At 40.9% G+C, this 248,181-nt stretch overlaps 3 protein-coding genes across 6 annotated transcripts; all 3 read right to left on the reverse strand.

Moving 5' to 3' along the window:
• Window positions 1-25,426: 25,426 nt before the first annotated feature.
• Window positions 25,427-34,541, reverse strand: SCCRO3 (defective in cullin neddylation 1 domain containing SCCRO3). Of its 2 annotated transcripts, none has more exons than XM_065230171.1 (3): window positions 34,022-34,541; window positions 33,820-33,957; window positions 25,427-27,174 (listed from the first exon to the last, which is right to left on the reverse strand). In XM_065230171.1, the coding sequence occupies exons 1-3, from the start codon at window positions 34,140-34,142 to the stop codon at window positions 26,474-26,476; spliced, it is 960 nt and encodes a 319-aa protein (XP_065086243.1). In that variant the 5' UTR covers window positions 34,143-34,541; the 3' UTR covers window positions 25,427-26,473. The 2 variants fall into 2 exon arrangements, with proteins under 2 accessions (XP_065086243.1, XP_065086242.1); XM_065230170.1 differs by having other exon boundaries at window positions 33,820-33,969.
• Window positions 34,542-54,946: 20,405 nt separating this feature from the next.
• On the reverse strand, window positions 54,947-172,725 carry Sdc (Syndecan). Of its 2 annotated transcripts, none has more exons than XM_065230175.1 (5): window positions 171,662-172,725; window positions 102,767-102,904; window positions 90,112-90,310; window positions 69,157-69,369; window positions 54,947-57,154 (listed from the first exon to the last, which is right to left on the reverse strand). In XM_065230175.1, the coding sequence occupies exons 1-5, from the start codon at window positions 171,752-171,754 to the stop codon at window positions 56,982-56,984; spliced, it is 816 nt and encodes a 271-aa protein (XP_065086247.1). In that variant the 5' UTR covers window positions 171,755-172,725; the 3' UTR covers window positions 54,947-56,981. The 2 variants fall into 2 exon arrangements, with proteins under 2 accessions (XP_065086247.1, XP_065086246.1); XM_065230174.1 differs by having other exon boundaries at window positions 90,010-90,310; window positions 171,662-172,723.
• A 12,271-nt stretch (window positions 172,726-184,996) lies between these two features.
• apt (apontic) lies at window positions 184,997-234,754 on the reverse strand. 2 transcript variants are annotated; one of them, XM_065230163.1, is made up of 4 exons: window positions 233,847-234,754; window positions 202,038-202,573; window positions 186,420-186,678; window positions 184,997-186,352 (listed from the first exon to the last, which is right to left on the reverse strand). In XM_065230163.1, the coding sequence occupies exons 2-4, from the start codon at window positions 202,291-202,293 to the stop codon at window positions 185,629-185,631; spliced, it is 1,239 nt and encodes a 412-aa protein (XP_065086235.1). In that variant the 5' UTR covers window positions 202,294-202,573; window positions 233,847-234,754; the 3' UTR covers window positions 184,997-185,628. The 2 variants fall into 2 exon arrangements, with proteins under 2 accessions (XP_065086235.1, XP_065086236.1); XM_065230164.1 differs by having other exon boundaries at window positions 233,829-233,860.
• Window positions 234,755-248,181: the final 13,427 nt, after the last annotated feature.

Here is a 248,181-nt window from a genome sequence, read left to right on the forward strand (position 1 = left end):
CAGAATACCACAAACGTAATAGTTCATATAAAAAAAAACGTTCTAATTTCGATAAATCCTCCTCATTCAAATATAACATGGCAGTACAGGAAACTCAAATTGATATGAAAATACCTACTTTGTGAATTTTAACTCGCCACAATTGTGCGTGCTTCAAAAAATCTAACTAAACTATGGATTCAAGAAGGATATTCAACAAAATCCAAGCCTAATGTTCACAGAAAGGAACCAAAATCCATCTTAGCTGAACATAAAAAAACAAATTTTAACAAAAATATGTACTTTTGTCAATTTAAACCTGGCTTTGTGTGAGTTTAAAAAAATAATCATTACTTATGAATTCAACAAGGACCATAACTTTCAAAGGACGGTATCAAAATCAAACTTAGCAGAAAAGGAAACCAAAATTTCTAATAATGTCCATTCAATAAAATACAAGCTTATTTTTCAAAGAAATGAGCCAAAATGCAATTTGGACGAACCGAAAAACGAAATTTCAATGAAAATACGTATGGATTCAGCAATTCTATAAAATCCACGACCATTTTCATCAAAATCCAACTTGGCTGAACAAGATACACAAATTTCCATGAAAATACGTACTTTTGAGATTTTATATACAGTTTTCTAAATCCAACCAGCCAAAATCCAACTTGGCTGAGCAGGAAAACCGAACTTCCCTCAAAATACGTATTTTTGTGCATTTAAACTCGGTTTTCACAAAAATACAAAAATTTAAACCTGACGTTTGGATTCAGCAAGGTCCATTCTAAAAAATCCAAGCCTGTTTTGAAATATCGGAGCCGAAATCCAACTTGGCAGAACAAAAAAATAAAGTTTCTATGAAAATACGTACTTTTGTGAATTTTAACTTGGTTTTCTCTAAAATGAGAAATTCAACCCTCACGTATGGATTCAGAAAGTTCTATTCTATAAAATGCAAGCCTATTTTTCAAAAATAATACGCAAAATTCAGTTCGGCAAAACAGAAAAATCAAATTTCTATGAAAATACCTACTTTTGTGAATATTAACTTGGCTGGTCCTTCACGTATGGATTCAGAAAGTTCCATTCTATAAAATCATAGCACAAATTTCAAACGATAGAACCGAAATCCAACCTGGCTTAAAAAAAAAAATCTACCATCACGTATGAACTCACAAAGGCCTATTATATAAAATCCAAGCCTGTTTTTTCAAAGGACGGAGGCAAAATCCAGCTTGACTGATGAAGAAACCCAAATTTCTATAAAAATACGTACTATTGGGGATGTAAACTCAGTTTTCTCAACATTTGTGCTTGCTTAAAAAAAAAAATCTACCATCGGGTATGAACACACGCAGGACCATTCTTTAAAATCTGTGACTATGGCATTACCAGACACTCCCGGGTAACTAGCTCAGTAGCATGAGACCCCTGAACTGTGTCGCAGGGCCGGCATGCTACTGGGTATTCGGAGGGGTGTTAATAGTTAGCCAGATGGGCTTGTTTAAAGGGATTCCCCTAACCTCTGGTCTAGCCACGCAGATCGTCTGGGGTGGGCTACACTCGCCTCTTTTGTTGGCTAGCTCGAGCTTGAAACCCTAGAGCTTCAAGGTCGGCTCCTGGCTTGTCGACACTGATCAGAAAAACAAAACACCTTTTTATCACTTTTACTCTTTATTCTCTCACTCACTTGTTATGTCTGTAGTGTGGGTGTGTAGATTGCTGGCCAGCGATGACGGGATTCTGTAGCGGGTGGGGTTTTCGGCGGCGGATGCCATTGCTTGACGGTTGTCCCTAAGTAGGCACGACGGATGTTGCACTGGGGCTCGATCGGGTGATCGACGGTGGTCTCCCCGTGGTCGTCGGTGTACTACCGATGGACGCTTGCTACACGGGTGTTGGCGTGTTAACGGACGCCCTCGTGCTTTAGCCCGTAATTAATGGGTCCTGAAGGGAATATGAGAGTTGGTCTTAGGGCTGGGAATTTCGCTACCGGGTTATTGATTGGGTCCTACCTGACTCCGTATTCGGTGGTATTAGCCGGTATTTGTTGGTATCTCTTCACTATTTTTGCAAAACTTAAAGCAAACTTGGCAGATCGAACTATCTCGCGCAATGGCTGAAGTGAAAGAGAACCTTCTCTTCAGTTTGACCGAGTAGCTTCCCCCTTGACCTAAGCTCATTTCCACCTCCCTCCCACTTTTCCACCACCCCTTGTCCATATCCTTCTCCTGTTTCCAACGACACATACAGATTGAATTCACAATGAATACACATATACCCTATTCCTCGCTCTCGCTATCTCCTGATTTTTCTCGCTCGAAGTGAACCAATAGGGTACAGGAACCAAAACGGTAACAGGGGCTACGCGGACAAAGTATGAAACACACAGGAATATTCACATTTTCTAACACATTTATTTGTCCTTTTCTGTGGCGTGTGGGTGTGGGTTTTCACATATATGTGGCGTGTGGCGAGAGTTTATGAACGGTACGGTACTCACAGCAGATTCTCCTTCGGCGTCGCGACGCTGGCGTTGGCCCACACGGCTGCTCTTGCACTACCGTGTGGCCGGAAACTTGCGGCGCGGGCTGCAGACAGTGTTGTTGCCACTTTGGGAGAATGGCGGATCTGGTGGCGTTCATCAGCCACATACGGTTCAGCAGGCGTTGCTGGCTCGTTTGGCTGGCAGGCGTCTTCCGTCGTTGACGGCATCGGCTGACCGTGGCATGGCCACCTTAGTCGAGTCGAGACGGGACCCTCCTTGGCAATCAAGGCCACCGGTCTGAGGGAATCGTCCCTGACGGACGATCGAGCATCATTTACTGTTAGGCTCGGAAGCCATCTTGACTTCCGAGCCGAGCCGTGTAAGACCGTTTTATTTACGGTACGAGGGGTACAAAATGTACCAAAGCACAAAAAGTCCTGAGAATTATCAAATTCAGTCAGGGAAATTTCCGTCAGGATAATAAAAATCAATTACCTGAACGAAAGTAGGCTTTCCAGCCCAAACCCCACAAGGGGGGGGGGGTTGTATTATGTATGTACTACACTTCACGATACCGGTCTACACGGACGCCTGATTACTTCTGCCAATTAGAAGGTTATTTCTTTTAGAACATGGCCACTCGCATGCCTTTTGCCGATCATTCTCCATTTTTAACTTAAGACTACGATTGTCCTCCCTTTAGTATCGTTCGAGTGTTTTTGCAGCGGTGCTAACCCTCTCGCTGCTGTGTGTTACCTTCTGTCTACGTGAGTTTTCCAAACAACAACAACTCATATAAACGAAAATCCACGGATTGTAACCAACAGGTTACAAATCTCAGACTATATGAATCTAAGATATGAAGAGCGAGGAAGAGTTCTCGGGAGAGGAATCTATGTTAAAGATTAGTTAAATCACTTCAAGAATGCTCAGACTAACATTAAATATAATTCAATCACTCAACAGAAAGATTTGACCTCCCTAAGGAAGGTATTGAACCACTTCTGAAAAAGTTGAACTCCGTTTGGAAAAATTTAAGCTCAAAAAAATGTCACTTCCAAAAACTTTCTACACTTTTAGGAACGCTAGATGACCTAAACAAGATTGTGTCCTTGCCAAATGCCACAGCAGTTACCAAAAAAAATGGAGCTCACTTAGGAAAATGTCAAACCCGTTTGGTCAATGTTTGGATTCAGTTCGGAAAAAGTTGAATCAATGCAGGAATCCTTAGATTAATTTAGGAAAGAGATTAAATCAGCTAATTTGGCCTCACTCCAGAAAATGCGAAACCTATTCTTTAAAGCTTAGGTTCGGGATATGTTGGATCACTTCAGGAAAGCTTTGAGAACTTTAAAAAGGATTGAATGACATAACAGAATGGTTTAGACTCAGTTAGAAAAATGTTGATGACTTATTCGAATCAGTTTTGAATCTACTTTGAAAAATGTCACCTCAATTAGGAATTTCCTGATTCGTTTCTGATTTGGTCTCACTTCTAAAAATTTTAAATCACTTTTGAAAAGATTGGATTTAGCTCGGAAATTGTTGAATCACTGCAGAAAAGAATTGAATCATTAGGAAGCATTGCAGCAGCAGGTTTGTAATTTTAAATTTTTAAGATCGAATGCGAAAATCGGGCGACTACGCACAGTGGTTTGAATGCTCAATATCACGAACTTTTTTATTTGCGCCTTCAATGTCGTTTTTTTCACTATGATGTCTTTAAGAGAGTTTTTGTATAAAATAAGGCGCAAAGACTAGTGATAAGTTTTAGTTCGGAACTCCACCACAGGCGGCGCTGCAAAATCTAACTTTTTACATTTACAAGATAGGTAAATATGTGGTGTCTTGAGCAAAGTTGTAGATAATTTTACTTCAAAAATCTTTGCCGAACACACTAATCCTCTACATTCCTTAGTTTTTGAGATACGCAGCGTTTTATATGACTGTTCAACAAAATTTAGTTTTTTTTTTCAGTTTTTATAACATATTTCAAAAACTATAGGTTTTAGAAGACTATAATGTTCCACAAATATTTGTATTTTATTAAAATACAAAACTTTGTTCAAGACGTCCAAAAGATATCGATTACACAGGCTGAGTTATTTACAAATTTAGTAAAAAAAAATACATACTTTGTGCCCTTACAGACAAAAATCCGGCAAAATCCGGCAGGTGAATCTTAAATAGGATGAAAGCTTGTTCAAATGTGATCTCAATTTCCATTGAAACATTTGTCCCTTTTAGTATCCTCGTTGATTGTTTTGTATTTTTAAAAGGTCGTTCCGTAGTTCAGTGACAGCGCGCATTTGTCAAAGACTGAATCAAAGTAGGCTCAGTGATAATATAGCAAAGTTTGATCACTCATTGAGCGGTTTTGCTGCATTAAACGCATATTACTTAGAAAATAATCCTTTTATAGTGACGTGAAGGTTATTTTTTCAACATTTCCGTAGCAGATCCGAAAGGTGAGAAAAGCATGTCTTTCAACAATGAAGGTAAGTGAACCATGTAGTTAATAAGGTATTCAGTGTTAATTTCCAGTTCATGATATAAATGAGTTATTATGGAAGTTAATTGTTTGTGACAATTTCAAAAATAGTTTAAATTATAAGTTATCAAATAAAATTTCAGTTGAAATCGACAGGCGAAAGCTTTTTAAACTGTGGAAAGAATTTAAGGGAAACGACATTGATTAATCAAACGTTGTGTCCAGAGAAGTTTTTGATTGTTACGGCATTGATTATGTTTCAATGCCAGAAGTGGCAGCTGAAGTCAATAATTTTGTGAAGGCGACATGCAAATATTAAAAAAAAAAAAACTGTGGGAAAAGCACAACTGGACCATGTCATACATGCTTGAAAGCAGTCGTGGTTATTTCGATAGCCCCTTCAAACTGCCACAGAAAGTTATTGATCGTTTCCCTTGTACTTCTGGATCTTCCCGCCGTGGAAGAAAATCTTTGGCGTTCGAAGAAAGTAGCGAGGTTGTTAAGAGATGCAAGACATCTGCAATGCGGTCTAACTACCCAACAGATGAACTTGCATTTGCAACCCAAATGAAATTACGTGAGGATGGTAAAGAAGATGCAGCGTTCATTGTTAAACAGGCAACGCAAACAACTCCGACAAGAGCCGTGAAAATGGTTTCGGCTATGCAATCATCCATAAATGGCTTTGTACCCTATTTGGAGTCGGAAGCTCTTGCGTTAATATTGGATCTTAATTTATCAAAAGACCAATACGAAGAGCTTCGTAATGGAGCTGTAGATCGGAATGTGCCTTTGTATCCGTCCTACTACAAAGTGCTGCAAGCTAAAAAGTGCTGTTATCCCAATACAGGGTTAGTAGTTTCGGAAACATCTGCAGAAGTGAAACTAAAGGATCTCTTGGAGCACACGGCAATGAGAATTGTTGATGCGAATGAGTGTATGCTGGAAAAGTTTAGTGATGACGAATTGGACAAAATGTCTTTAACGATTAAGTGGGGATTTGATGGCACAACTGGATTAAGCGAACACAAGCAAGCATTTGGCGATGATGACGGAACTAAATCCGATGCAATAATATGTTTGTTACATCCATTGTGCCGATCAAACTGGAATCAAATAGGATTATCATCGTATTTTAATGTGATTTAATGGGTTTTAATTCAATTCATATTCAAGCAACTTCCCCGGGGTACCCGGAACATGTCCAAGTGTGTCCAATGTAGTCTGGAACAGTCTTGTAAGCGGTCACGGTAGTCGACACATTTTCTGTGATAATCGACTGCCTTTGCCTCCGACACTTGCAAAACAAGCTATCATAGTACAGTACCAAACTCAAATGTCATTTGACAGGCTTTGTCATACGACACTGTCGCCGAAGACCGTCACGAATGTATGTATTTTAGTTTCTCTCATTATAAGAGCTGCTGATGTTGTGCTTGTGTGAATTCTGAAAAAATCAAGCAATGATGTCCTAGGAATAACATTTCTGATCAGAAATGGTTTAATTTACACCAAACTGAGGAATTAGAACAAAATCACTCATATCATATGATAGTTATTTGATCATTTTCTTTTTGCTCGAATGTTATTCTACCGGTTGTGTTGTGTGAGAGAGACGACGGTAGAGCATGAGAGTACGAATAAAAACAGACTGTCGTGCATGACAACGAAGCGAGTGTCGTAAAAAACGTCAACAGTTTCAACCTCTGGTCTGGAACACTTAACACGACTTGCATTGATCTTATTTTTGAATTCTGTAGTAATTTGATGTGTCGCATGATGGTTTTGATACGTTTTCCGTTAAATCCAGCGTGAAGGCCCATATTCACCGGATCTTATTCCGGCCATATCTCCGGAACCGGTTCACCGATTCCAAAACCGTTCAATAGCGTTCAATGGGACCCCAAGACCTATCATTTGGCGCCAAGTTTGTCCAAATCGGTTCAGCGGTTGCTGAGAAACGTGAGCGCATTCATTTCGTTACATACACACACATATACACACATACACACGTACACACACACACACTAGACCTGTTCATTTTAAACGAAATATTCGGAATGTAACGGGTCAACCGTGATTACTGTTCGTCATGTTAATTTGAACTTCTGTGCAAATTTTCAGCAAAATCGGTGATGATTTAGAGGTGCTTCAAGTTAATTTTATGTTTTTAAGGTAATTTACGGCTTACAATATTTGTATCTCGAGATTGAAACAACGAAAGCTGCTGTAACAACTTTCATAGCAAAGTTTAATGTGTTATGTATCAACTTTGTAACCAAAGGTTGACTATTCGAAGTGATTTTATTGAAGTTTGACTTAGTTTCATGCTCGAAGATATCTTAAAAAGTGAAGAATTTTAAAGTATTTGTTCTACGAATTTTCCACCCATATGATATAAAAATGTGTAGTGTACGGCATAATGTTCCTCATATTGTTCTAGAAGTTTCGTTCCAACATAGTTTTCGTGTATATTTCATAGATTGAGAGATAAAAATCAGAAAAGAGGCCGTTTTAGCTAAAATTCACAAGACAACAGAACCAATAAAAGTCAATTAGATTGACAGAACATAGTTGCATTGCTTTTCAATGACGACCGATGACTGTTTCATTGATATATGATTTTTTCATAAATATGAATCCTCAGTAGACGTGTTTTTTTTATCAAAGGCAAGTGTCACTCGAGCCATTCAAAATATTCGTTATTTTATAAATTGCTGTTATGGTTCGAGTGACACTTGCCTTTGATAAGAAAACACGTCTACTGAGGATTCATATTTATGAAAAAATCATATATCAATGAAACAGTCATCGGTCGTCATTGAAAAGCAATGCAACTATGTTCTGTCAATCTAATTGACTTTTATTGGTTCTGTTGTCTTGTGAATTTTAGCTAAAACGGCCTCTTTTCTGATTTTTATCTCTCAATCTATGAAATATACACGAAAACTATGTTGGAACGAAACTTCTAGAACAATATGAGGAACATTATGCCGTACACTACACATTTTTATATCATATGGGTGGAAAATTCGTAGAACAAATACTTTAAAATTCTTCACTTTTTAAGATATCTTCGAGCATGAAACTAAGTCAAACTTCAATAAAATCACTTCGAATAGTCAACCTTTGGTTACAAAGTTGATAAATAACACATTAAACTTTGCTATGAAAGTTGTTACAGCAGTTTTCGTTGTTTCAGTCTCGAGATACAAATATTGTAAGCCGTAAATTACCTTAAAAACATAAAATTAGCTTGAAGCACCTCTAAATCATCACCGATTTTGCTGAAAATCTGCACAGAAGTTCAAATTAACATGACGAACAGTAATCACGGTTGACCCGTTACATTCCGAACATTTCGGTTAAAATGAACAGGTCTAACACACACAGACATGTTCCGATCTCGTTGAGCTGAGTCGAATGGTATATGATATATATATATATATATATAGTCGGTTTTTCAAGTGATATCTATACCCTTCTTTGTAAGAAGGGTAAAAGGGCGGACGCTGAAAATTTCCTGCAACATGCTATTAACTATGCTCGACGGCAAAGCTATAAATTCCCTAACGGAAACAAAATCCTCACAAACTTGCTATCTGTGCGGTGCAACTCCCAAGCAAATGAACGAGATTGACCGTGTAAGAACAAGAGCTGTGGACAATGACCGGTGCCAATATGGTTTATGCCACTCCATGCTTGGATACGATTTTTCGAATACATCTTACATCTATCGTACAAACTTGAAGTTAAAAAATGGAAAGTTCGTGGAGATGCAGTAGAATCGGTAAAACAAAGAAAGAAACTCATTCAGCAGAAATTTAAAGTCGAAATGGAAATACTGGTTGATTAACCACGTTCTGGAGGAGCAGGTAAATCATGAAATTATTTAAATTATTTCTTTTTAACGTCTTATACGGCATTCATTTTTGACAGGTAACTCGAACGATGGCAACACGGCTAGAAGATTTTTCCAAAACTCTGAAAAAGCTGCTAAAATTACTGGACTCGACGAAGTTTTAATAAAACGATGTGGGGCAATACTGTCAGTAATGTCATCGGGGATGCAGGTGCATGTACATAAGTTTGAGAAGTACTGTTTAGAGACGGCTAGACTGCTCACATCAAAATATCCGTGGTACTACATGCCAGTAACGGTCCACAAGGTGCTTATTCATGGATCGAGGGTTATACAACATTTTCTTGTACCTATTGGACAGCTATCTGAAGAAGCACAAGAAAGCCGTAACAAGGACCTAAAACGGTACGATGAATTTGATAAAGAATATCAGTGTTAATAATTATTATTTTCATAGATATAGATCGGACCACACTAGAAAAATTTCAAGAACAGTAGTAAACACAGATGTACTGCACCGTCTCCTGGAATCGTCTGATCCACTCATCAGCAGCCTTAGAGCATCTCGAGACAAGCCGATTAATGACCTCTGTAGCGATGCAAAATACATGCTTGATGTGGAAGAGAAAGATGAAAATGTTTTTGATAACAATATTGTGTAACCTTTGTTTATATTTTTGAAATATTTGTGACCAAACAAAAACTTAAGATTTGTTCTGGTCTAATTGACTTTTATGCAGCGTTGAAATACAAAAAAACTCATCAAGACCATCTGTGGTCATTGGTCCCAATGAATTGCTGTCACTTATATCACTTGAGCGTTATCACCGATAATTTTACAAGCAAACCTTTCAAAAAGCGTGGCACAATGAACATACTGAAAAAGTTAGATTCAAACCGATTCAGAATTCATCGCAATATAAAAAAAACCCCGATGACCGGTTAATGTTCCACTGCATCGGAATAAACAACATCGTATTTGCAGTTTCAGCTCACAAACATGATGATAATAAACTTCTCCAAAATAGTAATAAATGCTCAACTATTCCCCAGTGGCCATGAATTTTGTAAATTGAATAAAGCAAAAACCCAACTGCTTGCAGAGATCAAAATAAAAACCTGTACATCCAAGCCATTCATCTGCAAGTAAACACAGTCAACCCGAAGTAAATTGAGTGTACCCAAAATTTCGTGGGGCCTTGAATTGAAAACGGTATCCCGCTACGGGTGCAAAGTGTTTGTAAATTTCGCAGATTTTATTATATGTGTTACCTTACCTCATGTTATTGATTTGTCCTTTTCTCGAGCTCCAATTCGGGAGGAAGAGAGAGAGAGAGAGTAAGAGAACCATGGAAATCGATTCAACTTTCGGAGCTCAATACACGCACCGTTTGCTAGAGATCTCCCATTCCCGAGTGGAGACTTGCAGGGTGGCATAAGCGACGAACCTTGATTTTTTGGTTGTACGTCGGCTGACTGGAGTTGATTGAATGCATCGTAGGAGATTGTTTGTTGCTTGTTTTTGGGAAAATTGAAATACAATCGTGACAATATGCAATGGTGAGGGCGTCGACAAGGCTCGGTGCTGGCCGTGAAATATGGCTGTGAATAGGTCTTTTGTGGTTGAAGATAATGCATTTCCATACTCGAAAGCACTAATTGCGTTGACAAAGGTTAAGACTATAAAATTTTGATTGGTCACCTTCTTTGGGTAGTGCCGTATCACCGATTGTGTATTGAAGACGGACCCACATATCGTTTTCAATTTCACAGCATTCTTCTTATTTGTTTCACTCGAATTCTTTTGGAGCGTTCTTTTCCACCTAAAGAACTTCTTTTTTTTTCCATTTGCGTCACTCGTGCTCTATGGCTATTTGCACACTGAACTGTGACAAATATTGGATTTCGCTTGAAAGGTTGATTACCAAACAGCAGGTGTTTCGCAAATTCTTGATTGATTCAATATTTACCATGAAGGTACGGCCGTCCAAAAAAACAAATTTATGTGCCTTCTCCGGCAACAACATAATAAGAAATAGTAAACTGTCTACAACTGTGTTCAGCTGTCAGTCGCATATGATCGCGAACCGTTGCACCCATCACGGATGACTAAATTGGACCAGCGCACGCTGGACAGTTTGGATGAAGTAATTACTGTTTGGGCTGGTTATAAAGCAAGTTCAAGGGCAAAGCATGACGGTGGCGAAGTGGTGGAAATTGAAATCCACACTCGGAGGGAAATCCCAACTCGCCATGCCGAAACAATTTCATTTCTCGTCCAACCGTGACAGGCGATCTCTTGATGAGTGAGTAATGGATGCAGATGGAAACTTCCGATTTGTGGTGGTTCGTATTTGCGTACGCAGTTGCTCATGAAATTGTTTTGGTGATGGATATTATAATCCGTCCCAGAAGATTGAATTTCAAATTACGGCTTAATTGGTTCCAGTGTGGTGTTTCAGAACCTTGGATGGCTATAGTGGTGCTCTGTGGTCAAAATTGGATGAAAGTTGATTGATTTGCTGGGTTGTTCTCTACGCATCTACATGGTAGAATCTGTGAACAAACTTGATGTTGAGGTAATGGTTTTGCAACGTCCATGAAAACATTAATAAAATTAATAACAACTTTCGTACCTTTTAAGATTTACACCACAAATTGCTTCAAAGAAGCAGTGTACTTTAGCAATACTCTGATTGATGGCTATTCTTGCGTCATTAGGCGTCGTCGTCATGTCCTGATTATAGGTATGAACGAAGTGGAATTCCCAGATTTTTGGACGGCAAGAATCCGGGATGTGATTTCATGCTTAAAATGTCATTTGTAGTTTGAGAAAAAACAAAGACACGTCCACCTGATTGACGTAGGCTATGATGAGCTGTTTAGTGAACTTCTCGTGTATTTTTCAACACGTGTAACAGTAGAAGAAACCGTTATAGGTTCGGTTCGGTCCTATGTACATATTTTAAATTTCATTCTATATTTTACGGTATCTGATAATTTTTTTTCTTGCTTTATTTATGTGTTCGTGAGTGCAAGTCAATGGAAATGAAAAAGGGTGCTCCCTTTGGGTATGACCCTTCCTCTTCTATCCATAGAATACTGTGACTTATGTCTGGTGTTGAGTACTTGGCACTGATGAAGTTTGCAAGTAGTACACGAAATACGCGTACCTGTCAAAAGATAAGCAATTATAACGGAATTTAAAGGAAATAAACCAACACACTCAAAGCTCTTCATAAAGGGATGCCGTTCGACGAATTTTAAGGATTGAATAAGTAGGTTCTTAATTAACATCAATTGCAAATTAGGGGGATACAGTTTTTGAATTTTAACAACCAGAGCAAAAGCTCGTATACAGGTTCTCCACCCGTTAAATGTTTTGATAATAAGCATTATAGCTACTTATTGTACGTTTGCAGTTTCAAAGGCTTGTTTAAAATTAATTTGAATTTCCTACCTCGAGTTGAAGGACCTTATCCAGCGTCCCAGCCTTGATGAAGCATTACCTCTGACTAACTTCATGTTGACCCGATAACACCGCGCTCTCTCTCTGCAGCGGTCTTTGGTCGTTTCGGAGAACCGTCTGCCTGACGACCCTCCACGCGCTTCCGGGAATTATCCATGTATTATGCAGGCATATGTTGAGGCATAGCACTGATTTTCACTGTTGTACAATATCTCAAAAATAGCTTATTTTACTTCCAAGAATTATTTGTAGAATATAAACACAGATAAAAATTCTGAATTTTAATAGGGATGTAAATATTCATTCACGTAAACTTGTATTTCATTTCACGCAACCGAGCAACTTGTAAACAATGTTGCTTACAACAATGGGCTTTTGTATACAATATTTGATATATTGCATGAAATGTCTCAGAACTTTACATGATAAACAAGGAATGAAAAATATCTCCAAATGACAAAATGACAAGCGATCAACGAACCGAATATATGTCAGAAGTGCAAAGCAATCATGATATAATCTTCTTCGTTCTTTTTCATGACAAGCAGTCCGTGCGACACAACTCACTCGGGGCGGTAGAACGAAACGAGCAAATTGTTGGCAAACTGCTTCACGAAGTAGAGCCGAAGATGATACACGTGAGCTATGTCCTCATCCATGTATATTGCAACAAAGCAGGCAAGCAATATATCATTATCCTTTTACCACTCGGATCGACCTATGTTATAGAGCGAGTTTGTCATGGTAGTCGTAGCAACCGTTTTGTCTGTATCGTTGGTTGCTTTATGTGTTTTGATTCGCTGATGATAAATAATGTAATCTTATATGATGTGTGACGCTCCATTTATGTGCATCATACTGAACAGAAATTTACACTACTTTTTTTAAAGAGAGAACACGCGGAGACACGTCCGTATTGCAAATCGTTTATTATAGAATTGAAGGGAAAAGTACAGTACAGGCAGAGAACATATAGTTCTACACGGTTAGCGTAAGCTACACAGAATTGGATAAATTCTACTCTGCCACAGATATAAAGAGCATATGAAGCACAGCTTACACTACTATCTCAACACTCCCTCTTAAGCTGATGCGTCCACCCCCATAGCAACTCGGTTTCGCTCCAGCTTGATCCGTTCAAGAGTCTTCGTTAGGCCATCTGCAATCTGTTCACCGGTCAACACGTACTTCAGCCGAACGATGTTCTGGTCGAGGGCGTCTCGTATAAAGTGATGACGTATGTCTATGCAGAGTTGAAAATTATCTGGGGAGAATCACCCGGGTGCAAGAGATATCATTCTCTGGGGTCAATCTCTGCTTGCCTCCTCGGATATTTTTCCTGGCACCACTGGAGAGATTTTTAGACACAGCACGAAAGAGTGAGAATGTTGACAGTTCACTTTTTGTCTGTTTATACACTCACTTCCGTGAGAAAGATGGCAGCGCAAATGCGTTATTGTTTCTCCAAAGATTTCGGCAGAGTTGACGTGAGTGAGTGAAAACATCAATAAAATGGCTGAAAAACGTATACAAAGACAAGAGCGTAGCCAGGTTTTGAGGTAGGGAGGGGCGAAAAAAAATTTACTATGGAAAATTTGGCCGAATTACATTTCACCGAAAGCCTTTCTGTTGCAGAGTTTAGTGCGGTTTGAGGACGGTACCGAAAAGGTGGATTTGAATGTTGTGCTTTGCATGGCAAATGGAAAACAATTAAAAGTGGTCACGGTATTCAACTTGAAGCGGCATCTCGTCAATATTCCTCGGGTGTTCTGGTGTGGCTAGATCGCTACTCTCTCCATTTTCGCTGCAGCTGCTGACGGCATTCCAAGTGCCTTCCTCTCGACACATTTTATCGACGACATTCTCCACGTTAAGGACGGGCATCTCCCTCCACAAAACTACCTCGAACCTTGGACAGTCGAAGACCACATGCTCCGGCGTTTCATCCACGTTGCCACACTCCGAACAGAGGGGTGACACTGCGGGTCCGAACCGATGCAGATACTTCCTGAAGCAGCCGCGGCCAGTCAAGAACTGCGTTAGGTGGAATTTGACGTCTCCGTGATTTCTGTTCACCAAGGTCGAAAAAAATCTATATTAGTCTACGTGGTCCGTTAGGTTATCTTTAATAGCGAGACTTTCAGCCAGAGGCTGGTTCATCTCTTTATTAGTCTACGTGTCCATCTACCGTTCTCTACCGTGTTCTACTTAGCCACTTAGCCAACGACTCCGCTCTCACAACTTTCCGTACTCTTCCGGCTTCCCTCCGCCTGTAGCACTCACTGTCTTCCACTTTGAGGTTACGGCATGCCCCGGACGGTGATATCTGCCCACTGTACCGCTTTATAGTTACTGTCCAATAGAACTTCCGTTTTATGATGAACTATCTGCAGCTTCGCTCCTTACATCCAGTTACCAATCATGTTGATCGCCTCGGTCGCCAGCACTTCCACTTCTTTCAGCGTCTCGCCTGTTACCGTCAAGACGATGTCGTCCGCAAAGCCAACGATCTCAACTCCTTTAGCACGCCGTTGTACATCCCGGTCCAGAGCGTTGGACCAAGGATGACACCTTGTGGAACTTCCGCTGTGATCCTAATCGATCTCTGCCCCATGTCTGTCTGTCGACTGAACTGAAGCAAATTTCAATAATGGTGCGCTGATGCACTTCCCGTATTCGCATTTCCAAAAGGTGTACACCAAATTTTAAAATAATTGACTACTGTACGTTAATAGAAAAAGTAACCTTTAAAAAATCTTTGTATGCAACAAACCTAGGAGGAAGAGAAGACAATACGGGGGCGGAAACGAATCACTTTTCTGTCAAACGCGAACCAGCTCGTGATTGGCCGATTTGAAATGCGTAAGATAGAAATAGAGATAAAAGAGTAAGAAGTCAGTTGTCTCCTCTTCCTCTTAGCAACAAACTAACAACCGGGGTGATTCTCCCCAGTGAAGCACACGAACTCTCTACGGTGCTCCCTAGTGATCACTCATACACTCCGGTGTGTTGGACTGGTGGAGGTGCGAGGTCAGAAACTGTATTTGTTTGCGAAGTGGGAGAAGCGATAGAAACTGAAAACTCGCGTAACATTTGAATAGGGCCTATGATCAAAATGTAAATAAACCGATTTTTGATACCATTCTGTAGCACTGGTAATTAGCTACCAGTCGTATAGGAATGTTCCGCATTATCGATAAAAATCATTAAAAATAACTTGATTTTAAAAACGGCCGATCCACGAAATTTTTCCAATCATTCATGCTAAAACGGCCTAACCTCGGGCCTAACATATATTTTTTTTCGTTCGATGAGGTTCCATTCATAAGCCTAGCGACGTAGAAGGGCCGATGATTGAAAAATTTCAAATCAAAGCTAGGCCCTACTGCTTGAGGCAGGGCCGATGATTTATTTGACGTTAAGAAAAGGCTTAGCAAAGGGCCTACAATTTATGATGACAAGCACAACGGCTTAACAAAAAGGGCCTAACCATTTAAAGATTCACAAAAAGGCTTATTACTGTGATATTAAATTTTTATCGATTTTCATGTATTTTTGAAAACGTTTCGCATGTTTTGGATGTTGTGTACTGAAATATAGTTACTATTGTTATTGTGAACAATATAAATGCCTAAAATACTTCAATTTATTGATATAGGAATTAAATACTGGCGGAAAAATTTACAATTCATTTTCTGGATTGTTCACATTTTGGACATAGGCCCTTTTCAAATGTTACGCGAGAAAACAAAATAAAGATCTCTCGGGTGAGTTTGCTTTTGTCATAGTGCGAGGCGTCTTCTCAACTCATCACCCTGCTTACACTGGGGAGAATGGCATCCCTGTGTCTATGTGCTTGCTGCGTGGCGTGTACCCTCCGTTTTTGGCTATGCATACACAGAAAAAAATTCTGAATTTTAGCTATCGCGTAAAATCTCTCTTCGTTTAATTTTGAGCTATACTTGGCATAAACAGTGAAATCGTTTACAAACTTGTACACAATATTGCTAATTTATGCGATATTGCACGAAATATCGCGTAAAATTATGCCAAATCTAGCGTTAATTTTATGTGTGCTATATCTCGCAGAAATTTACATGATTTTTTTCGAACGGTGTATAGTGCTTTGATTGTCACAGCAAAGCTCGATGGTTTGATCCAGTCCAAGTTGTTTGATCAAACCACGCCACCACATGGCTTCCTGTACGACGGCAGAAAAGGCAATTAACTCGGCTTCACAAGTCGATATGGCAACTGTGGGTTGCCGCTTGCAACACCAGGACACCGCACCTCCTTGCAGCATGAAGATGTAGCCGCTAGTCGGTTTGCGGTCATCCAGGTCCGAAGCCCAGTCGGCATCGGAGTAACCAATCAGGTCAGTACTACAACCGTTGGTGTACTGCAGCTTGAGCTTCGACGTACCTCGTAAGTACCGAAACAGGTGTTTAACCACTTGACTCCTGGATTCGTGTTGAAGCGACTCAGTTGGTTAACGGCGAAGAGTACATCAGGTCTGGTGCATTGCGCTAGATACATCAACCTGCCTTCGCATGTTGCATGTTGAATCGGGACAGCATCGCCTCAATGTATGCCTCCTGATACAGAGCTACGGCATTGTTGTCACGAGCAATCCGTATTCCGAGACACGAACTTGCTGATCCTAGGTCATTCATGCGAAACGTGTCACCCAGATTCATCCTGTGCGCAATGGTCCCAAAGCCATATTAGGAAGACAAAAATATTAGCGTCCAAACCATCACTTTTTGATATATGGTGTCTTAGGGAAAGTTTCGGTGCCACAGGTGTGCCGAATGTGTCGGTCATAGAGTAAGCTGCGGTTGTTTGTAAAATACCCATCCCGGCAACCCGGTATTTCTGACGCCTTGAATGTTTTGGTTTGAAATCGCAAGGATAAATCGGATTGAGGATGACCCGCGGAAAGAGGCGGGTGTGTGAAATTTTGGTGTTTTGTGTGCATGGGATAATAAAAGTCCTGAAGAGTCGAGTTTCGAACGCCTTTGGATACGGTTGTGTCTTAAGTTTCTTCTCTGTTTTGTGCGAGCATTAGCTTTCATAGTTTTCGGCTGCATTTGCCGGATTAGCGCTGGCACTCTGCCTCCCGGACGGTTATACGTGTGTGAGTGGTGGTTTTCTCACTTTCCGAGAAGTTTTAGAATCAAGAAAGAAAACATGATTCATCATGTTTGCAAGCAACAGAAGATTTGACGCTATCTGCATTGTTAGATTTTTTCTCCCGGTCCAGAAATTTGTGGCATCGCGAGCGATAATTTTAATTTTAGTTTATTTACACGGTGATGATGTTGGTTCACTCGCAACTATTTTTAAAAAAAATTAAGTGTTTTCGGACGAAAGTGTACCAAAAGTGCTTCTGAACGTGTTTCGTAGTTGGGTGTGGTGAAATTCGTGCATTCCCGGTTGATTTTGGAAATCCGTATCACAAAATTGCCCACCGATTCCTTTTTTTCCGTTCGACGACGACGGGGGTGCTTTCGCGAGAGTGAAGTTTATTGGATCCGTTTCTTTGCACGTGTGTTTTTTTTTTTGTAACTAGTGTAAGTGTGCCTGCGATTTGCATTGAGTGTCGGAGATTGTAAGTAATCTGAAGGATGTCTCGCTGGATATGGCCAAGACTGGACGGGCAGTAGCTGGTGGCCGTGAACAGTTCCTGGGGAAAGCACTAGATGCGACCCTCCTCCCAGATGACCATGGCAATACAGGAAGTATTGGTATTGGAAGGTAATTGCTATTAGATATTTTGCAAACAGTGACAGATAGCGGACATGAAGAACCAGTGGAGGTGCCGGGCAAAGGTGTTTATCCTAGACAAATGGTAAGTTACAAATTCGGTGTTGTCGTTGTCGTAATCGCCGTCGTAGTCGTAGGCAGTACCGTTAGTATTTTTAAAATTAACCACCAACGGCTGAAAATATGAATTATCGCGTATTTCTGTTGTTCATTACATGCCAAGTAAAATTCGAGAACGTAATTTCATTTGAATAGCTTGTTCAACCAGGTCTTAAACAATCGTCACGTCGGTCATAGCTTGTTATGATTACCTGAACCATGTGTAAAGAGAAAATCGAAACATTTAACGTCGCGTGAAAATGGATCTTAATGAAGGCCTCTTTCATAGCTTTTAGTTTAGGGATTTCAAAGATCGTCGGTTGCAGTGGCTTGCTTACTGAGTAGAAAAACGCGGTCCCAGATCCTTTCATATTAAAAATGTATGGTTAGATCGCTTGTTAGATCGTTAGTTAGATCGTGTATTTCGTAAAACTTTTCGTTGTCGTCGGTGCCGGGTCTGAATTGTCATAAAAACTTGAGTAAAACTATAATGTGATATGAGGGGCTCGGTGGCCTTAGAGCATCCAGTTTTGCTTACTGAGCAGAACATCATGAGTCTAATCTCAAGCCAATCCACATTCAAGATTAGTCAATCGTTTTATTTGTTAACATTACTACATGGTAATAACAGCAACTCGATGATAAAAAAAAGGAGCTCGTCTGCCTAGTGGCAAACGTTTTTGCTTACTGAGCAGAAGACCGTGGGTTCAATCCCAAGCTCCTTCGCGTGTTATGAGCCGAAGAGGGTTACGGCAAGGCGATGGACTTTCGTGTCTGCTATTCAACATCGCGTTAGAAGGTGTGATCAGAAGAGCTGGGATAGACAAGAGTGGCACGATATTCAGGAAGTCCATCCAGCTCCTTGGCTTCGCCGATGCCATTGACATTATGGCACGGAACTTTGAGACGATGGCGGAAACGTACATCAGACTGAAGGCTGAAGCTAGGCGGATTGGACTTGCCATCAACGCATCAAAGACAAAATACATTAAAGAAAGAGGTTCTAGGGAAGACAATGTTAGCCTCCCACCCCGAGTTCAGATTGAAGGTGACGAAATCGAGGTGGTCGATGAGTTCGTGTGTTTGGGCTCACTGGTGACCGCCGAAAATGATACCAGCAGAGAAATTCAAAGACGCATTATGGCAGGGAATCGTGCCTACTCTGGACTCCGGAGGACGCTCCGGTCTAATAAAATTCGCCCCCACACGAAGTTGACTATCTAAAAGACGCTGATTAGACCGGTGGTCCTCTACGGCCACGAGACCTGAACTATGCTCGTGGAGGACCAACGCGCCCTTGGTGTTTTTGAACGGAAGGTGGAGGAGGCGAATGAACCACGAATTGCACCAGCTGCTGGGAGAACCATCCATCGTCCACATTGCAAAAATTGGGCGACTACGGTGGGCTGGGCACGTCGTAAGAATGCCACACGACGACCCAGTGAAAATGGTTCTAGAAAGCGACCCAATAGGAACAAGAAGAAGAGGCGCGCAGCGGGCAAGGTGGATCGACCAAGTAGAAGGTGACCTGCGGACCCTTCGCAGACTACTAGGCTGGCGAAGTGTGGCCATGGATCGAGTAGAGTGAAGACGACTTCTTCGGACAGCAGAGGACAACAAGGCCTTAGCCTGATTGGTAAGTATGGTAAGTTCCTGGTGAAGCTCTGTTATCCTTGTGGCGAAGGGACGATCGAGGATCATCCTCAGCACTCTGTTTTGTGCCACCTGGACTTTGTTCTTGTGAGTCTGTGTAGTTGATTCCCACATCGGAGAGTTTGTTCACCATAGAGAGACGAGATCTACGACAAATGAGCGGACACAGAACTAAGCTTAAACTTTACTTTTCTTTAAATGATCTTTATTTCAGTTCAACTTGGATGATTACCATATTCATTTTTCTAAGTGATTTAATTGCTTTCTTCATCTTTAGGTATGGGCAAAATTCAAAATTTGTTTTACAGAATTAGTCCTAGACTTAGTACACGGTTGACCACCTTGGTGGGATTGGTTTGTTTTGTTTTTAGAATTTGAAGAGAAACTACTTAATACTACTATTTACAGCTTAAAACTAACTTACTCTACTATATACACTTAACCTACTATGTACAAATTGCTTATTAAAGCATGTTCAGAAATATTGCATTTTTGGATAAATTTGGTTGTCATATCCTCAATTTTGGAATCTACTTTGGGAATTTCTGCCTCTTGATGGAGGTCTGCTATTCTTGTGTCGAATGGACGATCTAGGATCATCCTCAACACTCTATTCTGTGCAACCTGGATTTTGTTCCTGTGGGTCTGAGCGCACGATTCCCACACCGGGGCGGCATAGAAGATCGCGGGGGCTATGATCTGTTTGTAAACAGCCAGTTTGTTTTGCCTTGAGAGGCGGGATCTGCGGCAAATGAGCGGATACAAACACCTAACCAAGGCGGAGCACTTAACTAGGGTTTTCTCTATGTGCGAGCGGAACAGGAGCTTCTCATCGAACAACATCCCGAGATAAGTAACATCAGTGGACCACTCGACCCTTGTACCATCCATTATTACGGTACAGGAGGGAGACGGTTTAAGTTTTGGTGATTGTCTGTGAAGGAACATGATCGCTTGGGTTTTCGAGGCGTTGATTTTGATTTTCCACGTGGTGGCATAATCAGTAAAGGTGTCAAGGCATCGTTGGAGCTTGTTCGTAATTTCACGAGGCATCCTACCCTTGACGGCTATCGCGGTGTCATCTGCGAACAGGAAGAACACGCAACCGTCTCCTAGAGGAGGGATGTCCGACGTGTAGATGCTGTAAAGCAGTGGTCCCAGCAGACTCCCTTGCGGAACACCTGCTGGGATCGGAAATTTTCCCGAAAGAGAACTATTCAACGACACACTGAACGACTTTTGCTGGAGATATTTACGGGTGGTTTTCACAAGGTATGGTGAAAAGTTGGAGTTACAAAGCTTGTAAATAAGTCCGTCGTGCCAGACATTGTCAAACGCCTTTTCGACGTCTAACAAGGCCATGGCTGTGGACTTGGATACAGCTTTGTTACTTCGGATGTTATTCATCACCCGCACTAGCTGATGATTGGTGGAATGCCCCTTGCGGAACCCGAACTGTTCCGGAAGAAGAATGTCATGTTCCTCCACAAACTTGTTTAGTCGGCTGAGGATCAATTTTTCGAACAGCTTGCTCAGCGCTGAGAACAGGCAAGTAGTGCAGCTCCAAGCATCTGTTGAGGATGGCAGCCAGCAGCGAGTGCACCCTCGGGCTGAGATTTTTCAACTCTAGGTTGAATATTCCGTCAAACCCGGGAGCCTTCATGTTCTTACTGTATTTCAGCGCTGAGCAAATTTGTTCCTCTGTAATACGTTCTTCTGGAGGGACGGCACAAGGGGAGGCATCTAACGTCTGGACGCACTGCGCAACCTGGTTCTCGAGTGGACTTGGGATTTTGGAGCCAAGCAAATGCGACTGGGCAATGTGCTCCCCAATTGCATTGGCCTTCTCTTCGTTGGTGATAAGCCGTTCGTCATTGACTCTAAGTGGTGGAATGGGCTTGGGGTGAGACTTCAGCACCTTGGCAACCTTCCAGAATGGTCTGGAACGGTCGTCAAGGTTCTGAACGAGCCGCCCGAAGCTCTCGTTCCGGATTGAGACCATTCTGGAAGCGATCTGCCGATTCAGATCGAGCATTTCGTTTTTTCGCTGCTGATCCCCAGTCCGCTGAAACTGGCGTCTACGAACATTTCTGATGTGGCGGTCGACCACGCGCCGAAACTGGACCCAGTTGACTCGATGGTAGTCCTTCCGGAGGCACGGCGCAGGGGCCACGTTGCAGCCCAGCTCGATCAGCACCGGTTGGTGGTCCGAACTCAGGTCGTCGACGGCAACCGGCTTGGCTAATCCGTGGCAAGGTCGTTCTTGAACTGCTGTGCTGTACCATTGCTAACGGTACATTGCCGGAGGCAGTAGGTGGCGATGAACCGGACGTTTTCGGTCGATGTTTTCGCCTCTACGCCGACGGCCTCGATGATGGAAGTGCGGTAGTGGGGTAGGGTGCAGTATTTGATGCCTTTCTTGATGATGACCGCGACACCGCCCCCCCCCCCCCCCTGGAGCTGGTGTGATCAAGCCGGACAATGCTGTGGTCGGGCAGCCAGAAGCTGTCACCGGTCTTGAGGTGGGTCTCTGTGAGAAGGCCCACGTCGATGTCGTGCTTGCGGAGGAAGTCTGCAAGCTCAATGTTTTTCGCCCCTACGGAGCGAGCGTTCCAGTTGGCGATCTTTATGGTTTCACGGTCCATAATTAGCGACGAAGGAGATGATAGCTTGAAGCTGTTGTGTTCTTGTAGCGCAGGTGCGCTTGATGATGATGGCCTGGGCCAACAGTGTGACGATCTCATCCGTTGACAGCGGAGAATCGTCTGTAGCTTCACCGGTTGTAGGCTTGACCGGGTACTGCAGCGGCAGCCGACTGGGCAGCAGCCAACTGTTGGTTGATCGGGAGCGGAGGAAAGTTCTGCGCGTTGTTTTCCGGAACCTTCTTGCGACCGGGCTGGCTGTTGGACGAGGCCTTCTTCCGGATCTCGGCGTATTCGGCCCGCTTCGGACAGGCCTTACTCGTGGCCATGTGGGCGGCACCGCAGTTGGCGCATGTGGGAGCGGCTTCCTCGATGCTGTCGCAGTTGTCGATCTTGTGGTTTTTGCCGCATTTGATGCAGCGGCTGGCCATGCGGCAGTTCCTGGTGCCGTGCCCGAACAATAGGCAGTTCGAGCACTGAGTGACGCCACGGCGTGTCGGCTTATACCGCTCCCACTTCACTACGATGTGGAACAGTGTGCGTGTCGTCTGGAGATCCTTCACGGTTGTTGAGTTCTTCTCCAGATGGACCAGGTACAGCTGGTCACGATACTTGATGGCCTTGCTGTGGGTCATCTTGTGGATTTCGACCGGCTTGAGGCCGTTCACCTTAATCTCGTCCATTAAGGTGGTGGTGTCCATGTCGTGGAGCCCGCGCAGCACCACTTTCAGCGGCTTGGTGGCCTCGACGTCGTGGGAGAAATACTCCAGCTTCATCCTGTCCAAGAGGGCCTGAACTGTGTTGTAGTGTTTTTCGGCCGGGACCATCAGTTTGTAGCCTTACGTGCACCGTTGAATGGTGCAGCGAAGGCCCTGCTTAATGTAGAAATCCAGCTGCTCCCATAGCCCGGGAGGGAAGCCCTTCACATAGAAGGGTGGCAACTTCACTTTTTTCGGCACCGTCTCAGGGTCCGACTGCGGCTGGGCTCCGTTCTGCAGGGCGGAGAACGGATTGTTGCTCAGCAGCTTTTTTGCTGCCGATGCGGTGGCGCTGCTGTCTTCAGGTCTAGGTCGTTTAGTTCCGGGAGGCCCCTGCTGCGGGTCCGCAAAGCCCGTCGGGACGGGCAATGGGGTTTTCTTCTGCTTCTTCTGGGCTGGCTCGGTGGTCGCGCCGTCTCCTGGGAGAGGCTGTTTTCCTGGTAAACCGGCACTCGGGTTACCGCGCGATTTCTTACCCATGGCTGGGTCAGCGAGAGCGTCACTACACTTAACTACCGTCTTTTCTATGTGCGAGCGGAATAGGAGCTTTTCATCAAACAACATCCCGAGATAAGTTACTTCTGTAGACCACTCGACCTTTGAGCCGTCCATGACTACTGTGCAGAAGGGTGCTGGTTTTAGATTGGGGGATTGCCTGTGCAGGAACATAATTGTCTGGGTTTTGGTGGCGGCATTGATTTTGATTTTCCACGTTTTCGTAGTCAGCAAAGGTGTCAAGGCATTGAAGTTTGTTGGTGATTTCATCTGCGAACACGCAAATCTGTTCTACCGTGATTTTATCCTCCGGGGAGACGACACAAGGGGAGGCATTTAAATTGTGGACACATTGCATCACCTGATTTTCGAGAGGACTTTGGACATTGGAGCCAATCGCATTGGCTTTCTCCTTCGGTGTTATGAGCCGAGCGTCATCATTTTCGAGTCTTACAGGTGGAACAGGTTTGGGATGAGACTTCAGAACCTTGGCTACCTTCCAAAATGGACTTGAACGGTCATCCAGATTTTGGACAACACGTCCGAAACTTTCATTCCGGAGTGAGTCCATTCTGGAAGCAATCTGCCTGGTCAGATCGACCGTTTACCGTTTTTTGTCCAGATCCCCAGTTCCTGATACTGGCGTCTATGAATATTTCTCAGGAGAATCATCATTTGGGTGTGGAAATCAATGGTAGTAAACGTAGCCCCTCACAGGAACTTGACGGACACATGTCTCGTCAGCCATCGATATGACCTGATGAAGGACTTCCAGCGCCCGGTCGATGTCATCTACGGTGTCAAGCGGCGGATTTTCGTCGATGTTTCTGTCCACTACACGTCCACCACCGGTTGGTGGTCTGAGCTAAGGTCGTTGTGTGCCACCGGTTTGGTTATACCGATGTTCGTCAGGAAGAAGTCCAGCGTGGAAGGGTTTCCGCGCCGGAGAGATGAAAGTTGGTTCATTTGAAAACTCCACTGTGTACAGCTCATGCTGCGAATGGTCAAACAGCTAACGACCGTTCGGGTTCCGCCAAGCCTCGTGACGGGCATTCAATTCATTCAGATCATTCTTAGATTTGGCTCCTAATCCGTTGCTGGCGGTACACTGTCGAGGGCAGTACACAACGATTAACCGGACGATTCCGGTTGGCGATTCAACCTCCACGCTGAGAGCTCCTATGATAGAGGTGCGGATGTGGGGCAGAGTGACGAACTTGATACCCTTTTTGATGACGACCTCAACACCACCACCCCTGGAGCTGGTGCGATCAAGCCGGATGATGGTGTGGTCAGGCAACCAGAAGCTGTCACCGGACTTATGGGGTGTTTACATCTGTGCGGATTTGCAAGCGCTTGTGTACTAGCGATCTAGCACGAACTTCAGTTGCTCCTGAAATCTCATACTGGTAGACGCTGATGCCCTGTTTACATTATGCTGGTGAGCTTTTTTGCTAGTAGCTGGCTCATTAGCGCTGGTGAAATAGCATAAGTGTAAACAACCTATTAAGGTGAGTCTCGGCAAGGAGCCCCACGTCGATGTTGTGCTTGCGGAGGAAATCGGCAAGTTCGATCTCTTTTGCTCGTACAGAGCAAGCATTCATTACTGGTGACGATAGTTAACGCGCGAGTACTAGTGCTCGTGCACTACAAAAATTGGCGCGAGTACTAAAAGGTTAAGAAGGAAAAAAATCCAACAAAAAGAAAACTCTTTCGGCTTATTTGTGTTGACATTTTTCGATTTTATTCATCCATTTTGTCTAGAATTATCTTAAATAGAGGTTCAGTAGTTTTGTTCTCTTGTTTGTTTTAAATTTAGCCTACATTTTTTTTTCATTTTCACCAAGACTGCGACCGGTTCCAACTAAGACATCCAACACACATCGTTCAAAATAAGGAGCGTCCTAGTTCATTTAATTTATTTTCTTTTCTTTTTTTCTTTAATACATTTGAGCTAATATGTGAAAAAGTGTTGATTTCCGTTCAAAGTCGGCCTAGTGCGGTTCCACTGTCACTGCGCTTTGTCTGTCTGTGTATTTTTTTCTCTCATCTGATTCCTCGCTCCCCACTCGACCAGCGAAGGAACGGGAGCCAGGGAGAAGGAACAAAATTTAGCCTGGAGCCGAAAAGCTTGTACATAAATTCCTCTTTTAAACACTATCGACTTGCTCCTCACGGGTTAAGTTTACGATCACATAAAATCTTTCTTTATTTTTATTTTTTTCGTTTTTCCGCTATCAGTTTACTGATATGACGTTCACTTCTCTACATTAGCAAAAATTGGCTGTTCGCGGAACGCAGAGAAAGCAGGCTCTCTGGCGATTTAAAGTTTCTGTTTTGCGTTCTTCAACATCAAATCATCGTTCTATCAATTAATTTTAACTGGATTACACTAAATTTCGATATCTATATGAGTGTATAAAAGAAAACAAATATATAATAGCGTTAAGATTAATCATGCATCTAAAAGTAGAGTAAAATTCGTGTTTATCGAACAAATGATTTACGTGCGATGTTGCTAAACACTTGCTTCTGCTTCTTCGGGGTCCTTACAAAAGATAGTCACACTTAAGCGTGATTAGAATGCGATGGAAATGAACGCAAAAAAAAATGGGCAGCATTTAGGGTACAAACATAAACAAGGATACAAGATCATATTAAGCTCGTGCGAGCTCTACTAGGTAAAAGATAGATTAATAAATATAGTAAAACGTGCGTGTTCGCTTAAAACGGAGCACTGCAAGCCGCTACCTTGCATCGCAATACTATGAATTATTGTTGTCGTCCTCCTGGACGCCGATAGCCACTGCCGTCACCAAGCCGCCCTCGGAACCTTCGAGTCCCGCCTCCGGGTTCTTGCTGGCCAGCTTAAGCCGTTCCTGTTCGTACTCGACAAAGTCATCGAATAAGCTGGGCCACGCTTCGGTGTCATCGTACTGTGTAATATCACAGGTCTCAACAAAGTTCAGAAACATGTTCCAGGTATCCTTCGGGACGCCTCGGATGTTCTGGTGCTGCTCGAGAAAGTGCAACCACCGCGGTAGAATGTCCGGCGTGTGAACCGTAAACACCAGACGCCACAGACTGATGGCCATGTCAAGCGAAAGGATCCGATGGCCCGGCTCCAGTCCGAACCGGAATGTGAATCTGTATAGCAGCTTAAAGTCCTCGGAGTCGGTTTTGAGCTTTTCCATAATCTGCTCCAGCCGGAGCTTGATGTCGTCGATGCTGGCAGCGTTCATCTGCTGTAGGCCCTGGATGAATTCCGACTTGGTGAACTGACACATCTGGGACGCGTCCAGACGCCACGCCAGCACCAGGATGGCAAAGTCGTCCGGCTTATAACCTAGATCACAGCACAGCCGCTCGATGCCCTCCGATAGGATCGCGTCCTCCTGGCTGTCCTTGTACTCCTCGAACAGCTTGTTCAGATCGTTGTCGGAAATTTGCGTCGCGAGATCTTTTCCTGGGGGGTTGGAAGGGAGGAAATTTAGTGAACGCTTGAATCTGGATAAATGTTCCCCATTTTCGTACCCTTCTACAGGGGACGGTTCTAAGTATGTACTGTTAGAATTGATGAAAAAATTACAAGGGACAGCCCTATGGGGTTGTACGCAATGGTGACGTAGGACTACGTGGTCTTACATATATAATAAATGTTATTTGTTAACTGCCACAGGAGCCTGTGTTTTGTGTACGAATAGGAATTTGAGCGGGGTTCTCTCTCTTTGTATTCTTTAGTATGGCTAAAGTAGGGATGAATACCAAACACCGTTTAAAACTGTAAGTTGCGCTCTAAGAGTTGCAATTTCATTTTTTGACAGTTTCAAATTTTAGAACTGTCGAGTAGTTTGAAACAATTTTGAAACTCACCATTGTGAAAGGCCGTAGGAATCAAGAGAATCGAGAAAAGAAAATCAATAGTATTTATTTTATAAGAGAAATATTAGAATGTTGAGGAGAAAATATAAATGGTTGTCCAAGTTTATTTTTCAAGAAGATTTAAAAAAAAAATTGTGGTAGCTTGAGAACCTCTCCAATGAAATATGAGATTCATGGAGTTCTGAGATAATTCAGACATAGACATTTTTTCAAGACATAAAAATGTGTTCAGAATATAAAATATGAGAAATTTTCGAGATTAAGAGACGTTGACAAATTTTTAACCCCCTCTTTGCGACACTTGGCTAAGTTCTCAACATAATCGAATAGAAAAGGCAGTGCCAATCTTGGATAACAAAAAAATTCGCTCTTTCACTGGTGGTTGCCAAACAAGGAGATGGCACCCATTCCAAGTAACATTGTAAGTTTTATTGAAGCTTTAAAGCATTCTACAAGTCTAAAGTCATGGTCTACAGAACCCTCATAAAACACAAATTGTTACTAGGGATATCTCTACTAATAAACTGGGACGGGACTTGACAATCAAGCTTCTCATTCATCTTAACGTTTTTGAAGAATACCCTTTGGAAAGTTGTGCGTGGTATTTAACGGAGTTGACCAATGATGCCAGGAATGTAAAATATTTTTTTCTATTTCATTCTATTATTTGGATTTTATTCGGAGTTTCTACCACAGTTTAGCAGCTTGTACATCATTTTGCTCAACACAATGAAAACAACCATGAACAAACCTCAATATCCATCGCTTAAAACATGTAGTGCACTCAATTTTTCAGCTTCTCTTTCGCAAATATAAACAATTAACAATGCCACTGACGTCAACATTGATTCCGGCATCACTGCCAGCCAGATTGATGCGATCCCAATGTCCTTTTTATTCCACGATGGCTACTGTCAAATTTACCATTTGACCGGATTTGACAGCAAATGGCTCGAAATCGCAACCCGATTGTCAAGTCCCGTCCCAGCTAATAACAAGTAACCATAGCGAGCATAGCTGAGGGCTCACACTCTGGGCCTGCTTAAGGTCCGTTTAGACAATATGATTTATTGGTCTGATTTTGACTTTGTCAAACCCCCTGTTTGCTGCTGTTCACACTCCTTCCATAATGAATTATCTAAAAATTGCTCTAACATCGGCAGGCTTACCTTACCAATCAAGCTAAGGCCTTGTTGTCCTCTGCTGTCCGAAGAAGTCGTCTCCACTCTACTCGATCCATGGCCACCCTTCGCCAGCTTCGTAGTCTGCGAAGGGTCCGCAGGTCGCCTACTACTTGGTCGATCCACCTTGCCCGCTGCGCGCCTCTTCTTCTTGTTCCTGTTGGGTCGCTTTCTAGAACCATTTTCACTGGGTCTTCGTGCGGCATTCATACGACGTGCCCAGCCCACTGTAGTCGCCCAATTTTTGCAATATGGACGATGGATGGTTCTCCCAGCAGCTGGTGCAATTCGTGGTTCATTCGCCTCTTCCACGTTCCGTCATCCATCTGCACTCCACCGTAGATGGTACGCAACACCTTCCGTTCGAAAACACCAAGGGCGCGTTGGTCCTCCATGAGCATAGTCCAGGTCTCGTGGCCGTAGAGGACCACCGGTCTAATCAGCGTCTTGTAGACAGTCAACTTCGTGCGGCGGCGAATTTTATTCGACCGGAGCGTCCTCCGGAGTCCAGAGTAGGCACGATTCCCTGGCATAATGCGTCTTTGAATTTCTCTGCTGGTATCATTTTCGGCGGTCACCAGTGAGCCCAAATACACGAACTCATCGACCGATTTCGTCACCGACAATCTAAACTCGGGGTGCGAGGCTAACATTGTCTTCCCTAGAACCTCTTCCTTTCATGTATTTTGTCTTTGATGCGTTTATGGCAAGTCCAATCCGCCTAGCATCAGCCTTCAGTCTGATGTACGTTTCCGCCATCGTCTCAAAGCTCCGTGCCATGATGTCAATGTCATCGGCGAAGCCAAGAAGCTGGATGGACTTCCTGAAGATCGTGCCACTCGTGTCTATTCCAGCTCTTCTGATCACACCTTCTAACGCGATGTTGAATAGCAGACACGAAAGTCCATCACCTTGCCGTAACCCCCTTCGAGATTTAAAGGGACTCGAGAATGTTCCCGATACTCGAACAACGCACATCACTCGATCCATCGTCGCCTTGACCAATCGCTTCAGTTTATCCGGAAATCCGTACTCGTGCATAATCTGCCATAGCTGATCTCGATCGATTGTGTCGTATGCGGATTTGAAATCGATGAACAAATGATGCGTGGGCACCTCTGTTCGTGGCATTTCTGCAAGCACCCATGAATCCCGCCTGGTATTGCCCCACGAACTCTCTTGCAAATGGTGACAGGCGGCGGCATAGAATTTGGGAGAGTACCTTGTAGGCGGCGCTCAGCAATACGATCGCGCGGTAGTTGCAGCAATCCAACTTGTCGCCCTTTTTGTAGATTGGGCATACGACAGCTTCCATCCACTCCTCCCGTAATATCTCCTCCTCCCAAATTTTGGCAATTACCAAGTGCAGTGCTCTAGCCAGTGCTTCACCACCGTATTTTAATAGCTCACTTGGTAGTTGATCTACACCAGTTGCTTTGTTGTTCTTCAGCCGACCGATCTCATCCTCAACTTCTTGAAGATCAGAGGCCGGTAGCCTGTCGTTTTCTGCGCGTGCTCCAAGGTATGTTGCTGTGCCACCTTCGTTTTCTGCAGCTTCACCGTTGAGGTGCTCGTCATAGTACTGCTTCCACCTCTCAATCACCTCGCACTCGTTCGTGAAAAGGTTACCGTCCAAGTCCTTGCACATATCGGCTTGCGGCACGTAGCCTTTGCGCGAACTATTTAGCTTCTCGTAGAACTTCCGTGTGTCGTTTACGCGGTACAGATTTTCAATCGTCTCTCGATCTCAGTCTTCCTGCTGACGCTTCTTCCTTCGGAATACCAAGTTTTGTTTGTTCCGCGCTTGTCTGTATCGCTCAACATTCAATCTCGGCAGGCGTATTTGCTTATATTATTTTAAATAAAATGAGAAGTAGGAAATTGTTGCTCTAAAGGAACACCGGCAGGGATCTGGCTTATCTTATCTTATCTTGTCTCCCACCCAGAAGTGCGATTTGAAGGCGAAAAAGGATTTCAAAACTTCACCAGGATGTCGATACCAACATTCGACAAGCTAGGGGAAAAGTTTTCGATAGATCTACATGATTCCTTGAGTTCGGAACATTCCTGTTAAGAACTCAATCCTGCATATTTCTCTGAAAACCTTTGGAGGTCCCTGAAATTTGGTTTCTGTTCTCTGGTTAAATATCTTTGAAGATCAACAAACTTTCCTGAAGATCAGCAAATTTCTCGGTTGTTCTGCAGATTTCTTTGAGGTTCTATGTGTTCATGAGAAGTTCTGCAAATTTCTCTAACAATCTACAAAGTTCCTGAATCGATGCAGATTTAAGATCCTTAAACATCAACAATTATCTCTGATGTTCACTAAATTTCTTATAATCTACGAACTTCTCGAACGTTCGGTTATTCTATCTCTTGATTTTCATGATTCAATGAATATGTGTAAATATCTCTGAACATCAACACAATTCCCTACAAAATAAAAAAATAAATATCTAGAATTTTTTGAGCTTTCCGGAAGTTTAAGAAAGTTCTCTGAAGATCTACTAATCTTTCGGAAGTTGTGCAAATATCTTTAAAGATCAGCGAACGTCCCAGAAGTTCTTTAAATTTATCTCAAAATCCTAGAACCTCAATAAAATTCTGAAAATGTATTTAAAAATCTGCAGATTTTTCAGTAGATTTAAGATCTACCCTTTGAATTTTTCTGAAGTTTCAAAAATTTCATTAAAATTCTGTTAATTTTTCTGAAGTCCTGTATGTCTGCTCTGAAGATCTATGAACTGCCCTGAAGTTCAATAAATTTCTCAGTAGATCTTCGAACTTCTCTTAAGTTCTGTAAATTTATTTGTGGATTCTTGGACTTCCATAAAGTTCTGCAGGTTTCTCTGAAATTATTTGAAATTCCCCAAGCTCTACAAATTATTTTTAATTCGCTGAAGTTTTAAAAATTTCTCTGAACTAGTTTTTCTGAAGTTATGCTATTTTTTCTCCTTAAAATGTACGAAATTACTGAAGCTCTACAGAATTCTCTTAAGGTCTACGGACTCCTCTGAAGTTATTCAGATCTATCTATTTCCAACTTACAGGGCTTGGATTTGTTTTTGAAACTGTAGAATTTTTATGAATCTTTCTGAAGATCTCAATTTTTTCTAAAACTGTGAAGCTTTCTGAACCACTAAATGAAGTTCTGCAAATACCTTTAAAGTTCTGTAAAGTTGTCTGAAGCTCCGTAGTTCTATTCTCAAGTTCTACGAATTACACTGATGCTCAATCAATTTTTCAATAGATCTGAAGAGTTCTCTGAAGTTTTGTAAATTCCTCTGTAGGCTCTCGGGCTGCCCTGAAGATCAGAACATTTCTCTGAAGATCTTCGAAATTACCTAAAGTTCTCCAAATTTATCTTAAAACATATGAAGTAACAAGTTTCCCTGAAATCGTATAAATATTTTATCAAAAATCGCCGAACTTCCCTGAAGTTCTGCAAATTTCACTGAAGATCCATTAAAATTTCTGAGATTTTAAAAACGTATCAGAAAATCTGCACACTTTCTTGAAGGCCTTTAAATTTACCTGAAGATCTATGCCCATTCTTAAGATTTTTTGCAAAAGTTCTGTAATTTTTTTTTTTTTTTCAAAGTTCTGTAGCTTTATTTTGAATATCTACGGACTTTTATGATATTCTACAATTGTTCAGTAGATCTCCAAACTTCTGTGAAATTCTTTACATTTACTGTAGATTTTTGGACTTGTCTGAAGTTCTGCGAATTTCTTTAAAATTATGTAAAAAATTTTGAAGTTTTGTAGTGCTGTTCTCAAGATCTACGAACTACCCTGAAGCTCAAAAAATTTCTTATTACATCTCTGAACCTCTCTGATGCTCTAAAAAAATCTTAGTAGGCTCTCAGAACCAAGAAATGAGATCTTCATTCTTTTATTTAACGTCGGTCTCTGTTCCGCAATCTAGTGCCAATCACCGACGGACATTGATTGCCATCAATTGACGGCAATCGAATGTGCTTCCACACCTGCGTAGGATATCGCACCCATTCAACACACATATGGGCCGGGACCAACGGCTTTACTTCCCTTCCGAAGGAAGACGTGACCAGATGCCTCAGAAAAATCTCACCGACCTCGGCTAAGACCCATTGGGGTGAGAAAGCAGTCACGCTTACCACTACACCACTGGCGCCGGCTCAAGAAATCAGATAGTCTAAATGGACCTTTAGATTGATATGTGATCACGTTTTTATGCTGGCAACAAAAAGATGGCGGTGTGTCAGGCGCTTGTTGTCAAAACATTTCTGCATATTTCAGCCTTCAAAATAAAAACAATATATGTACAAATACAGTACCGCAAATCGGGGTGAAGTGATCAAATATGCAACTTTTAACTGTTCCTAAACATCTTATCAGAATCAGCAATTATTCTAGTGCTGTGTACGGTGAAATTACTTATTTGACTTAATGTAGAGTCAAATCTTAAATCAGAGTTAGTTCACATGAACAGTTTCGTATCATAAAAATTATTTTATGTGAAAAACTAAAAAACTACATCTAGGCTTATTTTTAATTGTTTTGTAGTTTTTTCGTAACCTTGTTCGATTTTGAACACCAATCAAGTAGACATGCTATCTTCTGAATATTGTATTGCATATAAGCCTGCATGATCAACTTCACCCCAGAATTGATAATTTGCATTTTTTTTTATCCAATTCTAATTCCAAAAAGTTAATTTTTTGGAACTAAAATTGGATTAAAAATGCAATTTCAAAACTAAATTCGTACATTAGAAAAGTATTTACTAAGTACATGTTTGAGAGGTATTTGTTTGTGTGTCAAACATTTCCAACTTCCCCACGATTTACGGCATAATAAAGTAATTGCGTGCTAATTCTTCACATACAATTTGAAAATCGAAACTTCTTAAGCAATTATGCAAAGAAGTGATGATTTTAACGGGCCAACAAAGGTTTACCTTGCTCATTTGGTAGTGATTTTGGACTTCAAAGTTTCTTTTCAAAATCCATCGATTTCCCCCCAGCATTTCACAAAAACTTACTTCACTAAATTGCAAAACTTACCGGGCAAACTGCTACCGTCCGGCAACGCGTTCAAGTTGCCATTAAGTAATCCGATCGTCTTCTTAAAACTACCGCTCTTTCTCTCCGAGCCCAACGACGTCATTCGTATGGGACTGGCGGCCAGCAGATCGTCCGTTTCTACCAATAGAACTTCAAATTAGTTACAAACATACAGTTCACTTCGCCCCGCCCCATCTACTACCATTAACTGTCGCTTCGGGATCCGTGATGGCCGTTTCCGGCCCAAGTACCACCCCGTCCGAAGCAACGTTATTGACCGTCGCATTCGGCGGTGACTTGAAACACGTCAGACAGCTTCCCATTGCGTCTGTGTGTCCTGTCCTGTAAACTCTTCGCTACACCCTTCTTCTCCCGTTCCACCCCTTTCGGTTCAACCGGAAGGGCGCTCCTCCTTATTATCTCCTAAGCCAAATTGCACAAACTGTCCGGTAGTAACGGTAGGAGTAACCTTCGGCACTCATTGTCTTGTGTGGCACTCCAGTGGTGTCCTCTGCGGATGCGGCGGTCGATCGACATTGGACCATTAGCGCTTGGACCGCAGCCGTGCAGCAGGGACCATGTTGTTGCAACTCTGGTGTTGGCACAGTGCGGAATTGCTGTGATTGGCACTTGAACAGTTATGATGGATTAAGGTTTCGTTCTTTTTTCTTCTTTCTGCTTTGTTGTTGTTGTTTCTTGCTCTTGCCTCCACCGTACGGTACCTAAAAAAAAAGAGGAAAGCCTCAGAATGTTAACATTGTTGTTGTTATTTTTATTTCTTCTATGCTCGTCGTCTTTGCTCTTGTTCGTCTCTTTTCTAGCTTCTGAGTCATTGACACCTTCGACGGGCCACTTTCTAATATGCAGCGAATTTACATCGAGTTTGGGCAATTCGCCTTTCAGCGGTTCAAAGGGGAACCGATAAGAGGGGCCAGCGAAGTGGTAAACAATCAAAATATGGAAAATATTTATTTTCTCGAGCCCTTGAAAACAGGATCGTACTTGCATATACTGGTTTGACAGATGTTACAGCTCGAACTATATTCAAAATGATGAAACAGTTTCAAAGTTTTACTTGATTTATACACACAAATTCAAATCATTCGTATATTAACAGTGTAAATAAGAAACTGTGCAGAAACTAGATCAAATGTCCACCAAATAATCACAAAATTTTCACTCTACCTTCCTGTCAAATGTACCAGCTTCCCCAAAAAAATCACCACTTCTTCTGTATATTCTCTTCGATTTTGCGACTGATGCAGACACTTACTTCTTCTTGCTCCGCTTCTCCGCTCGGTTTCTTTCTTTACCACCCAACTGTGGCTATTTAGCTTCTCAGTCCATGGGTTAAATTATTGCGATGATTATATTGTTTGAGGTATGATCGCACTCTGACAGGACTGAACTGACAGATGACAGGCGCTACCTTACCTCTTCGTGAGTGCGGTCTAGTTGTGCGAGGTAGGGCCAAGCCTGCTGCGAGAGACGAATATATTATTGTATACATAGAGGCCATGTTCATGCGGTTAAGGCGCACGTGGTGTTGGTGTGATGGTGAAAAGAAAGAAAATGTTACCTGACGTCACAGTTGACCGTATGGTTGGGTATAAGGAATTCGAACGAGGGGGTAACCAAAGTCGAGCAAAGTTCAACCTGAATGCGGAAGAAAAATATTAGCGATGTACACCGAAAAAAATTCTGAATTTTAACTATCGCGTGAAATCTCCCTTCGTTTAATTTTGAGCTACACTTGTCATAAACAGCGAAATCGCTGACAAGCTTGCATACAATATTACTAATTTATGCGATATTCCGCTTAAATTTACACGAAATATCTCGTAAATTTATGCCAAATCTAGCGTTAATTTTATGTGCACTATATCTTGCAGAAATTTACATGGATTTTACGAACGGTGTAGCAACAAATATGGACATCTTGCGAGCTTGTTTTTGGCGTTCTTTCTAACGAGCCGTACTTCTTTGAGTTGCTTGCACACAGAAAAAAAGTTGTTGAATATTACATCCAAACTGCTGCAACCAGGGCAATCCATCGGTTGTGTAATAAAACGTTGTACGATGTACATCGATTTTGCGGACAATATTACATCCATTGATGTAATATTGTATCTGCTTTTTGCTATTACATCATTATTTCATACATCAGCTTGAATTACATTGATCGATATTACATTTTTCTTTGCTGTGTACTGGGTGTTCATTTTGACAAGCAACTCTAAACAGCTTGAAGAAGGTGGACTGTTGTTTGTTGACAAAAATCACGAGAAAGTACGAGCAACTTCAAGCGAGCATGAACTGATGAACTTGATCTACCCTGTGATTGAAACTTCACAATAATTACACCACCATTTTGACGCCATACTATGTAGACTATGTTTAACATTAAATTTGAATGTTGGCGAGATGGACCAGTCATAGTCTTAGCCTGTCTGAAAAGACAAATCCAAAAAAAAAAAAATTTGAATGTACCCCACTTGTGGGGTTGGATGATAAACGATCGACTCTGACTCCTCTGATTTAAAATTAACTGATTCCGACTCTTTATTCCGACTCCGACTCTTCGACTCCGCTTCAAACAAAATACAATTATTTCTAAAAAATGGCGGCTACAAATTAGAAACTAAAATTTCAATTGAATTCCTTATGGGTTTTAAGGTAATTGAATATTCGTTATCTGCATCACAAATGGAACCGAAATCCACAATTTCATCAATTTAGGAGTACTGGAACTATTTTAAATAAATGTGCTTACTTAAGCAAAAATCACCATCTTAGCGCTCCTCGGTGATACTTTGTATGGGAGTGAGCTGTCAATTTGTTAGTTTTGTGTCAAACAGTGAAGTGACTAGTTTGCTTTAAATCTTGATTTAAAAATCAAGATAGAAGTACATGGGATCGGAAACAAAATGGAGCGGGCAGAATTAGAAAAAAAAACAAAATTTTAAGTCAGACGATTTTGTGAAGACAAGTAAAGTAATAGATATATTTTGTTGTTTCCCTTTTTGCGCATAGGGAAATATGTACAAGCACCGAAGGAACAAGTGGACGCACAGGATTCACAAGATTTACTTAGAGAGTTGGCATGTGGACGCTCCATTAATATTATTATTATTTTTACTGTCATAGGTAGGGTTAACTACCCCATTTCAGGCCTATTAAGCACAACCCGCACTTAAAGCTTGCTTCATTTAGAATTGGAACAAACTTTTGCTCATATTGTGGTGCTCCTGGTGGACGGATTTGGAAGTTCTTGGCGCCCACGTGTCGGGAATTTTGTCAGCTTTACGTATGTATTTTTGACATTCCGCAAATCGACTGTACTTTGTAAAGAATCAACATGGAAGCCGAAAGAAGGGAAAAAATGGTGCACAGTTATTTGGAAAATCCATTGTGGTCTGCATCTAGGCTAGCTAAACAGCTGAAATTGCCCAGAAATACCGTATGGCGCGTTATCAAACGGTATAAGGAAACATTGACGACAATTCGGAAGCCTCAAGCCAATCGTCGGAGTGGAACTGTCGACCGGAAACTGCGTGGTAAGATTTTGAAGACGATTAAGAGGAATCCCAATCTGTCGGACCGTGATTTGGCCAGAAATTTCGGTGCTGCCCATAGTACCGTGAGAAGAACTCGACTCCGGGAAGGAATCAAGTCGTATCGAGCTAGCAAACAGCCAAATCGGACCTTAACACAGAATAGTCTGGCCAAAATCCGTGCGCGGAAGCTATACGACCAGGTGCTGACCAAGTTCAACGGGTGTCTTCTGATGGACGATGAAACCTATGTCAAGGCTGACTTCGGGTAAATCCCAGGTCAAAAATTTTACTTGGCAACGGCTCGGGGGGATGTTCCAGCCAAATTTAAATTTGTTTTTACCGACAAATTTGCACGAAAATTTATGATTTGGCAAGGCATTTGCAGCTGTGGCAAAAAAACGAAAGTTTTCGTTACAAATAAGACAATGACGTCGGAACTATACCAAAAAGAGTGTCTCCAAAAACGAATTTTGCCGTTCATTCGATCCCACGACCATCCCGTAATGTTTTGGCCAGATTTGGCAAGCTGTCATTACAGCAAAGTCGTTCAAGAATGGTATGCAGAGAAAGGGGTCCAGTTTGTTCCGAAAAACCTTAACCCACCCAACTGCCCCCAGTTCCGCCCTATTGAGAAATACTGGGCAATCATGAAGAGGAGACTCAAGGCAAAGGGAAAGGTTGTCAAAGACATCAATCAGATGAAGACCTGGTGGAATAAGATAGCTAAAACGATGGACGAAGAAGGTGTGCGCCGCCTAATGAGCCGTGTTACAGGAAAAATTCAAGAATTCCTTCGAAACCGTGACGAATAATTTTATCCGTATTTTTTCTTAAAAGTATGAAGAAAACGCTACATTTGTATAAAAAAAAAGATCTTGAATTCAATAATAAATAACTGAAATACAGGCAATTGTTTTTGTTCCAATTCTATCTGAAGCAAGCTTTACTCTTTCTTAACCTAGCGCAGTTTAGCTCCAAACGGAATGTTATTATTACTGATGGCTTCCAAATTCATTTACCTTTCCGTACGATCCAGATTTGATAAAGAGAAACCAATCGTTGAGATATTGTCAAAAGTCTAACACTGCTTCTTGACGCCAAACGCATTGATAGATAGGCCTAAAATAGGCGATTAGGCCGAAGTAGTTCTCTACCCTATAAGAAATAACTTCGAATGTACCGTTTTTAAAGGTGAAAGCCGGGCAACGTCTGCTCGAGATTTTCAAAAACACGGAATCTCATGTTGAAGCTCCAAATCCCGATTCAATTCCATTTTCTTCTATGTATCGTCTGAAGACCTATTTTGGTTCTGGGTCGGATGAAATGCTGATGAGACGTAGACTAGCACTGTTGACACAGAATACTGATGAGTCTGATCTAAATTTCATTACAAGAGTTGAGAACCACAGCTTTCAAAATGCTCAGTCGTAAGGCTAACTTCACGGATCTTGGAGATAAAATACGTGAAATAGATGCGATCAGGCTCAACGAAGAATTTGTTATGCAGAAACATGGAAAGCAGACACAGGCGTTGATTGCACCAGTCCACAGTGGTTTGAATGCTCAATATCACGAACTTTTTTATTTGCGCCTTCATTGTCGGTTTTTTCACTATGATGTCTTTAAAAGAGTTTTTGCATAAAATAAGGCGCAAAGACTAGTGATAGGTTTTAGTTCGGAACTCCACCACAGGCGGCGCTGAAAAATCTAACTTTTTACATTTACAAGATAGGTATGTGGTGTCTTGAGCAAAGTTGTAGATAATTTTACTACAAAAATCTTTGCTGAACACACAAAACCTCTATATTCCTCAGTTTTTGAGATACGTAGCGTTTAATATGACTGTTTAACAAAATTTAATTTTTTTCACTTTTTATAACATATTTAAAAAACTATAGGTTTTAGAAGAGTATAATGTTCAACAAATATTTTTATTTTATTACAATACAAAACTTTGTCAAAGACGTCCAAAAGGTATCGATTACACATACTGAGTTATTCACAAATTTAGTAATTTTTTTTACATATTTTGTGCCCTCACAGACAAAAATCCGGCAAAATCCGGCAGGTGAATCTTGAATAGGATGAAAGCTTGTTCAAAAGTGATCTCAAATTCCATTGAAACATTTGTCCTTTTTAGTATCCTCGTTGATTATTTTGCATTTCAAAAAGGTCTTGACCACGGACATCAGAGTAATTGCCATAATCATAAATCACAGTAGTCTACTTGAAGGTAATATATAATTTTCAGTTAGCTATTATTATATTATAATTAAATGATTTAACGTATTACGTTATACATCATTGTATGCATGTATATATAAATATATCAAAAATATTAACAAAGGTTACACAATATTGTTATCAAAAACATTTTCATCTTTCTCTTCCACATCAAGCATGTATTTTGCATCGCTACAGAGGTCATTAATCGGCTTGTCTCGAGATGCTCTAAGGCTGCTGATGAGAGGATCAGAAAATGTTCCCATTTGATTCCAATTTGATCGGCACAATGGATGTAACCAACATATTTGCATCGGATTTAGTTCCGTCATCATCGTCAAGTGCTTGCTTGTGTTCACTTAATCCAGTTGTGCCATCAAATCCCCACTTAATCATCATTTTCTCCAATTCGTCATCACTAAACTTTTCCAGCGTGGACGCATTTGCATCAACAATCCTCATTGTCGTGTGCTCCAAGAGATCCTTTAGTTTCACTTCTGCAGACGTTTCCGAAACTACTAACCCTGTATTGGGATAACAGCACTTTTTAGTTTGCAGCACTTTGTAGTAGGACGGGTACAAAGGCACATTCCGATCCAGAGCTCCATTACGAAGCTTTTCGTATTGGTCTTTCGATAAATTAAGATCCAATATTAACGCAAGAGCTTCCGTCTCCGAATAGGGTACAAAGCCATTTTTGGATGATTGCATAACCGAACCCGTTTTCACGACTCTTGTCGGAGTTGTTAGCGTTGCCTGTTTTACAATGAACGCTGCATCTTCTTTACCATCCTCACGTAATTTCATTTGGGTTGCAAATGCAAGTTCATCTGTTGGGTAGTTAGGCCGCATTGCAGACGTCTTGCGTCTCTTAACAACCTCGCTGCTTTCTTGGACCGCCAAAGATTTTCTTCCACGACGGGAAGATCCAGAAGTACAAGGGAAACGATCAACAGCTTTCTGTGGTAGTTTGAAGGGGCTATCGAAATAACCACGACTGCTTTCAAGCATAGTCCGGTTGTGGGTTTCCCACAGTTTTTTTTTTAATATTTGCATGTCGCCTTCACAAAATGGTTGATTTCAGCTGCCACTTGTGTCCAGAGAAGTTTTTGACTGTTACGGCATTGATTATGTTTCAATGCCGTAACAGTCAAAAAGTTCTCTCGACACAACGTTTGATTTATCAATGTCGTTTCCCTTAAATTCTTTCCACAGTTTAAAAAGCTTTCGCCTGTCGATTTCAACTGAAATTTTATTTGATAACTTATAATTTAAACTATTTTTGAAATTGTCACAAACAAATAACTTCCATATATAACTCATTTATATCATGAATTGGAAATTAACACTGAATACCTTGTAGTTATGGTTGTACTTACTTTCATTGTTGAAAGACATGCTTTTCTCACTTTTGGGATCTGCTACGAAAATGTTGAAAAAATAACCTTCACATTTTCTAAGGAATATGCGTTTAATGCTGCAAAACCGATCAATGTGTGACCAAACTTTGTTATATTATCACTGAGCCTACTTTGATTCAGTATTTGACAAATGCGCGCTGACACTGAACTACGGAACGACCTTTAAAAAATACAAAACAATCAACGAGGATACTAAAAGGGACAAATGTTTCAATGGAATTTGAGATCACTTTTGAACAAGCTTTCATCTTATTCAAGATTCACCTGCCGGATTTTGCCGGATTTTTGTCTGTGAGGGCACAAAATATGTAAAAAAAATTACTAAATTTGTGAATAACTCAGTCTGTGTAATCGATACCTTTTGGACGTCTTTAACAAAGTTTTGTATTGTGATAAAATACATATATTTGTTGAACATTATACTCTTCTAAAACCTATAGTTTTTTAAATATGTTATAAAAAGTGAAAAAAATTAAATTTTGTTGAACAGTCATATTAAACGCTATGTATCTCAAAAACTGAGGAATATAGAGGATTTGTGTGTTCAGCAAAGATTTTTGTAGTAAAATTATCTACAACTTTGCTGAAGACATTGCATACCTATCTTGTAAATATAAAAAGTTAGATTTTGCAGCGCCGCCTGTGGTGGAGTTCCGAACTAAAACCTATCACTATTCTTTGCACCTTATTTTATGCAAAAACTCTTTTAAAGACATCATAGTGAAAAAACCGACATTGAAGGCGCAAATAAAGAAGTTCGTGATATTGAGCATTCAAACCACTGTGCAGTCGTCAACAATGAACCATGGCATACTATGATTCTCGTCGAAGTATGCATCCACGCGGCTATCCGTCTCGTCGAGGTAGTTGTGTATCATTCGGCAAACAACTGTACCGTTAAAGATAAAATTTGCAACGGTTGTGGACGCGTTGGTTATATCCAACTGTCGTTCATGGGAAACTTTCAAGCGACCAGCATAGGAATACTTGGAAGCACCTTCAACCAAGATTACATTTGTTGAGAAGACAGAGGCAGCTAAGGAAGAAGAAAAAAAAGTAAGCGAGAATACAGATGTTTGATTCCTGTATAGCTGAGTTTGAATATGAGACAAAAGAGAATCAAACACAAGAAGAAATTTGCTTAAATTTTGATTTTTTTTACGAATGATCCTTAAGCAAACCCCACACGTATCAATATATTGACGCGAAGGGGAATTATTGACATTAATATTGATGATGTGAATACAGAAATATTGTCAATACCGATGTATTGACGTCAATATTGAATGTATTGACAATACGATTATTGTCAATAAAAGCAATCGTGTACGGTCCACATTAGAGAGAACCATGTCTTAACAGAAAAAAACTTCTTGTCAGTAAATCGACTTCAATGCCGTTGATGATTAGAGTGAAATCAGATATTTCTGGTGCATCTCCTTTTCAAGTTGGAAACGCCGAGATTTGATTAATAGTCTACCTAATATTGATTTGTTTTTTTTTTATCTGCTTCAATGTTCATTTAAAAACTCGGTTGCTTCGGTTCCGCATATATGAAATAAATCATTTTACGAAGGAACCATCATTGGTTTTGGTGCTGGATTGCGTTGCCCCTTCTTGATTGATTCCGGAGCACAGGTCAATACTTTCACCAAGGATATGTTCTGCAAGCTGATGTCGGTCGGAACCTACTTATAAGAGTGGAGTATTCGATGTGTGGGATCAAACTGATATACCTCTAAAGACTTATGGTTCTGTTAGAGATGTCAAAGTATCAGTAACATTTCATGCGTACTTATACGTGTCAGACAATAGATCAACATTCCTGGGAAAATATTATGTGGTCAAAGAAGCTCGTGCCCTTTTGGGTAGAACAGTTGCTTCCAGGTACAGCATGTTAAATAATGCTCGATTTGAAATTTCCTGATGAATCACAGAATTTCGATGTCAAGAATGCTCGGTACGCTGATGAGATAGTAGCTATTTCCTTGGATTAATGTTTCCCTAAATTCAATGTTACTCCGGATAAGACTCACTACGATAAATCGAAACCTCCATGCCGAAATATTTTAATTGACATTCCGTTGGCAGTAAAGCCTTTTGTTGAAAAACGGATACAGGGACTGATCAACGCGAATATCAAAGAACCAGTAGTGGAAGAAATAAATAATTACCTTACCAATCAGACTAAGGCCTTGTTGTCCTCTGCAGTCCGAAGAAGTCGTCTCCACTCTACTCGATCCATGGCCACAGTTCGCCAGCCTCGTAGTCTGCGAAGGGTCTGCAGGTCGCCTTCTACTTGGTCGATCCACCTTGCCCGCTGCGCGCCTCTTCTTCTTGTTTCTGTTGGGTCGCTTTCTAGAACCATTTTCACTGGGTCGTTGTGCGGTATTCTTACGACGTGCCCTGCCCAGCCCACCGTAGTCGTCCAATTTTTGCAATGTGGACGATGGATGGTTCTCCCAGCAGCTGGTGCAACTCGTGGTTCATTCGCTTCCTCCACGTTCCGTCATCCATCTGCACTCCACGGTAGATGGTACGCTACACCTTCCGTTCGAAAACACCACGAGTATAGTCCACGAGTATAGTCCAGGTCTTGTGGCCGTAGAGGACCACCGGTCTAATCAGCGTCTTGTAGACAGTCAACTTCATACGGCGGCGATTTTTATTCGACCGGAGCGTCCTCCGGAGTCCAAAGTAGGCACGATTCCCTGCCATAATGCGTCTTTGAATTTCTCTGCTGGTATCATTTTCGGCGGTCACCGGTGAGCCCAAACACACGAACTCATCGACCACCTCGATTTCGTCACCGTCAATCTGAACTCGGGGTGGGAGGCTAACATTGTCTTCCCTAGAACCTCTTCCTTTCATGTATTTTGTCTTTGATGCGTTGATGGCAAGTCCAATCCGCCTAGCTTCAGTCTTCAGTGTGATGTACGTTTCCACCATCGTCTCAAAGTTCCGTGCCATGATGTCAATGTCATCGGCGAAGCCAAGAAGCTGGATGGACTTCCTGAAGATCGTGCCACTCGTGTCTATCCCAGCTCTTCTGATCACACCTTCTAACGCGATGTTGAATAGCAGACACGAAAGTCCATCACCTTGCCGTAACCCCCTTCGAAATTCAAAGGGACTCGAGAGTGTTCTCGATACTCAAACAACGCACATCACTCGATCCATCGTCGCCTTGACCAATCGCGTCAGTTTATCCGGAAATCCGTATTTGTGCATAATCTGCCATAGATGATCTCGATCGATTGTGTCGTATGTGGATTTGAAATCGATGAACAAATGATGTGTGGGCACGTTGTATTCGCGGAATTTCTGCAGAACCTGCCGAATCGCGAAAATTTGGTCCGTGGTAGCGCTGGCACCCATGAATCCCACCTAGTATTGCCCTACGAACTCTCTTGCAAATGGTGATAGGCGGCGGCATAGAATTTGGGAGAGTACCTTGTAGGCGGCGCTCAGCAGTGTGATCGCGCGGTAGTTGCAGCAATCCAACTTGTCGCCCTTTTTGTAGATTGGGCATACGACACCTTCCATCCACTCCTCCGGTAAAATCTCCTCCTCCTAAATCTTGGCAATTACCAAGTGCAGTGCTTCACCACCGCATTTTAATAGCTCACTTGATAGTTGATCTACACCAGTTGCTTTGTTGTTCTTCAACCGGCCGATCTCCTCCTTGAAGAAGAGGGGCCGGTAGTCTGTCGTCTTCTGCTCGTGCTCCAAGGTCTGTTGCCGTGCCACCTTCGTTTTCCGCTGCTTCACCGTTGAGGTGCTCGTCATAGTACTGCTTCCACCTCTCAATCACCTCACACTTGTTCGTGAGAAGGTTACCGTCCAAGTCCTTGCACATATCGGCTTCCCTAATAAAAATTGTATGGTTAATTTGCTTAACGACGTGTTCTGGGTATCATCCAAACCATTTGTGGAATAGTTCAATGATTTGGGTAATCGTTCGTTTATGGTTATTTTTTATTAGGGTTGCGGCATGCAGCCCTTGCGCGAACTATTTAGCTTCTCGTAGAACTTCCGTGTGTCGTATACGCGGTACAGATTTTCCATCGCCTCGCGATCTCGGTATTCCTGCTGACGGTTCTTCCTTCGGAAAACCGAGTTTTGTCTGTTCCACGCTTGTCTGTATCGCTCGATATTCAATCTCGTGCGGTGTTGCAGCATTCTCGCCCGTGCTGCATTCTTCTCCTCTAATAACAGCTTGCATTCGCCGTCAAACCAGTCATTTCTTCGGTCCGGGATTGCAGTACCTAGTGCCGCTGCAGCAGTACTACCTATGGCGGAGCGGATGTCCCTCCAGCCATCTTCAAGAGAAGGGTGGGTAGTGCAACATACTGCAACTAGGTAGTGGTCCGAATCTATGTTCGCACTGCGGTACGTGCGGACGTTTTTTTAACACATTTATTACACTTGTTTGAAACACTGTTTACACGTTTACATTTTCACAATTTAAAACAAAGTCTAGGGCTTGAACAGAAAAAAAAACATTTTCGGCATCTAACACAAAGTTCACGTAACATATAAACAATTTTAGAGCTTTCCTCCTACAACTTCTTTGAACATTAATTCATTCAGGAATCAAGAAGTCCCTAAACCCTACTCTTTTATCTAAGATTGTCTCCAATTTCAGACGAAGAAAGATCCATAAATCTCGAACACGAACACAACTGGAAAATGTATGTTCTAAATCCTCAGGAACGTTTGGGCAGAACTGGCACATAGGACTGTCTTGTCGGTTAGTGCGGTGCAGTAAGTCTGCATGAGGTATTTTCCGGTTGACCAACAGGAAGAATGTTGAACTTTCAGCCGATGTAAGATGTTTGCTGTTGATATTATTCCATACTTTGCTCCATATGATGCTTGGGTTTTCTTCGACAACTTTAGGGCGCTTCATCTTGTCGCGGAAGAAATTGTGTAGTCCATCAGATGATGGGTTTCTTATTATCTGCTCTGGTATATAGGGCACTATTTTCCCTATATATTTTAAACAGGGATATAGCGCTGGTATGGCCGCAATGTTTGGTGGATTTACTATGTGCACTGAAAGATCTTACTATGACTACAGCAGAATCTGTTCACTAGAAGTGATTTGCTTTTGTGCATGGGCAGATGAAGATTTAAGCCACCACAATTTAGAGGCAATGTAAGTTGCTCCATAGGAACTCTTGTAGGGAAACGACTCCATAAGAAGTATCCTATTTGCGATGTTATTCTTGCAGTTGCAGAGTTAGACATACTAAGAACTGAAGCCAAATACCACAAACGTGACGTAATAAACGTGTTTAAAACAATTACCTTCTGGTGCAGAGTCAGGTTTCTTGATTTGAACAACCACATAAGATGCGATGTTTTTCTAATGGCTTCTCCCCAGTTGAAATCGATAGTTTTCTTTAACGAGTTAAAGTACACCAAGAACCTTAACTGATTCCTTGCTGATCGACCACGCTGGTTGATGTTCTCCTCGTTGCCTTCCAATATTTACTGCAACCGTCTTGCTGGCGTTCAAAAGTGCTCCTGAGCAGGCTCCGAAAGCCAAAAAAGCTTGTTTGACACGATCCAATTTGTTATCATCGACGATGATAATCGAAATGTCGTCCGCATAGGCGACTACTAGCTCCATAGGGTCGTTGCAGATAGAAGATAGTTTTTCCAGGAGGGGATGTAGGTATAGTACAAAAAGGTGCATACTAAGGGGGTCACCTTGGCGTACGGACCGAAGGATAGGGAATTCAGGAGAGAGATTTCCGTTAATAAATAACCGTGAAACGAGGTGGACATAATCTTCCCGAGAAGTGAAATAAATGAGGGATTTGAACACATGATCTGCATCACAACCAAGAGAAAACCGTGATCAACACGATCAAAAGCATGGTCTAGATCAAAGGATATTAGCTTGCCTGATTTCTTTTTGCAATTGAGTTCTACTATTCGGTCTTTGATGGAATGTACCGCTTCGAATGTATTCCTTTTTGAATTTGAGCACTTTTGGTTTGGATTCTTGCAAGAATTTTGTAATCGAAGTTTAATAGAGAGATTGGGCGATACGCTTTGATTGACTCCTCGGTAGTTTTTTTCTTGCAAAAAACCACGACTCCTTGCACGAATTTTTCGTGCACGTTCTCTTGTAATGCTTCATTCAAAATCAAGTTCAATTGAGGGTGTATGATCTCGAAGGCCTTGAGGTAAAACTCCTTTGGCAGGCCTCACTTCCAGTTGATTTCTTCGATGCGCTTGACTTGATGGCAAAGAATATGTCGGATGTTGTAATTTCATCCATCAAATGGTTGTTCGATTCCGAGTCAGCAGGAATTGTCCGATTGCATGGGAAATTCGTAGAAGGCTGTACGATCACTGCGGAGTAGAGGTTCTTGAAATATTCAATAACATGATTCTCCACATCAGATGAATGAGTCAGCAATTGGTCTTGATGTCGAATAGAGCTAATGGTGCTTTTCTTTTTTTTTGTGTGGATTCTGTCTGTGAAAACTTTTCGTAGTTGGGCTACATCAGCCACTCGACTGTAATTTATTTTAATTAGGTTTGAACAACAATCGTAAAAAGAAACATCAAATTAACTTACAAATTGGTTTTCAACCAGCTACCGGGATCGCACTAACGGATCGTGTTTTTAGCTTCAGTATGACTTTCGCTAGTTTTTCTCTTTACGCAAGATATTGTTCGCCACAGGGTTCTCCTACTGTACTCCTAGCTAGATTGTATCAAATTTTAGGTTATAAAATCAAATTTCAGTTTAGAATAACAGATTTACCTGTTCTTAGGAATTTATACGATGAATAATATAAGAACTAGGAGATGAATCAACTTATCTTAGTTTTGAAAGTATTAATAACGAAATATAGTTAAATTTAATTAGAACTTATCAATCGATTGCACGCTTTTAACTTTTTGCTTTTGTTTTGATCTTGCATGACAGTAAAAGTGTAGCATTCTTGGCTGCGTCGCGTCAGCCGAGGAGTCGGCTTTTATTATCGAAAGGGCCTATAGCTTGCACGGCGCAACACTGTCACTAAATTGAAAGGTCATTTAACCGCTCAAACGCCTTTGAAAATTGACTTTGCAGCTGCAACATTTTTGCTTTCACCTGGTTTACTTCGATTCTTCCGTTTGGATTTTGAAAACAATTGTCATAAGCAACTTTCGTTTTTTCGTTAGTTTTCCAGCGAAAAAAGCCACGTATTTTCGGCTTTGCAAAGTCAATCCACCATGTCATCCAGCTGTCATAGTTCCTTCTTTCGCGCAACCATCGATTCCATTTGCCTGAAAACTCCTCCAAGACCTCGTCTGTGAGTACATGTGCACGAATAGACCAATAACCGTTTCCAAACGGTTTTCCCTAATCAGGCCATCAACACCTTGTTTTGAAAGCTTTGTGATCAGAGAAGGACGTAACCAGATATTCTGACGAACGGAGATGCGAAACAAGGGCCGACGAGACGTACACTCTATCAAGTCGAGAAGCGGAATTAGGACGAATAAAACTAAACTCATTTTGATTAGCATGCAGAACATCCCAGGAATCAATGAGAGACATGCCATCAACAAAACTTTTGAGAGACAAGCTATTGCTGTTTGCGCCAGTTGCATCTTTATTGTTCACGACGCAGTTAAAGTCACCACCTATGATCAGGTGTTCGGTTGAGTTCTGTAGATAAAAGGGAAGAGAGTTTTGGAACAAAGATTCACGTGTAGAGTACACTGAAGTCGCTTTTTACGCGGTTTTTTTACACGGTTTGTTTTACGCGGTTAGTGCCGCTGAGTCGCATTTTACGCGGTACGTTTTTAACGATTTCTCAACAACGATACAATCTATCGACTTGATTCCAATCACATTATCCGTTTCAAGCGATAAGTAATCGAATGGCATACTTTTAAAAAAATCACAATTTTTGATGTAAATGCAGAATTTTTTTAAAATATGTCTATGTGGACCATAGCATGCTATTATAACGAATGGCATCAAAATCCGATTTATAAAAAATATTTAAGCATGTGAAAAATCAAAATCTCGGTAGTTTTTTTTTACGCGGCACGTATCCCCCGCGTAAAAAGCGACTCCAGTGTAGTTTTGTACACCAGAAGGGGCATATATATTACATATTGTTAAAGAACTGCCAATTTTTACTGTTAAAATTCGACTATCGAGGCTGCGCTGCACGTTTGAGTAAAGAATGTGTGCTTTCAATGCAATGGCAGTCCCTCTTCTGGCAATGTCCACATTAGTAATGACATTGAAGCCTGGGATGCACAAATCAAGAACAACATGGGAAAAGGGCATACAAGCTTTTTGTAAACAAACCTTCTTATGCTCTTTTCTCGCCATCCATATGACACCAACGCAAACCATCAACATCACAGGGTAGGAGAAACTTTCCCCTTTCCGATGATGTGGTTGGTTTGCGTAGGCGACCCTTGGTTGTCGAGAAAAGAACCTACAAAGGTTTGTTTACAAAAAGCTTGTATGCCCTTTTTACATGTGGCTCTTGAAATGATAGTTTTCTACTTCTTGGAGGAGAACAATGTCTAGGTAAGTCAGGCGAATAAACGAATACAACGATTGGATTTTGTTTGTATTGGATATAGCGTTGGTGTTAATACTACCTTTATTGTAGCTTGTTAGTGGAGGACACATTTAGGTTACGGGGGGAATCAGATTTTCGAATTAGTGGTTGGGTTTGTCTGTGAAAGAGTAGATTTGATCCGTTGTTTTATCGGACGGCCTCTTCCTCGCTTCACTGTTCGATACGGATTGTTTTCGCTGGCAGAGTCGTTACTTTCGCTTCCGGAAATCTCCATGGAAAGGGATAGGAGGGAAGGTGAAGCAGCCTGTGGTTGATTCAATGGGGTTTGGGATTGCGACGGAATCGCTGGAGTTTTGAAGTTACTTACATCACCAGAGCTAGCAGTTTTTTCGACGTTTTGTTGAACATTGCTGGTCCCCTCAGCATTTGGCAGCTGTTGGGTGGATCGCTCTCCAGTTATCGTCTCCTGTTGTTGGTCCACGGTTGTTTCGTTGGTGTTGGTTTTCCCCATTCCGTTTTGATCCATTTCGTGATCGTGCTCGGTTGTTTCCACGGCACTTGAGTTGTTGGAATGATTGTTATGCTGGTCGAGGGGGCCATCTGATGAAACGGAGGAGACAATTTGCTGGCTTGGTCGTTCGAGTGTGTTGCCTATTGTATACGCCTGGAGAAGAACCGCGGGAACGGAGGTGTTGGAGCCAGTGGAGCTTCATTGTTTAACACAGCTGCAAAAGTGGCCAGTGATGACCCAGTGTTTGCTCCTTGTGTGCTTGGACCTGGACCGTTTGATGCTTGCGCTCGTTTTTTATTTTCGACGCGTGTACTGCCTGGATGAGACTGATTCTGGCAATGTCGACACGTTTGAGGCTGGTTTCGATAAGTCACCAAAGTTTGTTCTCCTTGGATGGTGATGAATGATCTGATGTGTCACCGCAAGTTCATCTTGACGACCCAAACTCCTGAAGCGGTCCCTTTGCTGACAAAGTTTTCGCTCCAGCTTTGCTCTTTGGTGCTCAATACATCGTCGAACTGCTTTAAGGCAGCAATCATTTCGTCCTTCGTCACGTTTTCAGACAGATCATGGACTTTAATTTTCACACCCCCATCATCCATCTGAAGTCGCACCTTGTACTTATTTTTGTTCACCTCCAGCTCATGTCGTTCGTCATGATGAATCACCGTGTCCTGGGCTGTTTTGAGGTCAATGCACTTGACATGCACGCAGTTTTGTGCGTGGTTCATTTGAAGACGTAGTACTTGGTCGAATCGCAACCCGAGATTTTGATACACAAACAAGTGTAGTTCTTCGAACGATGGACGCTTTGGGAAGGTGGATAGGAGTACCTTGAAGGTATTTTCACGAGTTCTCACAGATGTCATTGTCGCAGGGAAGTGCATACGATATGCGGACAGCGAGATTGTTGTCAGTAATTGACGCTAAGATTTTTCACACATCGAAGTGTGGAAAGAGTGAAACCGAAAACTATTTAACACGGAGCTCGATTACAGAACGTCTGGTCGTGGCGAGAGCTTGAACCTAACTACGTTGATAATGTCGGAGAAGAATTTCCCGTCGATTAGAACGTGATCGATTTGGTTTTCTATGTGTTGGTCAGGTGATCTCCAGGTGGCTGTGTCGATATCCTTGCGGGGGAAAAAGGTACTTCGAACTACCATACCCCGAGAGGCTGCAAAGTTTACGCATCGTTGGATGTTGTCGTTCGTGTCGTCTTATAGTAAGTGGCGGTGATTTTCACGTTTTTCTCGGGAGCTTCCCCCGCCTGGATACGCCCCCTCCCCAAACCATCACCGACGCGGAGCTCTGGAATCGTGGGTTGTTTATTTGCGACGGGACGATGCTGGTCAACGTCGGCTCCCACAGCCGATCATAGTGGACATTGTGCGGCTGTTGCAAGACAAAGAGTTTCTCATCATAAAACACGAACTCCTGACCTGCGTGCCAAGAAAGTATCAGTTTGGTAGTCGCGGTACTCCTTCATCGTGCGCGGTAAACAAACAACAAATGACAACAAGTCGATACTGTGCGCGTCGGTTAGCCTATGTATATATGCGGGACACCAATACCAATGCACAGACTGCACATGGTGCGCACAACGATGAAAAGTTGTATTCGAACTTATTGAACACCCTGTAAACTCGGATCCTCTACTTTCTTCATGTAAATTTCCGTTTTTACTAGGAATGAGACAAACACCACGAAAGAAATCCAAACCATTCTTAAAGGAGTCTTTGGAAATGTTGTTGAAGAACTTTGAAAGAAAGTTGATATTTTTATACAGTCTCTAATTCGGATGAATTGTCGGAAAGCACGGAAACTTCATCTGAAGGAGAACCGTGGTATTTAGCATGTTCAGATTAGATGATGTGTTCATAGTATTGTTGTGCTTGTTTATAGCTTGTGATTATTAAATATGCTGGTTTCTGTTAACCTTGAACGTTTTTCTTTTTATTATTATTTTTTGCAGCACGATGCTTGTCAGCTACTCTTAATTGCTAGTAAAAGTTATGGGAGTTACCTTCGTATACCAAAGATACACCAATGTATGGTACTGGTCTGAAAATATATTATGCTTGTGGTCATAGTACCATTATATAGGTGGCAAAACATCATTAGTAGCAGTTTTAGGACTTTTTCTGGTGTACGGTGTAAAAATGGTGAAAAGTTGCTCTCAATATCCAAAGTTACACCCATGCACGGTACTGATAGTTGATTTTTTGAATGAAAATATGCCATGGTCTTAGAACCATTATGAAGGTGTCAACACATGTTCGGTGACAGTTTTAACATTATTTTTAAGTGTAACAAAAAAGGGGAAAAAAGTGATGGACAGTTACTCAGCAGTTAGCAAAACAAAGCTACTCCCATTTACGACTGTGAACTGGTATAAATCTTAAAATATACCATGCAAATGACCATAACACCCTTTTAGAAGTGAAAAAACATCTTTTGTAGCAGTTTTAGCAACAATCAATACGAAACTAACGATTTTAAATTGGCTCACCACTTTAGTAGCCTATTGGTCCCAAGCAAACGATTAACGTACCCTATTCTAGTTGAAATTCTATTACTACACTATGTTTGTTTTGATTCGCTATGAAAGTTTGACAGATAACATCAGGGGTGTGTGGATTCATGCAGAACATGCAGGGGTGAGTGAAATAGCTTGGGACTGCTTGGGACCGTTGTTCTGGTACTGAGTGAGCCAAAAATAATAATGATTTTCTTCGGGACCCAGTGGTCTTAGAGTTACCTCTATGGTTTTAGGACTATTTTCCGGTGTAACAAAAAGGACATAAAAATTGTGCAAAGTTACGCTCATTATCCAATGTTACAGCCATGAGTGGTACTGGTAATTGGTTTTTAGTCTGAACATATTCCATGTTTATGGTCATAGTACCGTTATAGAGATATTAAAATGACATCAGAAACTGCTACAACGTAAACATAGTTTTGGCCAGCTAGATTTATCAAATATCCCAACGTGCAACGGTGAAAGCTCTTCTACTGACGATCCGGCTTCATCTATCGCGGTCTTGAACGTCGTCTAATCAATCTTACGGGTGAGGTCGTTCGCGGCGTTAATGGTTTGGGTATAGATGAAAACAATGACATTCTTTCGTCCAAAAGGAAAACAAAACGCCAATAGCTTTTATTACACTGTAAAGACTTCTTTATTTACATTGTCCCTTACATATGTGTGTTTCTGTCTCTCTGTGTGTGTGATGTTGTATATTAAACTTATATTTTAGTTAATATTTCTAATGATTTCTGTTCTCTTCTTTCCTCTGCTTGTTTATTTTTTTTTTATTCTCTGAATCTGCTGTATGCATTTTCTCTGTTCTATACGTTCAGCTGATTTTATTACTCTTGTCATCATTTTAGGTTTTCTCTTAATACATCCGATACTTTTGTTTTACTGGTTCAATCTTTCCGATCTCTTCGCTTTAATGTTGCCTTTTCTCTCTGCGGTTAGTAGTTGTATGCATTTTTATTCAATTTTCATTGCCTGTTGTAGGTGTATTCCAAGAGCTAATTCTATCGAAATCTTCAACACTGATTAATTAAAAAAAAAAAACAAAATGATTAAGATAGGGGAAAAGTAGTGGAAATAAGAAGAAAAAACTGCAAAACTTCAATACCTTCGGCTCTTCCCAACCTTAATTTTTATTTTTCTGTTGGGAGGGGGGACAGCCAAGGCGAAAAGCATTCACTTTCGATCGGAATGTTGTACGAATTTATACTTCATGTGAGTGAAAATGATAAATGCAATTTGTTGTTTAGAGAAATGAATAAGCACCAATCAAACTGGGATTGCTACGGGAGATTCCGAGTTCGGTTTTTGTTTTTTTTTTTGTTAACCTGTTCGCATTCTATTAGTGGAAGGAAGAGGGATGTTACACGTCAGCTAAACATAAATCTTTCTCAATGGCACAAAATCAAGTCAAGAGGGTACAAGAAGTATCGCTTCGATAATTATTTTTTTGTTTCTTCATAACTTTCATCCTACAATCAGTCTCTAGTTAGCGTTTGAAATTAACATGTTACGGGGAGCGGGGGCAGGGGGTGTAAAATTAAAAAGTGACGTAGCGAAACAGTTTAAAAAAGGAAAAGTTGATTTCAGGGGATTTCAACTTGTGAGAATTCAGTATTAGGCCATCGAATCCGTTCCTCAGTTCCTAGTTTTAGTCTGAGGGGGGTTAGTTTTTGGTTTTTGTTTACAATTTGTGTTCTGTTTGTTCTTCGACAATACGTCACTGGTTTTTGTTTACGTTTCGTTCTAGCAGCCTGCGGATCTGTGTGGATTAAGGGGACAGAGGTTTCTGCGAATGGACGTGTTTGTGTTCGTTGGAGGGAAGCTGTCAAGTTGCTAGCTTCCGTAAGCTGCCGCAGCGTCGACGGGGTGGCGCTGCTGTGCGGGCAATTGGATTCTGCTGGATCGAGTGGGGTCTCGGCGCTACTCTTTGCGATTTGCGTAATTTTTCGATCGCGATTAAATACAAAGAGAGTTTGGTTAGTGATTGATTATTGAGTTCGCTTTTTTCCGTTCATTATCTCCATCTAGGTACAGAATGATAAATTATCCATTCAAATACGGATTTGTTCCAGGCGCATCTTACTAAGTCAGCAGTTGTGTAGGTGTATTGTTTTTTTTTTTTTGTTTTGCGTGGTATTACACTATATAGGATACATTTGCTTTTCTCTGTTAGCGATATCTGAGTAACGGGAAAAACAACGGAAACTGAGCATGGATACAGATTTATCTAAATATGAGTACATTTGTTTTCATTTTTTTCTCTTCGGGCACGTGCAAGGTTTGGCTGATCAAAACGAGTAAAAATATAGCTCTTTCTATTTTTGTCTCAGTGTGAGTGAGAGAATTTGTTTATCTGGTTGCTATGGTAATACTTGGTTTCATTCGGGAGCTTCGCACGGCACAAACGCCTACTTGATGGGGGTAAACATTACGTTAGATCCATGACGTTACATCGTTTTTTTGTTCACTATGCTAATTACAATGATAATTATAACAGCAAATTTTGCGACCAGTTTTTGTTTTATACATACGTTTTTTTTTTTTGCAATATTTCAGTTTATAATTTAATAAAAAGCTAGTTGTATGTATGATATCTGTTTCTTTTACTGATAAATCGAATTTTTCTCCTCTTAGTTCAGTTGAATACAGACAGTTTGCCTTCCCCGGGGTCGTCGAATTGCGGAACGACTCCTAAGTCGGCGACCAAAACCTCGTTTCAATATCCATCCTCTACGCAGATAGTCAAACTCATTCAACTCAAAAAGTAAAACTCACACGCCTGCTGAGAAAAGTATCTACCTACTATGCTTGTATTTAAAAATCTGCTTCATTCCAAGCTACCATCCGTTTCTGGGACCACTTGTCTCAATTCCCGTGCGTGACAAATCAAAGCAAACATCGTACCTCGTTCACAAATCGACCAAATCCAACCGGGACTGAATAGGCAAATGTCCATCTCTCGCCCGATTTTCCCCCTTACTTTGTTTGCACTTTTACCCGAGTTGAGACACACATAATAACAAAAGTTGCTGATCAATTCACCGTTTGTTTACGTTTTGTTTTTCGCTAAAATCTTCTTGCTCTATTCGCGGTTCGTTTTCAACAGAAAAGACAAGTTGTTTAAAACATTTTCCTTCCTTATATGGGGGTTTGTGTTATTGCTATCAGAATTAATTGTAACTAATCCTTTCTTTTTTTCGTTTCCGTTAGTTATTACTGATTTTGCTTTGATTTAAAAAAAAAGAGAGTTATAGTTAATTTTATAAATAATAATAGCTTTTTATATACTTTTTTCCTATACAAAGATTTTTCATTTTCCTCCGTTACGTTTATGGATTATAATTACCATACTTTAACAATAAAGTATCAATCATCTTTCTTCACTTACAGATTTATTATTCAATGTTTTAGATTTCTCCTATATTTGTTCTCAAATTTGTTTTCGAATAAAAATAGTTTCCTTGACACATGAACAGAAAAGAAGGCTAGCGTATGATTAATAAAAAAAAATAATAAACTTTATTTGCTCTCTGATCTGCTTCCACTTTTCCATTTAGCATGCCATTATAAATATGTAACATCTATTTACTCCTATATAAACGTTTTTTTAGCCTTTTCCTTACACATTAAAACTTTGCCTGTTTTCAATTTTCAGCGTTTTTCACTGTGTATGAGAATGAGTAAATATGCCTGCCATCCGTAATAAATGCTGCAACGTTACATTACGTTATATTACTTTAAAAAAAATAAACAGTTGCCACGATTTCTACTATTCCGTCCTAAACAAAAAACGAGAATCGAGAAAAATATTAGACTGGAAATGAAAAGTCGAATCTTATCGCGCTCGGTAGGCACCGGGTGCACCGCACCCCCCGTGCCTACCTTCTCTCTCTCTCTCTCTCGCTTTCGTTCACCAAAAGTAAACAATCAATCAATCGCCTACTAAGATATCATCTCACCGTTAAATTTTGTTCTTTGAATTTTGTTTTTCTTCGTCCGTCCGTTCGGACCCGACTCTACAGTTCAGTTGTGACTCCGTTGTGTGTAACTCTCGATGGTGTGATACTTTCTAAAAAATTCTGCTCACTGGTCAGAATAATTCTCGGAAAGTGGTTCGGAAAAGCAATCTACCCGCAGCTTCCTTAGATCCACTAGTCTAACGCGTGTGTTTACTATTTGTTTTTGTTTGTCCTCTTCTTTTTTTTTCTTCTTCTTCTTCTTCTTCTTCTTCTTCACTCGGCAACAAGTAGGCTGCTTTTGTTGTGTGTTGTTTTAAGGAGAGCAACGTCGATGCACGTACTTACGCACACCTTACAAATCACCATCACTGGAGTCGATCGAGTAGTCTCAGGCGTAGAACTCCCGATTGTTGGCATTCTTGGCGTAGGTGTTGGCCGTCGGCGATCGCTTCGGTTCATCCAGGGCGTAGCTTCCTTCGTCCTTTTTCCGCATCCGGTAGACGATGAACATTACCACTAGGATGGCGCACAGCAGGCCGACTACGGCGCCTCCGATCACAGCTGGGAAAGGGAGAAAGAGAACATGAGACGGGGTTACAAACGATTGTTAATACAGAAAAATAACTGTTGGAAATCCCAGAATGCCGATAAGTATACCAATCCGTCCCGAAACACTACGGACTGTTCAAATTGTAAAAACATCAAGAACACCAACCGCTCTAGAAATGACCAGAACTCTCGAAATACCAGAAACTCTACTCTAGAAGCATTTGAAAGTTCTGGACGTTTATACAACTTCTGATATATTTGCAACCCTGTGAAAAGTTGTGGAACTAACTAACTCAAAAAAAAAACTTGAAGACTTCTTATGCTTCCTAAATTTTCAGTACTCTGTGAGTTCTTGAAGATCCAAAAGTAAGGGGCAAGACAACTGTACTCAAAGCAGGGTGGTGGTCACTCCGCACAGTGTGCCAAAAATACAGTTGGGCACACCTGGGCACTCTCATTGGCACTGTTTGCCACGCATGGTTAGAAATGTTTAAAGTTACTGACAAACACTATACCATATCTGCACCTGCGCTGTGCATTGGACAGACGTAAAATTTGAAATTTTCGCTACACGGTGCTCAAATGGATTCAAATCAGGTTCTGATTAGCCTCCCAAAATTCGAAGTCATTTATTAAGGAACTGACTGGGCACAATCCTGATGAAGTTTATATGGAAATCAGGCATGTCTAAACGCAACACTACACTGCGTACTGCCTTTTTTACACACCACCAAGAGCATTGAGTTGTACGCTCCGTACCAGTGCTCGATAGAAAACACAAAAAGCAGCAAACAAGGCACTGGTACCGGTGTATGGATCTTCGGCAAGCACCAAAGCCGAGTGTTTCTGACTTCGGCAAACACCGCAGCCGAGTGTTTTCCATTTCGGAAAACACGCTTGCTGCTAGCAGGAGTTTTCTTTGGGCGACTTATGAAAGATTCTGCTGTTCCACAAGGTAGCTTTTCAACGCGTCTAGAGCTGATAGATAAGTGGTCGAAGCACTGGTCTCATAATGCCAATGTCCATGGTGTTCGATTCCGTTATGTCCCTCACCAATTTTTTCTGTCTACATTATTTTCAAAAGGTCATCTTATTTCATAGATTTTGGTATTTCTTGGCTTTTTGTTAACTAATTGAGCTGATTGTTTTCACACGATTTGAGTGAATCTAATAATGATAACTTATACCCAACAACAACAAAACAGCTACCATGGCTGATATGGAGCTAGTACCTAGAAGGTAGAATGCGATCCTTCTTGAGCGAGTTGTTTTTATTTAGGGGAAAACAGCCCAAAATGCACCTCGCGGAAATCGCTCGATGCGATTTTTCATAGCATTCCCGTTTTTAATTCATAAATTTGGCAAGTTACAGTGCTAGTTTAGTACTTTACCTAGCATTTCGGCAAAATTAATAGTGGAATAGCTATGAAAAATCAAATCGGGCGTTTGGCCCGGGGTGCATTTCGGGCTGTTCTACCCTACATGAATGGTGAGTAGTTCTGTTCACCCACCGCTGTTTGGGTGTTTACATCTGTGCTGGTATGCTGATGCTAGTGAACTAAAGCTGTACTTATAAATAGTCAGCATAATGTAAACAGGACGTCAGCATCTACCAGCATGAGATTACAGGAGCCTCTGAAATTCGTGCTAGTTAATTGAGTTGGTTGAGCTATTTATATTATTTATAATCTAATAGTGAACCAGCATATAATATATTACATGTTATGTAAACACCCCATATATCTTTATTATTATTCAATCAGTTGAGCTGTTTGGTTTGGTTGGAGGTAAGTTATGATTATTATATTGACTCTAATCAAATTAAATCAATCAGCTAAATTATTTAATGCAAAGCCAAGAAATACCAGTGGGTGGACGACAAAAGCAACACGCTCTTCCGAAGTAGGTGATTTGTGTAGTTTTAATAATCCTGGTAGATGATCCCTTGAGCTCATAAGCTTTATAATATTGCGTAATGCTGTTTAGCCAAAAGAAATCGAAATGAATTTTTATAGATTTACCTCATGAAAATAATGTTGACAAGAAAAAAAAACTGGTAGGGGGACACAGACTGACTGGAAACGAACCATGGACATTGGCATCATGAAAGAAATGCTTTTACCACTCGTCTATCAACTCTGCTCGATATAGATTATGCTAAACGCGTTAAATAGCTACGATAATCTTTCTGAAGTCGCCTAAAGAAAATTCTTACGAGCATCAAGCGTGTTTTCCGAAATCGAAAACACTCGGCTGCGGTGTTTCCCGAAGTCAGAAACACTCGGCTTTGGTGCTTACCGAAGCATCCATACACCGGTGCAAACAATTATGCACGGGCACCGGTACCGGTGCCTTGTTCGCTGCGTTTGGTGTTTTCTATCCAGCACTGGTACAGAGCGTAAAACTCAATGCTCTTGGTGGTGTGTTTGTAGGCAAAACTGCCACCCGTGCAAAAGGGTTCAGTGTTTTTACCATGGCTGATGGAATTTACTATGGGAAAACCAAATGTTTTGTTCATATCTATCTCAGAGTTCACCATTTCACTCTGCTTTTAAAAATGATAAAGTGTGTACCGTTTAAAATCTATTTAAAATATAAAATTATTGGGTACAGTTCCGGAGTGTTTGGCGGGTTCAGATCTTTCGGCACGAAATCGACATCATTCGCCTTATACCACTTTTAGAATATTAATTTATTGGCATCTGCTATGTTTGAACTCGCTTCAGAAAGTAGCGCCGGTGGTGAAGTGTTAAGCGTGATTGCCTCTCACCCCCGCAGGCTTAGGTTCAATCCCAGTCGGCACCGCTGGGATATTCTGGAGCATAACATCTTTGATCATGCCTTCCTTTGGAAGGAAAGTAACTCGTTGGTCCTCGGTCCATGAGTTGATCGGTCGATAGTTGGGGTCCAAAAAACACTTCAGAATATTCAGGAAAATTTGAGAAATGTGCAGACACCGATAGAAAATAGTTTACAATATAAACAGTCGAAATCGAGTGATACTTTACTTTTTTGTTCTGATGCGCATCGATTTCAAGCGATTGAAAGCTTTGCAGGTCTGATTCACATCAAATTCAAATGATTCCAAACTTTTCTTAACTGATTCACATCCAATTCAAGTGATTTCAACTTTTCAGGTCTAATTTACATCAAATTCAAGTGATTCCAAACTGTCTTTGTCTGATTCACATCAAATTCAAATGAATTCAAACTTTTCTGTATTTAATCGCAACAATCTCAAGGGATTCCTAACTTTTCAGGTCTGATTATCAGTGAAGCGATATTATTCTTATGGCGGAAAATGTATATTTAATGATTTACCATTTTTCATAAATTGATTAAAAACTTATCAACTAAAGATCATTAAATTTGAAATGATTCTAACTCGAAATAATTCAGTACTATCCATAGTGATATCTAACTTCTCTACCGTGAACCAATGGCGTAGCCAGGTTTTGAGCTAGGGAGGAGCGAAAAAAAAATTACTATGGAAAATTTGGCCAAATGTCAATTTGCCGAACGCCATTCACCGAAAGCCTTTGTGTTGCTGAGTCTAGGGGGGGTGCAGTCGCCCTTCCCTTCCACCCTCTGGCTACGCCTATGCCGTGAACCATCACTCTCTGCTACACTTTCCTAGTCTAATTAGGAGCTTTCTGACTGTTTACTACAATAATTTAACAATGATACAGTGAATTTGTTTAAATTTTAGTTAAAATATAGACTTTTCTTTGGTGATGCAATATTCAGGCGAGTGTTGCAATACCGTATGCGTGATAATGTTTGCACCATCGTACAAATAAGGTTCCCGTTTCACCTGTGCATACAATGCCTTGGTTTTCTTTGCATGCACGTAACCTATAGCTCATACCGTAGTAGGCTGTGCATAAAAGAAAATGATTTACTTAGTTTGACAGTTGCACCATGACGAAGTGGCAGCGTATTCGTGATTTGTCCCACGCGCAAATGTCGCAAAAAGACATTTCAATCGCCGTGGGAGTGTCCCGGTGGACCGTCAAAAGGGTTTTAGACCGAGAAAAGAAAGGACAACTATCCGCAAACGTGGCCACAGGTCGTCCGAAGTCAGCTCGGGTTCCGAGGGTTATCGCTGCTATCAAAAGGAAGATTCGGGTGAATCCAGTGCGTTCAATAAGGAAAATGGCCAAGGGAACACGGGATCAGTGACTTTACGGCACGGAAGATCGTAAAGGAAGATTGCGGGGCGAAGTCGAGGGAAAAAAAACTCACATGTCAACCGCATCCGGGAGCTACGAGTCGAACGATGCAAGGAAATCTTGAACTTCCTTAAGCGAAACAATCCGGTAATCCTGATCACCGACGAGAGCATATTTACCGTCGATCCCGTATCAAATTCCAGAACCGACCGGTATATTAGTTCTCTTCCGGTAAAAGACGTGGCCGACGATCACAAGAACGTGCATCCTGCTAGCGTTATGGTGTTTGGATTGGTGGCTTCCGATGGCAAAAAAAATGGACCCTGTGTTCATTCCAGAAGGCGACAAGGTCAACACGGAGGTCTACATCGGGATTTTAAGTAAGTATGTTCTTCCGTCGATCAAAGAACAGTATGGTCCGAAGCCAAATATTGAATTTCAACAAGATGAGGCTCCGTGCCACACCTCGAACCGCACTCAGAAGTGGTTGCAGGAACATCTTCCGTTCTGGGCGAAGGATATGTGGCCGCCATCCAGCCCCGATCTTAATTCGCTGGATTATTCAATATGGCGCGTCATGAAGGCCAAGGCCTGTTCTAAACGCCACCCGAGTACAGCAAGCTTCAGACAAACATTGACCCGTACCTGGAGAGAAATGGACCTAGACTACTTTATTAGAACCTGCCGTGCATTCCGGAAGCGTGTGGAGGTCGTAATTGCAGCAAGTGGAAACTCGATTGATGATTAACAAAGTTTAAGACTCTGATAAACATCCCCCTTCGAATAAATTAAAAAAACTCGAAAACGAAATTTTTGAGAATTTTTTTAACTTTGACATTGCTCAATGGTGCAAACATTATCACGCATACGGTATTCTCGCATGACGATACTATGCAACTTGCAACTTGTTCGGCAAGAGCCTATTGGCATGCTGATGATCAACAACAACCATAGGATGCTGCCTGCAGCAGAACTACACATGCGCGAGCTTATCTGGATCACAAACCATTCCCGAAGTATGACTGATCTGAAGTGGGGGGATATTTCTTGATAGAGCTGGAATGAGGGCATAACAGCTTTTGTAAACAATGACTTCTCTCGATGATTTCTCGAAACTCAAGGCACCCCCACGAGAACCAACATAAGTCTTCCCCTACCGTATGGTGACATTGATTTGAGTGGGCGAGCCTTGGATTTCTAGAAATCATCGGGAGAAGTCATTATTTACAAAAGCTGTTACGCCCTAGTTCCAGCTCTATCTAGATTTGATGGTTTTCATTAGAAATACTCAGAGGGATGGGCGGAGAAAACAAAATACAATTCAGCAGCAGGGATTTGTACCTAAATGATTATGCAACCCTGGCTGGAAGCTAGCATTTCACATGACTTTTACTTTTGATTCGATTTACGTCTGAAATAATTATTGAGTGCATCGCAATATATTACACATTTCTTGGTGCCATTAATTAACCAACTAAGATCAATTAATTAAAGACGGCTCTCGTCTCAGTGGTTCCACTGGCTTCGGTGTCTTCAATGAAAACTCTAGCACCTTCCGCAAACTCCAGGAACCTTGTTCCATTTTTGTTGCTGAGCTGGCAGCAATCAATTTCGCATTGGGGATGATTTCCAATATGCCCGCGGACCATTACTTCATCTTCTTGGATAGTCTCAGTTCGATCGAGGCTATTCGGTCGATGAAACAAGGTAGGCACTCATCATTCCTTTATTTAACGTCGGTCTCTGTTCCGCAATCTAGTGCCAATCACCGACGGACATCGATTGCCATCCATTGACGGCAATCGAATGTGCAGGAAGGCAGCTTCCACACCTGCGTAGGATATCGCACCCATTCAAACACACATGGGCCGGGACCAACGGCTTTACTTCCCTTCCGAAGGAAGACGTGACCAGAGATTTTTATGCCTCAGAAAAATCCCACCCGACCTCGGCTGGGATTGAACCCAGCAGTAGTAGGCACTCATCTTATTTCTTTTCAAAGGTAAGGGAGCAGATGAGTGTGCTGGTCGAAAGATCATATATGATTACCTTTGTATGGGTCCCCTCACATTGCTCAATCCCAGGCAATGAGAAGGCGGACTCTCTCGCAAAGGTGGACGCGCAGGAAGGCGCATTTTATGACAGGCAAATTTCACACGATGAATTATACCATTTAGTGCGTCAGAGTACCCTTTTGAGTTGGTAAACCGATTGGGACAATGGAAATCTTGGACGGTGGTTACATTCAATTATTCCTAATGTTTCTTCGAGAGCGTGGTTTAAAGGCTTGGGCTTAAGTCGTGACTTCATTCGGGTGATGAGTAGACTTATGTCCAACCACTACTCGCTAGATGCTCATCTCAATAGAATAAACCTCGTAGACAGCAACATCTGTCGGTGTGGAAACGGTTACGATGACATCGATTACACAGTTTGGCAACTTTTGAATACCCTTGAGGCCCAAGGAAGACAACCCTATGTTCCTATCAGAAACGTGTTGGGAACTCGCGATATCTGCTATATGCAGTCGGTTTATGTGTTTCTTAAAATGTCTAGTAGGGTAGAGCGCTACTTCGTCCTAATCACCCATTTCCGTTCTATCGATCAGAAAAGATTAATAATATCAATGATTTCACCGTGCACAAACCAATAATAGGTTTGTTCCGATGCGTTAGTTCATTAGCTACAACATAAACCCTGTTAGAGCGCATTGTATGAATATTTACGCTCATTGTTCTCAAAACAAAAGAAGCGCACCTAGCGAATTCTCTTTTTCTACGTTTATCCGTAGGACGAAGAAAATCTAATGGCGTTTCAATGCGTTAGGACGGAATTGAAACTCGTAGAACGAATTTAGAATCAAGAAGCAGTATTAGATTTTGAACAATATCTCAACAATTTGTGACTCTTTATCAAATCCAACGGTACGTATGGAAAGGTGGATAAATTTAGAAGTCATCTTTGACAGAAATATTCCATTTTTGGTTAAAATTCGTTCAGAAAAGAGAGGTAAAGCACGGAAATTAGATCAAAAACCCTATAAGAATTTAATTACTTTGACTTTTGTCTCTCTTTATTAGTTTTTGTTTGTCTTGTCCCCCCGTCTCGATGAGTCTCATCGTCGCCCACTGGTCACCATAGCCGGTCGAACTCCAGACGAAACTAGAACCGCACTACCGTTCATACTGGTGACAACGCTCTGATGAGACAACGAAACCTTACCCCCAAGTTCCTCCCCTGACCCTATCCTCGACAATGTACCTCTCTAACCTCGAGTAAGCCGCGAGTATTTGGCCCAACACCTACTAGACATAGAATTAAGTGAACAATGAACTATCGGCTCCGTAAAGCTAACGCGATTGAGCCTTCCAAATAAACGAAATAGTTGAAAAAAAAGATCAATTAATAAATAGAGCTAGAATATTGTTTTTGATTCCAAAAACTAGATAAATTTTTGAGAAGCACACGAAACATAAAGGTGGTTGAATTTCTGTTCGATTGCAATACTCTAAAATTTAATGTAGTAAGAATACAAATTCTTACCGCCCATCTCTCCCTCTGAATATTTCTAGTTTTCATCGGTGGTACATTGCACAGTGGTCCAGAATGCAGATTCAGGAGGAAGGATATGTGTTGAGCCTGAAATTGAAACTTTACACTGAAAGTGTCTTCTACAAAGTTGTTCCTTACAGTAAGGCCCATATTTTATGACAATGAATTCTAGGGTGTTTCTTATTATCATTAAAATAAAAAATCTAACTTTTTTGTTTGAAGAAATTAAGATAACAAAATTCTTAGGCAAATTTATAGCTGAGCTAATTTCAAACAGATTTGTAAAAAGAACTTTTCTGTATCTCTGAAACTGACCGATTTAGAGCTATTTTCTTGAATTGATGTAGGATGCCCCTAAAAAAACAGCTCTAGTTTTCTTATTTAAAATTACTTATTTAAAAAATCTAGTTACTTAAGTTTTAGATCTTTAGAAGGCTCAAATATTTGTTGCACAGAGTTTGTTGATGTTATTCGCTGATCACGATTTATTGACGTTTTTCTACTAAAAATATGCCCTTTTCAAATGTTAATATCTCTGGTTGGCCAAAACAAAAAAAAATGTTTTATACGGCATTTGTTATTTTCAATAATATGAAAAAATAGAGGTACGTTATTTTTTAAACTCGTCTTTTTTATTAGAAGATATTCAGACAACAACTCAAGCTATGAAACGTAAAAAGCTTTATAAGTCTCTAGAAAATGACTTTCATGAGAAATTTGAAATAAAAAAGTTAGCGCTAAAAAACTATTTTTTTTTTCCAGGAACACCCTAAGTCAACTCCGAAAAATACCTCTAAAACGAGAACGTTAAGAGATAGAAAAAAATTGTATTCAACAAAGTTGCTTGAAATTGACTCAGCTACAACATGAACAAAGAACACATGTTAACATAAAACAAACATCTAAGAGTAAATATTATTCGATTTGAACTAATCTTGTTTTTTTTCTATAACAAATTATACTCTGTTTTGCCATAACCTCCAGGCTGAAATTTTTTTTAAATATGATTTAAAACAGGTGCACCCAATCGGGGGATGTAACTTTCGCTTACAATTATGTGGGATTCATCATCAGAGGATGTAAGTGGAGACCGCATGAGCCGAGAATGCGGTGCAATGCAAGAAAATTGGAGACCGAAAAATGTGGAGTGTATTAGTGAGTGAAATTAATGATGTCGAAAAAAAAGGGTGGTCTGTAGTAAATTAGAAATATTTGTTGCATGTTACGGCGTAGCGTAATTTATGGAGGGTGGGACTGCTCGAATTTCTTATCAGAAGTCATCTCGCTTTTGCTCATATGCATACCTTATCAGACCATAGCAGTTTCCGATCTAGGAGCCGATTGTTATCGCACATTACTACTTTGATCATCTTCCCGCAGATCGATAAAACCCGATAGTTCGAGCTTAAGTTGCAAATAAACATTCTATCGCATCACATCTGAATATCATCGTGTATACTGAGTAGAAACAAAGTGCCCAAAAATCGAAGCCCATCTATCCAAATTCGAAAGATTCTACAAAATGTTTGTTGTGGTATTTAAAATCATAATTTAATTTAGTACACTTCGTAACCTCACTGTTTACCTGAGAACTAATCTTTGAAATTCTAATGTATGGCCATATAATATCACACTCGAATTTGTTGTAAAATACAAATACTTTGTATGTTCCAATCGATTCGAGTATAAGCATGGTAATAAATCAGGGTTTCAATCAGTGTTGGAAAAATCATTTTCAAAAAAAGTTCTATCACAGCTCATTGCAGAGATAAATCCCAAAGGAACTTCTCACAAAAAGTTCGCGAACGAGAGATGATAAAAAGTTCATGAAAGCGTAGAGCGAGAGAAATTTTCATTTCTTATCGTGAAAGATCTTTCGTCTCTCCATCTCACATCATTTCACACGTACTCGTGATTCGAACCAACCAAATATCCCCTCAGCTTTGTTCTTTTTTTTTCCAGCGAGTAAAGGTAGGCGATGATCACGCGAGAGTGTCTGTTTGTTTTCTTCTCGTTCTCCGATATTTTTCGCATCCTTCACATTAAATACCATTTCCAGAGTACTTTGAGATTTGGGCGTAATTGCTTTTGTAAACAAACACGTCATTCAGCGATTTCTCACGAATCAAAGCACAATCTAGCGAACTATACTATACCAAATGAATCATTCCTCTACCTGTCTGTGTTGTTAGTTTTTTAGATTGAAAAGAGAAATCTCACGAGAAATCGGCGAATTAAGTGTGTGTTTACAAAAGAAATTACGCCCTAATCTCAAAGTTTTCCGGATTTATTTATAGTTTTAGTTCTCAATGCAACCAGCTAATAGTAGATACTTGTAACTATTCACCAAGAGTCTAATCTTTGCTGACCAAATCATCATTGGTGGCTATACTCTTTGACAAGAAGAACTATGCTATTAGTGCGAAGTACAGTTTTATCATCCTAAATTGCACACTAAAAAGATGTTTTTGTCAGATCCTTGGTCAGCAAATAAAGCGTTTTGAAGTGCAGCAGTCCCGCATACCTTATGGTTTTACATAGGGAGGGTCTAGACCCTTTCTAGTTTTACATTGTTTTACAGGATTCCCAGTCATGGGTGAGGACATTTAGTAATAGCACAGTGAAAAAGTTCACCACCACCTATATTCCCAACCATCCTCCTGCATATAATTATTGCATAAGAGCTTACAGGAACGATATTACGAACACTAGTGATGAGAGGAGCCATGCATTAACTGTATTTCGTGAAAATGAGGATACATTAGGCGCTCCTCCTTCCGCAACCCCCTACCCTGAGGAACGGTTTTAATATAAAAATTGCTAGTCACAAAATCTTACACTACCCTCCCCGTTCCTCGTTAATGTCGCGTTGACACTTGTGCTGATTCATTCATTTTTTTTGCCAGAAACCAATGCACCAATCAATCAGTTGCACAAAACTGTTCACATCATCCTGATAACGGCTACTTTAAACAACAGGCGCCAGTAGACAGCCAGGTACCCGACTTATCAGTCTTTAGAGATTGTATTGATTTACTCGGGATAGCTTTCTGTCTATAATCTTTCCCTTGTGAAATGTGCAGTGCAATTTTCAAGAACGAATGTAGTTTAAAGAGATAGAGAGAAAAAATGATCTGATATTTTTCGTATCCTCACGTTGGTGATTCGAGTTAAAAAAGTTCGCGATATCTCATTCTCTCATCCCAGAAAGTTCGCTCAGGAAATATTGGAGTGTGAAACTAGTGAGGGAAAGTTCCCAAGAGAAAACGTATCGCAAGCGAAAATGATATTTTGGTGAGAATTCCATCACTGGTTTCAATTGTGTGCACAGGTAGCGTGACCAATGATCCATAAAAGATAATTTTTTGTATGTGTACGGAATATGGACAGCCCCTGATTCCCAATCAAACCCAGCAAAACCACTCGGAAAAGTTTTCGCAGATATAAATTTAAAATTATCTCGATCGTCCGATTTCATAATCCGACTAATTTTTCCCAGGAGAAATTACCAATCCCGCCAAACGATGGCAATTTGTCTAAACTTTTCCTTCGAAATCCCTTGACAACTTTGTACAACTTATAAAAGGGATCCTTTCCAACCCAGCCAATAACCGCCATCATTGTTCCTTCCATTATTTACCGTTATTATTAATGCGCAAATAATTTATTATTCCTGACCTTGGGGTTTTGGCTCCTCGCGTGAGCCGAACCCGAAAGAACCCAACTCAGAAGCAACATTTCTCTGCCCTTTTCCATTCCCCACGGATCAGAGTGTTTACTCATCGGAAAACACGTCATTGTTCATTGGCTGCTTGCTGCTAACTGCCAATACGCTTATCACCGGCAACGGCATTAAAATTCAGAGCCCCGAAAAGTTCTCCGTGGTGATCCCCCGGAGTGGCTGGCAACCGGGTCTAACGAGATAAGTTTGCAGTCTTTGTAATTAATTCCGGAACGACCGGCCGCTGCTGAGTTGCAGGTACGGGAAGGTTTATCTCCGTCGACCGTCATTAAAATTTAAATCCAATTTCCCAAATCAATGCTGTTCGACGGCGCAGTCACCATCGTTGTTTTGGAAAGCAAACAAGGCAAAGGATATACTATTTGTTCAGGGTTCGCGTGCTGTTGAATATTTTAGTCCGCCCCCTTCCAATCGGACAATGTTTACAGCAGCAGCAGCGAAATCGAAACAAAACGGGGATAATCACTGCCATGATGATAGCGAGGGCCATCAATCTTCGAATAGAAACTCATTATTATTTCAACACAAGGCACGATAAGAGTCCTTACCTGCGAGAATGCCCGGCTGCGCGAAGAAGCTCGCAGTCCTGTCCTCATTCTTGGCGTTCATGATCAAGACACCGCTGCCGCTGTACGGGTTGTTGCTGTCGTGGCCGCCCTCCGTTGGCGGAATGCGGGGCGTGTAGATCTCCGGGTCCGATCCGTCCGGCACGTGACCGTGCGTTACGCTGCCGCCCGATTTTCCGGTGTCGATTGGCACCACTGCGGGAACGTCGGGAACGAGGTTGAAAAGAGAGGGAGCTCGTTAGTGAGTTGTGTTTCGAGGGGGGGGGGGGGTTCATCTTTCAAAGCACGATTTTAGATGTAGAACTAAACTTAGGGCATGCATGATTAGTAAAATACAAACTAAACTAACTCTGAGATTAATGAGAGGGGAAAATGAACACACGGCTGAGTTGATTTACTAGCTTAACGAGGTAGGTGGCATTGAACATACGGGTGGATTTATTTTTATTTTTCAATCGCAATTTCTGAACAACTAAATGGGAATGAGTTGCTTTTTTTTGTCTGTCATTGGTTTTCCACAAACACCACAATTCATAAAATTTACCTGAATAAGTGTCAACGAAATCTTGATTGTATAATGTACTTTTGTATAATTTTCCAGATTAGAAACATTGGTTCCATTTTGTAGTTTCGGGTATTTCCGTTGATATAGTATATAGTTTTTATATAGTATGTGTAGAATATTTTACAGACATATTAAAAAAAAACATTTTCTTGTTTTTCGCCTGTTTGAAAAAGCACTTAAACCATCACCTATGAAATGTATTTCTGATAGAGCCATAACAAATTCAATGTTGTATTCTTATGGCTTATGAGGTTTTCTGATTATATAGGGTAACCAACTTAAATTGGACCCCTACATATGTTGGACCCTTTTCATATATTTTCCTCGCTTACTATCTAGTTTCTTCAAATTGATCTGGGTTGATGTTGTAATCACATTCTTTCAATTACTTGCTATGTCTCAAGATCATTAGTTCACCTCAAATTGCTTACAATTGCTCAATTTATGCAGTTTTAGAAAATGTTATCGAAAAAGTTTCATGTTTCGACGTTTGTCAAGAGGAATCGGCGTTAGTGTACTTGTTTTAAATTTGGTCTAATATATACAATTCAATGATTTTTTTTTTATCAATTCAGTTTATCTGACTTTGGAAGATGTATTTCACGTGTTTATAAAGATTTCACTCTAAGATTTTACTTAAAAAGTATTAAATAAAAAGTGTCCAAAAAAGATCGTAAAAAAATGTTACCAACTTCTTTTGGACACTTATCAAATGAGAATCATCAAAAGAGCGACAAAAAAAATTCCGTTTGGTCGATCGTGCTATTATCTCAGATTTCTGATTAAATTGGTAAGTAAATCAATTAAAATTATATGAATTCATTGCTTTTATATATATTTCTTGTTTATGAGGCGATTCAAAATGGGAAAAACGGCAAAACACCTAGTTTTCCTAGTTCATAGTTTTCCACAAAAGTTTTCCTATCTCCCAAACGCATTTAACTAAGGGTCTGTTTATAAACTACGTAGACGCTTTAGGGGGGTGGGAGCGCTTGACAGATGTCTACGGTCCATACAATTTTTTAAATTTTGTTTTTGAGACTGTCTTCTACGGAAGGGGGGGGGGGTTGAAATCTCTCATAAACCGTCTATGTAGTTTATTAACAGCCCATACAAAAAATAATATGGACTGCAAGCATAGAGTCAATTCTCCGTATTAAGATATACTTCTGAATGATTTTTTTTTTATAGTATGATCAGTTGTTTCCTTATGTTATATATTATATTTCCTCCGTTACTCGCGCCAACTTTTGTAACACGAGTACTCACGCGTTGTACTTTGTACAACAGTGTGAGTTTTCCATTTCCATTTTGCAGCCGAGCTACCAATCGATCTGAAATCAACGAGTATTCCTCAAAAAACTTGCTTTTAACTAAACAAGCTAAATATTTATTACAGTTAACCCCCAAAATATGCGAATAATAGAGAAAATGTAAATGGAAACCGCGTAAATGGTGTCCATACTACGAGGGTTCTAACTTAATTGGTTACAACATGGAATATCTCGAGATCCTGACCAGATAGAAAGTTACTGTCTTTGCCAAAGTAGTTCTAGAGATCATAACCTTTTTGCTGGTGGACAGTAGTTCAAAATTTACTCACTACATAGCGCTAGTATACATGTGAAGTTCTCGCATGTGATATATCTCGAAATCCTGACCAGATAGAAAGTTACTGTCTTCGAAAAAGTTGTTCAGGAGTTCAAAGCCTATAGTTCAGAATTTTTTCACTATATGGTGCTAGTATATACGTGAAATTCTCATATAAAATATCTCCAAATCCTGATCATATAAAAAGTTACCGTCTTCGGCAAAGTTGTTCAGGAAGTCAAGGCCTTTTTGCTGGTGGACTTAAGTTCAGAGTTTTCTCACTTTGCAACGCTAGTATACATGAGGAATTCTCGCATATAAAATATCTCTAGATCCTGACCAGACAGAAAGTTACTGTCTTAAGCAAAGTTGTTCAGGATGTTAGGATCTTTTCGTTGGTGTACAGTAATTCAGAATTTTCCCTTTACGTGGCACTAGTATGCGGGTCATTCAGAGATATTTTATATGCAAGGATTTCACGTGTCTTTCAACGTCACCTAGTGAGAAAATTATGTACTTTCCACCAACGATAGGGTTTGATCTCCTGGACAACTTTGCCGATTACAGTACATTTTTAGCAGGTCTTGAGATATATCATATGCGAGAATTGCACGTATATACTAGTACCATGAAGTGAAATATTCTGAACTACCGTCCACTAGCCAAAAGGCCTTGATCCCCTGAACAACTTTGCCCAAGACAGTAACATTCTATCTTGTCATGCTCTCTACATATTTTATATGAGAGAATTTAACGTGTATACTAGAACTACATAGTGAGAAAATTCTGAACTATTCTACACCAAGCAATAGGCTTTGACCTCCTGAACAACTTTTTCAAAGACAGTAACTTCTATTTGGTCAGGATCTCGAGATATATCATATGCGAGAAGTGTATATGTATACAAACGCCACGTGGTGAGAAAATTCTGAACTACTGTCTACCAGTCGAAAAGTCTTGACCCCCTGAACAAGTTTGCCCAATACAGTAACTTTCTAGCTGGTCAAGAACTCGAGCTATTGTATATGCGAGAATTACACGTATATACTAGCGCCTCGTAGTGTGAAATTTCTGAACTACTCCACCAACGAAAAGAGCTTCACTTCCTGAACAACTTTGCTGAAGGCATTTACTTTCTATCTGGTCAGGATCTAGAGATATTTTATACACGAGAATTTCACATGTATACTAGCACCACGAAGTGAGATAATTCTGAACTATTGTACACTAAGAAATAGGCTTTGACCTCCTGAACAACTTTGCCGTAGACAGTAACTTTCTATCTGGTCAGGATCTCGAGATATTCCATGTTGTAACCAATTAAGTCAATCCCACGTAGTATGGACACCGTTTACGCGGTTTCCATTCACATTTTCTCTATTATCCGCATTTTGGGGGTTAATTGTAATCAAAGTTTAGCTTTTTTAGTTCAAAACAAGTTTTTTGAGGAATACAAGTTGGTTTCAGATCGATTGGCAGCAACAAAATGACAATGGAAAACTCATATGTGTTGTACAAAGTACAACAGCGCGAGTAACGGGGGGTTAACTTTTATGCATACCGTAAAACGGGGTGTAATTGATCAGCGGGGCAAAATTGATCGCTGAAATTTCTCGTGATATTTTTTCATGTGTAACATGTTTTTCGTTACTAAGCGTACGAATGTATCTTTGTATACATTGTAAAAATATTATGCATAAGTACAATATTGGGTATACTTAGCGATCAAATTCACCCCGCTGATCAATTTCACCCCGTTTTACGGTACCTTCTTTGAAAATTTTCCCACCTAGACGGACCTAACAAATGCGAGATAGGAAGAAGTGACCGTCGTAATTAATTTTAGGCTCATAGGTTGAAAGAACTTCAGCATGTCCAAAATATATTCGTTCCCATTCAGTGTGTCCAAAATATATTATGGACACTGTCCAAAATCAAGTGGAAGGGTCCAAAATATGTGAATATCATGATGTGAAAAGAATTATTTTTCGAGTATATATCAATAAATAAAACATCTAGTGACATTTTACATCCAAGATGAGTAGCTTTCGAACACAACCGCATGTAAATTGCATAATAATAATAAACAAATAATATTATTTTGACATAAACGTGATCTCACTTCCTCTAGGGGTCCAAAATCAGTTGGTTACCCTACTCATTCAATGTTTCGTATTTTAAGAACTAAAATGTTTGAGTTTCACCCATTTTTCTACATTCATCGAGCATTATCAAAGTAACCCCAAATCAAAATGCTGAAGTTCGGACACAAAACTTTAAAAAATCGTGTAAATGCTTTAATTTGTCGTTTTGGTTCCTTATCCGCTGTGTAGTTATGAACCCGTTGGTGATCGAGAATTTTGAGAAGCTGCTTGAGCGAAATTCGCAAACACGATTAATGAGCTTGTACTACGAGTACATGGCTCTGGAAATTAGCCCCTCCCCGTTCAATACCAATGAAGTATCCCACGATTTCAGTTGTTATTCCGTAAGATTCGATTTCTCAATGAGGGAGGTAATTCAAGGAATACCAGAGCCCCATCGCCCCCTGATTGTACCATCCATCTTCGCGAACAAATACCGCCACGTCAATGCCGAGAAGAGATTTTTCAGTGATGGGTCCACAATAAATACGTCCACTGGTTTTGGTGTATATAATGATCTCCATAGCGCCTCATATCAGCTCCAAAAACCATGTTCGGTATACGTTGCAGAACTAGCAGCTATATTGTATGCGTTATATGTAGCAGATCTCCTCACGTCTCCCTGATCACTATTTAATTTTTTTCGGATAGTCTAAGTCCTCTGGAGGCCATGCGTTCTGAGGCCGCTGAAGCACTCGACGTATTTCCTGAACGAAATACGATCGTCACTGAGTGCTTTATCAAACACCTCACATATCATCACCTTAGCATGGGTCCCTTCTCATTGCTCTATCCCGGGCAATGAGAAAGCAGACTCGCTGGCTAAGGTGGGCGCTATGTGTAAATGTCGCCTTTACGAGCGACAAATCGCCTACTCGTCAGCAAGTCCTCATCAACTGGCAACAAAAGTGGAATGATGGTGAACTGGGAAGATGGTTACATTCGATCATCCCACAGGTGTCGATCAAACCTTGGTTCAAGGGATTGGACATGGATCGCGATTTTGTCCGGGTTATGTCCAGGCTCATGTCCAATCACTACTCGTTAAACGCACACCTCTACCGCATAGGGCTTGTAGACAGCAGTTTGTGTGCCTGTGGAAACGGCTATCACGACATCGAGCATGTTGTTTGGTCCTGCACCTCACATCATGTGGCGAGATCCGAACTAATTGAATCCCTCAGGGCCCGAGGAAAACAACCTTATACACCAATTAGAGACGTTCTGGATTGCCGTGATCTCGATGTTATGAGATTAATTTACGTATTTTTAAAAAGTGCTTATTTGTGTATGTAGTAGTGTTTTGTGTTTTAATTCTCAACCCAAGTCCCCTCTTGTATCATTTCAGCTGTGCTTTCAATGCTTCGATATCCACAGCACATGTCCACCAATACAGTGCAGTGACACTCATCCGTCGAAAGAAGCAGAAAGAAGATTTACCAATATCCCTTTCCCTTTGTCCCCTTCCAATCCTCTAAATAAATGTATTTATTAATCTCGAGTAAACCGCTAGTATTCGGCCCCCATTCTACTAACTTTAGTTGTAAAAAAAATTATAAAAGATTACATTTAAATTAATTTGGCTCCGCAAAGCTACCGCATTTGAGCCTGACAAATAAATGGATTATAAAAAAAAATATCTTTCTACCTAAATCTGCATTCTGGACGACTGTGCAAATTATTGAAAAATGTCAAAGACACCATTTTGAAAAAAAGAAAAGAAATAAATTATCCAAAAGGGCCGAATTTTTGCAAAACTTTCAATAATTGCCCATAGCAAACAGTTATGCAAATCAGAGAAGGTAGAGATTTTTTTTTGCTATTTGGCGTGGAACTGATCTGAACACATGTAATTTTCCACAAAACTATCTTGGAATGCTCCAAGATATGCATTAAAAATATCCTGAATATTTCGACTTATCTTCAGTTTCATTTCGACTTATCTTCAGTTTCATTTGAAACTATGCTCAAATTCAGATTCCCAATGCTTATCAAGCTTCGCTCGGAATTCTTGCCAGAATGCTTTGGTTTTAGTCAAAATTTTCTTGGAATTCTTGTTATGAATCATTATCAGAAAGTCCTATGAAATTCCGCTGAAATCATCCTCACAATTCCGAGCAAAGGCAACTTTGAGGAAGGTACAAATCGGGTTGGTCATGTCTCTTTACCAAATTCCTCCGTTGGAGAGGGGAGTTGCAATTTCCAAACCTACGACTGGATGTCTCCTTTCAGATAACAACTTGAGTGCGGTACAATCGATAGAACTGTTTCAAACACATCGTCGGTACATGAGCAAATCGGTGATCATCTCTTTTTACCTCTCCAACGGGAGTGTTTGGTAAAGAGAGATGATCAACCCGATTTGTACCTTCCGCAAAGTTGTCCTTGCTCACTTTCTACTCTCTATATGACATTTTCACACTGCGGAGCTATCAACTCTATACTTTCATCTCCTCATCTATAGTATAAAAATTACCACTTTAGTCTGTTATTTAAAATTAGCAACTTCAACTAGGGGAATACAGTCAAATGCCCTTCAATATGGGTATTTTCGGAATCGGTGGGACGTCTTCAGACCGGAAATTGATGTCTGACGCCATCTTGAAATTCAAGATCGTGGCCTCCGGTTTTAAAAAAATGAGAATTCAGTCAAACAACTTTCAATATGGTATTTTTAGAATAAGAGCACCGTCTAGAGACCGGAAATCGATGTTCCGAGTCATCTTGAAATCCAAGATTCCGACTTCCTGACGAAATTTAATAGCAATCAAAAGAGTTTTTCTGGAGATAGTTTCAAAGGAATTCCAACGGGAAATTACTTTAAAAATGCTGATGCTAATTCCAAGGCATTAGTAGTAGTAGTTATTAGCACAACGATTTACTTAACTTCACGCAGAAGTAATACATACAAATAGTTAAAGTGTATTCCCCTGTTGTTATATAACCGGAAGCTGGCATCTTGGATTTCAAGATGGCGCCAGACATCGATTTCCGGTTTTTAGATGGCACCCTGATTCCGAAAATAATTTTATTGAAGGGTATTTGACAGTATTTCCCAGTTTCTCTGCAACCTTAAGCCGCCATCTTGGATGTAAAGGGTGTGCAGACATATACTTCTGGTGTCTCTCCGATTCCGAGAATATCCATGTTCTGTTTGACTGCACACTTAGAAAAAATCAAGTAAATTTAGGTGCTCTGAGACTGACATATACGAGCGTCAATTTTGACATAAAATTGAGTCATAACAGACGCGCAATTCAACACAATCAAACGTACTTTTCGTCGAGTAACAAATTTTTTAGTTTCAGAGCACTTAATTTTACATGACATGTTTGTTTACGTCTCATCTTTTATGTCAAAGATGGATTCCGTCACGTGTAAAATAAGTCATTTCTAAGAGTGTGTATTTCCCAGTATTTCTGCAACCGGAAGTCGCCATCTTGGATTTCAAGATGGCTTCGGACATCGATTTCTAGTATCTAGATGGCATCCGAAAATACCCATATTGCATAATACTTCATTTGAATTCCCAGTTTTTCGGTATTCAAAATCCACAATTTCAACTAGAAATTACATAAATTTATTCATCAAATATAAATTCTGTTTAATCAACTGCCATCACTGGCAAAACTTAATTATGCGCTCCACGCACATAAACAACTGTTCCTGAATTCAGTACATCATCCTTGTGAACACGAAAACCGTTACTCGAAAAGCAGAACCGCACCGGCCAAGTAACCAACAAGCCCGCTAATTCGCCTTTTTGCAATATAAGGCTGATACACGGCTAACATACACACTTAGAAATACCTAATTTTACACGTGATGGAATGCATCTTTGACAACAAGCATGTCATGTAAAATTAAGTTCTCCGAGACTGAAAAGTTCGAAAGTACGTTTGATTGTGCTGAATTTCACGTCTATAATGACGCAATTTTATGTCAAAATTGACGCTCGTATGTATATGTCAGTCTCAGAACACCTAAATTTACATCAATTTTTCTAAGTGTGTAGGGCATGCTAAGTGTTGCCGGGACAACTAGGGTTAGGATCAAGGCACCTCTTTTTAGCGTACACACTTAGAAAAAATCATGTAAATTTAGGTGCTCTGAGAGTGACATATACGAGCGTAAATTTTGACATAAATTTGAGTCATAACAGACGCGAAATTCAACTCAATCAAACGTACTTTTCGTCAAGCAACGAATTTTTCAGTCTCGGAGCACTTAAAATTACATGACGTGTTTGTTTACGTCTCATCTTTTATGCCAAAGATGGATTCCGTCACGTGCAAAATTAGTTATTTCTAAGTGTGTAGTTTAACTAGCTTTAAGCTGTAAATATTTATTGTTAGCTTACGTTTTGCAGGTAAATAATAGGTCTCATAATTACATTTAGTGTTTAAGTAGAATTTCACTAGTTTTAAGCAAGAAATACAATAATTTTAAGGAATACAATTCAACCACTTTATACGTTGCAAAATACTGTTCATCTTCTTTTTATTCATTAAATCTTCAACGATTGACAGTTGCGTTGACGGCTGCAGCGATGACAAGCGGTGGTAGCATAGAGGTAACTCTAAGACCAGAAGGTCCCGAAGAAACGAGCTTAACTTTTTGGCTCAGCTCTGGTACTATCTTCGGTCCCAAGCTAATCGATTCACCCCTCGAAACATAGGAAAATCCACTAACCCCTCATTTAATCTGTCAAACTTTCATAGCGAATCAAAACAAACATAGTGTAGTACTGGAATTTATACTAGAATGGGGTACGTTAGTCGATTTGCTTGGGACCAATAGGCTAGTCAAGTAGTGAGCCAATTTAAAATCGTTAGTTTCGTATTGATTGTTGGTGGTAGGGCTGCCAGCATCTTTGCTCGTCCGTCCGTTACGAGTTCAAGGGGACTGTAGATGGATCGTAGCAGTGCCAACACTAAAGGCTGGCGCACAATAGATACGTTTTCGGATTTTTTGACAGATAATGCATGGGCTAACTGTCAAAAACCTGAAAACGTATCTATTGTGCGCCGGCCTTAAGCTTTATACTAGCTGCATATTAGCCTTATACTTCAAAAAAGGCGAATTAGCGGCCTTGTTGGATACTTGGGTGTGGCAGCGAACTGGTGAACACGGTGCGGTTTTGCTTGCAACAACTCAGGCATGGAAAATCATTTGCATTCATTTCGTGCATTCATTTATATTCATTTGCCCCTAACTTTTTTCATCAACAGATTTCCGCAAAATGTGTCGAGCTTTTGTAGGTATTGTTATTAGCTACAATTTTTGTTAAGAACTCAAATCCGTATCTCTAATGCATGATGAACCAGAGCGAACAGAAGCCACTACTGTTTTTCAGTGAATGTATTTTACATTCACTGAAAAACAGTAACAAGTTCTGCCCGCTCTAATTCGTGATGCATAAGAGATACAGATTTGAGTTATGGGTAAAAATTGTAGTTAATAACAAAACCTACTCAAACTTCACGCATCATTTTGCGGAATGCTGTTGATGAAAAAAGTTAGAGGCAAATGAATGTAAATGATTGCATGAAATGAATGTAAATGATTTTCCCTGCCTGGCAACAACAAAACAAAACCGACACCAATACAGTACATGTGGTGCAAAAGATCAGCACATTGGTATTGATGTCGAAATCCGCACCGGTGCTGAACCGGTGTCTTTCAGTGAATGGTAATAAAATAAATAAAACGTCGCTAGTTTCTTGCAACCAATTTTAATGAATAATGATTTCTAATCTAAACGATAAGTTTTTAAGATGAGCCTTCCTTGAATTTATCCAGAATTTCCTAAACTTCTTTGAGGTTGTTTTTCTAAGGTTCTTGAATTTTGTTTAGGATCTCTGAACAGAGCGCCCATTGACGAATAGGAAAAACGCAACCTTCTCTGATTTAGCATTAGCATTAGCATTAGCATTAAGCAAGATGCACAAATTCGTAGGTAGTACAATTCCTAGACCATTTTATGTGAGTACTGCCACCTCCCTCCGTTACCGTATTGACCGAGATATGGGATTGATCTCGGCATCTTAGATGAAAGTAGCAGTATCTCCAATAATCGATAACTCTAGATAGAGCTGGAATTAGGGCGAAGCAGCTTTTGTAAACAATGACTTCTCTCGATGTTTTCTAGGAATTCAAAGCACGTCCACGCAAATCAACATAACCATCGGGTAGGGGAAGTCTTCTTCTATCCCATGATGATGTTGATTTGCGTGGGCGAGCTTTAACTTTCTAGAAATCACCGAGAGAAGTCATTGTTTACAATAGCGGTTACGCCCTAATTCTAGCTCTATCTAGAACTGTCCTGGCCACGTCCTGGATTTTTAGTTGGACACTTACTTAAGAGAGATGCGGAGAACTCTACGACCGCTCATAAGTGTCACAGAAGCTTTGAGGTTTCTTAAATAGTGGGGAGGGTAAGGCCATACGTTCGGTAAAAGTTGCTAGCAGATTTACGATAGCATTGTTTATGTTATATTTATGTGTCAAAATAAAGTAAATGTGTATGTGTGTATGTGTGAGTGTCTGTGTGAGTATTTTAATAAATAAAAATGTATAGCTTTCACCAATTTTGTGATGTAGAAAGCTGCTTCTTGCTCTATTTGAATTCCTTTATGGTACATTCATGGGATTCCATTGGGTTGGGTTTCTATCCAGTTTCAAAATTTTCCAGATTTAGCAGACCTTTTTTCGTCATTGGCGATTCTTGAAAACTTTCTGTGTAAAATCGTACTAAACTCCAACCGAAACTACCCGAAACACGAAAAAACTGAACAAAATCAATATATTTGACAAGAGAAAAAAATCACGTCCGTCTTCAAACACCGCACACTTCGATCTCTCTCATGCGCAACCATTTCACATTTCTACAAAAAAATCGGTCATTTGGGATCATGTAAATTTTCTCAAAATGTCGCCTTTGACACTTTTCAATAAATTGTAGCAAGAAAACGTTAGAAATCGAAGAGTCACGAGGCGGTTCTACGCAAAATGCAAATAGTCATTGTGCTTGCTACCAACCGATGTTAATAAATCAATTATTTTCGGGCTGCCAACGTTTCCAAAAAAAATCTCGGCATCACTCAGGCTCTACACGGACATGAAAAATTAAATACTTTTCCCTCAATTCCCGGGTCAAGCCCAATAACCCAAATTTGAGTAAATCGCATATAGCAGTTTTCATTTAACACCAGCAAAAAAATAAATCTATTAAATTTGTCGAACCTCTTAAAGGAATCCCTTTATGAAGAGCTTTGAGTGTGTTGGTTTATTTCCTTTTAATTCCGTTATAATTGCTTATCTTTTGACAGATACGCGTATTTCGTCTACTACTTGCAGACTTCATCAATGCCAATCAGTGGTGTTGAGTACTTGGCACTTCTTAAAAAAAAATTACTTACGCTTAAGTATTTTCTACCAAAATTAAGTTTAATTTACATAAATTTGAAAATATGCAATTTATTCAAAAATAACTTATTGAGCTGAACTATCATTGGGTCGATTCTCTCGTTCTTTTTTCACAACAATAACGGGTGCAAGTGAGAGGCTCAACTCAAAATTAAGTAAAAATTACTCAAATTTTGGGTGATATTTTTTCTCCGTGTACTCTTCTTAATTTATGTTTTTGTTTACCCCTCTAAATTTATTTTTGCAAATAATAGTAACAAGGTGGCCAGTGCATCGAGGAATTCAAATTCCTGGTTATTTCGCAGTTTTCCCAGATTAATTGAAATAGCTAAATATGGTGAAATATCGCATGTAACAGTACAAGTTTTATTGATGTTTTAAAGACCAAGTCTAAATCATGACCTACAACAGTATGATATAACCAAAATTGATATTTGAGGCAAATATTATAATTGTATGGGATAACTTTTAACCCGTAAGAGCGCGGTCTGTACTTCTGAAATTAAAATACATAGTTTTCAAAGGGTACCATGAAGAATTTTTGACAAATTTTGAGAAGAATCTCAACGTGAAAATTAGAAGAAATCCAAATAAATTATGAGTAGAATTTAACTAAGATCCCGAGAGGATGCTTTGATAATGCTAAGCTTCAATCGAATTTGCTAAAGAAAACAAAAACAGAGAATCCCTGAATACCTAGTTCCGTTTAGATTTCCAAGACAATTCTGAGATAAATTCCTTGGAATATGTTCATGATTTATTTGCAAAGGGTAGCATTTACAGAGAATTATGGAGAGCATTTTAAAGGAATTATCGCAAGAATTAATGAGAATACTAAGATAATTGAGAGTAAATTCTAATAAATTCCTAGAGGCAGGGCTGGTAGTGACGATGCGATATAAGTGACTTTATAGTGATTAAAATTGCGGAAATAGTGATGAAATAGTGGTTTTGAAATAATAATTACGTTCCCAATAGTGACATTAAAAGGTGACTCATGCAAATCATGTATCATGTTATTCGTACTTCATAAATGCCTCTAATTTTATCAAACTTCTTAACGGAATCCCCAATAACGAGGCTTTGGAGTGGGATTAGTAATTTCCTTTTGATTTAGTTATAACCAGCGAATCCAAACACATAAAGCAACCAACGATACAGACAAAACGGTTGCTACGACTACCATGACAAACTCGCTCTGTAACATAGCTCGATCCGAGTGGTAGAAGGATAATGATATATTGCTTGCCTGCTTTGTTGAAATATACACGCATGAGGACATAGCTTGATATGAATCGAGAAAAGACATAACAAAAATAATCCCATTAACACACGTGTATCATGTTCGGCTTTACTTCGTGAAGCAGCTTGCCAACAATTTGCTCGTTTCCTTCTACCGTCCCGAGTGAGTTGTGTCGCACGAGCTGCTTGTCATGAAAAATAAGGAAGAAGATTATATCATTATTGCTTTCCACTTCTGACATAGCATTATTATTCGGTTCGTTGATCGCTTATCATTTTGTCATTTGGAGATATTTTTGATTCCTTGGTTATAACATAAAGTATTTTGGAAATTTATCGGGATTGTGCCATTTTCCCCGAAGTTTAAACGGTTTTGCAATATACATTGAAATTATACCAGCAGAATTTTTCCTCGATCTTGAATTTGTTTCTTCGACGGACATTTTCAGAAATTGTCTAGGTATTTTTACAATTCGCTATGAACATTTTTCATGATTTCTTCGGAATGTCCTCAAGAATTTTGTTAGCATCATTCTTCTCTCATGAGCTAGACATTCTCCCTGAAACTCCCTTGAAAATTTATATATAACAGTTCAGAAATACTTTGCAGAACATTCTTGGAAATCACCCTAAGATTGTGTTCGAATTTAAATAATTCTCCGAAAAGTTAGCTGAACATTCCTTCCATCAATTTCCTCGGAATTCACGAATAAAATAATCCTGAAATGTCTTTGAACCTCTTCTCACATTCTGAGTGAAATTGTTTCCTCAAAATTGGGTTCTTTAACTTTGAAAAATGTATCGTTTTTTATACATTATCTGAAAGAGCTTCGTTTTCTGAGTACAGCGATATTTTTTTCGAACCCACACACTTTTATCTCGATTTTTAAATCAAGATGTAAAACAAAATAATAACTTCACTGTTTGACACTTAACTGACAAACTGACAGCTCGCTCCCATACAAAGTGACACCGAGGGGCGCTAATAAGGTGATTTTTGAAAATGTAATTGTACATATTTAAAATAGTTCCAGTGTACCAAAATTGATGAAATTTGGGGTTTGGGTTCCATTTTTAATGCAAATTACGAATATGCATTTACCTCAATACCCTTAAAGAACCCAATTAGATTCCATTGGCATTCGTCTCGAAATTCCTTACGAGCTATCTTAATAATTCTCTTGAAATTATCCTCAGAAATTTCCCCAGAATGTTTTCATAGTCGTCTCTAAAGGTTCCTCGAGAAATTCGCGCTTACATTTGAGCCATTTTTCTTCTTCTTCACATTTCAAGCTTATTGCATATCGCATATAAGCTTATTGCGTGCTCTCAACTTAGTGTTCTAGATGCACTTCCACAGTTATTAATTGAGAGCTTTCGATGCCTGTACCATTTTTGCATAGGTATAATTGTGTGGCAAGTCCAATCATACTTCTATGCTCAGGGAAGTCGAGAAATTTTCCAACCCGAAAAATTCCTAGACCGGACCGGGAATTGAACCCAGCCACCTCCAGCATGGTCTTGCTTTGTAGCAGCGCCTTTACCGACTGAGCTAATTGAGGCCCCATTGAGCCATTGGTACTTACGAAAGAAAAGTAGTATATGTTTCCCGATTAGTCATCTAATAAAAACTTCTACACTCTCTATAAAGGGTGATACGGTCAAAATTTGGTCAATATCAACTTGACGTATTTCTTTCAATTTTGCATTTAAAAAACCTGAACACCCCTCATTTTGAAGGTGTGTGTGTGTAGAATGTTGCTCCTATTTTGATTTTGGAATTCACTCTTCAGTTGTCAAAATGCCGTCCAAGCAAGAAGAGCAGCGTATCAAAATTTTGCTCGCGCATCGCGAAAATCCGAGCTACTCGCACGCAAAGTTGGCAAAATCGCTAAAAGTTGCCAAATCAACCGTTACAAATGTAATTAAAGTGTTTGGGGAACGTTTGTCGACAGCCAGGAAGTCTGGATCGGGGGGAAATCGAAAACCGGAAGCCGCTGAGACGACAAAGAGAGTTGCCGGTAGTTTCAAGCAAAACCCTAACCTCTCTCTCCGAGATGCCGCAAATAAGCTGGGTGTATCGTCTACAACCGTGCATCGAGCCAAAAAACGAGCCGGACTATCGACTTACAAGAAGGTAGTGACTCCAAATCGCGATGATAAACAAAATACGACGGCCAAAGCGCGATCCCGGAGGCTGTACACGACGATGCTGACGAAGTTTGACTGCGTGGTAATGGACGACGAAACCTACGTCAAAGCCGACTACAAGCAGCTTCCGGGACAGGAGTTTTATACGGCAAAAGGAAGGGGAAAGGTAGCAGATGTTTTCAAGCACATGAAACTGTCAAAGTTCGCAAAGAAATATCTGGCTTGGCAAGCCATCTGTACCTGTGGCTTGAAAAGCAGCATTTTCATAGCTTCCGGGACTGTCAACCAAGAAATTTACGTGAAAGAGTGTTTGAATAAACGTCTGCTGCCTTTCCTGAAGAAACACGGTTGTTCCGTACTGTTTTGGCCGGATTTGGCATCTTGCCATTACGGTAAAAAGGCCATGGAGTGGTACGCCGCCAACAACGTGCAGGTGGTTCCCAAGGACAAGAACCCTCCCAACACGCCAGAGCTCCGCCCAATTGAGAAATACTGGGCTATTGTCAAGCGGAACCTAAAGAAGACCAAAAAAACTGCTAAGGGCGAGCAGCAGTTCAAGGCAAACTGGCTTTCTGCGGCGAAGAAGGTGGACAAGGTGGCTGTACAAAATCTGATGGCAGGGGTCAAGCGTAAGGCCCGGCAATTCGGATTTGGAAAAGCGGAAGCCTAACTGAATATTTTTCCTGAATTTTATACTAATTGAACTTGAAAAAGAAATTTAATTTGATTTTTTAAATAAACGATTTCACCGATTTACACGCGTTTTCCCTTGACCAAATTTTGACCGTATCACCCTTTACTGCCCATAAGTGCATAACAGTCTCATCTTTGCTTGATTTCTTATTTATTTGCGCCAGTTGTGCGTTTATGGATAGAAAATTCGTTGAGAAAGAGTTGCTTTAGTGACTATTTTTAGTAAATAGTGACTCTAGTTTTTGGTGTAAAAAGTTACCTTTTAGTGACTGACTTGAACATAGTGATTTAGCTGCAGATTAGCTTATACAGCCAAAAATTTACTTCTACAGCTTATTTGTGCCTGTATAAGCTAGTCTTCAGCTAAAAGTGTGTGTTGGATAGCCACTGAAATGTGACCTGCTACTAGCTCTGTAGAGGGGTTGCCCAATGAGGCATGTTGAGAATAGCTTAGGTTGTTGAAACGGTCTCAGGCATTTCATGAACTTTTATTCTATCCCAAACTAAAGGAAAATAAGCAATCCTCTGAAAAGTACCAGGCAGTTTGCATACACAGTACATTAAAGAGCATTTACCGGTCTTCCCAGTTGAGCGGCCACCCTGTTAGTAAACCTTCTCATTCCAGGTTCTATTTTCCACAAATTGTACTCTATTGTACTTCATCTAAAATATCCTCATCAAAATATGAAAGACGCTCAGAAATCTGTACGATCTGTCTGATGAAACTCAAAGAAAACGTCAACAATTCATGGTATAAGTAGCCATGCATTTGACGTAGGACTACGTGTTTGTGGACTAAACACTGGGGTGCAAATAAAAAACAAGTGTGACGAAATAGTGTCAGGTTTTGAGCGCTTATAACATGGTCATTTATGAATAAAATTCAATTTTAACTACACCATTTTATCCAGCTTTAATGAAAGATTTGTTTGGTATTAATATGATAGTTGTTTGTCAATGGTTAATTATTGAAAATTGATCAAATTTTTTAGCCGTAAGCACCCAATCAATACTCAATGTAATTTTTATTTTATTTACTTTTTTCTTTTCACTGACCTACATCAGCAGAATACAGAAAAAGTTGTGCTTATCTAAATGCTTAAGTAAGGGAAACGTAGATAATAAGGCGGAACTCATCGTTTGACTGCCGAGTGCAATGAAGAAGTGTTCGTTGCGTTGTACACTGATCATTGATCATTCGCTGCAGTTCGGTTTTCGATCGCTCTCTCGCGATGTTCGCATAGTTCGTTGCAATAGTGTTCGCGCTTTTCTTTCGCATTGTTTAGTGAAGCATCTTTCGACCCTAGCATGGGGAAACCACCGCGTGGTGACGCGGCTGCCATTCCGACCGGAAAACGAACCCGATCATCGAAGAAGCTGCTGGCGAACAACCTCAGTGCCGTTCTGGAAAATGGCGATGAACTGCAGGTGGAAAATAAAGAGGAACTGCCGCCTTTCTTCGTGAAGGGATACCCGCCCGGATTGACGGAGAAAATAGACTATTACATTACCGCCTTTGCACTGAAGCCTTCAAGTTGATGGTTCCAGTGATGAAAACTACAAGGCGCGTTCTACACGCTGCTGGAGAAAGAAAACGTGGAGTACTTCTTCCACGATATTGAGGCGAGCAAGCCGTTCAAGGTGGCCCTTCATGGACATCCGGACATGACAACCGATTCACTTTCGAATGAATTGAAGGTGAACGAACTCAAGTCAGTCCATATTTTCAAATGAATCGCTATGACAACACTCGTAACATATATGGTCCACCTTGAGAAGGATTCAACGATCCTCAAGGATCTGCAGAAGATTCGAGCTCTGTTCCACATCGTGGAAAATTGGGATGGATCAGTACAAGCCCGTCCACCGTTACATCACCCAATGCTCCAACTGGCTCCTGTTCGGACATAGTATGAAAAATTCGACAGTTAGCATGCATAAGGGCGTAAACGCGATGATCGATTCTCTTCGTCGAAGAGAATCGATCATCGCGTTTACGCCCTTATGCATGCTCACTGTCCAATTGCCATATGGCCTACTGATGCAACGGTTGTGACAGCAGCACGTGTTCGATGCCTGCGATGACCCAACATGCGCCAATTGTGAGACTGCTCAAGCAAGTCATGCCCAAAACGTGCGCAGTTCACTGCAATCCACAAAAGGGCCTCCATGCAGGCCGCAAAATCATACCGGTGAACAATGGGCAGAACTTTCCTGCCATCTACCCATCAACAATCGCTACGCTGCTGCTGCATCAGTCTCATCAACTGTTGAGGTGCCCAACCCTCCGGTATACAGAAATCGTCAATCGTATGCGACAACCGTTGCATCCCGCAGTACCGAACACAACACTGATCCACGTATTCACGCAGCTTGCCACACGTTTGCACAGTTGCAAAATTCAATGCGACCAGATTTACACTCTGGGTGTGGAAGTGTTGAAGCTAACCAACTGGAACGCTTGCTCGCTCAAGAGCAAGGAATTCGAGTTCGTTGAGTTTCTCAATGTACAAAACATTGGCGTTGCCATCATAACTGAAACCCACCTTAAGCCCGAAATTAACGTCTATCTTCCCGATTTCCGGCTCGTGAGGCTTGATCGAAGCAACTCTAGAGGAGAAGGAGGAATGGCCATCACTCTAAAGAAGAACATCGACTGTCCGCTGATGCCGAGCTTCCAGCTGAAGATAATGGAAGCTTCTACTCCTGTCAACATCAGGGACGGGTCGGCAGCAGACCTGCGACGAGATAAACATTATCAGCTGATTACAATTCTTAGCCCTCCAATTGTTTTTGTACATCAACGAACTCTTATTTTCAAAAAAATCTTCAATTGGGCGACACTGACGCAAGTTTGTTGGATTGCGGTTTTTTTTTGGTACATACGGGATATTTTGATTTTCCAAGAAGGCTAGTGTTTTCTCAGCATAATGCGATGATGCTTTATCCGACCAAAACACGTAGTTTTCGTCTGCGTGATATTTTTGAAGAAATGGAATCAATATTTTCTTCAAACATTGATTTTGGTACACTTCTTCGTTGATAGCCTTGGCTTAGAAATGCCTCTGTTCAAACTTGTGTTTGAACTTGAATCTTACATTTGGAGATGTTGTACAACTATTATCTGAATAATATAGATCATTTCCAGGAATGTGAGATATTGGGAGAGGAGAGTAACTTTCATCGTCCCAAACGAGACATATGCCAGAGTAATTTCTTGTCATCCAACGGTATTGGGTTTTCACGTTCGAAATTTTTTGATCAGTGTATTCTGGAGTTCTTGCATTCGGCTATTCTATTCAACATTTTTGCACATAACAAATGGTCAAGAAGCAGTTAAAATGAACTCTCGGACGAAATTGCAAATTAGGTTATATGAAACTTATTGGACATTATATCGTTACTGCCCTGGTGGATGCAGTAGATCCAATCATCTAACTCCAACACAATTTGGAGACCCTAGAATATATTGTGGTCAAGAAAACTTGTGCTGAATTATGAATTCAAGCTGAATGAACATGCAAATCATAGGAGGTGGGCAGATATGACCCATCCGTCCTGAAAGGTTTAAGAAAACGATGATGAGAGTAGACAGAACGCGTGTATAAGAAACGAAAAAGCCAGGAAAAGAATAATAATATTTAATAAAATCAAACGTTACATAGTTTTCGGAGCTGGACCAATCAAGTTTATATCAAAACATGAATTCCGTCCCATGTAACATTAGTCTTCTATGTTGATAGCGTTAGATTGAACATGGAAAATTACCACCGCGTACATTCAGTGCTCAACAAGTTCACCCCCGAAATTCGGAAACAATTTAAACAATTTTCAAAAATGTCATTCAAATTGGCATCCAAAATTTCCGGCGTGCAACTACACACACACACACACCCATAGCAAGACGGATGCGCATTCGTGGATTTCAACTGGGAACAAAATCGATCGCCGTTGGCAGCGAGAACAATAAACTTTTCCCATAAATAGTAATAACAACGAGTAAACTTTTCGTTACTAATTAAGTGTCACCACAGTGACTGTCAACAGAGCTTGCTATGTTTTAATAATAAAATCCACGAACCAACTCTCGTCGTCGTAAAGCTCGTGTTCATACGGGGGCAAGGTAATATCAATTTCATATCAAAAAGGGTTCTAGCTTTCCACAATGGGAATGGACATGGCCGTATGAAATGGCAAAACTGAAACTGTGGAAACACTACGAATGCATGAATCAATAATGAATATGAATTGAAAATGCGTCGAACGAGAGCTGCGGAAAGACACACGAAAATACTGAGCGAACATGTTTGCGGTCGTTTCGAAAATCAACTGCTGGTAATGAATTTTACGAATAATGATGATGAACGGAGGGAAGCCAAAACCAAGATCGAATATGAATTTTTCAATCAAACAACAACAACAACAACAACAAAAGGTCGGCCGGGGTAGATACGGACAAAAAGCGACGTGACACGATTCACGAAATACTTCTGGATGTGAACTAAATTTAGCGGGTGATGATGAGCATTGTTTGTTCGATGATGGATGGATGGATGGCATGGAATGCGAATGAATTGATAAACCAGAGAGAAAGGGAAAAAAGAGTGAGAGCTCATGCAAAAATACGAAACAACGAAAACACGAATCGAAGATTATTTTTTTTTTTTTCGTTTAAATGCAGCAAAGACAAAGAACATGAGAACAGTAACGAGTTAAAACCGGAAGAAAGTAGGTCAGTGCAACCGTTTAATGGTTAATAGTGAACGTTTGTTTCAGAGATATGTTTCGACAGTCATCTTCCACCCTAAGCTGTAAAATCATAGAGAATATACGGAGTCTTGATCTTAGAAATAAAATCCTCAACCACTGAACCGTGGGGGGAGGGGGTCTAGTGTCTCGGGGGAAGCAATCGTGATTGAAATATCGCACGGCCAAGAAACCAAACCTTCCCCCCACCGAACTCAGTCCCTACACCTCTTAGACTAAGGAGTAAAATAAAGAAAAAAGCCATGCAAAACTGACTATCTTCGTCGTCGGTCGGGCCCAGATCAATGGACGTTCTTTTGGTCTCAGTGTAGAGATCATCATCTTCGTCATCTTCGCCACCGTCGAGCCCATGATCACCTGATCCACCGGCACCACCACCGGCGCCTCCTGCACCTCCGGCTGAGCTGCCGCTTTCGGAGATGCCTTTCGAACCGCCGCCGATGCCTACGTTCGTGACACTGGTGCGACTGGAGCCTCGCGAGGAAGAGTCCTCGTCATCGTCGCCGTAGCCGGAGCCGGAAGATTCGTCGTCTTCCTTCTCTAGATCGTCGCGAATCTGCATGGGAAGAAAGGAAGAAAATGGTAAACGTGATTAGTAAGCATGGCCACACTCACATATAGGGAAAACAACCCAATTGTTGCGGTACGTTAGCAGCGTTAGAAGCCTATTGTTGTGTATGGAGGTCTCCATAAACAACAATAGGCTTCTAACGCTGCTAACGTATCGCAACAATAGGGCTGTTTCCCCTAGCATGCATTATATGTACTATTAACGAGCATTTTTTGTGCTGCAGCTGATGCAAATTTGGGATCTTTAGCGGCTCCAGGGAGGGGGGGGGGACTATTGTCACTTCATCGATGTCAATCACCTTTTGTCTATCGGAACTATGCTGCAGTTTTTGAAAAAAAAATAAGTTTCACGACACTAGTTTAAAGCTTCGGAATTTTTTTTTTGAAGTGGAACTGCGCTGACATTTTTGGATGCTCCCTGATGCTCTTGAAACATTTCTGAAGTTCTCTCACTTCTCCTGTCCAGATATTAATGAAACTGAGCGGTTTCATTACAAATGACGACTTTTTTAACCAACCTTTACTGATTAAGTTGAAATTTTGCAAAGTTATTCATTATTGCCCAACATGCCACTTTACACATTTGGTTCCTTATGTCGTTTTCGTTTTTGCGATGTAGATACACCGAAAACCGAAAAATTTCAGGGTGTAGGTATCGGTTGCACGTTTGTTTAAAAACAAAAATGATGATGAGCTGTCAATGACCCGCGCTTATTGCTGCTTACACTACACCGGTGTAGTGTTGTAAAAACGAAAACGACATAAGTATTGTACGCAACTAAGATTTCAAAAGGGCTTATGCAAAAATGATATCCATTAATTCAAAAATACCTATCAAGAGAACGATTTGGGATATTATTTGTGAGCTCCTGCGCTTTGGTCAAATAGCATAAAGGACGTCGTTGTGCCAATTTGGTCAAGGCACATTTCGAGTATGAGAGAGTGATTGCAGTTTGCTCAAAAGTGCCTGAGTAAAATGCAAGTACTTTCGATGATTACCCGTAGTTGTTATGCCACACACATCCATGGTCACACTTACATAGTTTGTGTATAGTAGGGTTGGTAATACCGGCACATTTTTCCTAAAACTGGTTTTACGGTATTGAAAATTCTAACACCGGTAAAACCGGTATTTGGACGAAGTTCTAAAAGAAATAAAAAGCTGCATAATTTGTATAAAACGCGTTTATTGGTCAACGATTGAATAAAAAAATGCACTATTCAAAGCTTGGCCTGTTCGTTAAAATAACCTTTGAAAACGCAAAGAGTGTTTATCGTATTATCTCCCAAACGAGAACGGAGCTTACTGACAAAGTTTCCGGATGCCGAAAATGCTCGTTCAGACTCCACTGATGTAGGACGTACAGTGCAAAGGGCATCGTAAATGATCTTCATGTATTTGCCTTTCAAACTCTCTGCATCGTAGTAGGCAAACTCTTGTCGAACAACTTTTGTCAAACTGTTTGCTGACGTTGACGTTGAGCCAGAACTAGAACTGCAAATTTCGACTGCTGCAACCGTCTTTCAAATTTTTCCATCACGGTCAAACCATCGTTCTCTGCATCAGCTGCATCATCTAGTCGATTGAGTTCCTCTCTTCGCTCGATCTCTGCATTCATTCCGTTCCCTTCCAAATCAATCAAACGATGTAGTATTTCAATCGACTGCTTCAACATGCCTCAGAAAAATCCCACCGACCTCGGCTGGGATTGAACCCAGACCCATCGAGGTGTTAGAAAGTAGTCACGCTTACCACTACACCACCGGCGCCGGCTAATACGACATGTTGTTGTACGTTGGTTCAAAGAGTAAATGGTATTAACATTGAGCTGTCCATAGTTGGGCATTGTTGAACTTGTGGTACTTGCTCAACATTTCATGTGAGTACCAAAGTAACCATATAATCACATAATAACTTTTAATGTAGGTTCAGAGTGAGACAATGTCACTGAGATATGGTTAGTTGGGTAACTTTAAAAAACTAATCCTGGTTGTATCTCTTTTTCGTTTGCATGTAACACTGCTTGATATTACTAACCGCACCGAGCCTTCATTCCGGGTGGTGAGGGAACCTGAAGTAGAAGAAGATGACAATGAGGCCCTTCTCGGAACGAGTATATTGTTGGTGGACCTCGTCCACTATTCAAGGTTGGATTCTGTGATGATTAGTATCACAAAAAGGTAAAATATGTAGCACGATCTTCATCGAAATGTAAGTATTATTGACAATAATCACAACAATCAACTCGTATATACATTGAAATACATATATAAAAGGGAAGGGACGGTCCAACAGGGCACCCGATTCAAGCGATTTGGACGGGGAGAGTGGGAATGCCAACTCCCTGTTAATATCATTTCGTGGATAAAGGGCGGGCTCTTCTTCCCACTCATTACGATATCGTCCTGTTTGGGGGCTTGTCTTTTTGACCAATTTGAGCAACTTGATCAGCCAGTTGCTGGAAGGAGATTCTTTATTGTTCCGTAGATGCGTATAGGCGACTTTGCCTATCGATCTACCCAATCCGTTTTTGGCCCTTCCTACAGCGACATGTTGAGGACAATCATCTTGATCAAGACAAACAGAGAAGAGAGCCCACTGCTGTCGGACTTAGTTTCCGTGCTACAATGGGTGGTAAACCACTATCATAGGGTGGAGCGCTACTTCGTCGTAATCGCCCATTTCCGTTCTATCGATCAGAAAAGATCAATAATATCAATGATTTCACCGTGCACAAATCAATAAAAGGCTTGTTCCGATGCGTTAGTCCATTAGCTACAACATAAATCCTGTTAGAGCGCATTGTCTGAATATTTACGCTCATTGTTCTCAAAACAATGGAAGCGCTCCTAGCGAATCCCCTTTTCTCCGTTTATGCGTAGGACGACGAAAATCTAATGGCATATTAATGCGTTAGAACGGAATTGAAACTCGTAGAACGAATTTAGAATCCAGAAGCAGTATTATATTTTAAACAATATCTCAACAATTTGTGACTCTTTATCAAATCCAACGGTACGTATGGAAAGGTGAATAAATTTAGAAGGCATCTTCGACAGAAATATTCCATTTTTTGTTTAAACTTGTTCAGAAAAGAGAGGTAAAGTGCGGGTTATGCTAAGTAGTACGGAAAAGAGATCAAAAACCCTATCATATTTTGGAATAATATTTGTGAGTGTCCAATGTTGTGATTTTTTTTTTAACGAAAAGCGCAATTAATTTCCTTGAACCTTGCAGCGGAACGAAAACATATTCATTGTGGCTGTGCTAGTAAACATCCAAATCGCTCTATGAATCAAAATTTAGCAGTCTTACATATTTGTACGCGAAAAAGTTTAAACAACATTAGAAGGACGCATCTTTACGAACTGGTGTGATCGGATAATGGCGATGACATGGTAACGCGTTTAGCGAAGCGTGAGCGTGTGCGTCTGTGCTGCTTTGATGAGCGTCCATGCAAAATGCTTGATGCAACGCTTGATGCACCTGTCATAGTAAACGCATTGCAATGCGCCAGCAATAGCGTCAAAGCACTCCTTGAAGTGTTTTCACGAGCGTGCACGCAAAAGACTGTTTTAGTGTCATTGAAATTATTACTGGATCTCAGTGAAAAACTTGCTGAGATTCAGTTAAATTTATGTTTGTTAGCTGAAATCTCGGCAATATTCCCGTTTGTTAGCTGAATCTTGGCAAGTTTTTCACTGAGATCCAGTAAAATAAAATACCGAGCTGCTCGGTGGTGCCCATCTCGGCAAAAAAATCAAGTATGTAGTTTCGACGGAATTTGAGTAGATCCTACTGAAAATTGGGTAGTTTATAATTAGCGTGAAGACCAGTGATTTTGACTGAGAACAAAACGTTGCGCTTTCAAAAACTCGTTGAGTATGTCATAGCACGCTTCATCATTTATTGAAATTAAACAAACGCGAACAACACGCGTTTCCGGAGTGATTTGAGATTTGGGCGTAATTGCATTTGTAAACAAACACGTCAATCGCCGATTTCTCGCGGATGAAAGCTCAATTTCGAAAACTAATAACACTACGAGGTAAAAGAATGATTCTTCTTTCATTTGGCATAGCTTGTTTATGAGATTGAGGTTTTATTCACGAGAAAACGGCGATTGACGTGTTTGTTTACAGAAGCAATTACGCCCATATCTCGAATCACTCCGGGTTTCTCGACGCTCCGCACGCTATTTTGAGGCAACTCAGTGACTGGGTGGATCGCACTCATTTTTGCATGCTGTATGGAGTTGTCAAAAACTGAGTAAACTGGTTTTGCTCCGATGAGTGGGATCTACCCATATTCTGGGTAAATGGTTCTGATATGATTTTTTCCTAAGTTCAATATGGCACACTTTGAAGTTGTGAACAGGCGATTTTTGCGCAGTGAGTTTGAATAAGATTTTAGAAGTGAAGCAGTTACGTAATGACCTGGATGGCGAAAACTATCAGCTGCTAGATGCAACTCTAACAAAAAAGTTCGTTGGTATCAATAAATACATAATTATCATTTTCATAATTCATATTCATTCATTTAATATTCTTCCTGGACGAAACAATTTATAGGGTTACGGTATGTAATGTGGGTCTAGTCCTTTCATTCGGCCTATCACGCAAATAAATAATTAATTAAGGAATATTACACAAAAAATAAGGAAAATATTGATCACTGATGATTGATAAATGTGTACCACACACAAATCAATTTATATCACAACATTTCAATACATTTTCAGCTCTCGTAAGTAATAAAACTGGTTGAGAATATCACTCTGTTCGGAGTTTTTAGCCGCCATGACTTCTAAGGTTAAGATGGGAAGGTTGCACTGACGATCATCAAATGGCCTGATTATGGCATTTATTGAATGGAATTACCTGATAATACACACTAGACGTAAAACTCACAGTTACTGTTTGAATATTTTATGTTTATTTTAATTGTTTAACAACGTTTTCACAAGTAAATCATGGACCCAACTTTAGGGACACATTTCTTTTCTATGTTCCTAACTTTGGCCCATGAAATTCATTTGACAGCATATAGCAATAAGAGTAACGTCAACAATGTGGTTTGCATTTGGATGATAAGGAACGAACAGGAAGGGAGATTTTTTCTGCCAAATCTGTATAATGAACATCACAATGTTTTGATTTAGATATTCTGCGGTCGAAAGACGATAAGCGAAATTTTTAATTTTTAATTTTTAACTTGAGTGATTTAATGTAGTTTTCGTAAAATTTTCTCTAAGAAATGTTTTGAGGAATGAAGAGTATTAAGTTAACAGTGATAGTGATAAAAAAAAATACATAAGAAAACGTTACCAAGAGCGTTTTTTTTGAGAATCAAACAGGATAGGACGAAGTTGCATCCATAAATAGACCCAATTTGGGGACAATAGACCGATATTACATACATTTCCCTGGTGAGTTTTTGTCTTAAAAAAAGTAAGTTTTTCAACTTTTTGCGGTTCCTGATAGCAAACGACATGATAAGCATATCTAAGCATACCATTTAGCAGTAGAATATCGTTTGCAGGTAAATTAATTGATGAGTTATGATTAAAAACGTAATCTATGGCTGCATATTAGACCGAGGTTAGGGACGTATACCCTATATAAAGCATTTATGGGGAATTCATTCGTTTCTTCCGAAATGGGTAAGGTTTACTCAGTTGAAAAATGTCATAATCTGAGTAACCGTTACCTAGTTTCCTCAATAGGCACGTTTACTCAAATTTTCAAGCATGTTTACTTATTTTTGAGTAACTTCCCTTTTGGCTGGACTGAGTGATTTTCGACTCAAAAATGAGTAGCCTCAAAATAGCGTGCGCGTTACTATGTCTTCGGCCTAACACGGTAACCGCAAAATACCCAATAATGACTACTAATTAAGCATTTTCGAGATCGAGGTAGACTGGGACTACCCATTAAATGAGTAAAAATATTACCCATTTATGAGTATTTGTTACTCAAAAATGAATACTTACTACTTATTGTTGTATTTGTAATTACTGATAAATGGGTAAAATTTTACTCATTTAATGGGTAGTCTCAGTCTCCCTCGAAAATGCTTACTTTGTAGTCAATATTGGGTATTTTGCGGTTACCGTGAAGAGTGGCAGGCCTCAATGAACGACGAACCGTGGAATTTGAAAAGGAACACGGCGAATGAGAACGACCCAAATTTGAGGTTAGTTCACTCATAATCGCCAAAAGTGCAGGAACTCAGCGATGAGTAAATTTGCCTCATATTTTCCCAGGTTTTTCCAGGAAAAAATTCCCGAATTTGAGAAAAGTAAAGATTGGATTCACTCAGTCTATTGGTACTACTCCGAGACTGAATAAAATTTTCGTCAATTTCCTCATTTTCCGGCAGATTTTTTAGGTTTTCCACAGAAAACCATGAGACAAATTTTACTCATCGCTGAGTTCCTGCACTTTTGGCGATTATGAGTGAACTAAACTCAAATTTGCGTGCTCATTCGCCGTGAAGATAAGTGACGCGGTGGAAGAAGTAACCTTTACAATTGTTACAGAAACCAACAGAGAAAGACATCGAACTGATTTAACGGCAACGACTTTTAGCACAAAACAACGGACACGAATTGGATCATGGAATGTATTGACGTTAGCCCAGCAGGATAAACTGGCACAACTCGCCAACGAGGCACGACGCATGAAGCTAGAAATCCTGGGACTGAGTGAAGTTCGTTGGCCAAACTTTGGAGAACACAAACTGCCGTCGGGACAGGTACCACTATACTCTGGTATTCGAGGTGAAAACGCTCCCCGCCATCGTGGAGTTGGTCTCCTACTTAGCGTCCAGGCAAGTGCTGCGCTCATCAAGTGGGAGCCTATTAATGAGAGGATAATCGTTGCCAGATTTAGAACACGGGTTCGTAACCTTACCATAATCCAATGTTATGCGCCAACCGATGCTGCCGAGCTACAGGACAAGGAGAATTTTTACAGTCAACTGAATGCCGTCGTGGATAAGGTTCCAAAGGGTGACATAAAGATCTACACTGGCGACTTCAATGCGAAGATCGGCTCCGACAACACGGACTATGAGCGTGTCATGGGACGCCATGGTCTCGGCGAAATGAGCGAGAACGGTGAGCTGTTTGCAAAATTTTGTGGCAATAACGACATGGTGATCGGGGGCTCGCTCTTCCCCCATCGGCCAGTGCACAAAGTCACGTGGGTTTCCCGTGATGGACATACCGAGAATCAGATCGACCACATCTGCATCAGCCGAAAATGGAGACGGAGCCTTCTTGATGTCCGGAATAAACGCAGCGCCGACATCGCGTCTGATCATCACCTTCTAATCGGTGAAATCCGCCTACGCATGGCGCGGATTCAGCGACGGGAGGAGAGACTCGGGCGGCGGTTCAACACACGCCGACTTGAAGATCCAGCGGTAAAAAGGCCTTTTGTTCATGAACTTGAGACTCGAGCTGCGGACGTTCCAGAAGGTGGCAGCGTAGAAGAACAATGGACGGCCATCAAGAATGCCCTTATAGAAACAAGCGAGAACAACTTGGGTGAGCTGCGCACCCAGAGGAAAGAGTGGATCACAGATGAAACCTGGCGGAAGATTGAGGAGCGTAGAGAAGCAAAAGCCGCAATAGAGCGGGCGAGAACCAGAGGAGCCAAGAACGAAGCCCGTCAACGGTACTCGGCTCTAGAGAAGGAAGTCAAGCGCTCTTGCAGACGGGACAAGCGAGCGTGGGTGAACTCCCTGGCCGACGAAGGAGAGAAAGCCGCAAACACTGGCGATATACGCCTCCTCTACGATATCTCACGACGCCTGTGTGGAGCAAGGATGAACCCGAGGATGCCAGTGAAGGACACGACTGGACAATTGCTTACCGACCCCACTGACCAGCTGAAACGCTGGTTTGAGCACTTCGAACAACTTCTTCAAGTTTCGACGGCCAACCAGCCTTCAACATCTCGGCATGATCCGCCTAGGGTGCGGCGCATCACTGGCGTCAATTCCGAGGCCCCATCACTGCAGGAGATTGAAGCAGCTATCCGAAGCATGAAATCCAACAAGGCTCCAGGGGTCGATCGCATATCAGCAGAGATGCTCAAAGCTGACCCCATGCTATCCGCACAAATGTTGCATCAACTATTCTCTAATATCTGGGACACCGCGACTTTTCCGGCCGACTGGATGCAGGGCATCTTAGTGAAGGTCCCAAAGAAGGGGGATCTGACTGTGTGCGACAATTGGTGAGGCATCATGTTACTGTGTATTGTTCTCAAAGTTCTGTGCAAAGTTATCCTGAATCGGATACAGGAGAAGATCGACGCGACTCTCCGACGGCAGCAGGCAGGATTCCGTGCCGGAAGATCTTGTGTGGACCATATTGTCACGCTCCGCATCATCCTGGAGCAGGTCAATGAATTCCAAGAGTCCCTTTATTTGGTATTCATTGACTACGAAAAAGCGAGAATCTGTGGGGCGCCCTGAGACGCAAGGGAGTCCTGGATAAAATCGTCAACCTCATCGAAGCGCAGTATGAGGCTTTCACGTGCAGAGTTCTGCATAACGGAGCCTTGTCCGACCCTATCCGGGTAGTCACTGGTGTGAGACAAGGATGTATACTATCACCGCTACTGTTTCTCATCGTAATCGACGAGATCATGGTAGGTGCAATTGACCGTGTACCGAACCGTGGGCTGCTTTGGCAGCCTATCACCATGGAGCATCTCAACGACTTCGATTTGGCTGATGATGTTGCTCTACTAGCACAACGGCGCTCTGATATGCAGAGTATGCTCAATGACCTAGCCGAACGCTCCTCTGCGGCGGGTCTCACCATCAACGTCAACAAGACCAAATCGTTGGATATCAACACGGGCAACCCTTCCAACTTAACGGTAGCGAGGCAAGCAGTGGAGAAGGTCTAAAGTTTCCAATATCTTGGCAGCCAAATAGCGTCGAACGGCGGGACCAAGAGCGACATAGGTGCACGAATCAAGAAGGCTAGGGCTGCCTTTGCGAGTTTACGAAACGTATGGAGATCCAACCAGATAAGTCAACGCACCAAAATCCGAATTTTCAACTCGAACGTGAAATCTGTGTTGTTATACGCCGGCGAGACGTGGTGTGTATCAGCGGAGAACACTCAAAAGCTGCAGGTCTTCATCAACCGATGCCTGCGGTATATAATTCGTGCCTGGTGGCCTCACAACTGGATCTCGAATGCCGAGCTCCATCGTCGATGTCATCAGAAGCCGATAACAACAGAAATTCGAGAGCGAAAGTGGAGGTGGGTCGGCCACACACTTCGACGGGGCGGAAACGAAATCTGCAAGCAAGCGCTGGATTGGAATCCAGCAGGACATCGCAGCAGAGGCAGACCCAGGGGCTCATGGTGGCGGAGCCACAATAAGGAAATTAAGCAAGTCGATAGAAATCTGACCTGGGCCCAGGTCAAGGCAAAAGCGAGCAGCCGCCCAGGATGGAAGTCTTTCACGTTGGCCCTTGCAAGTACCCATTTAATGAGTATGAGTATGGAATCCATACTAAGTTGTCAAAAAATGGGTATTTTTAAAAATTGAAAAATGGTTAAACTTTTTATTCACTATAAAAAATGTCTTCTTGCAATAAAAATGGGTAAACACATTCATTATTATTTCGGTGACATCTCGAAAAAAAAAAACACGGTTCAAAACGATACGCGAAGGAAGCTTGAACGGAAGTTTGACTGTGCTAGCAGATTCCATCTGGCCGGTGTTAAGTCAGGTGAAAGATTTTTTCATGCAAATAGTGCTCCGGACAGACATCTCTTTATTGCAGCAGCACGACGAAAAACAGCAAACCGAGGTGATTTTCACGAGGTAAGAGCTAGAAGTGGGATGTGTTCCATTCTCAGTTCCGTTTCAGGTTAGCGGAATAAAAGTACAGGAGATTGACGTTAGCTTCTATTAGTGGAGACTGGCGAGTGAATGTCCAGTACTGAGTTTCAACAAATTTTGCAGGATGGCCGTGGAACCAGTGGAAGTCCATCGAATATCAGGATGGTTCGGTAATGGAAGACAGTGACTACACACTACTAAAAAGTCATGTAAATTTCGGTTCCATGAGACCGACACATGTAAGCGGGCCTTTTGACATAAGAATCAGAAAGAAAACGTGAAAATCAATTCAATCAAACGTTCTCTTCGGTTTGAGAACACAATTTTACATGAAATGTATGTTTACGTTCTATGATTTACGTCTCGTGTAAAAGTAGTTATTTCTAAGTGTGTAGAATTGAAATTTGAACAGCCGGAACCGAGGCCAGAACAGCCTTTCCTCGCTTAAAGGGTCACAGGTGACAACCTTTAACACATATTTGAGTGTTAAACATAAAACTATATAAACGATTCTTATTTGTTTTTCTTTTGACTACTCTTAATATTCCCATAAAGCAATTTTGTTGATAAAATGAGTACCGTACCTTCATGAGAACATGAAGGTTACAAAGTACCTATTTTTTTAAGTATGCGTCAAATACTCATTAATGAGTAATATTGGGTTTACTCATTTAATGAGATAAGCCACTTTTCTTCAAAATGAGTATTTTTTACCCATTAATGGGTACTTTCAAGTTAGCGTGAAGACACGGATCGCAAATGCGTCTACTATTGTTGGTTTGCCTAACGTGGACCCTACACTATTGCTTTTATTAACAATAATTTTATTGTCAATATATTCTATATTGTCGTCAATACATCGGTATTGACAATATTTCTGTGTTCACATCAATATTATTGTCAATAATTCCCCTTCGCGTAAATATATTGATACGTGTGGGGTTCACTCTAAGCCGTAGCTCAGCGAATGGCGAGAAATGTAGAAGAAGCGCAAAATCGAATTATTTAGCATCAGTCGTGGGAGATATAATCCCGTGCACGAGAAGAGAGCCGCTCTCATGCAGCACTACTTCAGGAACAGCGAGAGCAATATATAACGAATTGTGCTTCGCTGTAAGGATCAGCAACCTTGATATTCTACAAAGACGTAGTCCTAAGTCAAAAGGAGGGACTTCGGATGTAAATCTAATTTCATATAAAGAGGTACCAGACATGTTTTGCAGTGTCAGGTGCTCAATTTTGATGACTGTGAAAGGGATTTCTTTGTTTTTTTTACAGCACTGTTCTCTGTGAGTAACTAACGGAAAACACATTATGCGTAATTTCCAACAGATATCACCGCACAGAACAGCGGTGACATCTGATAAAAATTAATGCAGAAGATTGACTAAATGGATAATCGAGAAAAAAAATATACCAACAGTGAACGTTTGGTAAAAATGTAATGGTAGAACTTAAGCCGGTCGTGAAAAGTGATGATAAAAAAGAGTCGAGTATTAGTACAAGACACCGAAGAAGTCTGCACATTGTAGATGAAATACGCGTATCTGTCAAGGATAAGACAATAAGCTAGTTGAATTAAATGGAAATTACTAATCCTTCTCTCTCTCTCTCTCTTTATACAGGTATTCCACTAAGACACCCACATCATGAGGATAAAAAATTAATTCATCCTAGTGAAAATGTTAGATCTGCTTCCGATTATTCTTAGTTAATCTTTCGCAAAGACCTTCGAACTTAACCAACATTTTAATTTAGCGCAAAATTCACCAGATAGCTCCTTCAACAACTTAGTCAAACTTTGTCAACAAACTCTTTACCCGCCAGGCACTTCAGTGTGCCAAGGATCGGCGATAAAAACATAATAATTTTCCATTAAAGAAGGAACACCTAATTATGAATAAAACATTAACCTGTGTGTTTGCGCGTTCTCCCATCTTTCTCTTCCCTTAAAATAAAATTCCATCCCTTTCGCTCCGCCCCTTACCCAAGAGTTTGGTTGGAAAACAAAGTTCGCTTCATTTTTGCCCTCACCGCCAATGGCCGTGCGTTTGTTGGATAAAATGTATGAATCACGTCCATTGTACATTATCACTCACGGGACCGTGATCCATTACGGTCTACAGGCACCCGTTTCACCCCAAGCATCCCCATGTAGTGTGTTTGTGTGTGCCTCGTTCCCATCTGACCCCATTATGTTTCGGTACGGGTGAAAAGTGTTCCCATTTTCCAAAAGAAACGCCTTGATGTGCTCGTTGAATGAAATATTCAGTTATTGCAGCTTCCGGGAAATTGTGTACTACTAATACTAGGTGTTCCTGGGCTGCGCTCGGTTCGGTTCCGCATTCCCAAGAAAGAGAAGCTCACATAAATGCTCGGTACTCGCTAGCAACAGCAAGGCCACTAAATTATGCACGAAATTTGTTCTGAAAGCAAAAGTTCTTACCAAAAAAAAAATCGACATGAACCACCCCGATCTGCAACAACGATAAAAAAAAGCCGAACCAGAAAATTAAATTAACTTTCCTTCCGCAGCTGCTGCTGCTGGTGGTGGTGGACTTACCTCTCCTCTGCTTCCGGAACCCTCGAGGCCTTCGTCGTCGATGTAGATGTCATTATTCGGACTGGAGCCTCCCGCGCCAAACGATGACGACGACGACGACGATGCCGACAGAGACTGGCTGTTGCGGTTATTTGATTTCTGCAATTAAAATCAAACAGAGAAAGAGGACATGAGATGGTGGGTTGGGTGGCAGGGATGCTTAAAAGGTGATTTTTTTTCCGTGAGAATATGAAATATACGCCGGGAGGTAAAGGCACTTAAAAAGGGTTATGACGTAGTAAAATATTTTATTAATATATTAAGTGCACAATATTCGCCAACTTTTAAAACATGAAACGATAAAGTCACCAACACGTATTCGAATGACACAAGGGATGACGCGGTAGGCGAATATCGGCCCTAGGATGAAACATAGCCGTTCCACCCTATACTCGTTGCTAGGCAGGATGGCAACGGGGGCCGGTCGATGTGCACGATGAGCAGGCGGGGATTCTTTTCATAAATCACGCTGAACCCACCGAGAACAAACAATCGAGTGCGAGTTCTGCCAACTGCACGGCGCTCTTGGTGGGATGTAGAATGGAGAATGCCAGCGCGTTCAGCAAATCGTTTGAGGCACTTCCTTTTGAATCTGTGTCACCTTTGGGGCTTTCGCTATGTGCGGTACCTCGTCAGGCGGAAAAGTATGAAAAGCGTTGGGTTTTCCATCCACTCACCCTTGTCCTAGAAAACTCCCGTACCTTCACTGTACGCAGGTAACATGCGAGTAATGGAACTAATTAGAGTCGGCAAAACGTCGGATAAAGAATGCCGGGGGGAAAAAATAACGCCTGAGTGTGAATCCATGTCGGCGTTGAGATTTTTTAGAAACAATTTCATTTGACTTGCTTTCAAACAAACTGCTTGTGTAGATTGATCAAGATTAGATTAACTTATACTGACAGCTTCTTTTAAACGAGTGATATGTTTTGCTAATGCCTTACTTGGAAGTTGTATTTAACGAAAAGTCGCTATCATTGAAATCTTGTTCATTCAAATGACCTGCCTGCCCCCCGACTACGTAGTAGTTAAGGTGCGATAAGAATCTGCATGGAGTAGCTATGTTGTGGCTATGGAACTGCACGCTAACTTTGAAGTGGTCATTATCGAGTTAAATTTCACTTATTTTGAAAAAAATGTGTTCAACTCAATAATGAGTAAAATTTGTATTAAGCCATTAAGGTGAAAGTGACCAGTAAATGAAGATTTCAAAAAAGGTTATCTCTGAAACATCACTTCAAATTGGTAAAATCTCTCGTCGTTTTGTGTGATGTCTCAGAGATTAGCATTTTTAAAATTTTCATTTACTCACTAGTTTACTTTCACGTTAATGAGTAAATTTTACCAATTATATACAACTTTAATGAGTTAAGCCACTTTGGTTTAAAATGGGTGAAATTTTACTCATTTATGGGAGTAGCAAGATAGCGTGTGGTTCCTGTGCTTCATCACGTCTGCCATAGCAGTTCTATTGACGATTGACTACACCGAAAATAGTTTTCATGTAGCATTCATTGGAAACTCACATGATTTTCATCCATAATTAAAATTAATGGAATTCATCTGAATTTCACATAACATTTATGCAATCAAATTAATTTTATATGATTTTTCATATGAATTTCATCGGCCTCATAATATTCATGTGATTTTGTGGTAGGATTTTCAGCTATGTGATCACAGGAAAGCTATGTGAAATTCATATGGATTTCATCCATTAGATATGTGATAAATTTTTTGAGTGTATAATTCCCAAAAAGTGAACTCATCGACTAATGGGAATAGTTCCGTGGAATTTCAATTTGATAGATTGGATCGATGAATCATCACATTAGGTTTTAAATTTTGTATCATCTGCTCCGATTTTTAGTATTGTAAGGTTACTAGGCCTAGCCCCTAAAAGCAAATATAGTACATTAACAATATAGTCCACTCTTCACTTTTCAACTGTGTTGACAAAATCATCAATCAAATGATATTTTCCACTCTCATACGATCTCTTTATCAAAATACAAAAATCAAGCTGAGAGTTGACTCGACACAAAAATGATTCCGTTGCACATCGATTTCTTAGAAAGAGAAAGTAGAGTTTGCTATTTCTTTTCACTCTTCACCGATGGCAGACACGAAGTGATTGCTGCCAGCCGTTATGGAAGTTTCGGTTGCGTACGAGCAGCGTTGCCAGGTCATTTTCAGATAAATCTGGACCAGTTAAAATATAAAATCTGGAATGCTCCAAAAATCCTGGGTTTGTTCGACTTACGTTCAATCAAGATCATTTCTTTGTGCAATCTTGGTAAATTATTCTTAGCGTGCAAAGTTATGAATGCACAGGGAGAAAAAAATAGTTCACTCGTTTACCGCCTTTCTCAGTCAAGCGCCACATTTTTGTTGGCAGTTTCTTTTTCGAAGTGGCAAATCTATGTTTTAATTATCTAAGATCTAAGCCACAGACACGTTGGTTCATGTCAAATCTATTCTAGACATGTTATTTTTTTATCAAGATAAAAACATTCTATGGTTTTGATTTTTGAGCAAAAGTTAAGTTTGAGTTTAATGTTGGTTTTCCGTGGTTTCATTTTAGTTGGACCCAACTAAATCTGTACAGTGCCACCCAGAAACGCGCTCATCCACTTGGAGCATCAATTTGTTCAAAACCAACTGCTACAAAATAGCTCTGCTCCAAGATATAAATGGATTTTTACCGACCCTCTGGATCCCACTTCAACTCAGAGACGTGCCAACCCAGAGTTGAATTTTGACTGATCATCTAGGTTCAATTTCGTCACACTTAATTTTTACAGTGTAAATTCACTGGATTTTGATAAATCTAACAGTAATACATTTCATACAATATAGAGGAGAAGACTATGCTCTTTGTTTAAGTAATTATCTGAACAACAAAAAATCCACATAAATCAATTAAAATAAGTCATTTGAGCAGCCACAAGCTCACAATTCTATTGAATACTAAGGTAATTTCAGGGTGGCAAGTGAATTTCCATTTGAAAATTCCTGGTTTTTCCTGGTTTTCCTGGTCAATGATTTAAAAATTTCCTGGTTTTCAAAACCATGTATTTAAAAAACAATTCTCAATAAACAAAAAAATTAAGTGAACCCTTGTACCAAAATTCTTTGTGCAATGCGGAATTTCAGAAACCAAAAAAGGTATTAAGGTTCTTGTGAATGTCCGTGAAATCTTTATCTGATTGTTTGTTGTAACGAAGCTAGTAGGGAGCCGCGCTACGTTGTCGTATCATGGCGCCTATTTCCGTTCAATGTGCTAAAACTATAATAGCAAAGCGTTTTCACTGATGTTTTTGCAAAAACATCTTTGCTCACAAGATTAATTACGATTGACACTGAAAAATTTGCGATAACCCGTAAAATGAGCGATTTTAGGGGTGTATGACGATGAAAAGCTGAGATACGACGGAATAGCGAGGAGCCCTATTTAATGTCTGAAATTTAGAGATTTAGAGATCTAGCCCCTAAATCTTGAGATTTCTGTTTTTGAAACTGCGATTTTTTTAACTTTATTATTGAGATTTTTAGCCAAAGGGCTAGTTTATCTCAAGGTGAAATTGCGAAGTGTGATATGAATAAGGACTCTTTAAAAAAAAACTAACAATTTTACGGATTTCCAGTTTGTTTAAATTTTCCGCAAATTGTCAACGATTAAGGATCTTATTTAGCGGAATTTTGACTACAACTTGATTTCAAAATCATATGATTAAAAGATTTCATAAACAACGCTGGCTTCATAACTCTTATTATTAAAAAGACTGACTGCTGAAGTTCAAAGAAACTCCCTAAAGTTCACAGAACTTCCCTGAAGCGTTAAGGTTTTTTCTGAAGGGTTCATTGAAGTTTGTAAAGCCTGAATTTCATGGGACTTCCCCAAAGTTCGAAGAACTTTTTTTAAGATCTTAGGACTTCCCTGAAGTGCGGAGTTTTTTTTTAATTCATAGGAATTTCTCAAATATCGTAGAAGTACCACGAAGTTCGTAGAAATTCTCCGAAGTTCGTAAGACTTCCTTCAAGTTTGAAGAACTTTCTCGAAGATCTGAGGACTTCCCTGAAGTTTGAAGGACTTAACTGAATATATGAGGACCCTAAATTTAGAAGAGCTTCCCTGAAGTTCATAAGGCTTTAAATATCGAAAAGTTTTCCAAAAGTTTGTGGGTCTTTCCTTAATTTCTTGGAAATTCCCTGAAGTTTGGAGAGCTCCCATGAATTTCGTAGGACTACCTGTAGTTCAATCGACTTCTCGGAAGTTCTAGGAACATTTTTGAGCTTGGAGAACTATGATAAGTTCAGAGGACTTCCCAAGAGTATTGAAGACTTCTCTGAAGCTCGGAAAAATCCATTAGTGTCATAGGATTATTCTTAAGTTTAAGCAATGCCTAAATGTCGTAGAAGTTACATTAAATCTGTAGAAAATTCTGTAAAATTCGTAGTTATTCCCCAAAGATTAAAGGACTTCCCTGAAGTTCGTAAGACTTCTCTGAAATTTGTAGAACTTTTCTGAAGGTTCGGAGAGATTTCCTGACCATCGTAGGTCATCACAGTAGTTCACATGATTTTCCTGAAACTTGTAAGACTTTCCCCAATTTTGTAGAACTTGCATGAAGCTCGAAGGCCTTATCTGAAGTTTTTAGAAATAGAACTTTTTCATGGAACATGTTGAGCAGGTACTTCAAAGTAGTTACGCGTCGGCACTGCTTATGTCTGCTATCAATTAAGCACAAATCATACATGCAATTCATTCGAGAAAAAAATTAAATTAAAAATGAAAACAAAATACATTTACTAAATTCTCAGGGTAAATTTTGTTCATCAATGTTTAGTTGTGTGAAAGATTTAGCTGAACAAAATGGTTAGTTTTGACCTGATTATAAAAAGAAACTTTGACATACATAAAATTTAAAACCAATTTAAATTATACAAACAAGATTATTTTCCTGGTGGACTTATGAAATTCCTGGTTTTTTTTCCGGTTTTTTTCTGGTGAAAATAAATTCCCGACTTTTTCCCGGTTTTCCTGGTTTTCCTGGTTCACTTGCCACCCTGTAATTTACAAACATCCTCAAACTATACCGAGTAATTTAATTGTATGAGACTAGCGAAATCAGTAATACTTTTCAGGGAAGATTAAGAGATATTTCCATGATTTTTAAAAGAATTCAGTGATTTTTCAGGACTAAAATGAAATTCCCGAAAACTTCCTGATTTTGCTGGGCACTCTGTTTTGCTTGACTAAAGAGACTTTCAGCCATAGGTTGAAGCCTTTAGTTAAAGGGGGGTGCGAATCCTAGAGGATAATTACCCCAATGACATAGTTTGGATCCCAGTGGGGGATCTCCGAAAAAGACGTAGGGCTCCGGAAGGGGGTCCCCAAAAACAGAGTTTTTTAATTTGATGGCCCCATAAGAGGGTCCCCTAGTTACATAGGGTGGCTGTCTTAATACTGTCATTTGGTTGCAGAATTCCATTTTCGTTGCGTTGGTCTGTAGTTGTGAGATTCAGGTTCCGAGTGTAGCTAAGGGCCTCCCTTAGCTCAGTTGGTAAAGGTGCAGCTACAAAGCAAGACCATGCTGGAGGTGGCTGGGTACGATTCCCGGTCCGGAATAGGAATTTTTCGAGTTGGAAAAATTCTCGGTTTCCCTGGGCATTGAGTATGTTTGTACTTGCCACACAATTATACTAATGCAAAAATGGAACCAGGCATCGAAAGCGCTCAATTAATAACTGGGTTAGCGCATCTAGATCACTTAGTTGTGACCGATTCATCAGTTGGCGTGAATTGATCTATTGCGAAAAAATTCTGAGAAGAGACCCAAGGGAATTCTTAGGATAGTTTCAAGAAACATTTCTGGAGAATTCCATGTGATGTTTTTAATTATTCGTAGCAGAGCTCATAGATAAATGTCAGCAGAGTGTAAATACTCTTCATGGGGTTAATTGCACTGGAGTAATGAAGAATGCTTATGTAAATTTTAAATAGAATAATCATAAAAATTCGAAAAAAATCTTGAGGGGAATTAAGAGAAATCATAAAAGCAGTGCTTTGTGATATGAGGATTTTCTTAACTGATAAATGGTTATTAATTAATAAGAATGTGATCGAAGTGTGCCCTGCTTCTAAAGGGGCACGAAAATTTGTCAGTTGTCATATTGTTCGTCTATGTTTTTTCGTCGCTTTTTTTTCGATTTTTGGTTGAAGGCGCTTGATAAGATTTTTCTAGAAAGAATGTGAGTATAAAAATTGAAGGCTATTTTCATAAGTATTATTATCGGAATTCCGGTCGTGTAAGCTGTGATTCAAGTTTTCCGTTATTTTCGGTTCCGTCGTGAGATTTGAATTTTCTAGTGCGTGGTTCAATAGTAAAATTTACGAGTTGCTTTTACGATTTTGGTTACCTCCGATATTTCAGAGCAGCTGAATGCTGACGATTCGGAAACTAGCAGCAGTTCCGGTGTAGGAGGACGAAGACGGCCAGCTGGAGGCGTTGCTGCTCTTCTGTTTCTACTGCTTACAAAACGAAAACTCTGCGATTTGGACCATGTCATTTTTGAGAGATCGGTGCGAACAATTTCAATTTATATATGACAAAACAGTTGTGTGTTGGGTCCGCTAGACATTGCTGGCGTTAATGAAAATCGATCGATAATGCAGACTTGAATTTTTCCTTATTTCCATGGTTGAACTCTGGTTAGCTGGCGTGAAGAGACAAACTCACACACACACACAGATATCCAGTTAAAGGGAAGTTCACGGCTCCGAAAAAAATAATTACGTTTTGATTTTTGTAAAGGTATCTTGGAGAGGGATAACAGAAATCAAAAGAAATCACTTTTTTTAGATTCACGTGCAAAAAAGTTTTCTAGTCATCATGGCATGAAGCTGGACTCAAAAAAAAACACGAAACAGCGACCTTTCGGTTTTTCTGAGTGTCTATTTTTTTAATGACTAGGACAAGTGTTAGTGCTCGTGTCCGGACCACTAAAGTAAGATGGAGCATCCATTAACATATTTAGACTAGATGCTCCCAACGATTAATCATTTATAAATAACAATACAACTTAACGTATGGTACGAGATGTCCACGTTTCATCCACTTATTGGATTCTGAAGTATTGTGTTGAAATCTTTGACTTAAACATGCCCGATGTTTCTGAATCATCTTGCCCCTTAAACGCTGCACAGTAGGCCTAGCCGTTTTGACATATTTTGCGCATGTCTGCAACATATATCAAATAGACAGGAAAAATGATGGAGGTACATTTATCATTTTCCAGGATGCTTTCAGAAGCCGGCTGTGTTGGTGTTAGATTAGATTAGATTAGATAAATGGTTATTCATTGATAAGTTCATTTCCAATGATTCTGATTGATGAATAACGAGGGACATGTAATTTAGATTATTGATTTATGATTAATCTCTCAAAACCATGATTAATTTTATGTTCAATCATCAACGCTTTGGAACAAATTGAGCGCACGCCCAACAAACAATTTTAGCTGCAGATTAGCTTATACAGGCAAAAATTTGCTGTATAAGCCAATTTTTGGCTGTATAAGCTAATCTGCAGCTAAAATTGTTAGTTGGGCGGTGTCTCGGGTAGGATAACATTATTATAAAAAAAAATCAGCAACGCTGAAACACCCACCAAACGAAATCTTAGGTGCCCCTCTTTCGTTTGATGCTATTGGAGGTCATTTTTCCATTCAATTTTTCGGACTTCAATGGTTGAAATAGTTAATATTCAGACGAGACATAAAAGTAAAAAACATGAAAAACAAAAATTGTTTTTGAAATGCCCCCAACAAAGAACATTGCCAAACTAGCCTCATTTGACCTAAGCTTTCGTTTGGTGGGTGTAAAAAAAAATTTATGACGAAATAGTGTCAGGTTTTGAATTCTTAAAGCATGGTCATTTATGAATGAGATTCAATTTTAATTACACCATTTTATTCAGATTGAATGTAAGATTTGTTTGGCACAAATATGATAGTTGTTTCTATCCGCGATGTAGGAAATCACGTGTGGACAACTGTGATTTTAATTTCTCAGGAGATAGCAGATCCATGCAAGTTGAGAACTTTTTGAACCAGATTCAGACCCTAGCGCGTAATGAAGGAGAAGCATATTTTTATTTGACTAGTTGGAGAAAGTTTGAGAACGAGATTTGTTTTCGTTACGGAAATCCAAATAGAGTTAGGGGTATTCGAGCACAGATTATAGAACTGAAGCAGAAAAAGGGTGAGACGTTTATAGCATATGTAACAGAGGTAGAAAATATAAACCTATGTCTGCAACGGCCCGTTTTCATCTAGAACACCTTTTGAGCTGATTTGGGAGAACATGCGCCCCTATTATCGCTCAAGGTTATCTGTGTGACGATTTGGAAGCCTTTATTGAGGTAAATCATAAGATCGACGCGACCCGAGTTTCTTCAGATCATCTCAGGAATGAACTCCCTAATTTAGGTGTCGAGGATTCATTAAGTGAAAATGTCGAATAACAGATCTAGAAAATCTGTAACGAATTATATTCCACCCAAGTTATCGCAGCAATAGAAGACACTTAAAACCCAGAGGGAACAGCAACAACAACGGAGTCTACAATCGAATAATAGCAGCACGTTAGCGTGTTGGAATTGCACAAGGACTGGTCATATAAGGAGGGAATGCCGGAAACCAAAACGAATATTTTGCTATGCGTGTGGTAACCCTGAAGGGGAATCCATCCGCCTCGCTGTTAGAAGAAATTCCCGAACGACAAAATTCGATTTTAGAAATTAGAGTTAATCCTAGTGTGTGTCCTCACATAAAAGTGAACATACTAGGAACAGAAGTAATTGCACTGCTTGACTCAGGAGCAGGAGTAAGCATGATGAGTGCACTCAACATTGTGCAATCTCACGGGTTCAAAATATTGAAATCAAACATCAAAATATGTACAGCAGATGACACCACACATACATGCTTAAGATATGCGAACATTCCCTACACCTTAGGAACCGAGATAAGAGTAGTTCCTACATTGATCGTTCCAGAAAGCATTCCAAATTCGTCCGATGATCACTTCTCAAAACGGGATTGAGGAGTTAGATTTAACATGGACATCAGATTTGCAAGAAAAACCTGTCATCAACTTCCTGAGAGTTGAAGAGAATGTTTTGGTGGATGAAGATCCGATATATTTTTCAGTGCACGTCATACAGATTAAAGAAGGGGATGAGCAAAACACATTGGTAACACAGCCAGAAGAAGACGAAACGTTGGAGATACCTACTTTGGATTTACCAAAAAATCCGCTTGAGGCAATCGATAATTTAGAGACAGAACATGAACTAACCCCAACCGAAAAATGTCAACTGCAGGAAGTTCTCAGGGAATTAGCGTGTTCCAGTGAAGCTAACCTCGAGAAAACATCACTGATCGAACATGATATTGAAATAATTGAACGTACAAATATGAGAGAACTTCCTATGTATCGTTACTCTCCAAAAATATGGGAGAAAATCGAAGAGGAACTGGAACGCTGGGCAAAATTAGACGTAATAGAAGAATGCGTAACAGAGTACGCTAGTCCGCTGGTTCCAGTCAAAAAGGCTAACGGGTAAATCAGAGTATGTCTCGATTCAAGAAGAATCCACACCATCACAAAAAAGGACACATACCCCATGCGAAATATATCGGAAATTTTTCATCGGCTCCAGAAAGCCAAATACTTCACCGTCGTGGATTTGAAAGACGCGTATTTTCAAATACCATTCAAAGAAAACTCACGCAATTTCACAGCTTTTCGTACCCCCAAAGGACTATTTAGGTTCAAAGTTGTACCATTTGGGCTCAAAAATGCACCAGTTACAATGACACGTTTAATGAATCGGGCTATCGGATTAGACTTAGAGCCGAAAGTGTTCATATACCTTGACGACATTGTGGTAGTCTGTGAAACTTTCGAGGAGCATCTCCTTCTGTTGAGGGAAGTCGCTGCACGATTGAGGAAAGCAGGACTAACAATCTCAGTTGAAAAAAGCCGATTGTGCCGGAAGCAGGTGCGTTATTTGGGATATTTACTCCCCGAAAATGGACTCAGCATTGAGAGTTGCAAATTTGAACCAATTCTGAAGTATCCCAAATCAAAAAATGGATGGGGTTGTGTACAAGGCACGACCGCATGGTTAACGTAGACTACGTTAAGCTGTTAAGTGAAATTCTCGTGCATTTTTCTAGATACTGATTTCGGTCCTATATACATATTTTGGATTTTCTACTTAGTTGGGAACTTACCTAATTTAACCTACATGGTTAAATTCAGGACCTCATAAAAATGCGAATATATATTCTATTACATATCGTTCCTAAATTACAGATATGATTTAGGTTTTCTCGAGGTGATTCATTGCAGTGTCCAACAATGACTTCAATATTGCTTGGGCACAAATCTTGGACGGTTGTGACATAACTCATGAAATTGGAACTCCATGTGTACTGCACTGCAGCAAAGGTGAAGTTACAGTATCTTTGTTATAAGTTTCATAAGAGCTGATATTTGTGCTCTTGAAATTTTTATGTAGTACTGAAATTGATCAGAAATAAGGTTTCCAAAGCGACTCAACTTCAAAACGCTAAGAAAAAATGCACGTGTGCACAATTTTGCACCAATGTTATGCAACATTTCGTAGTAGATCGGGAATATCTCGATTAGCTATAAATCCCTCCAATAAGTTCTCGATACAGTTTTTAAAGATTTCGTTCGCGTTTTGTAGACGCACATGCATTATTTGGCAAAAGAACACGGGGCGTTTCTAAGGTGGGAAAAAAGTGACTTCCATATCTATCACAGATTACAAATTCGACAGTGAGCATGCATAAGGGCCCAAACGAGTTGATCGATTCTCTCTTTTGTTAATAACTCACTTGGATTACAGGTTACACAACTACATTGAACAAATTTCAACGCTCACTGTCAAATTTTAATGCCTAGCACTGCAAAAAACTCGACGGTATCTTTATTTATGCTAAGAGAATAACATAGCAAGTCCCTCCTACTTGGAGAATTATGCAATCGAACGGCTTGCTATGCCCTGCCCCCATCAGCAAAAAAAACCGGGATTTTATAAACCGTTCTATAGCATAATTTTCCAAGTAGGATGGACTTACATAGCTAATCTAAAAGCACAAATAGAGGTAACGTCTGATAATTTCAGTACTCGAGATATTCACGATCAAACCAGAAATTTCGCATAAATGTAGCGAGATGTTGTCTCCCATGTTGCTGATGAAGATGTCTATCGTGGAGTGAACGCCAGACCGGCTCAACCGGGTGGGACAGTCCGGCGCTAATATGGCGTAGCGAGCCTCGTTCAGGATGGTGCCGTTTTGGTTGCGTCGACTGTTGCCCCAAGCCTGGTGTTTGGCGTTCAGGTCGCCAGCGATGATGTACTTCTCACGTCGTCGAGTTAGTTTGATGATGTCCCTCCGCAGGTCTGCTGCCGACCCGTCCCTGATGGTGGCTTGCTTGGGGCAGTAGGTCGTAATGATGGTGATAGGGAGTGGACAGGAGTGGAGACTTCTACCCCTAAAGCTTCGATGGTTTTTAGCTGGAAGCTCGGCAGAAGCCGACAGCAGATGTTTCTCCTTACAGCAATGGCCACTCCTCCTCCCCCGGAGCTGGTTCGATTATGTCTTAGAAGCCGGAAGTCCGGTTTCAGGTGGGTTTCGGTGATAACGGCAATGTCGATGTTTTGTTTGTTGAGGAAGTCAACGAGCTCGATGATCTTGCTCTTTCCAGTTGGCGATCTTGATGGTTTCACGGTCCATAACTTAGCATGAAGGTAGCCACAGCTTGGAACTGGTCGGATTTGTTCTTGATGGTGTTGGCAATGTCGTGCATCTTGAGGAAGATGATCATTAGTTCCGCTGCGGTGAACCACGAACCATCGTTGATTTCTGGCTGCGGTAGGGACGGCCCATCCTGACGCCAGTTTAGCCCAGGGGCTGTGGGGAGATCCTGCGGCTTTGGAGCAGCGGTCGTCTCTTGGCCTGAGCTCTCAGGGACTCTGGCAGTTTGAACTTGAGCGGTGGTGGCCGCCGCAGCAGCCAATCGTTGATTGAGTGGCAGCGGTGGCAGCACTATAATCGGTCGTCGAGGTATCGGTGGGAAGTTCTGGACATTAATTTCCGGCACCTTCTTGTAGCCAGGCTGGTTTCTCATCGATGCTTTCTTCCGGATCTCGATGTACTCGGTGCGCTTCGGGCAGGCCTTGCTTGTAGCTTTGCGATCAGCACCGCAGTTGGCGCAAATTGGATCGGCTTCATCGAGTCTGTCGCAGGCGTCGGTTTTGTGTTGTTTGCCACACTTGATGCAGCGGCTGACCATATGGCAATTCTTCGTTCCATGCCCGAACAGCAGGCAGTTCGAGCATTAGGTGACTACACGGCTGACCGGCTTGTACCGCTCCCACTTCACCACAATGTTGAACAGGACGCGGATGCCCTGGAGGTCCATCAAAGTTGTTGAGTTCTTCTCGCGGTACTCGACGGCCTTGTTGTGGCGGGCCATCTTGTGAATTTGGACCGGCTTCAGTCTATTAGTCACCAGCTCTTCCAAGAGGATGCCTGTGTCCATGTCGTATAGTCCGCGAAGGACCACCTTGAACGGCTTATCAGCCTCGCTGTCGTGGGAGAAGTACTCCACGGTTCTGCACCGTCCTTTAGAACGGAGAATCGATTGTTGTCGAGCAGCTTCTTCGCGGCTGTTGCACTGTGACTGTTGTCTTCAGACCGTTTCCCGGGATTGCCGGCACTCGCGCCACCGCGCGATTTTTTACCCATGGCTGGGTTAGCGAGAGCGTCACTATTCATCACGAGAAAAAACGGAACAACGCAATCGAGCGAACGAAGAGAGCGAGAGTAAAGACGTCGACTGTACTACAGAACAGTCTGGCAGCGGATGAGAGTTGTGGCACAAAAGTAGCGCTGTTTTATAAATTTTCAGATTCTAGCAGCACGATGTGAAACCAAATGATACTCGATTATGACGACTGGGTTTGGGGAGAACGTTTATTTCATGAAAACAGTGCAAAAATTATCACTTTTTATTTGTACTTTTTTCAACAGTTGTTTTTTTATGGATAATCGAAAAGGCGTTTATTGTAGCAGAATATGAGAGTTATTTCCTATAGATTGGTGTATTTGGATTTTAATTTCATCCATAAAAGTTATAAGCGTTCAAAACCTTACCCCTTTTCGTGACGGTCGCAATTTTAGATTTTCGATTTACCCCCAGTACCTTCCCGTACGACGTAGTCTACATCAAAACTGTTAGAGAGGTTCGGAGATTGATGGGACTTATTGGTTTCTATCAGAAATTCACTCCTCGGTATAGTCACCTCACAACACCAATTACAGATTTATTTTAATAAAATCAAAGAAATTTGAATGGTCTGAAGCAGCAGAAGAAGCACTTGAACAATTAAAAGCAGTCCTTACATCCGCTCCAGTTTAAGCAAACCCTGATTACTCTCGTCCGTTCATAATTGAGACGGATGCTTCTCAGCTGGTGCTTCCGTCTATTTACGTCTCTTTAAACTGTTCCCCTGGTAGAGGAGAATTAAATTCATTCGAGACGGCTTCTCAGCTGGTGGTTGGAGCAGCTTTGCTACAAGAATTTGATGATGGAAAACGGATTATCTGGTATTTCAGTAAAAAAAATTGTCGAGCATTCAAAGGAAAATACTCGGCAACAGAAAGAGAGTGTTTATGAGTTCTTTTGGCTGTAGAAAACTTTCGTCATTACATTGAGGGTTCTACATTCATAGTGGCTGGTTGTTCAAACTCTCAGCTGCTAACGCCAATTCACGATTATTGCGTTGGGCATTGAAATTACAGTCCTATGACTTCACGCTCCAGTATCGTAAAGGAAAAGACAAAATTTTGGCTGATTGTCGGTCTAGAATTGAGACAGTAGCCTTAAAAGGCGGCAATTATGACGAACTGAAAGAGAAAATTTTAAGTGAGCCAGGTAAATACAAGGATTTCCTGGTTAAAGGAAAAAGGATCTACAAACACGTTGCTGATTCCAACAAGTTTGCGGATAGAAGATATGAGTGGAAATATTATCCACCTTCTCAGGAACATGAAGAAATAATCAACACTATTCATGAACCAGCACATCTCGGAAATGTCAAGACACTGAACTTCTAAAAAAGAAATTTTTGTTGGCTCGAATGGCCGCGGATATAAAAGCTTTCTGCAAGGCTTGTGTGCCATGCAAAACATCAAAAGCTACTAATATTAATTCTACTCCACCCATGGGATCCCAAAAGAAGTTTTGCGATCACCCCTGGCAACTAATCACACTTGATTATGTTGCGCTATTTCTCATTCTTTTGCAGAAATTTCTAAAAGCGTAGGTTACTCATGCACTGAGAGACCTACGATTTTTTAAATGTCTCCATACGAATTAAATAAAAGTGATTCACTTTCTGAGTTTGTTTCGTTTTCAGTGTTTCGACTAGGTCATTGCTGTCTTTGAAAAAGTTGTTCAGATGAATACAACAGATTCCGGATTTTATTGTTACGATCAAACTGGAACCAAGCGTCTGTCTTCATGTTTCATTTTTATTTATGCAATTTGAGTGGCAATCTTTCAAAGAATAAAAAAAAAAGATTTGTAAACTAAAACGATTCATAGAACAATATGTTGCATACATGAGGTTTGATCCATTCAATTGGGAGTGCTACAATCATTGGCGTAGCTAATGGGGGTGCCAGGGGGGCCAGGCCCCTTCAGAATTATCTAGGCCCCCTCCAGAAAAATTGTCTAGCTACGCCAATGGCTACAATGAAACAATCAAATTGACATTACATTTATTCAACTACAACATTTGCTAGATGTTTAATTGAGCACAGTTAAAGATAAACTAAGTTTAAGTTAACTTAAATAAGTTAACTGACATAGTTCTGCAACATGTAATGTCAGGTGCACTCTAACTTCTAAAGTTGTTTTGCCATGACTGACATTAGTAAGCTTCCGATTGTTGGGTGAACATGTTTGGAACATTCAAAGTGTTTTTATGATACTTCATACGTGAAGTTTGCGATTTTCAGAGTTGGTTGGAAATGCTATCCAACATGAAGCTTTAGTGTGATAATTTATTAGCTAGAGAATGCGACAGTGCAAGTCAAACGCACACTCTTTGCCGATATACGATGCACGCGGAGATTTCAAGTATGTCTTCCAATCTACAGCCTCATCGACATTTGAAGTTTGAATCGCACTGTCGCATTAATGGCCCTTCGCTCATTTTCAACTTCTATTCAATTTTCATTCTGCCGTACTCTAACGGAACTATCTACCTACCCTCTTCTAAGACCATTGTCTAGCCAATAAATTATCAAACTAAAGCTTCATGTTTGGAACCTTATCATGAATAGTAAAGAAATTGATTTCTTATTTAAAAATTTAATCTTCATGTTAAAATTTTTTTCAATAACCACCCAATTTAAAAAAAAAATTATAAATAATTTTTAATTTTGGAGTTAAATTCCTAAACTATTTATTGTGTTATCAATAAATTATTGAACAGAGCTGCAAAAATAATCTCGTAGTCCTACGTCAATTGCTTTAGGCACAACCCTTCATTTTTTAAATAAGGATTTCTTCTAGAGACACCGTTAGTGAGGTACGCAATTCCACTCACGACGGTACTGATTTCAGTTAATTTATATGCACTAAAAATAATTGCTCAGCAATGACTTTACAGAAAGATCAACTAATGCTAAAATGTATAGATAGAAAAGCCAAAGATAAGAAAAAAATAAGTATCTATTGAAGCAAGGAAATATACGAACATAGTTTGATGAATTCGTCATTAACTAACAATGCCCAGCTCATCATCCAGATAACGAAGTTTGAATACCAATCCATAATCATTATTCTCTAATCAGATATGCGTGTGCAGAGGATTAAGTTATTTCACCTCCTGCCCCCATTCATCTTATAGATCACTCATCAGTAAGAAAAAGTTCATCGAAGCGGAAATATCCGTCAGCCGATAAATTTCACTTCCCAGAACCAGAACCTTCACGTCCAGTTTTCCATTCAAATTGTGTGTTGTGCCAACATAATTGATCGGGATAAACTTTGTGCGTAGCACACCGTACACACAATAACTCTTCGTCTCGTTCAACTGACAAGAACCATTCTGACACAATTTCCGAACCCCGACTCCCAAACGCACCTTGCCTGGCTCCTCCCTGTTCTTCCTCCACGTTTGACGTCATTTGCTTCGACCGAACCGTCCCAATTTGCTTGCCTTAACAAACCAAATAAAGACGCATTTCATTTCCCCATTTTGCATGGTTTGGTCATCCGTTCCGCACTTTCGACGATGGCAACGACGACGTTCATTTCCACAAAAGAGGCCAGCCCTTTTCTCTCTTCTGTTATCTTATCTTTTTCAAAGCGCAGACGAGACAGTATTTTCTTAAGCTGTTATTTTTTCCCTTTCATGAAAGAGAGCCGTTTTCCAGTTTTCCCTCGAGGTGGCACGGTTCCGTTCATTTGTGCCCGCTTTAAAACGCTAACGTCATCGTTTCATCCCTGGACGTGCCTGCCGGAGTATTTACTCAAACTACTGCTGCCGACTACTCCCCACCCTCAGAAAGCACAACAACATCAACTATTCTGCTGATGCTGCGAATGTGCAATGTATGGAGCAGTAGAACCGACCCACCCCACCACCAATTAGCACCCAGTCGTTTAGCTTCGGTACTTCGCAAGAGAGTGGATCTTCCGTTTTTCCGATAATATTGATTTTTTCGCTTGAATTTCAAAATTGCATAACCCGCACGCAGCTTGCTGCGAAGATGACGAAGACGACAGAGTTTGTCGTCGAAATCGTCAAAATCACCCTTCGAATCCGCCGACTCCAAGTAGGCCAACCGGAATACACACCTCTTTCTACGCCTGCTTCGATTTCGGCTGCTAATCCCACTACTCAAAACACACGCCTACCTACAGCACCACACACCGAACAACGTAACAACGGGACGCGAGAAAAAATAACAACACGAGGTTTTTTTTTCAACAATTCCTACAATTCACTATTTTTTTTTTTTTTCGTTGTAACTTTTTACATCCTTTTCACAGCACAGGTCGTATTTTAAAAAGTCCAATTCCTTCAACCAGTTTTTCAATTGACAATTTGTATCAGTTCGCCACTCCGCGAGAGTCCCATCAGCTCTCTTCTACAAAAATTTAGCAAGATTCAACAATTTACAACAGGAAAAACAAGGAAACCAACTATAGCACCAAGGGAGTCCTGCTCACCGCGTTCGTCGTCCTTTCGCCGTGACGGAATGTGAAACTCTGACGACGGGAGCCCAACCAGGATGAATGCAATGCAGCAATCGCCCAGAGATCGAGGACACGCCATCCTCCCTTTTTGCCAAAATCCTACACCGGAGAACCGTTCTCTTCGGTGAGATTCATCTCAGTGGGCACTGGGTGTGCGAGTCGTCCTTTTCTCGCTCGGCATTCTCTCACGCACTCTCTTTCGCTCTCGTGCCATGTTAAACAAACGCATCCTCCTTGCGAAGAGGACGACTATGGGGAGCAGAGAACATGCGCTCCAAAACACCAGCACTGTGGGGCGAAAAGTTCTTAAAGATTTCCGTTGATAAACATCATCATCGCACTCAATCGTCATCGACGTCGTCATCGAAAGCAGAAGGAATGGAGGACAAACTACCACGAACAGGGTTGCCAAAAAAGCTCCGGGGATGATGACTATGCATAAAATATAAATGATAACACGGAGCGGCGCGGATCGTTATCCTTTGGTGGATTGTAGGAACATTTGGGGGAGGCGACGGTCTCTAATGACACCTAATGATAAATCGATTATGGGCAATCAATTGCGAGCTTTGTATTCCCCCGGCGGCGGAGATGGAGAACGCTTTCGAGATTCAGTTTATTATAGTCCCAGAGAGGTCGCGTCGGAAGTCGTGTGTGCGTGGGATTGGATTTTGATGTTAGTCCGTCCGGTACGGGATTTGTCGGTAATTATATGGCAGCTTAGCTGGGACTTATGAATTGATAATTGGACAGACTATGTATATGCTGTCATTCGGTTAGATAAACGAGTCAGAGGCAGAGGTGGTAGCGAGACTTGTTTTATTTTTCAAAGAAATGTCACTATGAAAGCGTATGGGTGACAAATTTCGTGACATTTTTTCCCCATTTAATTTCTGACTTTTACCAGCTCTGGTCATTGGTAAGGAAGTGGACTCCTGGTTATTTGATCGTTTTTAATCTGAATAGTTTTTAGTTTGAACCCCGCTAATCAGCACGCCGTGCAAATTAAAAATTACTGAAATGTCATTTAGCAGATACACGGCCAACCAGAACAACTCAGCGACTGAGTCCAATTGACTCAGAGCATTTTCTTTCGTCCGAAATTTACTCATATTTGGAAAAACCAGCAGTTACCCATTAGCTATGAACAGGCATGGAAAATCACTTACATTCATTTCATGCATTCATTTACATTCATTTTTCTAGAGAAAGACGTGTGTTCAGTAGGAAGTCTGGTTTAATACTACATAAAGTTTTCAGTTATTGATAACGGGTAAACAAGTTCTTAACTACAGAAATCGACTGCTCCTTCGATCCAACTCTTCACCCCCTCTCAGTTGATGGTCTCCAATCCTATCTTCGTTCTCAAAAGTGTTAAAGCCGAGGCTGGAAGTGACTTTGTAAGAATGTCCGCTTCTTGCTTCTGGGTTGGTACATATGCAAGTTTCACCATTCCGTCTGCAACCGCTTCTCGAATAAAATGAAACTTGACATCTATATGCTTGACACGTCCTCCTTCTCTGCCATAGCTATAGCGCCTTGGTTGTCCTCGTAGATTGCTACAGGATACAAGTTTGATTCACACAAGTTTGAGCAGTCCAGTAAGCCAAATCGTTTCGCTAACAGATAAGCTCAATGCGATGTACTCAACTTCTGCATTGCTACCGTGCGCTGCTTCTTGGACGACCACACGACAGTACATCCAAAATCCTCGTCGCTTGCATAGTCAGCATCAACAAACACAGAGACCGGTCGTTCATGCGGGTTCCTCTTAAAGATCAGCCGTAGGTCTTTTGTCGCTTGAAGATAACACCGTACTCGTTTGGCATGCTTCCAGTGTTCCTCTCCTGCAGCATCTTGGAACCTAGCCAGATAGCCCACAACGTAGCACAGGTCTGGTCTTGAGCCCAGCATCAGGAACATAAGACTGCCAACCAGCTCTCGATACGGATAGTTGCATCCTTCAGTGCTCTTTCGAAGCTGCAACTTAGTTTCAGCGGGTGTGTGAGCAGGTTTACAGCCGTCCATTCTGAAACGTATTAGTATTTTTCGGATTAGTGCTTCTTGAGACAAATACATAGTACCTTCCTCGTCACGTTCTATCTTGATGTCCAAAAAGTGATGTAGTTCGTTCAAATCCGTCATTTCAAATTCTCGTTTCAATTGATCTTTAATCTCCTCAATAATGCGCAGATCGCCCGCAACCACGAGCAAATCGTCCACATAGATAACGATGTAAGGGATTTGATTTCCTTGTCCACGCACATATACGCAGTAGTCGTGTCGGGAACGACGAAATCCCATGCTCACCAGAACTTCATTAAAGCAACCGTTCCAACAGCGAGGTGATTGCTTGAGACCGTATAGCGATTTCTTCAACAAGCATGCTTCATTCGGTTGACTGCTTACCCCCTCTGGAACACGCATGTACACTTTTTCCTGGAGAACACCGTTCAGGAACGCCGTTGTTACGTCCATTTGATGGATCTTCAGGTTTCGGTTCGTCGCAATCGCCAGAATCGTCCGTATAGTTGAAAGCTTTGCCACTGGAGCAAACGTCTCTTCATAGTCCACGTGCTTCCGCTGCATGTACCCTTTGGCAACCAGGCGGGCCTTGTAGCGCACAGGATTCCCATCAGCATCGGTCTTCAACGTGAACACCAATTTACTCGGCACAGGCTTCACTGCATCAGGGCACCTCACCATCGTCCAGGTTTGGTTTTTCTTCAAAGACCTTAGCTCGTCAGCTATTGCTTGCCTCCATTCCGTCTCGTGCGGATGACCGTCAACCTCATCGTAACATCGGGATTCATCAGCAGCAGAAAGGGCTCTATAGGGGGCAATAAAATCAGCTAACCAAGCTGGGGTCCTGCGGTCCCGACCACTAGACCTCGGAACACACTCCTCACAGTTGTTCCCATTCTTCGAGTGTGGTGGGAGCGCCGATGCCCCTTCTTCATTAGTGTTGCCAGCAACTTCGTCAACATCTTCAAACTCATCTTCGGACAGCTCTTGATGGTCATCTTCAAATTCATTCGTTGGCTGCACGTTATCTGTATTGATCTCTTCAACGGCTGGAATAACTTCAGGAATCACCATCTTCGAAACTACTTCTTCCTCCAGCGATTTCTCTGGTGTCTTGAACGGAAAACTTGTCTCGTCGAATTTCACATCTCGTGCCACGAACATTTTCCTCGTTTTTGGATTCCACAGACGATAACCGGTTGGTGCGTAACCCAGCATCACACTGCGCAAACCGGTTGGGTCCAACTTGCTCCTCAGTTTCCCAACATCTGGTTTCTCACCGTGCCAACATTCAGCCGGGGTACAGTTTTGTTTCAACGCTTCAGTTGGACTTCGGTTTGTTGTGTACACTGCATTCAACACTGCTTCGCCCCACATAGATTTCGGTGCTCCGAATTCAGCTAGCATAGTCCTCATTTTTTCCACAATGGTCCGGATGAACCTCTCTTCTTCTTCTTCTTCTTCTTATTCGCATTTCAATCTTATTGCTTAGCGCATATTAGCTTATTGCGTACTCTCAACTTAGTGTTCTAAATGCACTTCCACAGTTATTAATTGAGAGCTTTCGATGCCAATACCAATGCATGAATTTGTATATTGTGTGGCAAGCACAATGATACTCTATGCCCAGGGAAGTCGAGAAAATTTCCAACCCGAAAGATTCCCTCGATCGTACCGGGAATCGAACCCGCCGCCTCCGGCTTGGTAATACCGTGCCTTTCCTGACTAGGCTATGAGGCCCCACTAGTTCTACTAGTGCTACTCCGTTATGCTGTGGTGTATAACCAACGGTTGATTCAACTTGAATTCCTTGTTTCATATAGTACGCAAGCTGATCATTCGAAAGGTATTCTCTTCCCAGGTCACACCTTAAGTTTGCGATCTTGTTCCCGAAAAATGGCCTCGTATACTTTGAAGAAATCAAACACTTCCTTCCGTTTCATCAAACATATAACAGCAAAATGATTATAGCCATCGATAAACGACACGAAGTACTGATACCCATCTACTGTTTTCGGTGTTATCTGGCCGCAAACATCCGTATGAACACACTCCAATGGTCTTGTTGTGCTCGGTCGACTCTTGTTGAATGGCAACCGGGTCATCTTGCTCTCTGCACAGGACTCGCAAAATCCACCTTCATTTTTAATTTCCCCGATTCCATCTATCATTTCGCTCTGCTTCAGGCGTCGTACATTCTTGAAGCTCAAGTGACCAAACCGTTTGTGCCATAGCTGCAACTCATCACCATCACCATTCGCAAGGATGGCCGAATCTGATGTATAACGCTGCATCGTCATCGTCTCGCTGCACAACTATTGTTTCACCGTTTTTGGACAACACTGCTCGATCCGGCTGGAATTTCACTTGGACTCCTGCTTTCAGCAACCGCGACAATGACAGCAAATTGAACTTGAGGTTCTTCACAAATAAGACGTTTCTTAAGGACAATGTCAGACTGTTCTCACCCATGAACGTCTTCGCTTTCACTGTGCCTTCTTTAGTAGCAATAAGTTTCTCACCTTGCTTGGCACTTTCAATTACCAGCAGTCTGTCGAACTCCTTGAACTCGTGAAAATACCGCTCATCATTGGCCATGTGACGACTTGCTCCCGAGTCCAACATCCATTCAATGTCCAATTTCGACTTTCCTGGGAAATCATCAACGCCACTTCTCTGTCTACGGGAACAGTTGCAACTTGAGCTCGATCATACCGCTTTTTGAACTTTGGACATGCAACCTTCTTGTGCCCTTGTTCACCACACACAAAGCATTTTCCTTGAAACTTGGACTTTTCCTTGCTTCTTTCCGACTTCGCTGCAAACGCTGATCCTGATCCATCCGAGACACCATTATTGGCACATCAATTGTCTCCTCTTCCCATTCGGTTCTGCTCTTCGGCCAGCAAACGCGCCTTTACCTTGTCCAACTTCAACTGATCATCTCCCAGGTTCTCCATAGCCGTGGTGACAACATCGTACGTCGATGGCAGAGAAATGAACAGTTGACTTACGGCATCTAACTCCGTGACAGTAGCACCAGCTTCCTTCAACTGGCGGACTAACTCGTCAAATTTTCGGAAGTGGTCCTTTAACGGTGTTCCTTCTTCCATCTTCAGCGTTGCTAAGGACCTCCGAATGTATGTTTGCGCTGCAAAACCCTTCTTCGCAAACGTGCTTGCCAGGGAGTTCCACATTTCCTTCGCAGTGTTCTTGTCACACACGTACTCCAGATGAGAATCCACGATGTACGCAACTAGAAGAGCCTTTTCGTCCTTTTCTTGAAAAGCTTTTCTCTGCGCTTCGTCAGCTGGTACATCCTTCGTGATCATTTCCTTCACGCCGTGAGCCGACAACTGCGTTTCGACCCGGAACCTCCACACGTCGTATCCTTCACCAGCATACTGGACTATTGCTACTTTCGCCGCGCTTGACATCTTCACTCCCGTCTTCTCCGTAATTCCGTAACGAACCTCTGGATTCTTCAAATCAATTAGCTTCAACTTCAAAGGCCGGACGTAACTGGGCCCATAACCTGGTTTAATACTACATAAAGTTTTCAGTTATTGATAACGGGTAAACAAGTTCTTAACTACAGAAATCAACTGCTCCTTCGATCCAACTCTTCAATTTTCCCCTAACTTTTTTCATCAACAGAATTCCGCAAAATGATGTATTGACCTTTTGTAGGTTTTATTATTAGCTACAAACTCAAATCCGTTTCTCTTATGCATGACAAACCAGAGCAAACAGAATACACTACTGTTTTTCAGTGAATGTATTTTACATTCACGGAAAAACAGTAAAGAGTTCTGTTCGCTCTAATTCGTGATGCATGAGAGATACATGTTTGAGTTATGGGCAAAAGCTAATTTATTTTTTCACCATTAAAATAATTGAACGCAATTCGAGTGAGTTTTTAATAACCCGGAGTTTTGCAAATTTAAAAAAGTGCAACAGGCCCCCCTTCGGCCCCCTCCAGATACATTTTCTAGCTACGCCAATGCTTCCAAGCAAGAAGAGCTTCGAAAAAAAGCTATGGGAGCGGTCGTGGGCTGGGTAATGCGCAATACAGATCCCATTGAGATCACTAGCCTCTTCCCAGCAACTCCTATCCCTACCTCCCCGTGGTACCGGCCGGAACTGTGAGCAACCTTAGGGAAGATCGGGTAACCAACCCCGGTGGGAACTTTGGTCATAGGCTGACAGGGAAGGGCGGGGTTTGCTTCAGCAAGCCTGAGCGTCTGTTCTCCAGGAGGAGCGGCTCACAACAGCGTCTGTTCCCATGTTAGGGGCGGCTGATATACGTCCGAGTGCCAGTGAAGGACTCTAAGCACAACTGTGCACCCTGGTCCTCCGGAATGTTAGAGGGTTGGTGTCAGGCCCTGCGAGCCAGCCGTAAAAAAAGCATTGCAACGGAAAATCAGCAACAGAGGAATACGAACCGAGACCAACGGCAACGACCCCAGCGACGAAATAGGACTTGCGATTGGAAACTCGGCACGTGGAACTGTCGATCTCTCAATTTCATCGGGAGCACCCGAATACTCGCCAATCTACTGAAGGACCGCGGATTCGGCATCGTAGCGCTGCAGGAGGTGTGTTGGACAGGATCCATGGTGCGAACGGTCAGAGGTAATCATACCATCTACCAGAGTTGCGGCAACACTCGCGAGCTGGGCACAGCTTTCACCGTGATGGGCGAAATGCAGAAGCGCGTGATCGGTTGGTGGCCGATCGACGAAAGAATGTGCAGGTTGAGGATCAAGGGCCGATTCTTCAACTTTAGCATAATCAACGTGCACAGCCCTCACTCCGGAAGCACTGATGATGACAAGGACGCATTTTACGCGCAGCTCGACCGCGAGTACGACCGCTGCCCAAGCCACGACGTCAAAATCATCATAGGAGATCTAAACGCTCAGGTAGGCCAGGAGGAGGAATTCAGACCGACGATTGGAAAGTTCAGCGCCCACCAGCTGACGAACGGGAACGGCCTACGACTCATCGATTTCGCCGCCTCCAAGAACATGGCCATACGTAGCACCTTCTTCCAACACCACCTCCCCTATCGTTACACCTGGAGATCACCACAGCAGACGGAATCGCAAATCGACCAAGTTCTGATTGATGGACGGCACTTTTCCAAACATTATCGACGTCAGGACCTATCGTGGCGCTAACATCGACTCTGACCACTACCTGGTGATGGTCAAACTGCACCCAAAACTTTCCGTCATCAACAATGTACGGTACCGACGCCCGCCACGGTACAACCTAGAGCGACTGAAGCAACCGGATGTCGCCTTAGCATACGCGCAGAATCTCGAGGCAGCGTTGCCAGAGGAGGGCGAGCTCGATGTGCCCCCTCTAGAGGACTGCTGGAGTACAGTAAAAGCAGCCATCACCGATGCAGCCGAGAGCACCATCGGGTACGTGGAAAGGAGTCGACGGAATGAATGGTTCGACGAGGAGTGCAGAGCGATTTTGGAGGAGAAGAACGCAGCGCGGGCGGTAATGCTGCAGCATGGAACCCGACAGAACGTGGAACGGTATAAACAGAAGCGGAAACAGCAGACCCGCATCTTTCGGGAGAAAAAACGCCGCCTGGAAGAAGCGGAGTGCGAGGAAATGGAACTGCTGTGCCGTTCCCAAGAAACACGGAAGTTCTACCAGAAGCTCAACGCATCCCGCAACGGCTTCGTGCCGCGAGCCGAAATGTACAAGGATAAGGACGGGAGCCTCTTGACGGACGGACGTGAGGTGATTGAAAGGTGGAAGCAGCACTTTGATGCGCACCTGAATGGCGAGGAGAACGTAGGCACGGGAGACCAGCGCAATGGAGGAAACGACTACGTCAGTGCAGCAGAGGACAGAACTGACCCAACTCCCACGCTGAGGGAAGTTAAGGACTCCATTCAGCAGCTCAAAAACAGCAAAGCAGCTGGTAAGGATGGTATCGCAGCCGAACTCATCAAGATGGGCCCAGAAAAGTTGGCCACCTGCCTGCACCGGATGATAGTCAGGATCTGGGAAACAGAACAGCTACCGGAGGAGTGGAAGGAGGGGGTAATCTGCCCCATTCACAAAAAAGGCGACCATTTGGAATGTGAAAACTTCAGAGCGATCACCATTTTGAATGCCGCCTACAAAGTGCTATCCCAGATCATCTTCCGTCGTCTATCACCTAAAATGACCGAGTTCGTGGGAAGTTATCAAGCCGACTTCATTGACGGCCGATCGACAATGGACCAGATCTTCACCGTACGGCAAATCCTCCAGAAATGCCGTGAATACCAGGTCCCAACGCATCATTTGTTCATCGACTTTAAGGCGGCATACGACAGTATCGACCGCACAGAGCTATGGAAAATCATGGACGAGAACGGCTTTCCTGGGAAGCTGATCAGACTGATCAAAGCAACGATGGACGGTGTGCAAAACTGCGTAAGGGTTTCGGGTGAACTATCCAGTTCATTCGAATCTCGCCGGGAACTGCGACAAGGTGACGGACTCTCATGCCTACTCTTGAACATTGCTCTAGAAGGTGTAATGCGACGAGCCGGGATCAACAGCCGGGGTACGATTTTCACGAAATCCGGTCAATTTGTGTGCTTTGCGGACGACATGGACATTATCGCAAGAACATTTGGAACGGTGGAAGAACTATAGACCCGCCTGAAACACGAAGCAGCAAAGGTCGGACTGGTGGTGAGTGCGTCAAAAACAAAATACATGCTAGTAGGCGGAACCGAACATGACAGGATTCGTCTAGGAAGTACTGTCACGATAGACGGGGAAACTTTCGAGGTAGTGGAGGAATTCGTTTACCTTGGATCCTTCATGACGGCTGACAACAATGTGAGTCGTGATATACGAAGGCGCATCATCAGTGGAAGTCGTGCCTACTACGGGTTCCAGAAGAAACTACGGTCAAAAAAGATTCACCCCCGCACCAAATGTACCATGTACGGAACGCTAATAAGACATGGACTATGCTCGAGGAGGACCTGCAAGCACTCGGAGTTTTCGAGCGACGTGTGCTAAGGACGATCTTCGGCGGTGTGCAGGAGAACGGTGAGTGGCGACGAAGAATGAACCACGAGCTCGCTGCACTCTACGGCGAACCCAGCATCCAGAAGGTGGCCAAAGCCGGAAGGATGCGGAGGGCAGGGCATGTTGCAAGAATGCCGGACAACAACCCTGTGAAGTTGGTGTTCGCTACTGATCCGGTTGGCACAAGAAGGCGTGGAGTGCAGAGAGCACGATGGGCGGACCAGGTAGAGCGCGATCTAGCGAGCATTGGGCATGACCGAGGATGGAGAGCGGCAGCCGCAAACCGAGTATTGTGGCGTACTATTGTTGATTATGTCTTATTAAGTCAGTGTAACAAATGAGAGTATGATCTCTAAAACCATTAAACCATCCGGTCAATAAAAAATATTGACTTCACGTTTCTCTTAATTCATTTCCAAACCAAGGCCATGCTCACCATTGGCATCCAAAGCAGGCTTGTGTTGATCTCTTTTAAAAGCTAATTCTTTAGAATCAAAACACACGAGCATCATTCTTTACCTAGTTTGACTCGTCCTTTCCACTTTTACGATTCCTCATATGGCTAAATCCCCTTGTCACATGCATCACAACACCATCAAGCAGCTCTCACGGAAACGTGCTTCGAGTATCTCAATCCTTCCAACCGAATCCAACCAACCAACTCGCAACAAAGCCATATGGATTAGGGAATTATCAATCGCACGCGCTGCTCATCATCAATGCCGAAAACCTGCCAAACTTCCCCCGTGTGAATCGTTTCGGCCTGCCCAAAACCACCATACATGTCTCGGCTCCGTGTCACTCCGCAGCCCTGGTTGTTTGGATGATTATAGCTGGCAGGCCGATCTGCTCTATAATGTGTTTATGTGATGATGTGACTGAAATGCGTTTCGAATATCTTCCCCCCGGGGGCGATGGAGGTGGTGGCCGGCGAAGAAAGTTGCTCTGCGTAGGTGTGCGGGACATTATATTTCGAGATCCCTCCGAAAACTGGAAAAATACAGCCTATCTAGCTGCTAGCCGAAGCGCATGAATATTGTATACAACATCTATCGTCTTTCAACAGCACGCTTCACACGTAGGTTGGATGCCGTTTTCACCGTGTTCGAGCTAATATTCGGGGAGAGAAATAGTTTAAATAGTAGTTGGATTTCATCATAAATTTGATCGCACCCAACTAGCTACTGAGTTACAAAAATAAAATAAAACACAATCTGGAAGTTGGAACTACCTAGTAGTCAGAATGAAAGTTGGTCGGAAGGTGGCGAGGTGAAAGGCGCGGTTGATGTGTGTACGTCACCAGGCACGGTTTAGCAAATGACTTCCAACATCGAAAGGAGTCGGTGGTTGGTGCAGGGGTGAGAGGTTAACAAGAAGCAGCGAACGATGCAAAATCAAACGTCCGCGGGAAGGAAGTGCGATAGGTATGTTTAAGTTAGCGGATTGAACCACCTAACAGCTATGCACACCTATCAATCACCTAATGGGACTGAAACCAATTGATAGAGATTTAAAAACTAATGTAGTACAAGCTGGTATTTTCTACCATCTGCTGAGACGATCCTTTATCAAGGGATATAATCTAATTGCACTGTCTTTATGATTTGATTAAGTTGCCTTTAAAAGCAAACTGATTTTGCAGTATTTTGTTCTCCCGGAAATCTCGGATTACAGTAAAAACCTGATTTTGTCAGCCCCTCCACGCATCAGACTAATGACGAATTTCACGTACTCGACAAATGGTTGGCAGCACCCTCTCAGATGTCAACGAAACTTTGTAAGTGTATAGATTTCGTCTACTTAAGCAACTGTGCATACTTATTTTTTCAAAAAGCAATCTAGACCAACATTTGGAAAGGGCAGAACTTTTTTGTCATCATTTTCTTCAGAAAATTATAACTCAATAATGTCAAGTCCTACAAAATTTTGCCAGAGGATGATTTGTAGAGAAATAAATGAGCTTTTGTACGAAAATATAAAAAAATAAAGTATTTTTTCTGCACTGAAAAAAAAAAATGTTAAAACCTAAACATTAGATTTCTCAAAAAAAAAAAATTTTTTTAATCTGAAACTTTTGCTAAAGACAGACATACCGTTGATATATCCCAAGATGGTGACTTTTAAAGGAAAAAAGTTATTCAACAAAAACTTTTTCGTGTTCGCACTGAATAAAATCTATGATTTTTTTTTCCAGGGTGGGAACGACAAATTTAAAAATTTTGAAAGACGAGTTTCACGTCTACCACTAAATAAGATTGAGTTAAGCTCCAAATAAAAAAATAAAATTATCTTTAATAAAGTTTTTGAATATTAAGGAAGGGTCATCCAATTTCGGAGATATTGACGGAACATGTTATGGTAAATATGGGTGTCAATATATCAAATCACATGAATCGCAAACAAGATATTTTTAACGAGTGAGAAAACCAGTTTCAATGTCACAAAATGTACCTAGAAAATATATATTATTTCCCGTTTAAGATGTAGGTACAAAAAAGATACGATGTAGGTACGACCACAGGCCTATTATTACATTATTTACTATTTAAGTATTTGCATTACATTATACATTATTTGCTATTTAAGTGAAAATGTAGATACGACCCTATTCAGTGTAGTGTAGAAACAGTGGCAGTGAGAAAGTTAATTACTGTAGCGTTTAATAACAATTATTCTCATGGATGCTTTAAGTGTTTTTAAATGCAGTGCTGGTATTTCGAATCCCAAGTGCAACCGAAACAAACTACGTTACTTAACACCAGCATTAATTAAATAAAATGCAGTAGATATACATCCAAAAAAACTGCGCTCGGATCTGTGCGATCCACAACCATCCACAACAAGTGGGTATGAACCACCAATAAGTGATGAACAACCTTCACCTGAGATGATCACGTTGGTCATGACGAGAGGAGCAACACAATAGTTGGGTAAAGAAGAACTGCATTATAACACACCATCGACTGGAAATGCTCTCGCAACGTGGGGCTTTAGGTAGTGATGAAAACGTCGCTAGAACTATTCCACAGCCGCTGTCAGTTTATGAGCAAAAAGAGGGACGCACATTTTTGCCTGTAGACTTGGAGACATACTTCAAGTCTCCGCGTACATCGTACGGGTTAGGCAAAAATGTGCGTCTATCTTTAAAAACTGTCGCATTAATGGACCTACGCTCATTTTCAACTTCTATTCAATTTTCATACTGCCGTACTCTAACGGAAATATCCACCTACCCTCTTATAAAGATCATTCTCTAGCTAATAAATCATCACACTAAAGCTTCATGTTAGCATTTCCAACCAACTCTCTTCAACAAGTGGCCACCAACCTGATGATATACCAGGTAAGAATACTCAGATAACCGCACTCTTGGTAAATAAATAAAGTCGTAGAAAACTTCAAATGAAAAAAAAATAGTGAAAGATCATGGTATTCTTTGTAACACTAGTGCACGAAGTAGACACGGAATCAGTGTCTGAACTTCGAAATGGCCTAAAAGAACGGGTTCAGAAGCGACTTCTTATGATGTCTCTCAAAGAGGCATATACAATATTTGAAGAAACGTATGCGAGTATTAAAATTGGCTTCTACTTATTTACAACGTTGAGACCTAAACATTGTAAGCTACTTGATAGTAAAGGTACTCATAATGTATGTGTGAAATAGGAAGATATAATGGATAAACTGCTTTGTATTTTTTTTATTAGGACGACAGAGTGTTATTTTCGAGCTTGCAAGAAATGTGCCACCAATGAAGTAGTTGCAGACGAACAAGCTGCACTATTAGAAGAAAGTGGTTAAGAAGATGTAATTTTTCAACAGTGGCTAACTACGGATCGATAACATTATGAAAACTGCAAATAAGTTTGCCACGTACTGCGTAGATAAAATTGATAAGCTAATCACTCATGACTTTATTTGTAAAGAACAGTCTTTATTTCTAAGGATCAAAAAAGATTATCTGGAATTAGAAATAGAAAACGTTAGATTTATAATAATATCAGAAATATTGGCCCATGACACACTAGCAGTTCAATTGTTCATTTCAAAATTGATAGAATTCTTGAAACTATCAATAGATTTCTCCAAAATTACATTTATGTCAGATCTTAACACCAGCTTAGGAGCTGCTCATTATAAGAACAGAATTTTTTTGCCAGTCTATGTAACTTCAAATCAATGCAAAATTGGAAGCAGATTGGCATATCTTTGCTACATCTCATGGCAGAGATCCCTGTGATGCTATTGGTGGAACTTTAAAACGAATGGCAAAAAGAAAAGGCCTTGCCCAAGAATACGGAAAAACTATTACAACCCCACGAGAGCTCTACGACTGGGCAGTTAAACAAACAGAGAAAAGCATCACAAAATTGAATTTCTGTTATATATCTACTGAGCAATACGAAAAAATGTCAGAAGAACAACACTACCGATCATAAGTTTAAGGACACCCCAAAAAACCATGCAAATATGTTTTGTTCAATTTTCGATCTCCAAAGGTTATTTGAATTTTATGAATGGTTTAGCATAAGGGAAAATCCATTAATTATGTCTTTCATTTGGAGCTGGTTGAGTGAAATCCGGTTGAGTGGTAGGTTTCACATGAGTCTCAACATTTCAATACTTGTCATGTCTACACTAAAGAAAATCATTGATTTTATTCAGTGCGAACACGAAAAAGTTTTTGTTAGATAACTTTTTTTCTTTTAAAGTGCCCATCTTGAGATATATGAACGAGTTATAGATAAATGGTCTGCCTATCTGCCGATTTTTAAGAAATGGTATTATTGAGAAATCTTAATTTTAAATTTTAAAATTTTTTTTCTTCGGTGTAGCAATATAATTTTTAATGTTTTGGTATTTTATTTTGCAAGCTCATTTATTTATCTAGAAATCATGTTTGCAGGACTTGACATTATTGAGTTATAATTTTTTTAAGAAAATATTATTGAAAAAAAAGTTCCTCTCTTTTTAAATGTTGGTCTAGCGTTTTAAAAAAAAATAAGTATGCAAAGTTGCTAAAGTAGACGAAATCTGTACACCCACAAAGTTTCATTGAAATCTGAGAGGGTGCTGCCAATTCTTTTGTCGAGTTAGCGTGAAATTCGTCTTTTATCTTTCAATAATTTCACATTACCGTAATTCCAAACCTTTCTCATGCATCTTCAAAATAGATTATTAAGGTATGATGTGGTGTAATACGACCATTGAAAAAGCTCATGGGTATCGTAGAACATTAGAAAAGATTTTCAAAAAGGGGGCCGATTTTGTCATTACTGTATAACCATATTCGTTCAAATTCGGCACACTTATTGAAAACCTCTGCATACATCGAAAGAGAAGTGGGGAGCAGAGGGTTGTAAAGTTAACCCACCCTGGTGTTCAACTTAGAGCTGGTTACTCATTGATATGTTGTATGTGTGCCCCCTTTAAGTTACTGCCATGATTTGTCTGCTATCACCTGTAATAATTGCCTTACAATTTAAAAATACAAAATTGTACGGATATTGGAGTTTAAGGTGTGTTTGCGCCAGTCAACCGAAATTGAGATTTCATAGAATTAGTCTACATAAATGGCGATCGGAGGGACTCACAACTGTGAGCTTTCGATCAAGCCTTAAGAACTACCGGGATAGCATATGAAAGCAAAAGCACACAGTTGACAAGAGCAGTCAGTAATGACATGGCCGAGTACCCTCGCTGCTAACAATGTTCAGCGAGTTAATGGAACTACCTATGCTGTTATTGCATCAGGTAGAGATCAAAATACTGGCCAACATAATTCTAACGGAAATTTTGATAATTTTAGCTTAGGAAGCATTACTGCTCCTAAATGGAATGTTTACAGAAATCATTGATTGGTATGCTTAAAACTAACTCCATGTTTGATGCTATTCAAACTGGAGTAAAATTTGCGAACAATATCTTCATGACTTTGAGTAATGGATTTTAAATCATTAAATGTTTTAAATTGGAATGCTCGATCTCTTCAAGATAATGAAGACGAGCTATTTAACTTTTTGAGAGTTCATAACGTGCATATTGCCGTTATAACTGAAACGTTCCTTAAACCTGCCCATAAGGTTAAGAAGGACGCAAATTACTTGATTTATAGAAATGATCGTCTTGATGGACCCTGTGGTGGCGTTGCCATCATTGTTCATAGACGAATCAAGCATAAAATTCTTTCTTCATTTGAAACCAAAGTTTTTGAAACTTTGGGAGTTTCTGTTGAAACAAAATTTGGACAACTTACGTTTATAGCTGCCTATTTGCCATTCCAATGCGTAGGCCAGCAAAAAAAATTTTTCTCAAGGGTGATCTTCAAAAACTTACCCGTCATAGGTCTAAATTCTTCATTATTGGTGATTTTAATGCAAAACACCGCTCATGGAATAATGTTCAAAGCAATTCCAATGGTAATATTCTGTTTAATGATTGTTCTGCAGGTTATTACACTATTCAATATCCAAACAGCCCAACATGCTTTTCTTCTGCAAGAAATCCCTCCACTATTGATTTGGTCTTAACTGATTCATGTCAACTTTGTAGCCAATTGGTTACCCATTCGACTTCGGTTCTGATCACCTTCCAGTAACTTTTGAAATATCCCAAGAAATAATTTCTAATCCCAACAGCACTACTTTCAATTACCATAGAGCTGATTGGGAGCAATATCGAACATTTATGGAATATAACTTCGATCCAAACATTCCTTTGCAAACCAAAGATGAAATTAATTATGCTCTTGAATCTCTGACTACTTCTAAAGTTGAAGCAAGAGCTGCCTCAGTACCAAAATGCGAGGTTAAATTCGATTCAATTATAATAGACGACGATCTTCAGCTCTTGATCCGTCTTAAAAATGTCCGTAGGAGACAATATCAAAGAACACGCGATCCTGCCATGAAAGTTTACTAGCGGGATTTGCAAAAGCAAATTAAAACGCGATTCTCTGCCCTGAGGAACAAAACTTTTGAAAATAATGTTTTTAAATTAGACCCGAGTTCCAAACCCTTTTGGAAACTCACAAAAATTTTGAAAAAAAACCTCAAAAGCCAATTCCAGCGCTTAAAGAAGGTGGTAAAATTTTGATCACAGATTTGGAAAAAGCTCAGAAACTTGCTAAGCAATTCGAGAGTTCCCATAATTTCAGTTTGGGTCTTACTAGTCCTATTGAGAATCAGGTTGCTCGGGATTATCTGAATATTTTCTCCCGGGAAAATATTGTTGATGATTCCTGTGGGACTGATTTTGACGAAGTGAGATATATAACAAAAAAGTTTCATAATATGAAAGCTCCAGGTGATGATGGAATTTTCTATATCCTCATCAAAAAACTCCCAGAGAGTACCTTGTCTATCTTGGTAAAATTATTTAACAGATGTTTTCATTTGGCATTTTATTCTGATTAATGGAAAAATGCCAAATTTGTTCCAATTTTGAAGCCGGATAAAAATCCCGCTGAAGCTTCTAGCTACCGTCCAATAATTTTGCTTTCTTCAATAATTAATTTTTTTGGAAAGATAATTTTAAATAGAATGATCCTTCACATCAGTACAAACTCAAGTTTTGCAGATGAGCAGTTTGGATTTCGCCATGGGCATTCAACTAGTCATCAACTCTTAAGAGATACCAAAAAAAATCTGAAGGCTGCTCAACTGGAGTTGCTTTTCTGGACATAGAAAAAGCATTCGACAGTGTTTTGCATGAAGGTTTGAATGCTAAAGTGAAAAATTGAATTTTCCACTCTATATTACGAAATTAGTTCAAAATTATTTAACTGACAGCGCTCTTCAGCTAAATTATCAAAATTCCAAATCTGACCCACTACCTGTTAGAGCAGGAGTTCCTCAGGGTAGCATTCTTGGACCTATATTGTATAACATTTTCACTTCGGACCTCCCTGATTTGCCTCAGGGTTGCCACAAATCTTTGTTCGCTGATGACACAGGCATTTCCGCTAAAGGAAGAAGTCTCCGTGTTATTTGCAGCAGACTGCAGAAAAGTTTAAATATTTTCTCTTCTTATTTACAAAAATAGAAGATTTCTCCCAACGCTTCCAAAACTCAACTAATAATATTTAGATACATCACTAGATTAACGACAGTTAGATAGAAAGTATTTTGAAAGCACTATAGTGTTTCCAGGCGGACGGGCGGTATGTTAATGCCAAATTTACTGAAATTCTAAATCAGTTTAGGGAAATTAAAAAAAAACCGTAGCGAAGAACAGACATAAAATCAATCTGTAGGATTTGTCATGGTCCGTCATTTAACTCCCTGAAAAACTAATGGCAGAGGTGGATTACGTTCAGACATAAGTATGCACGTTTCATAGTCTCCGAAGAATTTCAAAAACATCAAAAGACATTTTTGGCCACCATAAAAAATGTTGGTTTTCGTTCTTCTGTTCCTTTCGGTTCATACATTCTCAACATCCACTGTTGACCATCTCATGAACTTCCCAGTTGGACATCTCTCAGTGATCGGGGCATAAGTAGCAGCATCCAAGACAACGGTGCACATCCGCTAGAACTTCATTAGCTTCCACAGTGATTTGGGGCATGAGGAACATTCGTTGGTACTTCATGAGCGTCTCAGCTAGTTAGCGATCGGGCATGAAGAAAGTTCGTTGAATCCTTATGAGCTTCCCAGATAGTCAGCAATCGGGGCATAAGCCAAGGCAGGAACCAACCAAGTAAAGGAACAGAAGGCAGGTACAAATTCAGCAGTCGAATAGGCAAACAATCAACCAGCAGCACTGAAGCAGAGGAACAACCATCAAAGACAACAGCCAGCGCTCCAAATCAGTATTAGCAATCTGAGGTAACAAGCAACCGCAGCCCAACAGAGCTACTGCAGCAAAATAAAAATCTAGGTATGACAGTCGAGCAATACCAGAAGCAGCCAAAAGCAAATCAGCGATTCAGATTCCGATATCAGCAACGGAATGATCAGTACATTTGGCTACTTCAGCAACAAGGCTTGGTCACGTCCTCCCGGAGTCCATGCTCCGGGACACAGTTAAGTATATACGATTCATTTGACTAACTGTGCAAGTCATCAGGCCCTGATCCGTCTCCTGAACTATTTACAGGCACTGGCTCCAGAGTGAGGACGGGGACGAGGCTGGAACGACCAATCAGCAAGAACAACAGGAACAAGAGGCACGAGCAATTGCAACAACCACAGTCAATGGTAGTAGACATGAATCCCGCTTCAACTAAAGAAGAAGAATTAAATTTATAAAGAGACGACATCTTATCCATTTGACAGATCTTCTGCTCGATTGGAATTACATTTCCTATGACTTTCTTCTTCTTGTCCTTTATTTAACGTCAGTCTCTGTTCCGCAATCTAGTGCCAATCACCGACGGACATCGATTGCCATCCATTGACGGCAATCGAATGTGCAGGAATGCAGCTTCCACACCTGCGTAGGATATCGCACCCATTCAACACACATGGGCCGGGACCAACGGCTTTACTTCCCTTCCGAAGTAAGACGTGACCAGAGATTTTTATGCCTCAGAAAAATCCCACCGACCTCGGCTGGGATTGAGCCCAGACCCATTGGAGTGTTAGAAAGCAGTCACGCTTACCACATTAGGGCGTAACAGCCTTTGTAAACAATGACTTCTCTCGTTGATTTCTAGGAATTCAAGGCATGCCTGCACAAACCAACATATCCATCGAGTAGGAGAAATCTTCCCTTGATGTTGATTTGTCAGGGAGAGCCATGACTTTCGAGAAATCCTCGAGAGAAGTCATTGTTTACAAAGGCTGTTACGCCCTAATTCCAGCTCTATCTAGATTTGTCTGTCAAGGCAGGCGAAAACGCCCGACGGAGAAGTACAACATTAAGCAGCAACAGTAAGTAGTGCCCAGTTGTACGCGAGTAACAAGGTGGTCAGTAATATTTATCGCAAGTCACCTTCAACAGATAAATCTAGATACCCAAAAATTACAACAAACTTAGCAGAGCAGAATCGTTCAAGTAACAAAATAACAAATATGTAGAACATGGGGAAAGTAGGCGAAATTGTAATTATCAGCTTAGAATTACTCTACTGTAAAGCATAAGTCAAGCAGTCCCGAACTGCTACTGAACAACTAATATTGCATAGGAAGTAAGTGATCAATAAGGGCCATTTTTTTTAATGTTCGTCCGTTGATCGGCTCGCCGCAAAATTAGACAGTCTAGGGAGACTATAAAACGCCACCTAAGCCATTAGTCTTAAGGTATCCGTACTGTAACCATCATAATTATAAGTAAACGTATCTGCAAACTGACCAAAGATTAGTGTTCTGTATCCCGTGTTCCGTCGTCTAAAACCTTGTTCAACTGTGCAACTAGTCCGTGTTTTCCGTTAAGCTGGATTTAGACTAGGCAAATCAAATGATCAACTCAGTTGAATTCAGTTGGCTTGAAAAATTGAGCCTGATTCAACTTTTTTCAGTTCAAGTGAGTTGATCAAGTCAGTTGAATGGCATGGTTTACACGTTCAATTCGCGTTCAAGTCAGTTGAATTCAACTGACTTTATCAAGTGACCTGTCTAAACCCAGCTTTACTGTGCCCGAGCAAAGAAACACTGGAAGAGTCCAAAACCTACCCGTACATCAGTCACTGAGTTCAGCATCCCGCCTGACGTGGACAACCTCGAGATCAACGAGCCTTTCTCCTGGGAGGAACTCCAGGACGCACTAAGCCGCAGCAATGGCAAATCTGCGGGACCTGACGATCTCGGGTATCCACTTTTAAAGAAGCTGTCTCATGAGGGCAAGTGTTTCATGCTTGAGATGCTCAACCAACTCTGGGTCTCGGATACCTACCTGACGCTGTGAAATGAGAGTCTCGTCGTGCCCATCCCGAAGGCAAACGAAAAAGACAGGGGCACATCCAAGTTCCGGTCGATCGCTCTCAAATCCTGCATGGCCAAGGTATTCGAACGGATGGTGAACCTTCGACTCAAGATGTGCCTTGAGACCAACAGCTTGCTCGACCACCGACAACATGCCTTTGGACAAGGTTTCGGTACGTCCACGTACATTGCCACTCTGGGGGACATCCTCAAGGAAGCTTACGACTAGGAACACCACGTTGAAATCATCTCATTGGACATCTCCAAGGCCTTCAACCGGACGTGGACGCAAGCAGTCCTGGAAAAACTTACTAACTGGGGCTTGAAGAATCATACGATGAAATATATACGAATGTACGAAACTTCTTGACCGACCGGTCATTCCGTGTATTGGTGGGGAACACGCGGTCAAAAAGTTTCAGCATCGTAGTCACGTTGTTTCTGGTGGCCATGAACGGGGTCTTTGACCGGCTAGCTGGGCGCATTTACATATTTGTTTACGCTGACGATGTGCTGATTGTGGCCACCTGTCCCACGCAGATCCGAACCCTACGGCAAGCGCAAGCGGCAGTCTCTGCCGTCGTCAAATGGACCGACTCGATGGGTTTCCAGCTATCCGCCAGGAAGAGCATCTGATGCCACGTATGTCCGTCTCATCACCGAGTCAATAGCACCCCAATTACGATCCACGATCAAGCTATTCCAACCAGGAAAACAGTTCGCGTCCTCGGCGTACTGATCGACCGAACGCTCTCGTTCGACCAGCATTTCCAACAGGTCAAAAAGGACTGCCGCAGTAGACTCAACCTCGTTAAAACGGGCTCACCGATCCAACAACCGCGATGTTCGGTTCCGGGTAGCGCGAGCCAACATCGACAGTAGGTTGCTTTACGGGACGGAAATTACTTGTATCGCCTCCGAGAAGCTGGTTAGAACCCTAGCACCGGTCTAGAACAGCTACATCCGCATCATATCTGGTATCCTGCCATCCACTCCAGCAGACGCCGCATGCACCGAAACCGGGTCTTCTTCCTTTCCGGTTCTGCTTAAACGCAAATATTGCCACAAAAGCCACCGCCTTTTCCGCCAAGACCTCCGGAAACAATAGGATCTTTCTCCTCGACGAGGGGAACAGAGTCCTCCGCACGGCCGCTGACATCGACCTTCCCCCAGTAGCCTAAGTCCATTGGCATGGAGAGAAAAGTTGGCACTCTTCACGAATCCAATTGGACAATCGGATCAAGAACCGCTTCAAAGCAGGGGATGCATCCGTGTGTTTGCGCAGATCGGTCGCCGAGTTACTTGGGTCCAACTATGCCGACCACGTACACCGGTACACCGACGGCTCCCGATCGATAAACGGAGTAGGTATCGGGATCTTCGGAGACGGTATTGCTGAAAGCAGTAGTCTCGGAAGATTCAGGCGATTATCAAGTACGCCCCACCGAACACCGTGTACACATGGATTCCCGGACACTGAGGAGTGCCAGGTAACGAGTCTGCTGATCACCTTGCCCGAGCCGGGACATCGGGTCCCAGACTCACCGAAAAGGTACCCCTACAAGACATCAGACGGTGAATCATGCGGACCATTCGAGCGGTATGGGAGGCCGAGTGGTTCCGCAACAGAACTTCCTTCATCCGCAAAGTCAAAGGGTCAACTGAAGCATGGAGCGAACAGGACAACCTGAGGGATCAACGCGTGATTTCGCAGCTTCGGACCGGGCACACCAAACTCTACTATAACTATGGTGGTCTGCCGTTCCGCAGAAGCTGCATCATATGTGCGGTACCCTACACCGTCGAACACATCCTGTGCAACTGCCCGGAGTTCCAAAATCTTCGAGAATCGCTCTGCCTAACTTCCAGCATCAGGAATCTGCTCGGGAATGATACTCCGGCCTCGGCAGCACTAGTAACCTTTTTAAAAGACGCCAAAATCTACCACTTGATATAGCAGGAATTTCTTTCGGCCGTCGGAACATCTCAGCTGGATGGATTTCCCCTATTGGACCCATGCCAGCTGAGCTCTGTTTGGTTTGCCAGCAACCAAAGCTATTTACAAAATTTTAATATACCATGTATTTAGAGGTTACTCACTCTGAAGCCTCTCCTTTCTCCGGAGATGAACTAGCCATAGGCTAAAAATCTCCTTAATAAAGAATTTAAAAAAAATTGATCATATGGGGACCCTAGATGGGTTCTGTGGAAGATCCGGAACATCCGTAGATGTGATCAAATTATGAAACTAATTGTAAAGCTCCACGATTTTTGACGTAGGACTACGTCTTTGTGGACTATACCGGGGTGCAAATCAAAAAAGTTGCGTAACGAAATAGTGTCATGTTTTGAACGCTTATAACATGGTCATTTATGAATGGAATTCAATTGTAATTACACCATTGTATTAAGATTGAATGTAACATTTGTTTCTCACTCACTATGACTTTCGAGAGAACAGAAAGACGAACCGGTACCACTCAATACTCAGTCCTTTTTTGTCTTTGCTTTTTTTCTATTCATTGACCTACATCAGCCAAAAACAGGAAAAATGAGGGGCTAATCTAAATGCTTAAGTAAGGGAAACGTAGAAGATTCGACTGAAGTCATCATTTGACTGCCGAGTGCTATAAAATGGTGTTCGTTGCGTTGTACCTCGGGGTAAGGCAGCTTTTGATTTTTGAGTAGATTTTGAGTAACTCAGAGTATCTCGTGCTGCTCAATGTTCAATACACGCAGCAACTCAGAAAGCCTATTTTTTTTGTACTACTTAAGATACTTTAATCTTGCAAACGAATAACAAACGGTTAGTATGAAAAGTTAACTTCAAACAAGCGAGTGATGACTACCGAAAGTTGAATGCAGCACTCTACAAATCACACGTTCTACGGGTGCAATTTGGTTTACGCCGGGATCCAAAATCCTTTTGAGGCTTCATAAATAGCAAATCCGTCAATTCCGCCCAATGTGGTCTATGACAGCAGGGAGTCCAAGAGTGAAGTGTGCGATTTTTTCGATCAGAGTCATCGTCCGGTACGTCAAAAAAGTTGGAGAGTTCATTTGCTCCTGGCCCTGATGGAATTCCTGCTGTTGTTCTTCATCGCTGTGCAAACGCAGTAGCTGAGCCACTCGTTCGAGCAAGGAGAATTTCCTATGAGCTGAAAACTGTCCTACATGTTTCCTGTGCACAAAAGTGGTGACCGGCGAGATGTCAGAAACTACCGTGGGATAACCAGCCTTTCTGCCGCTTCCAAGCTATTCGAAATCATCGTCAACATCTCGACCGAATAACACGGATTCATTCCCGGCAGGTCCGTAGCTACTAGTTTGTTGGATCTAACTACCACCTATTTTACGGCTATGGAAGAAAAAGCGCAGGTAGACGTAATCTATACGGACCTGAAGGCGGCTTTCAACAAAATCGAAATGTTACTCAGGAAATTATCACGATTGGGAGCCTCGAATAGACTGGTGTCATGGTTTTCATCGTATCTGACTGGCAGAGTGCTAGCACGGATCTTGTGTTTGATCGCCATATGCTAGCACGTCCGGCGTCCCGCAAGGAAGCAATTTGGGGCCGTTCGGCACGGCATCTTCACTTGGCTATAGATGCAAACTCATATATGCTAAAGATATATGTGCATCCAGGATTGTCTTCATGTGCAAATGTTGCTCAACATGTCAACGCTCGAATAAACTTGTCATCAGCATCGCAAAATGCCACGTGATGACCTTCCATAGTTCCAAAGACACCCACACACATCAATGATACTGTGGATTATGTGACCAATCTTGGTGTTGTGTTGGATTCGAAGTTCTCCTTCCATTCCCATTACGCATCCCGAAATTTCCAAGGACTTCACGGATCCACACTGCCTAAAAGCGCTATATTGTTCAATCGTGCGACCGATTCTAGAAAACACTTTACTCGGGGTTCCAAACGACGTTACATGGAACTTAAGAATCGAGCGAGTCCAAAAAAGGTTCATACGGCTTGCTCTCAGGAATCTACCATGGTTTGATCTTCTATCGCTCCTTGACTTCCATGCTTCAGGTAGGATATTACGTCAGGAGTCCCTGATGCAGCCGGGATTTCATTGTACTCTGTATGGTTATAACCAGCCTATACCTGCAATGGTTCGTTTGTTTGCATCGGTCGAATCCGCGTTCAATTTTAGTATGTCAACACCTCAATTTGTTAATAGAGTAAGAAGCTTGAGCTTTATTTAGATATTCATTAAGACTGTAATTACTAAACAATAAATACATAAATGAATGAAATTCATCTGCTCTTAAATTTATTATAGTTTTAGTTAACAATTATAAATAAACAAAAATCTGTGTATATTTAATAGACGATCTCGATGCAAAGGAAATGCAATGAAGTAATATTGATTGCGTTAAGGTGGCATGGTAATTTTTCAATTGATTCTTCCAGCTACTTTATCGGTAAGCCACCATTATCAATCAGGAGTGAAGATAACTAAAATTCGGAAAGGAAATCAAAATTTCAATTTGAAGACCTTTATTGCTGATACATCAAAACTCGGAATACACAATGCAAATCGCTCAATGCTTTTTGATTGACTATCGAGGATGTTCAAACGTCATCCATTAGTTCCGAAGGATATCGGCAATAGAATATGTTAAAAACGAACACCTAAGTTTGCTTATTCATCTATTGTGTGGAATGGTCATCCAGGTCAGAACTATAATCTAATAAATCTAATTATCTAATTTTTTGGAACCTTCTAACATGGAAATGGTCCCCTTAATGACAAAAAAAATACGGGTCTAATATTTTGCAATAAGGAACAAAACTACATTTTTTTACGAAATTCTGAGAACCACTTTATCGTTTTGCTATGGAATGGCTGTAGGGTAAACGCTCCCATAGTTTCGGTACGTTAGAAGCGTTAGGTTCCTATAATTGTGTATGGAGTCTTCATACACAACTATAGGAACCTAACGGTTCGAACGTACCGCAACTATAGGAGCGTTAACCCTATATATACATCAATTGAAATGGTTTCTATCAGCAACTGTTCAACAATCAGCAAATGTATATCAACTTTCACTATCCCATCAAGATTTAAAATTAAGATAAATTTTACAAAATCTGTGAAAAACTTATGACCAAGCTGTTTTAATGCCTACGACCCATTTAAAGGCATCCGGCGGCTCATAGAATGAGAAACACTGGTCTGTTCCATGATAAAAAAAAATGTCCAGTTGCATCCATTCCAAGAAACATTTCAGGCCTTCAAGTCCATTCCATGTCATATAAACCTTTTCAGGACCCTGGAGGCAAACCATCCCCAGGCTGAAAGCATCCTTCATAAAGAAAACCTAACCTAACCTTCTCAGAACCATGATAAGTCCAGAATTGTTAGTTGGGATAAATCCTCTGTATTTAGTTGGAAATCCATTCCCAAAACAGTGTTGATTTGTTCCCCGATCGATATTTATTCATTCACCAAAATTCCCGTTCCATTTCAGATTCCATCATAAGAAAAATAAAAACATCGCAATAATGAAACGTACACATTCCCTTCAAAGACAACAACGGAGCGTTCGCTTTTGCCTTTGCTCATACAAGAAAGCACATTCCCGTATAAAACGCACACATTTCTTCGCCCGGTTGCCTTTGCTCTTCCGTTCTTGAGCTCGAGACTCCTCCATCATCGGCTGTAACCTTATAATAGTGCACAGCACATGTAGGTATAAAGTAAAGACGCTTCAAATACGTTTTGCGTTTCGTTAACTCCCAGACGGCGTACCTATCTGCCGTGGAGGAAAAAAATCCTATAATTCACTACAGTTACCAATCGAGTTCGCTTGGAATGTAGGTGACAACAGTCTTCCGTCCTCCAGCGTCTATTCATACAATCGATAATTACAAATTAGCGCAGGCATTGAGGCGTCTGAGTGAAAAAAAGATGCCTCACCAACTCAAGTGCAGACAGACCATGAAAAACGACTACTGGCTCCGGAACCCGTTCTCTGTTCTGATTGAGACGGCCAGGGCAGTAAAAACAGACATCTTTCGATGCATCTGATTGAATAATTGATGAATCGTTCCATTCTCTCCGTGTCTCGCTCGCTCGGCCTCGATCATGCCTGGGATGACATTTCCAGTGTCCCACCATCTCAGCCTTCAGTCACTCATGCTGCTTGCTAATAATATTATGTTTATTTTCCTTCTCACCCTGGCAGGAGATCAGTTACTTCTCGGAAGTATGCAACAATAACAATAACACATACAAAAAAAAACGGTGCGCAAATCATCCGTGCATAACACCATCTCTTCTGTAGAGAAAGGAACGGACGATGAAGAAGAAGCTAAGAAAATTCCTAGGAATCGAAATTTTGACGTAGGACAATAAAATCAATATAAAAACACAGAGTGACAAACACAACATAGCCAGCAGAACATAGACAACATAGCAGGCATATGTTGGTGGGTTGGCGAATATGACACGCACACCAGTGGACCGTGTAGAACCGAGCGAGCGAGCGGGTGGGCGTGCGGGTGGACGGTTGTACCCTGACAGTGGTGCCAGTTAAGGGTGGGATTTCGTGGTGCAGTTTGAGCTTGAAGAATTTGTGCACAATTTTGTACAATGCTGAATGTCTAAAAAATACGTTGTTTTACAATGAATCATATAAACAAATTACATTTTCAGTGAACATCGCTTTATTACTAGCCGAGCGCCTCCATCACTGACCAACAGGTGTGAAGTGAATCATGGAGACGCTTAATTTTGTGATGAAAATTAAAAGTTTGCTGAGTAGATTTAGCTATCTACGTCTGTACATTAAAATTGTACCTACCATCAACGGAAACGGTCAATCTACAAGGCACTCACGAGCGAGGATTTCTTTTTAAAGACTTTTTAAGACACAGGCTCAGTTCCTGACAATAATTATCACATACAATTTACATTGGCAGGTAATCACTGATCGAGCTGTCATGGTGAATCATTTAAATTTCTCGAACCTCTTAACGGAATCCCTTTATGAAGAGCTTTGAGTGAGTTGGTTTATTTCCTTTAAATTCCGTTATAACTGCTTGTCTTTTGACAGATACGCGTATTTCGTCTACTACTTGCAGACTTCATCAATGCCAAGTGGTGTTGAGTACTTGGCATTGATGAAGTCTGCAAGTAGTAGACGAAATACGCGTATCTGTCAAAAGATAAGCAATTTTATAACGGAATTTAAAGGAAATAAACCAACCCACTCAAAGCGCTGTCATGGTGGTTACTCATGGTTACTCCATGAGTAAAAGCAGCTCCAAAAACCGATTTATTTTTTCGCAGAAACACAATCGACAATAAAAAAATGTGACCAATAGTGACATTTATTAATCAGAAAGATATGGTTTCAATCTTCCGTTGATTGCGATTGCCACTTCGAGAAATTTTATAAACTCACAAACCCGCCATGCGCATTTTTCATGACTCACTCTGCACTTTTTTGTCTAGCTAGATTTTTGTTAAACAAACTATTTACTAAGTTGAGATATTTTTGACGTAGGATTACGTCTTTCGGCAACATATTGGGGTGAAATTTAAAAAAAAACATAATCGAATGCGTTACGAAAAGTGGTCAGGTTTTGGCCACTCATAGCTCTGTCAATAGCGGATGGATTTTAATTCTAAACAAGCCAATCGATTGGAAATCTTTCTACAAATCTGCTGAAATGAACGCATTATCAATTTTCAATAGGTCACTATTGAAAATTCCAGCTATTGATTGCCTGCAAAAAAGAGGCTTCCCTAACACAGTCGCCAAATATTGATAAAGAGCACGTAATCCTACGTCAAATCTACGGTCATGTCTTGGATACAACCTCTTACTATTTTTTAAAGTTGGGTATCAAGCTGCGTGACAGCTTTGTTTTCAATACTTGACCCATTTGAATAAATTTTGCTTCAATCTTTGACAATACAACAAAAGAACTAACCTATATTGGCTGCTTGAACCCTGGATTCCGTGTGAATTGTTTCAAGATAGTTATAGAAAAAATGCTGTGACGTGTGCGCGTAGATACATCCGCGTAGTAAACCGATTGAATAAGTAAATCCGTTTCGAACGAAATATCTAAATTATATAAGTTACGAAAACCGCGCGAATTCCGAACGCCGTGCAAAACGACGGAAGCGAGAAAAAAAATGATTTTTACCATTTAAAGAGTGCCACCAAAATAAATGTGATAGACTATGTTGGCAAGTTGATTAATCTTGGTTTTCTCCCTAGATATTCTACTTATTTACTACTGAGTTGTGTATCAAATTATTTAATTTAACGAACGTATGAATCATTTTAATATTTCACGACCGTACCGAACAAATTCTACACTACATAAGCTGAAAAACGTTTGACAAGCTCTACCGAATGGCGTATCACTTCTGCGTACACACTTAAAATCAAAATGTGTCCTCGGTGAAATATATTGCCGTAACAGTTCAGTAAACTGAAAATTTACCGAAGTTTCGTTAAACTTATAATAGCACACTGGTTTTAGCCAAATTTCGGTAAATACAATCATTTACCAAGCTTCGTCAATTGTAATGACTGATCTAATTGGATCTAACCTCAAACTACCGAAATCAGCAAAATAGCATATTTTGCTTTACCGAAAATACTTAAAATATCTGTCAACGACCACGGATACATAAATAACTGTCAGAATGAAATTAGGTTAGGTGCGCATGAAAATTTAAAAGTGGTACCGTCGCAGTTCAGACAAATCAGTGAGGAAGATTGAACGGGTGCCCCGGGAGGAATCTTCCTCGACAGAAGAAGCAGCACCGACAACCGGAGATTAGATGTCCCATTACGAGTACTACGAAGAGGATGAAGACGACGATCGAACGCACTTCTACGGAACGCCAGATCCGAAGCAACCATTTTCTAAAATACCTTGCAGTGGCCGTGGTGCATTGCTGCAATGTGCATTCCCGGGTACCTGCCCAGTAGTTGTTTAAGAATAAATCCAAGCAGGAGCTAATGACCACCATCTACGAGAGGTGCCAGAGGTGTGCCAGACTACGTTGAGATTATATCCTCCATCAAGGATATGAAGTCAATCGTCATGTTGCTGGTTGATACCATTTTGCTAGGCTTCTGTTTAAAAAATGTTAATAATTTCTCTTGTAATCCCTTTCAGGTAGATCTCCTTGATCTCCTGTGCTCCATCTGGCCGGGTCTGTCGGAAATTCTTGGACACAAACGATCGATAATCGTCGTCGTCGAACAAAGTTGACCTTCTTCTTCGGGACTGCCCCGGCTATCTGAACAATATTCGGAACAACTTTCTTGGAGGCTGGCTTCACCAAAAATAACATCACACACGTGTTGCTCATCTCGATCACCACCGGTTACGGAGTCGAACAGCTGATCACTAAAGTTCACAACTCTGGGGAACACGTGGCGACATCTATCTGGTCGGATGCACCAACGTCGGCAAGAATTCCCTGTTCAACGCCCTTGTCCGGTCCGATCTGTGCAAAGCCAAGGCAACCGATCTGATCCAACGAGCCACGGCTTGCCCTTGGCCCGGCACGACTCTCAGGATGCTGAATTGTCCTATCCTAAGACATTCCTAATCAGGCTCTATCTTCGCTCGAAATGAATTTTATTGTTGTAGACTGTACGATTTATTTTGAATACAATAAATTCTATTGTATGGATACAATACATTTCATTGCACCTCTATGGTTCTTTTTATATGTGCGATTGCCTGCAAAGAGCGCTTTCCCTAACACAGATTTCAAAATTGAATTCCCTTCGGTCTCACCGAACGATGCTTATTCAATCAGCATCAGCAGTGCTTTCGGTTCATGTACTCCTGGCAGTTTCGATCAAATTCCTGACCGAAAGAGTGCTCTGGATGAATATAAAATGAAAAAAAAAAATCTAAAATCCCCAAGAAGTTTCTTGTCTGGCAAGCAATCTGCAGTTGTGGGCTGAAAAGCGAAACTTTCGTTACTTTTGGGACCATGAACCAGCAAATTTACCAGAAGGAGTGCCTACAGAAGAGCCTACCCAGGTAACCATTTGATGCTTAACAAGTGTTCCCAACTAACAATGTTCGCAATGTAAACGCTTTACTCATTTCATTTATATAGCCTCAAGCTGTATTCAAATGTTATACGATATGAGGAAACCTTTACTCAACCTCTATACATGCAAATCTGGTGAACTTAGTCAGCTACTTATGGCTGTTGTGACGGTTGGGACAAGCTCTTATTGTATATCTATTTACACTTCTACACAGTTTTTATCCTTCTGTTTAGTTGCGTGTGAACTTGTTAGGCGCTTACTCATGCTTTACCCGATTATCTAATAATCACTACACAGTTTCCTCTTAACGCCAGGTTAAATATTGTTTACGATTTTTTTTTTTTTTTTTTTTTTTTTGTTGGAGGAATTTATCAAGTTTATTTTACTGCAAATCAAATTAATCGAAATCAGTTATAAGCACGCCACCTAATCATTTACACTGTACCGGAACCTGGAATCGAACTCAAGACGACCGCATTGGCGAACCTTGATACTACCAACTTTGCTACGCCAACACTTTGAACTGACGTAAACCAAAAAAGATACCCTTCTACAACAAGATCGCTGAGTAGAGGCTTTAAAATAGTGCACATGAATGACTTTTCTCGACTAGTTAATTCAGCTTTGTGAAGAAGCAGAGTAAAAGCTGCACACGTCTAAAAATAAACCTATTTAGTTGACTGTAAAATGGCTTGCAAAGTAGTGCTAACACAGTTTATTAGTTGAGTTCAGGTTGTTTAGTTGTCGAAAAGGCACTTTTGATGTTTATGTTATTCAGCAAGAGTGGTTGGTTTAGTAGAAGCCACCAAATAAGTAATATATTTGCTTTATTAGCTTTACTGATGCTATTCAGTGCGACTTACAAATAGAATAATGGTTGTGAAAAAGTTGAGTAAACGCTCTTCAAAACTATTTTGCTAGCTTCTGCTTGTAGCTGTATCTGCAGCTTTGTTTCAGCTACTTAACAGCACAACGCTGGAAAAGTTGCCCTATAAAGCTGAAAATGTTATTTGGGATGTTCAATCGATTTTAATTCAGCCTTAGTTTTAATAATTGTTGTACATATACCACGTTAACCTTTATTCAACTTTTAAACATCTAAATCTGGTGATTTTAATCAGCCAAAACTTAACAGGCTTATACGCCTTTAAATAACAGTCTTCTCCAACCCTTGTTCAGTCTTCTAGTTTTATTTAGAAAAAAAAATAATGGAAGACCGCTTCAAATCTTATATATTTTTAATGGACTACAAGGTGCTGACTAATTGGATGCACATAGGGAAAATGGATGTAATGTCGGCCTTTGCATTACGGGATTCAAACCTAACCAGTCACTTATTCACAGGCATCAATCATACCTCCTGGACCACTTAAGCATATGCGTGGCAAAAGGTATGATCATTAACTTGAAACACGTCAAATTTAAGTTGAATAACAGCAACCGGAAGAGTATTGTACAGCTATGCAGAATTTTAAACAACAACTGGTGACAGTAAAACATTCCTCTCAATTACTAGTGTGTTAACGCAATATGGACACAAGTGCGTGATTTATTTCGATGGTCATGTGGAAGCTATTTTAGTGCCATAAATGAGTTATATTTTTGGGATTCTGTCTGAAAATACATTGCAATGCAGCAATCAAATACAAAAATACAAACGTTAATACTTCCGACGTTATTACAAATACAAATGTTAATACTTCTACCTGTAGCTATTCCTAAAAAGCTCCTCTACCTTGTCTCTACTGCTGCTGCTGCTTGTGATTAGAAAGGTAGGCATTGAATTTAAAAGAACTAAAATGCCGGAAATGCAACGAGTGACACTAACTACATTTAACAAATCAGGCTTTCAAAATATGTGTAGTGCATTGCTGATTTGGGGAGTAGTGTTAATCTTTTAAATAAGGCTTGTTCAATCTTTAAATCAGCTAACTTATTGAGGTTGAATTATGGGGATACAATTAGCTTCATGCACTGCTAATCAACTATATATTCAGCCTGCTGTTAATCAGCTTTGTACATATTATATCAACCAATAATCAGCTTATGTTCTTACTGTTCAGCTTGAATTGTTACTTGGGTACTGCCTTTTTTGGAGCAGTATGAGGTGGATTGCCTGTTCTGGCCGAACTTGGCAAGCTGTCCCTTCTTAAATTCCACCAAACAGTGGTACAGCGAAAATGGCGTCACAGTGGTTCCCAATGAGATGAATCCGGCTAATACTTCGGAAATAAGGCCAATTGAGGAACACTGGTCAATTGTGAAGCACATACTGAAGAAAAAGGGTGGAACTGTAATAGACCTGAAGGATTTCAAGCAGCAATGGGATTTGGCAGCCAAACAAGTGAGAACAGGGCTCGTGCAAAAGATGAGCAGCAGTGCTTTCGGCACGTGGCGTTGAACATTGTTCTCCAGTACACAACGAAACGCTGCCCACAAGCAGTGAGCTGGAGCCCACACGACTGTCCATTGACCGAAGAAGGAGGAAGAAGCCGTACCGCAATCAGTAGCTCTTCGTGAGTCGCTGAGGTGCCAGCCTCATGCGTGTTGAACACACCGATACCTTAATAGTTCACAAAATGACGAAAACACTAGTATATAAATGTTCGTACAATCATTTGACAGAATCTCAATCATCTATATGCAACGGATAAACACTGCTTCCACCTTCTCCAAGAACATCAATTGAGGACTACAATGCCATCGCCCTTCACCAAACTGTTCATCGATTAATATAGGAGCAACGCATCAGTACTAGACTGATGCAAAATTTGAAATGTTCGCTCCACAGCCTCTCAAAATTTAAACTCATTTGGTAAGAAACTGACTTGGCACAAACCAATTGAAATTTATATGGAAATTACTATGGGAAACCCAAACTTTTGTTTTTTCACTGTCTTCTAGCCTTTTTTCCATATTGCACTGTTGACAAGTTCTATCGCTATTCTTATGGTAAATTTTCTCTGCTACAACTTTGCAGAAGATCGTTTTTAAGCCTAAATATTTATTATTTGATTAAGAGATTGATAATCTTATGCCATGATTAAGCAGTTGTATTAAGGGCAACACTGTATTCTGCAGTGTGACATAGTAGCCATGATTTTTGTGTGCTATTCTACGCCCTAGAAACACCAATGTTGCCTGCTGAACAGTTGATGGAGCATAATCGTAAGACATCAGTAACTTGAATCATTTATAATTTTTGTTTCTTACATTTGATCGAAAAGTGGTCTTCAACAAAGTTGTAGCTGAGCAAATTTTCATCAAGCGCAGCTATCATGAACTGGTGAATTTTGAGATAGATATGCACCAAAATTTTGGTTTTCCTATAGTAATTTCTATATAAACTTCAAATGCTTTGTGCCAAGTCAGTTTCTTACTAAATAAGTTCAAATTTTGGGAGGCTAATCAGGATCCAATTTGGAACCGTTTGAGCACTGTGGAGTGAAAATTTCAAATTTTGCATGACTCTAATGAGTACCGCTATCAGCTATCATCGGTCCTTTTCAGGACCACAAATGACTGATAAAAGAGTTAACTGAAGAGTTCAAGTAATAGCTTGTATCCAAGACATATCGTCCAGGATTGGCTTGTAGTGCCTGGACATCGACAGAACACATCAAACAGAACTCTCAAATTGCTTCCGAATTCCAACCTATCGAACTTTTTCACTGATAATGAGTTAAGAAATCAATTAAATATTTACTATACTTTTGCTGTGACATCAAAACTACCTTTCGTAATCCTATGTCAAATCTGCGGTAGTGTCTTGGATATAACCTCTCATTTTTTTGACGTAGAACTACGTCTGTGTTTTCTATATGGGGATACACTTTGTGAAAACCAAAAATGGAACAAAATTATGAAAGATTTTGAACGTTAATAACTCAGCTGCCCCTGTTCTTATTTCAATAATTTTATCATCAATTGATTAGATATATTCCCACGCATCTGTTAAATTTGAGACTTTATCATCGCGATTTCCCTAACACAGATTTCAAAGTCGAATTCCATCCGGTCTCACCAAACGGTGTCTATTCAATCACCGCTTGGTGGGTGGTGGTGTTCTCCGGTACACAACGAAAGGCTCCCAGCAAGCTGCTAGCTACCAAGGCTGGCCTCAACCGCTGATCGGATTCAGTTCCAATCCCCGTTTGTGGTGGTTTTCGGCCGTCGGCATCAGCTGCAGCAGCAGCAGTCAGCAGTGCTTTCGTCGCGTGGCGTTGAACATTCTTCTCCAGTACACAACGAAAGGCTTCTTGCAAGCAGTGAGCTGCAGTCCACATGAGCATCCATAGAAAGAGGAATCAGTAGCTCTTCGTGAGTCGCTGTGAGCCATCTATGCCAAGCGCGTCACCCTCATTTCAAACAACATACAGCTCACCAGCCTCATCTGTGTTTAACACCCTAATAGCTCAGCATTACTCAGCCATCACGGTTCTTTTCAGGACCACCATACATTTGTAAAAGAGTATTTTTTGGACATTTGTCAAGGTCATCAATCGGATGTCTGTTCCTATATCAAGATAGAGCTGGAATTAGGGCGTAGCAGCTTTTGCAAACAATGACTTCTTTCGATGATGTCTTGAAAGTCAAGGCTCGCCCACGCAAATCAACATGACCATCAGGTAGGGTAAGACTTCCCCGCCTAATTCCAGCTCTATCTAGATATGTTTAAATCTAACATACCATGTACTTTAAGGCAACATTGGGGGTGCAATTTCAAAAACCAAAGTTGGTCGCGGCATGAGAGTGGTCGGATTTTGATCCAGAGATGATAGATTTTAATTCTTATTGCTCCAATTGGGTTTTTATTCTACGAATCTGTTTAAATTATGATTTTATCATTTTTCAAAATTTCTCTATTGAAAATTTAACGGATGTGCAACTGTTGCTGATAATTAAAATTATCACCAATTGCCTGCGAAAATCGATTTCCCTAACACAGATTTCAAAGTTAAATTCCAACTGGTCTCAGGCTGCAAATTGCTGTGGACTTCTGTGCAAAAAATTATAAATTATTTACTTTTGGCCTACTGCTCCACGCATACCTACAGGCCTATGTATGAGCTTATAGGCATGTGCGGTTAAAAGTTAACAACATGTGTAATCGATTTGCGATCTTCAACAAAGTGATTCTGCATAGTCTTTTCCAATCTTAATCTAAGGTTTGATTCAAATTGTAACATTTTTTTTTTAATTTGTGACTAGCATATGAAATATCGTTTTCCGTATATTTTTCTAAACAGGGGTGCAGAGGTAAACACGGCCCACAAACAACAAAGGTCACTCTAATATTCCTTCCCTACTCCCACCTGATTGCAAGGACGTGGCCGGCGCCGTTATTGATTTACAAAATATGGAGTCACTGAAACTTGTACAATGAGAATGGACGGTCACTCCCAGCCCCATTCAATTGATTCATTGTACAATTTCACTGATTCTGATCAGTCACGGAGTAGTAACCATTGATATGTGCAGTCAGTCTAAGCTAAGCTAAGTTTTCCATATATTTTTCTAAACAAATTTTAAAGATCTCCCACATGTGCAGATCATGACCAAATTTATTCAAATTTGGCACAGATGATGAGGAGCTCAATACAGATCAAAAGAACTATTCCAACTTGACCCATCTCAATGTACGTAATAGAATACTATAAGCTGCATTTGTTCAAATACAATATATCGTTTGATTCAAATCCAAATATCTCGAATATATCTCAATCTGGGATACCTGGGATACCTTGAGGAATTAAAGTATAATTGTTGTACATTTCGAATAATTGATGACATTTTGCGTTCACTTGGGCATTTTTTAGAAAATTCATTCAGAAAATCATGTATTTTTTATTTTTTTATTCAATGTGATAAATATTTTCCAGTAATCTAAATATAAGAGCATTGATCTGGAAAAGATTTGACTGATCAGTACCGATCGAGGAAAACTCATAAAAGTATTCTTTTGAACGATTGTTCAAAATATAATACAAACAACGTGAATTTCAGGTAAATTTTATAGAACCTCGTATATCTCACTTTGGCAGCTTTTCATAAAATTTTACGTTCAGCAACTTTATCCAAGACCTCTATCTTGTGAAATAAAATAAGTTTGTATCGCTGCGCCATCTTTGCGGCAAAAACTTGAACTATTTGTATCCACCAAATTGTAGTCCTAATTAATCCACGCAATCTTCCTTGAAGACGACAACTGAATTGGATGCAATCCCAGAGCGTTATTAATTTTGTCCTGCTAGATTTAATTTCTGGCCCACTGTGCACTGGTGGTCATCACCAAAAAAACCGATTCTACACGGAGAAGATTGACGAACCGTGCTGCAACGTCGGCGTCGCAACGATTGGTCATAGAGATTCGTTGGGACATCATTCCCGACTCGACTTCGTGTGATCTGAATCTCTGGAATCTGGACGTCCGGAACGTGAAACGCTCAAGAAGGAAATGGAATGCAAATCTCTCGATTATAACATGTATGTCCTCATGTATGATCCTTTTAATGTTATAAATCTCGCGTCACTTTTCAAATAGGCCAATGTAACAAATGTAAACAAATCGAGTTAAGCGATACAAACTATTGCTCTTCTATCATTGTATGTGATACAAAAACACCCATCCAAATTTACTTTCATTTATTTAAGAAAATCTTAGCTCAAAAATTGTCCAATGTAAAGTTTGAAATGATGGGTACATGATTGTTACTTCGGTCATTCGGACTGCCTAACACGATTGGTGCTCGTTTTCTAAAGGCGGGGCCAATCTAAAGTTAGGTATTCTACTATGAAATCTGTGAAAGGGAATCTAGTATCATGTAGATCAAAACGTCCAATGTAACACTCATTGATTATGTCAGTGAGAAAAATCGTCCAATGTAACATGTCCGATGTACAACGCGGCTTTTCAAAACGTTCTATGTGGTTTTTTCTATGTTGTAGCATGGAATTCAAATCAAAATTATGATTTTATCGTTACTACTGAAATTTCAACGTTATTATTCACTAACTCCATTAAAAATAGTGTTGCAAAATGTATTGTTTCTAAACAGTTAAAATAATAATCTGTCAAACTTCAACTTTGATTTTCTCAAAATGGTGAATATGTTGCATTGGTCTATTTGAAAAGTGACGCGAGAAATCATTCTATTGCTTTCAACAGGTCATCAAAACGACCATCAAGACGATGGTTACACTCAGAATAATGTATACATTTCAACGCAAGGGCGTCTCCTGAAGAAGTTGTATGATTTCTGGTGATGGTGTGGGAGCAGCACTGATCTAGTGATATACACAAAAACAATTTAACGTCTGAAAACAAAATAAAATATAATTACAAAGAGTGATCCAGATTTTGTTTTCTTCTGTGAGTATCTTTTTTTATCCAACTCAACCTTCCTGCGTCATGAAATGATTGTTTCGACTCTATGCCCTGACGGACAGATAAGCACTACCGATGTCTAAGGCATCATTCTTTTCATAGAATCGCTTGATAAAGGTACTGGAAGCTTTTGTGTCGTAAGCGGTGAGAGTCATCGGCAATTTGTAGGATTGATATCAGGCCACACTAAAAGGATTAACTGGAAGATCGATCGCTGTTGACAGTGTCGACTCGACACACAGCGCAATCAGACTATTGAAGTTAACGATGGAAGTTCGTGTGGCGCGCTAGATTTTGTATTATTAGATCATGCAAAACTCCTACGTTCTTTTCAGTACCCGATTGGGCACCGGGTAACATCCAATCATAACTTCAACCGCTTCTTGGCCACTGCAAATCTTGGCTTGGTTTCCTTGAGGTATTTGCACCGATGCCAAAGCTATCCAGATCGGAACTGCTACTACGGCCATTCGGTCGAAAACAATGCAATTCGTCTTAACTACCTAGTTTTGACTAATTATTCCTCCGATTGCATGGATTTTATCGAACAAAACAAAACATTCGAGCTGTCTTCAAAGCGGATTCATCCGTTGCTTCCAGTGCCTCACCGCCTCAAGAGCAACAACCGGCTGGTTCGACTGAAAATCGGATCGAATCGGATCAAAATGTACGAGGTATTCGGACAAAAATTGATGATCTATTCCTGGCTGCTGCTGATTGCGAGTATCTTGATTGATACAGGACTTGACGATAGCATCAATTCGACTCAGATTTTTGGACCTGCCTACAACGTGTTTCGCTGTGATCGCAACTTACGCAACAGCGATAAAACATGCTTTGGTGGTGTTATGTCAGTTCATTTGCGAATGTCAGACACGGTACAAGACTGGAACAAGTCTGTGTATCACTGGACTTACATGGCTATAGACTATATTTATGCGCTGTGTACATCCCACCCGACCGAAGTCACGACGTCGAAGTTATGGAAGCGCATATTTCCTCAGTCAAAGAGTTGTGTGACAAGGCATCTTGTGATGATAAGATTCTTGTTTGCGGCGATTAAAGCTCGATTCAAAGTTAATCTGGACACACGGTTTAATACACCACCGCGCCCCTGGTGGTTGGAACAAAAAACGTTTGACAGGAATTTTTTGATGTTTCATTGACGAAGAAATTTATGAAAAGTTTTTCTCGATTGATCGACGCATCCCGACAGTACAGATCATGGAACTTGAGAAAAGAAAATTAACAGTGCACAAACATCAAGAGAACCCTTCGTGGTCTGCCTCAAAAATAGCAAAAGTGTTTAAATTCCCAAAGTCAACAGTGAGTCTTGTAATCAAACGTTACAAGGATACTCAGAGTGTGGATAGAGCACAGTATATCTATCATAAAAGTGGCACAAAATTTAGTTGGCAAAAAGCGAGCACAATTACTATACGAACGAGTTTTGACGAAATGTGATGGCTGTTTTTTAATGGATGACGAAACATATATCAAAATGGATTATAAACAAATCCCCGGACGAAAATTTTACCTGGCAACTGGTCGTGGGGATGTCCCTTCCAGGTATAAATTTGTTTTTGCTGATAAATTTGTTCGGAAACTAATGATTTGGCAAGGAATCTGCAGTTGTGGCCTTAAAACCTACGTTTTCATCACATCTCACACAATGACGTCGAAGGATAACATTAAAGAGTGTCTGAAAAAGCGGATTTTACCCTTTATTCGGCAATTCAAGACCAATGTTATGGATTGGCCAGATCTAGCCAGCTGCCACTACTCTAAGGAGGTATGCTGCAAACAATGTTAATTTCGTCGCCAAAGAGATTAATCCTCCGAATTGCCCTGAGTTCAGACCGATCGAAAAATATTGGGTAATTGTCAAGCGCAAACTTCGAGGATGCGGTAAAGAAGTGACAAATGCACAACAAATGCGTTTAAAGTGGAATAAGTTCGCCGGTACAGTGTCACACGGGGAAAAAAGAGTTCCCATATTTGTGAACTACAGTCGTGAACCATAGTTCACGGTGTATATTTAAGAAAATTTTGTTCTGAATAGTTGGCCGTGATTTTTAGTTCACGGTCCGTTCCCGTTTTCGGGAACGGATTTTTTTCCGAGCACCAGCGACTGTGCAGATCATGTTGTCATCGATCACAAGTAAAGTGCGACAGTTCGTTCGAAACGGTGAAATGTAATAACTTGTTATATATCGTTTGAAAGCTGAATAAATACTTCAGTCTTCAGTGGGAAATCCGAATGACCTCACCGAAACATCTTAATGGCCGGACGGTGAAAACGATTTCGATATCGACGAATCCGCTGTGCCGCTCTTATCTATTGATGCTCACCATCCTTCCTTAATTATGTCGCTACCTGATCCACTTGACTGGCCATCTCACCCAGCTTGCAATGTGGATGATAGAGCAGGGCTTCTAGACTTCAAGAAAATTAATTATGTCTCATTACTGCAGTATCTTTTTGATCAAGACTGAGCCGATGTACTTGAATGCATTGATGTTGATGAGATGACTGTGCGTTTATGTAGCATTATTCAACATTGGTTGGAATCAAATGTTCCTCTCAAAAGACGACCAGTTTCCCCAGCTTGGAGTACTCCTCAGCTTAGAGTGCTGAAGCGTGAGCGTAACGCAGTTCAGAGAAAACTACGTCGTCACAGAACAGCTGACACGAAGCGTGACTTCAAGCGTGCCAGTATCGCTTACATTAAACTTAACAGTGCCTTGTACAAATCACACGTCCTCAGAGTCCAGTAGAATTTGTGGCGTAACCCCCGCACCTTTGTTAACAGCAAAAGGAAAGATTCGAGTCTACCGTCCAACATGCTATTCGATGGGAAAGAGTCCACTTCTCTTGCCGAAGCGTGTGAGATGTTTGCTAAGCATTTTGCATCTGTCTTCGATAAAAATATGACAAGTGACGTTGAAGCTGAATCTGCTACCTCTGATACGCCTAGTGACTTAGTGGAACTGAGCACTTCCGAAGTAACTCGGGATATGGTACTTTCAGCAGCAAGGAGACTGAAAACCTCACTCACTTCAGGCAGTGGTTTTCTGCCGTTGCTCAGCTGCCTTAGCAGAACCTCTAGCAGACATATTTAATGCATCCTTTGAGCAAGGAAAATTCCCAACATTGTGGAAGCAGTCGTATATGTTTCCTGTTTTCAAAGCTGGCAATAAACAGGATATTAAGAACTATCGAGGAACCACCAGTCTATCGGCAGCGTCCAAACTGTTTGAGATCATCTTGAGTTTGTCCTGAATCGCTCGAAGAACTACATTTCAACTGACCAGCATGGATTTATTCCCGGTAGATCGGTTGCTACTAACCTTTTGGATTACATCAGTATCTACCTGATGGAGGATAAGGCACAAGTCGACGTCATATATACTGATCTGAAAGCCGCATTCGACAAAATCGACCAGAAGATTTTGTTATGCAAGCTTTCCCAACTAGGAGCGTATGAGCAACTTAGGTCGTGGTTACATTCCTACTTGACTGGACGAACTCTTCGAGTACGACTAGGATCCCCAAATAACAATTCGATGCTTAACAAGTGTTGTTCAATCGATTTTAGTTCAGCCTTAGTTTGAATAATTGTTGTAGATAGACCAAGTTAACCTTTGTTCAGCTTTTAAACATCTAAATCTGGTGATTTTAATCAGCTGAAAGCTTAACAATTATATAAATTATAAGCTTTTTAAGGCATTAAATAACAGCCTTTTCCAACCCTTGTTCAGCCCTTCTAGTTTTATTTAGAAAAAATAATAATGGAAGACTGCTTCATATCTTATATATTTTTATGGGACTGCAGCAAGGTGCTGATTAATTGGATGCACATATTTATATTGTTTTTATAAGTCTTAAAATTACCTTTGCATTTCGGGATTCGAACCGGCAGTCGTTGATTCATATTAATGGTACATACTGGACCACTCAAGCATATTTGTGACAAAAGGTATGATCATTAACTTCAAACACGTCAAATTTAAGTTGAATAACAGCAACCGGAAGAGTATTATACAGCAATGCAGAATTGTAAACAACAATTGGTGACAGTATAATATTCCTCTCATTTTCAAGTGTAGTTAACACAATGTGGACACAAGTGCCCGATTTATTTCGATGTTCATGTGGAAGCTACTTAAGTGCCATAATTGAGTTATATATTTGGAGCGCAATATAGCAATTAAAACACAGAAATACAAATGTTAATACTTCCTACGTGGTCGCAGCCAAATTCTACCTGGAGCTATTCCTTAAAAAGCTCCTCTACCTTGTCTCTACTTCTGCCGCTGCTTGGGATTAGAAAGGTAGGCTGTGAATTTAGAAGAACTAAAATGCCAGAAATACAACGAGTGACATTGACTACATTTAACCAATAACGCTATCAAAAAATTTGTAGTGCATTGCTGATTTGTGGAGTAGTGTTAAGCAAAAATAAGGCTTGTTCAATCTTTAGATCAGCTACCTTATAGAGGTTGAATTATGGGGATACAATTAGCTTCATGCACTACTAATCAACTATATATTCAGCCTGCTGTTAATCAGCTTTGTACACATTAAATCAACCAATAATCAGCTTTTCTTCTTACTGTTCAGCTTGAATTGTTACTTGGGTCTTGTGTCCCTTCTACGTTTACCACCACCTTAGGGATGTAACCTGGGTCCACTTTTGTTTACGTTATTCTTCAACGATGTAGCAGCTTTGTTGGGAGTTAAATGCAAATTCGTTAATGCAGATGATCTTAAGCTATACGCCATAGTTCACTCGATTGAGGATTGTCATCGTCTTCAAGCTCTGCTAGTTTTCTTTGTGGATTGGTGCCGTCACAATAAGCTCATCATCAGCGTTCCAAAGTGTGCAGCTATGATGTTTCACCGCTCTAAGAGTTCAATCCTTTACGACTACTGCATTGACAATGTAACGCTTCACAGAGAAGAATGTATGACTGATCTTGGTGTTCTTTTGGACCCAAAGTTGACCATCAATCTTCACTATTCCTCGATCATCTCTAAGGCGAATCGTCAGCTGGGATTTATTCCAAAAATTGCACGAGATTTCAAAGACCCTCACTGCTTGAAGGCACTATATTGCTCTTTAGTTCGGCCCATACTTGAGAATGCATCTGTGGTCTGGTCTCCATATGAGCTAGTGTGGAATCTCCGGATAGAACGTGTTCAGAAAAGATTTTTGAGGTTGGCTTTGCGCATCCAGCCGTGGTGCGATCCAATGAATTTACCACCTTATGCAGACCGATGCATGCCATTGAACCTGGACACATTGGAACACAGAAGAAAAATGCAACAAGCCTTATTTGTAGCGAATCTTTTAAGTGGCGATGTGGACTGCCCTCAACTGCTTTCACAATTAAACTTCCATGTTCGTCAAAGGATGTTGCGGCAATCATCCTTACTACAACCAAGATTCCATCGGATTGCATATGGATACCAAGAGCCAATGTCTGCGATGATTTTGGCATTCTCCGCTGTGGAAGAAGCATTTTAAATTCGGAGAAGCATCGAACCAATTTCGAAACCGATTGAGAAGATTGTGATTATTTTTGTAATCTGTTTGGCTGTTGCTTTTTTGTGTATTATCTAAGTTTGATTCATTAAGACAACTACTGTTAGATGAATAACAATAAATAAATAAATAAATCGGGTTGCTCCGTTGCCAGAATATGCACTATTCACAAACAAAAACAGTCGACTCAAGACTGGCACAGTCGGCACTGGCGGCACAGCAGCGGCACTCAAGGGGTATTCAACTCTGCACACCATAATCGGGGCCAAATGTTTCAGCAGTGCCGGATGCAATGCCGAAGTTTGCCATGAGTTTGTCAACATTCCTTGATTCGTGTGCCATTCTGGATGCTAGATGAGAACCTCCTTTATCATACTATGTGGCAGAAATAGCGCAAATTCTGTTTATAAAGCTGCAATGCGAGAGAAAGTCGATGAAGAGAATAGATAAAAGTCACTTACACCCCTTTCCTTCTAACCCTCTCAATTCAGAACTCAATTGAATCATATTGCATATCGCATATTAGCTTATTTCGTGCTCTCAACTAAGTGTTCTAGGTGCACTTCCACAGTTATTAATTGAGAGCTTTCGATGCCTGTACCATTTTTGCATTAGTGTAATTGTGTGGCAAGTACAATTATACCATATGGCCAGGGAGGCCCGAAAAAATCCTAGACCAGACCGGGAATCGAACCTAGCCACCTCCCGCATGGTCTTGCTTTGTAGCTGAGCCTTTACCGACTGAGCTAAGGGAGGCCGGCGTCGTTCTTCTAGTTCAGTTAGATTTACCTCTGAAGAAACTCCCACTGCTGAATATCTCGTGCAATATACGTACTGCTAGAATATACAGCTTTCCCCCCAAAGAACGCGTTACCCACTGAGTTCTACCAACCGCTTTTTCTTCGTGGGTTTTCAACCAACCGCTCTGATTTTCTGCGAGTGACTAGTTCTCCGGTGAAAAAGCGGTGACTGCAACTCAGTCGGTAACGCGTTTTTCGGGGGATAGCTGTACTTCAATTTCATGCAGCGCATAACTTAACAATATCTAGGGAATCGTGTCATGGTTGTAGATTACTTGAAGAGGCAACTTCGCCTTATGATCATTTTGATCCTCTTGCTGCTGCTACTTATGTGGATCAACACCGGTTGCGAGTATCCTTTTCAACCGACTGAATATTGCGATTTCTGTACCTGCCTGATCAGATTATATAATTAAACAACTATGCTGTATAGGTACTCTCTGTTACGAAACCGGCTACGCTTTACCTGCTAAAGAAGTTTACTAGAGAATCTCGTGCAGAAGACTCTACACGGATAACTCGATCGGAACATTGGTCCGTTGGGTCCTATCGGGCGTTTGCAAAATGTAACCCCAACAACGATTGGAAAAAGCTTTAATACTCGGCAGTTTTGCTGTTTTATATTAAATTGTTTGTGCTATAGTTGTTAACGTGTGCCCTTACGTGCCGGACTGTTTGCCATGCTGTGTTTCAGCACAGTGTGCAGAGTTGGTTATCCCTTGGCGGCACTAGTGTGTACAGTGGCCTACCACTTCTAACATACCGTGGAGGCACCATATTCGAAGCGGTTCCTAAATCGACGCACTCAATAAAGTTCGACTATTTTTAACAATTATTTTTGAAATGTTACTTCTGCAAATATTAGTTCCTGTGCTCTAGGGATGATGGTGTAACAAAGTTTTGAAAAATAACTTGTCAAAGTAGAGATGCGATAAAAATTAGACGAGTGCGTCATTAAGGGACGCGTCAAATGTGGTGTTGACTCGGTACCTAACTACGAATATAACTTAACATAAATTGCTAGCCCAAGTAACATTCTCAATGTCTTATGGCTTTATTTGAGTTTTATTAAAGTTTTATGTGAGTAAGCATTTAGTTTTATTTAATAGTCAACAAAAGCCGATGGGCCATTCGTTACATTACGGTTTATAGAATATGTCAAAAAGTTTTCCAGTCTATATCAAAGCCTTATTTTCATCCAAACTATTTGCTCTAAACCAATGTTTTAAGTATTATTATTATACCGCCTTTTGTACGGCTGTTTGAATAAACCATTAAAAAACAATCAATATTTCTTAATATGGTTTTGAGAGTGAGCCTGATAAAACTGTTTAATCTCCATTAAATTTATTTCAAAACTACGGCGATTGATTTAGTATCATTTAGTGACCTAATGTTCTCTAATAAATCCATTATAAAACCTAGGACACATGGATTTTAAAATACTTAAGAAATATTCAACCTTAATATGTTATCGCCGTTGCTAGACAATGTTTGGTTATTTTTTTACCCGATGTCGTCTGAGATTGTGCGTGAACATGTTATTTAAACGATAAAAGGAACAGAAATTGCAAATCGGGATCTTACATGAGCTAGAAAACTCTCTAAAATGTGTCCTTCTTCCCTGCGTTGACATCTTTCCAGTATAATTGTTTCTTCTTTATATGCCTCTAAAGGCTGACTAAAAGTAAATTGGTACGCACAACAAGACCTGTAATTGATGATTCAATAAGTTTAAAAAGTCCTTTAATGGTTGCTTATCAGTACTTTCATTAAAACTTCAAAGTTACAGCTTTAGTTGGTTACATTTCTCCAGTCCGAACGAAATCTCGAACCTTGATTTTGATGGAGCCCATCAGTGCCCGCATAGTGGAAACGGACACGGAATCTGCGCATTTCCTCCATTTTGCCCACATTTGCTGGATGTCCTTGACTAACCTGCCGCTTTGTCGATGTCACTGCTTTGAAATTGCGGACAATCGATCTTGTTGGCAACATACCACTCCAGCATCACCTTGGAGATGTTTACTGGCTTTGTACGACTTGTATCCTTCCCTGGCAAGGATGTTCCGCACCGTTTGAAAGTTGGCGTTGTACCTTCTGGCCACATCTCAGATCGAAAGACCGGGCTTGACTTTAAGGTTCAATTTACTTTGATTTTAGAACGCAAAAAGCTTGCGTCATTTTGTCTAAAATATCAAAAGGAATCGAATAGTGCGAGCTTTTTGCAATCTGAAATAATGCGTCGGAAAAAACTGCTTTTGAAATTTTCCAAAAAGCATCAAAGTAAATTGAACCTTAACGCACCTCAACAACTTGCTGCGCAGCAAATGATCCCTGCTTCCAGTTTTTTCGTAAGTCCGCTGATTCCTTTCCACACTCAGGGTTACCTTGTAGGTTTTGAGCACTCAATAAACTGTCGTTTTCGTCATCTTCAGCACTTTAGCCAGCTTGGAACCGGACAACCCTGGATTTTCCAGGTGTTTATGCACAATATTTTTTCTTCTTTCGAGTTCCATTTGACGTTATTTCTGAACGCGATCGACTACTTTGATCAAACTTGCACCAGTTGTTCTCTATAGAAGTGTTAACAAACCACTGTCAAACATTTTCGATTCCCAACACTAGAGGCATAGAGGTAACTCTAAGACCAGAAGGTCCCGAAGAAACGTGCTCAACTTTTTGGCGCAGCTCTGGAACTCTCTTCGGTCCCAAGCTAATCGATGCACCCCTCGATACAGTAAAATCCACGAGCCACTCATTTTAGCTGTCAAACTTTCATAGCGAATCAAAACAAACATAGTGTAGTACTAGAATTTCGACTGGAATGGGGTACGTTCATCGATTTGCTTGGGACCTATAGGCTAGTCAAGTAGAGAAAATCGTTAGCTTCCACCGGTTGCTGGAGGCGTGCTAGCGGCGCACAAGGTTCGTACCAATTTACTTTTAGTCAGCCTTTATGTCACGCGGAAAGTGATGAGTCTAATGTTGATATTTTCGAAGACTTTTATTTTTTAATCTTTCCCATTCTGTCTGCAAAATCAAACATTGCTCGCCAAGCTTGTCCTCTAGTGATACTGTTGACGGTATCCAGCCTGATTCGTTTGTCATGTTCCAGTAGAAAGCAAGACTAGCCGTAGGAAACTTTCGCCTGTTACTATTTCGGTTTGAGATCAATCGTTTCCATTCTCAATAGAGACATTAATTTAAAGTTACATTGTTCGCTAACTTAAAAAGCATTTTAAGAAATAAGCTGCCGGTTGATCATTTGCCTGTAAAATATTCAAATAGTCCCTTTCAGCAATCGAACGTTTAGTATACTTTTATTTATTATATGACAAGCATTCAGGATATGCCTGACAAAGTATCAAAACTGTAGTATGTCCATGAACAGTACCCTTCTCCCACTAGTATAGATTGTTGGTGATCTGGTAATGTCTTGTACTTGGTATTTTGTCACATTATTTCGCGGAACTCTTAGAGATAGAGTCCGATATGATCGTGCTGGCCAAGTGCCTTTTTATGCTGGAAGAATCTGATTAAAAATTAGTCTCGTAGAAGACTTACTTCAACAGTTTAACAGAGAGAAGTTGTTCGGGACTGTAACGGAAAAACGAGGCGGGACTGTAATCTCTTCGACAAGATTGCACTGCAGCCACACACTGTGACTCTGTGACCAAACCGACGTAAAGGCAATACGGTTCCACACACTGTGGCACTATACAATCCGAAACGGCGGAACACGACGGTCACCCACTATGACACTTCGGATCTTGGGAACGGAACCAACTAAAACTCAGTGCTACTATCTACTACTTTATTCTCTTCCGTCTAAATGACAACTATCTCTTCTGCAGTAGAATGCTAAAAGTAAAACTTCGCTGCTGTTCGTCGTCGTTCTCTCTTCGTAGCTTTTTTACCCATCGCAGCAACCGAGGGGCGTTTGAATGACAGTTAGAACAGAAGTATTGCCTGTCGATTTGAAGAAATACTTCAAGTCTCCTCATCCATTAATGTATGAGTTAGGTAAAGAAGAATGCGTTTGAATAGTACTGTCGCATTAATGGCCCTTCGCTCATTTTCAACTTCTATTCAATTTTCATACTGCCGTACACTAGCGGAACTATCAACCTACCCTCTTCAGACCGTTCTCTAGCTAATAAATTATCACACTAAAGCTTCATGTTGAACGTAGGATTAGTTGTTTATAGGCAGCAAGCTTATTTTTCAGGGGTAAGGTGGACTTCCTGTTGATAAGCGGATACAGTGATCTTATCAATACGATACACTTGGTGTTAGTTTTGTCAATGTGCTCCCTAGAAAGAAGCTTGCTGTCTAGTGTTAGTCCGAGGTACACAACCTCTTTGTACCATTCCACCACTGAGCCGTTTAAATAGATCCTGTTATTTTCAGACGGAACAAGACTCGGTGATTGGGAATGTGGAAATCTGATGACCTGGGTCTTCGCCACGTTGATACGGAATTTTGAAGGCATCACAGGCGATGCCATTATTGATAGAGACTTGGAATGTCCTGTCTGATAGATAATTTTGGATGATCTTCACGAGGAAGCTTTGAAGATCGCATCGTTGTAGTTTGTACACGAGGCCATCATGTCAGACATTATCAAACCCTTTTTCAACGTCTAACAATAATGCCATGGCAGACATCTAGTCAGTTGGTGAATAGTCGACCGACCTTGTCGAAAACCAAACTGCTCCTCAAGTAAGATATTATTTTCGTCAGCAGATGTAAGAAGACACCGGTATATCGCCTTTTCAAGGAGCTTTGATAACCCTGAGAAACGGATGATAGGTCTGTAGCTGGAAGGAGAAGAAGGATTCTTCCCAGGTTTCCAAATTGGTATGACTTTAGCTACCCAATAAACAATTTGAGTTGATTAACAGCTGAATAAAATCATTTTTTAGCTGAAAAAGTTCAGTTTTCCCTGAATAAGCTCTTATTCAACATTGAATGTTTGTTGGAAGACTTCCAGCACGAGAGAAAGTAGCCAAGCCTACACAGGTAACAATTTGATGCTTAACAAGTGTTGTTCAATCGATTTTAATTCAGCCTTTTTTTTAATAATTGTTGTACATAGACCACGTTAACCTTTGTTCAGCTTTTAAACATCTAAATCTGGTGATTTTAATCAGCCAAAAGCTTAACAGTTATATAAATTATAAGGTTTTTAAGGCATTAAATAACAGTCTTTTCCAACCTTCGCCTTCGCCTTCGCCTTCTAGTTTTATTTAGAAAAAAAAAATTAAGACCCCTTCATATCTTATATATTTTTATGGGACTGTAACTAGGTGCTGACTAACTAGTTGGATTTACATATTTATATTGTTATTATAAGTCTAAAAATTACCTTTGCATTTCGGGATTCGAACCGGCAGTCGCTGATTCACAGGCATCAATCATACCTACTGAACCACTTAAGCATATATGTGACAAAAGGTATGATCATTAACTTGAAACACGTCAAATTTAAGTTGAATAACAGCAACCGGAAGAGTATTATACAGAAATGCAGAATTGTAAACAGCAACTGGTGACAGTAAAACATTCCTCTCATTTTCAAGTGTAGTTAACATAATGTGGACATAAGTGCGCGATTTATTTCGATCGCCCTGTGGAAGGTGTTTTAGTGCCATAATTGAGTTATATTTTTGGAATTCTGTCTGAAAACTCAGTACAATATATAGCAGTCAAAACACATAAATACAAATGTTAATGCTTCCGACGTTGTCGCAGCCCACTTCTACCTGGAGTTATTCCTTAAAAGCTCCTCTACCTTGTCTTTACTGCTGCCGCTGCTTGGGATTAGAAAGGTAGGCAGTGAATTTGGAAGAACTAAAATGACTACATTTAACAAATCATGCTATCAAAATATTGGTAGTGCATTGCTGATTTGTGGAGTAGTGTTAAGCTAAAATAAGGCTTGTTCAATCGTTAGATCAGCTAACTTATTGAGGTTGAATTATGAGGATACAATTAGCTTCACGCACTACTTATCAACTATATATTCAGCCTGTTGTTATTCAGCATTGTACACCTTAAATCAACCAATAATCAGCTTCTGTTCTTACTGTTCAGCTTGAATTGTTACTTGGGTGAGGCACTGATTGAAAATCAGTTCCAGGTAATCATATAATCAATAACTCATATGTTTGAGCTCTAGATTCAAGGTGTTATCGAAACCTGGGACCTTCATGTCATATGTTAATAATGGTATTACCAAAAAAGAATGCTATTATACTTTTTCTAAATTGATTAAGAAAATTGTTTTAGTGATATTTAGTCCAAAGAGCTGTAAAGTGCTATAAGTGGGTTTCATGATACAAGAGCAATGTATCGAAATTATTCTTAATCTTGAAGATAAATTGTAGTTTCGATGAAAAATGTTTTAAATAATTTGTTGGATAATTTCTCGGTTTTCCATGATTTTCCAGTTCACTGGCTACCCTGGTTTTAACAGCTCAAATGTGGCCTGGAAATGCTCAGGTTTGGAAGTCATTTGGTAGTATTTCTTGGTCGTTTGAAATAAAAACCATCTTAAGTCTTCCAATGAGTTTAAAACCCTCAAATATTCGCTTTATTTTCTTGACCATTTATTTATTTGCTTAGGAAAGATAACCCTACTAGGCTAATATAAATATAATTTTAAATTATTTCATGCTAACCAACATTGTTTCATGAACAACCAAATAATACAGCGCTGTTTGTGTGGGTATATCCTTTCCCAGGCAATTCGCTACGGTTGCATTACATTGTGGAGACTTTTATTACCGGCATAGTTTTCGATAACTTGATACGCGTTCATCAGGGGACCGCGAGCATATATCGGTTGTCGAGATTAGTGATGCCTTTTCTGTCCATGTGGTCCCTGAAAAAGACTCATCCCTCTATAACTGAAGTTTGCTCCCGAAATTCTATACACCGGTAATAAGACTTGAGTGGCGCTTATCTGCAAAATGAATAAATCCAGTCAAAACCTTGGTCAACAGCTAGTGCAATCTAAATCTAAAGCTCATAGCGGATAGCCCGAACAACCTGCAAACCACTACCCAGGAATGCAGCAAAAAACAACAACGTCACGGCATTCCTCTGCCCGAAAATCCTTTTACAGGCGGGTAGGCCGGGCGCCGAGATACCGCACCAAAGTGATAATAAACAACACTAATGATGTCACACCCTCTCATAGCGATGTTGGTCGGCCGTTCGTTCGTTCGTTCGGTCGCTTTGCACCGCACAGAGACCCAGGCACAATAAAAGTGACATCATTAGCGGAACAGCCTCTGGCACCAAAATAATGCACAAAAAGGCTACCCCCCGCCCGTTCGAGCCAACACCATCATAAACCCATAAAAGCTGGCAACATTGATAAAAAGCGATTCATATTTTGCTGCTGCTGCTGCTGCTGCTGCTACACTGCCTTCTTCGGTCTTCTGCCTGCCAGCATTCTTCTTCTTCTTCCCTCAGGTTTTTATTAACATTATTGTTATTAGCATTCTTACTGCCTTGATTCCTCCAGCCAGTCGGCGCTGGGTTTTTCTCTCTTTCCCTCCCGCTTGCTACGACCGCTCTCGATCACCTTGCCAGCATTTTGTAGGAAAGTTTCTCGATAAAAAAAAAAAAATGAATAGAGCCCACCGTCGCACACCGACCGCCTCCTTTGATTACCCTGCCTTCTAGAATGAGGTAGAATAGTGTGACATACCTGTTCATCCTGTGCCAAGGCGCTGGACCACGGTGCTGTCAGCATAAAACATGCCAACAGTATCGTCGATATGTAGATTCTTCTGAGATACATCCTGTTTTTTGCTGCTGCTGCTGCTTCTCCTCCTCCGTTTGCCTTCTGCTTGCCTCCTTCGTTCACCTGTACTAATACTACCTCTGCCTTGAGATTTTCTTCCTAGGATTGATTAAACCTTTCCTAGTTCACTGGTGCACTCTAGTAAACTGACAATTCTTCGCGTTTCGTCACGGACACTGTTAATTCCAAATCGAATCCTTTCGCCAGAACTATTTCCAACCACGAAACACTTTTCCTGTGCGTTTCTTTTTTTGCTTTTTGGCTTTTCGGAAATCGGATTCCAAAACCTGCGATGTATATTATTTTCCTTCCTTCGTGTGTGCCCTGATCATCAGTAGCAGTAGCACCACCACTACACGCACGCACGCACTGAACACATACTATTCTTCTCCGCGGACTGCTGAATGGGAAAAAAAAGTAAAATAACACACAGCCCACCAGGGGGCCACAAACGCGGGGGTGGACGCGCGCGGAGGAACCGACTTATCGAAAGAAAAGATTCGAGCTGCCACAGGCCGGAGCGAAACGGCACGATACCACTAAAACACGAAGACCAAAAAGAGACAGCGAGACACCTATGCACAGCACAGCACAGAGAGAGGAACGTAAATCTTTCACACAATTTTCACGCTCGGATTTTCGCCCTGGACGGCCTGGACTTTCGACCAGTCGCAACTGCACCAACTAAACCCTTCCGGACCACCTTCGGACGGTCAACGATCGTAACGGGGCGGAAATGATCTCCCGGAGACGTTAAACAGGACTTTCCGTTCTAAAAATTCGCCTACTTCGGTCGAGAAGAATGCACAACTCCTCCTTCGCACGCTCTGTGTTCGTCGTCCACTCACTCACTATAGCTGGCTCTGGCTCTGGCTAGTTTCGTTCAGTCGCAATGATCAATGAAAATCATCGTCACCACACCAGTTTGGCAAAGAGGCGAGCGAGAGCACACAAGACAGTCCCGATTCGAGACTTGCGCTTTCAAAATGTCTTCCCAAAGAGTCGTCGCTCGTTCGTTCGGCTCTCTCTACTATTATTATAGCCAGTTGGATGTGTTGTATATATGTTGTATGCTCTCTGTCATGGGTGGTGTGACTGTGGGGTGAGCCTACCTCAAATGCGCAGGGAGCATAGAAGCTCTCAGACTGACATAGGAAGCATGAATGAAACGAGGGGTAGAGCTATGATGGCGATATGAACACGCAACATGCTTGCGTACCTCGTTGGCAATAACCTAGCATTGAACGTGACTTGAGAAGAATATTATTGATACGAACCAAGAACAATCATGTTCTCAAATTGTTGCTTCCCGTCCATAATTCGTTTTCTGTAAGCCTCAGTAGTCACTGTGCAGAAGATCAACTCATTAGCTCAACACAAGATCTGGTCCAAAGCACTTTTGTGAAAGAATGGCTAATTTTTCACTATGATCGCTCATAAGTCACTCAATACACTAATGTATAACTACGTCGAAAATATTGTCTATAGAACTTGTAAAAAAATGGCCGTATGGGATTGAAATGTTGAAATGCTTCTATTTCTCAATTAAAGCATTTATTAAATTTATCGATGATTCTACGGGGGTCTACTCTATTATATTAAATACAGTCAAATCTCCATAAATCTAAATTGAAGGGATAGTCGATTTATAAAAATTATCGACTTATAAAATTAAAGTTTTTGTTCGATCTTAATTTTAAGAATAGTCCGAAATCATCTTCTTCTAAAATGGACCAATAATCCATTTTAGAAAGTTCTGAGTAGTTAATTCCTAATATTAAGACAATATGAACAAAAACGCGCACCTAGGGGCAAGACAGCTCCTAATTATGAGCAATTTCTGAGTTGCTTTTGATGCACCTCGAGTAACTCACATTGTTTAGCGAGAAAGATCACTGTTCTTAGCTTTCTCACTTTTCGCATCACAGCAACATATGAGGGTGCACCTTCATGCGAAGCCGAAAAGCTGCCGTCAATCAAAACAACATTAAAAAAGAGCATATTTATAGAACACAAAGACTCAGCGAAACTCGGAGACACTTAAATTGATTGAATTAATTATCCTGCATCTCTGATTAATAACCTTCGTTCAACCAAATATATTATATTAACAATATGATCCACTCTTTCGCTTAGCTGGCGAACCAATTTTTTAGCGATGAAAGCACCTCTGTTGCCAAAAAGGTTACCAATGTATTTGTTTATCGTTACGAGGGGTAAATCAAATGAAAATTTGTTTAATATTTCAAATGAATGTTTTTCAGCACATTATTTTATTTGATGACAACAGTGACATGTCAGCCAAATTTTAAAGTAACATACACAATGTAATTAATGAAAATAATATGACTCTTACTTTTGTAATAAGTGATATATTCGCACCCTTCGATAGTAATTGAACAATTGTTGCTGTCCTTTTTCAACGCTAGATGGTGCGTGAAGCAATATTTTGTGGGTCGCCATTGCAATATTTGGAAAAGGCATGAATGGATAATATTGTTAATATGATATATTTGGTTCAACCCTTACCAACTGCGAACGTGAACAGGACCTATTGCCTGGTACGCAGCTGAAAAGAAAACGGAAAAGTTATTTTTGAGGAATATTCCCAAAAGTAAATTTGACAGCTATTGGTAAATTTTGAGATCATAGGGGGTGTCGTCTAATTTTAAAATCAACAATTATCAGTTTTTATGTTGTTACAATGCATCCAAAACATCATTTTTACAACAAACGTTAAACTTACCTAACGGAATAATTGGTCAGACCATTATTCCGCAAGCAAAATGAAATTACATTCAGAATGCACCACCTTCATGTCGATCACGATACTAATGTAATCGATCTTTCCTTTACCAATTTCTTTTGAACTGCGTACTGGGTCAAGAAATGCTAAGGAAAAGAAATTTCTTTAGCATTCCGTGTCCTATCCCGTAGCATGTAAAAACGTCATTACTTTTCAGCTGCGTACCAGGCTTTAGGCATAAATACGTTAGGCATACGGACGTTAGGCATACGGATGTTAGGCATACGGTCGTTAGGCATACGGTCGAACTCAAAATTTAGCAAAAGACACCTACCAATAGCTGTCAAATTTACTTTTGGGAATATTCCTCAAAAATTACTTTTCCGTTTTCTTTTCAGCTGCGTACCAGGCTTTAAGCCTGGTAATTTTTGAGGATTTTTCCCAAAAGAAAATTTGACAGCTATAGTCTGCTAAATTTTGAGATTATAGGGAGATGTCGTCAAATTGTAAAATCAACACTTATTAGTGTTTATGTTGTTTAAATGCATCCAAAACATCACTTTTGCAATAAACGCCAACATTACCTAACGGAATAATTGATCAGACCATTATTCCGCAAGGAAAGTGAAATTGCATTCAGAATGCGCCACCTTCATGTCATTTACGATACTAATGTAATCGATGTTACCTTTACCGATTTCTTTTGAACTGCGTACTGGGTCAAGAAATGCTGAGGAAAAGTAATTTCTTTTGCATTCCGTGTCCTATCCGGTAGCACATAAAAACGTCATTACTTTTCAGCTGCGTACCAGGCTTAATAAGGTACACTCGGAACATGCTTATTTTCCGCAGGCTTATTGAAGACATTTCATGTTTTGTGAAGACTTTCGAAACCATAAATTTTGGTTTCATACCTTAAGAAACTTCTTAAAGAGCAGGTTTCAAAATAGAGGGGGCCAAATTGCGAATGAAGTGATCGTATTTCAAAGGTACAGAGATCTGCTAAGATATCATTTCTGATAATTCGGAAGAATTTCTGATCAAGCTTATATAAAGGGTGATACGGTCAAAATTTGGTCAATATCAACTTGACGTATTTCTTTCAATTTTGCATTTAAAAAACCTGAACACCCCTCATTTTTAAGGTGTGTGTGTGTAGAATGTTGCTCCTATTTTGATTTTGGAATTCACTTTTCAGTTGTCAAAATGCCGTCCAAGCAAGAAGAGCAGCGTATCCAAATTTTGCTCGCGCATCGCGAAAATCCGAGCTACTCGCACACAAAGTTGGCAAAATCGCTAAAAGTTGCCAAATCAACCGTTACAAATGTAATTAAAGTGTTTGGGGAACGTTTGTCGACAGCCAGGAAGTCTGGATCGGGGGGAAATCGAAAACCGGAAGCCGCTGAGACGACAAAGAGAGTTGCCGGTAGTTTCAAGCGAAACCCTAACCTCTCTCTCCGAGATGCCGCAAATAAGCTAGGTGTATCGTCTACAACCGTGCATCGAGCCAAAAAACGAGCCGGACTATCGACTTACAAGAAGGTAGTGACTCCAAATCGCGATGATAAACAATATACGACGGCCAAAGCGCGATCTAGGAGGCTGTACACGACGATGCTGACGAAGTTTGACTGCGTGGTAATGGACGACGAAACCTACGTCAAAGCCGACCACAAGCAGCTTCCGGGACAGGAGTTTTATACGGCAAAAGGAAGGGGAAAGGTAGCAGATGTTTTCAAGCACATGAAACTGTCAAAGTTCGCAAAGAAATATCTGGTTTGGCAAGCCATCTGTACCTGTGGCTTGAAAAGCAGCATTTTCATAGCTTCCGGGACTGTCAACCAAGAAATTTACGTGAAAGAGTGTTTGAATAAACGTCTGCTGCCTTTCCTGAAGAAACACGGTTGTTCCGTACTGTTTTGGCCGGATTTGGCATCTTGCCATTACGGTAAAAAGGCCATGGAGTGGTACGCCGCCAACAACGTGCAGGTGGTTCCCAAGGACAAGAACCCTCCCAACACGCCAGAGCTCCGCCCAATTGAGAAATACTGGGCTATTGTCAAGCGGAACCTAAAGAAGACCAAAAAAACTGCTAAGGGCGAGCAGCAGTTCAAGGCAAACTGGCTTTCTGCGGCGAAGAAGGTGGACAAGGTGGCTGTACAAAATCTGATGGCAGGGGTCAAGCGTAAGGCCCGGCAATTCGGATTTGGAAAAGCGGAAGCCTAACTGAATATTTTTCCTGAATTTTATACTAATTGAACTTGAAAAAGAAATTTAATTTGATTTTTTAAATAAACGATTTCACCGATTTACACGCGTTTTCCCTTGACCAAATTTTGACCGTACCACCCTTTAGTGGGGTAATTTTTACCGAAAATTCAACAGCTGAACAGTTCGGTATTTATATCAGGCATTTTAGCAATAGGTAAGAATCGATAATTTGAACAAGGTTGACAGTATTTTGTCAGGTAATAATTTCTAAGTCGGTAGATAGGCATTCGCAGAACTAAATCATAACTGAAACAAAAGAATGACCATGCGTCTCCATTGCATCGAAACTTTTAAAGTGGGCGCTTGGTCGAAGGTACGGTATAGATGGTACGTACAAGCTGACATCTTGTAGCATTTTGATTTTCAAACGGAAACATGTTTTTCATTCTCATTTAGATAACAGGATTTTTCATTTAAAGTGATTTCTTGCTCTTATATTTAATATCTACACCTACACCCAACCGGAAAATGTAAATTCTACTATACTACTTACGTAAAATATGTAGAGAATTTGCAATGTTTCACCGTATGAGCATACCCTTATTATCATCAAAAAATGTCCAACAGTTCAGTGCTAGGTCTGACGAAGACGTAAACATTTTCAAACCAATCAGAACTGTCAAAATCGAACGAGTTTTTACTGTTATTTTAAGAAGCACACAGATAAGGAAGTATTGAAATCTGAGCAAGCAAAAATAGCCACTGGAAAAATCTCACATCATAATAGATTTATTATTGAATCGTATTTTCCTAATTTTCAACTTCTGCGTGTTTTTCAAACGATATGAAATGTAAATTGATTGATGAACGTTTCAGGCTGTGGATTTTCCATTCGCGGCCGGTAACTTAGATGAATCTACAGCTGTTCTTAATAACGCTTTAAAAACGTGTACCAATCAACTACAGGATGCGTGGCGAATTTTTGCAGTAAATGGCATATTTGAGAAAAAATACACCAGTTAGTTATTCTTGCAATGAATTTTGTGCGATTTATTTTCTTTCGCAACATATGGAAGTTGTAAGTAAATTTACTCAAAAAAATTGCCTTCCCTTTCGACGACTGTAGTAAGAAGCTTCCAGAAACTGCAGTATGCACGTTTTAAGATGTTTCGATCCATAGATGTCATCACTGCCTTGATTTTAGCTTTTAGCGACTTAAGTGTGGTGTGAGGGGTTCTATTGGTATCCCGTTGGACGACGCCCTATACAAAATAATCCAACGGATTGATATCGGGACTGCTTGGGGGCCAAATTTCTTCCTCCCAAATTTACGAAATATTTTCCGTAAGCCATTTCTGTGCTTTATTAGCAGTATGAGCAGGTGCTCCGTCTTATCACTTTCCCAAGTCTTTTTTAATATTATACACTGTTCTTTCAGACACATTTACCGACCGAATTATTTCTTTCATGCATACTCCGGCGCGCAACAAAGCGACAACGGCTGACAGATTGATCTTTTGTTTCGACATCTTTACGTTTACTCAACATTGTTTGTTTAAATCTTACACCTAACAGTATAAGCTATCCAGTGCTGCCAAATATATCTAAATCATGATGCACAAGCATGAGAAATTACTATTTAAAATTTACTGCAAAAATTCGTCACGCACCCTGTAGTTGAGCAAAAGTTTGTTTCTTTGAAAAACTCGAACAGCTGGTACAATTTGGATATTTTGCGTCTGAAACGGAAAAGGGGACAAATGGTACAACAAGTTTTGTAGATCAAATAATGACAATCATTGGAATAGGTACACAATCGAGCGTAATAAGTATTCACAATCGATAAAAAAAAACTCGTTGTGAATATGTACAAAGTAAGATTGATCAGCATCAAAACCGGTGTTGGGAAAATATCAAAAAATCAAATCTCACCAACGCCCAAGATCACGCTTGATTTTCGTAGACAAAAATCAACAAGCAAACTACTGCAAGCTGTGATATCGCAGCTCGGGATATCAAGCTAACAAAATTAACAAACTGCAAATCTCACCAAACTGTGGTGAGATTGAGTTAAATGATTATTGCTTTACACCCGAATGCAACCGAAGCTTCCATTAAGCTGGGTTTAGATTAGGCAAGTCAAATGATCAACTCAGTTGAATTCAATTGGCTTGAAAAGTTGAGCCTGGTTCAACTTTTTTCAATTCAAGTGAGTTGATCAAGTCAGTTGAATGGCATGGTTTACACGTTCAATTCGCGTTCAAGTCAGTTGAATTCAACTGACTTGATCAATTGACTTGCCCTTTCTAAACCCAGCTTAACGGCTTGCAGCAGTCCATTCGCGTCTGCCATCGGTGAAGATTAAAAAGAGATAGCAAACTATGCTTTTTCATTCTAAGAAAACGATGTGCAATGGAATCATTTTTGTGTCGAGTCAACTCTCAGCTTGATTTTTGCACGTTGTGAATAGTCTCGCAATATCAAAGGAGCTTGTAAAATCAATATCAAGCATGATATTTTGTTCCAATATCACGCGTGATATTGCGAGCGCATGAGAGCGGAAAATATCAATTGATTTCTGATTTTGCCAACACTGGTGCAGACCATACAAGACAGCTGTAAAAAACTAAAGTACAGGAAGCAAGCAATGTACATACGGACCGAAACAATCGGCATAGACCCAGGTAACGAAAACGGACTAACGATTGAAAACTTGGATCATGGAACTGCAAGTCTCTCAATTTCTTGGGAAGTACCTGCATTCTTTCCGATTTATTGAGGGTCCGCAAGTTCGACATTGTAGCGCTGCAGGAGGTTTGCTGGAAGGGATCGTCAGTACATACGTATAGGCATAGTTAAACCATCTACTAAAGCTGCGGCAATACGCTGGGTACAGCTTTCATCGTGATGGGCGAAATGCAGAAGCGCGTGATTGGGTGGTGGCCAATCGATAGCAGAATGTGCAAGTTGAGGATCAAAGGCCGGTTCTTCAATGTCAGCATAATCAACGTGCACATCCCTCACTTAGCAAGTGACGATGACGATGAAGACGCTTTTTACGCGCAGTTGGAACGGGAATATAACAGCTCACTAGCTAATGAACGCCAACGGCCTCAGACTCATCGATTTCGCCGCCTCTAATAACATGACCTACTTCCAGCATAGCCTCCCTTATTGGTACACCTGGAGATCACCGCAGCAGACAGAATCATATTTTGATCGACGGAAGGCACTTCTCGGACATTATCGACGTCAGGACCTATCGCGGCGCAAACATCTTTTTGTCACGAAAGGCTCACTCCTCAGTCCGCAAGAGCAGGTGGCCTGCCAAATGAGATATTTGGAGGCGAACTTCGACATTTTCTTCTTCTTAAATTTGTCGTCCACATCGAACTTGCTCTTGCCGGTGAAAAACTCCAACCCCGGAATTTGTTTAAAATCGGCTTTTATATACGTTTCGTCGTCCATCACACAGCAGCCATATTTTGTCAGCATCTTCTCGTAGAGCTTCTGTGCCCGAGTTTTAGCCGTCGATTGTTGCCGCTCATCGCGGTTTGGGAAGTTCTGTACCTTGTATGTATGTAGTCCAGCTCTCTTCTTTGCATTCTGGACGAAGCTCTGCGACATGCCGATCTTTTTAGCCAAATCACGGCTTGAGACGTTGGGATTTGCTTTAATCATCCGCTTCACCTTTCCCTCCGTCTTTTTGTTCTCCGGTCCCGGTTTTCTTCCAGCTCCTTTGCCGTGGTCCAACGTCAACCGCTCCTGGAACCGCTTCAACACTCTGGAGACGGTTGAATGGTGAATGTTCAACATTTTTCCCAACTGCTGGTGCGACAGGTCAGGAAATTCCAGGTGTTTGGAAAGAATTTGTTCTCTCAACTCGCGTTGGTTCACCTCCATTTTCGTTGAATCGAAAAACACGACTTCGAGTTTGACAGCATGTACACAATACACATCAATGAGAAAGTGTGCAAAATTTGGTTGATTTTTACCCAATGGTAAAAAAGTTATGCCCTGTTGAATGTGTCGCAATAATTTCGTGTTCGCCCTTTATCTACGTCCTGAGCTACTTGGATAACAATTATGTGACACAGAATGTACTAAATTACACTTTTTGTTACCAGGTGAATCTTTGTCATTGACGAAAAAATGAATGAGATTTTGGCGAAGGTTTTTTTGAGGATCAAGTCTGTCAGTTACTATGTGACGAACAATTTTGTCAATATCGCGCGAAAGTTTGTCAATGACAATGACAAATCTCAGCACACTCAACTTGAAAGGAATAATAGCATTAGAATAAAGATAGGTATCAGTAGGATGATAGAATATAGGAATAGGGTATAGTAATTTAAAATTGTGTGTATGTACTTACTATTTTGAACCATGTAGAGCAATTAATTCTCAATGAAATGGGATCGTTCTCAGGTTTGTTCCACAGGCGTAAAAAAAATCATAATGATCGCTTTCAAGGTGCACAGAAAGCTCAACCATACGAATATAATTTCCATAGTGGATCACGCCTGATAAGACCAGAAGGCCACCTGGTCGAACAAACCTGAAAATAAATAGTTTCGTCCAGCTTAACGCATACATAGGAGATACATAAAGTAATACTTATCTTGTGAAATCCGTACTAGTTTCACCATTTGTTAACATGCCATGTATTTTTGTTCACTGTTACAGTAGCACAATTTTAATTTGTAGTCCATTGTTCCTTGTAATAAAACACTGTTGTAGATGCCCGGTCAACTGTATGTACAATCGCGATCGCGTGTGAGAAGAGACAGATTGGTCATCTCCATCTCCTACCATGAGTAGGATGAAGGCGAGATGAATTTAGCGAAAATGAAGTAGTAGAATGAATTCACCCCTGGTGTTAACTGTCAGCTTTGAAAAGGATATTAGCAACAATCAATTCGAAACTAACGATTTTAAATTGGCTCACTGCTTGACTAGCCTATTGGTCCCAAGCAAATCGATTAACATACCCCATTCTAGTAAAAATTCCAGTACTACACTATGTTTGTTTTGATTTGCTATGAAAGTTTGACAGATAAAATGAGGGGTTCGTGGATTTTCCTATGTTTCGAGGGGTGCATCGATTAGCTTGGGACCGAAGATAGTACCAGAGCTGAGCCAAAAAGTTAAGCTCGTTTTTTCGGAACCTTCTGGTCTTAGAGTTACCTCTAAGATATTAGTACCTCTTAGAGTCGGTGTATAATGAGTCACGCCAAGAGTGAAGCCAAGTCTACCTATTGAACTGTCAAATCGGCTACCTATCGTGCAAAGTAAATAAACATTACGATGCTATGAAAGGTCTACGAAAGGTATTGCAATGAAATATAAAATAAAATTGAAGAAATCATCATAAACACGCAGCGAGCATTAAATGGTCATGGGATACGTTTGGTTTTGATCAGTAATGAGAATTTCTACTATTTTTTGATAAGGTACTTTGACAAAATCACTGATAGTATGATTCACTACAGCCGTTATTTTTGGTTCTCGCTAGAAGTCATTTAAAGTTGATGTAGAAGTCCTCTGTTGCCAAGTGAAAAGAAAGGGAATCATTCGGAAACCGTGATGCGAGTTCAACTGTTTTTCTCTTGGCGTGACTCATTATACACCGACTTTAGTACCTCTGTGTGGGATTAAATAATGACTCTGGTTTACTTCCTAAACCAGATCAATTATTTAACCTGGGTGGGGATGGTTTAACCGTTCTTTTACAAAGGTCCAATACATTATTTGAAATATGCACCATGTGATCGAGCATTCAAGTAATTTGTATAGCACTTGCGGTGAAACCCACTGGGCAGACGATACGGCTATGCTTAGCGGCATACTGCTGAATTAGTCGTGCGTGGCCGTGGCAAAATGGTGACACAGAGTCATGGAGTCATGAGCTGAAGGGTTCTCCAATGCTTATAGAACGGCCATAGTTCACTTTATCTCAGGCGAGCGTGTAGACCAGAAGTGTCTGTGGAGTATACTTGACAAGATTACTAAGTGCGAGTAGTGAATCAAGGTGAAGTGTAAATCACCAATTCAGCTGATTCAGGATCTTTTTCAATCAATTAAGTTGCTTTCTGGTTGGCGAGTCAAGGACCACCATAGCACGCTACGGTCTAGGTGAAAGTAACCACCACCTATTCATCGATTTCTAGGCCACTTATGTTACTATTGACCGTGAAGAGCTATGGAAGATTATGGACGAGAACGGTTTTCCCGGGAAGCTGACCAGACTGATCAGGGCTACGATGAATGGTGTACAGTGCTGTGTGAAGATATCGCGGGCGTTATCGGACCCTTTTGAAACTCGCATAGGACTTCCACAAGGCAATGGTATTTCCTGCCTCCTGTTCAACATTGCGCTAGAAGGTGTTATGCAACGTGCGGGCTTTAACATGCGGGGCCAGCCAGTTCATCTGCTTCGCTGACGACGTGGACATTGTCGGAAGAACGTTTCGGGTCGTGGCGGAACAATACACCAGGCTGAAACGTGAAGCAGAGAAGGTTGGATTAAAGCTGAATACGTCGAAGACAACGTATCTGTTGCCTGGAGGAACGGAGCGCGATAGGGCTCGCTTAGGCAGAAGCGTGACAATCGACGGAGATGAGTTTGAGGTGGTGGATGAATTTGTGTACCTCGGAACATTGGTGACGTTGGATAACAATTGCAGCAGAGAAATTCGTAGACGCATAATTGCCGTAAGTCATGCTTACTACGGACTCCACAAGACGCCAAGGACGGGTAAACTTCACCCGTACTGATAAGACCGGCTCTACGGGCACGAGACGTGGACGATGCTCGAGGAGGACCTGCAAGCACTGGGTGCTTTCGAACGACGAGTGCTTAGGACCATCTTTGGCGTGGCATGTGAGAACGGTGTATGGAGGAGAAGGATGAACCACGAACTGGCGCAACTCTATGGCGAACCCAGTATCCAGAAAGTCGCGAAAGCTGGATGGGTACGATGGACGGGACACGTTGTAGGAATGCCGGACAATAATCCCGTAAAAATGGTGTTTTCCTCGAATCCAGCCGGTACAAGACGCAGAGGAGCACAGCGAGCAAGGTGGTTAGACCAAGTGGAGCAAGATCTAGGAAGTGTGGGACGGTCAAGAAATTGGAGACAAGCAGCCACGAGCCGAGTTAGTTGGCGTAACATTGTGACACAGGTGCAATCCTGAGGGACGTCGGACCAGGAAAAGTAAAGTAAAGTAAGTATTCTTAATGCCAGTTCCTATGCGTAGTACACTCCTTATTCACCGTTCTAATTTAATCTTCAACTTGTGGCCTTTTCCAGAACAGATTCTTGTCACAAATAGATGTGTTTGATGCGATTCCAGTGAACACGGAACGAACTCATAATCGTTCTATGATCTTCCAACCTGATATGGATCATATGATTTCCAATCTGGGATGAAGCCTGAGATTAGAAAAATTCGCTCTCTTGACACAAATTAAATTGAACCATAGAAAAATAGCTGATCAAATATTTGCCTAAGATCACTTGTCTATGACAAATATCATTATTTAGGAAAACTTAACTAGTCAAATATTTGGCGTGCGGGAAAACAGTGTGAAATCAGCTTTATTGTATAAACGGGTGGTTTTTCACCTTCCCGACCGTAGGATTGCCACCTTTCTCAAGGGTTTTAATGTGTATCGTTTATCCAGTTACTCAGTTTTCGGTGTACGCATGGAAGACAGTGTTGTTTTGATTGGGGGATAATTAATAATCTTCTACACTACACTTCCACGTTTGTTTTGTTTTGTTTGTTCATTTTAAGAGCCCAGAATTCCAATAATTGACGCCTGGTCGAGAATTCTATCTTATTTCCCTGACTTACACTATCAAAAATGCCATCCCCAATTGAAGTTCGTTGCTACTATACTAAGAAACGCACAATGCCCAATTACAAATCCCCCTACCATAAGACCTAACGAGAGAAGTGCATTCGAAAAACCTCCGTTAATAAGCCTCACCTTAATTAAACTAGCCTCAATTTTCGTCTCCGCATCTCCACGCCAAAGTAGCCGCACAAACTAGCCAAATTTGATTAACACACCTGTGGCATCAAACAACATACCTCCCGGAGATATCACCGACTGCTGCAGTAATCTCCAGCGCTGTCATCATCATTAGCCATACCCAATAAGTAAGTAAGTAAGTAAGCAAGTAAGTATCATCATGTGTGAGAAAACTTCTCTCCGGGCGCGAAAATAAAAACAGAAAAGCTCAAGATAAAACAGTTACATAGGTTTGCTTTTATTCAGTTATACCTTTATATAAGTTCATATTTATTATTCCTTCGAAGTGAGATACATTAAATTTAATATTACAGTGGTGTTTGTGCCAGAGCGTTGGTGTACTTGTGCAGGGTGTGAGCCCCCCCGCTTTCAGTATAATAACACCAATCGCTCTTTCTCACACGACTCACATCCTACCGCGGTAGGGTGATTTGGTTTTAATTAATTTGTTCTACAAAAAAGGAGAGTGATAATTATACCTTAGTCTTTTTTGAAATAAAAAAAAAATAAAAACTACAATTTCAAAGGAAAAGCCAAAATAATAATAATAATAATATTAATAATAATAATAACAGAAAAGGTTGGAAAAGGTGCGAAAAGCCTAGTTTTTGGTGGCAACGGCAATGTGACTGCCTTGCTGAGGTAGCTATTTTGCACAATATCTCTAGTTTTCACTCTCTCGCTCGCTCGCTCGCACTCACTCTTTCGCTCGCTTCATGATTATTAGCCAGCTTTGATCAACTCGGCGCGCTCGCGTCCACCGCACACACAGGGTTGCTTGGATCGGGTTGAAATTATTGTATTATGCCTACTATTAGCATTTAAGTACTGCGTCTGGTGCGCACCTCGGCTGGCTGCCGTTTGGCTATTATTTCAACTGTTCAGACTGTTTAGCTTTTGGAGTGCAATTTGTCGGTTAATTTCTGCGGTTTCTTTATTGAGTTTAGCAGTCTCGAGATCAGTTTTTAGTATTTCCATCCGCAATTCGTGTTCGCTCTGCTGCTGCTGTTCGGTCAGCTTGTTGATCGCATTTTGCTGACTGTTGCTGCTCGTTGCACTAGCACTGGCCGGAATCGGGGAAGCGGGTTGCTGATGTTCCCTCGGTACTGGGTGCGGCACCGGGAGCGGCTGATGGGCCGGAAGTGACTGATGCTGATGCTCGTTGTGACTGTTGGCATTGGTGCTGAGGTTCTGCGCTTCGTGGAATGCATTCTTCCACTGGCCGAGCTCGTTGAGTCGGTTGAAGCGGTTCTTCAGGATGTTCAGCGCTTCCAGTGTGTTGCTCAGATCGTTCTGAGACATGTTCACAGGTACATCGGATACGTTCGAATCGCTGCCGAACGTTCGGCTGTAGCTATCGACGTCGACTTTGTTGTTGTTATTGTTGTTGGACAGATGCTCGTTGAGTCGACTGGCGAAGCTACTCGCCAACAGCTCGTTGAATTTGGTATGTGCATTTTCCGCCGAGTAGGGTGACGAACTGGGCAGGGCCCCCAGTCGGGGAAACTTTGCCGGTCGACTCTTGTCGTAATCGTCACCTTCCTCCATGGAATCCTCCTTGATCTGTACCTCGCAGAGGTTCTGTGAATTCTTGTCCCTAAAACGAAACGACAGATTGAGCAAAAATTGATCACACCCATCGCGGATTTATGTGTTTGACTTACCACACGGACGAACTCTCCTCATCGTTCTCGTCGCTGCAGTCCTTGATCGAGACGCCCTGGGGCAGGTTCTCCTCCAGCGATAGTTTCATCTTTGAGTAGTCCACATCGTCCATCAGTTCGTTTTTGCACACCTTCTTCGCCTCTTGCATAAACTCCCAGATTTCGAAAGTGAACTGGCTGGGCTTTTTGCGGTCCGCCACCTCTTGGCCATATCGCTGGATGCGCTGCTGGTAATCGAGCATTTCGGCACGTGTGCAGGCTGAGGGAGATGGAAAGAGAGAGAGAGAAGAGAGCGATGAAATGAGGCGGCAAAATTGGTGGTAATCAGTGTTAAATGCTGTATTATTTGGACGCATCATGGATAGAATACACCAATGGACGGATAAGGAGGGAAGGTGGCGGGTGCTCATTTTGTACGGTTGCTTTATTTAGTAACTAAGGGTGAACAATTGAGCGCTTAGCTAATGCAAGAAAATCAGTGTTGAAAATTGAGAATGAATAAGGCGAGAAGCGATACTGATTGGAGTTTGGAACGATGGAGCACCATGCTTCTCCATGAGAAATGGCCTTCAAGTGGCGATTCGTAGTTGGCCTGAACGATTAATTGATGGGGAAATCATTTTACGACTGGTAAACATCAACAAAATTGTGACCAAGGGTGCCTTCCATAGATTTTGGCTAAAATAATGTTTTATGAAATTTTGGAATAATAAGATAGGGGAAATGGCTCTAATGTTGGTCTATGAATCTAAGATTGGGACCTTCGATAAATATCTGCTATTTATCAATTTTATCTAGATGACTGGGACGGTACTTAGGGATATTTTTGGTTGTGATTGAAAATTTAGTCCATTGCTGAATTTATGTATGGGCCCAAATTAGAGGCATTTAGGCCGACATTACATCCATTTTCCCCATTATGATAATATGTTGTTTGCCTAAGCAACAAGGAAATATTGTGAAGTTTGTGTTTTGCACATAATACCTGCCAATTTTGCTACATGAGAGTCTCAATAAGCGTTTTTGTCATTTATCTCACCCACTCTTCACTCTTCGCGAAGAGGTGATCAGAAAATCGCTCATCCTGAAACCGTTAAAGTTAAATTTACAAGATTTTTTTTTGTATCAAACACAAACTTTACAATCTTTTCTTGATACTTACACATACAAAATATCATCGTAATATCTTATTGTTCCATAATTTCATAAAACATTTTTTGTTAGCCAAAATGAATGGATTGTAACTACGGATAAACATAAATTATGCATACGATGTTTTCCGCAGCGGCAGTCTCAAAAACAGCAAAAAGGATTTTATTTAAGTGTGTACCATCAGTGTACCAATTACCGCTCATTGGTGTTCAAATCTAGATAGCCAAATATCATTGTTGTTTACTGAATTATTGCCAAAGAGGAGCAGAATTTAAAAAAAAAACAGGCCACACATATATCATAAGAAGTTGAAAAATAATTCAGTTTTGGGCACTTGTGAGCGCTAATTGGTACACTTACAGTGTCCTACACTCAAAAAATTCCACACGTTATCATCATCATCACTTAATTGTGCACTGATTGCGAAACACATCTAGTTCATGTCTGAATATTATGCTGTGAAACATGCCTCAACACTATTGGTTCGAATTGTGACACACTTGAAGTCTCTGTGCCTCACATGGTGATATCAATAGCTCAATACTCTACTTTATCAACTTCTACTTTACCGACTCCAAAATTGAATCGACTGTATAATCAAAGCTGCCAGTGGGCAGGGCTTACACATGCCTTTTTTAATGGGTCTGATTTGGGATTCAATCCTGGACTGTTGAGGTGTGCTGCTGCTGTTATCTTCATTCGATCTCACTGGGTCACGGTTGTTCTCGTTTTGACGTAGGACTACGTCTTTCGGGAAGGGCGCCAATACAGGGAAATGCAACGAAAATTGGTCAGACTTTAAATGCAAATAACTTGGCCAATAATCAATGGATGATTTGTGTGCCAATCGGTTCATCAGTGTTATAAACTTTGTGTGGTATGTCACACATTATAATTGTTAAATATTTAAATAGTTAACAATGAAGAAATATGGAAATATTAAAATTTCCCATACATTTTCATCGACCGCAACTCCTAACACAGCCATCAGAAAGTTGATCCCTAACGACACAAGCCGAAGCTGCACAATTATTCAACGTTGCGGTCGATCTGATCGGAGCTCGGTGAAAACTGATTACGTTAGAATAGTGGAAAAGGTAGAGCAGCCGAAATTTTCTTCTACAAAAGGGTCTGCCAAATCGCTTCCACTATCAACGTGTCGTCAGTTCTCGCCTCTATTGTGGCAGTCACTAAATCGGCGGTAGTGGAGCAACAGTTGAATGTCTCCACTCACCCGTTGAAAAAACAAAAGGTAATGGGTCGCCAAAGTTTGGATGCAACCGCATCCGTTCAAGATGCCCCGAAAATGCCTCGCAAGAAAGCTGGTACCAGCAACCACACGGAAAGGTAACTTCAGAATAATCCGTTCTCGGCACTCCCCGAAGAAGCAGATATAGATCCAGTTGAGAAACCCACTGTTCACCTCAACGAAGGAACTCGCGTTGCTCAGGAATGAGGTGGCTAAAAATGAAATCCATTCGCTGTTCAAGCTATGCAGCACGGGGATCAAAATCTAGTGCTCGACGCTGACGGACTACAAATCTGTTGGCACATATCTTCAGCTGAACCGGTTTGAGTTCTACACTCACGACGTCCCTGGAAGCAAACCACTGAAAATGGTGATCCGTGGTCTTGCAAATCTCCCTGTTGCGGAGATTAAAGCAGAATTGGAGCACCTTCATCTGCAACCAACCAACGATTGCGAGACGTGATGAAACCAGTGCATTTGGTGCACTTCGATAAGGGCTCCACCAGTGTGGCAGCTCTGCGGCAGATTTACGCGCTGTTCAACATCGTGATTCAGTGGGAGCAGTGTCGCCCTTGGCACCGTGACGTGACACAGTGCACTAATTGTCTGGCATTTGGGCACGGTACGAAGAATTGTCACATGAAGGCTCGTTGTGGCAAATGTGCTGGGGATCCCAATACTACCGCCTGCAAGAAGGAAGAAGAAGCTGAGCCTAAGTGCGTGAACTGTGATTCCAACCACCTGGGCAGCGATAGGAGATGTCCCAAGCGAGCGGCCTTCATCCAGATCCGACAACAGGCTTCCACGAGGAACCAACCCGGTCGCCACCGCAATAATCGTGCTCCTACTGTCAACATGGACACGTTTCCAGTACTTCAGCCTCGCCGTATGGTTCCCAATCTAGCACCGCTACCACTAAATCAGACCGCCCCCCCCCCCTTCTTGAAAATCCACCATCAGATCCAGCAGGTCCCAGTCATCGTTCAGTTCAGCATCGCCTCACTGCCACAGCAGCCCAGCCGAGCCATGGCTCTACTGCCCCGGGATTATCGTACGCCCGTGCTTTGTCAGGTGAGCCAGAAGACTCTCCACTCACAAGCGACGAACTAGTGATCCTCGTGACTGAGGTGATCATAATCTTGCGCTCCACCAAGACACTACCTGAACAGCTTCGTGCTGTTATGCCCCTCGTGCAAAAGTATGGACCGTGAAGCCATCAAAATAACCAACTGGAACGCTTGCTCTCTCAAGAGCAAAATCATTGAGTTCGTTGAACATCGCCGTCATCACCGAAACACACCTATAGCCGGAGATAAATGTTCACCTTCCCGATTTTCGGCGCGTAAGGCTAGAGGGAAACAACTCCTGCGGAGGATGAGTGGCTATCGCATTGAGGAGAAATATTGGCTGACGAATGCTACCGAGTTTCCAGCTGAAGATGATTGGGACGGGTCGGCAGCAGACCTGCGGAGAGACATCATCAGACCAACTGGACGGCGTGAGAAGTACATCATCACTAGCAACCTGAACGCCAAACACCAGGCTTGAGGCAACAGTCGACGCAACCAAAACGGCACAATCATGAACGACGACTTGCAAGAGGCTCACTACACCATAATAACTCTCCCACATGGTTGAGCCGGTCGGGCGTACACTCCACCATCGACATCTTCGTCAGCAGCATGGGAGACAACATCTCGCAACCTGTGACCCACGATGAGCTAAGTTCGGACCACTATCCGGTGGTGGCCGATGTGAGCTCATCCGTCAACCGATTCCAAGCTTCCCGACGCAACTATCATCGTGTCAGCTGGTATCAGTTCCCACACTGTGTCGACTACACTGTCGACTACGGTGTCCTTCCGGAGACGCCCGAAGACATTGGCCGGTGTTTGCGTTCCATCGAGAAGGCGATATCCCGGGCCAGGGAACAACACGTTCCAGTATCCAGTCAGGTGAGTAATACCACCGGTTGGAAACTAGCGATTTTAAATTGGCTCACTACTTGACTAAATAGCCTATTGATCCCAAGCAAATCTATTAACTTATCCCATTCTAGTTGTAATTCTAGTACTACACTATGTTTGTTTTGATTCGCTATAAAAGTTTGACAGATAAAATAAGGGGTTCGTGGATATTCTTATGATTCGATGGGTGCATCGATTAGCTTGGGACCGAAGAGAGTACCAGAGCTGAGCCAAAAAGTTGAGCACGTTTCTTCAGGACCTTCTGGTCTTAGAGTTACCACTATGGTAATACTCTGAACCTTGATAGAATTACCAAGAATCTCATTTGACTCCGTAACTCCATTCGAAGGCAATACCAGCGTTCTGCCTTGCCTGTCTTGAAGACCCACTGTAATCGCCTAACAAAAACCATCCAAACCAGGATGGTGGACCTCAGTAATCAAAACTTTGCTAACAGGATTCGTTCTCTCCCAGATTGTTCAAAACCCTTTTGGAAACTAACCAAAATCCTTAAAAATAAGTCAAGATCCATTCCACCACTAACCCCACTGGATAGTTACGGCGAGCCAGTGGTTCATCTAATAACTCTAAAAGAGAAGGCTGCCGCGATAGGTCAACACTTCGTCAGCTCCCATAATCTCGGACAAAACATCGTTTTAAAACATCCTGAATCTGGAACTCAAACACTTGAGTTCCTGATACTACAACCATCTGGCACTGATTTTTAATCTGTGCCTTCGACTTGACTACTCGTGCTGGAAGTCAGCTAAAAAATGTCATACCCATCCAGAAACCTCTCCTTCAAGTTATCGACCAATCAGCCTTCTCTCAGGGTTATCAAAACTGTTCGAAAGAGCAGTCTATCACCGGCTCCTAGGACGGTTCAAGTCTCGCTGAATGGCATCACATCGGATGCTTTCAACATCGGTGCTGTGGTTCCACAAGAAAGCATCCTTGGTCCCATTTTATTCAACCTGTTCACCTCCGATTGCCGGCTCTCCCTGATGGTGGATCGTTGTCTCTGTTTGTAGATGCTACATCCATCGTCTACAAGGGTAGGGTCATCGGAGCTCTGACTGCCAAACTTCAGAGAGGCCTGGACGTCCTGTCTGAATATTTCAACAGCTGGAAGATCCGTATCAGCGTGGCAAAGACCCAGGTCATCATCTTTCCACACTCTAAATCTCCCATCTCGGTGAATAATAAGATCTGCCTAAACGGCTCAGTGGTGGGATGGTCGAAAGAGTTAACCTACCTCGGCTTAACAGTAGACAGCAAGCTGATTTTCTGGGAGCACGTTGATAAAACGAAAACCAAGTGTAACATCTCAATAAGATCCCTGTATCCACTCATCAACAGGAGGTCTACCCTGTCCCTGAAAAATAAGCTTGCTGTCTACAAACAAATCATCCTTCCCGTAATCGAGTATGCCAAGCTGGGAGAGTTGCGCCAAATGCCATCACCTCAAACTCCAAAGGATCCAGAACAAGATCCTTAGGATGATCCTAATCCTGAGATCCATCTCCTGGCTGGAATTCAGACATTAGAAGAACGGAGAGTTTCTATTCTGGAAAGGTTCAGAGGCACCTGTCTATAATCAACTCATCAGATCATACGTGATCTAGCACGTTAGATTAAGTTGTACTCATAGTTAGGTAGGTTATCACCTTTTTTTCAATTCAAACATAACACACACCCCAAGGGGTATTTTGTAGACTAGAATAAAAACGTGGATGCGTAAATTAGAATAACAAATTATACAAAGATGAAGAGCCCGATAGGCTAATCAATTAAAATATTGAAATAATTTAAAATAATAATCAACAGAAATATCAGTTGCTACCAAATCATCGAGCTGGTCGGAGGGAAAGGAAGAGCAGCGGGAAGGGATGTCGTCTCCAAAATGCTTCTGTCAAATTGCATCCACCGCTACCATCAGTCCCAGCCCGACAGTGGAGCAAGTCGGAGCTCGGTGATAACGCTTCCACTTGTTCAGTCAGACAATCCAGCTGGACGAAGCTATGAGGCATCACTCAGGGTCTATGGCGCCTTTTGTAAACAATGCATTTGATCGACATTTTGGCGTAGCTGGTAGCTCGCCCACGCATACTAACACTACCCTCAGATAGTGGAATTTTCCTCCTACCGTAGGTTACTCATGTGTTATGAAATTCACAAGAAAACAATATCCGAACAACGAACTAGAAAATCGAACAAAAATTTCGTAGTCCTACGTCAACAATTCGGTCGTGTGTTGTACACAACCCTCCAACTTGTTTTTTGTCGATCTTGTTTTCCGTACTGAGTACGAATGCTACCGACGCCAGGGAGGCAGCTCCCACACCTGAACCCTACCTATCGACTCATCAACTCATAGACCGGGAACCAACGGCTTTACTTCCCTTCCGAAGGAAGGCGTGATCAGAGATTTTATACCTCAGAAAATCCCACTGGCGCCAACTGGAATTGAACAAAGCCCTTTCGGGGTGAGAAATAATTACGCTTACCACTACACCACCGGCGATGTTTACCTTGCAGAACAAGCAGTTCACATCGCATTGCAATGCAAACCACTTCAAATCCATCTGTTTGAACATGTGATTCAATGTGCAAAACACTTGGATTGTTAGTGAAAGATTTTCAACATTTCAAAGATTGAAACACTAGAATGCACGTGAATAATAATTTGAGCCAAGGTGAAATGCATTTGAAATAAATGTGATTGAGCATTTGAAAAAACAAGTTTTTAAACACTTCTATCAGGCGTGGGTTAATTTTGTTGTGGGCGAGATTTCCATGTCTGTTTGTGTTGGTGCAATATGTGAGAGCGTGTTCGGGAAAATCCGTGGAAAATACATAACAAATCGCTGTCAAACTCATTTTGGCAGATCATACATTTTTAAGGTAGTCAGAGGAATAGGAGGAATACAATAAACAATACTACACCACGGCGAGGGACCTTCAGGTGTGCATGCGTTAAACGTCACTAATGGGGCTCCCGGTATCGGTTCTTTGTTTTGCTGTTCCACCAGTGCCCCGTAACGTGCGTAGATCACCTTTTCGTGGTACGTTACGGGATGTAGGACCTACCACCAATTCCTAGTCCTGACTACTTCAAACTTGAGGAACAGGATTTTCAGGAATCCAAGGAACATATCTTAGTCCTTGTTACTTTTTATGCCTTGTTGATGGTGATAAGACTCGGCTTTGTCCACCGAGGATGATCTTGAAACAAGGAAAAAATGTCAAGTCTATGTGATTCCTAATCTTCTATTCTTTGTTCCCTAGTTTGAAGTGGTTAAGAATAGGGTTCTGATACATGGTCATTGTCAATGTCATTCCCTAATTTTGTTGCTAATGCGTGTAGGTACGAATAGACTAGACAGCTTATTTGCCACAGTTTCTCTGTCGCAGACTTGTCATTTTTTGTCTGTTTGAAACTTGTCTGGCAACGTGATCACACTACCCGCAGATAAATAACTGTTACAGTCAAATTTTACTGGTGACAGACAATATTTTGACAGTCATTTTCGTAGCCTGTGACAGACTTTTTAAGCATGTCTGTATGACGATTACACTGCATTGACTGAGAAACTCAGTACAGACTAAAATAATTCACAACGTCAGAAATATGACAGTTCATCTGTAGACCGTGATCACATTGGAAGGCAACGAGTAAACGGAAGAGCTTAACATTCATAGAATTTTGATTCAAATCTAAAGTGGTAAAATGCCGATTGGATCGCGGAAAAGAAAAGCTATTGCGCTGCTGCTGAGAACGTTGTATGTAGAAGCAATGGAAGAAGATGAACCACCCACGAAACGATATTTAAAGTTACTGGCAACCATGCTTGGCATACACAGTTGTACACAACAACTACTCATTTGTTAATAACTTTTTACTCCGTTGTTGAAATATGTTTTTCTTCAAGGCAATAGATAGATTAGGACCATAGTTTGCATAGATATGCAAAGAGTAGGTATATCTTAACATATGGATCAACACCAATGAATTTTACACTTAAAGTCCTAGATGTGCAGCGAGCATTTCTCACTTCATTTTTGCATCGCAAAATCAAATGCAGTTTATTACTAGAATTACAATCTACATTTTTTTTACGTATCTTACTTAAACTCCATTCTATCCACTGCTTCAAAATAATTTTGTTTTGTCAACTGTGTGCAAAGTTATTACCAAATGAGCAGTTCGTGACCAAAACTGTGTATGCCAAGCATGCTGGCAACACTGTACTATATCTGCGCCTGCTCTGCACTCATAATAATTTTCACGTCCATGCTACGTGAAAACACACATAGATTTTTTCCATCGCACTTTTCACGTAAGTGTTACGTGATTATCATATGAAAGCACTCATTTCAGTGAGCGAGATGGTCACGGGGTTATCACGTAGATGTTATGTGATTTTTTCGATGGAATTCATAGTGGTTTTCAATGATTTTTATTCCGGTTTAAATCAAATGTATTCTTGATTTCAAATGAAAAAAGATCCTACAGTATTCCTTGACCATTGTATCTTTATTGTGGCAAATATACCTACACACAGAAGTAGAAATTAATTCGAGCGAAACTGGACTCGGGGAGAATATGGAACACATATGATAAAGGGCCATTTAACTAGCAGTTCAATCCATGGTACTTCTTGTCGTTAGACTAAAATAAAGAAACATATTACAAATTATTCTCGCCATAAAATTTGCCTATGATAAAATGTTCAGCCATTATACTTACAACACGAAATAGTCTCACGAAAATAAGCCCCACGATTTTAACTGGCGTGTAAACATGCACATTGCAATTCCACCATATTGTGTACCATTCTGAGTGAGGCACTCATTTATTTTTTCATATGTGAAAATCACTTAGGGTTTACGTGAAATGCACATATAATTTGTGTATATGCAAATCACGTGCGTTTCATTAAAAAAACCCAGTGACTTTAAAGGGACTTCCTGTTGATACGTATGTGGTATCACGTAGACTCTACTTGTGTCACGTAAATTTGACATACAAGTGAAAAGAGAGACTCCACGTGATTTTTCACGTAACAATAATGTGTCGATTATTTTGAGTGTGTGCATGTGTCAAAATGTTAATCATTGTGGTTGACACAATGCAATTTTTGGTTTCATAACTGCAACCGTGAATTTCCGGCGAAGTTCTGCCATGGATTCCTCACAGCGCACATATTTTCAAAACATTAGCTACAAACCGTTCAAAAGTCAACGCGGTATGCTTGCGGGATGAGCGATGCCAAGTACAACACTGTAATCTAGGAGTGATAATGCTTGCGGATGGTGCTGGAGTAGCTACCGGAAGACTTCGAGATCGGAGAACCTCCACTTAAGACGATCTAACTGTTCAAGGATTGGTGTTTCAGAACAGTTTGATCAAAGTTGGGAAGGGTGCTGATTGAAAAGATGACCATGAGGGGACTACTAATGTTATTAGCGAGTTGGTTAGTGGGGAGAGTGAGACCCTGAACGAGGAAATAAAGAGACGGTTTATGACGCTGGTAGATCGATTTGGGCAGGGGAGATTCGTGACGGAGCTAAAATCACAGCCGAACGAGGTTAAGTGGAATTGTAAGATGTTGATTGGTCAGTTCCTGATTCGTTCCTCATCGTAACTGACATCGATGATCACTCGGACCATGTTCGGAGGTAGGATCTTCACCGGCGTTTGCTTTCCTATCATCGACAGCGCCCCAGCTTTTACAGGTGTTCTCTGGCCAGCACTGCTTTTCGTCAGAGACATCATACTTCTCTCTATTTGTCCGATCGTTGGACTATCAGACCGTGTAGACATATTAAACCCCACCTCCTCCAGGGAATTTTGATTACTCCCACTAGAACGCTGGCGACGCATCTGTGAGGAGTAACTCCTCCCGGAAGCGTTCATCAGAATCTGAAGAGCATCTGGATCAGTTTCCTCTGATGATGCACGCTCGCTTCGTCTACTTACTACCGTCACATGTGGTTTATCCGAGTCCACATCATACTCCAATCCAGTAGAAGTTATTGTCCTGTCGAAAATTGGAAGTGCCTCCCCGTTCTCGCTCGAAGCTTCAATTCGGTGGCCGAGGCCGTTGCTTATAAAGTTCAGTCTAGTCCTTTTACGAGAGAATTTAGGAGCAACGAACCAAGAGTCATGACAGTTAGGATCTGGGATAGGTTTCCACTGCTTTTTTATTTGTTTCTTCAAAATAAAACATGTGAACAAACTGTCAAATTAACCGGGCTGCCAAGCATACGATTGTACAAACATTCAGTCTGATGACACGCTTGGCACTGTCGGCACACTGAAACAACCGACCACCCTTTAGGAGGAATTCACAGAAGCTCAGTCTTGTTCAGGAATTTGTTTTGATTGTTTAGTGTGTTTTTTCTTTTGCTGGAAACAAGTTTTTATACGTGGTAATGCATCACTAATGAGTGCCTTTTCTACCAACGCTCACCATTTTTATGTGTACGTAGAAAACAGTACACTCTACCAAAAAGTCATGTAAATTTTCGTGCCCTGAGACCGACACATGCAAGCGGCCCAAATGTCATAAGAATCAGTTGAAAGAAACGAGAAAATAAATTCAATCGATCGTACTTTTTGGCGAGTTGCGTATGTTTCGGTTTGGGTACCCTTAATTTTACATGACATGTTTGTTTACGTTCCATAATTTACGTCAAAGATGAATTACGTCTCGTGTAAAAATAGTTATTTTTAAGTGTGTATGTATCAACATTGATTGATATATGATGTATTGAAAACCAACTTCTAAAAGTGGATACAATATTACACTCATTAAAATGATTTGTTCACAAATTCTGTGTAAATCATACGGCGTAATATTGCACAACAAGCGGAATGACCAATCAACCGTTTGGGTGTATTATTCAACATCATTTTTTCTGTATTTGGCAGATCATTCAATCAGGGCCGGTATTAAATGTTGGTCCGAGTTGGAGCTGCTGCCATCCTTCATGTTAGTGTGTAATACAATCTTCTGTGACTTTTGTAATTGAACCTGTTTTTGTTTCAATTATTAAGTTTCTGATATCTATTCACCATTAAATACATACACTCAACTATGTTCATGAGTGAAACTTCGCAATTACTTGTTTAAATAAACTTAAATTCATTGCTTATCGCAAACCATCTGAGGACGGATTATTTTATATGGATAGCTGTCATAACGATTTTTTTTTTTTTTAATAATTATTGTAGCACTGCAAAAACTTTTTCTGTTCGCCACGATGGTGATGATGGATTTTTAATATTTGATTTAATAGTGGATTAATTAAAAAAAAAGTAGTCTACAAAAGTTTGAACCTCGCGCGCGTATTACGGATATAGAGGGCTGAATTTAACATTTGATAAAAAAAAAAAAATGCAATTTTGAAGCTTATTTGGAAGATACCTTGAGTTAGTAGTAAGTTTTCTGGCAAATGTTGGGGGTTCGTGAGCATTCCTAACATTGCTGAAACATATGATAGCATCAGATTGCGGGGTCGCAAGTGTAATAGGATGCTTTTTGATTGTTCATTATCTCTTGATTGCTTGTAATACTTATGAATATTTTAGGTGGACTAAGAGGTGGAGTCGAGTTTCGAACGCCTTTGGATACGGTTGTGTCTAAATTTGCTCTCTGTTTTGTGCGTGCATTCTCTTTCATAGTTTTCGGCTGCATTTGCCGGATTAGCGCTGGCACTCTGCCTCCCGGACGGTTATACGTGTGTGAGTGGTGGTTTTCTCGCTTTCCGAGAAGTTTTAGAACCAAGAAAGAAAACATGATTCATCATGTTTGCAAAATTGCAAGCATCAGAAGATTTGGCGCTGCGTGGTTTGATTGTTTCTCCCGGACAAAAAATTCGAGGCATCGCGAGTGAAAATTTTAATTTCTGTTTATTTACGCGGTGATGAGAACGGCGCTGATCTATTGTTAAGGCCGGCGCACAATTGGTACGTTTTCGGGTTTTTTGACAGATAATGCATGGGCTAACTAAAAATCAATAAAAAAATCAGATTGACCGCCCACGGTTGCTGCTCTGTTATTACCAGATCAGCTGCAATTACACAGAGAACCAACAGATGATGTTTGGGACTAACATTCATCCTCAATGTGTAAGAACTGGAGATCTTATATTTAGCAATACCAGCGCCGGCCGTGTCCGAATGCAGGTCAACTAGGGAATGGGAAGGAATGTGTTGACGTGGTACTCGCTGTGAAGGAAACCGAGAAATCCTCTGCGCTTCCACGAGAAATCACTGGGATGTTGGATGTGAGGAAAGGTTGCACACGCACACGCAGGAATCGTTTTTTGGTTGAGCGATTATAATACACAAACACACACACACACGCGCGCGCACTCATCCAATTTCTATTTTTAGATCAGGACCCATACTGTGGTAAGTGATGCGATCGGTGTTAAAGAAGAATTTGTTTTCATTAAAATCTAGTGGGTATAGAATAAGGCAAAGTGAAAAATTGCAAGGAAGGGGACGGGCCTGGGATTGAACTCCCGACCTTCTGCTCAGTAAGCAGAAACGGTAACCACTGAGCTACCGAGCCTCGTCTGACAGATAATGCATGGGCTAACTGTCAAAAAACCCGAAAACGTATCTATTGTGCGCTGGCCTTTAAGTGGACCGTACACGATTGTTTTTATTGACAATAATCGTATTGTCAATACATTCTATATTAACGTCAATACATCGGTATTGACTATAATTCTGTATTCACATCATCAATATAATTGTCAATAATTCCCCTCCGCGTCAATATATTGATACGTGTGGGGTTCGCTTTAGGGTTTTGCGATGTACATTGCTTTTGTGCACGGAGTGTCTTGAAAAAGAAATGTGAAGAAAAGTGATATTTGGTTGTTGTGTGGTTGGAGTGGAGAGAAAATATGCGTGGAAGCATCGGGAATGCGCTCCCGGGTGAAGTGATTTGGTGAGTACGTTCCAGTTGAAGATTGTTGACAAGTGTATTTGTGGTGATGCAAATTATGGTTTAGATGACCCATGGCTTCAAACATTTTGTGTATCCAAATAAAACATATTACATACTAAATACGCACAGGGCATCGTCTGCTGACCATTGCCGCGGGTATATCGTGGGAGTCCCAGGTACCCGGTTCAAGCTTTAGTTGGCGGCGGTGGCTCTTCTTGACCTTCTATCCCCTGAGTAGTTAGTGTGAATAAGGGCGTCTATGTGATGTTTTGCTGTACCTGTTGTGGACATCTAGTGCATCCTGTTCCCTTAACTTGTTGAGGACACCCTGTTTTGCCTCAAAAGTTACCCTTTTTGAAGTACTAGTCTTCACAACATAAAGGGCACCATTACGGAGCATGAGATTTGATCAAATTATTCGCAGTTCTACTTGTCCAACGCCCCCGGCTGGGTGAGGGATAGAGGATGACACACACACACACACACACACACACACAAAAAGGCAAACTAAGAGGTGGACGCCTGAGCTTTTCCACATTTATATCGCTATGAAGCAACTCTAAACTCTAGAGGGAATTTATATCTGTAACTGAAACCAGTTCGATTTTGTTTGCCAACCTGGTTAAAATGTCATATTCAATTATCTTAAAGATAAATCGTCCAGCTCAAACCTTTGTAGGGGTAAGAGGTGGGTCCATCATCATCATTATCAACGCTTTTTCAATGATAATTTTACGATTGCTATCAAAGCAGTAAAGTTGAAGTGGTTTTCTTTGTGTTCAATTTTGTTCACCAAGAGTTTTGAGAAGCAGTTGTTTCGAGTTTCGTGTATTCGATTGCGTATTATTGTGCTATGTTTCGAAGAAAACAAGTAAGTAGATACAGTGAATGTGTTTTACCCTGGAAATTTTCGTTCTATAATCATGAAATACATGTTTTAAATATTCGTATTAAGGTGATACGGCACGTCATGCAACAATGGCTGTCACAACAATCAATAAATAAATGTGTTTTGGTATGCGTACGAAAGACATCTTCCTACAAAATAGTAAATTACTTATTACATACCTTAAAAATGAGCCATGATTAAGATCTGGACACAAATTATAACACTTTTCCATCAAATTATTGGCAATTCATTCACGCATTCATAATATTTGCATTAAAAAGTACGATCAGTCGATTTTCTTCTGCCATAACATTTCAATACATGTTTTCACTAGCTTTCACTTTTCAGAACCACACTCAAAACAATTACGACACGTGCTTTTGCAAGCACTTTCAACAAATCTTCAAACAAAGATTCCCAAATTTTTTTAATTCGGTAGCGAACGTTTCAGCTCAATTGATCTTAAGAGAATAAAATTACAACATGTCAAAGTTGTCAATTTTGTATGAAAATTGGCATGCGCTGCTTAATATTTGCTAATTTTGTGAGAAAAAAAAATGCATTCCCATTAATTAAAATACAATAAACTGTTTTTTGGTTTTGTATGAAAAATATTACTTTGAAAAAAAGTTGCTTGATCACTACAGGCTGTTGTACATTAGGGTGCTTCATTCTGAAAAAAGTGATGAATTTCTGATGGGCCACCCTCCAGTTCGATTCATAGCCCCAAAATATGAACCTGTGCAAAAATTGGTAAAGATTGATGAAGGTTTAGAGGTCGCGCCAATGATTTGAAATTTGTATGGGAATTACTATGGAAGAATTTAAAAAATCGCTTATATCGCTATAACTTTGCTTCTACTTGTCCAAATGTCGAAAAAAATTAGTATGTTATTGCTATGGCAATAAACAAAAAGCCTACAGTTGCTACGCTCAGTTTTGCAGCGTATCAAGAATTATAAAAATGTGAAAAAATGGCAAAATAGGGTAAATTGACAAATGAATATGTACAAGGCAACAACGCCAATTTCATCGCAACAACAACAGGCTTGTTGATCATTGTCATGACAACCACATATTTTTTTTTTTCAACGTTTGGACAACTACAACCAAAGTTAGAGCAATGTAAACGAAAATCAATAATTTCCCATACTAATTCACCAAAATCTCCATACAAAATCCAAATCATTGGCGCGACCTCTAAACCTTCATCAATCTTTACCATTTTTTGCACAGGTTCATATTTTGGGGCTATGAATCGAACTGGAGGGTGGCCTATCAAAAATTCATCACTTTTTTCAAAATGAAACACCCTATTGTACATTCTACCATTACAGTTGTCGTAAGAAACATCCCTGTAAGAAATACGCTTACTTTTGCTTGAACACTTACCCTTCATCCGCCGCCACTGCTCCTTCAGCCGGTTGCAGTTCCTATCGGTGCCGAACGCGATCGCAAACTGCTGGTGGATGATCTTCCAGGCCCGGTTCTTCAGCGACGTCAGCGCACTGTCCAACCGTTTGTTCTCGATAATGTGCATATCCTTCCGGCATAGTTCCAGCAGAAAGTGCTTCTCCTCGTAGGCCCAATTTTGCGTCCGCTCGCGCTTTTTAAACCGTTGAGCCGAACCCAACGTGCTTTGCAGCATGTCGACGATCGTTTGCGATTCCAGATTTGAGGCCGGTTTTTTTTTCCGATACCAATTATGCCCACTATCACTTTCAACTAACACAGATTTTCGCTTTGTTTTAACGCCACTTTCTTCTTCTTTGTTTACTTCTTTTATGTTTGTTTTTTTTTCTTCTTCGGTTGGGATTTGATTTTTGGTGCTCTTTGGTCGTCGTTTGATGATAATGTTGCGCTCCTACTGCAATTGATGGTTCTTTGAAGTCGGAAGCCGATTTGGTTCACATTTTGTGGAAAACTGCCTGTGCGAGTGATGAAAATCGAGAAGAAAAAGAGAAAAATGAACTACTTTTCCCACTTTACGCACCGATTGGTTGTGCTTGCGGTGATGATGATGATGATGATGATGATGTTTGAGGATTTATGTCACGGTTAAACGCTGTCGAAAATGGTATTGAAAAACCAACCGATTGAAGGAAAATGCAACGAGCTCGAATTCGACCGAAGGAAAAAAAAACTTATTTGAATACGCCGAAGATATGTGCAATTGACTTTGCGGAACGGGTAATTTATGGTGCGCGGAATGATCATAAAGGCCTCGTCCGAACCAGAAAAAATAGGATGCCTAAATATTAGCTAAAACTATCAATTAATGGGTGTGCGCAGGTATGTGAGCGTTTTCTTTCAGCGATATGTTATTAATTGAGCTCCGAACCGATGGCGATGGATGCTTGCGAAAATGCGAAAATAGGAAGCAGGCTATGCACTGGCTTGTTTCTGATGTTGATGCTCAATGATCCATCATCAAGGGGGTTGGGTGAGAGAGGAGGGGGAAAGAAGGTGGGTGGGAAGAAGTAAGGGTGGTGAGTGAAAACATTTTGACTGCCCGTTATGAAAATTAAGTTCCCCTAAGTTATGGTAGACGGGATGATTGCGATCATTATTGGTTGATATGTTAAACGATGGTCATTTTTATGGGAATGGTGCCAGTTTTTGCAGCATTCCTGGAGAGTTTTGAAACTGCCACCGGAAAAGTGTATGATTCTCTTACAGTTTTTTTTTTTCTAAAAATATAAACAGAACGTGGACATTCATCAAAAAAGTATGGGAAAATATCATGAAATCAAATCTTACCAATGCCCAAGATAACGCTTGATTTTCGTAGACAAAAATCAAGAAACAGAAAGTACACTGGACGAGTACTTCTTTATCGCGCGTCTCATCATCGATTGTGCGTTGCGAGCACCGACGAAACGTGTTCGGGGTGTTTCCGTTCGCAAGCGACCTCCCACTCTGTGGTGGGATAAGGATTGAACCGAGAAGTTCACCGCGTTTAAACACTTCCGCAAGCATGGTAAGGTCGGGGATTTCGAGCGACCTCCGACCGACCTCGAGAAAACTTTTAAGGTCCTGATTAAAGCCAAAAAACGCGGTCAATGGCGTCGGTTCGTCGATGGTTTGTCGCGAGAGATTTCCATGAGAACAGTCTGGAATGTCGGCTGGAGAATGCGAAACGCGTCATCACCGGTTAACGAAGAGAAGGAGTACTCAGACAGTTGGATATTCAGCTTCGCGTGGAAAGTTTGCCCGGATTCGGTGTCGGTTCAAACCAACGTTCGTGATCGTCCGTCGGGTAGTAACGAAATAGATTCCCCGTTTTCGATGGTGGAATTGTCGCTTGCTCTCCTGTCATGTAACAACTCAGCTCCAAAAATAGATAGAATCAATTTCTACTTGCATAAAAATCTCCCAGACGTCGCGAAGAGACGCTTGTTGAACTTATTGATCAATTTCTGGAGCACAACATTGTCCCGGATGATTGGAGGCAAGTGAGAGTTAAATATTGCCATTCGAAAAACCTGGTAAACCCACGTCGGATTATAACTCTTACCGTCCCATTGCGATGCTGTCCTGTATACGGAAATTGTTGGAGAAAATGATTCTGTTTTGTCTAGAAAAATGGGTCGAGTCGAATGATTTACTTTCAGATTCGCAATTTGGATTTTGGAGAGGCAAAGGAACGAGCGACTGTCTTGCGTTGCTTTCGCAAAAACAACAAATGGGCTTTTGATTCTGTTTGTATCGACGTCCTTTCGGATAAATTCCACGATATTGGGCTTTCACCAATTATGAACAAATACTTTAGCAACTTGTTGTCTGAGAAATATATGAGCTTTTCTCATGGAAGCTCGACAACTTCACGAATTAGGTCACTTAATGGGTCTCCCCCAGGGCTCATGATTAAGCCAGAGTTCTGCATTTTCGAAACAAAGCAAAGAAAATGATTTCTCCGCAGAATCGCTTCATTTCGAGCAATATCATGTTCGTGTAAGTCATCGTGTTTCTTGTTATCGAGTCACGATGAACATTCCTCTTTTAAAACATGACTGGACTATCACTTGTTTCGTTCGTCAAGTGCTTCCGTTCATTTCATTTGAAGCAAAGACTTGTTTCAATTGACGCAATGAATAACTCGAAAACTGCTTCTTTCGTTTTTTACTTGTCGCGACCTGACGACGCAGGCATCAAAATATAGTATCCGGATAATTACATATTGTGAATTGTATGTAGTAAAAATATATTATTTTATATTAAACGAAAATTAAATTAACGAGGCCATTTTGGAGTCCAAGATGGCAGCCATCGAGGTCAGGGAAAGTCTCAAATACCCTACAATACGGGTATTTTCGGAACGGGGACGACGCGAATGTGCCGAAAATCGATACTCGACGTTATTTTGGAATCCAATATGGCGACCATCGGGTTTGAGAAAAAGTGTCAAATACCCTACAATAGGGTATTTTCGGAACGGAGATGCCACGTAAATGCTGAAAATCGATATCCGACGCCATTTTGAAATTCAAGATAGTGGCCATTGGTTTTATGAAGTGTCAAATACCCTAAGATATGGTTATTTTCAGAACGGGAACAACGCGTAGATGCCAAAAATCCAAAATGCGGCCATCAGGATTCAGAACGTGTCAACTATCCTACAATATGGGTATTTTCGAAATGGTGACAACGTGTGAATGCCGAAAATCGATAGCCGGTACCAGTTTGGAATCCAATATAGCGGCCATCGGGCCATAAAAAGTGTCAAATACCCTAAGATGTGGGTATTTTCGGAACGAGGACGACTTGTAGATGCTGAAAATCGACATTCGATGCCATTTGTAGGCTATTTGCACTTCTTATGAAATCGGTAGCCACCATCTTGAATTTCAAGACGGCGTCGGACATCGATTTCTTTCTTCTAGATGTCAGCCCGATTCCCAAAAACCCTCATTGGTAGGTATTTGATAGTATTTCACAGTTTTTCTGAACCAAAGCCGCCATCTTGGATTTAAAGACGGCGTGATATCAATTTTCGGCTCTACGTCTCATCCCCATTCTGAAAATAACCATATTTTAGGATATTTGACACTTTTCCGCAAATCGGAAACCGCCGTCTTGGATTTCAAAATGGCGTCAGATATTGATTTCCGGCCTCTAGACGCCATCCCGATCCCGAAAATACCTATATTTATGAGTATTTGACAGTATTTCCCACTTAATCTGAAATCGGAAGCCGCCATCGTGGATTTCGAAATGGCGTCGGATATCGATTTTCATCCTGTAGACAGCATCCCGATTCCAAAAATACCTTTATTGATAAGTATTTGACAGCATTTCCCACTTTTTCTTAAACTGTAAGTCGCCATCTTGGATTTAAAAATGGCGTCGCATATCAATTTTCGATCTCTAGACGTCACCCCGATTTAAAAAAATTCCCATATTGATGAGTAAACAAACCACCGGACAGTGATAAATTTGACATCCAAGTGCACAGATCTATGCGCATACGCTTAAATGAACCGAGTGAACAAGCAACAAAAGTCATAAAAACTGCACGAATTTAGATCGAACAGCTTCGCTTTAATGCAAAAGAAAGTCCATTTGACAATGAAAGAAGAAATGAACACGAGTCAAGCCAAAACATAGAGTATAAAAACTGACCGAAAGTGGTTCTGTTGATGTTCACGGGGATTTGCTCGAAGAGAAGACAGAATGACTTTCAATTGAAAGTGATGGTTGACAGCTTCATCGTCGCTTGACGATTTTCGATTGGAAGTGACTTTGTGGGGCCCTGGTTTAAGCCCTCTTCTTTATCATTTTTATGTAAAAGGGATTGATGGTTGTATTGATTAAAATTGCTCGCTAAGGCAGCTTGCAGATGACGGGGTTGTGTCCGTTATAGGACCAAGTGCACCGGACCTGCAAGGACCATTGCAAGATACCTTAGACAATATGTCTACTTGGGCTATCAAGCTGGGTATCGAATTCTCTACGGAGAAACCGGAGTTGGTTGTTTTTTCTAAGAAGCATTATCCTGCACAGTTACAGCTTCAGCTAAAGGGTAGAACAATCACTCAAAGTATTTCGGAGTTGGTTGGAAATGCTATCTAACATGAAGCTTTAGTGTGATAATTTATTAGCTAGAGAATGATCTTAGAAGAGGGTAGGTGGATAGTTCCGTTACAGTACGGCAGTATGAAAATTGAATAGAAGTTGAAAATGAGCGAAGGGCCATTAATGCGACAGTACAAAGTCAAACGCACACCTTTTGCCTAACCCGTACGATGTACGCAGAGATTTGAAGTGTGTCTTCAAATCTACCCGAGCTGGTAAATATCACGGCCGTCATGTGACAATGAGAAAACAGGTCCTCTCACTATCATGAGACAAAGTGACCGATCATTAGCTTTATTGTCATTTTCCAATGATCAAGCACTCATCAGAATAATTCTTATCCGAATTTGACATCAACATTACTAACTGATTTAGATGAATTTAAGCAAGTTACCACATGAAATCGGTAGAGTGAATATATTTTTATGATATCTTCGGTACAAGTTACTGCGAGGGGCCTCATAGCCTAGTCAATAAAGGCACGGTATTACCCAGCCGGAGGTGGCGGGTTCGATTCCCGGTCGGGTCGAGAGAATCTTTTCGGGTAGGAAATTTTCTCGACTTCCCTGGGCATAGAGTATCATTGTGCTTGCCACACAATATACAAATTCATGCATTGGTATTGGCATCGAAAGCTCTCCATTAATAACTGTGGAAGTGCATTTATAACACTAAGTTGAGAGTAAGCAATAAGGTAATATGTGCTAACCAATAAGCTTGAAATGCGACCAAGAGGAAGAAGTAACTTTAATAGCAACACATGAGCTAGTAATCACGATGACCACAACACTGTCACGTTCTGTCATGACAAAAAAAACGATGAGATTTTGAAGAAAATCTCTGTCATTGTTTTCTCATCCGATGATAGTGACAGAAGTATCTCTGTAAATATCGCGTGAGATCTTTAATTGAAAATGACATTTGCCAGCCCTTCTCATAACTGTCTCCGGCTGTGGAATAGTTCTAGCGACGTTTCATCACTACCTAAAGCCCCACGTTCCCATCGACTGGAAATGCTCTCGGAAACTTGGGCCTTTAGGTACTACTTTTTGCCTGTAGATTTGAAGACATACTTCAAATCTTCACGTGCATCGTACGGGTTAGGCAAAAGATGTGCGTTTGACTTTGTACTGTCGCATTAATGGCCCTTCACTCATTTTCAACTTCTATTCAATTTTCATACTGGTGTACTTTAACGGAACTATCCACCTACCCTCTTCTAAGATCATTCTCTAGCTAATAAATTATCACACTAAAGCTTCATGTTAGATAGCATTTAAAACCAACTCTGAAAATCGCAAACTTCGCGTATGAAGTAACATAAAAACACTTTGAATGACTCAAAGTATATCTTTTTAGTATTTAGGTGTCTGGTTCGATTCCAAAAGTATATGGGTAAAACATATTGCGTAGGTGAAACAAAAATGCCAGCAAAGGATTAATTTTCTTCGTTCACTTACCGGAACTTGGTGGGGAGCACACCCGGAAGTTCTGATCAGGTTGTACCGAACAACCATCTTGTCGGTTCTAGAGCACGGCAGCTTCTTCTTACAATCCGCGGCAAAAACACAAATCCTAAAGTTGCAACGGGTTCAATACCATTGCCTCCTAATTGCGCTTGGCCTACCATTACCATTGCCTCCTAATTGCACTTGGCTTGAGTATATGACGCTGGAGATTGGCCCTTCTTCGTACAATTCCAATCGTGTTTGACTTTTATAGTTCCTCTGTAAATTTTGATCTGAACATGTTGCAAGAAATCCATGGAATACCAGATCACCAGCGGTCGATGGTTATTCCTTTAATTTTTGCAAACAAGTACCACCATATCAGTAACAATAGGAGTTTATTCACAGATGGGTCAACTATAAACGCTACCACTGGATTTGGAGTATTCAGCGAATTTCATAGCGCCTCATATCAATAGCATAAATATTCTACTTTAGTCTTGGTCCCATCTCATTGTTCTATTCCGGGTAACGAGAAAGAGGACTCGTTGGCTAAAGTGGACGCTGTAGAAGGCGATATTTTGGATCGACAAATCGGCTTTGCGGAATTTTTCTCAATTACCCGTCAGCAGTTCCTCACCAAATGGCAACAAATATGGAATGAGAGTGATCTGGGAAGATGGTTACATTCTATTCTTCCACAGGTGTCGAACAAGCCGTGGTTCAAAGGATTGGACATGAGCCGTGACTTTATACGTGTCATATCAAGGCTCATGTCCAATCACTGCTCGTTAGACTCGCATTCTTTTCGAATCGCGCTCTCAGGCAGCAAGTTGTGCACTTGTGCTAAAGGTTATCACGAGATCGACCACTTGCTTTGGTCATGCACCCTTCATTGTGTTGCTAGATCGAAGTTATCCGCATCCCTCAGGGCCCGAGGAAAATAACCTATGCGGCTGTTTTTACCATCTTGGCGAGCCGAGATCTCGAATATTTTAATTTAATTTATGTGTTTTTAAAACGGACCGATCTGAGGATTTAGTAGTTAGTGTCATCTTATGTTCTCTCAAGTTGCTAGGTCTCCATCGGTCTTTTTCTCCAGTATGTCACTTAGTTCTAGATCAAGAGCACATTGCTCTAAAAAACCTTGTGTTCTCAATCCCTACCCTGCCACCCGTTTGTTACAATTTGTTACCCCTAACCTCGAGATAGCCGCGAGTAATCGGCCCCCGCTTTACTAACGTTAGTTTTAAGTAATTTTGTAACCCAAACGATGGATATCGGCTCCGCAAAGCTACGGAAAATGAGCCTGGAAAAATAAACGCATTAAAAAAAAAACAGTTCTACTGAGTCAGTCCGATGCCAACTATGTCGTTCACAAACGAAACCATTGCAAATTCACGACGCGCTTTCAATGTTTGAATGTTGATGAGCATGCAGCGTGCTTCATAAGGTGGAAGAGGAAATTTTGTCCAACCTAATTTACGAAGAGCAAATAATAAGAATTTCTTTTGCACTGATTCTAATCGTTCCTCATGCGTGAATGAAAAAGGTGACCAAACTATGCTGCAATATTCAAGTATTGATCTTACGTATGAAATGTACAGTGATTTTACTATATACAGGTCCTGAAAGTGGCAACTGAATCGTTCGATAAATCCAAGCATGTTATTTGCTTTGTTGATAATTGTATTATAATGATCAGTGAATGCTAGTTTTGAATCAACTAAAACTCCTAAATCCCCAACTCGTTCACACTTTTCTACTGCCTGGTTTCCTAATACAATTGTATTTTCTGGTTTGTTTATTTTTCTACTAATAGCTATTGATTTACGTTTGCGAACTTTTAGTCGCAGGAGGCTTTTGTTACCCTAAACATAGAATAAGCTTATTTAATTCTGGTATGTCTGTAAATCTTCTTTGTTTCTTATTTCTAGAAAGAGCTTAGTGTCATCCGCATAGATTAAAACTTATATGTTTTTAAGAATAAAGGAGATGTCGTTTAGTAATAGAATAAACAAAAGAGGGCATAGATGCGAGCCTTCGGGGACTCCAGAAGTAACAGTAACACATTTGAATCTAACTATTCGTTGGTGATTAGTTAAATATGATTCAAGTTATTCGACAAGTCCAGGTTCAATTCCAATTTTTTGTAACATAAAAAGGAGCATGGGTATATCAAAACGATCAAATGCTTTGCTAAAATCGGTATAGAGTACTTCTACATGGTTTCCATTATCCATTGCAATCAAAGAATAGTTGACGAATTCAAGTAAATTAGTATTAGTTGATCGTTCTTTGAAGAAACCGTGTTGCATGTAAGTGATTCTGTTTTTGATCTGATTGAATAGTATTTCATTGACGATCGCTGCCGAAAGCTTTGGGATACAGGAAATAATAGCAATTCCTCGGTATTTATGTATGTCAGATTTTTTGCCATTTTTGAAAATAGGCACTAGAAAGCGCTTTTCTATGTTTGTAGGAAGATTCTAGAATCTAGTGACATATAGAAAAGCCAGAATAATGGAGCTGTAAGTTCCAGTGCAAGGCTCTTAATAAATACTGGTGGAATACCGTCTGATCCAGAGCCTGTTGAAGTGTCCAAATGGTTCAAAGTTGCCATAATATCCTGCACATTAACTTGATTGTAAATCACTAATACATTCTGGTATGAATTCAACATAATCACGATCAGAGTTCTAACAAAATTTTGATCAGAAATCACGATCTGATAATGGTTTCAAAGAATTCTTAGACCCCTGGCAGAATGAATCGGAGAAGCCGAGCTGACCAGCAAAAAGAATAATAATTATTAATAAGATCTTTTCTCCGCTCGGTTTTTACCATTCACTCTGCCAGGCGTCTAAGGCGAAGTTCAATTCAGAGTATAGTTTCTTGCTAATCATGAGTAAGATTCCAAGATACTTCTACGGAGAATAACAAAGAACTTTAGGAAACATTCGATGGAATCAACAGCTCTGTGGACAATTTAATGTTAATTCGGGGCATGATGACTATTATGAATTAACAAAACACATGAAGCATCATTGAAATGTTTGGTCAGCCTGTGGACATATATTCCACAGTCGGAAAGTATTCCACGGGCCGCACAAACTCACCCGGCGAGCCAGCAGTTTTCGATCTTTCGATGATAGTGGTCAATTTTTAAAAATTCCGTAAGCTCACGACCAGGGCCGTCACAATATCAGTTTCAATCGAAAAACTCGATGTGACGAAGAGATTACTAGACGTCTTATTTCTGATGAAGTCGAGCAGCTTCGCATCATTAGAGCACCTCAATCAATGCTGTGATGGTAAATTTTACATACCGTTCCGATTCAAATTTCGGACGATTCAAATTTCGGACACTTTCATTTTTAATTAAATATTACATCCAGTTAGAAACAAATTAATAATGTTAGATGATCGTGGAGGGCACTAGTCAAAAAAATTTAAAATTTACAAGACATGTGGATCATATTCGACCGAGATAATCAACTTTTAAAAGTGTCCGAAATTCGAGTTTAAGTGTCCGAAATTTGAATCGGCACGGTATGTGCGCCCCTACCCCCATTAAATACATGCGACTGTCAGCTCATACATGAAATATAGAAATATATAAATGTACATAAACACAATTTGGTTCCCTCTTTTTGACACAGGGTTAGATTGTCAGCAATCAGCGCACGAGCAAACTTAGAAATACTTTCCTAAAATTTCCCTGAAGTTCACTACATTGCACTGAACTTCTAGATTTTTTAAAAAGTTTCCGCAATTTTCCGGAAGTTTTCCTAATAAAAAGGAAATTTTTTGATCATACCTGAACGGCTTTTTCAGCTGGTGCAATTTGTGCTTTATTCGCCTGCTCCACGTTCCGTCATCCATCTGCACTCCATCGTAGAACACCAATATCGCGTTGGTCCTCCACGAGCATAGTCCAGGTCTCGTGGCCGTAGAGGACCACCGGTCTAATCAGTGTCTTGTAGTTAGTCAACTTCGTGCGGCGGCGAATTTTATTCAACCGATGCGTCCTCCGGAGTCCAAAGTAGGCACGATTCCCTGCCATAATACGTTTTTGAATTTCTCTGCTGGTATAATTTTCGTGAGCCCAAATACACGAACTCATCGACCACCTCGATTTCATCACCGTCAATCTGAACTCGGAGTGGGAGGCTAACATTGTCTTTCCTAGAACCTCTTCCTTTCATGTATTTTGTGTTTGATGCGTTGATGGCAAGTCCAATCCGCCTAGCTTCAGCCTTCAGTCTGATGTACGTTTCCGCCATCGTCTCAAAGTTCCGTGCCATGATGTCAATGTCATCGGCGAAGCCAAGAAGCTGGATGGACTTCCTGAAGATCGTGCCACTCGTGTCTATCCCAGCTTTCAGCAGTTATAACAACGCACATCACTCGATCCATCGTTGCCTTGACCAATCGCGTCAGTTTATCCGGAAATCCATACTCATGCATAATCTGCCATAGCTTTATGTCGATCGATTGTGTCGTATGCGAATTTTAAAATCGAAAAACAAATTATGTGTGAGCACGTTGTATTCGCGGCATTTCCGCAGAACCTGCCGCATCGCGAAAATTTGGTCCGTAGTAGCGTGGGCACCCATGAATCCCGTCTGGTATTGCCCCACGAACTCTCTTGCAGGCGGCGGCATAGAATTTGGGAGAGTACCTTGTAGGCGGCGCTCAGCAGTGTGATCGCGCGGTAGTTGCAGCAATCCAACTTGTCGCCCTTTTTATACATTGGGCATACGACACCGTCCATCCACTCCTCCGGTAATATCTCCTCCTTCTAAATCTTGGCAATTACCCAGTGCTGTTCTCTAGCCAGTGCTTCACCACCGTATTTTAATAGCTCACTTGGTAGTTGATCTACACCAATTGCTTTGTTGTTCTTCAGCCGACCGATCTCCTCCTCAACTTCTTGAAGATCAGGGGCCGGTAGCCTGTCGTCTTTTGCGCGTGATCCAAGGTCTGTTGCCGTGCCACCTTCGTTATCTGCTGCATCACCGTTCAGGTTCTCGTCATAGTACTGCTTCCACATCTCAACCACCTCACACTCGTTCGTGAGAAGGTTACCGTCCAAGTCCTTGCAAATATCGGCACATGCGGCACGTAGCCTTTGCACGAACTATTTAGCTTCTCGTAAAACTTCCGTGTGCCGTTTACGCGGTACAGATTTTCCATCACCTCGCAATCTCGGTCATCCTGCTGACGCTTCTACCTACGGAAAACTGAGTTTTGTCTGTTCCGCGCTTGTCTATATTGCTCCACATTCAATCTCATACGGTGTTTCAGCATTCTCGCCCGTGCTGCATTCTTCACCTTTACTACACAGTTTGCATTCGCCATCAAACCAGTCATTTCTTCGGTCCGGGATCGCAGTACCTAGTGCCGCTGCAGTAGTACTACCTATGGCGGAACGGATATCCTTCCAGCCATCTTCAGGAGTAGCTGCGCCAAGCTGCTCTTCCGTGGGTAGTGTAACTTCCAGCTCCTGCGCGTAGTCCTGGCCAACTCTGGCGTCCCGTAGTTGCTCAATGTTGGGTCGCGGCGTTCGACTTCGACGGGTGTTATGCATCGTCGAGAGTTTTGAGCGCATGCATACTGCAACTAGGTCCGAATCTATGTTCGCACTGCGGTACGTGCGGACGTTGATAATGTCGGAGAAGAATTTCCCGTCGATTAGAACGTGATCGATTTGGTTTTCTGTGTGTTGGTCAGGTGTTCTCCAGGTGGCTTTGTGGATATCCTTGCGGGGGAAAAAGGTACTTCGGACTACCATACCCAGAGAGGCTGCAAAGGTCACGCATCGTTGGCCGTTGTCGTTCGATATGACATGCAGGCTGTTTGGCCCGATTGCCGGTCTATACATTGCCTCCCGTCCTACCTGAGCGTTCATGTCGCCGATAACGATTTTGACGTCCCGTTGCGAACAGCCGTCGTACACCTGCTCCAGCGGCGCATAGAACGTGTCTTTTTCGTCCTCGGGTCTCCCTTCGTGTGGACAGTGCACGTTGATGATGCTGTAGTTGAAGAAACGGCCCTTAATCCTCAACTTGTACATCCTCACGTTGATCGGCTGCCAACCAATCACGCGTTGGCGCATCTTACCCAGCCCTAAAAAGCCGGTTCCCAGCTCGTTGATGGTGCCACAGCTCGGTAGAAAGTAGCCGCGCGATGCCCGTTTTTCCATACCTTTTGTCCCGTCCAGCAGTGCTACGACTTCGAAGTTGCGTGGTTGAAGTTCGTCATAGATTAACCTATCGCAGCACGGGAAGCCAAGCGATTTGCAGTTCCATGTTCCGAGTTTCCAATCGTAGTCCTTATTTCGTCGCGTAGGTCGGACGACCAGACCAAAGATATACAATTTGCAGACTCACCATCTGTTTAGCAATTACAAAGCAGTGCTCGATTAAGTGAAAATAAATTAGCTTTAGTACAATAGGCTAGTATATGGTTTTCAGGCGAAACTAATTAGACGGATGCGTGCAACGTATGATTTCCACGAAGCGAATGAAAATTGGCAGTTAATCAATCCGATCACAAAGGAAACTGTCAACTTTTTGGGCTGAATCCAGAGGACTTCCAGAGCAGATCCACAGAGCTTTCGAAGTAAGTCAGACATTCAGAGCTATAAAAGCTGTTGAAGTCCATGTCTTCTAGACCTTCCAGCTCTTCCGGAGCTACGCCAATTAATATTCTATACCTGTGACTTTAAGCAATTGCAAAGAAACAGTATTAACTACACCAAACCGTCGGCACCGGTGGTGTAGTGGTAAGCGTGACTGCTTTCTAACACCCCGATGGGTCTGGGTTCAATCCCAGCCGAGGTCGGTGGGATTTTTCTGAGGCATAAAAATCTCTGGTCACGTCTTCCTTCGGAAGGGAAGTAAAGCCGTTGGTCCCGGCCCATGTGTGTTGTGAATAAGTGCAATATCCTACGCAGGTTTGGAAGCCACCTTCCTGCACATTCGATTGCCGTCAATGGATGGCAATCGATGTCCGTCGGTGATTGGCACTAGATTGCGGAACAGAGACTACACCAAACCAGGCTCGTTCTTTGAAAAAAAAATTGGAAAAGATCAGTGAAATAAAAGAGCTAAAATCAAACCATTTAGATAAATTAAAGCTCTAATTGTTCCAAGGACGAAACTAGTTAGCTATTCCCACCACCTGTTCAAGCATCCAGGTTGAGGTCTTCTACATCCAGAACGTACCGATTGAAATTCTATCCTCCCGTACGGAATTGCTCCCAGCCAATAGAATCACTTCTCATCCCAAATCACCGCCGCTAAAATACCACCCTCCTTCGGATTATTGCGAGATCATGCATGGCACCTACTTGCGCACGTACACGAGCATGCGCGCATTCATCAGACGTATTTCACACCACTAATCACCATAAATACACGGTCCGAGAGAGGGCTATTGATCGCATCGAAATTCGTCCGTCTCCACTAACCTCATAGCCAAAGGCGTACACACACACACACACACGCACACAGGCGGCTCGATTATTATTATTATTATTATTACTTCATTTACTCTCTATGTTTAACAAGTCATAAACGCTCGTTTCTTGCCAAAGGCCAACCAAAGCAGCAGCACCGTTTCTTAAATCATCCCACTAAAAAGTGTCGAACGATTTTGGGCACTTTTCTGTTGGCCCGGGTCTTCTCTCTCTCTCTTCTAGGTTGTTCAAGTGAAGGAGGTTAGTCTAGGCTGGGCGACCACGGACGGACGGCAGACCTGTTTTTGGTAGGTGCCCCACACTGTCAGTACCACCTTCGAATAAATCGCGTTAATCGTTTTGGGTAATTTACGGGACACAGAAGAAGACGGCGGCGGCGGTGGCGAGGCGGTGGGCGACGGTTGACGGCGATGATGCTGTAGTTTTGTGTGTACTTTTTGTTATTATTTTTATCGGATTTATTAAATACATATGAATATTTCTGTTCGGTCCATAAGAGAGAGCGGCAGTTTAGGATGAGTGCAGAGGCGTGTGCAGTACAGTTCACTGCTTACTTTTAATGCGATTTCGAGTGTTTTTCACTAACATCTTGATCTTGAGTTTTTAACCTAGGAGATGAGTACTTGAGGGGGTTAGATTTTGATAAGTTCTTTAGTGGGAATGACACTGATGAAGACTGCACACAGTAGTCGAAATACGTATCTGTCATGGATACCAAAATGTATTAAGTGGAATTAAATGGAAGATAACCTTTTTTTGCTGTTTTATTTAAGCATTCCGCTAACAACCAATTTCATTACTTCACTAACAATCGGATTGCAACAATTGCTCTGCTTAAATCATCTACACTGAAACTGTAGCTGGCATAAAACAGTTCAGAAATGTCACGACATTTTCACCGCCAACCAGTTTGGTTTTGTGTGTCTTCACTATAGTCAATGCGAGAAGTAAATGGTACGGAAAAAAATGTTAAAAACCAGTACTCGTTCCATCACTGGTCTGTACCATTAGTATCAAAAATTACCAAGCATTATTGTAATTGTTAAGCAAGTACAATCATACTTTATGCCGAGGGAAGCCGAGACATTTTTCAACCCGAAAAATTTCTAGACCAGACCGGGAAACGGACCTAACCACCTCCAGCATAGTATTGCTTTGTAGCTACGCCTTAACCGAGTGAGCTAAGGGGGGCCCCTTAACCCTAGTAACAAACTCTTCTAAACAGGTTACGGCAACTTTTCATGACGGAAATGTGCTACTGTGGGAACAGATTAATAAGTTTTCCTAATTTTATTGGGACTGCCCTTAAGATCTCTAAGCTTCGCTAAAGATCTCTAGATCTAACTTCCCTGAGGTTCTGCTAATTCTTTTGATTCGATCATATAGCTCAAGTTCATAGAACTGTTACCGTTTGGGTAGTTTACCCTATATAGGCCCTTATCACCGATGTCACTTCACGGTGAAGTGACAACTTATCACTCACGGTGAAGTGATTCCCTTTTGATTTACACGGCCATCACCAGCACTGAGCGGTGAGAGTGAGAATAGGTATTGGCAATTACTGTTTATTATGCTATTTACTATGAATGAGCAAGACCGACTGTGGCTATCAATATGCTATTGAAATTATTCACTGTTCTATTTATTTAAATTATCAGAACACAATTTGTTAAACATAAGGTACACTTCCCATACAGACACTACAAATAAATGGAAAGTATGAATGGTGTTAACTGGAAGTATGGTCAAATAGGAGAAAATCGAGGTTACTACTGGGTCAGATTGAATGTGCAAGCTCTTTTCCACTTCAGATCTTCTCGAAGGAGGTTTGGAGCAAAGTTTGAAGATAAGAGTCAAAGTGTAAAGATAAGTCAAGTCGAAGCGACTATCCAGTTGAACTATTTGCTTAGGTACAAACTATTTACTTAGATGGAAAAAAGCTCTGGAACGCTTATAATCAAAAGAATCAGGTAACATAACTAACCCAACTGCCCAGTAGTTTCCCTATAATAAGACCTACCATTGTTTTACACCAAAGAACCCATTGTCCGTTTAAGTCTCCAGTGTTCAGCGTCGAGCCATCGAACGCTTTCTAGACCGTCGGAGCGGTCAACCCCCCTGAACGACGAAACCAGCAGCAGATCATCCGTCGGGTTATCTGCCCAGCGATCCACGATCCAGCACGCCGGCTGGCCCGTTACACACCCACACACGCACACACCTCTAATTCGTAAGGAACCTAAAAACCTAAATAAAACGTGCTTAAAATAAGATCGAGAAGAGAGTTATTTGCGCCCTGATCAGCCTCACCATCCCACCCTTTGTGAAGAGTCGACCTGGGGAAGAGTCGCGAGCTAAGCCAACCCGGACATTGTCGTAATAGAGAGCTCTGCTCCCACAGAAGTAACAGAACTTCTCTGAAAATGTTTCGACTACCTGAATTTCTCTGAATATCCCTGAAGTTCTTAAAATTTATCAAACCTTTCTGCAGTTTACCTGAAGTTTATGGAACCTCCTTGAAGTTTTTGAACCTTCCTTAATTTACTCGTTACTTCCCTTCACTTCCCACAGTCAATTCATGAAACTTCCCCGAAATTCTCGGTATTTCCTTTTGGTTCACGGAACTTTTCAAAGAGCCTGCAATGTTTGTGGACCACCCAAAATTCTCTAATCTTTTCGAAAGTTTTCGCTGCTCTTCTGATGATGTTGTGGTGATGTTTTCTCGGAAATTCTATGTAATTTCCGATTTTTATCTTGAATTATCTAAACTTCCCTGATGTTCTCGGGATTATCTTTACCTTGAGGAAGTTTTTAACGGTGCTCGCTATTTTGCAGAATTTAATGACACATATTCTCGAAATTATCCTGATATTCAGAAACTTCCATGAAGTTCACGTAACTTTTCATAAGCTCTTTAAACTCAACTTAGATATTGGCAACTTCTGTAAAGTTCATTGTTAATTGAACTTCCCTGAAGCACTTTGATCTTCACTAAAGATCTCGAAATTTTCCTGAAACGTATAGAACTGTCTTAAAGCTATCGCTACCAACCCTAAAAGATCTTTAAACCCGCCTTATTTGGTAAACGTTAAAGATTGAACAAATGGTTACAAATGGTGAGTCGACAAACTGGAAGGAGTGTTGTCCCAACAGCTCTGGTCCTCACAAGTTCCTACCTCACGCTTCCACGGGTCAGCCGATGACAAAGACCGCCAGCAAAAGATGCTGGTAGCGTAGCCTGGGCAATGTCACCACGATAAAAACATGGATCCGGATCGTGGTGATAGCAAAGTGAGGAGGTGCGACCCTCGAGCGTCTGTTCACCATGGAGGTGCGGCTCAAACAGCGTCTGTCTCGGAGCGAGCGGCTGAATAAGAAATGCTGTATCACGTCAGCTACACCTAAGGTGGCAGCCCCATCAACATGATGTAGGTATCGCGACCCCGGTAAGGTAGCATACTGAAACCCCCAACATTACTCAGAAAAACGAAGAAAGAGAAAACAACGAACGGAATTTTCGGCAACCGACCCGGCAACGAAATAAGGACAATGAATGGAAACTCGGTACTTGGAATGTCAGAACCTTAAATGAACCTGGACGAGCGGGCCTTTTGGCTCGTGAACTGCAAAAAGTGAATGTGAGCGTAGCTGCTATTCAGGAAGTACGGTGGCCTAGATCCGGAGAACGTGAATTCCGGGCGGTGGATCCCATCGCCAACACTTCCTTCAAGTATCATATCTATCACAGCGGTGGCGATAGGGCAGAACATGGAGTAGGGTTCATAGTGATCGGGAAGCAGATGAAGCGTGTTATGCGGTGGAGACCGGTAAGCGACCGCATCTGTGTATTAAGGATTCGGGGCAAATTCTTCAACTACAGCCTGATTAACATCTATGCGCCAACCAACGATAAATCCGATGACGTGAAGGACGCGTTTTATGACAGTCTCGATAAAACTTATGATGAGTGCCCAAAACACGACGTGAAGATTGTAATCGGAGATGCAAATGCGCAGGTCGGGAGGGAAGATTTCTTTCGTCCAATCATTGGTACATACAGTAACCAATGATAACGGCCTGAAACCGATAAACTTCGCCGCTGCTAGAGGTATGGCCATCAGTAGCACCTACTTTGCACGCAAGAATATCCGAAAGCACACCTGGAGACACCCAAATGGCGAAACTTGCACCCAGATCGATCACATGTTGGTGGATGGCCGGCACTTCTCAGATGTCATTGATGTAAGGACTTTTAGGGGGCCTAACATTGACTCAGATCATTATCTTGTTGTCTGCAAAATTCGGGCGCGTCTATCGACCGTTACGAATTCAACGAACCGGAGATCGATGCGTTTCAATATCCATCGCTTGTCAGGAGAAGGTGTTGCTGCAGAGTACCGCCAGAAGCTTGATGAGCGGATTAGCGAAATCAACGTGAACGAGGACCTCAACAATCTGTGGAACACAATCCACGGAGCGGTGAACACAACAGCACAAGAAGTGATAGGTACAGCTCAAAGACGACCACGTAATGGCTGGTTTGATGAGGAGTGCCAGAGGTTGACGGATGAGAAGAACGTTGCCAGAAGCCGGATGTTAGTGTCTGGTACCCGGCTGAACAGAGAGCGGTACAAGGTAACAAGGGCAGCTGAGAAACGAACCCACCGCAGAAAGAAAAGGCAATACGAAGAACGCGTGATTGCTGAGGCGCAAGAAAGTATGGAACAGAACTATATGCGAAGGTTCTACGCGACTGTCAATGTTGTGCGGAGTAAAACAGCACTATCTCCCGCCATGTGCAATGACCTTGAGGGGAATTTGCTGACAGATAAAACAATGGTGGCTGCCAGGAGACATTGTTGAATGGAGAGAGTGAGGGAGTATCGAGGAACAGAGTAAACATCGCAGACGACGATCAAGCTGTGGAGCCTCCAACGCTAGACGAGGTTAAAAAGGCAATACGTGAGCTGAAAAACAATAAGGCTGCTGGGAAGGACGAGCTCCCGGCCGAACTTTTCAAACACGGAAGTGAGCAGCTGCATCAAGCAATCCACCGTATTCTAACGAAGATATGGGAGGACGAAGAACTGCCTGCTAGCTGGTTGGATGGCCTCATTTGCCCATTATTCAAAAAAGGGCACAGACTCAAGTGCGCCAATTATCGAGGAATAACTCTTCTGAATTCGGCGTACAAAATACTGTCACGCGTTCTGTTTAACAGATTGAGACCGCTTGAGGAGTCCTTCGTCGGTGAATACCAGGCTGGTTTTCGTGAGGGCCGATCAACGACGGATCAAATGTTTACCCTGCGTCAAATCCTTGATAAATTCCGGGAGTACAACTTGCAGACTCACCATCTGTTTATTGATTTCAAAGCAGCATACGATTCAGTGAAGAGAAATGAGCTTTGGCAGATTATGCTAGAACATGGTTTTCCGGCGAAACTAATTAGACTGATTCGCGCAACGCTAGATGGATCGAAATCAAGTGTAAGGGTTGCAGATGAGATTTCGACCTCGTTCGTGACCTTAGATGGATTGAAGCAGGGTGATGCACTTTCAAACTTACTGTTCAACATTGCTCTTGAAGGAGCGATTAGGAGAGCTGGTGTGCAGAGGAACGGTACCATCATCACACGATCGTACATGCTCCTTGCCTTTGCGGACGACATCGATATCATCGGAATTGACCGTAGAGCAGTGGAAGAGGCGTTTGTGCCTTTTAAGAGGGAGACGGCGAGGATTGGGCTCACGATAAGTTCTACCAAAACGAAGTACATGGTAGCCGGTAGACAGCGTGGGAGCAATAGTGGTGTTGGTAGTGTAGTGTTGTTAGATGGTGAACAATTTGAGGTAGTGGAAGAATTTGTGTATCTTGGAACACTAGTGACATGCGATAATGATGTTACCCGCGAGGTGAAGAGACGTATTGCAGCTGCAAACAGGGCCTTTTACGGATTACGTAGCCAGCTGAAGTCCCGTAGCCTGCAAACGAAAACGAAATTCGCTCTGTATAAGACGCTGATACTTCCGGTAGCCCTCTACGGCCACGAATCGTGGACGTTAAAAGAGTCTGACCGGAGAGCATTTGGTGTCTTCGAGCGTAAGGTGCTGCGAACAATACTCGGCGGTAAACAGGAGAATGGCATCTGGCGGCGTCACATGAATCACGAGTTGTACCAAGTGTATAACGGTACGGATATAGTGAAGCTTATAAAACACGGCAGACTACGGTGGGCTGGGCATGTAGTGTGGATGCCGGAAGAACGACAAGCAAATATTATATTCAGCAGAGAACCCGGTAGAGGTCGTCGACTCCGGGGTAGACCTCGGACACGTTGGCTATTTGCAGTTGAGGAGGACATCAGGTCGCTAAACGTTCATGGCGACTGGAAGCGATTGGCTCAGGACCGAGTCCAATGGAGAAGAGTACTTCGTTCGGCGTTGAATCAACCTGGCGATTCGTAGCCCATCAAGTATCAAGTAAAGATTGAACACCTATGGTTCCCAGTCTGGGGTTCGCAAAATTAAAACTGTTGAATCACAATTTTCATAAATTTTCAATTCGGCTCATTAATTCTCTAAAAGATAAAGATCGTACTCGAAAAAATGCAACACTTTCTTTTGTGTAAAACTAGTTTAGAGTGTAATGTTTAGATGTGCAAAATCTCGTTACAATCTGTCAAGTGGTTACCGAGATGGCTTCCAAGCAAGAAGTGCTTCGACAGAAAATTATGGGAGCGGTCGTGGATAATCCACGCCAGTCCCACAGGTGGATCGCGAAACAGTTTGGAATCTACAATTCGACCGTGTCCCGTGTGGTAAAATCATTCAAAGAGACCCAGACGACCCAGCGGCGAGATGGCAGCGGAAGAAAAGTGAAGACGACCGACCCCGTGAACGTAAGGAACGGATTACTTCGAGCGCAATCCGAACCTTTCGATTCGGGACGTGGCCAAGAAGGTCAATTCTTCCGTCTGGTCCGTCCAGCAGACAATGAAGCGGGCCGGACTTCATGTCTTCAAGGTAAGGAAGACGCCTAACCGACCCGATAAAGAGAATACGGTGGCTGTTCCGCGAGTGGTTGGTGCAGCCGAAATGCATCGTAATGGACAACGAGACGTGCACTAAAGCGGACGCCCAGCAGATCCCTGGCCTGGAGGTTATCATCAGCAAGTCCCGCATGGATGTTCGGGAGAAGTTCCGTGGCAGGCGATCTGTGGGTGCGGCAAATTTAGCAATCCGTACACAACGACCGGCACCATCAACGGCCAAATATATAAAGAAGAATGCCTCCAGAAGCGCCTACTGTTCTTCCTCCTGTCCCAAGAAGGCGACACTCTGTTTTGGCCGGATCTGGCATCGTGCCACTACGCGAAACCGGTGATGGAGTGGTACAAAGCCAACGATGTTGTTTTTGGGCAGAAGGAGGCAATTCCGTCAAACTCGCCGGAACATCGCCCAATAGAAAAATTCTGGGCGATTATGAAGGGAAAGCTCTGGAAAACAGGGAAGGTCTTCAAAAACGACAAGGATTTGAAAAAAAAGAGCGAATGAAAGTGTGTATGAAAGATGGCGCAAGTGTTGCACAGGATTTGATGGGTAGCGTTAAGTCCAAGGTGCGGGAATTTAGGCTGTAAAATACCGAATACGAACGAGGACTCGGAAATAAATATGTTGTTAATTAGTTTAAATTTTTGAATAGTATTTCAAAAATTTCAGTTTTAGCTGGATATTTTAGATCGAGTTCGTGTCGGGTACGGACGGGTATTGAGATTTATGATTTGTCGGGTTCGGGTCGGGTACGGGTTTTAGAAAATTTAATCGATCTGGTTCGGGTCGGGTACGGGTTAAATAGTCTTCAATTTACCGGGTTCGGGATCGGGTCGAGTACGGGTTCTTGAAAATTTAATGAATCGGGTACGGGTCGTGTTCGGGTATTAAAATTTCCATACCCGACCATCTCTACTGCCCATCACAGTATATTCAACAGATGTCAGTATCCACATTAATCCGGATACCTTCAAATCACTGTAATTTTTGAAATATTGCATGTAGGAGTGAAAAATTTCACTGCTATACCTGGGAGTCATTGATGAAAAAGACTATGATTGGTGTTTACATTCCATGTTCAGCGTTCAAGATGGCTATGAATGACTCGTGCACTAGTGGATTTTGTACAGACGTAATGCAAATCCTTACTTGTCAATGGGAACTTGCCAAAAAATTGGATTTACCTAAATCCACTGTTCATTTTCGGGACGTTTGACCATCGAGAGGAAACCGATAAGCGATAAAAACATTGGACGTCTTGATCCTGTCATGGACCGAAAGGTGAAGAGGATATTGAAGGAAAACTCGAATCCCTCTGTTCGAACGGTGGCTCGTTAAATAGGAATGTCACCTGTTTTTTTTTCTCCAAAAATCAAAACAGCGTATGGGGCTGAAGTCGTATAAAGTTGTAAAACGACAAACAGCATATAACAGCAAAATAACGGGCTCAACGTTTGTACTGCGAATATTTGACGATGTTTTCATGCGTTGTTATGGACGATAAAACTTTCAAGGAGGATTTCAAGCAGCTTCCAGGGCTGGCTTTCTATTCTGCTGTGGCCAAAAATGCTACAGCCTGAGTATTTAAGGACAAAGAAGGCATCTAAATTTCCCAAAAAGTACCTTATTTGGCAAGAAATTTGCACGTGTGGCCGAAAGAGTAAATCTTCCGTCACTAGGGGCACAACCAACAAGGAGATTTATTAGAAATGTCGGACAATGCCTAACTGACCGTTTGGATTACCCTAGACTGAGAAGAAAGAGTGCCTGCAGAAGCATTTGCTACCCTACATAAAAAGCCACAAAGAAAACCCTTCTGGTCCGATTTGGCATCATGCCATTATGCTTAAACTGTGATGGAGTGGTACGAAGAAAATCAAGTGAATTTTGTACCAAAAACCGCAAATCCGCCAAATTGTCCAGAGTTTTACGCATGCTTGGCCTACACAGCTTTGGTCACGAACTGCTCATTTGCTAATAACTTTGCACACAATTGACAAAACATAGTTCTGTTTGAAGCAGTAGATATAATAAAGCTTGTAATAGGTACGTTAGAAAAATTGCGTTGTAAAAATCAAGTGAGAAATGCTCGCTACACATCTCGGACTTTGAGTGTAAAAATTCATTGGTGTTGATTCAAATGATAAGATTTACCTACTTTTTGCATGTCTACAGTAAACTATGATCCTAATCTATCAATTACTTTAAAGAAAACTACATTTCAACAACTGAGTGAAAAGTCATTAATAAATGAGCAGTTGGTGTGTACAACTGTGCTTCCAAGCACTCGCATTGTTGGAAACCGAGAAATCCTCTGCACTTCCAAGATAGCAAGTCGGGTTTGCACTGGATAAAAGGCTCGTATTGATTAACGATAAGCTGAATTGGTGTCCCAACGATCCTATAACGCGAAAAAGCTTGGGGTTGAACCCACGGTCTGCTGCTCAGTAAGCAAAAATGTCAGCCGTTAGGCAAACGAGCACCTTATATTGCAACCCACCACTTTTGATCTGGAGGATGTACGATTTGCTTAAAATAATGAGGGATTCATCGTCGCAGGATGTTAGTGGAGACCGCATAAACGGAGAATGAGATATACCGAGCTGTGGTCCAATGCAAAAAATGGAGACTGAAAAATGTGGAGTGTATTAGTGAGTGAAGTGAATTATTTCGAAGAAAATAGAAACAAGGTTGCCGACTGAACTCGAATCACGAACGTTGCGGTAAGCAGACCTGTGCTTTCTTCACTGCGCTAAAAGCGAATAAGAATCGCTCATAGTACGATAACTCAATTTCATATGCTTTTTTCTGCTGAACGGTAACTGGAGAGAATCGTGGCAAGTGTGTGCGTCGTTCTACAATACCATAAATAAAAATCTTGGTGGTATAGTTAAAAGCCTAGAAAAAACACGACATAAAAAGATAAACAATCGTCGTCGAATAGCATCGTCGTCAACTTATATCATTCACTGCGGTGTTCGTCGCGGAGAATGAGAGGAAATAAATTAACATTCAATGTAATACATTTTAGGATGGCAATTAACAAATAATGCGACTAACGAATCTTGAATGTGACGTGGTCACAGATTGAACCCTTGATGTTCTGCTCAGAAAGCAAAAACGGTCACTCTAAGGCCACCAAGCTCCTCATATCACATCATACCATCTACGACCGAGTTGTTGTAACCACCAACAACGACGATAAATTTTGCAGGAAGCAAAAACTGCTGTCTATCCATATCACAACCAGGGCTGGCAAATGTCATTTTCAATGAAAGATCTCACGCGATATTTACAGAGATACTTCTGTCACTATCATTGGATGAGAAAACGATGATAGAGATTTTCTTCACAATCTCATCGAATTTTTTGTCATGAAAGAACGTGACTGTGTTTTGATCATCGTAATTACTACCTCATTTAATGCTATTAAAGTTACATGTACCGAGGAAATCTTAAAAATGTATTCACTCTACCGACTAGATACGGTTGTTTGCTTAAATTAATCTAAATCAGTTAGATATGTTGATGTCAAAACCGCATAAGAATTATTCTCATGAGTGCTTGATCATTGAAAAATGACAAGAAAGCTAATGATAGGTAGTTTCGTCTCGTAATAGTGAGAGAACCTGTTTTCTCATCGTCACATGACAGCCGTGATATTTACCAGCTCTGATCACAACACGCCATTTATCATCAAGTTGATGCTGTAGCCATTCAAACCCGACGGTGGTGCCCCGTACAGCAGAATAGTCAACTGCCGTCGCTCGCAACCTTTCAAACCCGGAGACATAAAGCTACGAAAAAGCATTTTGGCCTTCATTTAATTCTACTTTGAAGCGATGTTCATTGTTTTGATTTGGTCCTTGCGCAAGATGGGAACAGAACTTATAGAGCCTTCACATTTTTCTTGATTTTTGACGTAGACTACGTCTTACGGGAAGGTACAGGGGGTAAATCGGAAATCTAAAATTGCGACCATCATGAAAAGGTGTTAGGCTTTGAACGCTTATAAGTTTGTTATTGATAGATGATATTGAAATCCAAATATACCAATCGATAGGAAATAACTTTACGAATCTGTTTAAATAAAAACTGTTCTTAATTTCCGTAAAAAAAAACTATTGAAAAATGTGCAAATAAGAGGTGATAATTGTATCTCTATTTTCTTAAAAAAAAGTAGAAGGGTCTGTGCCTAGGGGCACGAACGGAAGCTTGACGTAGGACCGCTAGTGGACGGAATAAATGTGAAGAGCATTTAGTTCTTTTAATCGATCAATTATCTATTTTCTCAACTCTTTCCGTTTTTGAATTGTAGGCGTACCAAATTTGTAGTATTTTTTTTTTCAAAGAGAAAGTTGATTAAGAGAATCAATCAAAATCACTTGCACCCCTGCTTCCAAGTTTGGTTACAAGATTACAACTCTGGAGAGCATTTAGTGTGGCTTGATGGCCCTGAAAACGGCTGTTTTATTGAAGAGGATATCCATGGCCACTTACGCTTGGCGTGTTTAGTGTAGGTGACAGCATCACGGACCTCATTTTCCAGGAACACCTTCAGCACACCTCGTAGATCAGACCAAAGATACGTTTGACACCACCACGGCGAGCCAGACGACGGATGGTGGTTATCTCGAAGAATTTGCGTTTGGTTCTGAATATGGCGATGAGTGTGCAAAATATTACGCAATTCCATCCTCCCTATTCACACGCGCCCGAGGATCAAAGGCGAATGCCACTTCTGCTTGTTTCGTCTACTTACTACTCTCTGACGACTGTGCTGGGGAAGCAGCATATGCATGTAGGTAATTGGTGGATTTGTCAGTTATTTCGACGCTTTTGGACAATGCTGGACTTTACCAGTTTTTCAATAGTTTCTTGTTGAAAATCAACATTCAAAAGCATTGTTATCGATGTGTAGCCATATTTCTGATCGATTGGTGGTAAAATTATAGAAATTGGACCAGGGGCAGCTGAGTTATTAACGTTCAAAATCTGTTTAAATTTGTTACATGCTCCATTTTCGGTTTAGAAATCAAAGACGTAGTCCTACGTCAAAAAACAACGTTTTGCTTAACCAAGTCGGCATAATCGAGAACTACTTAGTTGCACATCGTTCCGCTTGAACCAATCGCGCTTTCCTTCCATTTTTGCATTCAAATTGGAGAAAAACACCCCGTATGATCGTTATACCCCTTCTTCCCCTACATATAAATAACATTTTTTTCAATATTGAAAGTACCATCTTAACCTCTCACCCCAGCAGGCCTGGGTTCAATCCCAGTTGGCGCCGCCGGGATGTTCTGAGGCATAACATCTCTGATCACGAAGTTGAGCCGTTGATCCCCGGTTCATGAGTTGAGAGATTGATAGGCAGCACGGAAAACAAGATCGATGGAAAACAAATCAAGGAAAAAAAGTACCGTCTTCTGATAAGGAAGAGAGAACTGTGTGTTGCGTTATCATAAAATGCAACTTTTACTCTCTTCTTTGCTTAAGAAACCTAATTTAAAACGAATGATGGAGCACTGGAAAAAATAACGATTTTTTTTATGGCGGAGAGATTCAATTGTTTTAGAGAAACATTTTTTGTTTGAGAATTTTCATTGAAATTTCAGAAACTTACTGATGTTAGTCATGGCAAAACAACTTTAGAAATCAAAGTGCAGCTGACATCACAAATCTTTATGTTGCAGAACTATGACAGACAAGTGGCCTAACTTATTTTAGTTAACTTAAATTCAGTTTACCTGTCCTCAATTTAAAATCTATAAAATAAATAACGCTCTAATTCAATTAATGGAATTTCAGTTTGATTGTTGCATATTACACTCCGAATAGAATGGATTAAATCTCATATATACAACATTTAGTTCTAGATATATAGATAGTTTTCATAGCTTTCATTATTCTTTATCCTCTTTCCTTTTGAAAAAGATTGCATATTCGTGTATGATAAATATGGTTAGAACGGTTCGAACTAAGCCAAGAATATGGATGATTAACAAAAACAAATAATAAATGTATGCTGTGTATAGCTACCATTTTCCAAGTAACGGCAAATAAAATTAAAGTTGAAGCCAGACGAATGATTCCAGTTGGAACGGATTAATAAAATTCGAAATGTGTCGTATTCATCTGACAGCAACCTTCTATGTAGCAGAGCAGTCAAGTTAGAGCAAGCAATCGGAAGTCAAATGGTACATCCCAAGTAACAATACAAGCTGAACATTAAGAACAGAAGCTGATTATTGGTTGATTTAAGGTGTACAAAGCTGATTAACATCAGGCTAATTATATAGTTGATAAGTAGTGCATGAAGCGAATTGTATCCCCATAATCCAACCTCAATAGGTTAGCTGATCCAAAGATTGAACAAGCCTTATTCAAGCTTAACACAACTCCACAAATCAGCACTGCGTTACACATATTTTGAAAGCTTGATTTGTTAAATGTCGTCAGTGCCTGTGTCACTCGTTCCATGTCCGGCATTTTGGTTCTACTAAATTCACTGCCTACCTTTCTAATTACAGGCAGTGGCAGCAGTAGAGTCAAGAAAAAAGATATTTTTAGGAATAGCTTCAGGTAGAAGTGGTCTGCGAGGATGTCGGAAGTATTAACATTTGTACTTCTGTGTCTTGACTGTTCACCACTTTATATTGTACTGAATTTTCAGACCGTATTCCAAAAATATTACTCAATTATGGCACTAAAATAGCATCCAAATGACCATCAAAATAAATCGCGTGCTTGTGTACACATTATGTTAAGTGCACTTGAAAATTAGAGGAATGTTTAACTGTCACCAATTGTTGCTTACTATTCTGCATTGCTGTATAATACTCTTCCGGGTGCTGTTATTTAACTTAAATTTGACGTGCTTCAAGTTAATGATCATACCTTTTACCACACATATGTATTCCTAAATAGTCCAGTAGGTATGGTTGACGCCTATGATTCAGCGACTGCCGGTTTGAATCCCGAAATGCAAAGGTAATTTTTAGACTCATATTAACAATATAAATATGTTAATCCAATTAGTCGGCAACAAGTTGAAGCAGTTCCATAAAAATGCATAAGATTTGAAGCGGTCTTCCATTATTATTTTTGAAATAAAACTAGAAGGCTGAACAAGGGTTGGAAAAGACTGTTATTTAATGCCTTAAAAAGCTTAAAATGTATATTACTGTTAAGCTTTTGGCTGATTAAGATCACCAGATTTAGATGTTTAAAAGCTGAACAAAGGTTAACGTGGTCTATGTACAGCAATTATTCAATCTAAGGCTAAATTGAAATCGATTAATCAACACTTGTTAAGCATCAAATTGTTACCTGGGATATGCACCAGCAGATATGAACATTCTGATCTGATTTGTACAGTATACAATACATGGCATTGAGAATAACCCAGAGAAAGAGTCACTTCTACTCAGTTGTATGAGAAACAATGCAGGTATTCAGCACTGAGTTCCTGAAATTTTTAGAAATTTTCCATATCTCTTATAATGGTCTTATCCATCTGAATAAATTTACTAAAGACAGCAACCTTCTGTGTAGTCTCAGCGCTTGAGCAACCTACGCTTTTAGAAATTTTTCCATATGAATGAGTAAAAGTGACTAACCCTCTGAATAAGATCCGTTTTCAGAGAATGTAGACTGCTTAATCAAGCCTTTTGAATCAAAGGACACTAGCGCTGCATGGTGAGTGAATTCTGAACTGAGAGACCAGTCATACGATAGGTTTTGTCCATCCGAATAACTTCACTCAATACATAAACCTGCTGTCTAGTAGTGCTGTCAAGTTAAAACATGGAATTTAATGCAAATTGCACACTAATCTTGACAATCCAATAGGTCTTATGCATCTCAAACGCGTTTAGAAATGTATGCATACGTTTTCCGAGTACAACGCAACGAATACCCCTTTACAGCACTTGGCAGTCAAATTGTCTACGTAATTGTCTACGTTTCCCTTAGTTAATCATTTAGATTAGCATTATAAGCTCCACTTTTTTTTCTGTAGTTTGCTGATGTAGATCAATGGATAGAGAAAAGCAAAGAAAAAATGACATTGAGTATAGAGCAGTGATGCCATATATACAGATTTATCTGTAATCATACATATTTTCTCAATATTTTGATACAGATATCTGTACATACAGACTACAGATTTTTAGAAACTTATACAGATTTTACGGACTTTTCAAATAAGTGAAACATATTTTTCAATCTTTATTATATTTAATAGTTCCGATGAATAATCGTTTCATTTCTTTTTCCTTGACTTGTTTTCCTTCGATCTTGCGTTCCGCGCTGATGCTACCGACTCTAGGGTCCGAGGCTTTACTTCCCGAAGGAAAGCGTGATCAGAGATTTTATGCCTCAGAAAATCCCGGTGGCGCCGACTGGGATTGAACCCAGGCCTGCTGGAGTGAGAGGCAGTTATGCATACCACTACACAACCGGCACCACTATAATAGTCTCTTCCTGTTGTGCAGTTTGAATGCACTCTTGGAGCACAAAACCCAAATAGCATTTTTCATTAAATAAAATATTATTGTATTATCTTCGACAATTTTGAATAGGCTGATTTCTCGTTCTTAGGGATATTAGTTTCCTTTTCTTATTATTTAATTAACTTTAGTTTGTGTATTGTGCGTGTAGTTTTTTTAATGTTTGTTTTCAAGATGAATAGAAATAAGCTCATGTTTTAGGTTTAATTAAATATTTGTATAATAAATCATATTTCAAACCTCCTTCTCCCTTTCCCCATCCAAAAAATTGTAAATCTCCACTAACCTCGAGACGACCGCGAGTAATCGGTTCAATTCCTTTAACTCTAGATTTAAGACATGAATCATGTATAATGCAAATGATAACTCGGCTCTGTAAAGTTTATTCGATTGAGCCTGTACAAATAAATTAATATAAAAAAATAATAATTAACTATGTCACATGGTGACAGGTACGATGGTTAATTCAATTTTTGGTTTTGTCAAATTGGTGAACAAGCAACCCACACATTGATTGATTACAGTTGGTGAATCAAAGACGTTTGAATAGCGTCATATCTGAATAAATAACAATGTTTGCAATTCGACTAAACTTCCAAATAAAAATGTTGTGCTGTGACAAAATGCAACACAATTGATAAAACAGAGAGTGCACATTGAGAAACACAGATGGAACTATCACAGAGTGTTGCACAGTCGTATACTAACAGCAAATACTGACTATACACTTAGTCGTATAGGTTCGAGCAACAACAAGCGAATAACCCGACTGTAAATGAATTTTTCTTTGAGTGTGTTGTTTCAGGCGCAAGCCAACATCATCTTCTGTTGAACTGTGCTACGAGCTTAGCGAGAAATTCGTTTAAGTTGCCGTGGTAAACCAAAGAGAAAGTCGATGAAGAGAATCGATCAACGAGGATAGGCCCTTTTAAAATGTTACACGAGCAATCTCATTTTAATCTCCCAAATGCTCAAATAAAGCTGCAATCTAGTTTGATCACATGAATTTGCGCAAACGAATTATCATATATTAAAATATGATAAATAATACCGGGTGGTGAAATGGACCGAACCAGATCTTAGGCAAGTATTTAACACAAGCGAAGAAAAAATAAATAAATCACGGGTTTAAATACAAAACCAAATAGCCAGAAATAGATTTTCGTAATCTCTGCCATTGAAAAATAAAATTCTAGGGAAATGTGATTGTTACTTCCTTTTTTTATAATGCGTTTATTTTTCCAGGCTCATTGTTGTTACTTCCTTGAAAAGCCATTCATCCGAAAGTAGGTTTGTGTCTCGCTAGTAGGACTTGATTTTCTGTATTTCTGGATTTTTTGAAAGTCTTTTTAAAATACAAATCACTTAGGAAATCAAGATTCCAGTATTACGAGATCTCTTAAATAGATAAATTCTTTTGAAAGCAAACTTCGCTTTTCAAGATTCTAAACTTTGTACAATCTCTTTCTAAACGTTGAATTTGAGGGAGATTTGCGTAGATCCACGCTAAGACCATAAAGAAGTTATACAGATTTTTGTCAGTCAGATACAGATTAAAAAAAATGTTATGATGATACAGATTGAAAATAGAAAAAAATATGACAACACTGGTGATTGGTTGATTTCGGCTGAAAACTTTGATCAATTTTCAATAGTTAACCATTAACAAACAACTATCACCTTTACACCAAACAAATCCTACATTCAATCTGAATAAAATGATGGGTTTAAATGGAATTTCATTGATAAATGACCATGTTATAAGCGTTCAAAACCTAACACTATTTCGTCACACAATGTTTTTGATTTGCACCCCAGTATAGTCCACAAAGACGTAGTCCCACGTCAAAACGCACACGAACAATATTATAAAGCAACTGTGGAAGTCCTTCAAAGAATGTTGAGTTAAGAGCCGGTAAAACGCTCGCATAAAAGCATCAACAGACAAGATGCAGAAGATGAAGTGTTATCAAAATACCTTCATGCACATTTTAAATACTAGTTTCGTGTGTGAGAGAGAGAGAGAGTAATCAGTTCTATGGAACCTAACAGGCCACTAAAATTTCCACAACGATCTGCCAGCCATCTAACTAATATGCGCAAGAGTGTAGCAAAACTCTAAAATGTCCTTTTCTCTCGCCGTCTGCCGCACTACACACACCTCTGCAGATATAAAATCTATGCACAAGTATGACCAAACCTAAAACTACTTGAAAAGAAACCAAACCCGGGACAAGTAGGTAATCTCCGAAGAAAAAAAAAGTTTGCCTTTCGGAGAACGATTAGGAGGAGTACACACATCACAACAACACATCACTTTTTTTTTCCTCCTCTAATCGCCTGGTAGACATCGGATAGGCCAACAGGCAGCAGACAGATAGGCAGGAGGACCAGCGGAAAGTCTGGGCAGGTAGGCAATTGAACAACTAAACGAAACTTGTGCTGGTCCAACGTACAAGTGACAGATACAATGAGGAGGATGAAGAGCAGGCAGAGGTAAAAAACGGACTGGACAGAGTCCGCAGATAGAGAGAGAGAGAGAAGAGAAAAAAAATGCCTGTTTAAATTAATGATGGAATAATAATACGTTCAATAGCTTAGAGAGTTACCATGAGCGTCATACGCACCCTCGATTCTCGATTGTTGGGGATGTTTAGTTTAATGACATCATTTTTTTCCGCTGGTGACGCCGCTTAACTCTAGAATCCGGACTCTGGCTGGAGGATGTAGCACACGGACCGCGAAGATGATGAAAGTAGCACGTGTTCTTTGGGTCCGTTGAATTCAGGGTTCGCCACGCTGCTTTCAGAACGAGCGTTCAAATCTTTTATTTTTCCACCGTGTTTCTTCTCCTTCTTCTTCTCACTTGCTTTAATCCGACACTTAATCCGACTTGGCTCTTGACACTTGACACTGGGTACTCGAAATTCCTAGGCTCGGAGAGTGTTATTATCCAAATCCGGTGCGATCTTCTCCGTCCAACGGACTAGTCTTCGGTTCCCTCTCGGAGCACTGGGATTAAAACAAACCAATTCAACTCAGCATGTGAGCACTCACTGATTTTTCGCGGCAAGCCGTGACTTCACCAAACTTTAGCACATTCGCCGAAAATACACTCTTCAATTATTTATCTTAAGAATCACCACTTTACCTCAAACTACGCGCAGCATCTACCACTAGCAGCCAAAAGACCGGACTGTGGACCAACCAAACTTGCTCTTGCTTTAGCTCTGCTCACAACAAGTACATTCGTTCAAAATCAATTGAAGTGCCAAAAAAGAAGGTACAAATATCAGTAAAAAGAACTAACGACAAGCTCCTTCGGCTAGAGGTAACAATACACAAAACCAGTCATCAGTCACCACAAATCTGTGTATTATGTGTATATGAGAATCCGTCAAAAGAAAAAAAAAAAGAAAAAAGTAAATCTCCCGAGCAGCAAGTACGGGGCGCGCGCGTTCGCACCTAATCCGAATATACCCTAGGCAAAACCCGACCGAGTGGTGCGTCGTAGCAGGCGGTGGAGGTTTCGATTGCGATGTACTCCGGCCGAGCAATGAATTCAAACTATTTTCGTTACTTGCACGCCTATCGACGATCACAGCAACCCGAAAAGTGCCAAAATATTGAATTCGAAGATGATGTGTGTAGCAGCAGCTCCTCTCCTCTCCCGGCGAGGCTTGCTTGGCTTTTGCTTGTCTGTACGAGCACTCCGTTGTTGGTGCTCGTCGATCGTAATAAAATATTACTAATGACTAAAATTGATTTTTATTTTCAGCATACATACCTCCTCTTTCTAGCTGCTACTGATGGGCGCAAGGAGGAGCAGTGCGGGTAAAATTTTTCGGGGCCTCTAGCGAGGAAAAGAAATGCAAAGATCACCACCTATTCGATATCGATTTGTTTACTGTAGTTTTTTTTTTTTTTTTCTTTCTGCTCTTTTAGTGGTATTGTTGATGTTGTTGTTGCTGCTGTTGTGGATCTCCTTTGGTTTTGTAGACGATCGGGGTGGTTATCTTTTATTTCGAATCTCTCTTTTCCTCAGCTCCGGCAGTGGCAACCCCGTGCACCCGAGAAAAAGGCAGCGTTTAACCCCGAAAATCCTTCTCATTCAGAATTTGAAAATTGTTACGGTTCGGTATGGATAATGGTCGTGTTATCTGGACATTGTATCGAAATCTTCAAAACTGCTCACGGAACTTTCCTTAGAATCATAGTACTTCCCTGAACTTCTATGCACTTTTCAAAAATTCCAATAATTTTCCTAATGATCATGGATCTTCTCTGAAGCCCCCGAACATTTTCTGGAATTCTACGCAGTTCTTCTTCTTCTGTTTTGTTTTGACAACTTCTTCTTTTTTGTTTTAATTACCCCCCCCCCTCCAAAAAAAAACATGACCTTCTCCGATTTGCATAATCTAGTAATTATGCAAATCGGAAAAGGTCATGTATTTTCCCACTCTAAACGTTGTATTTTTCCCAAGGGGTAAGTCACTCAGCACATTGTGCCTAAATTAGATTCGGCACAGCTTGAACACATCCATCGGCACACTTTCGGCATACCTTCGGCACAATCTCGTAGGCATTAGTTTGTTGTAAATAAAATGGGAGCACTGCTGGATAACTGTCATTGAAGATATTACAACATAACGTGCTGTTTGAATGTATATTCAGGAACATAGACCAATTGAATATACCAGAGGAACTCAGACCAGCAATTCACTTATAGATCTAAATACGAAATGTAGGTTCTAGAGTGGGCTCAACAGAAAGAGGAAGCTTTGAGTTCTTCCGTTATAATTGCTTATCTTTTGACAGATACGCGTATTTCGTCTACGACTTGCAGACTTCATCAGTGTCAAGTACTCAACACCACTGTTGAGTACTTGACACTGATGAAGTCGCAGCTTGCTCTATAACCGGCACAAACGGTACACCTGCGGCACTCTGACAAAAAAGATGACCCAAGATTGGTGTGCCGAGTGACCCTCGGAGTGACTTACCCCTTGATTTTTCCTCATATACCAATAAAGTTCTCAGTGATGTCTATAGCAACTAAAGATACTTAAAAAGTACCTAAGAAATATCTATCGCTGGTTTATTGTTATCGGTTTCATCTGTTTGTTTACCCAATTGCAGGAGATTTGTGTGGATTTTGTTTTATTGGTTAAGACATTAACGTTCGTTTTATTAACCTTTGCGTGCCTAACGTCTAAATTTGAATATATTTCAAAATTGAATTAGCTGTCACCAAATAATTTCTCATTTTGTTTTTTTCACAATAAATTGCATTTTGTCGGGAATACATTGAAATTTGTGAATCCATCTGAAAACATTTGGATCAATACATGGTTCCAGTTCCCGTTGGGGTAACTTTTAATTGGTATTCGGCTTTACTGTTCTGTAATAAGTATACACACGATGAAAATTTTGTTTTTTTCCCTCAAATGATGTAATTGGACCAATGACAGCTATACACGATCACATTGTCCTGGTACCCCCGGGGAAGTGGCCAATTCTCAACAAGAACCACACCTATCTTGCGACATATCAAACTTCATGATTTTACTAATCTTGGCCGGTAATGGTCTTATTGAGAGCCCACGGTCACACTAGCCCTTCTGGGCATGCTCCGGTGCCCCGGGGAAGTGGTCAATTCTCGACAAGAGCCAAAACCCATCGTGTGACGTATCAAACTTCATGATTTTACAAATCTTGGCTGGTAATGGGCTTTTTGAGAGTACACGGTCAAAATAGCCATCCCGGGCATACTGAAATATCTCAAAAAGTGCATCTTCAATACTTATAATTTAATTTTAAAATAAAGCTCATGAAAAAAGCTAACTTTTGGAGTGTTTAAAACCACATGAAAAATGACAAAAATCGCAGAACATCAATTTTTGGTCATATTTTGAAGCTTTGAAAAAGTCCTTGAAATTTAAAAAAATCTAATGTAGTTAAAGAAAAAATCCTGAAAGTTAACCAATTTTTCCGAATTCCTGCAAAATTCGCTAAGTTTTGCTTATTTTCTACAATGTTTGCATAAGTTCTAGAAAATTATATGAACCAAGGTTTGGCTTGAAACTCGACAGATCATCGTTGTAGAGACACTTAGAGGCGGAGCTTAAACTAGGAGAACCGAATCTATGACAAAAGGTTGAAAGACAAAAGGACAAAGGATAAAAGGTCGAAATGGAGAAAAAGTCGAATGGGCAAAACATCGAATACACAGAGGTAGAGGTGGAAAAAAGATCGAAATCTAAGCTAATCTAATCTAATCTAATCTAACACCAACACAGCCAGTTCTTGAAAGCATCCTGGAAAATGATGGATATATCTCCACATTTTTTCTTATCTATTTGATATATGTTTCACCTCGAAGATGCGTCACACATATCAAAACGGCCAGGCCTACTGTGCAGCATTTAAGGGGCAAGATAATTCAGAAAACATCGAGCCTGTTTAAATCGAAGATCGATGCTTCATGAATCCAATAATTGGATGAAACGTGGACATCTCGTACCGTACGTTCCGATTTGGTAATTATATGATTGGTTGGTCGTTGGAAGCATCAAAGCTAGAAAGGTTAAGTGATGCTCCATTTTCTTCTGACGGTCGGGACATGAGCACTAACTCTTGTCCTAGCCTTTTATGGCTTATGTCTATAGCGCCATTACTCGCTTTATGAAAATAGAAGAGGGAAAAGAAAAGGAGAAGGACAAAGGGAAAAGAATTATTTAAACGCTATTAACATAAACAATATTTTTGATTTGAAATATATAATATAAATGCATAACGGCGGTGGTTACTACCCGAGTCTTGTCACTATTATCAAGTCGAAAAGGTAACAAGCACTAAAATGTAATCCTTTGATTACTGGAAAATCCTGATTCCTTAGTTTGAAGTTGTCACGACTAGGGTTTGGTGGTAGATCTTTTGCCAGTAGCGCACCGCAAAAAGGTGATCTCCCAACGTTACTGGTTTGAAAAGAAAAAAAAATACTAAATGGAACGAACTCACCAAGTTTAGTCAATTGAACCTGAAGGCTGCCTGACATGTGTTGATGTAGAAGTCTTAATTGTAGACGAAGTTTGACGAAGATCAACATGAACTAGTCCGGTTTATGGTAGTTGCGCGGAATTTCTTCCGTCGATTTGGGATAAACAAATGTTCGGATGTATGTAGTCGATTTTTGATGTGCCTTGGCAAGCCTTTTCGTGGCCAAAAGTCAGGTTCAACGCTGTGACTCAACGAATGATGGACCTAATGATGGGACGAATGATGGGACGAATGGTGGGACGCCTCGTGGAGGTTCTACTTGGCTTCGGAACAGCTTCTCAGCGGCAAATAATAGGGACTGAGGAACTAGAAATTGTCTCCTGGACCTGGTTTTGGCCAGATCAACAACCGATTATAGATAAAAAAAAAACTCCACCCGTTCCAACCTCCAACAATTTGACCAGTTTACGCATTTTGACCCTCTGTCCATTTAAAACTTATGACCATTTTGACCTTTTGTCCATTTCGACTCTTTGTCCATTTCAAACTTATGGCCATGTTGTCCTTTTCTCCATTTCGGCCTTTTGTCCATTTCGGCCTTTTGTCCATTTCGGCCTTTTGTCCATTTCGACCTTTTGTCCATTCGACCTTTTCAATTCGACCTTTTGTCAATTTAGACCTTTTGTCCATTAGACCTTAATTTGTCCATTCGACCTTTTCTCCATTCGACCTTTTGTCAATTTCGACCATTTGTCCATTCGTCCTATTGTCCATATCGAAGAATTATCCATTCGACCCTTCGTCCCTTTATGTTCAATTTGGCCATTCGATCTTTTGTCCTCTGACCTTTTCTTCTACTCGTTTAGGGTGGCTCCAGTCGATCAACAGCAATTAATTTTGTTCTACAACCAGGAAAAGCAAGTAGATAGGTACCGTAAACCGCTTACTAGCTTATTTTTAACACCAGTACTGGTGCAAACGAAATGGACCCTAATGAGCACGATAGCATGAGCATGATTGACCGCCCACGGATGCTACTCCGTTATTGCCAGATCAGCTGTAAGTGCACAGAGAACTAACATAGGATACTAGCAAGCATCTTCAATGTGTAAGACCTGATGATCTTAAATTAGACAGGTCAAGAAATGATTGGGTAGGCATGTGTTGACGCAATCCTCATGGTACTTCCACGAGAAATCACTGGGATGTTGGATAAAGGGTTGGTTATGCAGCAAATGCTCGTTTTGGCAAACGCTGCATTCAGTGTTCGAAAAGACGATTAAAGAATCTTTAATGTAGATGGGCATGAGTGTTCTGCTCAGTAAGCAAAACCGGTCGCTCTAAGGCCACCTAACCCCTCATATCACATAACACTACTGAGCAATTCAAACCCGGCACCGATGAAACGACGATAATTTTAACAAAATATGATGAGCAATATACTGATGCAAAATTTATAATGTTCGCTCCACAGTGTTCAAACGTTTCTAAATCGGGTCCTGATTAGCCTTCGAAAGTTTAACCTCATTTGATAAGAAACTGGCTTGGCACAAACCATTTGAGGTTCATATGGAAATTACCTAGCCTTTTTCCATATTATAGTGTTAACAAATTCTATTGCTATTATGATGGGAAATTTTCTCAGTTTCAACTTTGCAGAAGATCCTTTTTCAGCCAAGTGTCAATCTAAATAGTTATTAATTATTTGAGAGATTCATAATCTTATGGCTTGATTAAGCAACAATATTATGGGCAACACTGTATTCTGCAGTGTGACATAGTAGCTATGATATTTGTGCTCTATTCTTCGCACCAGAAACACCAATGTTGCCTGTTGAACAGTTGATGGAGCATAATAATAAGACATCAATGACTTGAATCATTAATAACTTCTGTTTCTTACATTTGATCGAAAAGTAGTCTTGAACAAAGTTACAGCTGAGAAAATTTTCAACAAGCGCAGCTATCATTTTCTAAAGCAAAGTGATGTGGTGAGTTTTGAGGCATATATGAAGCAAAATTATGGTTTCCCCATAGTAGTTTCCATATAAACCTCAAATGGTTTGTGCCACGTTAGTCTTTTACTAAATGAGTTCAAATATTGGGAGGCTAGTCAGGACCCAATTTGGAATCGTTTGAGCACTGTGGAGCGATAATTCCAAATTTTGCATCAGTCTAATGAGCAAGCAATGTGACTATGAAACACTTTAACATGATGGGGCCTGGGTTTGATCCCACCATTTTCTGCTCAGTATTCAAAACCGTGGGATCACCACTATGATGAAGTTAATGATATAACCCAACGGCAGTGCCCTTAACATCAGAATAAACCACGAAAGACGATCTTTCAAATCCACAATGCACAAAATACAACGACCGATGCGACGATTGGTTAATGTTAATTATTTTATATTTTTCTACTATTCCCTAATAAACCGAATTAACGAGTCGGACGGAGAAATCTCGCACAACATCTGAAAAGGAACTATGACCAAAATGGAAACATATCGTTTGTTCATACCATTCTATGCCAAGTAACAATTGTGGTTGTATGAGGGTTCTGTAGACCATGATTTAGACTTGTAGAATGCTTTAAAACCTCGATAAAACTTGCAATGTTACTTGGGATAGCACCGTTAAATAGCTACAAGTCGTATAGGAATGATCCGCATTATGGATAAAAATCATTAAAAATAACTTGATTTTCAAAACGGCCGACCAACGATATTTTTCGAATCATTCATAGGTCCACATGCTAAAACCATAGAGGTAACTCTAAGACTAGAAGGTTCTGAAATAACGTGCTCACCTTTTTGGCTCAGCTCTGGTACTCTCTTCGGTCCCAAGCTAATCGATTCACCCCTCGAAACATAGGAAAAACCAATAACCCCTCATTTTACCTGTCAAACTTTCATAGCGAATCAAAACAAACATTGTATAGTACTAGAATTTCGACTAGAATGGGATACGTTAATCGTTTGCTTGGGACCAATAGGCTAGTCAAGTAGTGAGCCAATTTAAAATCGTTAGTTTCGTATTGATTGTTGCTAAAACCATAGAGGTAACTCTAAACTAAAAGGTCCCGAAGAAATGTGCTCAACTTTTTGGCTCAGCTCTGAAACTCTCTTCGGTCCCAAGCTAATCAATGCACCCCTCGAAACATTGAAAAATCCACGAACCCCTTATTTTATCTGTCAAACTTTCATAGCGAATCAAAGCAAACATAGTGTAGTAGTAGAATTTCGATTAGAATGGGGTACGTTAATCGATTGGCTTGGGACCAATAGGCTTCCCAAGTAACATTTTAAGTTTAATAAAATACTACAAAGCTACTATAAAACAACATTCATAAAACCCTGGTCAAGACTGCTTTGCCATCAATGCATCCATAAAAACCTCATTGATGCTAGAATCTGTCTTGTTGGCCCACTCTGGAGAAGGTTCCGAAGGGTATATTTTCGAAGCTCTTCAAGATTGATTTACTGCAAAATGGTTGTACGATAAACGCATTGAGATCCATTTCAAATCCGTATTTAAGCTACAATAAAAGCTATTTGGCAACAATTGAAACTATTATCAGAGCCATTTACCCTAGCTGCTTGCTAAGTTCACTAGAAAAACAACAATCAAGATAAAAAAGGATTCATAAATACCGTCCGATCTTATCAAAATAATTAAAATAAAAACTGATCGTATAAAAATTATAAAATAGTTCTCATGAAGTGGCCTAGTTTTAGGTGCCTAGTTTTTTTTTTGCTGTGTACCCATTCCGCCGGACGTGCTGGTTCTTCTAAAGAACTAAATTTTACTGAAATCGACTTCCATTCGGTCGTTAGCATCGCTTGAACTTTTCCTCCAACTTCGTTTATCCTTCGAGATATACTTGTCATAAATTTGGTTTTTATGATACACTTTTAAAAGCCTAAAAGGCAACAATATATGCCTTTTACTCTCATTTAAAACCGAACGGTTTTATGATTGCTTTTATAATGATATAACAGGTTTAAAGAGTATTTTATCAAGATATTAATAAAAAATTGCTAATGAAATGTATAATTGATTTATAGAACAGTTTTATGGTGGGATTGAGAACTACTTTAAATTTAATTTTAAAACAAGACAGTTTTTGACTTCCCGCCAGACTTTAAAAGGTTTTTAAAACAGCGAAAAGGTGAACTACTAAGCAGGAAAGTTTAACACTGTGAAATGCTGTATTTAAACTAAATGGATTATTCATTGCCATTATAAAACCATCATAAATCAGAGTGGATGCCAAATGATTGCAGAATTGTTACTTGGGTAGCCAAGTAGTGATCCAATTTAAAATCGTTAGTTTCCACCGGCGCCGACCTAACATGTGTATTTTTTCCGTTCCATTAGGTTCCATTGATAAGTCTAGTGACGTAGAAGGGTCAATGATTGAATATTTTCAAATCAATAATGCTAGGTCCTACTGCTCGAGGCAGGGCCGAGAATTTGATTTGCATTTATTTGACGGTGAGAAAAGGCTTAGCAAAGGGCCTACCACAGACCCAACCGTTGAACAAAAAGGGTCTAGCCATTGATAGATTGACAAAAAGGCTACAACTATTCGTACCATTAATTTATATCCGAAAAATTCAAAATACCACGGCAAATTTGATCTGAAGTTTTATTTCTTTATTGTTATGATATGTACCAGTAGTTAGTATATTACGTATTCAACGTAACGAATGTCTGTAGAATGTTGATGTGAAAATATGTTTATTATGTTTCTTCGGCAACCGTTCCATTTGAGCTGCATGTAAATCTGCTGTTCTATTATCGGCAACTCGAAATCAGCTACAATTTGTAGTGCGTGTGTTTCATTTCAAGAAAACCTTGCTAGATTGCTTTTTCTCAGTGGTAAAAATATAGTCAAATTGAAGCTGAAAGCATAAAGAATCGTTTGCATGCATTCAGCGAAGTGTTTTCGTAAGAAAATCCAGTGAAAATAGTGTTTCAATTTGGGTTGCCGAAAATAGTCTGGCATGCCGAAGCCGTCATTTCCCCTAGTTTAACCAAAAAATCAGTTTCGAGAAATGTAAATTAATCAAAGATTTTATAGCCAACTCTTTGAGTAATGTAGATAAAATGTGCCTTATAATCATCATGTAGTAATTAATTTTCGATAAAATAAATTAATTTTCAACAGTTGTTCGATCAATTTCACCCCCATGATCAATTTGCCCCCCCCCGTGTTACGGTACTTGGGGCCTCCCTTAGCTCAGTCGGTAAAGGCGCAGCTACAAAGCAAGACCATGCTGGAGGTGGCTGGGTTCGATTCCCGGTTCGGTCTAGGAATTTTTCGGGTTGGAAAATTTCTCGACTTCCCTGGGTATAGAAGTATAATTGGACTTGCCACACAATCATATCAATGCAAAAATGGTACAGGCATCGAAAGCTCTCAATTAATAACTGTGGAAGTGCATCTAGAACACTAAGTTGAAAGCACGCAATAAGCTAATATATGCAATATGCAATAAGCTTGAAATGCGAAGAAGAAGAAGAAGAAGTGTTACGGTACTTAAGGCCCAAGCGCTTCGACAGCGGAAGCGGTTCGGCAGTGGCAGAGGAAAAGCCCACCTACTTGTCGGGTTGAAAAATAGTTAGAACCAAATCGACTTCGGTTAGGCATCTTAATGTTATTTGTGGCAACTGTCAAACTTTTCGTTTCCGTTCCGCTTCCACCCACATTGCGTTTGGGCCTTTAACCTGGGCCCAGCTTATTGAGCAGTTCCACGCCAAATAGCGAATAGGAAAAACTATACTTTCTCCGATTTGCATAAAACTCTGCATGATTGTATGGCCAATCATTTATATTTTTTCAATAAATTGTAACGCGAAAACGTCACTTCTGATCAAAATAACGTCTCAGACAAATTTGTAGAGTAAAATAAATTCTTTCTGTTAAAAATTTAACGGTATTTTTTTAACTATTTTTGAGAAAAATAAAAAAAAAACAATTTATAAGAGTATATCTTTATCTTATATATTTTTGTGAATTAAATGCCGATAAAAAAAAACAGTTGGCATATTTAAAACCAGACACACCTAAAAATTAACAAAAATCATAGAACAAAAACTTTTGGTCAAATTTTTGAACTTTTTGCTAGCACCATAGACTAACGCTGAGCCCAGGGGGTCCCAAATAAACACGCTAAATCTTTTGGCTGGAAAATTCAGGAAACCCTTTATTAAACACTGTCCAATTTATATGCCGAATCAAAACTCGAGAATGGAGTACGCTTACAGATACACTAGGTTACGCATATTAACGGGGTTCATTTTTAATTTGCGCTTCTAGTAACCCTATCAGCATCAGAAATGCATGGTAGCACAATTTGCGGTTTTGTTGTTTTTGATTCGCTTTCCTACATTCCTTATACTTAACGATGTTTGAGCAATTTTCAGTTTGCACGGCGTGCAGATTAGCGGGGTTCAAATTTAAAAGTTTCCCAGAATGTAATGCAAAGTTTCATGCAAATTAAAGCAGGTAGAGTCAAACATTATTTATGTTTTGCCATTTGGCCTGTAACTGCTCTGATGGAAAAGCTAGCAGTTGCCCAGGATTGAAGTCTTTCATGTTGGCCTTTTGCATCGCAGGATACATGACTAAGAGAGTGAGCGAGTGATAGCTGAGTTTTTAAACTAACTTCCACCAAACCGCTACAACATCAATCACTCAATCCTACAGCCAGTGCTACAAAGTCTCGACAATACACGGTAATATTCAAAATTCTGCTTTGGCCACTCATTTGAGCTAACAATCATCATCAAAGCAAACCATGTCAATTGTCAGTGCCAATGCTGTCAGTGACGAACATGTGCAGATTTTAATATTAACTAAATTTGAAACGAAATTAAATGACTTGATCAAAACAATTACATGAGCCGTTAAAGTGAACAAGCATCTACGACCGGAACTGCTTGGATAACAATAATGTGACTTAGTAGGAAGGAAATTTACCTTTTTGTTAGCAGGTGTCATTGACGACAAAATGAGTGATATTTTGAGAAAGGTTTTTTTGTTGATCTATCAGTACTGCCTACAGCACTCTTGCACCCTGCTAGGTGTTCAATGTTGAAACACAGTACCTACATACTTATTTCCTATTTTCATAATCCCTCTCGCTCTTTTACAACCAACCTTTCTCATTCCATATTGCTCCACCGGAGTAGGCAAGAACCCGGCAAGCCTATTTGCTAGTTCCTTCTTCTGCGGTATTTACTAGTCTCGGCTCGGCAACCAATATATCTACATACCTACCGTACATACCCCCTCACAACACTCGCTCACCCATCACTGGGACTGGAGAGCCTCGAATAGACAGACTGGCTCTCCTGCTGGTCCACCGCCGTCGCCATCGGGAGAGCAATCCCGAGCGAAGTGAGAGGCAACCGAGCTATTATTAAAAATTAAACCCATTCCAATTGGTGCTATTAATTACCGATATATTGTTGGAAAAAAAATTCATGCGTTTGCCGTGTAATCACAAAAATAAAGACGTTACCATCTCTCATTTTTAGTGCGCTGCTGGGCGTATTAGATGGCCGCAATGCGTAAACGCCGCGCGAATGGGCGCGATTCGTTCGAACTGATGAAGGTGAAAATGGATTGGAGCTGCCAAAAGGAAATGAAAATATGTATCTGGCTTTGGATCAGTGCGATCTCGGTGGGTGCGAAAGAGGGAGAAAGGGAGGCTGCCGACCGGCGGAAGGTGCTAATTGTTTTACAAAACACTTGTTTTTTATGACAATGATGTTTGCTTCCTTTCCCAACTGCTACTAACTATGAATTGCTGGAATAATCTACTTCACGAAGCCTTGTTGGAATTTTAATCATATTACAAGTTCACATGCGTTTACCGGAGAGCATTTGTATGTGCAATGATTTATTACAAATCTTACATATCTCTTGAACAAAATCTCTTACCAAAGAATCATACATGCGCAATTTGAGTTTAGCTATTATAACTAAATTTATTAACAACATGAAATGTAGGGCCTATTCTTAGCAGGGGTAACCAATAGCTTTCAAAACTCGTTTTCTGCACTAAGGAGTGTATCGAAAATAAGTTGTAAGCAATATTTTTCTTCCAAATACATAAAAAGGTATGATTTAATAAAAACAAAATTAAGAGGTCTGTATCAAGGACACCGTGGATTGGCGTAGGATTACATGCTTGGTATCAATATTCGGCGACTGTGTTAGGGAAACCACTTTTTGCGGTTGCTGTTGGTGCAGCTCCACTTGCTTATTTGGGTAAGATCATTCCTTTTTATTTATATATACAGTAACCCCTCCCAATCGTTAGGACATCAATTCAGCTTATCGTTTGCCAAAACGAACCCTGCTGCAAACCCTACCCTCTTACCCAATATCCCAGTGATTCCTCGTGGAAGTGCAGAGGATTTCTCGGTTTCCATCAAAGCGAGTGTCACGTTAACACATTCCTACCCATTCCTTTCTTGATCTGTTTTCCGGCGCGGCCGGCGTTGGTATTGCCTAGTTTGAGATCCCAGTTTTTACACATTGATGATGATTGCTAGTCCCAAGCATCGTCTATTGGTTCTCTGTGTAATTACAGCTGATCTGGCAATAACAGAGTAGCAACCGTGGGCGGAAAATCATGCTCATGCTCATGAAAGTGGTGATAATTTTGATCACCATTGCAGCAGTTGGACATTTGTGTAACTTTCAATAGTGACCTTTTGAAAATTGATAAAGTGTTCGTTTGAGCAGATTTGTAGATAAATTTACAATCGATTGGCTTGTTTAGAATTAAAATTCATCAGCTATTGACAGAGTTATAAGTGGTCAAACCCTGACCACTTTTCGTAACGCGGTCGATTTTGGTGTTTTGAAATTGCACCTCAATATATTGCTGAAAGACGTAATCCTACGTCAAAATTGTTCTTCTATTATGTGTGTCATGTCCTTGATTTAAAGTTTACAAAGTAAAACAACCCAAACCATATCCTTTAAAGAACTGGTATAATGTTAGATGTAGTTCCTCTTATGAGGTTTTGGACAATACATTTTCGTGTTATTTTAACGTTGTTGAAGATGCTCTCGACACTCAATCGATTGTAATTGCGAACAAGTTGAATTGGGTCGTACTCAGCGAAAATCAAAATGTTTCGTATAATCAATTTTTAGCAAGAATGAAGTACAGAATTGATTGCAAATTAGGCCAAAACAATTGAAAATTGTTGTGTTTTCTTCACAGTCTTTTTCATGGATGCTAAAGCAAACAAAAGTTCTAAAAATATGATACGATGTGTACAAAAAGTACCTGTTTTGTCACCCTGTCCAAAAATTATAAGACGATTAAGATCTTATATCATAAAAGTAACTAAACGAATAGATTTTAATTTGTTTTTGTGAAGTTAATTTCTTAAGAAGGACAGGACATAAACAATTGAAAAACCTTTTAAATTTTAAAATGCTATTTTATGGATTTGGAAAGAAAAATATGTCTACAAGTTATTTTCGACACAGTCCTTAATACAGAAATGGCCCAATTATGTCAGCCCCTCCGCGCATCAGGCATTTATCTTTCAATAATTTCACATAACCGAAATTCCAAATCATCTTCAAGACGGTTAATTTAGGAGCATGAGCATGAGCATGATTGACTGCCCACGGTTGCTACTCTGTTACTGCCAGACCAGCTGTAATTACACAGAGAACCAACAGACGATGCTTGAGACTAGCAATAATCCTCAATGTATAAAAACTGGTGATCTCAAAATAGGCAATACCAGCGCCGGCCGCGCCCGAACACAGGTCAAGAAAGGAAGGGATAGGAATGTTTTAACGTGACACTAGCTTTGATGGAAGCCGAGAACACCTCTGCACTTCCACGAGGAATCACTGGGATATTGGGTAATAAGGTGGGTTTGCAGCAGGGTTCGTTTTGGTAAACGATAAGCTGAATT

Source organism: Ochlerotatus camptorhynchus, unplaced genomic scaffold (assembly GCF_037179485.1).
Source record: "Ochlerotatus camptorhynchus isolate MF236.1 unplaced genomic scaffold, CSIRO-AGI_Acam_v1.1 ptg000328l, whole genome shotgun sequence".
In the NCBI taxonomy this organism is placed as follows: Eukaryota; Metazoa; Arthropoda; class Insecta; order Diptera; family Culicidae; genus Ochlerotatus; species Ochlerotatus camptorhynchus.

Excerpts from the sequence above, each read along its gene's own strand:
- SCCRO3 (XM_065230170.1), bottom strand. The coding sequence starts at position 34,142 with ATGGGAAGCTGTCTGACGTGTTTCAAGTCACCGCCGAATGCGACGGTC. Across the intron at positions 33,970-34,021 it reads TCCCGAAGCGACAGTTAATG|TTCTATTGGTAGAAACGGAC; the intron begins GTAGTAGATGGG and ends ACTAATTTGAAG. Across the intron at positions 27,175-33,819 it reads GGACGGTAGCAGTTTGCCCG|GAAAAGATCTCGCGACGCAA; the intron begins GTAAGTTTTGCA and ends CCAACCCCCCAG.
- Sdc (XM_065230174.1), bottom strand. The coding sequence starts at position 171,754 with ATGTATCTCAGAAGAATCTACATATCGACGATACTGTTGGCATGTTTT. Across the intron at positions 90,311-102,766 it reads GTTCCGGAAGCAGAGGAGAG|ATTCGCGACGATCTAGAGAA; the intron begins GTAAGTCCACCA and ends CTTCCCATGCAG. Across the intron at positions 57,155-69,156 it reads GCAGCCGGGCATTCTCGCAG|CTGTGATCGGAGGCGCCGTA; the intron begins GTAAGGACTCTT and ends TCCCTTTCCCAG.
- apt (XM_065230163.1), bottom strand. The coding sequence starts at position 202,293 with ATGCTGCAAAGCACGTTGGGTTCGGCTCAACGGTTTAAAAAGCGCGAG. Across the intron at positions 186,679-202,037 it reads GCAGTGGCGGCGGATGAAGG|CCTGCACACGTGCCGAAATG; the intron begins GTAAGTGTTCAA and ends CATCTCCCTCAG. Across the intron at positions 186,353-186,419 it reads GAGGAGAGTTCGTCCGTGTG|GGACAAGAATTCACAGAACC; the intron begins GTAAGTCAAACA and ends GTTTCGTTTTAG.